Raw genomic sequence first — 281427 nt, 5'->3', positions numbered from 1 at the left:
TTGAGATCATAAACTAATTGATATTGCTTGTTGAAGAATGGCCACATGCACAGACACACAAACACATACTTTATATTCATGGCTATATTGTCAAGCAGGCTCCTTTTTCGTCCTATCATCCAGGCTAACATTCATTTTATATATATGTAACTCAAGTGAAAGCGGTAACTCCTTAAAACAAAGGCTCCATTGTCCTTTTATTAGAGGCCAACATTCCTCTGGTGGTGGTCAAAGCAATTTAGAGATAAAGAAGATTTATTAGGACACTGTTAGCCATTCATACTAATGGCTTTTCCTCTGCACATCTATTCATTTTATTGCCTATTGGTCATTTGCCTTACACACTTAAACTACTGAAGGTGTTCCTTGTTTTTAAAAATTCTAATACTGTTTCTCTCAGTCTAAATTAAGGTTTCTTTTGCAACACCCTCTTTCCTATAGATCACTGATTTCTGAATCTCAAGTACAGATGAGGATTTGGGACTTTCTCTCCTGTCTCCTGTAGCCAAAGATTCTTCTAGAATCCTGAGAACTAGAAAACAAATATCCTTGAGATGTAGCAGAAATTGGCCTTTCCTTGTCTGGAAAGATAAGCTCATGCGGCTATCACCAGTGCTGCTACCCTTTCTGGGGTGCTACCATTCATTTCATCATGATGCTACTCCTATTTAATCTGTCTCTTTGTATGTAATAGATAGGACTGAGGGCCCCATTGTTGTGTGATCATTTCTGATGGATCTCTTGGCTTCCAGTCCATTTTAGGATGTCATCTTGACTAAAGGTTACATGGCAATGTACAATTCCTCCCCCAACTTTTGTCATACACTTTGGATTGCCCTTTGATTTAAATATTTGTCCTCTGACTTTTGTGGGGCAGGGGTGTTGGAGAAGAGAGCTATAATTTCATCAGAGTAGGAAAATCCCAGTGCAGAGCATCTTTCTACCAACATACATGTGCAACTTGTCTGTATTGTAAAGGGTCATGAAGTTAATTGACACGTTCTTGAGTATACAACGATTATATATATAGCAAATATAAAATAATTTGGAAAGAAACAGTACTAATGAGTGAGGCTATCTAAAAAGACCATGTAGGAGACAGTACGTGAGGAGCCTAGAAGGACCCTGGAAATTTTGAAGGCAAAGGATAAAAGAATGTGTTTTCTAGATCTATGCAAATGAAGGGAGGCCAGAGAGGAGTGCTGAGTTTGGTGGTAGAAGCCACTTGCTCAGGAAAAAGGAGGCAGGGAGGGAGAGAGTGAAGTCAGACAGATTCTAAAGGGCTTTAAATGGTAGCTTAAAAGGAGGAATTTTATCTTAGAGAGGAAAGGTAAAGCCACTGAGGTTTCTTGAATAAAGATGTGGCATGATTCTTGTACTTTAGGCTTCATTTTGGCCTCTAATTGAAGAATTGCAAAGGGAAGACCCTAGAGACAGGGAGACCGAGTCAGGGGCTTTTGTAATAGCCCAAGTGACAGGAGCCTCTGCTAAAGTGGTTGGATTGTGAGTAGGAAGGATGGGATGGATTCTGTGGATGTTGAGGAGGCTGAATGGATAAGGTTTGGCAACTGATGAAATACTGAGGGTGAAGATAACTCTTGTGTTTACAAACTTGAGTGACTGGAAGAATGGTTGTACCCCAGAACGAAATAGAGAAATGAGGAGGATTGGTCAGTGTCCTGTTACTTTAGGTTTGTTATTGGATTGAAGTAAGCACATGTAAGTCATTCAACAGTTAATAAAAGGAGGCTTATTTAGAATAATCAAGAAGGATTTTGTCGAACTTAGTTTAGGTAGATTTAGACTCCTCTGTGTCAGCTCTGCTGGGTTAGGGTGTGGTGGTTCCTTGGAGTCTGAAGGGTCAGGTCAGGACTTCATGTAGATGGGCCTTTTTGGAGATCAGGAAGCCTGCCAGAAACCTACTCAAGGAAGATCAATTTGAACCTTAGCCCCCCCTTGACCAATCAAGTCCCAAGAATAGCTTTGTTTTCTTCCAGCAAAAAACTAGTTTAGCCCATATGAAATAGAGGAGATCCCTGGTAGAGAGTCATCATATCACAGGTGGGTTTAGAGGGGAAAAAAATACAAATTTTGTTTTGGACATTTTGAGTTTGAGAAGTCTATAGGACACACAGGTGAAAATGTCCACAAGGCAGTTGGAGATGCAGGAGAGATGAGGGTCGATTATCTAGATTTGGAAGTCACCTGCATAGAAATTACTATTGAATCCATAGAAAACAAGATAATCAAAAGAGTGCAGAGAAGTCTCAGGCTATAGCTCTGGACTTCCCACTACATCTCCCACCCCCTACAAAAGAGACTAAGAAAGATGGATCAGACAAATCAGAAGATACCCGTCATCTGTCACAAAAACTGGGGGCAGGGGAGAGGAGAGAATATGCAGAAGGAAAAATGCTAGGAGGAGGAACAATATGGAAGGGATGAGGGCCCAACAAATTCAAATGCCATAAAAGATCAAGAAGGAGGAGATGTAATAAAAGTCCATTGAATTTGGCAATAGAGAGATCATTGATATTTAAAGTGCTTTACAACCTGGCCCCTTCCCACTCTTCCAATCTTCTTACACATTGCTCTCTTCCATAACGGTATAATCCATCACCGTTGGCCTCCTTGCAGTTTCTCCAATGTGGTAGTCCTTTCTGTCTGAACATCCTGGCCCATCACCTCCTCCTCTGGTCTGCCCTGTTTCCTTCAGGATTCACCCACATTCTGCAGGAAGTCTCTCCTGGTCTACAGATTTTAGTGCCTTCTCTCACATCTACTTGTTTTACATACACACATATCTATATCTCTATCTCTATCTATCTATCTATCTGTCTATCTATCTATCTATCTATCTATGTGTGTGTGTGTGTGTGTGTGTGTGTTGTATATTTTCATGTTGTATCTCTCTTTACAATGTAAACCCTTTGAGGGCAAGGACTATCTCTGTTACCCCAGACTAAGCATAATGCTTAGAACATAGGAAGCACTGAATAAATGTTTATTGACCAACTGATTCATATGGTTCCACTCATTTCTATCAAATCTCCCAAAGACTAACTGAAGCATTATACAGTCTCCCAAAGACTGACAAAAACAGTATGCATATTTTTTCCTTTATATTATTTGTTATCCCATCCCAACCCTCTTCCCATTGAGAACAGAAGGAAAATAAAATTCATTACAAACATGTTTAGTCAATCATAACAGATTTCTATATTGGCTATGTCTTTAAAAATATATCTTATTCTACATTCTGAGGCCTTTGCCTCTCTATCAGAAGATGGGTAACTTGTTTTTTCCTTATTCCTCTGGTTGCTCAGTGCCAAGTTCAGCACAAACTATTCTATCACATTTCTATACCATAACTTGTTCATACATTCCTCAATTTATATTATTCTTCGTCACTTCAAAAGGAGCTTTAGATATTTTTTAACACTCTTAGAATTTGTTTTGCTTAGAACTTCCCTTAATCTATACTCCCTTTTGCCCTTTTCCCTCTTCCCTCCTATTTCCCTATTAACTGAAATACATTTCTGTACCCAATTTTTTTATGTATATTTGTGCGTATTCTTCCTTCTTATGATCAGTTCATATAAAAGTGAAGTTTAAGTGTCAATCATCATTCCCCCCTTTCTTGCTTGTGTAAATGTCTACTTGTGTACCCTGACTATGTGAGGTAATTTTCCCTAACCTTCTTTTCCCTTCCCTACCAACCCTCACACAGTATATTCCTATTTTCCCCTTTTTTTCCCATTCTTTTTTTTTGCAAGGCCATGGGGTTAAGTGGCTTGCCCAAGGCCACACAGTTAGATACACAGTTAGGTAATTATTAAGTGTCTGAGGTCAGATTTGAACTCAGATACTCTTGACTCCAGGGCTGGTGCTCTATCCACTATGCCACCTAGCCGCCCCATCATTCTTTTCTTAAGATCATGACAATAACTGAACCACTCCCATGCCTTGTCTAATTGGACTGCCTCTATGATCCCTAATGTCGACAGGAATCAGAGGGGACATGTGTACTTTGTCCTTTTTTTCAATCCTTTATCGTTTTTTATTGATGTTTACCTTTTATTTTTCGCTTTACTCTTATGTTTGAACTTCAGAGTTTCTCTATAGTTCCAGTCTTTTCATCAGAGATGCTTGGAAGGCCTCTATTTCATTTTTAAAACTGTAGCATTATATTCTGCAGTTTTACTGAATAAGTTATTCTTGGCTACAAGCTCATATACTTTGCCTTCTAAAATATCATATTCCAGTGTCTCCACTTCTTAATAGTGGTGGCTGCCGAATTGTGCATGATCCCGAGTCTAGCTTCTTGGTCCTTGAATTCTTTTTTTCTGAGTGCTTGCAATATTTTTTTCTTTGACTTGGAAAATCTGGATTTGGGCTATAATATTTCTGGGAATTTTCATTTTGGGGTATCTTTCCAGATGTGACTGATGGAATTTTTCTATTTGCTGTTTACTTTCTGCTCCCAAGAGATCTGGGGAGCTTTCTTTTATTTCTCAAACTATTATGTTTAGGTCCTTTTTTTTCAGTCATGGCAATCAGAGAGTCCAATGATTCTTAATTTTTTTCTCCTTGATATGTTTTACAGGTTAGTTGGCTTTGCTATTAAATACCTTATATTTTATTTTATTTTTTCAGTCTTTTGATTTAAAAAAATTCTTGTTGCTGCATGGGAGTCATTGGCTTCAATTTGATCCATTCTAATTTTCATGTTACTTCATGAGGTTTAGTGCTTCTTTCCAATTCTTTATTCCCAAGTTCTCATTTCTTTTTCAGATTTTTTCCTCAAATGCTCTCATCCCATTTATTTTTTAAACATTTTTTAAGCTTTTAAAAAAATCCCTCTTTATTCATCTATTCCAGGAATCCTAGTTGAGTTTGTATCCAACCTTTATTTTGCTTTGAGGCTTTCACATAGCTATTTTGTAGTCATTCTCTTGTGTTTATGACTTGAACATTCTTTCCATTATATTAATTCATTATGATATAATTCTTTTTGTTTGTCCATTCTTCCAACCCATTTTCTGATTTCAGATCTGATGTTAGGGCTAGGCTTTGTGCTACTTCTGGAGAAAAGATCCACTTTACTCCTATTGCAACTTTCTTGGAGTATTGAGTACTAACTAGGTCATTCCAGGATCTTAAGGACTGGTTGAAAAACTGCATGCTTTCAGTACTCCAAAGGGGTCTGATCCAGAACAAAGTCTAATTGGATCCTTAGTCTGAGCTCTTAAAGTTCCTGAACTGGGTTTGAATCTGAGCAAGAGTAGATTACTGTTGCTTGGTAATTCTCCTGGTTCAGAGTGGCGGAATTATAGGTTTCACTTTGGTTGGTATTTCCATCGTCATTACTCCTCTAAGGTAGACACTAAAAGGAAGACCCTATTTTGTGCTTGAGTTCTGAGGCCTTCTGAATTTCCTTCTTTCTCCATACACAGCTTAGGATGCCCCAGGAGTGCCACTCCCCTGTGCAGATCTCCTTCTCACTCCACCTTGTATCTGTGACCTGAAAATGAGGAATAGGTGACAAATTTGACACTGAAGTCCTTTCTCGACCTAAACTGCCTAACATTCCAACATTATTACAGAGAGTGCAACTATGATGGGCTGGATACGATGTTAGAATGCTAGATGTACACTTGCCCAAAAAACTATTTTATGGAGAACTCACACAGGGCAAGTGAACATCCTGAAGGTCTCTCTTAAGAAACTTCAAAATTGATTGTGCAACATAAGAGATAGTGGCACAGGACTTCCCAGCATGGCATGCCCTCATCAGTGAGGATGCTGCAGGATTTAAGCAGCTCAAAGTAAATGTGACATACTGAAGTTGAGAGTACCCACCCCAGGAGTTCACATGGACTATTTGTGCCAAAGTTGTGATAGAGTACTCCAAGCTCATGTTGATCTGATCAGTCACAGTTAAACATACTGTGATTTGTCTCAAACATAGTGATGTCATTTTGGTCTTCTTCGATAATGAAGAACAAGAATCAACCTCAGGGGTGGCTAGGTGGCTAGGTGGCGTAGTGGATAGAGCACCAGCCTTGGAGTCAGGAGTACCTGAGTTCAAATCCGGTCTCAGACACTTAATAATTACCTAGCTGTGTGGCCTTGGGCAAGCCACTTTACCCTATTTGCCTTGCAAAAAACCTAAAAAAAAAAAAGAATCAACCTCAGATGTCCTCATGAGGAGAAATTGAGATTTCCCAACATGTTGGGTGAGCTCTTCGTGTCAAACTTATAGAGCACTAGACAGGCTGTGCTCAGCATCACTGTGGGGACTGACAACATCTATGAGATCATGAATGCCTGGGAGCATTTGAGAATCTTTTTTTCTCATTTTTTCATCTAGTTTTGCTTTAATTCCATTTTTGCTCTAGTTGGTAAGTGATCTATCTATAAACTTGCAATAGCAACAAGTTGATTCTATTTGTTTAAATATGGGGTGGCTAGGTGGCACAGTGGATAGAGCACTGGCCCTGGAGTCAGGAGTACCTGAGTTCAAATTCAGCTTCAGACACTTAATAATTACCTAGCTGTGAGGCCTTGGGCAAGCCACTTAACCCCATTGCCTTGCAAAAATCCTCCCAAAAAACCCTAAAAAATTCTATTTGTTTAAGTATAATTAATATCATTTTTTGGTGCTGTTATTTGGGGCATATTATCCAATGCTTTTATCACTTTTCCTCTCATGATATGTAGGCCTGAGGCTTCTGTGTAGTCTACAAGCCTTTAGAGCTTTTTGTTTCTGTCTTCTGAACTGTTTTCAAATTTTTTTACTGTTCTTTCCTATACTTACCTTTGTACCAAGCAGAGATGATCATCTATTTTGGAAGATGTTGCTAAATTCTTTATAATATTTCTCTACTTTTTCATTCCTTTTTAACAGATGTTAGCAGCTAGGCTGGAATTATTTTCATTTTGCAAATATTTTTCCTGAGCCCTACAATACACAAAGTTTCTTATTGCCTTTGGATCTACAATAAGACCTCAGTCCCCTTAAATCCTTTCTTTACTTCTCCAGGGGGAACCTATTAGCCATCCTTCCACCAAACCAAAACTTCCTTTATTTTCTAGTTTCATTTATGGCAAGAACGTCAACATATCCACTCATTTGTTTGCTACTAGTAAGAATCTTCCATTTAGAACACCAAAAGTTAAGTTAATGTATGAGGATGATCTTATTGTGGTATTGGTATTGCCACTCTACCACTGTTACTTGCAGAAGAATTAGGAGGTACCAAACAGGACTGGTACCATTTTGAGGGTTTTTTTTTTAATTTTGTTTCAAAGCAGTACTGGAGGATCTGGATTCAAATCATAACACTGGTTACTTACTACCTCATATGATTTTAGGCAAATAAATCTCTTTGACCCTTAGTTTTCTCACTTGTAATAAAATGATTGGGCTACATGATCTCAGAGGTCTTTTTTAGTTTTAGATCTATGATTTGGAGTGGCTGGGTGGCGCAGTGGATAGAGCACCAGCCCTGGAGTCAGGAGTACCTGGGTTCAAATCCAGTTTCAGACACTTAATAATTACCTAGCTGTGTGGCCTTGGGCAAGCCACTTAACCCCATTTGCCTTGCAAAAACCTAAAAACAAAAAGAATTCACCATTAGACTAGCTATACTTAGCTAGAATATTCCATAGAAAATAGATATGATCTGTGACCAGGACCTTATGTGAAACCTTTCCAACATCATAGAACCTCCTTTTGCAGCTTTAATTTTTAAGGGCTTATTGAATTAAACAAAATAACAATAAAGTTGTCCAGTACATTTCCTTCTGATTTTTCTTTGTGTGTGTATTTAAATGTTTTATGATTCTCTTTTCTTTCTGAAAAATTCATTATTTACTCATTTTTAACATTTATTTTTAAAACATTGACCTTCAAATTCTCTCCCTTCTTTCCTTCCCTTTGTGAAGGCAAGAAATTTCATTGGTATAATCTTCAAGTATCTGTGATTACTTCTAAACCATCATGAGACATCAGAGTAGGGTTTTATGGAGGTAACAGTATTGTTGTTCAGTTATTTTTATCAGTCATATATCCAAGTCTTCATGACCCCATTTGGGGTTTTCTTGGTAAAAAAAACTGAAGTGGTTTACCATTTCCTTCTTCAGCTCTTTTTATAGATGAAGAAACTGAAGCAAACAGGGTTAAGTGACTTCCTAAAGATTCCATAGTAACTATTTGAGTCCAGTTTTGAACTCAGGAAGATGAGTCTTTCTGACTTCAAGCTTTGTCACCTAGCTGCCCTGGTAATAGTATAGGACAATACATATAAGGAATGTCACAAGATATTACTCCGTCAACATACTTGTGTAGATAATGTTAGAAAAATGCCTGAATTAAGAAAGTAAATGACTTTGTTTCATTGAAATTGAGACTTTTGCTGGGCCTTCAGAAATGAGTTAGAACTTTGAAATTCAAACAGCAATCAAGAAAATCCCATATGATGAGGTTGTCTGACATTCTAATTGGGGGAGAAGAAACAGTGTCCCTTTTTTTAGAAGTTTAATATCTTCTAAGGATACTGAGAGAGTTGAATAAGAAAAATAGAGAGGGGCAATACATTAACTCTGATTTGAGTGCTTTAAGAGGGGGAAAAGAGGAATGGAAAAATGATGAATATCTTAGTATAGAAAGGAGGAAAAAGTGGATGGATCTTGATATTTCTCACAATTAGGGTACTTGAGAAGAGAAGTATACGGACTTCAGGAAGGATAGAGGAAGCAGGCAGCAGATGAATCTGGCTCTTATCTAAATCAAAGGAAAGATGAACACAAACAATCAGATGGTGTAGAAATACATCAAACACAACAGAGAGCAAACAAACAGAGGGAGCAGGAAATAGTTTGAAGCCAAACAAAATTCCTGGTCCTTAAGGTGAGGATTAAAATCAGGGGGAAAAAAAGAATTAGTATCTAAGGGATAACCAATAACTGGGAAATGGTTTAACAAGAATGGAATGGGATATTATTGTATTAGAAGAAATGATCAAAGTATGTTTCAGAGTAAAGTGAATAGAACCAGGAGAATTTTTTTTATTTCTTATTTTTTAAATAGTATAAAATACTATTTAAAAATAATATTCAGCTCTTTCCTCCCTTTTTATTTTCTCTGTATTTCTTCCACCCCACCCTCACCATTCTCTCAAACCCATAACATATTTTGGACTTTCTCCTATTAAAGTTACTATAAATGGGGAAGGAAAATTTTTTTCCAATTACATGTAAAGGTAGTTTTCAACATTCATTTTTTTTGTAAGATTGTGAGCTGTCAATTTTTCTCTTCCTCTCTTCCTTCCAATCCCCTTCCCCAAGATGGCAAGCTCTGTATAGATTATACATATGCAATCATATAAACATGTTCTAGAAAATAATTTACATAAGGACAACAACATTTTAAAGAAAAATAATGTGGAAAGAAAAAAGAACTTCAATGAATGCAAAAACTAACTATGTCTCTAGAGCTCCTATGATGAAGCATGCCATAGAAAGGTGATAGAATCAGGGTTCAGAAAGAGAAATACATTTTGGAATATGACCACTGGATTCCTTTTATGCAGATTTGTTTTGCTTGAATCTGCCTATTTTTATGAGGTTGAATTTTCCTCATTTCTTTCAGTTTTTAATTGGTGACTTCAAAAAACTCACTTAATGTTTTTTTTTAAATACACAGTAGGGGGCAGCTAGGTGGCACAGTAGATAGAACCCTGGCCCTGGAGTCAGGAGAACCTGAGTTCAAATGCAGCCTCAGACACTTAATAATTGCCTAGCTGTGTGACTTGGACAAGTCACTTAACCCCACTGCCTTGCAAAAGCCAAAATAAATAAATAAATAAATAAATAGTAGCAGGTTCAGAAGGAAGCACAGATAAGCAAGAACGTATTTCTTGTTTTTTAAAAGGTATTTCTGGGGGTAGTTAGGTGGCACAGTAGATAGAGCACTGGCCCTGGAGTCAGGAGAACTTGAGTTCAAATGCAGCCTCAGACTGCCTCACTGGATCACTTGTCTGCCTATCTGGACTACCTGGCTGCCTCACTGGACTCTGTGTGACCTTGGACAAGTCACTTAACTCCATTGCCTGGCAAAAATTTTTTTTAAAGTATTTCTGGAATTAAATATATATATATATATATATATAATTTTAGCAAAAGGAACAAAATGAAGTTTTATATACAATTCTCTTTTTTGGATTCTGCTGTGTATTTGGAAATGCAATTTTTGATATCTGTTTAATGTGAAATTAAAATACTTTTTTTTAAAAGGAGAGAGAGAGATCATTAACATTGAAGAGAGTAGTTTCAGTTGAATGAAGTTGGAAATCAGAGTGTAAAGGGTTGAGAAATAAGTGAGAGGTGCTTCTGTGAGGAAGTGATCCCAGGTTTTAGCAAAGGTTGGAAATCTCAAGCTTAAAGAAAATGGAGGAGATGTAAAGAGTTTATATATAGCTAAGAAATGTCATAATATAAAGTAATATAGCAAGACAGTAAAGGTAACCATACAAGAGGTGTCACCAGAAGGTAAGTGATTTAAATTTTTTTTTAGGTTTTTTTTGCAAGGCAAATGGGGTTAAGTGGCTTGCCCAAGGCCACACAGCTAGGTCATTATTAAGTGTCTGAGACCAGATTTGAACCCAGGTACTTCTGACTCCAGGGCCAGTGCTTTATCCACTATGCCACCTAGCCACCCCTAAATTGTTTTCTTAATGGATGTAGGTCAATGTCTCCAAAGTTGAGGGGAGAGGTGGAATGAGTGCTCCCTCCCCCAGTATCCATGGTCTGTGTGGTTACCCAATTAGAAAGTAGAAAGATGAGTCCTCATGCCACCCTCCCTGAAATAGCCCATCATAGGATTTGTCTCCAATACCAGCACCTCTCTCCTCACCCTTCAAGATTCCCCATTCTGTTCTCTCTCTTCCAGATCAGCTGCCAACCTCCCCACTTCTGTGTGGGCTTCCCCTTGAGTTGTTGCCCTTCCCTCTCACTGCCTCCCAGTCTCCGCAGTCTGGGGCAGAGACTGATGAGTGAGAGCCCAAATTCCTCCTCTTCTTCTCAAGTGGGCAGGTGAGGATAGACCTCTTTCCACTGATGGTCTTTCCAAGCCTGTGCCTTCCAGACTTGGGTTTCTTACTAACCCTTTTCTCTTGTCACCCAAGTCCACAAGCCCTCATAGACTCAGATCAGCTGTCAAACCTGGCCACTGCTGCCTGGTCTCCTCTCCATCCATGAAGCCTCCACATGGACTATTACTATGCTTCTATAATCTCTTCCTAATTGGCCTCTCTACCTCATGTCCAGGTGGTCCAGTGAGGCAGCCAGGTAGAGCCATGGAGAGCACCCTGGGCCTGGAATCCAGAAGCCCCCAGTTCAAATCCAACCTCAGACACTTAACTAGTCACTTAACTTCTATCTGCCTCAGTTTCCTCAACTGTAGAAAAGGGGCAATAATAGAACCCCCCTCCTGTGGTTGTTGTGAGGGTCAAACAAAATCATTTGTAAAGCACTTAGTAGGTGATTAATAAATGCTCCCACTTAGACCTAATCTCTTCTATGTATTTACATAGTTCATGCTGCTCCCTTTAAAAATTATCAACATTTCTTTGTGTACTTCAGGAGTAGTTTCCTTCCACTTCTAGATTCCATACATAGTTGTCCCTTAGATTAGCTTCATGATTTTCTCACTACAAATGGGGACAAGGGATGGAGAAAGGGTTTTTAAATTTACTTTAATTCATTTTATTTGTAAAGCAAGGGAGCCTCTGGGATTCTCAAGAAAGGGTAGGTAGTGGAGGGTCTTTAAGCCTGAACAAACTTCAGAAGATGAGGAACCAATCAAAAGAGGGTCAAGTTGAGAAAAAGATGTAAAGTTCTTTGATAGTGGAAAGATTCCAAAACTTGGCCAGAAGGAAGGCATGTTAATATTGAGGGGAAAGGCAAAATAAAGTAGATAAGATTAGTAAGTAAGATCTGATCCTAAAGAAGGATCAGAATTAGATCCATCCGAGTAAGAGACAGATTCAACCCTTGGGGGAACCATCATGTCTGAAGTATAGGAGACTTCATCTAGAATCTTTATTCCTGTCTGAAACTATTTGGCAATGATTCTCCTCTTAAAATATTACAAGACACCTATCATGTAAAATTGTGTATTGGTTTTCTATGTTAGTGTATTCTTCTCTCTCCTTAGTTGGAAGATTCTTAAGGACAAAGACCATTCCAAATTAACTGTGTATGTGTGTGTGTGTATGTGTTTTTTTATTTTTAGGCTTTTGCAAATGGGGTTAAGTGGCTTGCCCAAGTTCCACACAGCAAGGTAATTATTAAGTGTCTCAGACAGGATTTGAACCCAGGTACTCCTGACTCCAGGGCCGGTGCTTTATCCACTGTGCCACCTAGCTGCCCCTCTTTGTTCGCTTTAAATAAGGGCAGGACAGGTAAAAGGAAGAAGGCTGTCTTATGGTACAGAAACAGGAGAGAAGGTCTACTATAGTAAGAATGTCTCTTTTTGAGAAAACACTAATCAATTTAATTATAAAAACAAAAGAATAAATTGCAAACTCAGGCCTTTTCTAGAAAATGCTAATGCCTTAGGTAGTCAGATTAAAGGCCTTTCATGTAATTGAGTGGAGCCCTTGATGATAGCAACCCTGATTCTGTTTGGAGAGTCTTAAGGGATTCTGAAACATGACTATCAATGGAGCCACTGGCCTACTCAGCCTTAAATTGGAACCTCCAGCTCAGCTGTCTTTAGGTCATAGACCTTGGCACCTCTCCCTAAAATAGCTTATGACGCTAGTGTACAAGTAGGTTACGGACCCTTCAAATTACAGAGTGAGAAAGGCAAGGATCAGGTGCTGTGTGATCATTTTATCAACAGAGAGCAAGTATTTAGAAGCTACTTCAGTAGAGTAGCTTTACTCCAACCCATCTCTAATGTTTTTCTTCATTGATCTGTCCCTTAATCTCTTTCCTCCCTTTTTATTTTCTCTGTATTTCTTCTACCTCCATCTATTCTCTCAAACCCACTCAACAACATATTTTGGACATTCTCCTTTCAAAGTTCCTGTAAAACTTTGCCTTTTCCTATCACTTAAGGAGTCCTTACCATTTGATATTTTTTGCTTGTTTCCATCAACCCTTCACCTCTCCATCAATCAGTATTATAAAAGAAGGCCATTTTTCCACCATTATAATGAATGAATTAGATAATTTTAGAGGACAGGAAGATGAATCTTCCTGACTGCAGGTCAGGTACTCCATATACTGTTCATCTAGCTGCCTTATCAGAAAAAGTTTGCAGAAAAGAATGCTAACCCTGAAGTCAGGAAGACCTGAGTTCAAATTTGACCTCAGACACTTACAGGCTGTGTGACCTTGGATAAGTCATTTAACCCTTATTGCCTTGCATCCAGGGCCAACAATAGTCATCCTGATTCATATCTGGCCATTGGACCCAGATGGCTCTGGAGGAGAAAATGAGGCTGGAGACTAATCCTGGCACCCCCTCACTCAAATCCAATTCACTTCCCTGATGTCATACTCTTTGAAAAGGACAAAACTTCTTCAGGCAGAGCAAAGAAAAAGAGTAGAACTAGGAAACAAAATGGTGCAGTGGATTAGAGCACTGGCCTTGGAATCAGGAGAACAGGAGTTTGAATCCAGCCTCTGACACTTACTGTGTGACCTTGGGCAAATCACTTAACTCCGATTGCCTTACATCCAGGGCCATCTCCAGTCGTCCAGATTCAGATCTGGCCACTGGACTCAGATGTCTCTGGAGGAGAAAGTGAGACTGGAGACTTAGCACAACACCCCCTTACTCAAATCCAATTCATGTGCTTGTCTTGGCATTACCTCCATGATGTTCTGGTCTTCTTTGAGAACAAACAACAAACATTCTTATTATAGATGATAAAATTATAGAGGGAAATAACTTTAAAATTCCCATCAACACAATGATAAACTGTCAAACCAAAGGAAGAAAGATGAAACCCACCCATTGTCTTCCCAACAGAAGTGATGAAGTTACATTGCAGAGCGAGACATACATTTTTGGATATGGTTAAATGAGGATTTGTTTGTTGGACTATGTAGATATGTAATGAGAGACTTCTTAAAAAATTTGCTTAATAGGATAGGTAGTAGGAGGGATAGATCAATTTTTAAAAATACCTGTTTCTTGAAAAATAATCAAAATATAATTCCACCCAACCCTATTAGATGATTGAAAATCCCTTCTTCCCAACAAGAAACTATCATATGAGTATGATTTCATCTTAGAAGCAAGGACAGACAAATCTTGCCGGGTGTAATAACCTGTGCAGTGCCCTCTGTATATTAACAATTTTCCAAAACAAGGTGCTCCAAACACAATCATTTACTGTACACACACTGCTGTGGAAGCCGATAAGGCATCGCCTGGCCTGCTCTTCTCTGCCGGCTCAGCATTTGCATTGGTATTTTTATATTCTAGTCACTCACAGCGGAAAGTATTTCCCCAAGTGAGAAACACAAGCACACACACACCCCACACATGCAAGCACACACATACGCATATGTACACACACGCACATGGTCTCCCAGATAAATATATCCTGTGCTGGATTCACTCTGTCTCTCTAAATATAGGAGTCTGGCTTCCACCTGCCTCGTGGGACTGTTAGTCATGACTCGATTCCTTGCTGAAGAGCTAGCAAATTTCTTTCCAAGGATGGGAAGAAGTCATCATTGTCACATCCCAAGGGAAGAAAAATAAAATCTTTATTTAATAGCTTTTTCATTTTTACTCATGGGGAAGGAGAACTTCATACTGTCTTTGCCCGTTTCCTTGTCTATACTTGGTCTGCCCTTTTCATAGGTAATTTCCCTTGTTACCCTTTTTCTTTCATTTTTCATTGCAAACTTGGAAGTCCTCTCTGAAGGTATTACTAGCTATTGGTTTCTCTCTCTATCTGCTATTTTTATAGATAGAGAAGTGTGGTTCATATTGTGGGATGAGGAATGAGAAATCTAGTAAGTAGGGTCAAGGAGATCCAGGCACTTCTTTAGGGTTAAAGTCATTGGACCATCCTTAAAAGAGACTTGAAGAATAAATGGTGGTAACTGAATAATTTCTTTCTGGCTAAAAGGGAAAAGAAAAGGAAGTCAGTTTGATATCCCAAGGAAATTAAGGCATGTTCCTTATCTGTGATTGTGGTTGATTATTGGTACTTAAAGTCATAGATTTAGAACTGGAAGGAAACTTAGAGAACATCTTAATCCAACTCCCACATATTTTACAGAGAGGGGAAACTAAAGCAGTTTTTTTCCTTTCAAAATTATTTGTCCATGGTCTTATAGATAGTAAAGCTAAAATTCAAATCTAAATTACTTTGCCTCCCAATTCAAGGTCTTTCCTCTATACTAAAAAGGTGAATTAGAATAATAAAATGTTAAAGCTGAAAGGAATCTCCGTTTGGGGAGTTTTTGTTGTTTTTATCTATGTGTTAGATTCAAGGGTCTGTAAATCTCACTCCTTCTTTCCCTTACATCATCCATAGTAAAACAGCCCTATCTAGGGTTCAGCTGATGGTCTTGTAGACTGTTGCACGAGGCCCTGAACAGGAGCCAGCTGAGATCTCAAATAGCTCAGCTGGCTTGGGGGGAGGAGGGGAGAGGAGGATAGAAGATTTATGAGAGTCAGCTCTTGCCTGTGGCAGAAAACAGATACAACCCCAATGGTCTGAAGAGCAAGAGTGTTTATACAACCATTTAAATTTGTCTTTATTATTTTCCTTAAAATTCTAATTCTGAAGTTAGTAGCATCAAACCCATTTTACAGATGAAGAGAATAAGGCTCAAGGGACTGAGCTGACATGTCAACAACAGACATAAAATTAGAATTCATAGAGGGGGGAAAAATGTAATTCTCTGTGTTTGAGGCACATATCTGTTGTAGACACATTTCTTAATTAAATAATTCTGTTTTTAAGCAGCGAGAGAAATCCTAAAGGACAGATATCCATCCTGCCTTTGAAAATCTCTCTGGGTCCAGGTCATTTCTCATATACAATTTATAGGGCTCGAGAACAAAATCAACATTCTATAATCAGCATCAAACAGGATAACAAAGGCTAGGCAATAATTTTGATTCATTGGAAGGGACAATAATAACTTAATTTTCATTGAACCCTCTAAAATCATTTCCCTCATTTTGCAAAGGCACGAGGAAGGGGATTACTGACTTGTTTAAGTGGATTAATCAAGTCTTCTTGCCTTGTCTGGTCACTGTCCTCTTGGAGGAAAAAACTCATTACTGAAATTTGGGGCTTGTTTCTCTTTAGAAGTGAAAAGAATGTTTAAAAGATTTAGACTAGGATATGGATTAAGTACTTATAAAGTTTTATATTCAAGTGGGACCAGGGACTTCAGACAAAGACACTGAGAATCAGGATTTCTTAATATTTAAAGAAATTAGTAGGGTATATTTTGTATACACCCACAACAGTTATTGGGTCCCCACAGGTTAGACCCATTGAATACATTTGTCCCCTTGACAGTGGTCTCCCCCCCTTTTTTTCCTGAAGTTTCCATCAAACTGGAGGGTATTTCAAAGGTGAGGACCTATAAAGGAGACAGGCAAACTCTTGTCATGTAGTCTCAGCTCTGGCCCCTTCCTGATCTCCCTCCAAACTTGGCAGCCCAGGTGCTCTCCCTGAAATGTCCCGCTGTCCACATCGTAATGGAGGTGGAAACTTATATTGTTCCACTGAGCTTTGCCAGAGAGCTATACTTAGCAATATGACTAGAGGACAAGGGTGGGTTTTCTGGGTATAGCTACAATAAGGGGAGGATTTTCAAAATTTAGCAAAGTTTTATGAAGAAGGTAATGCTGCAATGCTTTGTACTAGGTACAAGGGCTACAAGGACAATCAGACAAGCCTTTATGCATCACACACCGAGGAGACAAAGAAAGGGAAAAGACATTTTCTGTTCTTAAGAAGCTCAATCTAATGGGGGAGACAACAAACCAAAATAAACAACAATCTATAGATAGGATAAAAAGGAAATAAATAATTTAGAGAGCAAAGGCACTAAAGTGAAGAAAGATTGGGAGAGGTTTTCTATCAAAGAGGAATTGAAGGAAGCCAGGAGGCAGAGACAAGGAAGGAGAACATTCCAGGCTTGGGGGACAGCCAAAGAAAAAGACTGGAACTGAAAGATGGAGGTCAGTGTTATTGGCTCAGAGTCCATGTTGGTGAGTAAAGACTGGAAAGAAAGGAGGGGGCTAAAGAGCTTAGGATACCAAACAGAAGATTTTATATTTTATCTGGGAAGTAATAGGGAGCCACTGGAGTTTACTAAGTGGGGTGGTGGTGGGGTCAGGGAGCTGTGCTTTAGAAAAATCATTTATAGCTTTTTAAATTTTATTTATTTAAAGCAATGGGATTAAGTGACTTGCCTAAGGTCACACAGCTAGGCAATTATTAAGTGTCTCAGGTTAGATTTGAACTCAGGTCCTCCTGACTCCAGGGCCCATGCTATATCCACTGCACCACCTGGTTGCCCCTCAAAAAATCATTTATGGAGGATGGATTGGAGTAGGGAGAGACAAGGTGGGTAGAACCATCAACAGCCTATTGCAATCATACAGGTGAGGTGATGAAGGCCTGCACCAGGGTGAGGGGCAATGTCAGAGGAGAGAAGGGGACATATTTGACAGACATTATAGAATTGGAATCAATAGGCCTTGGTAAGAGCTTGGATATGGTGATGCAGGGGAAAGATGAAGAGAATTGTGAACATAACAGAAAGAATTTGGATGGAGATATAAATTGACTAGAAATAGAGAATTATGATTGTGACAGAAACAATTGTAATCTTAAGAGCTGCTTGGGTGGAGACCCCCACCCCCCATTCTTGATTTGTATCCTGATTGCCTTAGGCTTTACCCACTATCTAATTCTGGGTCCAGTATAGGGAAAGGGAGTTCACCTTTTGCCCTCCTCTGGATAAGAGGCAAGACATAAAAACCTGGGTTGGATCCTGGCTCAAGGCTGTAGTCTTCTCTGACCATGGCCCAGCCAACACTTCTTGGCTGATCTTTTATCTCTCTCTCTCTCTCTCTCTCTCTCTGTCTATCTAGCCCTTCCTATGTCTTATAACTTTTTAAATAAATTTTTGTTTTATTTCCACCCATGCTTTCCTGAGTCTGAATAATGATTCCTCATGGACAGAATCAAACCCAAGTAGCCAGTCACTACAATGGCAATAGTGAGAAGTCCAAGGTAACTCCTAAGTTTTGAGATTGAAGGATGGGAAGATGGTGTTGTCCTCTGCAGTACCAGGGAAAGCAGGGAGAGGGAGGGGCAAACAATGAGTTCAGTTTGATATGTTGAGTTTTAGATATCTACAGGATATCCAATTTAAGATGTCTAATTGACTTTTGAAGATGAAAGATTTTAGGTCAACAGAAAAGTTAGCACTAGATAGATAGATAGATTAGGGAATCATTAGCATTGAGATAATAATTGAATCTGTGAGAGCCGATGAGATAGTATGGAGGAAGAAAAGAGAACCTAGAACAGAACCTTGTGGAACACTCATGTTTATCTGGTATGACCTGGATAAGAATCCATCAAAGGAGATGAAAAGGAACATTCAGATAGGTAGGAAGAGAAGCAGAAGAGAGCTGTGTCCCAAAAACTTAGAGAGAAAAGAGTATCAAGGAAAACAGGACAGTTAACTATGCCAAATGCTGCAGAGAGGTCAAGAAGGATGAGGAACTGTGAAAAGGTTATTGGGGGTCCTCGGCAACTTTGGAGAGAAGAGTTTTAGTTGAATCATGAAGTCAGAAGACAGACTGAAGAGAGTGAGAAGAAAGGATGAGAGAAGTGTAGAAGGATTGCCAAAAACAATGAAGGTCCAGTTTTGATTTAGGAAAGATAAATTTGTTTGGCAAGGTCAAAGGTATGACCATTTAAAAAAATTCTTTTTTAATTTAAGGCAATGGGATTATATGATTTGCCCAAGGTCACATAGCTAGGCAATTATCAAGCGTCTGAGGTTGGATTTGAATTCAGGTCCTCCTGATTCCAGGACCAGTACTCTATCCATTGCACCACCTAGCTGCCCTCCAAAGGCATGACCATTTTTGTGAGTGACTGAGGCAGGATGGAGGAGTAGATCATGAGAAATAAGTACATTGAGGAATTGGGAAGTTAGAATGTTTGAGGGAATATCGATATGTATATTGAAGTCTCCTAGTATTAAGGAAGGTGTTGGGGAGAAGAGAAAGATTATGAATCCTGTACTGAACACATTGAAGAAAGAAAATGCCTTGTAGGAGAGGTTACTGAGTAATGATGGTAGCGGGGAGAACCTGGAAGTAGCAATGAGGAACCAGGAACATTCCAATTTCCCCACCTTCTCCAACGAACTGACAGAAGTGAGTAAAAGTACAAGGACTGGAAAGGGTGACCATGGAGGAGACGACATCAGAAAGGAGCCAGATATCAGTGAGAGACAAAAGATGGGAGGACTAGAGAAGAAAATATTTAAGATGAAAGCAAATTTGTTGCTTAGGGAGCAGGTGTTCCAGAGGGCACAGGGGAAGGGGTGAACAGTGCTTGGTTTGGACAAGGGAGAGGTGGTGTTGAAAGGAATAGGAATGAGGAATATGGTAGAAGATAGGAAATGGGGTTTGGATGGTGACCAGCAGGGGTTCAGAATCACTGGAATGTGGAAAGTTTGTTAATCATTAAGTGAAAAATTTAGAGAGATTTTCAAAGTCAATAGTATTATGACCTAAGAGTGGAATCCTTTCAGATTCTTGGGCAGTTCAGGCAAAGGAGCAAGAAACTGGAGTAGAAAGAATGGTGATACTTCTCCTAGGCAGGAGACTAGGATGGAAAGTTCATAGAAGGATTCCCTCTCCCTACACCTTAGCCCCAGGAGATTGCTATGCAAAACAAGCAGGGGATGCATGGAGCATGATGGTAGGGTACCCACATCTCCACTTCCTCTGCCCAAAGGAGGCTGGGAATCAGGTAGGAGACCTGGGTAATATTACAGAAAGTGGTGCCCTCAAGGAGTTTACATTCTGATGATATGCTTGTAGGTTCTGTGTGTGTGTGTGTGTGTGTGTGTGTATGTATGTATGCATGCATGTGTGGCAGAATATGTCAGAGAGAGAGGGGCAGAGAATGAGTGGAAGGAGAGAGAAAAGGAGAAACAAAGACAGAGGGAGAAAATTAAACAGCAAGTCCATAGATTTATATATTATGTACCTAGGCAACTGAGGGAAGGAGGGAGCATCCACAGCCCAAGAAACCAGACAGAAGAGATTGGTAGTGGGAAGTGAGCCTTGTGAAGGAAGATAAGAATCCTGAAAGGTAGAGATGAGGAGGAAGTGTATTCCAGACATGGGGAGGTGGGGCAGGTGTGAAGGAATAGGGTGTAACTTATATTAAGGCATCGAAGTGCGAGACCAAATGTTGATTTTAGGAAGCAACTAGTTTGACTGTGCAGAAAACTCAGAATGAAATCACAAGCTGTTAGCAAGGTGTGAAACTAACTGTATTAATTGTCAAAGTGTCTCTAAGCCCTGGTTCTTTTGTGAGCTGTATGCGCTTGGGGTGTATCAGAAGGGATGATCCCATTAGCTGTAAAAGATGGTAACCTCCAGATAACCTTTAAAAAATAGTTTGGGGGATTTTTAGTGGAGGAGACCTCTGCAGAAATGGGGAGGGGAGAAGGAAGGGATTTCTCTAACCCTTTGGCAGTAGAGAATGAGTTCAAGAGAAATAGGCCTGACAGTCAACAAAGCCCTGTTAAATTAGGGATACTGAGAAAGGCAAGGGAGCCCCAACACTCAAGAAGCTCACAGTCTCACAGGAAGAGATAACATACAAACCGCTATGTACATACAAGCTCTATAGAAGATAAATTGGAAATAATCAACAGAGGGAAAGCCCTTAAAGGGGATCATGAAAGTGGGATTTTTAGCTGGAAAACCAGGAGGCAGCAGTGAGGAGGAAGAGAAGTCCAGCCGATGAAAATGCCCAGTCAGGAGATAAAGTATCTCACATGAGTCAACATTGGGCTGAACAGAATGTTATAAGACAAGAGAAGGAATGGTCAGAATTGTGAATTGCCTTGGCACATAAGGTCCTTAAATGTCTCCTTCACTACCATTATACTCTAAGAATGTACCTTTTGTTCCTATGAAGGCAATGTGTATTTATATTCCCCAAGATGATGGGAGGAATATTTTGTAGCAATTGTTCGTACTATACAACCTTCCTAAATGCCTTTGTAAGAGTTGTGTCTTCTGGCTGATTGTCATTGGGGAACATGCTGGTGGGGGCTTGTGAGCTATATAGTGTTAGAAGGACAGCCAAAACCACCTCATCCCCAATATTATTATCCACCGGAGCAAGATACTCTTTGAACTGTTGAAAAGTTTTCTTCTTTTCTCTAGTCCAAGGCTCTCACTGTGTCCAAGAGGTCCTCATGATTTCCAGATCAAATTGAATTCTGACTGAAACATCTTTTTCTTTCCTTCCAGATTCCAAAGAAGTCCCTCAGGTTAGACTGAACAGTCCAGACTGCTCTAGTAATGTCCCTTTGGAGTCATTGAAGTCAGGAAAAGAATTTCCCTTGTAGAGTAAAATGGAAGCACAGAGTGTGGGTTTGGACAGAATGAGAGAGGGCTCAAGCTGGAGAGAATGCAAATGGCCCAGAGGGAAAGAAAAGAGCAACAAGTATGTGAATATATATTTCAGTTAGAGGTTAGGGTACTGTGCGCTATAATAAAGAGAGAACTGGATAAGAAAATCTCTTAGCTAAGGAACCTAGAGTAGGAAAACTAGAGAGGAAGAAGAGATGGTAAGAGTCCCACAGCTAAGAATGATACAGGGACTTGATAGGGAGACCCAATTGCTGTTGATAGCTTCAGTTTGGCTTACTCTAAGTGGAAAATCTCATTCATTCATTACATATCAATTCTCACCCTGGCTTTGAAGATTGGCAAACTTCCACTATCTCTCCATACCCTCTGCCAACCTACCATCTACTCCCTTGACCTCCCTGCCAACCTGGAGTTAAATATAAAAAGCATTTTCCATGGGAAAATATTTGGCTTTATTTTAGGCCTGTGAAATTCTCCTCCTCCATGCCTAACAGGTGCAATGGCTTCGTTTAGACTTTGGAACCCCAAAATAGATCACAATTTACAATATAGCTTCCTTTAGGCATCTGGTCTCTATTTGTAACCCTTCTCTCTTAGAATATAAATATTGCTTCTGCTTTGCCTTTTTACTGGGGAAGAGGAGTTGACATCATCAGCAGGGTTGGGGGCAAGGTCCTTTTCTCACCCTTAGGAAGTCTAATCTGTTCCATTAACAAAGTTAAGCTCCATGGTAAATGGCTTTGGTGAGCAGTTCAAGGAGGGGGATTACTTTGTTAGCACAGAGATAGACCTCACAAAAGCACCGTGGCTCCCAGGTCCCTCATTATCCTCCTTTTACCCTGATCTATAATAATAGACATGGACTCTGAACTGAAGGAAGTAGAAGGGAGGAGCAGAGGAATCCAGAGTCTGATAAAAGAGGGGAGAACCATGGCTCAGTGAAGAAGGCTTCAAGAACCTCCCAAGGCCTTTCTAGTAGATTCTAAAAGTTGCATTTTCTTGTTTCAGATCGACTTGAATCCTGATCTTCTTGTGGCCCCTTGTAGATGAGGGAAATTGCATATATGAAAAAAATACACACACACACACACACACACACAGTCACACACATAAGGAAGGGTGACAGACTGCTGATGCCATATGGATGCATCTGTCTTCCTATGATGTTCTGGGGCTGGGGCTGGCCTCTTCCACCTGAAGTCTCTGTCAGATGCTGCCAGACACAATTCCACCTGGTCTTTCATTTCAAGTCCAATTAATTATATTAAATACTTATTATGTGCTAAGCTCTGGGCATACAAAAAGAGATCAAAGACAGCTCCTGCCCTAGGAGAGCTTACCATCTAAAGGGGGAGGCAAGGTAAAAACAAATATAGACAAAGCAAGCTTTGTACAGGATAAATAGGAAAGAATTAAAGGAAGGGAAGCACTGGAATTAAGAAGGGCTGGGGAAGGCATCCTGTAGGAGATGGAATTTTTTAATTAGGACTAAAGGAAGCCAGGAAGAGCATGTCTACTATGGAGATTCTTATTTCCAGCATCTGACTACAGCTAATGTCCTTGTCTATAATGCTATCTCTCCCTTCAGCCCATGTCGAGCAATCTCTCTCAATTTTAATCTCTATGGCTAAACTCCAATAATCATTATGTAAGTAAAGGCTATTTACTTAATTAATAACTGTCAATCAACTCAAAATTGCTTGGGGATTTTCAAGTTTGTTTTTTTTTCCTCCAATTTTTCATTCTCCTATGTAGAAAAAACCTTAGGGAAAGACACAGAGGCAAGCTAGATCCAGGAGGGCAGGTCATTATCTCTCTTACCAGCCTAGAACTGGCCTTGTATATGTAGCTAAGAAGACCTAAGAAGGCTTTTAACTCATACACCACTATGGAGGATCCCAAAATCCTATCATCATTTCCCATTACAATATAAACTTCTCAAGGGCAAGCACTTTTCACTTTGGTCTTTATATTGTCAGTGATTGACACTAAGCCTGGGACAAGATATAGGTTTTTTGTTGTTGGTTGGTTGTTTCAGTTATGTCCAATTTTTCATAACCCCATTTGGAGATGTTTGCCATCTCCTTCTTCAGCTCATTTTACAGATGGGGAAACCAAGACCAAGAAGGCTACGTGTTGGTCACATAGCTAGTGCCTGAAGCCAGAATTGAACTCTTTCTGACTTCAGGTACACTATGGCACCATCTAGCTGCCCAGATAGAGGTTTTAAAGTTGTTTAATAACTGATTCTTTGAAATATTGAATGTAGAGGCACAAACAGTGGGGATCAACTGAGAATCCAATATTGACAGTAATGTCTTTGAGATCAGGTTTGATGTAAGGGTCAGGCAGTTTCCAGTTGGAATGGAACAATCTCAGGATATCCATGCAGACTGGAGAGCCCAGTTCACATTCTATCAGAGTGGACCCAAGTCTCTCATTTATCTGGCACCAAACTAAATGGTTTTCTACCCTGGGGATGAGCTCAAGCATCATCAGATGAGAATAAAACAACCTGAGCTCACATCTCATCTTTGGAGCCTAGACTGTAATCACCTAAACTTAAACCTATGGGGTCAGGACTAAAGCATCTTGTGCCTAAGCATGAGTCCATCCAAGTAAATTCTGAATTCTGAGAGCAAGCTCAGTTTTTATTTTGCATATAGTTGCACATTTGCATATAAATTGTCTTTCTCTACTCATCCTTCTATCCCCAATATAAGGAATAGATGGTACAAACCATTTAATTTTTGTCTTTGAATCTATCCCCAACACTTAGCTCAGTGATTGGTGCAGAATAGGTAGTTTAATAAATGCTTGATTGATTGGGTTCTGAGCAGTAATGAGAGCCTTTACCATTTGCTGGATGACCTCATTTCAGACCTAGGACAGTGCTGATCAACATGTGTTCCCAGGCTGGGGCCAGAAGTAGAACGGCTGGGAACAAGCCAACCCCACTGCTGAGGGACAGGTGTCCTCTCCAGAAAATCTCCCCACCAGGCATCTTGGTGGAGGCGTCAAGAACTCAATCAGTCTCAGAAAAGGCCCCTCCCTAGCTCATTCCTAGATGCCATCCCTTCAGGGCAGAGCTGAGGAGGACTCCAAGATCCACTGGCAGGAGGTGGGGACAACCCAATGAGTGGCTGCCCAGGCAGGCCAGAGAAGGGGAGTAAGGCAAGTCAGGGGTGGGGAAGAACTGTCAGACATGAAGCCATCAAAGCTGAGGTGATGATGGTGGGGGAATGATGGAAGTAGAGCTGAGTAGAGGGGGCCTTGCTCAGTAGCATGGCCCAGTTAGGGAGTTTGTGTTCCAAGGGTGAGAGTCCTAGCAAATAGGAAAGAGTCAAGGTCAGCACTGACAGAGCCATAGCTATTCAGGCTAAGGCTTCAAAGGAAGATGGCGCCAGAACCTGCCATTTCGATAAGAAAGCCAACGTGCCTCAGAAGGGAAGTCTTGTAAAGCTCCATCTCCTTAGCAAAATGCTGGTCAGCAATCAGAAGACAAACCAGGGCTTTCTGTGTAATAATTAATTAGGATTTAAAGGAAGCCAGAGAGGACGTGTCTATGGAGGTTCTTGTTTCCAGCTTCTGACTACAGCTAATGTGCTTGTCTATAATGCTATCTCTCCCTTCAGCCCATGGTGTGCAATCCATACATCTCTCAGTTTTAATCTCTATGGCTAAATTCCAGTGATCGTTATGTAAGTAGAGGCTATTTACTTAATTAATAACTGCCTTTATGGCTTGGCACAGGTAGATACTTGATTCTTGTGGAATATGAGGAAAAAAGCGATAACCCACTACTGCTCTCCTGCAGTTTCTCATAAGTGCTCCAATAAATCCTCCCTTTCATTATCCTCTTTTCATGGCATTACCCAACCTCAGCGTGCTTCTTCTTTTCCCACAAAGTATCTCATCATGTGATTCTCTCTCCTCCTACAGGATCTTCCATGTTCTTTCTGTTTAGCTAGAGGACCAGATAATACTAGAATTTTGCTGAGGACTGTCTCTGAGCTCAAAATTCTTTTTAAATAATTTTTTTTAAATTACATGTAAAGGCAAATTTTAACTTTTTGAATTTTGAGTTCCAATTTTTTCCCCTCTCCCCCTAAGATAGTAAGCAATTTGATATAGGCGATATGTTGAGCCCAAATTTCTTAATGAACCCATCGTTTCCTTTGAAACTCCTCTTCCATATTTTCCCTTGTTCTCCTAGCTGCTAGATCCTTTTCCTCCAAGGTTACTGTCTACTCTGCATAGATGTTGTATGTCTATTTATAATACATCTCTCAGATTGTGAGGGTAATATCTCTAACCTCTCTCTCTAGTTTTCTATATTTATTGATTCTGGGTTTCAAATTTCTTCCCCCTCCCTCTCATCCCCCCTCCCCAAGACAGCTATCATGAAGTCATATTTCCATATTAGTCATGTTGTAAAACAGAACAAAAAGGACAAGCCATTTAAAAAAAGTAAAACCGGTGTGCTTTTGTCCTGCATTCAGACTCCATAGTTCTTTCTCTCGGGTAGGGATGACATTTCCCATCATGGGTCTCTTGGAATAGTCTTGGATCATTGTGTTGCTGAGGAGAGCTAAGGCTACCATAGTTGCTCATCACACTGTCCAATGCTTTCCTGATTCTGCTCGCTTTACTCAGCATCAGTTCCCAAGTCTCTCCAGATTTTTCATCTCTTATTGAACAACAGTGTTCCTTCACAATCGTATATCATACGTCATTCATTCAGTCTCTAATGGATGCCAATCCTTCAATTTCCACTTCTTTGCCACTACACAAAGAACTGCTATAAATATTTTTATACTTGTGGGGGTTTTTACCCTTTCTTGTGATCTCTTTGGGATATAGACCAAATAGTGCTGGATCAAAGGGCATGTCCAGTTTGATTGTCTTTGGAATATAGTTCCAAATTGGGCAGCACCTTATTTTATCTGTCTTTGAAACCAGCCCAGCATGAGCATAGTCCCTGGCACCTTGATAGAAACATCCTTGTTCATTTGAATGATGTATCCCAGAGAATTACCCAGAGAATCTTAAGCTCAAGGAACAAGACAGACAGCAATTTTGTGACCCTCTTTTAATATTCCACAGGTTTATTTCCCTACAGAAGACAGTAATACCAACATTAGCCTAGATGGGTTCTGTAAAAGTGCTCACCCCCACTCACCTCAACCAACCACCATTATGTGATAGACATTATTTCCCCCCATTTTTCTGGAAGCAAAAACAAGGCAAAGGAATATGTAACAGCTTGCCCTGTGCCCCACATTGTCAGAAACAAGCCCAGAGCTTAGGTTTACTAATGCTTAGATACTATGGCACACCACCACTAGCCCCGAGATAAATCTGTCTGGTCGGCAAAGCTGGACGTGCCCAGTCACTGATGGGAAAGGGTTCCAGTGCCAACAGCTCAGAGAAGTATATCCTAGCGAGCTTTGGCTTATCAGCTGGAATTTCTTCCCTTCTCTCTAAATCCTACCAAACCCCAACTCTTGTAGAATAGAGAGCTTTAGTCTGCAAACCGAGGAAATGGCTTCTTCTTGCCTTGAACACTCTTCCCCCAGGCAGGAGCAAAGCTTCAATTTGGGACAAAGTGAAGCAGGAGGTACAGATGAGGGACCCAAGGCAATTTGAAAGCTACACTTGTCCAAGCACATTGCTTGGATTGAGTAGCTTCAAATGGAAAAAGGAAGAAGAAAAGCCAAGAGTCTGTGTTCTTGCCATAACCTATGATGGTGCTGTCACAGATGGCACAGATGTTCCTCGCCGGATTCCACAGAGATTTCCAAGGGTGACCCCTAGCTCTGTGTATTCCAGTTCAGATCCCCTCATCCTTTAACTTCTCAGGCCACTTGTAGCCATCAGGAGGCTGGGCAGCTGCCTGCTTCCTTGTGTCGGGTTAACAAGGACATTCGGGAGAAGGTTTTGGTACAGCTCTTACACTGGTATTTCTTGATGTCTGAGTGGGTCTGCAGGTGAGCCCGCAGGTTAGAGCGGTCAGCAAAGGCCCGACTGCAGTGAGAACAGGCATAAGGCTTCTCACCTGGGGAGAGGAAAAGATGAAACCCAAATGACTGGTCTGTCCAGAATCGTCATTTCTAGCTTCCCTCCCCAGAGTAGTCTAGAATAAGACTGAGCCCTTGAAAAGACCACTGAAAATAGCCAATTTAAACCTGGCCCATATTACAAGAACAAATTTAAACGAGTCATCTTGAACAGAACAATATTTTTTTTAATATTTAAAGTGCTTCATTTTAAGGGAGAATTCATTCTCATGATCACATTCCCTGCCTTAGAAAGTAGATAATAAGGAAAGGAAATGATTACTGCCCCCTCTATCCCAATGGACTGAATATTGGGGTGGGGGAGATGAGAGAAATTTTCCAGTGTCACAAAGCTATTTGGTGGTAGATTTGGAATATTTCATCCATGTTCTTTGAGACCATATGATCCTAGGAAAATTATAATTGGGGGAAAATCCTCCAGAATAACAGCTTACATTTATATAGGGTCTGCTATTTGATACATATGATCTCATTTGATCTTCATAGAAACCCTGGTAGGAAATGCTGTTATGAATCCCATTTTACAGTTGAGGAAACTGAGGCAGAGAAATTAAATGACTTGCCCAGGTCACCTCTACTAAGTGTCTGAGACCAGATTAGAATTTCAATCTTCCTGACTCCAGGCCTAGCAATCTATCTACCTGTCACCTAGCTCTACTTCCATGACCAGACAGTCAAGTCTAAGTATGAATTTGTGTGTGTGTGTATGTGTGTGTGTGTGTGTGTGTACACAAATGCAAATTCTGGCCCCTGATGGACAATCAAGAAAGAAAATTGACCAGGTCAAGACTCTGGATCCAAGAGTATCATTCTACCTCAGGTGGGGCAGTGAGGTGGTAGTGGCTAGGGCACTGGCCTTGGAGTCAGGAGAACAGGAGTTTGAGTCCAGCCTCAGACACTTGCCACTTACTAGCTGTGTGACCTTGGGCAAATCACTTAATCCTGATTGCCTCACATCTAGGACCATCTCCAGCCATCCTGATTCATATCTGGCCATTGGATCCAAATGGCTCTGGAGGAGAAAGTAAAGCTGGCACCCCTCACTCAAATCCAATTCTTATGCTTGTCATGGCATCTCCCTGATGTCATGTCTTCTTCGAGAAGGAAGGACAAATATTATATTATTATTATTGTTATTATTTACCTCAGGTCTCAGGATCATATAGAGAGAGACATCTTCTAGTCATTTTGCCAGGTTCTTTACCCCATCAAGTTGACTCTGGCAGATGAATATATGGATTCACTGGGTTCCAACCCCAACCATTAGCATTCCTCTGTGGTCGGTCACCCCCAGGATAAATGGACACTGGGGACAGCCTTCTATGGAGCCACCTTGCATTCCAATCACTCTGGCCCAAGAGCTCTCAGCTCTCTAATATTCTGGAGCCCCTATGTTTAATGAGTCAAGGGCCCTTTTGAAGAGGGAAAGTAGGCAATGGGGAGAGCCCCTCAGCCAAATACAGAGAGGGAGAAGGAATAATTCTTCAATGACCAGAAAATGTGCAAGAATCTGCTTTCCAATCACTGCCCCTGGGATAACTCATATGAGATTCTAAGCAAGTTCTGACAGATACAACTCAAAGGTTTTAAAGGATTGTGTCACATCATTTGCCATGTTTCTTCTGATTTGAATACCACTATGAATAAGGGTAAACTGTATTCTGACTCTAAAGGGTGGGTGCTACAATTGTGTTGTGTAAGAGGTAGAACTCTCTCCAGGAGGAATGATTATCTCTTTCCTCATTTCTCCCCTGCCTCAGTTTCTCTCTGTTCCTTGGTGTCTATGGACTCTATCTTCTCTCCCTCTCTAAAAGCCTTGTCTTTATTTCACTATTTGACCAACCCTTCATGAATGAGTTATGTTTACTGTGTCTTCTCTCAATTTCCTCAGCCATAATTTCAGACCCTCCCAGAGAAACAGCCTTGCCTCTGTACAATTCTTCCATTCCACCCTCAAACTCTGAATTACAGTAGTATATGAGAAAACGAATTCAATTCAATAGATTCAGATTCAAAACAGATTCAGTGGTTTACCTCTCCCCCAGTCTCACCTGTGTGAGTCCTGATATGACCCTGGAGTAGCCAGGGCCTAGAGAAGGCCTTGCCACAGATCTTGCAGATACAGGGCAGGGTGTGTGTGCGGATATGCATTTTCAGGGCTCCCAGGCTTGCGTACTCTTTGTCACAATACTTGCAGTTGAAGAAACGGCAGGCCTGCAGATCACAGCGGAGCTGCCGGTGTTTGGAGAGCCCAGACAGTGTGTGGTAGGTCTTATGGCAGTCAAAACACTCAAAGCAGCCCACCGAGCCCAGTGAAGGGCTCCCGCCTCGTGGGCCTCCACCCCCAAGAAGTTCTTCTGGCGCCTTGTCTCCCTCTGGCCTGGCGTCGAGAGGCCAACGTTTAGGCATGTCCAGCAATGGGGAAAGGTTGAGATGGTTCAGGCTATCCTTGAGAGGGGCACCAGGCCCTCGGCCATCTAGGGCGTCCACCATGCTGATTTCCAGAGACCCTGGGCTGGGGGTTTCCCGAACCTCTCCATTTAAGGGGAGAGGCAGTGAGATGCAAGCAATGACAGACTTGCGGTCCCACAGGCTGGCAGCATCACTGGACGCTGAAGGGGCTGCTCTGTCCTGAAGGAGGAGGGGGAGGACCAGTCCCTCACAGGAGTAGCAGGACCCATTTATCTCTGTAAGGGGAAGGAAAGAGAGAGAGAGAACAGAAAGCTATGACAGAGGTTAAAGAATTCCGATTCATTTATTCCACCCCACAAACCAACACAGGTGGATTAGTCAACAAGGTGAATTCTTCAGCTTTACCTACTACTAAATGGCCACACCCTCAGCTGATGCAACAGACCAAACCAGCTAGATTATCTGTAGTTTTCAATTATCCTGGCTACATCTAGAGATGCCCTTATTAAATACTATCTAAAAACACCTTAATAATAGCAAAATTTTTGTTGTTGAGCTGTTTCAATGACTCCAGTTGGGGTTTTCTGGGCAAAGATATTGGTCATTTCCTTTTCCAGTTCATTTTACAGATAAGGACACTGAAGCAAACGGAGTTAAATGACTTTTACTAACAGTCTGAGGATGGTTTTGAACTCAGAAAAGATGAGTCTTCTTGACTTCAGATCCTGTACTCTCTTCACTTCAACACCCAGTTAGCTGCCTGAAGACCGTGCCTAAAAAATCCACAATTAAGGAGGGAAAGACTACTAATGAAAAGTAGCCTTTCCAAGGCAAGCCCCATGATTCAGGTCTCACAATCCCCCAAGGAGGTAGAGGGGTCAGAGATTTCAGCACCTAAGCTTAAATGCCCTCATTGTAAACAGATTAATCCAATGAACTGTTGATTAAATTCTGAAGTCTTTCCCAAACCAAAATTTCAGAATGAGCTCCCTAACTCTTGGTTTCATAAAGAGTTCTAACATATGTTCATAATATCCCACAAAAATATATATATACACAGGATACAGAACCAGTATTTATATCTAGGAAGACAGACAAAAAGCTGCCCCACCCCAGAATCCTTCTCTTTTTCTCTGATTATTTTTCTCCTTGTCCCTCAAATAGAGTAATTGATCTTTTAGAGATTTTTAGTTGTTAAGGAAGAATACTGGCTTGAAAACTATCTTTACATGTAATTGGAAAAAAAATACAATTAAGTGGGGAAAAAAGAAAACACCAAATTTTTTCAGGAAAAAGGAGATGAGTCAAGTTTATAACTGTACCCCTCAAATAAGTATGCTATAAGTCAAATCAACAAGCAGTTATCAAACACCTGCTCGTGGTAATGATAGGGATATGGAGAAAGGGGAAAAATGTTCCTTTTAGGAGCTCAGTCTAATGGATTATTTTATTTTATTTTTCCAGTTATCTGCAAAGGTAGTTTTCAACATTCATCCATTTGCAAGTTTATGAGTTCCACGTTTTTCTACCACCTCCCCTTTCTAGTCAACAATCTGGTAAAAGCTGGACAGGTACAATTGTGAATCTAATGGATTAAGGCAGGTCATGCAACTGAGACCCTAAGATATAATGCCCACTTCAGTTAAACCCTGATCAAATAGCCCCTATACTGCAGAAGTCTTAAAGATCTGCTTATTTTTTCAGGAAAAAAACAAGGGAATTTCCATTCTGAACTCAGAATTAAGCCTTAGTACTTCATTTTATGTATTTATTCTTCCCATTTTACAACAGGATACTGTGGAGAGGACCTGGCCTCTAGGCTCCTAGGCATTGGGGGTGGGGAGGGTGTTGAGATCTCAGTTATTCCTGAGATAACTCTAGCTAGGACTCTGGGAGCAAACAGCTTTGCAATGATAGTGATCTCCCCTCCCTTCCCCTCCCCCTGCTCCCAGGGGTCACTTTTTAGGAGACCTAGTCACACCTGTTGGCCAACTCTAGCCTTGATCCAGTGAATCCCAGATAGAATGCAGCTGCAAAACTAATCCAGCAAGGTTGAAATTCACCCATTCTTTCATACCTCCCCTCCCCACTTCTCCCTGTCTTTTGTTCTCTTTCTTCCCCTTATTTCCCCTTTCTTTTAGTCAAAATATATTGACAGGCCCTTGAAAATGTGAGTAGAGTCAAGGTATCTGCTTTTTCTCCATCTACTGACTTGTTGCTGTTGAGTTGTTTCAATCATGTTCAACTCTCCATAGCCCTTCTTGGGGTCTTCTTGGCAGAGATACTGAAGTAGTCTGTCATTTCCTTCTCCAGCTCGTTTTACAAATGAGGAAACTAAGGCAAAGTAGGTTCAGTGACTTGCCTAGAGTTCCAAAGTTAATAAGTGTCTGAGACCAGATTTGAACACAAGGAGTCTCTGGCTGGTACTCTATTCACTTCATCACCTAGTTGCCCTGACCCCCCAAAGTTTTAACAAAACATTAAATCGTTAAAGTTGAAAATACACTAAGGGGGCAGCTTAGATGATGCAGTGGCTAGCACACTGACCTTGGAATCAGGAGGAATTCAAATCTGGCCTCAGACACTTAATACTCACTTAGCTATGTGACCTTGCGCTAGTCACTTAACTCCATAACCTTGTAAAAAAAAAAACCCTTACCCACCAAAAATTGCACTACGATTTTGGGGTACACTATATTGTTCTTGGGTCCTTTTCCTCAAGCCCAGCCCTGACATATTAAAAAAAATGCAGACCTTTGGAAAAATTCATAGAAGGAAAAGAACTAAGAAACACAGAAGCATAGTCTATGAGTTCATTGCTTGTATGTATCATGGGGACATAATAAATACTAGTGAGCAATTGTGATGAAATCAGTTACTAGAGCTTCCCTGTTGCAAACTATTTACAAAGAGGGGTACAGGAGACAAAATCTGGCACTCCCCTTCGACAACTCAGTTTAGTGTTTGCTCCTCTCCTTTGTTTATAAACCTCTTCCAATGGTCAAAAAGAATAAACCCTGCTTCCATCTCATCCTCTGCCCTTCCTTCGGGAGGGGCTTCTAAGCCATAGGCCCTAAAGAATTCCTCTCCATTATTTTTGCTGGAATGACCCACTTCAGTTCACAAAATCATTATCAATCAAGGCTCTCTCTACAGAGAGAAGAGACAATGGGACTTAGAGTAAAGGAGACCTGGGTTCAAGAACTGCTTCTGACTGATTGTGTGACCCTGGGCAAGTCATTTCTCAGTGCTGTAGAGAAAAGGGTTGATGAACATTAATAAGAATTTTTTCATCTAGAGTTTCCCTATATTAATGAAATCCTAGAAATTTCTGAACTTCTTTCTGTGGATAGTATCCTTTCAAGCTCAATAATCTTATTATTATTCTTGAATGGTAAAACAGTCAGACAAAAACTGTAGGTACCATGGACAGGCCTAAGGAAGAAGCTGGAAAGGGTAGATGGGAGAAAGGGGAGAAAAGAGAAGAAATGTTAACAAAACGATTTGATTAAATGCCTTCAGAGCACTGAGTGGCTAGAGAGTGCCTCTGCCTGTGGACATATTTTTTTAATCGATTCCCTTCTTTTGCTTGCCTACTTTTTAATTGTTCCCTGAGGCCAGGATTTCCACTGGAATATCTCCACTTCTTGTGGGTTCAGGTAATCTGGATGCTCTAATTCCCAGGAGAACCCTCTAGGGAGAGAAAATACTCAGAAGCAAACCTCTGGCTATCCCAGATCTTCTAAAGACATAGGAGTTCCCCCAGTAGAAAGTCTATCCTGGAAAAATGATACAGGCAAGACCAGAATCATTCCCCTTTTGAACCAACCCCACCCTAACCAGAGACAGGTGCTTGGAGCTCCAAGGGGAAATCTTACCAGTAGGCATTTTAAAGTCTAATATATAAGCAATTAGGGTCAAGTCTCCCCAATATCTTCTTTCTTCTCCAAAAATTACCCTTTCATATTCTCTTTTCCCAGACTACTCAGAATTCTAACCCAATCAGATGGGGGGGAACACCCATAGGGATGGTTCTTGGCACTGATTTTAAAGGGAATCATTAGGAAATTGAGATCATCATCCATGTGGAGGTTACTTGGAGTGTGGGGGGTGGACAAGGGTTTGTGTTAATGAATAATTCACTTTGACGGTGTGGATACTATTGCCAAACAATGGACTTCAGGGGCTTAGAAGGGAGTGTTTGATCAGGTGACTTGTCTCTAGCACAGGAAAAAATAACCCTTCTCAAAGACAATTTTAAACCATCCCCCCCTCAGTTTCTCCTCCTCCGACTTTGGGGATATAGAGTAATACCCTCCCTCAGATTGAGTGCTGATTCCCAGATAATGGCAACTGCCCTATCAAGTCTGAGGACTGTGGGATTAGGCCTATAAACAAGGTCTCAATAGGAAGAACTCATTAGCAAAGTTTTACTTTACAGTTTCCCCTATCACCCAGGGCTCAGGGCTGGGAGGGGTTCAAAAAAGATTGTGGGGGAAGGACAGAATTGGAGGAGAATCCACTTGTGTGACCTTGAACACGTCATTTCCCCTTTTTGGATCTCAAATTTTTCATTTGGAAAATGAGGGGATCCTTTACAAGTTTCCAACCAATAAACTATGCGATCTGAGAATCTTTTCATTCAGTAAATTGGAACTCAACCCCTTAGGAAGTCTGCAGGAAGAAAGGGGAATTGAAGGATTCAGGATTAATAAAGGGTTCCCCATCTCCCCTTTCCCCACTTTTCCAGAGAATGAAAATTCAACCTGCGGCTGCTCTTTTGAATTGGACACTTAGATCCTCTCCTTCCAGACCCTCTCTTGCCTCTTTAAGTGTCTGTCCTAGAGAGAGACAGAGAGTCTAAGTATCTGCTCCAATCAAACACCAGCCGAGAGAGGAATTCAAAATCATGGGAGAGGTGGAGAAAAGAGAGAACTGACCTTTTGGCCTCATTGAGAGGGACAGAAAGAGACAGAGACAGAGACGGAGAGAGGGAAGAGGGGAAAGGAGAAAGAAAAAGGAGGAACAGAGAGAAAAAGAGAAAGGAAAAAATGACAGAAAGAGTTAGAGATACACATACAGTAAAAGAGATGGCGAGAGAGAAAAGGAGAGAAAGAGAAAAGGACAGAGAGAGAAAAGGAGTCAGAAAAGGGGAGAAACAGAGAAAGAGAAAAGGAGAGAGACAGAGAAAGAGAAAAGGAGAGACAGAGAGAGAAAAGGAGACAGAGAAAGAGAAAGAGAGAAAAGGAGAGACAGAAAGAAAAGAGGAGAGACAGAGAGAAAAAGAGACAGAAAGAGAGAAAAGGAGAGAGAAAAGGAGAGACAGAAAGAAGGAGAGAGACAGAAAGAGAGAAAAGGAGAGACAGAAAGAAAAGAGGAGACAGAGAAAGAGAAAAGGAGAGACAGAAAGAGAAAAGGAGAGACAGAAAGAAGGAGAGAGACAGAAAGAAGGAGAGAGACAGAGAGAAAAGGAGAAGCAGAGAGAGAAAAGGAGAAAGAGAAAAGGAGAGAGAAAGAGAGAAAAGGAGAGAGAGAGAAAGAAAAGGAGAAACAGAGAGAAAGAGAAAAGGAGAGAGACAGAGTCAGAGGGGTGCTGGGATGGAGACAGATCTCAGGGAAATTGCTCTTTCCCCGCTTCTCCAGCAAAAGGTGGGCTCCCCCGGAGCTCCAAGATCTGAAGGTCCCGGGACCCCCGGGCAGTGGGGCGCAGGGAGCTGGGGGTTGGGGGGCGGCACCTGGCAGCGGCTTGTAACTCTGCTGCTCGGATCGGAGCGTGGGAAGGTCTCCGTGAGCCCTCAGGGGAAGGGGAGGGGGCCCCCCGAGACGGCGGGGGCCCCCCGCAGGCTCCAAGCTCTTTCCCAGGAATGTGGCGGCGGATTCGGGGTGCCCCAAGCCTCGGCTGGGGCCGAGCGGGCAGCGCCTGGGGCCGGAGGCAAAGGTGGGGCGCTGCCCCCCGGCCCCCGCCAGCTCTCCCCCGGGGGCTGGGCTCTCCTGCTGCCCATCAGCCGCGGCCCCCGGCCCCCGGCCCCCGGCGCCCCTCTACCTTTCTGCGATTCCAGCTGGCCGTAGTTGGGGATCCGGGTGCTCCAGTGCTTTTTCACCAAGAAGGACCTGGGCATCTTCCCCGGGAGCCCGGCGGGGCGGGGGTCTCAGGGGCGGGGGCCTGCAGCCGGGCGGGTCACGCAGCCCCGCAGGCTGGCATTCCGCGTGCCCTCTGGGGCCGGGCCGGGCCGCGTCAGGTGCAGGAAGGGTCAGTGCTCATTAACATAGCTCGCCCCGGGCCAACCAGGGCCCGGACAAGTGCAGGGGCGGGGCCGGGGCCGCCTCCCGCGGGCTGCGGGCCAGGGGACAGGTGTCCGGCGGAGGCCCCGCCCGGAGACCCTCCCGGCCCTCACCTGCCTGCGCTCTCTAACCGGCACCCCCCTCCCGCCCCGCAAGCTCCGGACACCCCAAAGCCCGCATTTGTCTCTGGGGCCGGGGGAATGGAGCCAGGAGCGCAGGAGCACAACGTGCCCTCGGACACCAGAGACTCCCCAGAGGTGCGGCCTTGGGCCAGTCTTGCGTCCAGGGCCCATCTCCGGTCTCTCTGATTCATTTTTGGCCACCAGGCAGACCCGGGTGGGAGGAGAAAGTGAGGCCCGTGCCCTGGCGCACTTCCCCGCCTGCCACTCCAATGCAATTCACTCGCTTGTCATGGCATCACCTCCCTGGCATCGTGGTCTTCTTCCAGAAGGAAGGACAAACATCCTCAAAACCCCCTTCCCCAGTGTGGGACACTCTAATAACGGTGGTGAATATTGGGTTGGGGAAACTGAGCCCCGAAAATCCACCCAGATAAGCGTTCTCTCCACCCTCGGGGTCACTGAGGGCCCCTTCTCGTGCTTAATTCAGCATTTATCAGTGAAAGACCCGAGTCCTTCTCTGGGAAAGAATGAGTGGACGCTGTCCTGCGCCGGCCTACCTGTTCTGCCCCTAACTAGATAGGCGACCCTGGGCATGAGACTTCCCAGTTCTGGCCCTCACTTTCCTCCGTTCTAAAATGAGGGAGAATGACATCTCTGAGAATGTTCTGTGCCTTTCTGATTCTAGTTAAATGAACCAGAAATCCACCTAATTCCCCACCCCCCAAACACATGACCATGTCTAGAACATAAGATTGAGATCCAGAAAAGACAATCTAGTCCCGGGTTCTTAGCTCCTTTTGTGCGTTCTAGACCTGCTTTGAAAGTCTGGTAAAGCCTCCCAAAACCCCCTGCTCAGAATGATGGTTTTATATGCTCAAAATACATAGAATTATCAATGAAAGCAATTAACTGAAGTCAAAATTCACTTTTCTCCCATCCAAAGTCACAAATCCCTAGAAATCTGTTCCTAGGACAGGTTAAGATCCCCTGATCTAGAACAAGCCCCTCCCATCCCATTTTGCCAAAGAGGCAATTGAGGTTCAGAAAGCAATGGAATGTCCTCAAGGTCACACCTAGAGCTCAGCCAGAATTCAAATCAGTCCCTTTGAGTACACACCTATATTGAGTAAATTGCGGCAAGAGGGATTGCTGTTCCGGTGTGAATCAGGTTATATGGTTGCTCAGGCTCTCCCAATATTGGCTTCAGTAATTCTGTGAGCCTTCACACACACACACACACACACACACACACACACACACACACACACACACAGACACTCTCACATACAGTGGGCAGTATCAACATTATTATCCCCATTTTACAGATGAGGTAACAGAGAGACATATTACAAGACTCAAAACTTTACCTGCTTGTTGGGACCTGCCAGAAACTGCACTTAACAGGCAAAACCTCTGAGAGCCCAGGGTCACCTTCATACTATGATTAATTATGGGGTCATAGATTTAGAGTAGGAAAGGGTCATTAGACATCCTTCTAAATTGACCTCCTCACCTTACAAATGAGGAAACTAAGATCCAGAGAGGTCAACTGACTTGTCCCAGGTCACATAGCTTGTCTTAGAATTAGAACACACATACATACATATGTGTTTATTTATATATTTCTATTTACCTTCCTGTCCAATCTATCTACATATTGCCAAAAGTCACAGAGTGAGACAGAGAAAAAGTGGAGAGCTAAAGGCCAGCTCTCCTAAATTCTCAATGCTCTTTCCATGTTACCTTCCCACATGGACACTTGGAAAGTGTACCTTCCCTCTCTGCTTCCTCTGCCATTCATGGAACCTGTATATAGACTCATTCCAAAGGAAACGCACAAATTTTTAAATATCTCTACAAGCTTTTGTCTTCCCTGCCTACCCCTGTATTTGGGGGGGGGGGAGTAAGTTTTGGGGTAAAGCGCTCAGTGGTTTTCTCATTAACCTCACTCTGATCACACCCCCTTCAGAAAAGTTATCTCAGGCTTCTTAGCAAATAGTCCTTTCTCTGATTTTACAACCCTTTCCACCCAGAGGGAGGTAGCAGGAGTTCAAAATGGTTGTACCCATTTTACAGTGGGTAAATTGAATCACAAAGCAATTGAGTGCTATGCTGAAGTCAGTTAGCAACATCACCAAAACCAGACCTCTGCAATTCTGATTCGTTTGATTCTTTTTCCATGAAACTAGTTTCTCCCTGATTCACCACATTTGATACACACAAACATTTCAATTTTCCTGGAATTTTATGAAATAAATACTAACAATGCTCAAAGTCTTCAAAAAATCATGATTTTATTGTAGTGAATTCTTTTTCTACTAATGCAGATCCTACCCCACACACACCCACACACACTTTAGTAGGCAATCTTCATAAATTGCTGTGGTTGAAAGAAATACCTTACTTTGATGCCATCCCTCTATCTCTCTGAGAATGAGTATAGTTGTATTCAACCTAAATCACTCTCATTGATTGGGCAAACCTCATTTGGTCTTTGTTGGAACCTGACTGGCTCAGAGTGAATGTAAATGGAAATTGTTTCTGTTTTAATCAAAACTCTTCTGGGTCTCCCCCTCCTATATACACAGGCATGTATGTGGATATGTATGTCCATGTGTATGTGGCACACATATTAACATATTATGTATGTGGGTGAGGGTGTGTATTATATATATATATATATATATATATATATATTTAAACTAGATAAAAGAAACTATTCTTTGCTCATTTTTACTTAATCTTAATCATCGAAATGGGCAGAGCTTCAATCAAGCTGAAACCTATTAAAGATCTTAGCTTAAAAAGAGCAAGTTCTCGCTGTATCCAGGGCCATCTTTGGTTGTCCTGATTCCTATCTGGTCACTGGAGCAGATGACACTAGAGGAGAACATGAGACTGTTGACTGTGAACAGTACCCTCTCACTTAAATCCAGTTCACTGGGCTGTCGTGGCATCACCTCCCTGATGTCATGGTCCTCTTATAGAATGAAGGACAAACAATAATATGTAACCTAGTTCTTGGACAAGATAAATAAAATGGCACAAAGTTTGTAGTCAAAACCTTTTAGGCTTGGTAGCTTCCAATACTCCTCCCCTGCAGGCAAAGTTTTTTTTTGGGGGGGGTGGTTTTTGCAAGGCAATGGGGTTAAATGACTTGCTCAATGTCACACAATCCACTGTACCACCTAGCTACCCCCCGCCCCAGCATAGCTTTTAAGATTGCAATTGTATCTGATTCTCTGTGACCTCATTTGGGGTTTTCATGGCAAAGATGCTAGAGATTTTTTTTAAATTTTATTTATTTTTGAGTTTTACCCCCACCACCCACATTTGCCAGTCTTTATATTGTTTCCATGGTATACATTGATCCAAATTGAATGTGATGAGAGAGAAATCATATCCCCACGGAGATATGACAACAAGATATCAGGTTGTTTTTTTTTCTAAATTAAAGGTAATAGTCCTTGGTCTTTGTTCAAACTCCACAGTTCTTTCTCTGGATACAGATGGTATTCTCCATTGCAGACAGCCCCAAATTGTCCCTGATTGTTGCACTGATGGAATGAGCAAGTCCATCAAAGTTGATCATCACCCCCATGTTTCTGTTAGGGTGTACATTGTTTTTCTGGTTCTGCTCATCTCACTCAGCATCAGTTCATGCAAATTCCTCCAGGCTTCCCTGAATTCCCATCCCTCTTTCTAATCAAACAATAGTGTTCCATGACAAACATATTCCACAGTTTGCTAAGCCATTCCCCAACTGGAGGACATTTACTTGATTTCCAATTCTTTGACACCACAAAGAGGGCTGCTATGAATATTTTTGTACAAGTGATGTCCTTACCCTTTTTCATCATCTCTTCAGGGTACAGACCCAGTAGTGGTATTGCTGGATCAAAGGGTATGCACATTTTTGTTGTCATTCGGGCATAATTCCAAATTTCTCTCCAGAAAGTTTGGATGAGGTCACAGCTCTATCAGCAATGTAATAATGTCCCAGATTTCCCACAACCCTTCCAACAATGATCATTATTCTTTCTGGTCATATTGGCCAGTCTAAGAGGTGTGAAGTGGTACCTCAGAGGTGCTTTAATTTACATTTCTCTAATAAGTAATGATTTAGAGCAATTTTTCATATGACTGTGGATTACTTTGATCTCCTTATCTGTAAATTGCCTTTGCATATCCTTTGACCATTTGTCAACTGGGGAATGGCTTGGTTTTTTTTTTAAATTTGACTCAGTTCTCTGTATATTTTAGAAATGAGTCCTTTGTCAGAAACATTAGTTGTAAAGATTGTTTACCAGTTTACTACATTTCTTTTGATCTTGGTTACAGTGGTTTTGTCTGTGCAAAAGCTTTTTAATTTAATGTAATCGAAATCATCTAGTTGGTTTTTAGTGATGTTCTCCGTCTCTTCCTTAGTCATAAACTGCTTTCTTTTCCATAGACCTTCTAGTTTGCTTATAGTATTGTTTTTTATGTCTAAGTCCTGTAACCATTTGGATCTTATCTTGGTAAAGGGTGTGAGGTGTTGGTCTAATCTAAGTTTCTTCCATACTAACTTCCAATTTTCCCAGAAGTTTTTATTGAAGGAAGAGTTTTTATCCCAATAGCTGGACTCTTTGGGTTTCTCAAACAGCAGATTACTATAATCATTTCCTGCTATTGCACCTAGTCTATACCACTGATCCACCACTCTGCTTCTTAGCCAGTACCAGACAGTTTTGATGACTGATGCTTTGTAATATAATTTTAGATTAGGTAGGGCTAAGCCCCCTTCTTTTGCACTTTTTTTCATTAAATCCCTGGAAATTTTTGACTTTTTATTTCTCCATATGAATTTACTTACAACTTTTTCTAACTCATTAAAGTAATTTTTTGGAATTTTGATTGATAGGACACTAAATAGGTAGTTTAGTTTTGGTAGAATTGCCATTTTTATTATATTAGATGCTAGAGATTTTTGCTTTTCCTTCTCTAGCTCATTTTTACAGAGAGGAAAAAAGGAAAATAGAGTTAAGTGACTTGATCAGGGGCACACAGCCAGTAAGTGTGTGAGGTTGAATTTGAACTCAGGTCTTCTGACTCCGGTTCCAACACTATCCACTGTCCACTGCTGTGCCACCTAACTGCACATAGTAGGTGTTTTAATAAATGTTTATTGATTAATTAAGATTGAGGGTCACTTCTATGCCAAAATAAGAAAAAGGACATTAGCAAAGGAAAAAGCTATCATCATAATTTATGTTTCTCTAGAACACTCAGAACTTTATTTTCAACAATTCTTCAGGAAATAGTTAAAGGTAGACATTTATTTTGATAATCATCAAGAGAAGGTTAAACAATGTACAACAGTCACTACAACCACCTTATCTAGGAAAATTATCTCACAGGTTGAAGCAAATGGCAATGAAGGGGTAACACCATTTTATAGTCAAAGCTCATTCATGAAATATTACAGAGAAAGAAGGTGGAAAATTATGAGCCATATTGCTTCACAAAAACAGAAAGAAAAAGGAAAATTATGAATTGAAAAATAAACCTGCAGAAAGCTCAGCATGAGGCAAAACCAAGCCAAATTATTCTTGTATTATTTATCAGTGAGACTGGAAAAAAGATGATAGAGTTAAATGAATACCCCTCCTAGATGAAGTTTGTCACTTTGCTACCCCAAACTATAATCTTAATTAACTCTTTGAAAGGCTGGAGGGTAGAAATTGGACTTTCCATTCTCTGTTTGCTGCTTTTCCCGGGTTTTAACTCCAGGAAACAAGATTCCTCTTGATTCTTTTTCTGTCTCCTTTTGAGTGTTTTCTCACTTAATCCCATTAGACTGTAAGTGCTTTGAGGTCAGGAATTGTCTTTCTAATTATATCTCCAGTGTTTAACAAGTGCTTGAGAATGTCTTAGTAGATACTTAAAAAAACAGACTTGATTGGATTGGATATAAGATGAAATGCATTTGCCAGTGTTTTCTGAATCCATTGCTAATAAAAATTAATCATCATATTTGGAAATTAGCATCTTGGTACAGATGCACTATAGAAATGCCATTTAAAAAGTTAAAGTCAAGGGCGGCTACATGGCACAGTGGATAGAGCACTGGCCCTGGAGTCAGGAGTACCTGGGTTCAAATCTGACCTCATGACCTTGGGCAAACCACTTAACTCCATTTGCCTTGCAAAAAAAACCCTAAAAAAATAAAATAAAAAGTTGAAGTCAGAATTCTAAAGGATTTGTGATGGAAAATGCCATCCCCATCCAAGAGAGGAAAGTGTGGAGTCTGACTGCAGACCAGACTAATTTCAATTTTTATTATTTGTTTTATGCTTTATGCTTTTTTTCCCCTCTCATTGATCCCTCCCCTTTATCTTATGATTCTTTTTTTTTTACAACATGCCTAATATGGAAATAGGTTAAAATAATTGTAATCAGATTGCTTGCTATCAGGGAGCAGTGCTGTCTAAGGGATGGGAAGGAAAGGAAGGGAGGAAGAAAAATATGGGACTGAAAACCTTACAGAAAAATGAATGTTGAAAACTTTCTTTGCATGTAGTTGGGCAAATAAATTAATTTAATTTAAAAAAGGTAAAGTACCTTTTTGAAGAACAATTTGGAATTATGCCCAAAGTGCAATAAAAATGTTCATACTCTTTGATCCAACAATATCATGACTGGGTCTGTATCCTGAAGAGAACATGAAAAAGGGTAAAAATCCCCACATATTCGAAAATATTCATAGCATCTCTGTTTGTAGTGGCAAAGAATTGGAAATTGAGGGGATGTCCATCAATTGGGTTATGGCTGAACATATTGTGATATATGTATGTGATGGAACACTATTGTTCTATAAGAAATCATGAGGGATGGGATTTTAGAAAAGCTTGGAAAGACTTGCATGAACTGATGCTGAGTGAGATGAGCAGAACCAGAACATTATACCCCATAACGACATGGGGCGATGATCAACCTGGATGGACCTGCTTGCTTCATCAGTGCAATAATCAGGGACAATTTTAGAGGATCTGTGATAGAGAATACCATCTATATCCAGAGAAGGAACTATGGAATTTAAACAAAGATCAAAGATTATTATCTTCAGTTTTTAAAAAGTTGTTTTATGCATTTAATAATTTTATCACTAATAATTCCTTTCTTCCTTATAGATCTGCTTCTTCTCTTAATACATTCAATTTTGATCTATGCATATCATAGAAACAAATGTAAAGGCTATATCAGATTACCTTCTGCTGGGGGGAGAAGGGAGGGAAGGGAGGAAGGTTGAAAAAAAATTATAACATTCAAAACCCTGCAAAAAAAAATGATTGGGGGGCAGCTAGGTGGCACAGTGGATAGAACACTGGACCTGGAGTCAGGAGTACCTGAGTTCAAATCTAACTTCAGACACTTATTACCTAGCTGTGTGGCCTTGGGCAAGCCACTTAACCCCATTGCCTTGCAAAAAAAAAAAAAGATTGGTAGAAACAAAAAAATAGCTAAAGTCTGGAGGAGTGACTGGGACACAAACAGACAGACGAAATCTGTACAGAAAGTGACATCCATCAATCAATAGACTCTGAGGAATTGATTCTCAAGACATCTCAAAATAGGGAAGATACTAGAAGGATGGGGGAAAAAAACCATAACTGATTTTATTATTAAAAAACAAACTGCCCTGGAGTCAGGATCACCTGAGTTCAAATCCAACCTCAGACACTTAATAATTACCTAGCTGTGTGGCCTTGGGCAAGCCACTTAAACCCCATTGCCTTGCAAAAAAAACCTAAAAACAAAAAAAACCCAACCAAACAAACAAGAAGCCATCAGAAAATATGAACATATACTCTAAATTTCTCATATTTATATGTAATGTTTTTTCTTCATTCTCAAAGAAGACCATGACATCAGGCAGGTGAATTGGATTGGAGTGAGGGGGTTGGGCTAGGTCACCAGCCTCTCTTTCTCCTCTGGCGTCATTTGGGTCCAGTGACCAGATATGAGTAAGGATGACGACTGACAATGACCCTGGATAAGAACAATCAGGTTTAAGTGATAGCTAGATAGTGAAATGGATAGAGCACCAGCCTTGGAGTCAGGAGGACCTGAGTTCAAATCAGAACCATAAGGTCTTGGAGCTGGGAAAACCCACTTTGACAGAAGGAAGATGAACACATGTGCTCTGGTCCCTTAAGACCCTCACTGGCCTGAAATGTGTGTGTGTGTGTGTGTGTGTGTGTGTGTGTGTGTGTGTGTGTGTGTGTGTGTGTGTGTATCTGTGTTTGTGTGTGTGTGTGTGTCTGTGTGTGGTATGGGAGCAGGGGGAGAGAACGAATGACCAAGTCACTAAGAGTTGCCAGCTCTGTGGGCCACAAATTGGTAGAAGGGATGATTTATAGTTGTTGTGGCTGTTGTTTTTAGGCAATCAATGTGAGGGCATAGTCAATGCCAATTCTCCCTTGGACTTCAAAACTAGGGCATTGGGTATTTATGAGGGGACTCTTTCCTTTCCTCTCCTCCTTACTCGCAGTAGCTGGGGCCACTACAACACTACACCTGGTCAGGAAGCTCTGAGTTCAATTTTTGCTTTACTAGCCCTGTAACACTGGGTTCCAGGAACACATGATAGTGACACTTGCTTACCTATGTGAGCTCGAGATCATGCCTTAACTTCCGGGCTGCCTTGTCTGCTTTATATTTCTTTCCCTAAGCTCAGATGACCCAAAGATCATGATTTTGTTAGTTTAGCAGATGGTTCAGATCTTAGGGGAATGTAAAGTATCTTTTAATCAGTTCCACTAGCCTCCTGGATGTCTTTACCTGGGGCATTGGGGGTGGTGAGGAGGAGAGGAGTAATAATATAGGTTATGAATTATTATTTATATCCCAAGTATTTGTCAGTTATGTCTTTTGTGTTGAAGCCTTTCTTTTCTGGTAGAGGAAATAAATAGCTCTTTCAGTTCAAAACTAAACTTCCCCCTAAATCTTCCTTTCTTTTTTAACTTTCCAATTGCTATTGAGGTAGCCACCATCTTGTTAATCACTCAAGCTCCCAATCTAGATGGCCTCCTCAGTTCCTCACTTTCTCACCCTCTAATCTATCACCAAGGTCTGTTGATTTTACTTTGTCACTTCTCTCACATGCCTTCATCTCCTCTGACAGTGCCTCTTATCACCTCACACCTAGACTCTTCCAATACCCTGCTGGGGGTGGGGGGAGGCAGGCTGCCAGCCTCAAGACTCTCCCCATTCCATCCCATCCTCCATTAAACTCCAGCTACTCCCCAACACCTCCAAGATCAGATATAAAATCCTCTTTTTGGTTTTCAAAGTCTCCCACATACCTTTCCTGGCTTTTTATAACTTACATTTCCATACTCCCCATCTATTCTACGAGACCCTCTCATGGCTTCAGGGATTTTCTCTCTTCCCCTAGAACACTCTCCTTCCTCATCTCTGCCTCCTGGATTTCCTAGATTCTTTCTAATTCTTTTCTTTTCTTTTTTTAGGTTTTTTGCAAGGCAATGGGGTTAAGTGACTTGCCCAAGGCCACACAGCTAGGTAAGTATTAAGTGTCTGAGGTCTGATTTGAACTCAGGTACTCTAGACTCCAGGGCAGGTGCTCTATCCACTGCACCACCTAGCTGCCCTGTTTCTAATTCTTTTCAAACAAAATTCCCCCTTCTACAGAAAATCTTTCCCAATTCCTCTTAAATCAATGCCTTCTCTCCTTGAATTTTTTCAATTTATTCCATATTTCCCTTGTTTATACACAGTTGTTTATGTGCTATCTCCCTCATTGAACTCCGGAAGAACAAGGACTATTTTTTACTTTTCTTTTTATTCTCAGTGCTTAACACGGTTTAGTTATACTGTTGTCTAGGAGGTATTTATAATCTAGTTAGATGCATAAAGCATTCATTCTGTCAACATTTACTCAAGTGCAAGTCTAAGTTATGAACTATGGAGGAATAGGGGGGAAAAAAGTTGAGACACAGGCCCTTCCCTTGTTGGGATTACAATCTAGCAGACCCAAGTTAACCAATGACCAAAGGCAAGTAGAGCCCATCATCTTCCCTGTCAGAGGTTCAGCCATCCACCTCAGTGTCCTTCTTGACTTCTCACTCAATGGACTTCCCTTTGCAATCTGTTTTTACATTTTGTTGTTTTTTCTTTACCTCTCTTGTCTGCATCCCCTTGTCTGTCCTCAAGGTTAACATGCTTGCATAGGTCCTCATCATCCCTCCTAAACTATGACCAAAGACTTATAATTGGTATTCCTGCTTCAAATCTCTCACTGTGCTAATCCATGCTCCCTGCAGCTACAAAAATGATATAACTCCAGTGTAGATCTGATCATGTCATTCCTTCCTTTCCTCCATAAACTCCAGTAGCTCCCTATTACCTCTAGGATCAAATAGAAAATCCCCTAATTTACATTTAAGCTCTTTGCAACCTGGTTGATCCCTTTTCAGCATTTTCACACTTGAGTCCCTCTTCACACAGTCCAGTTTAAATTCACCTCCTCAAATAGGACTTTCCATTATAGTACTTTTTGCATGAGCCATCCCTCAGACCTGAATGCTTTCCTCTTCACCTTGGATTTTTTTTTTAGGTTTTTGCAAGGCAAATGGGGTTAAGTGGCTTGCCCAAAGCCACACATCTAAGTAATTATTAAGTGTCTGCACTCCTGACTCCAGGGCCCGTGCTTTATCCCTTCCTTTTGCACCATGTATATCTTGTACATATATAGTTTTTCCATTTGAATGTGAGCTCCTGAAGAACCAAGGTTTTTCTCTTTCTTTTTATCCTTAGTACTTAGCATTGGGCTAGGCTATAGAAAAGTAAAGGGGAAAGCCTTCAGATGCAAAAATCAACCTTTTCTTAGAAAGGGTCTGAAGGTTAAGTAACTCAAAGTCTGTCATCCAGTAGTGGCTTAATAAATGCTTACTAATTTATTAATTGCTTTAGAAACCAGAGACAATGAGCTTACTTCTAATAAAGTAAGACTTCATTCTTACTTTGCCCATATCAACTAATTGGCAAAGGACTTCAGAAGGAATCTGAGACAAATAGCTCTGAAGTGCCTCATCACCATAAGCCAAGAAAAATTCCTCCATCTGAAGGAACTGACTCAGGAAGAATTACTGAACAGGAGAGGTTAGAACCTTCCGCTTAGAGGATCTTGTTATACTATTTAATTAAATGATTTTGTTAGAGAACTAACTGAATCTATTGGCTGGTTGTTTGGAGGAAAGCACACTGGTGGGGGCTTATGCATTATTGTTATCACTATAGGTACAAAAGAGTAGTAGTCACCCTTTTGCAGACTCAATCTGTCAGGACTAGGATGAGTTCAGGCAGTGAGTGCAGAGAAGATGGACTGATACTAAATAAATAAAACTTTTTTTGGGGGAGGAGGGGGACTGTAAGGAGACCCATGCAGAAATCTCTCTCATCATCTTATCGATGGTACTTTGAGGCAAAGAGGAAGAGGCTCTGAAACAGCAATGAAGGGCAACTGGGTGGAGAGAGATCTCTAGCCAAGACAGGTCCTTGGACAACAGGATAAACCTCTCCAGCTTGCCTCCTCGTTTTGTGGCTCCCTTTGACCCCAAGACAGCTTCTTTTGTTGGTACTGCCCCAGGGCAAGTATTCTAGAAACCCACACAAATCACAGAATCCCCAGCCTGCAGCTGAGACACATCCCCAGCATGAGTCAGACTTGGAATGTCTTCATCATCTTAGAGCAGGTGATGGAATGAATTCTCCACTACAACCTGGATAAGGAAGGACCGGAGCTCCTTAAACACCATGTCCTTAGAAACCTTTTGAACCAGAGGTCAGCACTGGAAGAAGTCAACTGATGGAGGAGTCACTTTCAATCAGTCAATCATCAAACATTTATTAAGAGTAATTATTATATTAAGAGTAATACTATTATTATGTTGGGGCAGCTAGTGGATAGAGCACTGGCTCTGGAGACAGAAGGACCTAAGTTCAAATCCATAATAATTACTCAGCTGTGTGACCTTGGGTAAGTCACTTAACCCCACTGCCGTATAAAAACAACAAAAAAGTACTATATTCCTGGCTCTGGGAGATGAGAATAAAAATATAATGAATGAAATAATCCCTACTACTCTGCAAAGCAGTCCACATTGAAGGTTATGCTTCATCAAAGTCCAGAGTCCTTCCTGTCTCTGGGAAAGACCATGCCAGCTCCCAATGGCTAGTGGGGCCTTTTGCCTGCTGGCCTTCTGGAATGCCCATTGGAACTGGATATTCCAGTTCCTTGTTATTTCAATGATTTCCACACCCTCCAGAAATAGCTGAGGATTAGCAAGAATGGAGAGAAGAAAATACAGTAGACTGTTCAGGAAGGATCATCAAGTCTCTAACTTGAATATTCATTTAGCAAACATGCATTAGTGTCTACAAGGAGACTCAAAATTTAGATAAGACCTACTTTCCTGCCCTCCTGGAGCTTGCAATGGCTAGTAGCTTCCAGCAGATATCTTTTTTATTACTGCCCTCTCTATATATCCATCTTAATATTCCTTTCCTACATCAAATAGAGCCCATAATAGGGGCAGGTTGCAATAGGTCAAGTCAAGTTAGGTCAACAGATATTTAAGATATTATGATGCAGCCCCAGTCCCAAGAGCCAGGGATCTAAAGAAAGATAAAAAAACAAGTTCTGTACCCTCAAGTAGTTTAAAGATAACATGTTGTACTGCTAGTGTGGAAGTCCTTCTGCCAGTTTTTGAGTCCTTTAATAAACATTTATTAAAATATTTTGTCAAGTAGGTTTTCAGACTTTTTCAATGTATTGATAAATTATGCTGATTTTTCTTTTTTTTCTTAGTCTTTTAAAAATATTTTTTGTTCCGTGGTATGTTCTCTAGAAGGAGGAGGAATGGTCTAGGGAAAACCATTATGATATATAAAAAAAATAAAAGCTATCCATAAAAACTTATTTTATTTTTTTATTTATATTTTAGGTTTTTACAAGGCAAATGGGGTTAAGTGGCTTGCCCAAGGCCACACAGCTAGGTAATTATTAAGTGTCTGAGGTCGGATTTGAATCCAGGTACTCCTGACTCCAAGGTCGGTGCTTTATCCACTACGCCACCTAGCTGCCCCCCATAAAAACTCATTTAAAAAAAAATTCTAGCATCCTCCCTGTTTTGGAAGGTAAAAGGTAAAAGACAGAGAGTTGTCAAGATATGGAGAAGAGACAGGGCCTCTTGACCCTTCAACACAGAACAAGGGACTAGAGGAGAAGGCAGAGTGGATAGAGAGCTAAACCTGGAGTCTAGAAGACTTTTCCTGAATTCAGATTCTGCCTTAGATATTGACCAGCTGTGTGACCCTGGGTAAGTCACTTCATTCTGTTTATCTCAGTGTTCTTATCTATAAAATGAGCTAGAGAAGTAAATGATAAACCACTCCAGTATCTTTGTCAAGAAAACCCTAGGTGAGGTCACAAAGAGACATGACTGAAAAGAATCAGCGAATGATGACAAGGGCCAGAAGAGACAGGAAAAGTCAGAAAAATCTTATGGTTACCTTAGGGTAGGGCTGGATTAGAAGGCCAGATGACTCTGTGGGCTTGTGAGACTCATTCTGAGTCATTCATTAGTATTTCAGACAAATGTCTTAATACTTCCAATGTCTTACTATCAAAGAGTACTTAATAACTCTTTGATTCTTGAGACAGAACTTTATGTTTTCAGAATACTTGTAGACATAGGATTGAGAGGGGAGAAAGCATCTTGGAGGAAATTTAATCCATCCTGCTCATTTTATTGAGAAGAAACCTAAATCTGGACAGGAGAATGCCTTCCCTAAGTCTACGTAAGTATGAAGAGAGAACTGAGATTCATGCTCAGGACTATTGGTAGGGACCAAAGAGGACCAAAGCTTGAGCCCCAAGGCAATCCACTAGAGACATGGAACCCTTAATATCTACTTTATGGGTATTCATGTTCTCTGAATCCAAACCAGCATGTCCTCTATTCCATGTCATCCCTCTTACAATAACTGAGTCAGATAAATTAGAGAGCTACTGAAGCCTGGTGACTTGTTTGAGGTCACACAAATCTTCCCATTTACATTTTTATCATACCATCTCCTCACCCCATTACCCTGGACAAAGTGTTTTCCAATCAGTTTCCCTAGCTGCAAAATAGGGACCTTAATTACTGCCTTTTAGCTACTTCTCAAAGATGAAAAGTTGCTTTGGAAAGCTGTAGTGCCTGAGAATTAGGGCTACTAGGGTACAAGAGCACTGGTATCCACATTATGTTGGGTCCCAGAGGTCAGCCCTTAGCAAGACCCTCTAAAGAGGACTTAGGAGACAAAAGTCACATTGACACTGTGAGAGGAAATATTTATCTAAGTGAGATCCCAGCTCCAAGACTGGAATCCATTGAAGTGACTATTACATATTGGGTTGCATACACTTTGAGATTCTCTCTACCACCTGTCCTCAAAGATGTGCCATATCATTATGGCACCTCCCCTTGGGAGGTCATTACTAAGAGTTGGGGAGGTCCTGAGGAATCATCTAGCCTGAGGCATGAGTCCAGCCTGTAATATCCTGGTCAAGTGACATTCCAGACTCTTCTTGAAGACCTCCAGGTCTTATGCTCCTGGGTAATATTTTAGTCTCCTGATCCTCCTTCTATTTATTCAGAGATTGAAAGAGTGGTTAAGAGATTTGCCTAAAGTCAGAGTACCAAAAGCTCAGGATCGTGGGATCATAGTATTTAGAACTAGAAAGGGCTTGGGAAATCAGCAAGTCCAATGGTATCATTTTATAGAAAACAGCATCAAGACCCAGAAAAGGTTACATGGTCATGGTTGGATGCCATGACCTTCCTATGCCCAGGTTTGACATGCCACTCAAACACGCCCCCAGTGGACTAGTGAACTCCTTTCTGGTCCTTGCAAGATGACAGACTCAGACAATATGACACTTCTATGCCCTAGGAGGGAAGCTCCAAGGGGCTTCACTACCCTGAATGTCTCAGGTACTACATCACAAATCATGTGGAAGATCCCTGGGGAAAAAGCAAAATGGGACAGTAGGGTCAAGCCTCTGGCAGCATTGGAACCGCATGTTCCTTGCCTGTGAAATGAAAGGACTGGATTAGCCAGCCCCAAAGACACCTTCCAGTGGTTCCATTCTAGGATCCCAGAAACCCTTGCTATTTGTCTCCTCTGGATCCTTCTGGGAAATAGCAAGGACTGGAGCCTCTTAAACATTGCACAATATGAAACTTCAGCCCAGCTGAAGTCACTAGGAAGTCAGGCTCCTTGATTGTTTCGTGACACAATCCCAAATCTTGGCGATAAGACTTCTGGGGCTTTGGGCTTCTCATAGATAAACCATCCAGGGCTATTGTTTACATTTCTGAGTATCTAGTTTAGGGAAGGAGACAATATGATACTGGGAGGGGGATGATGAAATTCCCCCCTTCCAGGAACCTTAGGCTTCAAAATAGGCAGCGAAAGAATTAATGAATGATAGATTAAACTCTCAGGATTCTCCCAGACCTTCCTTGACAGAGGGATACTTGCAGCTTTTATCTCTTTCCTCAGAGAGGATGACTGATCAGAGCCTCAGAAACTCCTGAGGCCAGGGCTCTTAGGTCTCCTGTAAAAGGTTCTCACCCTGAGTCACAGGCTCCTCATGGTCCTCAAGGCTGGATTCCTCAAGACCATTCCACTGTCTATGCCAAGAAACTTCCAAATAGGGTGTCTGACTCTTGGACATGACTGAAAAGACTCAATGCCAAAAATATATCTACATGGCCCTTTCCCTTTTCCCAGGCTAGACTATAATCTTTGGGGTGGGGTGGGGAATTATTTCACTTTTGTCTTTGAATCCCAGAACCTAGCACAGAATTGGCACTTAATAAATGCTTATTTATTTATTGGAATAATAAGATGATAATGATAATAATAATATAGTTATTATCTGCTGCACCCATGATTAGTGGTAGAAGAAAGAAGATTTAGTCAGAAGAAAGGCCATAAGACTTGGTCATTAAGAGACAGGATTCAACCAATGATGTTAAGGTCAATTCTCCAACTTTAGCTTCTTGCTGATTTTTATCACTAGAGGGAGTTTTCACACCACTAGTGTGAACATTCCACTTGTCAAGAAAAAAAAATCCAGAAGAATAAGCTGGGACTCTGAGAGATGAGAAGTGCCTTGCTTAAGGTCACTTAGGTTGGAATTTTGGTTAATTAATAATGTAGCAGCCATGCATTGAGGCAGTTCATGCCCAGAGAACCCTCCTATATTTTTTTTTAAAGGAATCAGCCTGAGGTTTTATGTGCATGAAAAATTCCATACTCAATTTGCTGAGGAAGAACAGACATTAAGAAGACCCAGGGCTTCCACGTTCAAAGTTCATGCAATAAGGAGGAAAAGACACAAGAGTACCAGTAGAGGCAAAAGTAAGGGCTGCTGAGTAAAATCAAAAAGTCTTAGAGCCAAGCAAGGACCCAAGGCTGTGCTCAGCCGGGAGCGAGGGGGCTATACCATGCTGTGCTGAGGAAAAGGCAGGTGGTTCATGCAGATTTACTAGAAACTGAGGAGAAGGGGGGAAGGTGCCAGGGAGTTGGTGGGGAGGAGGCGAAAAATCTGGACCCACAATCTCATTCATGTTTTGGGACTTTTCTAAGTGTAGTTCTGTGAGCTGTAGGGTTTATGTGGCTGAGCCTATAAAATGAAGGAGATTGAACTCACCAGAGGCTTCATTAAAGAGTCTCAGATCGGGGAGGGAGGACAGCCAGGTAGTGCAGTGAATAGAGCACTGGTCCTGGAGTCAGGAGGACCAGAATTCAAATCCAGCCTCAGACACTTAATTCTCACTTAGCTGTGTGATGTTGGGCAAATCATCTAACCCCATTGCCTTGCACAAATAATAATAATAATAAAATAAAAAGTTCTTCTGTTCTTCACACACAATTAGCAAACCCCAGTCTATCTTTTTTTAAACTTTGGAAGCCTGATGAGTGCAAGAGGCTAGGTAGTCCTTAGAGGGACATGAACTGTATTCTGATGATCCCAAGAGAGACTTCTGAATGGGGACTGAGTCATAAAAATTATTATGAGGGAAAAAAAACTATTAAGATCAAACTTGATGTTTATGTTAGAGGAAATGGGTCTAGGGACCTCCAATGATACTCCAATCAGGTCCTAAAAGAAGTTTCCTTTCTCCACCAAGCATCAAGAAATCAAACCTCAAAAGTACTGATTTTGTAGTTTGGTGGAGAGCAGGCTATCCTGAGGGGAAGCTAGGTGGTGCAGTGGTTAGAGCACTGACCTTGCAGTCAGGAAAATGGGAGTTTGAATCCAGACTCAGTTGTGTGACTTTGGGCAAGTCATTTAACCCTGATTGCCTCACATCCAGGGCCATCTCTAATCATCCTGATTCATTTTTGGTCACTGAACCCAGATGGCTCTGGAAGAGAAAGTGAGGCTGGTGACTTAGCACAGCACCCCTCTCTCTCAGATCCAATTCTTGCACTTGTCATAGCATCATCTCCCTGATGTTATGGTCTTTTTTGAGAATGAAGGACAGGCATCATCAGTAGGTAGACTCTAATGCTAGTCAGGACTCAGTTACCTGGGTAACTAGGTAAGTACATTTCTTTGGTTTGGATTGGGATTCTATTTTTTTTATGAACTTAATAAACATTGAAAAACAAACATTTCCATCTATGCCACAGGAAAAAAGGACTATTCAGGAAAATGTGAATCTCTTATTATTCATAGTTATAAATTTGTTGTGAAATTTTCAAAACCATCTTTCTGGCTCTCCCTCTATTATTTTCTGTGCGTTGCAAAAAAATGTTCAATGCTCTTTTCTTCTTTTTTCTTTTTGGCAACCATATTCCTACTTCTCTTTCTTCCACATCCATAAAAAACCCTTTCAACAAATATGTGGAATCAAACAAAACAGTCCCCCAGAGGACCCATCAGGAGGGCATTACCTCTATGTCAGGAGTTAGACAACAAGAGTCATCCTCAGGGCAGCTAGGTGGTACAGTGGATAGAGCACCAGCCCTGGAGTCAGGAGGACCTGGGTTCAAATCCAGCCTCAGACACTTAGTAATTACCTAGCTGTGTGGCCTTGGGCAAGCCACTTAACCCCAATTGCCTTGGAAAAATCTAAAAAAAAAAAAAAGAGTCATCCTCATCCTCTGGCACCGAATCTCATCTCTTTGGGTTTGAATTCCTTTTTTTTTAATGAAATGTAGGGGTTGGACTAAATTTCTGAAGTGCTTCCCAACTCTAGGATTCTATAGGCTCCATGCCTAATATAGAAAAATGATTTTCCATGGTGTCTTGCAACCAGGACAAGGATTAAACAAGTTATATGGGGTATTATTGTATTGTGAGAAATGATAAATATGGTGAAAACTGAGATTGGAAAGATTTAGATGAACTGAGGCAAAATGAAATAAATGGAACAAGGACATAGGTTAGGATGGGGGTGGGGTGGGACTAGAATGCACTTTCCCGTGATGCTCTATGCCTGGGGTTGGTTGGAGAATGATCTCTGTGGCACAGTATTGGTCAGGGTGACATTAGTTGCCGTTGTGATAGGTGATTATCAGGTCAGTGCTGGCCGAAGGGAGATGGAAGCCAAAGAAAGCAGGACCAGGACTGAGATAGGTTTAGACATGGTCTTCACTGAAGTTCTTCAGTTCTACCTTTGCTATTGGTCTCGGGAACTGTGCTCCTTGATAATGGGGTTGGAGTCAGGTTCAACTTGCATCCTTCTTTACTTTGTAATCAATATTCATGTTTAGTATGCTACTAGTACTCCAGTTGCCAGCAGGCAAAACTAACTGAATTCCCTGGAAAAGAATTAAACTTAAAGGTTCCTATATTGATCATCTGGGTGGGGCAAAACTTTATTCATAGACTATATCAATTATTGATAAGGCTTTAAAACTACACTCAGGGGCAGCTAGGTGGCGCAGTGGATAGAGCACCCACCCTGGAGTCAGGAGGACCTGAGGTCAAATCCAGCCTCAGATACTTAATAATGACCTAGCTGTTGTGGCCTTGGGCAAGCCACTTAACCCCCTTGCCTTGCAAAAAAAAAAAAAAAAAAACTACACTCAGTGTTATGGTCCCATAGAACTAGAAACAAAGAAGATAACCATTAATTGGGGAATGACTAAATAAGATATAATTTATGAAAGTTATGGAATATTACTATTTTGAGAAATGATCGATAAGGCAAAGAATAGGAAGATTTCTGTGGAACTGATACAGGAAGAATTAAGGAGAACCAGTAAATAAAGGAAATGTAAAGGAAAACAATTTAACAATCAAAATCGAATGATGTGAAATTATAATGAACAAGCTTGCCTCCCCCACATAATTTTAAGATATAAGAAGGCATCCACCCTGCATCTTTGCAGAGATGGGAACATCTATGGATCACCAAATATAATGTTGGTCTTTTTTATATCTTGAACGATTTTACTGAATAGCTTTCCCCTCTTTTTTTTTTCTTACTCTTTATTACAGAGTATGGCTCTTTGGAAAAGGCAAAATGGAGGGATATTTTGGGGGGATATAACAATTCAATATATAAATAAAATTTTATTAAAAGAACAACAAAGCAGGGGAAAAAAAAGAAAAGATTGAATTGGAATCCTTATTTTGATTTTAGTTTCTACAGGAAAAACTGTTCTCTAGAGAAGGGCTAACCTCCACCAGGGTGAGGTTTTTGGTTTTGTTTTTCCCAATATCCCTGATTTGGAGGAGTCTTAGAAGCCATCTAACATCCAACAAAAGCTTTCCCTAAAGACCTCCATGGAGAAGGAAACAACTCATTGCCTTTTTCTTCTGGTTTGGCTCTATTTATTAGGAAGCTTTTTCTGCCTTCGAGCTTAAATTTGCCTCAGTAGTTTCCACCCACAGTTCTTGGTTTTGCCCTCTGGGCCATGAAGAGTAAGTTAAATCCCAGCTCCAGAAGACAGCCTTTCAAATACTAGATGACAGCTATCATTCCCTTAGGCAAAATATTCCCAGTTCCTTTTATCTTGGAGCCCTAGTAAATCTGGGTAGGGCCAGACTGTGCTCATGTGTCATCATGCATACACAGATTTATTAAGCTTCTACTGTGAACAGAGCATTGTGTTAGCATATGGAAGGAAATATGCAGTTAGGATTATACTCAGCCTTTGCCCTCATGGAAACTGAGCACCATATGAAGGATTAAAAATTAAATTTGAACCCAAGTATTGGGGTTTTACATTTATATTTGAACTTTACACTTGTTCTTATTGTCATCTTGAGAGACAGAGGATAGACCTGACCTTCAATTCAAGACCTGGGATCAAGGCCTGCTTCTGACATATCTTGAATGTGTGGCCTTGGGCAAGTCACTTAACCTCTCAGTGATCTGGGCAATAAGTAGCAAAATGGGTGCTTCCCTATCTACATTGGGGATTCTTAAATTCATAAAATCATAGATACGGCCAAAAAATTTCATCTTATTGAATTCAGCGTAAGGTTCTAGTCTTCTGTGATCTTTTTTGGATCTCAGTTCTGTCATCCCTCTGCTGGCCCTCCTAGCTTTGTGTCACCTGCAGTTTAATAAGGAAATCACTTTTGTCTTCATTCTCATCCGTCAACAAGCATTTCTTAAGCCCTGACTTTGTATATAGGCGCAGTTAGGTGGATCCAGTGGCTAGAACACTGGGCCTGGAGTCAGGAAGAATCATCTTCACAAGTTCAAATCCAGCCTTAGACACCAACAGGGTGAGCCTGGACAAGTCACTTAACCCTGTCTGCCTCAGTTTCCTCAACTGTCAGATGAACTGGAGAAGGAAATGACAAATTACTCCAGTATTTTTGCCAAGAAAATCCCAAATAGGGCCACTAAGAGTCAGAAATGATAACAAACTCTATGCTAAGTATGGCAAAAAGCATGTAAATAACTAAATGCAAAAAATATGTTATGTAAATGGAAGATAATCTTGACAAGGAAAGCTCTAACAGTGGTTGGGGATCAGGGAAGGACTCTTTCAGGAAATAGAATATAAGCAAAGACTAGAAGAAAGTCAGGAGATCTGAGTGATAGAGGTGAGAGGAGGCATTTTAGGCATGAGAAATGGAGAATATAAAAATATGGAGATGGGAGATGGAGTGTCCAATCTAAGGAATAACAAGATCAGTTTGACTGGATCATAGAATTCATGGAGGGGAGTCATGTATAAGAAAAATCAAAGAGGAAGGAAGGAGTCAGGGGTTGAAAGGTTTTAAAACCAAAATAAGATTCTCATATTCAACCCTGGTGTTGAATATGGTGTCATGAAAACCCAGAGAGGAGAGAGAATCAAGATGGAGAAGGAAGTTATTGATAAAAATGTTGACTTAGCAACAGGACCAATCACAGATGCTGAGTGCTCTACAAGAGGCCTATTTTCCAGCTGACCAAAGTATCTGGACAGATTTGGAACAGGTAGGATGACCCAACTTGTCACTCCAATTGCTCCAAATCCCTCCAACTACTTTGGTTGGGTTTTATTTCCCTCCATCTCTTTCATAGGAATAATATGAGATATATTAAAAGCCACTTAGTAAAAACTCTCTCTTTAGAATTCCCTGATCTCTCATTTTAGTTATTATGCCAAAAAGAAAAAAGAAAGGAAATTGGGTTAACTAAACATAGTTTCTTCTTGATGAATCCATGGTGGACTCCCTTCCTTTTGTAGATAATCTTTAATGAAATATTTGAAAATTTTGTCAGGAATAGAAAACAAGCTCATTGGTCTATAGTTTGTAGATTCCATTCTCTTTCCTTTTTTGAAAAAACAGGTTTTCCTATAGATTCCTTTCTCTTCTCCACGATCCTTCAAGTATCACTAATTAGGATACTCATCACATCTCACAGTATTTGGGAGGATATAGTTGATTTAGCCTGAGTGGTGGCTACCTTATCATTTCCTTTCTTGACCAAACCACTCTGCTCCTTCCATTCCAGCCTTGTGACTCAAGCTTTTGATGGTGTGTGGGAGAAGGAAAGTCTAAGACTAGAACTTGGGATCCTAGAATGCTTTCACAGGGATTGTGGGTGGGGTTGGCTAATAGCCTGACTTCTGAGGGATGAGACCTGGAGAACACAATCCCTCACCATCTCCCTGCCCCACCCTCCCACCAGAGAGACAGAAGTCAGAGAGGCAGAGCTAGCCCTCAAAAGCTTGACAATGACACCTGCTTCCTTTGGGAAAGGAGTGCTCAGCCCCAGGTAGGGAAAGAAAATACAGAGGAGGAAGCAGCCCCTTTCTGAGACTGGCAGAATTGGTACTGGTATTTAGGGATAGCTCTTCACTTTCACATTCTCAGCCATCAGCTACAAGGTCCAGCTGGTGGGGTGAAGAATGCCAGCTCATCATTTTGAATCACTCTGGTGCATTCTATCAACAGCTGCACCTGAGACAGGGGTTGTTCTCCCCCTGATAATGACGGCAGCAAGCAACCAAATACAGCTTTAAATATTCACAGACCCCAAGTGGCTCACTGCCCCATTGGACTTGACCACAATGTGGCATACTACTCCCCCTAGAGGGCGTAGTCAAGGAAAATGGGCATGTTTGCAACTACCAGAAGTTGGGCATGAGGAGGCATTTTCTCACTATCAGAAATCAATGGTTCTAGCCCTCTGGGTCTTAGGGTAGCCCCTGGGCGACTAGAAAGCAGTCTCTTTCCATGCCCCCAGCTCATTCTTCTCCCAGTTCAACTCACCATCTAGATTTCTCTCCCTCCTTACCAGTGGACTTCCCACCCTGGACACACTTCCCCACTTAGGGTCTCTCTCCTGATTGGTGAGTCCCTAGTCCAGATCACCATTTCATGAGGGAAATGGAAGTACCTGAGAATTTCTAGTCCATCCTCCTACATTCAGGTAGTTCTATGTCAACCATTGTAGGAAGCACATTTGAGCAAGAGAAAAAAGCATTTTCTCAGTTCTCAGACTCCTAGAGTTCACATTAATAGAAGTCTTTGTGATTATAGTCTAGAGCTAGAAGAAACTTTAGATATCATCTAGGTCAACTGTCCTTTTTTACAGAGGAGGAAACTGAGTCCCTAATAGATTGTGACTTTTCTAATATCATTTAAAAATAGCAAAGCCCAAGTTCCCAGTGACTCCCAATCTAGTGCCCTATCCACTCTCCTATACTACCTTGGAAAGCAATGGTTCACAGAGGATAAAACTGGCAGCTCTTTTTTCCTTCTTTTTCTTTTATTTCCTTTTTTAATGGCAACTATTTTTCATTTGACTTTATAAAGAACCCTGCTTAAGCACTATAAAGCCTGTGAAGACTTTCAGACTATAAAGATAGTTACCTGTTGTTGTTCAGTCATGTCTGACTCTTCATAACTCCATTTGGAGTCTCTTGTCATTTTTCAGATGAGGAAACTGAGACAAACAGGATTAAGTGGCTTGCTCAGGGTCATGAAGCAAGGAAGTATCTGAGGCTGGATTTGAACTCAGGTCTTCTGGACTTCAGATCTGGCACTCTATCTACTGAATCACCTAGCTGCCATTAATAATAGCTAATAGACAACATTTATATATCATTTTTAAGGTTTGCAAAGTGCTTTAAAACATTATCCTCTTTTGTCCACATGATCCTGGGATGCCAATGAAATTAATATCTTCATTCTACAGATGAAAAACTGAGGCAGAAAAAGTTTATGTGACTTAAGTGACAGGTCACATAGCTAGTAATGTCAGATTTGATCTCAAGTCTTGTGTACTTTTGTTCCAGTGCTCTATCCACTGTGCCCCCCCACCAGCTGTCAAACATAAGGAAGGGAAAGAAGTTACTAGGACTCCTATAAACATGGCTGATCATTGAAACTGATTTTTGCTTTAAAGGAGATAAAAAACCTGGCTATGTCCCTCAAGTTGACTTCTTGTGATGTTTCTGTTCGATTGTCAGAATAAATTCTTATCAAAGTTCCCTTTTGAGTTTAAAACCCAGAAGGCTACCACTGCTACCTCCCCCCATATCTACATTCTCCCTTTGGAATTATGCAAGCAACTCAGAGCAACTTTAAAAAAAATTCCTCTATTTTTGAATGAACAAAAATCAATTTTCTTTCCATTTCATCTCTCTCTCCCTTGGTAAAAAAGAAAGAAAATCTTTTTAACAAAAATGAATAGTCAAAACAAATTTCTCTATTGACTATGTCAAAGAGACTGACTCTGCATCTATCACATCTAGTTTGGGAGATATGCAACATGCTTCATTCTTGGTCCTCTGGAATTGTGGCTGGTTATTGCATTAATCTAAGTACTTGAGTTTTTCACAGTTGTTTGTCTTTACAATTATGTTATTGTAGAACTTGCTTTCCTGGTTCTGTTTATTTCACTCTGCATCAGTTCATACAAGTCTTCCAAGATTTCTTTTTTTTTTAGATTTTTTTTTTCAAGGCAATGGGGTTAAGTGGCTTGCCCAAGGCCACATGGCTCCAAGATTTCTTAATAGTCTTTCAAACAACATAATTTTTTGAGATGATAGGGAGGAAGAAATTGAAATAGTAAAGAGAGGTCAGGTAGGTTGGGAGGCCTTTGAGGGAGGGGTTGGGGGTAAGCAGTGGGACCACTAAACAACAGCAAATCATTTTCCTTAGGATGCAGTTCATGAATATTCCATTGTTTACTTTAGGCGGGAGTGATTCTAAAAGTTGGTGAGGTGGGACACACTAAAAAAAAAAAAAACTGATAAACTCCCCCAAAACCAACAACCAAAAAACACCCAAACAATGGAGGAATCTCAGCATGGTGAAGAAATTTCCAGGTGACTCACCAAATTATCTGGTACTAAAAGCAAGAACAAACCAGAAACTAGCCTAAATCCCAGACAGGAAAATTACCAAAACAATGTATTCTCTGTGGCCTGACTAGAGTATACCAACTACAGTTTGGGAAGTGTAGAGGAGCAGTGTCAAGGCTGCTCTGTTCTACCTCCTGGAAAGGTTGGGAGAGGAAGATGGAGAAGCCAGGAACCCAAGAGCCCATAACACTGGGAAGACTGCCAAACACATCAGATTAACGAGGTCTGATAATCAGTTTGGCAGTAAACCAGAAGCCAACAGAGACAGCAATTGGGAACAGAGGTCTTCAGTGAACCAAACCTCACGAGTCATTTATCAGCCACAAGCAAGAAATTAGATGGTATTTCTCAAAGGGTTCCCTTGAGGTTATTACTGCCTCTGGAACTCTGGAATCAAAAAATCCAAGGTGAAGGTTTTTGCTAGACATCACCTAGTCAGTCCCCTTGCTTTCAGATTGAGCTACCTCTAACCCATTCCAGACAGATGAGCTTGGGAGAGATGAATGAGCAACCCACTGATTCCCATCATCCTCTTTATATGACAGTATTCAAAAATTACAAATCTTTGATTAGACTAGAAATCTGAAAAATGAAGCACAGCCTAGGGGCTGACTAGGTATATTTTTAAGACATTTTTATTGATGCCTTTTATTCTTACATCATTTTAATCTCCCAATCTATTCCTCATCATCTCACTCTGTGAGCCATCCCTTATAATACAGAATAAATTTCCATAGTCATATAGTCTCATCTACAAAGATGCCAAGCAAGCTTGGGTCAATATAATTACCCTATGTTCAGTGATCTGTTTAAGTATTTTAAAGAGGAAAAATTTTTGTTTCAGGACCAAAATGCACTTCCAGAAATAGGACTTTTTTTTTCCTGAAAAAGGGGAGGTAAGAACAGTTATGATAAGCTATTCCAGCTTTTGAAGGTCATATGCCATTTTATCATTACCATATCAAAATAAGACTTTAGAAATCATCTTAGAGGCCATTAAATCTCTCTCCATTTTACAGATGAGAAAACTGAAGCAGAGACTGACTTGCTCAGAGCCACCAAGTTCCCTGACTTTAAGTCTAGTTCTCTCTCCAATGCACCATCTAACTCTTTTGTACTTGTGGGAACAGCAAGATGAAGTCTCTCAAAACAGAAGGCATAGTTTCTAGTCTAGATGACTATGCCTATAGTTTCCCATGCACTTGAGATAGCGTTATTATCCACTCTTGCCTCTGAGGCCACTCCCACCCCTTCTCCCTTATTGAGGTAGATTTCCAGTAAAATAAAAAGACAGACAGAAATAGCCTATTTGGGGATAACTCTATTCCTACAGAAAACTGAAATGGCTTCAAGGAGAAATGTAATTGTCTCTAAATTGGGATATAGTCAATATACTGGTCTCTCAGTTGGGATTCTTTTTTCCTAAATACATTTTTATTGATGGGATATGTTTTTTAGATCAACATAGTTATCCCCAGTATTCCTCCTGTTCCCCTTCCATTACATTTAAGTACTATAATTTATTTAGCCCCTGATGAGTAGTAACTTTGTTTTCAATTCTTAGTTATCACAAAAAGTGTTGCTATAAATATTTTGTTGTATATGGGTTCTCTTTTCTTATTGATGGCTTTCTTAGGATGCAAGCCTAGCAATTGAATCATTTAGAGACATATTAGTCATACAATTTAGTCAACTGAGAGTATTTTAGTCATTTTATTTGCATAATTCCAAATTCCTTTTCAAAATGGTTGCATTATAATTCACAGTTCTACCAACAATTTTGTGTGCCCATCAGTTCATAATCCTTCCAGCGATAATTAAATAATTATTTAATTATTACCATTGTGTGTGTGTGTGTGTGTGTGTGTGTGTGTGTGTGTCTAAAATTTAAGGCATAACCTCAGGGTTGTCTTGATTTCTCATTTTTCTCATTTCTCTCATTATTAGTGATTTGGGATATTCTTTCATGTGCTGGGTGTATTTGCTATTTTCCTTTTGAAAACTGTTCTTATTATATTTTTATATATTTATTGTTTAAATTATCTTGATTACTAAACTTTTTTTTTTAGGTTTTTACAAGGCAAACAGGGTTAAGTGGCTTGCCCAAGGCCACACAGCTAGGTAATTAAGTGTCTGAGACTGGATTTGAACCCAGGTACTCCTGACTCTAGGGCCAGTGCTGTATCCACTGCGCCACCTAGCCACCCCTGATTACTAAACTCTTATCAGAGAAATCTGAGACAAAGATTTTTTTCCTATTCAACTACTTTTCTTCCTATCCTAAGTGCCTTAATTATGTCTGTGAAGAAGTTTTTTCAATTTCATGTAATAAGTTATAATTTTATCTTTTGTAATTGAATCTATTTTTTGTTTGATTAAGAATATATCTAGTCATAATTGTGAAGAGTATATAAAGAGTTTTTCTTTTAATTTTTTTTAAGGTTTTTTGCAAGGCAAATGGGATTAAGTAGCTAGCCCAAGGCCACACAGCTAGGTAATTATTAAGTGTCTGAGGTCAGATTTGAACTCAGGTACTCCTGACTCCAGGGCCCTGGTGCTCTATCCACTGTACCACTTAGCTGCCCCTCTCTTCTAGTTTTTTATAATATGATTTTTCTTTTTTTAAAATAAGATTTTATTCTTAATTTCTGTTTCTTATGATCACCATAGTATTTCATGTATCTCTTGCTCTTTCCCTTCCTGAGAACCATGCCATAAGAAAATTACTATTTTCTTAAGAGAAGGAAAAAGTCAGCATAATTGATTTATTCACAGAAAAAAAAATCCAAAAACATGCATTGTTTGTGCACACCTGTGGACCTCCCATTTGCATGAAGGAGTAAGTTGGGGGGTAGGTATCTTTTTATATATCTTTATTTGAATCCCACTGGATATTTATAATTTTATTTCATTTACTTTTAGTTTTTTGGTGTGAATAAAAAGTTATTCTTTTCATTCACATTGTTGTAGTTCCTGTGTATATTGTTTTCTTGACTCTGCTTATTAGTTCATACAGATATTTTGATGTTTTTTTTTAGGTTTTTGCAAGGCAAACAGGGTTAAGTGCCTTGCCCAAGGCCACACAGCTAGATCATTATTAAGTATCTGAGACCGGATTTGAACCCAGGTACTCCTGACTCCACCTAGCCGCCCCGGGGCATCTACTTTGTTTCCAATTCTGAGTTATCACAAAAAGCACTTCTATAAATATTTTAGAGTATAAAGGATGTAAACATTTTAATCACCTTATTTGCATAATTCTAAATTGCTTTCCAAAATGGTTGTAGCATTATACAACTCCCCCAATAATGTGTCTCTCTTATAATATTTCCAACATTGACTGTTGCCATATTTTGGTCATTTTTTTTTGCCAATTTATTAGGTATAAAATGAAACCTCAGACTTGTTTTCATTTGTATTTCTCTTACAATTAATGATTTGAATTATTATTTCAAATATGGCTGTGAATTATTTACAATTTTCCTTTTGAAAATTGTTCATATCAGGGCAACAAGGTGACGCAGTGGATAAAACACTAGCCCTGGACTCAGGAGGACCTGAGTTCAAATTTGATCTCAGACATTTGACATTTACTAGCTGTGTGATCATGGGTAAGTCATTTAACCCTGATTGCCTCATCAAAAAAAAAGAAAACTGTTCATATCTTTTGAGCATTTATCTATTAGGGAACAGTTATTAATATATTTATATTTATAGAGGTATACATATTTATGTATGTATACACACATATATCCTGATCAGAGAAATCTAAGACAAATATTTTTCCCTATTCAACTACTTCCCTTTTTATGTTCAGTGCATTAATTTTGTCTATGTAGAAGTTTTTCAGTTTCACATAAAAATGGAACCTATTTTGTCTTTTGTAATTGTCTTTATCCTTTGATTAAAAATACATCTCCTACTTACAGCTGTGAAAGGTAAGGGATCTGTTTCTCTTCTAATTTTTAAAAATATAATCTTTATCATTAAGATCATGTATTGATAATACATATATAACCTATATCAAATTGCTTACTGTCTCAGAGAGAGGTGAGGAGAGAGAGGGAGAGAATTTTGAAGGCAAAATTTAAAAAAATGATAAAAGTTGTTTTTACCTATAATTGGGAAAAATAAAATATTATTCATAACATTAGGGTTATATGTTTATTTAAAATGTACTGCAGAATATAGTGTAAGGCTAATCTAAGTCTAATTTCCATCAGACTGCTTTACAGTTTTCCCAATAGTTTTTATCAAATAAGGAGTTTTTTTCTAAGTAATTTACATTTTCCATTTTATTAAATACTGGGTTATTGAATTCCATTATTTCTAATTCTCCCTTATCTAGTCTGTTCCTTCAACCTATCTCTCTAATTTTTTAACCAATACCAGATGGTTTTAAATTGTTTATTTATTTGTTTGTTTTTATTTTCTCCATTTCCCTCCATAAGATGGTGAGCAATTTGATATAGGTTATATAGATGCTGTCATGTAAAATTTTCCATATTAATTGCTGCTGTTTTATAATACAGTTTGAGGTCTGGGAAAGTTATATCCCCTTTATATAATCTTTTCAATATTTCCCTTGATATTCTAGATCTTTTACTTATTCAAGTGAATTTTGTTTCTATTTTCTCACATTCTATAAAGTGTTGGCTTAATAATTTGATTGCTCTAACATTAAAAGTATAAATTAATTTTGGTAGTTTTGTCATTTTTATCATATTGGCTCAGCCTTGAATAGTCTTCAAGATAAACTTCAAGCTGTCCTTTATTTCTTTTTTTTTCATTTTTTTTTACCTAGCTGTGTGGCCTTGGGCAAGCCACTTAACCCCATTTGCCTTGCCACACAGCTAGGTAATTATTAAGTGTCTGAGACCGGATTTGACCCCAGGTACTCCTGACTCCAAGCCAGTGCTTTATCCACTATGCCACCTAGCCGCCCCACTGTCCTTTATTTCTTTACTAAGTACTTTTGTATTTATTTGGAATAGAATTTCCCTTCTGATTTTTAATGTAGAAATGCTGTTGAATTTTGAATTTATTCTGTAGTCTGCAATTTTGTTGAACCTCCTGTCTCAATCAGTATCTTTGTTGATTCTTTAGGATTACCCTCTTAGTCCATGATATCAGCTGAGATAGTTTAGCTTTTATTTGACTTATTTTCAATGTCGTTAATTTCTTTCTCTTTGTCTTATTCCTGTTGCTAACATTTCCAGAACGGAACCAAATAATAATGGGGAAAGTAGCTATTTGTATTTCACTTATATATTTTTTGAGAAAGATTCTAGTGTATGTTCATTGTATGTGAAGCTTGCTTTGGGCTTTAGATAGGTGTTTAATGATATTTAAAAAAGGTCCTTCAATACCTATACTTTGTAAGTTTTTTCACATGAAAGAGGGTTATACTTTGTCAAAGTATTCCCCACTTCCAGCATCAGTTGGCATAATTATGTGGTTTTGGAAGTTTGCTTTTTCATATGATTATACTGATTGTTTTCCTAATGTTAAACCATTCTTGCCTCCCTGGTATAAATTCCATTTGGCCATTATAACTATTTCTAGGAGTTTGACAGAATTTTGTTTAAAAATTCATATTTGTTAGTCCATATTTATGAATTATAGTAGCTTATAATTGTACTTCTATTTTCTTTATTTCTCTGGTTTAGGTATTAGGACTATATTTGTCTTATAAAAGGGATCTGGTGGGGTGCTTTCTTCCTCAGTTTTTCAGAATAACTTGTCAAGTATGTTACCAGTTTTTCTTTCAAAGTTTTGGTAGAATTTTTCAAAAGAATACATCAGGACTAGGAGTTGCTGTTGGGGGGTTTTTTGGGGGGGGCATTTTCTTTACATCTGGATATATTTCCTCTTCTGAGATTGTGTTATTTAAGATCTGTCTGTCTGGTCTTCATAGTTTGGGTATTTTGAGTTTGAAGGTATCCCTGTCTTTTGTGTTCTCAATTCTGTTAGCATATGACTATATGACATGTTTTTATTCTTCTGGCTTTATTGTAATTTCACCTGGCTCATTTACTATTTTGTTGATTTGATGTTCTGCTCTATATTTAATCAGAGTAGCTGAAGGTTCATCAATTTTATAAGTCTTTTTAAAGATGAGCTTTTAGTTTATAATTTATTTTTTTAGTTTTAAATTTAGCCATTTATTCTCTAATTTTTAATATCCTCTTCTGTGCTTATTTTAGATTTTCTTATTTGTTGACTTTCTAATTTAAAAAAGGTATATGCAGATCGTTAATCTTTTTCTATTCTGTTAATATATATTTACAGGGATATATTTTTTTCCCCAAGGACTACTTTAGTCAAATGTAAGAAACTTTGGTATATTGTCTCAATATTGTGACTTTCTTTCATAGAATTATTTGTTGTTTCTGTGATTTGTTCTTTGACCTACTCTTTATTTAGGATTTTATTGTCTTTACATGGGTTGATCTTTTGTTTGTGGTCCCTGAACCAATGACTATTTTAATTCTATTGTGGTTTGTAAAGGATGTACTTACTATTTCTGCCTTTTTTACATTTGTTTGCAAATCTTTTTTTCTTGGTCAATTTTTGTAAAAGTTCCATATAGTGCTGAGAATATGTATTCTTTTGCATTATCATTTAGAAGACGCCACTAGTCTTTTGACTTGTTACTCCAGTGGCTTGTTTCAAATATTCCCTCTGGTTTGTCTTTTTTAGATTTATTTAAAAAAAACGAGAGAGGGATATTGAAATCTCTTGTTGCTATTGTAAAAATTGCAGCTCATTTGTTTCCTTTATGAATCTGGATGCTAACACATTTGGAAGGTGTAAGTTTAATGTTGATGGTTGTCTATTTTCCCCTTTAGCATATTGTAGTTTCCTTGTTTAATCCCTTGTACATTTTTTTAATTTTTTTTTTTTACATCACTAACATTTATTCAAGGCACTACACAACACAGCCACATGGAAGGTGTGGCACGAATTGGGGCCCAACCCCATAACCCTGGGAAGGGATGAGAGTCCAGGGAGAAGCTAAAGAATCACAGGTGTAGCAAGTAGGGAGATACCACACCAAGACAGTGTGGGGAGTAGGAACCCAGATATCCTGCTCAGGTCTAGCAGTAGTCCCTCACTCAAATCCTCCTTGTCTTGGCCCACAGGGGCTCTCCGTTTCCTCCCTCCCCAAGGTGTAACAGTACAAAAGGGAGTGATGCTGGGGCCTGGGGGGCTTGACTAGAGGGTGGAAAGGGTGTTATTCCCTCTGTTCTGCATAGCTATTTGGTTCAAGGCAGTGGCTATAGATAAAGCTTAGTATGGGTGGCATGAGCTGGGGATAGGAATGATTGGGGTCCACAGCCTTAGTAGGCATGAGTAGAGTGACTGCCCAGCTGCACCAGCATTTTCTCCACCTCCTTCATACTTGCCCTGGGCAGCAAGGCCATTCACCTCTGCCCGCTTGATGAACTCCTCAGTGGCAGCACTCACTCTCATTGTCCCTCAGCCCACACCAGGCACTGAGAGCAGAAGCTGGGAGGGCATGCCCACAGGAGAAGGTCAGTGCCCAAGGCCCGGGGGAGAAGACAGCAGTTAATGGCACTGAGGTTGAGAGAGGCCTCCTCCTCACTCTGACCTCCAGACAGGAATGTCACACCAGGGACAGCAGGAGGCACAGTTCGACGTAGGGCAGAGCCAGTTGCCATGGCAATCTCCTCGGGGTATACTTGAAGGGGCAGGCATCACCAGGGGTCACCATGTTGGGCTTGAGCAGTGTCCCTTCAAGGTACACATGGTGGTCACTCAGGGCCTGGTAGACAGCAGCCAGGACCTTCTCAGTGACATACTGGCATCGTTTGAGATCGTGGTCTCCATCTGGCAAGATCTCAGGCTCCACAATAGGCACAATGCCATTCTGCTGGCAGATGCTGGCATAGCGGGCAAGCACATTGGCATTCTCCATGATTGCCAGGGGAGAGGGAGTATGATCACTGATCTTCAGCACGCAGCACCATTTGGCGAAGTTGGCACCATCCTTCTTGTACTGAGCACAGCATTCAGAGAGCCCATACAGCCCTTGTGTGGTGGTTTCTCCATCAGTTCCAGCCAGAGCCACCACACCTTTATCAACCTTGATGCCCACAACAACGCCCTTGTTCTGGATGGTGTGGATGAAGGGCACCCCATCATCACCCTTCTGGTAGAGGGTTTCATGGAAGATGACACCCCCAATGCATTTCTTGACCCGTCCATCAGCACTAACAGAATCTGACGATACTGCCTGCGGTTCTCCTCTGTATTCTCCACCCCAATCTGGCTCAGCCACTTGGCCGTGCTACCTACGGACTCATCAGCTGCCAAGATGCCCTTGCCCGGAGCCACAATACGAAGAGCAATGTCTGACAGTTCTTTCTTTTGCTCAGCTGTCAGGGCTGGGTATAACTGAGGCATGGTGGTGGTCTTCTCTCCACTTGGTTAGATGAAATAAAATGGTTTCTTTCTCTGCTGGTGGTGCACGGGGTGCGGGTGTCTGGGCCACATTTTTTTAATTTCAATTTTTGCTTTGTTAGATAGCATGATTACAACTCCTACTCTTTTGGATTCTCGATGCAAAATACAATTTTTTTCCATTGCCTTAGTTTTGTGTATATCTGTTTTTAAAAATGTATTTCTTATAAACAATAGATTGTAGGGTTTAATTTTTGTATTCAAGCGATCATTCTTTTTCATTTTATCAGCTTGTTTAATCCATCATTTAAAGTTATGAGAGTTTGGTTTATAAATACTTTTATTTGACTATAATATTGAGTTTTAAAAAAAATGTATTTAAGGTAATAGAGTTAAAGTGACTTGCCCAAGATTACACAGCTAGGCAATTATTTAGTATCCGAGGCTGGATTTGAACTCAGGTCCTCCTGACTCCAGGGCTGGTCCTCTATCCACTGTGCCACCTAGCTGTTCCTACCCATCACCTTTCACAGAACATCTCTCTCTTCACCCACAGGAATATTCATCGGTGAAATCCACTCCCACCACCGAAGTTGAGGTCCCCCTCCCTCCCTTCCTTTTCCAATCCTTCTCACTTACTGTCCTGTAGGTTTTTCTCTTCCTGAGACAACAGGGATCACCATCCTGTCATTGCTAGTCCTTGATTTGGTCCAGCTCATCAAACATGACCCTCCAACTCTCCTCCCCTCCCTCCCTTTCTTTCATGAACCATCCCATTTTGTAATGCAGTCCCACAAAAAAACAAAGGAAAAGAAATTGTTTTGATTTCCTTGTGGGTAGGGTATTGCCAGGTTCATGTCCTCAGGCTTGCTTTTTCACTGTAAGCTCCACCTGACCTGTAGTCACTCCTGTCTCCTTATGTACATTATTGGTCTCTCAGCTGTCACTCGATAGCTATTGCTCTCCTTGCCTGTGGCATTCATTCACTCTTCCTGCCTTTCTGCTCTCCAGGATATTCAAGAAACAAATAATTGCTGTAAATCTAGTTTTATTTCTAGGAATGTTTCAAATGTCTCTTTATTATTGAAAGTCCATTTTCATTTACAAGTCAGTTCAAATTTGCAGGGTAGGTCAACTTAGGCTGCATTCTCAGTATATTATTCTTCAAAAATCCATTATTCCATTCTCTTCTGAAGTGTGCAGGATAGTCTTCTGTTCTTTGAATTTTTGTATCTTCGCATTTGACAGACTTTCACCTGTCTGCAGAATTTGCTTCTAAATTGAATTGTTGGGGCGGCTAGGTGGTGCAGTGGATAGAGCACTGGCCCTAGAGTCAGGAGGCCCTGAGTTCAAATCTGACCTCAGACACTTAAGTACCTAGCTGTGTGGCCTTGGGCAAGTCACTTAACCCCATTGCCTTGCAAAAAACTAAAAATAAAAAAAATAAATTGAATTGTTAAATTTAATCACAGTTTATGTGGCCTTGGTTTGTTACTGTTTTTCTGGAACAGGTTATTCTTTCAAATAGCATTTCATTTTCTCTGTTTAGAACTTCTGGACAGTTCTTTTATTTTCTGCTTTACAGGTTTTAAGGTTTTTTGCTCTTTCATCATCTTCTGGGAGACCTATGATCCCTCATTTGTCTAGAGCTTGGATAGTGGGCATCTTTTCTTTTAATGTTATCTATTTTTGTTTTTGCTTCTTTTCTTCTAGATTGTCCTTCACTTCCTTATAGTTGCATTGCCAAGCTATTCTTTTTATCTCTTTGGGGAGACTCGCTATCAACATTTAGTTTTTCAATTCTGCCTATTAACTTTGTTATGGCCACCATACACTGCTCTCATTTTTCTTTAAACCACTGAAGAACAGTGTGTTTATTCCATGTTTCCCTCAAATTCACAGGGTCTGTCTCAAATTTTAGATTGTTTTCCTTTTTTTGTAGCATTTATTCAAAAAAGATCAAACTAATTTACTATATCTGGAGTCGAATTTCCCGTTTGTTTCCTTTTGGACTTATTTGCTTATATTCAAAGTTTTGAGTTTTTTCCTTGCTGAGATCTTTTTCTTATTCCTATTGCTTACTTTCTGCACCCTTTTCATCTGATGGTTTCTAGGGGTCAAGGTGGATCCCAAAAGTCCCAGCCTGGTGGCACATTGGATGGAGCACCAGTTCATCCGGTGAAGTCAGGAGGACCCGAGTTCAAATGTGACCTCTAACACATAATAACTGCCTAGCTGTATGACCTTGGGCAAGCCACTTAACCCCATTGCCTTGCAAAAGCCAAGAAATCCCAAAATAAAAGAAGTCAGCCTCTCCTGCACGGGTTCACCAGTCTAGCTCTGGCCTCTGACTTTTGTGGGGACAGACTTGGCCCCAACTGATTTTCCATTTGGGCTTCCTCATAGCTCCTTCTATTCCCCATGGTGTCCTGTCCCACTTCATCTATTCCTTAGTTCTCTGGCCCCACAGTTCAGGTTGCTGCCATGCTGTTATGGAGCTGACTTCTGTCCTTTGGGTCTCTGTGGCATGGAGGCGTGGATGGAGTTCAGTTTTCTTTCCTGCCCTTTCCCCAGTTCTTCCAATCTCTTTGCTGCGGCGATCTCATCCTGTCACTGTCCAGGAACAACTTCACCACCTGGGGTTGGTTTTTGCCAAGACCCTGTGTCAGGTCTTTGGGTTGGCTGGTGCAGCCTCATTGCAGTTACATGATGGAGAAGCTCAGGGCAGAGATGGGTTTGTGGGTTTTTTAATCTTTTGGGGTCTGGGTATACTAGACCAATGGTATCAAACTGAAATACAAATGAGAACCACTAAACTGCCCATCAGGCTCCCTGCCATTCGTTCTATTTTGTCTTGGACTCCATCTGGAGTGGGACAATTAGCTAGCATATACATAGGATAACACATCTATTTTTATAAAAACAAATATTTCCTCATTGCATCCCCACAACTCTGGGAGATAAGGGCTATTAGCATGCGTTTTACAGATGAGGAAACAGGTGAAGTGGGTAAAGCTGGGCTTGAAAACAGGTCTTCCTGACTCCTGAAGACTGGATTCCAGTCCTTTGGTATCAGAGGGCCACACTAACCAACAAATGGTTGGATGCCTGAGTTAACAGTTATATTTCTTTTCTTTTAATTTTTCAAGGTAATGGGGTTAAGTGACTTGCCCAAGGCCAGCTATATAATTATTAAGTGTCTGAGGCCAGATTTGAACTCAGGTCCTCCTGACTCCAGGGCCAGCGCTCTATCCATTGCACCACCTAGCTGCCCCACAGTTATATTTCTTGTGGCAAGGGGGCAGCTATCCTCACTTACCTTTACCAGAATCGTTCCATCCCAGGGTCTGATTGATAAGAAACAGAATTATTGGAGATGGTCTGGACAACTCACTATAACCTAGCCTCTTGATGGACTAATTGTCAGTATAGTCTTTCCTCTCAAACTCATCAGCAGGATACAACTGGCAACAGCTTTAACACTAGGCCAATGTCAACTTGCCATTCACCAGACTGGACTGCTCTGCTGTTGGTACGCTCCCTAGATCTGGAATCTCTGCTTTCCAAGGCCTGTCAGGGGTGAATCCCTTCCAGTCTCTACCCTTCACAAAGAAAAGAGAACTCTTACTGGGGCTCCTATTGTTCTCTGGCATTGGTCCCATCTCTGGATGCCTCATCTTCGCCACTCTGGAACTGGGAATCTGAATCCAACTCCCTTTCGATTGGCTGAGGGCAATGGAAGCCAGCGGCCGTTCCTTCAGAAAGGCGCATGCCTATCTCTCAGAACTCACTGACCCATGTCCAACTGCTGCTCTCACGGAACCCTCCTCCCACTTTAGCTTTCAAAGTTCCTATCTGATGGAGAGTCTATGATTGGGAAGGACAAGGTGAAGCACAGCCCTCCAGTCTCAAAAATTGGACTGTATTTCTTTGTCTGTCACACCCTTGTCTTATACTTAGATGGACTCATTTTTCCACCTTTGATTCACTCCATGAGCACTAATTAACAATTCATTTTTCTAAAGTTTGCAAAGAGGTAGGGAAATAGCCTGGAGAACGAAGGGGCCTCTCTTCAAGGGGGCTTATTCTTTAAGGCTTTACAGACAGACTTTCAGAGGTGCAGATTGTAGCTCAAGAGCAAAGGAATAGGCTGCCTTGGGACATGTTCCAACACATGCTAGTTAGTTGTCTGGTTTAACTGAAGAAAGATCTTGATGTTGCCTAAAACAGGTCAAGGGGGTCTCCAAGGTGCTTTCCCAGACAAAAAAAGGCTCATTGTCCTTGACCTTTGGGGAACAAAACAGCACTAGTCACATCTGGCTGTAGATGCTCTGAAACTTTTTATTTTATTTTTTAAAAAAGACAACAATAATTTATATCATTAAACAAACCAGAAAGCTTATTGAACTTCTTTCCAAAGCCCAATGCTGAGTACAGGGATAAGCCAGGAAAGACGGTCCATGGCTTCACACAACTCCTTCACCTGGCTCTGTGGGATACTACAGAACCCATCATTCAGTGAGGTTGCCCCCAAGCCTCTGCCTGAGGAGGAAATTCCAGTCATCTCTTTGGAAAGGTGATAACAAGGACCAGGGAGCCACCTCTTCTCCTCCATTCTCCTTTCTGGTCTAGTCTTCTCCTAAGCTTAGGAGCAAACTGTTTCCACAATGTAAAGATTCATCTGGGCCCTGGCATCTCTGATACTCCAGGAGCAGCACTCCTTGCACAGGGACTGGGAGTCTCTCTCTCTTTTTTTAATTAACAAAAGGTAACAGACACAACGAAAACCTTAAAAATATAGAAATAATCTAACGAACGTGGCCACCTCAAAAATCACACAAGCACGAGTGGAAAACCCCTCTTAATTCCAGTTTTGGTTCTGGCTTCCCCAGGCTCCTGATCATTTCCCCGATGCTGATCCTTTACTAGGTTTGTTTTTGATTTTTTTTTAAAAAATATAATTTTTTTAAATGTTCCATAAAAATACTATTGTTCCTAGTCAAACACAGATATTGCAATATGAAGAGTAACTGCTTTTTTCCTCGCTCTATAAAATGTGAAAAGGTTATCACACTGGTTAATATAGAAAAATGCCAGAATCTCTAAGTATCACAAAAGCTGGTACCAAATGAGCAAGGTGGAAACTTTACTGAATGTCAGATGTCAGGATGGGGCTTAGGAAAACATTTCCTCCCGTTTGGGTCTTCAGCTAAGTTTCTCTTTCAGTTCCTTTCACCTCTCCATTCCCCTCAAGTCTAACCTGTCTGGATCAGCAATAATACGGAGAGTAAGGGTTCTCCGTGTATTCTTTAGAATCATGAAAGCCAAACCATTGTTTAGGAAAAAAAAAAAAAAGACAACTCAATGCTCTGATTTTCCAAAGTTGAACCTTCTTCCCTCTACTCAGCTGCCCTCTAGGATAATCTGGGTCTCCAAACACCAAACAAATCAACTTTACTTTGCCCAGAAGAGGTGAAAGTCCTCACTCGGACTGAACCTTTGAACTGGTAAAAGGTACATCAATTTCTTCCTATCCTTGGGAGGGCACTGAGGATTGGCCCCTGGGGTTGGCCTGCTCTCCTTGTGCAAAGAAGAAAGATTCCACCTTATTAAAAAAGGTGCAATTCAAATAAAGGTGACAGGAAGGCCTAACTGCTAGGGAATGCTGAAGAATGAGCAAGCCTCTTGTCCCTCCATGTGGAAACAGTGACTTTTGGCCACAGATCTGGGTTTGGGCCCAGTCAGGGATGCCTTCAGTTCTCAGAAAGGGACAGTGCCAGGGCAGCCTGAAATGCAGCTTCTTCATCGATGTTGTAGTCCTGGAAGAAAAAAAGTAGGATAGACAACTGACACAAATATCTGCGATACAGAGAATCATCCCCCAAAGGTAGGAAATGAAAACTATCAGTAATCATAAAGAAAAACACCCCGAGGCAGTTAGGTGGTGCAGTAGATAGAGCACTGGCCCTGGAGTCAGGAGGACTTGAGTTCAAATCCAATCTCAGACACTTAATAATTGCCTAGCTGTGTGACCTTGGGCAAGTCACTTAACCCCATTGCCTTAAATAAATAAAAATTAAAAAAAAATACACCCTAAATCCCTGATAAGAGAAATGCAGATCCAGACACCTGGAAGGCTCTCCTACACACCCAGCAAAGCAGTAAAGGTAGGTGAAACAGAGTTGCAGAGGGGTGTGGAAAACCAGGCACACTCATATACTCTTGGGTGGAGCTGTGAGTTGCTCTGGAAAGTAATTCATAATCCTTCAAAGTCTCCTGCATACCGAAATGTTTGCAGTAACAATGAGAATAAATCAGGTGCCTAGCAAATGGGAGAAAGTTGAGTTAATTCTGGTAAATCAATCTACTGGAATATCACTATTTATGTAAGAATGAATATGAGAAATGCAGACAGATGTAGAGACCTGAAGAACCAAGAGAACTCTATGGACCCAAGGACCAGCTAAGTGGGCACCCATCTATGTATGGGTGTAGATAAGGCAACAAGGAGACAAGTGAACTCAGGAGAAATGCAACCATGGATGTGGAATCCAGAGGTCTGAGGATCACAGGTGATGAGTGGGTCTGGGGAAAACAGGTACAGCTGTGCACTGTCAAGGCCAAGACACCAATGGGTGTTTAGGGAAGGAGGGTGGGGAGAGGAGCCAGCTCAATGCCATGGAGGCCTCTCCCCTTGGGTCCCTGCTCTCTAAGGAATCACCCCCACCCCACCCCTACTCACAGCAGAATCCATGATCTGGAGCAGCTCTTCTAACTCCTACCTAAATACCACAGCTGGTCCTTGGTATCTTGAGCTGCTGCCCAAACAGATCTCATTTGACGGGAGGAGTATAAAATGACCCTGGCCAGGGCCACACAGCCAGCTCTTTGGTACCCCCACTGTGGGTCCAAGGCCCTATTCAGTGTGCCCCTCCCTCTGCACCCCACTTTTCCTCTCCTAAGCTGTGGCAAACCTTCACTGAGAAGGGTTCTCAACATGTCTCTAATTGGGGGGACTTTGAAATCTGTCTGGGAAACCTGACTCACACTCTGATCTCCTAAAGAACAGCCTGGGGGCCCTGCAAGGGCTCCCCTTTCAACATGCCCTGGCTGGTGAGAATGTCTTGGGGGGGGTGGGGAGGTGAGGAGTTCAGGAGACGGCAGGAACTTGACTCAGATCTTGAGAGGGCCCGGCTGCCCCCCACACCATGAAGGGTTGCCCGGCCTTTCACGGTGCCTTACTGCCCCCTAGTGGCCACAGCCCACGGAGCCGGTCAGGACGGGCTCCTCAGAGCTGCCAGGGTGGCAATCAGTTGCCCTCTCACTAGAGGGTTTGGAGGCCCTTCTCCCGATTCTGATTCTGATCCATGGTGAAGCTATGCTTTGGGTAGCACAATCCCTTCCTGTCAGTTTTCGTGGCAAAGAGAAAGGAAGTGCTGGGGTCTGGGTCATCTGGGTCGAGCACCCACAGACAGGTCCAGCCCATCTTCCACACAAGGGCCCCTGACAAAAAGGCCCAGGATACACTGGGAACAGGGAGGAGGGAAGTCAAGGGACATGTGTAGATTCCTAGTAGAGCTCAACAAAGCAGTTATTTTAAAGGGCAAATGGAACGTCCAAGAGGATGAGAGTCTAAGAAAAGAGATGGGGGGGAGGACGGACCAGAGGATGTGCTGAAGTCAGACTCCATTTAATGTCTTTTACCCCAACTCCTAAGTGAAAGCCAGAGCTTAGGAGAGGACATGGACACAGACAGGGTGGGGGCACAGATTTTGAGGTACTCCTCTGGCCCCAGAAGTCTTCTCTTGATTGCCCCAATCCAGAAGTGAGGAGCAGGAGGCAATATTACACCCAGGCCACAGAGGACAAGAGGATGGTACAGGGAGAGCCCAGGTCCTGCTGCCCAAATGGGCCCCTTTTCCAGTTTGTGGAAGAGTCAATTCTAGTTGTGACCCAGTAGTCAAAGTGCCCTGGCTGCTTTGCTCAATGCCCACCATCCAGACATTTTCCTTCTAACCCAAGGGAGGGAGCTGGGTACTCTTCCCCCCCCCCCCCACTATCTGACTCCTGCCCTTCTTGGCTTCCCCCTCCAGACTCTGCTAACATTGCTTTTTCTTTCTCTCTCTTTTTTTTTTTTTTGGTTTTTGCAAGGCAATGGGGTTAAGTGATTTGCCCAAGGTCACACAGACAGGTCATTATTAAGTGTCTGAGGTTGGATTTGAACTCAGGTCCTCCTGACTCCAGGGCTGGTGCTCTATCCACTGCGCCACCTAGACGCCCCGCTCTGTTAACATTTCTAACTGGCCATGGCTGTCTTTCTCTGCTCACTTGCTGCCTCTCCTCTTACTGTCTAAGGCCTGTCTTCAGCCTCTTTCCAGTGCTGGCCCACAGTTCACTGACTGACCAAAGAACCAAAGCTATGGCTGCTCTTGGTCATGAGCCCCTCCGCTCCCACCAAGGACACTCACCACGAAGGTGTCATAGGAGAACTTGTGTCGATGAAGGAGGTGCTGCAGGAAGTTGGCGCTCTTGTAGCTGGGGTCACCCCATGGCATGGCTGAACAGATTGGGCAGACCTGACAACAATAAAGCTGAGTGAGAAGCAGGCCCCGCATTCCTCTGTCCTCAGAGAAGCTTCCAGTAAAGTCCACGCCTGATCACACTCTCCACTCTGACACTGTCTCCCCTACATCTAGATAAGCCAACCTAGCATTCAGTATGCTCCAGGGCAGTGCCAGAACATGAACCCAGGCTGGGCACCTGGGTGAATGGACTCCCAGAGGATCCTTCCTGGATGATGAGCTCCTCTCCATATCTGTCTGGGGGAAGGTGGTCCTTCCCTTCCAAACATCTGGAAAGCTAACTGAGGGAGAGATGACAGGCCTCACAGCTTCCTTGCCCACCCAGAGCTCCCAGACTCCAGTCACAGTTATGGGGACTTTGTCTCCTGAATCTGGTATAAAGTCAATCTGAGGGAGAAGATTTGAGCTTGAATCCCTGCTCCTGAATTCCAAGAGCTTTGGGACCTGGCCCCTCCATTATGCTCTTAATAGTTAGACAGGAATATAGGAATTTGTGTTCCTGGATGTGGAGCAGGTTTGAATACAGGCAAGGTCAGAGGTAAGACCCTCTCACTATGTAGCCACTGAATGGGCTGACCACAGGAGCAGAACCTCCCAGAGCCCCCAGTCCCAACCACTTCCAAACTCCCAGTGCCCCTGTTGTTCTGACCATGGTCCAAAGTCTTTTTTATTTATTTATTTTATTTTATCTTATTTTTTTAGGTTTTTGCAAGGCAAATGGGGTTAAGTGGCTTGCCCAAGGCCACACAGCTAGGTAATTATTAAGTGCCTGAGACCGGATTTGAACCCAGGTACTCCTGACTCCAAGGCCGGTGCTTTATCCACTACGCCACCTAGCTGCCCCTGTCCAAAGTCTTTTAAACAATCTTCTCAAGTTTCTTAATTTACCCATTTCCCACAACCTGTTTCTATATCCTTGGACCACCTCGTTTATACAATGAGATGGTCACCACACTGACCTTGCCTGCACTCATCTATGCTCCACTTCCAGGATCACAAACTTCTGAATTCCAATACCTAACAATATGATAATAAAATGCTACATAATATATGGCAATATAATGGAAAGATATAATTTCATCTTTCCTTCTGCCTTGCAACCCTGAAACTTATTCCATTTAAAAGAAGTTTTGATGTATCTTATTTTCATCCCATCAGCAGGTTCTCTCATAACAAATTAAAACCAATAGTGCCCTCATCACAAAGGAAAGGCAACATTATGCAACTGTAGGCCCCCCCCCAAAAAAACCCAACCTAACAGAAATCTAGTTTCTTTCCCTCTCACCCCCACTTTCAGAGAAAAGGAAAAGAAAAATTCCTTGTAGCACATATGTATAATCAAACAAGACACTGTCTTATTCGGCATCCTAAATCCCTTAACTTCTGTCATGAGTGGCCCATGTCATCACTGGGAACCAAGTTTTCAAAATTATTTTTAGTGTTATTCTTGTATGGTCCTCCTCACAACCTCTAGTCCCCCCAGTCCTTGGTTCTTTCCCAGGCTGAGAACTCTGCATGGGCTCCATCATCTTTTCCCTATCTTGGGCTTTGGGGGAAGGAGTTTGATTCTACATTATGCTCGACACTCCAGCTCCTTGCCCCCTTTCCCTGTCAGTGATTTTGCCAGGTCACACCCCACCCTTGGATCACTTACTCCCTATCTCTGTTGTCTTTTCTCCTACTTGCAACCTGCTAAAAGAAGAAGAAAACCACAAAATCATGCTGACTGGAGCTCCAGCAGATTCATATCACACAACCTCAACCAGGCCTTCCCAGCAGCAATGTCACCTTTTACATTTCATCATCAAATCACTCTTCCACTCATCACCTTAGCTCTTCTAAGCCTTCTCATCCAACCTTAAACCTCCTACAGTCTCTCTGTCTGAGAACCTAGGCTCATATGTCCCCCATATGTAGAAAGCTCCCTCTTCTTTCTCTCCCATCACTCAGATGCTTCTACCACAACCTCCTCTTTCCCTTCCCATCTTACACGAGCAAGACAGTCCCTCTCCTTGCTAAGGCAAACCTCCCTTGGCACACAAGTGATCCCTGTCTTCTCTCTCCTGACATGACCACAGACCTCATGCAGGCCTTCTTCATCCCAGACTTGGATTATTGCCTCGAGCCTCTCCCCACTCCCCACTCTGGCCCTCCCTTCATTCAGCTGATCTTCTTTAAGCTTAGACTCCATCCGTTTTGAATCCCAGCAACTGGCCTATTGCCTTTCTAGGGCCACCTCAGTGGTCCTTGCACATCTCTACCCATCCTCTGGGCTCAGAAGATTCTCTTTTAGTTCCTGATTCCCACCTTCCTGCAGGCTGAGTTTAATTCTCACCAGAAGGTACAAGAGCCCAGATCCAGTCTATCTTGTCTCTCTCTGGTTTATACTCAGGTATCTGGATGTCTATCTCTCCATTAGACTGGGAGATTCTTGAGGGCAAGGACCGTTTCTGTCTCTCTGTATCCCAATGCTTGGCCTGGTGCTGGATGTGATGCTGACAGACTTGGGAGGGATGAGCTATGATCCTTCTCACTAGCATCTGCACCCCCTGGTCTGCAAACCACTCACCACGCGATTGGGGTCGTTGCGGTGATTCTCCATGCAGTGCTTCACCAGCTCCTGCTGGTCCAGATTGCGGGCTCCACAGTACGGACAGACAAAGGTGGATCTGTTTGGGATATTGCTGAGTGGGGTGGGGGAGGAGAAGAGGACAGAGTTAAGGGGCAGAGACAAGCTCATTTGGGAATTGAGGGGCAGGGCTGATATCAGTGCTCTTAGAATCAGAACTGGATGGTATTTCAGATGAAAGATCCAAAACATGCAGTGGCTTCTACCATGACTAATGGCTGTTCCAGATGACTGGTCAAAGCCTGTCCAACTGTCATACTACCTCGGCACAGGCCTTTGGTGCTGTTGTCTCCCCAGCTTCTCATCGTCTCAGAGATTACTGATGCCACATAGGTCCACTGATTCTAATCCTCTCCCTCCTCTGCCTTTTTCCCTGGGGTCCCCCACTCTTTCAGAGAAATGAATCCCCAAAGCCTTCTACTTGCAAAACCACTAATGATGCTCACACTTCCAGCCCTAAGATAACTAAGCAGAACCTAGGATTGTCTGTCTGTTAGTCAGGGAGCTGAGCAAAAGGGGGAATTGTCTCTCTGAAACCAAAGCCTCTGCCACATTAGAATCGGTCTGGATCTGAGGGGCCTCCTGCTCTGGGAAAGCATCTCCCAAGAGCAGATCCCCCAGCAACCTCTGACCTACCAGATCTGATTGCCTTGCTCTTCCCCTCCTAGCATCCAGATTAGCAACAATGACTCTGGCCCTCTTGACCTATCAGATCCTTACTTAAGGGCTTGGCAGGGACTGACCCATAGAAATAAGAGAAGGACTGCTCAAAGAACCCTTAGAAAGAAAATAGCAGGAAGGAGGTTGGGCCCAGCCCACATTCTAAGAAATCAAAATAGGGGAACTCCCACTAGCCCCAAACGGCTGCTCTGCGGGGGCTTAGTGACAAAACCCAAATGGGTTCTCTACTGTTCATTTAACAGTGGCATTTCCTGTGACAATGTGGCTGTGTCCCTTGCCCGCAAGCCCCATCGGTAGAGGGCTCAGAGTTAAGAATAATTCACATGACTATTGCACTTGAAGGTGTGAGAAGAACCCCAGGAGATGATGAAGACTAAATACCATTTTCTCATGTAAGGGCTCTGAGTCAAGATCACAATATAGACTAGACTGCTTCTGGAGAACAGGGGTCTATATTTTCTATTCTCAAGTCTTTTGGGGTTTTTAGGATCAAAATGTAATCCCTTTCACCTTCCCTTCCCCCAAGAACTGCTGGGATTCATGTCACCAGAGGAAAAGAAAAAGCCCAGCTGGGCCTGCTTACCTGGGGATGGGCTGGGATGTTGGCACAACTGGGACAAACTTGGGACAGTTGGCCATCTGCTCCTGGACCTTCATGCAGGAAGAGATGTGGGACCTCATCTTTGCCAGCGTCACCTACGAGAAAGCAAGCAAAGGACAGGATGAGGCAGTTTCCCAGGCTTGCCAGAGCAGGGGGCTTGGGGTGCTACATTCGCCAAAAGCCACCTACAAGGGTTGGAGTGCCCACCTCCCAGCCAGAACAAGATGAACTCAAAAGAAAGCTACAAACACAACAAAGCCTGCAGGAAGCTCAGTGCTGACCACAGTGGGTGACTCTGATGGCCACCTCTCAGGAAAGAGGGGATAAAGTCAGGAAAAGGTCAGGGAAGAGCAACTAAGAAGATCAAGGGGATGGGGAGAAACCCTAAAGCTTGGATCTCTTTAGTCTGGAGAGATGTGAGGGAGAAGCAAAGAACAACGAAGGTTTAAGAGAGGCCCAACAAACAACTCTTTGAAATGACACAGGCAATTTTAGAACAAAGAAATGGGATCCTGCCACATACATTCATTGAAGATTATAAACCCCAGAGGTTGTGTTTGTCCAAAATATAAAAAGGTTCAAGGTTAATTCTTGGGCAAAGCCAAAGTGGATTTATCAAAAAGGATTCTCAGGCATTCAGGATTCCTCCATTGATTAAATTCAACCCAAGTAAGCAAAATGAATTAAGTGCCCAGTTGGCAAGGACTGTGCTTGGCCCTGAGGAGCTGACATTTCTTTGGGGCAGATCTGGAGCTGACAGAGAGGACTGGCAATTGGGGGATGGGTGTAAGGAAGGAAGGCTTCCCTGTGGAGGGAGAGTCAAGGCAGAAGAAGCAAGGCATTCCAGGATCGGGGACAGCTTATACAAATACAGATAGATGAGTTACTGAAGTCTCCTGTAAGCAGAGAATGACTTGGGTCAGTCCTGCACCTGAAGAAGACTATTCTGACAGTGGTTTGGAAGACAGGAGAGGGAAGGATGAAGAAGCAGAGAGAACAATCAGGAACCAACTTCTTATTAAGAGAACTGACAACAATCAACTAACCAGATATGAAAGGGAAGAGAGGAAAAAGCTGGGAGACTAGGCACCAGGGTGACTGGGGCAGGGAAACTGTGGGGGTCAGGAACTGAGCTACCTAATATTTTTTAAGGTTAATATCATGGAAAGTGCTTCTTGAGGGGCCAGACATAACGGCAAAATCAAGAGAATCAATATGTTTTAACTGTCTCGGGTTGTCCCTTTCTGATCATCACTCTTCTGAACATCTGAGCTGCCAATGGGTCTAGCGGCTTGGCCCGAGACTCTCTGGGACTTTCTTCATCCCCCATGCAGTGGCTGTCCCTCCCAACCAGAAGGTTGGCCCTTACTGCTTGCTCCCAAGCTGTTGTATCCCTTCATTAGAAGGGGAGTTCCTTGAGAACAGAAGCTCCCAATGTTTGGCATAAGCAGGAGTTTAATCCATGCTTTTCCATTCCACTACGTACTGTTCCCTTTCAGCTCTAAGCTAAAACGATGGAGACCTGACTAAGGAATGTGAAATGTCCTCAGGCCTGAAGTCATGGGGATGAAGTCACAGGCTAGCTCCATCAGGTTAGCTGGAACTCCATGAGCTTCTCCCCCTAGTTCTCAGCTCTTCTGAAGTAAGTCCTGTCCCAGACTGGTTTCCTTGGCTAACCCAGTCAGGCAGTTCTCTAGCTCTAGGGAGCATGACAGGTTAGGGTTTGGGAGAGTCTGAAAAAGAGAAAGCCCACCCACTCATCATGAGATGAGGCAGAAGCATTCTCTTAAGCAGTGTGGGAGATCATTTAGTGCTCTTGAAAAGTGTAGCAAATAGGGACATGAGCATTCTGCCCAGAGAAGTTACCTTCTTGCTGCAGCCCCTGCATGGGGCCTTGTAGGATGACAGCTGCTTTTCCACATTGGAGGCTTTGTCCACTTTCTTTGGGTCAAAGGGCATTCTGCAGAGTGGGCAGAGCGGCGATGGCACCTGGAGACACGGCTGCAAACACTCCCCACAGAATCTACAAAGAAACACGACTTCTGAGCCCTTGTGGGAGACGGGAAAGATGCTTTAGAAAAAAGTGTCCCTGGGGCCTGAACAACCACCAGGAGGGCACTGTGGGGGCCTGGAAATGGTATCTTTGGGCTCCTGAGATCCTGCCCCAGGGGGTGACCACAGTGAGACACAAATGAGGCTGCCACATTCCTTTCATTCATCCTCTATTTCTGGAAAAGATGAATGATTTGTTCCTTGGGCAAACTACACAGTCTTAAGTTTTAACTATCAAACTTACTGGTAAACTTGGGGAAATAAATTAACCCCTCTAGGCCTCAATTGCTTTACCAGTAAAAGGGGTAGGACATTCCCTTAACTGCCTAAAATGTATACAAAGACTTGAGATCTCCAACTACCTAAAAATGCTTAGATCAGCAGTTCAGAGTCAGCAGCTTAGAATGTGAGACCCCTATGGATCCTGAGACCCCTTCAGAGTGTCCATAAGGACAAAACTATTTTAACAACAATATTAAGACATTATTTGCCTAGCAAAATAGTGTACAGTTTTCCAGCTCCTCAAGGATGTGAGGCTGGATTTTTTAATATTTCAACCAAAACACAACATTCTCACAGCAGATTAATAGAAATAGAGAAGAAAATCTAGATGTCTCCAATAAAATCTGAAATTAAAGATTTGAAAAAATATGTAAAATAATGCCATGTTAACATGTAATGAGTTAATTATTTTAAAACGAATTAATACATAGCTTAAAAGTATCCGTTTAAATTTCTAACTTGGTGAATTCTGATAAACAAAAGCTCTTTAGGGTCCTTAATATTTCATTGTGTAAAGAAATCTTAAAAGAGTTTGCTTAAGGGACATAAATAGGTGCTATTTAAATGTTAGTTATCATCATTAAAAACTCTCACATGATCCATCCCTTCTCAATAGATATTGTTATCTATTCTCCCTCCAGTGAGTAAATTCCATGAATTTTACAGTTTACAATTGGCCCCTTCCTTTTCTTTCAACTCTACAGTCTGGCTTCTGACCTCATCATTTGACTGAAATGGTTGTCTCCAGTTACCAGGGAGACCTTTCTAAATCACCAATCAAATGGTCTTTTCTCACTATTCATTCTTCCAGAGCTCTGAAGCCTCTGACAAAACTCCTCACTCTCTGCTCTCTCCTGGTTCCCTCCCCTCCTCCCTGTGGGTGTCCCCTAACACTTCCCTGGGCCCTCTTCTCTTCTTCCTCTGTACTATTTGGTGATCTCATCGTTAGCTCCCATGGCTTCAATAAACATCTCCATATGGAGGATTCTCAGGTCTATGTATCTGCCCTAACCAACTTTTCTCCTGACCTCCATCCAGCCTTCTACCTCCAATTGCTTGTTAGACATCTTGAACTGGAGTCCAGTTGATACATTATATTTTTTTCTTCTTTTAAACTTTTTTTTTACAAGGCAATGGGGTTAAGTGACTTGCCCAAGGCTACACAGCTAGGTAATTATTAAGTGTTTGAGACCAGATTTGAACTCAGTTCCTTCTGACTCCAGGGCTGATGCTCTATCCACTGTGCCACTTAGCTGTCCCATTATTTGTCTTTCTAACTTTCCTATTACCGTCCAAATCACCACCATCAGACTCACCATGGTGGTTGTCATCTTTGATGTCTCCATCTCTTTTCCCTCATATCCAAACAGTTGAAAAGCCTGTAGCTCCTGACTTCATGACATTTCTCACATCTGCCTTTCTCTCCTGACAGGCTTTCTTGCTTCACATCCAGACTGCCACCAAGAGCCAGCTGGGCTCCACCTGCCCAAGTCTCTCCCACTCCAGTCATTTTCCATTCAGCTGAAGTCTAATTCAATAGGCTCCATGGTTCCCTATTCCTACCAAGTTCTTGATTTGGCATTCAAAATCTCTGCTGCTCTTCCATTCTTCTGATGCCTTCATCCTCCTCTACCCTCCTTGCTGGTCCCAGCACACTGCCTGCCAGCTCCCACCTTGGCCTGCCTTCACTGTGTCTGGAGCATGCCCTCTTCTACTCCCTGACCATCCCTGGTTTCCTTCTTGTCTCAGCCAAGACCACCTTTCTACCAGAAGCCCTCCCTAGGGGATATCTACCTTGCACTCCACATTTCTTGGTTGGCTTTCCCATCAGACTGGGAGCCCCTTGAGGGTCAGCCCTGGCTTTTGCCTTTCTTAGTCTCCCATGACTTCAGTGTCAAAGGCAATGCTTAACACGGTCCACTCTGTCCTCCTGAACCCAGGGCAGGGGCTCTCTCCACTGTACCTCTGAGCTGCCCCTGTTAATAAGCTCTGGGAGGGTCCAAGCTCTGCTACCTCCCCAGTGGGAAGCTCGAAACTTGGCACGAACATCTTCCTAAGAAATGTCAAAGCACATCCCTTTTCATGAAGCAATACTGCTATGAGGTCTGTATCCCAAGAGATCATTAAAAAAGGGGGGAAAGACCCATGTGTACAAAAATACTTATAGCAGCTCTTTTTGTAGTGGCAAAGAATTGGAAAATGAGGGCATGCCCATCAACTGGGGAATGGCTGAACAAATTGTTAGATGAAGGTGATGGGGGTACTATTGAGTTGTAAGAAATCATGAGCAAGCAACTTTGGAAAAGCCTGAAAAGACTTGCATGAATTGATGCTGAGCAAATGGAGCAGAGCCAGGAAAATATTGTACACATCAACCCAACACTGTGTGATCATCAAGTCTGATGGAAGCAGCTCCTCTCAACAGGTCAGTGATCGAGGACAAGCCTGAAAGACTTGTGATGGAAAACACCATTCACATGAGAGAAAGAACTATGGAGTCTGAATGCAGAGTAAAGCAGACTATGTTTACTTTTTAAAACTTGTTACATATATATGTATTTTCACCACCCCCCTTTAGTTATTTCCAAACAGCATAGCCATTGTACAAAGGTGTCAGATGCACTGAATAAAGAGTCCAAGAAGGTTGGGGAGCCAGTGTTCTAGCCTCAGTCCCGATTCTAAAAGGTCAATGTTTTCCACAGAAGCAGTTCAGTGATGCAAGGAAGTCAGGACAACATGGCCTCTTCAGCTCCAAAACCAATTCTTTATGTGAAAGTTGTAGAAAGAATACTGAACTTGGGTGTCAGGAGAGAAAAGGGCTTAAATACCATCACTGATGACTACTGTAGGACCACAAGTAACCAAGTAAACCTTTCTAAGGTCAACCTAGATAAAGTATGGAAAGTATTTTACAAACCTTAAAATGCTTTATGAAAGAAAATATAAATGCTTTACAAATGTTTAATTATCATTATTAATTGTGTGGCCAAGGTCAAGTCACTTTTTGGTTTCTTCTTCAAAAAAGTAAGAGGACTGGATTAGATAAGGGAAAAACCCTAGCTAGCACAAGACCCTTCAGTTCTACCACCATGAGGGGTAAGGCACAAACTGGCCAGCCATCTAAGGCTTAGAATTCTAAGCCATTGTGAAAGCAGGTTAGAGGAAAACTAGAAAGATCTCTTTCCTCCTCTCCATCTCCCTTGCTTCTCCCCCCACAAATATTCATTCCCCTTGGGAAAAGATGGATGGCTAGACTAGCTTTTTCTTTTAACAATTCCCAAATCTAACCATGGGACTTTGGATGAGAGTGGATCCCATCCCTCCCCAAAGGAAGGCTCCCCCAGAGGGGAAGGGCTGCAGCCCCAGAGATTTCTAATCTGAAAAACAGAAACAAAGGAGATGGGAAGAATGCCTGCTTACGACACAAGATTGTCCTGCCTCAGAGCACCTCATTTTCTCAGTCCTCAATGTCTAAGTTCTGTGGACCCTGCAGGAAGGGGGCAGGATTAATGTGCACCCAGTGCCAGTCTAAACACAGGGTTAGTTAGAGAAAAGTGGGGCATGAGACTTGGGAGATGGCGATAATAGAAGATTCAGATCCAATAGTGTCTTTAATTAGTTGGTGGGTTGTCCTGCCTATTGAGGGCTGAGGGGAGGAAGTAGGGATATGAACCCTCTAAGACAGCCGGCTTCCTCTCTGGTCCACCCAGAAGGAAAAGCTGGCACCCAGACGGCAAACAAAGAAACAGCTGTAGTTCCAGGCTCCACTGGTTCTAAGCAGGCGCAGTGCTGGGCTGGGGGGGGGGGGGTGGGAGTCGGGTCATGTTTGCACTTGGCACCACCTCATTCACTCTTCTGAAGGGCACCCGCATGCTGTGAGCTGTCTGGGTCACCAAGATACAAAGGAGGGCTGAGGCCAGAGGTTTCTAAAAGCAGTCAGGTTCCTCCCCACTTTTCTCTCCTCCCTGCTTTTTCACACATACACCCCTCCAGCTGGTATTTACAATTACTTCCCACTCTACAGAAGTATGTTCATCACTCCGAGGAAAAGAAAAACTAATCAGAGGGAAGGAAGAGTTGTTATTTTCACAGGGCAGAGCTCGTGGGCTTGGGGGTGACACCATTTGTCACTTACTTCAGGAGGTGAGGTGAGGCACTGCAGGGCAGATGCCAGCTTGCTCACCCACGCACCCCCACCCCCACAGAGTGCCACAAAGAAGCCTCCTCCCCCTCCTGGGGCTAGGCCCAGGCCAGTCTGCTTTCCTGGGCCAAGCTGGTCAGGCCACACCAGGTACTGGCCGAGAACAAAACATAAGAGGAACCATCGCACGCTCCAAATAAAGAGGAATAGAGAGTAGCCAGCCCAGCTGCTAGCCAGCCAATGTCACTTATTTTAGAGGAAGAAGATTGTGCAACTCCTTAAAGGGGTCAAAGTCTGAACTTAACTCAGGCTTCTGTGAACCAGATGGGACAGATACTGGGATATGAATATGTTAATCAAAGGGCACGACCCTCTTATTTTGGAGGGGGAAGCGGAGTGGCCTTAGGACTTGGGAAGGGCTGGTAGAATGGTTGGTTGCTCCGTGACTAAGTCCTGCCTTGAAGCTCTGACTCAAACCCCGCTATCTCTCTCATCATCTACTGACAGTTCTCTCACTGTGTCACGATCCCCCGGGAGTCAGGCAGTAGAACAAAGCGTCCAGGCTAGGGGGGTGGTGTCTCCTGGCTCCCAATCCAGGTTGCAGACTCTGGTACCTTGATGCACTCAGATCCAAGAGCAAAGCTGGCCTATAATGTTGTAAATGCCCGCCAGAACCTGCCCCGGCATCCTGGGCTGCATTAATCATCTGAGTTGGGGTCAAGTTACAGCCTCTGCACAGAAGGGGGTCAAGGGGGGCCCAAGCCCTGGGCCGGAAGGATGCTCCCCCTTCTGGGGTGCTGCAGCAGGAGGCAGACAGCCTGGCAATGAAAAAGAGGAGGCTTCCCAATCAGGAGCCCCTCTCCCAGATACAGATAAAGTGAACTACTCAGATGCCAACATGGGGCCTAAGGGAGCAAAAGGGACAGGGACTTAGGAGCTGGGCACTGAAGAGCGAGGCAAAGACTGAGTTTCCTTCTTAGGAAATAGGACTGACAACAGTTGGACCACCTAACTCACAGAATTGCTATAAGAAGAGTTTTTCCAAACACTGTGTAGGACAGGGTTACCCCAGATGTCTTAGGGCAAGATGGCTCCTATTGGCTCTAGCTGTCAAGGAGGGGCAATTCTCGCTAGCCCCCAATTTCAGAGCTTTCTCCAACTAACCACACAGGGACCAACCAAAATGGGTCAAATATACCCCAGGGCCTTGGTTTCCCAAGAGTTCACTTTCCACAGCCCCAGATGACTCACCTTTGGAATCTGCCTGTGGGGTTCTTTACTGGGCAGAACCAAAGTGTTCCCATACCCCTATCCTGGAAATGAATGATCCTGCCCAGGACCTGGGGGCACCTCTCCTTCTGGCACCCTGCCCTTTCCTCAGTCTGGGGTCCTGCCATGAACACCAGCCAGGGAGACTAGACCTATTTCAGTTCATGCTTAATAGTAGACGGCCAGTTAAAGGATTCATTAAGTAATTATCAAATTCCAGGACTGTGCTAAGTAAAGTACTATAGATACAAGACAGCCCTGGTCCTTGAGATGCTTACAATCCAACTGGGCCCAAGAGCCTTGGCATGGTAGGGCTGGCATGGAAGATGCTTACAATCCAACTGGGCCTAAGAGCCTTGGCATGGTAGGGGCTGGCTTGGAAGAAGCCTGGCAGAAGAATGAGGAGGATGGGAGTGGGGGTGGAGATGCCCTCACAGAGACAAGAGAAAAGGAGCACCAAAGGGCAGTGACTTACACTGGGTTAGCCAACATGGAGACCTCTTCCTCCTCACCTCTGGGCTCTTATCCCTTCCACCCCCTATAGAATTTACCTACAGGTCTCCAAAAGTCTCCTCTTCAGGTGATAGCTAATAATATCCATAAGCATCTGTTTACTCCCCCTCTAATTTCCTTGGAGTCTCTGGAATATTTGCTGATGTCAGGAAGGCCAGATGCCAGCAAGTTTGTGAAAAAGCTGGATTCCTGCAAGTCCTTTGTAAACATGTGTGTTTTTACTGAATGTCCTCATAGTGCTACTTTTACAAATAATTTAGACTGGGGATATTTGATGCTGGAATAATGTGATTTCAGACAAGGAAAAAAGGCTATAAAATGTGGAAGTAAGGGAGAAGGGAGTGATTCTCTTTGCCCAAGGCAAAAAATCCCCTACTGACTCCCTAAAATTGACTGTTCCAGGCACCAAATCCAAACAGGATCCTCTCCCCCAAATGAATGGCGTTAATCTGAGGGTTAGAAATTGGATATGAGGCTTCAGGCACTCATAAGTCAGTGGTGCAAATCTCCTGCAAGTATGAGACCCAGATCCCCTGGCTGCGCAGATGAGACCATGTGAGATTGTCAACTGTGGGCCTCTGTGTCCACAAGCTGCTAGTGGGCATGTCTGAAAGAGGAAACTGTGGACTTGGTTAACCAGAGCCTAAAGCTTTAGCTAGTCTAACTGGTGGCTGTTGTTCAGTGGGTTCCAATTCTTTGTGAACCCACAGACATCATGGTTTGTGGGTTTTCTCGGTAAAGCTACTGGAGCGGTCTGCCATTTCCTTCTCCAGTGGATTAAACAAAAAGAGGTTAAGCAACATGGCCAGGGGGACACGACTGCTAGGTGTCTGAGGCCCCATCTGAACTCCGGTCTTCCTGCAAGCTCAGGTCTCTCACCACTGAGCTCCCCAAATGGGTGCCAGAGATAAGAAGAAAGAAATATCTTTAGATAGTGAGACCTAAGTGTGGTCAACTGGAACCTTTCCCTCACAAAAGACAAAAAAAGATCTGTTTTATTGGAGATGGCTCAAAGCCAGGGGAATGGATGGGAATAAAGCAGACAAAATAGCAAGCAAGAGGAGGAGATGGGCAGAGTAGGACTTGGTGTGTGTTTAAGGAACCTGTGGGAGAGAGCCCAACGGTGCTTAATAGCAGGAGCAGCTCCCTAGAAGAAAAAATCTGAGAAGTTTCAGGGCCGAGCTAGAGATGCCACACCAAGGCTGCACTGGAGATGCCACACCACGGCTGCACTGGAGATGCCACACCACGGCTGCACTAGAGATGCCACACCAAGGCTGCACTGGAGATGCCACACCAGGGCTGCACTAGAGATGCCACACCAGGGCTGCACTGGAGATGCCACACCACGGCTGCACTGGAGATGCCACACCACGGCTGCACTAGAGATGCCACACCAGGGCTGCACTGGAGATGCCACACCACGGCTGCACTAGAGATGCCACACAACGGCTGCACTAACACCACGGCTGCACTAGACATGCCACACCAGGGCTGCACCGGCACCACGGCTGCACTAGAGATGCCACACCGGAGCTGCACTGGCACCAGGGCTGCACTAGAGATGCCATACCAGGGCTGCACTGGCACCAGGGCTGCACCGGCACCAGGGCTGCACTAACACCAGGGCCGCACCGGCACCAGGGCTGCACTAGAGATGCCACACCGGGGCTGCACTGGCACCAGGGCTGCACTGGCACCAGGGCTGCACTAGAGATGCCACACCAGGGCTGCACTAACACCAGGGCTGCACCGGCACCAGGGCTGCACTGGCACCACGGCTGCACTAGAGATGCCACACCAGGGCTGCACTGGCACCAGGGCTGCACCGGCACCACGGCTGCACTAGAGATGCCACACCAGGGCTGCACCGGCACCACGGCTGCACTAGAGATGCCACACCGGGGCTGCACTGGCACCAGGGCTGCACTGGCACCAGGGCTGCACTAGAGATGCCACACCAGGGCTGCACTAACACCAGGGCTGCACCGGCACCAGGGCTGCACTGGCACCACGGCTGCACTAGAGATGCCACACCAGGGCTGCACTGGCACCAGGGCTGCACCGGCACCACGGCTGCACTAGAGATGCCACACCAGGGCTGCACCGGCACCAGGGCTGCACCGGCACCACGGCTGCACTAGAGATGCCACACCGGGGCTGCACTGGCACCAGGGCTGCACTGGCACCAGGGCTGCACTAGAGATGCCACACCAGGGCTGCACTAACACCAGGGCTGCACCGGCACCAGGGCTGCACTGGCACCACGGCTGCACTAGAGATGCCACACCAGGGCTGCACTGGCACCAGGGCTGCACCGGCACCACGGCTGCACTAGAGATGCCACACCAGGGCTGCACCGGCACCAGGGCTGCACCGGCACCACGGCTGCACTAGAGATGCCACACCGGGGCTGCACTGGCACCAGGGCTGCACTAGAGATGCCACACCAGGGCTGCACTAACACCAGGGCTGCACCGGCACCAGGGCTGCACTGGCACCACGGCTGCACTAGAGATGCCACACCAGGGCTGCACTGGCACCAGGGCTGCACCGGCACCACGGCTGCACTAGAGATGCCACACCAGGGCTGCACCGGCACCAGGGCTGCACCGGCACCACGGCTGCACTAGAGATGCCACACCGGGGCTGCACTGGCACCAGGGCTGCACTGGCACCAGGGCTGCACTAGAGATGCCACACCAGGGCTGCACTAACACCAGGGCTGCACCGGCACCAGGGCTGCACTGGCACCACGGCTGCACTAGAGATGCCACACCAGGGCTGCACTGGCACCAGGGCTGCACCGGCACCACGGCTGCACTAGAGATGCCACACCAGGGCTGCACCGGCACCAGGGCTGCACCGGCACCACGGCTGCACTAGAGATGCCACACCGGGGCTGCACTGGCACCAGGGCTGCACTGGCACCAGGGCTGCACTAGAGATGCCACACCAGGGCTGCACTAACACCAGGGCTGCACCGGCACCAGGGCTGCACTGGCACCAGGGCTGCACTAGAGATGCCACACCAGGGCTGCACTGGCACCAGGGCTGCACCGGCACCACGGCTGCACTAGAGATGCCACACCAGGGCTGCACCGGCACCAGGGCTGCACCGGCACCACGGCTGCACTAGAGATGCCACACCGGGGCTGCACTGGCACCAGGGCTGCACTGGCACCAGGGCTGCACTAGAGATGCCACACCAGGGCTGCACTAACACCAGGGCTGCACCGGCACCAGGGCTGCACTGGCACCACGGCTGCACTAGAGATGCCACACCAGGGCTGCACTGGCACCAGGGCTGCACCGGCACCACGGCTGCACTAGAGATGCCACACCAGGGCTGCACCGGCACCAGGGCTGCACCGGCACCACGGCTGCACTAGAGATGCCACACCGGGGCTGCACTGGCACCAGGGCTGCACTGGCACCAGGGCTGCACTAGAGATGCCACACCAGGGCTGCACTAACACCAGGGCTGCACCGGCACCAGGGCTGCACTGGCACCACGGCTGCACTAGAGATGCCACACCAGGGCTGCACTGGCACCAGGGCTGCACCGGCACCACGGCTGCACTAGAGATGCCACATCAAGGCTGCACCGGCACCAGGGCTGCACTAGAGATGCCACACCGGGGCTGCACTGGCACCAGGGCTGCACCGGCACCACGGCTGCACTAGAGATGCCACACCGGGGCTGCACTGGCACCAGGGCTGCACCGGCACCACGGCTGCACTAGAGATGCCACATCAAGGCTGCACCGGCACCAGGGCTGCACTAGAGATGCCACACCGGGGCTGCACCGGCACCAGGGCTGCACCTCTGCTCCGGAAGACTGAATGGAAGGCGGCGGCGGCCCGGCGGCCTCTCCGGGCGCTCTGGCCCGCGCGGGGCGGAGGTGCCGGGGCCTCGGAGGCGCTAACCGTGGGGCCCCGAGCTCCAGCCGAGTCCCCCGGGGCCACACGGAGAACTCTACTCAGGTAGCTTCTGGGGCCGCCCGGACGCCCCCCGGCCCCTCTCTCGCAGGGGCAGCGCCCCCCCCCCTCCTCCGGGGCAGCGCCCCCCCCTCCTCCGGGGCAGCGCCCCCTCCCTGGCCGGGGCAGCGCCCCCTCCTCCTCCGGGGCAGCGCCCCCCCCCCCTCCCTGGCCGGGGCAGCGCCCCCCCCTCCTCCGGGGCAGCGCCCCCTCCTCCCCCGGGGCAGCGCCCCCCCCTCCCCTGGGGCAGCGCCCCCTCCTCCTCCGGGGCAGCGCCCCCCCCCCGGCCGGGGCAGCGCCCCCTCCCCCGGGGGCTGGGGGCCGCGCGCTTCCCGCCCCTCGTCCAGGGAGCTGCGGGACACTGAGGCAGAGGAGGGCGCCGGGCCAAGGTCACGGCCCCCCCGGGCCCGGGCGACCCCCGCCGCCGCCTCCTCCGCCCCCCGCCCGCTTCACGGAAGGGGAAACCGAGGCCGCGCCGCGCCGCCCGGGCCTCACGTGTGTCCGCAGCTGCCGATGGCCACGGGCCGGTGGTAGACCTCCAGGCAGATGGGGCAGCTGTACTGGGCCTCCAGGCCGCTCTCGCCGCCGGCGCCGGGCCCGGCCGGGGGCTGCGGGGCGCTGGCGGGGGCCCCGGCCGCCGGGTGCTGCCGCTGCTGCGCCGAGGCCACCAGGCTGCGGAACATCGCCATGGCGGCGCCCGGCCCGGGCCTGCCCGCCGGCCCCCGCAAGCTGGCCCCGCAGGCTCCCGGGGCGGGACGCGGGCGCGGGCGCGGGCTCCGTCCGGGTCCCGGTCCGGGTCTTGAGTCCCGCTCCGCCCCGCCCCGCGCGTCCTGGGTCATCGCGCGGCGCCGCGGAGGCGCGTCATCGGCCCGCGCCGGGGGCCGGCCTCGGCGACGTCGCGGCGCCCACCCGTGGCGTCATCGGCGCGCGCCGCCCCCGTCCGGGAGCCCCGCCCCCGCCGCCGCCGCCGCGCCGCCGCCGCCCCGCGGAGCCATGTGCCAGGTGGGCGAGGACTACGGGGGGCCCGGGCCGGCCGAGCTGCGGCCGAAGCTGCCCTGGCGCGGGTGAGACGTGGGGGGCGGAAGCGGGGCGGGGGGCACGGGGGCGGGGCTGCGGCCGGCCCCGCCCCTTCGAGGACCCCCGGGCCGGGCCGCCCTCGGGGACGGAGTGGGGAGCCCGGCGGGGCGGGACCGGGCCGCGCCCCCCGGCCCCTCTACGTGAAGCCCCGATGACCCGCCGAGGCCCCGGGGGACACCGGGCCGCGAGGGCAGGGCGAGCCCCGGGCACGGATGGTCCCTGCCCGTCCCATGTCCTAAATCGCCGGCGATGCCCAGCCCTTGAGAAGGCCCGGGGAGAGGAGGCCGAAGCCCCAGAAGGGGCGATGCGCCGGGCCGGGCCGGGGGCCTCCGTTCTGCCAAGGACCTTGCGATGCCCGTGACGCCACTCACGGGCCCTGGCTAGTCCAATGGCCAATGAATTAACCCCTCAGAACCCCTCAGATCGATCGGATTCCGAGTCACATCTGCAGTGGCCTTGGCAGCACCAGCCCGAATGATGCTGAGGGTCTCCTAGTTGGCACAGACTTGAGAGGGCCGGGGGGGGGGCTGGAGCTGAGTCCCGCACAGAACTAGGGGTGAGGCAGAGAGAGGGGGCCAGCATTGGCAGGTGAATGCTGATGAGATCCCTTGCCCATAGTTATGGTGGGATGAAGAGTGGGAGGTGCCAGCCTAGTAACAGGGTGAGGGCTGGGCTCCGGGGAGAAGCCTTTGCTCTCTGTGGCCGGGAGGCTGGTTATTGAGATTTAGACCTAATAAAAAGCACTGTATAAGTGGAAGTGAATATGAGATTCCTCTAACTAATCCTACAGGTGTCAGTCAAGCAGAAAGAGCCTTTGACTTGGAATCATCCTGTTTTAAGATTCTTTACCCTTTTAGAAATCTTAGAAAAAGATTTTATACCATCTAGGCCAGGGATTCTTAACCTGGGGTCTGGTGGGCAGATTTTAGAGGATCTGTGAACTTGTTTAAAATCTTTTGATAGTTCTTGGAATATTTTATTGTATGTGCTTAACAAACATCATTCACACAAAGGACCCATGGGCTTCATCAGGCCCTCCAAGAGGACTAGTTAAAGTGGATCCCTTTGAGTCTGATTCAGGATCTCCGAGACTTACAGAAAGGAAGGGATTTGCCCAAATTCACACAGATAGCGGGGTGCAGAGCCAGGTCCTCTGACTCCAAATCCAAAGTTATTCTGTGACATTGCTTAATAAATAATTGAATCGATAAGGATCTTTTGGGGCCTGTGTCCTTCTGTAAAATGAGAGTGATGGACTAGAAGACCCTCTGTAAGATCCCTTCTCTCCTTGAATCCCCAAATTCCCAGTGAGTCATTGAACACAAGCGCTGCCTGCCTCCTCCAAACGAGACCCAGGACTGTGCCTGGAGAGCAATCTTTGGGGACAAACTGGTGAGCCACTTAGGCCCTCCATGAATATTTTCTTTGGGACCTTTCTTTGGGATGGAAAATTTTCTTTGTTTCATGTCCTAGGAGGCACCAGTTTTCTGGGTTTCTATAATTCAAGAAACAGTTATCTGGTACTCTGGACAAACAAATGGAGAATGACTCAGTAGCCTGACTCCTTGAACCTTTTCTTAATTGTGTCAGTCACACTAACCCTTGGATTAATTAAGATAAGAAGTAATAGTACACTTTTATATGCCATGGGCCTTTATAGACTTTATCTCATGTTCTACCACATATTTTATAAGGTAGGTAGCTGTTAGCATCCCTATTTTTATTACATTTTGTTAATGACTTCTGTCTTTTTATTGTTATTTAAATTCCCCTAACACAGCTTGAATTTTCTTTTGTGACTGAAAAAAAAGTTGGGCAAAAATGTCTAATTTAGTGACTATGGACCAGGTAGGCAACTCTTTGTCTATGACTGAGCTGAGACCTTCATTGACCTTTTAAATATCAGTTTAACTTCTTGAGTGATTTTTTTCCCCCCACATTCTTGCTGTAGTCACTATGTATATTCTCTTGATTCCTATTTTATATTCCATTTTAGAGATGAGGAAATTGGTTCAAAGAGATTGTAGCCTAGCCAGGGTCACACAGCTAATTAGTTGGGGACTGACTCCCCAAGCCCAGTTATCTTAGGTTCTCTTGAAGGAAGAGCAAAAATAGTGAGCTAGGAAGATGGGAAAGAGCCTCTGAACACACAGTCTTCTTCCCTCTAACCCCCTCATTTCCTGTTCACTTTGCTGCCACTTTGTGAAGTTGGTGGGGCTAGTTTTTCCCACTTCCACCCCTTGACTCTGTAATAGTCTAAGCTTGGATGAAGCCCAGGTGTCTTGGCCTGCAGGATGATGCCCTCTCAACTCCAAGCCACTCTTGAGGACTCTGTGAACCCAGGATTGGTTAGTTTGAATGTCACTGCATCTTCACTGACTTAATATTTTATGTTTGTTTTTTATTTTTAATTTTTTTATTTAAGGCAATGGGGGTTAAGTGACTTGCCAAGGTCACATAGCTAGACAATTATTAAGTGACGGAGTCTGGAATTGAACTCAGGTCCTTGAGTCCAGGGCCAGTGCTCTATCCACTGTGCCACCTAACTGCTCCTATATATTTTTTTTTAATAGAGAAAGTGGTTTGTCTTGATCTGATGCTGCTCTATATTTACTTTTGACACTGTAGCCAGGCCATCTTCTCTCTTATATTTTCCTTTTCTTTGTTTAAGCTGTGAGCAGAAATGCATGAAGTGCAAGGAGAGGTTGCCAGTCTTAATCATCCGAGCTGGAGATGCTTTCTGCAAGTGAGTATATGGCAGCTGGCCACGGGGAGAAGACGGCTAAGAGTTGGAGAGTATTTTTGTTGCTGGAGTTTGTTTTTGTGTTTGCCAAGCTGACTTCTAAGACAACAGTTTTTAATACCTGTTTTCCAACCACTGCTGGTTTTCCTGCTCAGTATTTAGCTGTAATGGTAGGAGCATTAATGGATTTTTTTTTTGGCTTTATAATTGCCCTGTGAAAATGAAAACAAAGCAAGTGACAGGAAGAGGGACAGGAGGAAGTCTTGCTTGATGGTTTTAAAAGGGAAGTATTTTTGATTAGGATCAATTACTTAAGAGTTGGTGCTGTTTCCTAGAGTTCTGTCCTCAACGAAAGCTTTGATGGTTCTATCTTTTGAGGAGTGAGTGTGTCCTGATCATTTATCATTTTTATTCAACAGATATTTCAATAGCATCTAAAGAGCTCTGTGCTAGGTCCTAGGAGCAATTTTAGAGGAATCTTAAGAGAACCTCTAGGTTCTCCTACTAATATAGCAGATGAGAAAACTGAGGCCTCCAGCAGTTAAGGGAATTGCTATCATGAAATATCAAGATACAAAGAACTGGGAAAAGGATTAGGTTCTTTTGTTGAAGGAAGCACAAAAATATTGAGCTGGGAAGATGGGAAGGAGCCTCCCAACACATAATCTTTTTTTATTGTGAATGAAATCATCAAAAAACAGGAGCATATCAAGATATAATGGACAATTGAAAAAAGGATTGTAAGAGAAACAGAACCTGTGATATATACTTTGAGTGTGGTTTAACAAGTAGAGACTTCCTCCAAAAATGAGGAGGGGTCCTGACCTTTAAAAATAAGTGCATCAGAAAGTTGGAGGACAAAGTGTTATGTTACATCTGAGAAGGTTGTTACCAGCCAGTCAGTAGCAGGTGGAATTATCTGAGGTAGACCAGCAGTATTACTCACTGACAAAAACTATTCTGCAGAATGAATGAATGGATACTTAATCAAGGAATAATCCACTCTCTGTGGCTTTGAGAGGTAAACTTTTGTGGAAAATTTGTCATCCTGTTTTCTGAGAAATCCTGGACCAGAAAGAAGTCTTGGAACTGGTCAATGATCTGTGGGTGGACACTCTCAGAGGAGTGCCCAGCTGGGCCCATTCTGGTAGGGCTATGCCAAGTTTTTGAAGACCGCCCCAATGGCAGAGGAGTTGTTGCAGTGAAAGGCATGTTCTTGAGGTTATACATGGGCATTAGAAATTATTTTTAGGTCTGGAATTCTCTCTGATGAGTCAGGATTTTGAAGCTGGGATTCTGAAATCGTGCTCTTTGCTTGCTAGAACATACCCATAAAAAAGATTAGTGGAACTAAGTAAGTAGATTGGTATAATTTTAAAAAAAGTAATCCTGCTTTCTGCTTTCCAGCTGTATTACAGATATATAGTCAATCTGGATAATAAAATTTATTCCTTCACTAAATTTCTTAAAACTTATAGAATTTTAGAACATTTAGGGACTTTAGAGACCAAGGAATAATTAATCATTAAATGGAGCAAAGAGATTAATTAAATTATCTGAAATTGGTGATGAATTTAAGTCAATTTAGAGAATTAATCAATAATATATGCAAATGTCTTTTACTAACTCTCAAGATTCCCATGAAAAACAAAGACCCATCTTTTCAATTCTAACATTTTACTGGTAGTGTCATACGGTATTTAATTAGTCAGCAAGCATTTATTCCATGTCTGCTCTAGGGCCAGTGTGTGAAGCACCAATGACTTGGAAAAACTAAAATAAATATCCTCAGAGGTTAATGGATTAATTCATGGTGGATTTGGGAAGACTGCAGCAAGGAATTGATAAGGAAGACTAAGGAAGAGCTATTGGAAATTCTTCCTTCCCAAGGAAAGTCCTTTACTCTTGGAGCAAAAAAATGTGAAGAATGGTATGGTCATGTGGCAAGATGTAGGACAGACAGGGCCCTCCACTAGTATCCCAATGATGGCCTGAAATGGGGAGGAAGGACTTTTGCATTTTTGGTGTCCCCCTTGTCTGTGAACTGGAGTTCCAGAGGATCTGCTTTGTTGGAGGCACCTCCTGAATTGATGGGGTCACTCATCAGAGTTTCTGAGAAAATACTCCCTTAGATTTTTATGGTGCTTTCCATACAAGGCTTGGAGCTAGGTGGCCACAAAGATGGTTATCCCCAATATACAGGTAATGGTTAAGGCTTAATGAGATTAGGGTCTTGGAAGTAGAGCCTACATAATCTATACCAAGATGGCAAGACCTGGAGCTCATGTGACTTCAAGAAGGCAACCGGATAGTTTCCTACCAGTAAAATTTGACAATTTCCTACCTATTAGCCTAGCTTGAGAGAGAGAGGACTATTTTAGAACATATTCAGTGTTTCTTTTTTTTTTAATTTTGTATTGATGACTTTGCTTTCCCCACCACATTCTAACACCCAGAGAGCCATCCTTCCTTTCAAAGATTATCAGAGAAAGAGAAAAAAGCAATTCAGCAAAACTAACTAGTATATCAAGCTTGTCTGAAAGTTTTTTTCAGTAGGAGGGGGAGAGGTACTTTTTATCAGCTTATTTGTGTCAGATTTACAGTTGCCCTCTCTCTGGATCTTTTTGCCTCACTCTCTATCTTTTCACATCATTCTGCTTATTTCATATCACACTGCTTATGTGTCTCTGAACTCTTTGTATTTAATGTTTCTTTGTGCAATTATCAGTTATATTCCATTACATTTTACAGTTTAGCCCTAAGCAGGACTAAAATTTTGAATTTTAGTTCTTTACAACTACAAAATTTACTGCTATAAATATTTTGATACCATGGAACTTTTCTCCTTTGACTTTTGTAAACTTTAAAAATTTAGGATTGAAATAAAAATAACAAATATAAATTAGTTTATTATTTTACCCAGAAACCTATAGGTGGAAGCCATTATTATAATGTCCCCTCAGAGCCTAGGGAGACCTGGATATTTATACATAAACAATGATAAGGAAAACATTAACCTCCTTGGAGTCCTATTAAGTTGCATGATTGCTCCTCAAAGATTATTATCCTTGTACAATGCTATCTAGTTTAAATGAGGATGTATTGTGATCTCTTACTGGATTAAAGTATGACAACTTTTCTGACTTTTCTAATCATTTGTCTTCCTGAAACTGTAATTTAACATATGGGAAGTTAACATTCCAAAAAGAAACCAGAATTTTTACCTGGAATATAGGTTTGAAATATTTATTAAATTTTCTCACCTCCTTGCAGGAGAATCTCTGAGTCAGAATGACCATTTTAGACTTTTTGGGTAGCAAATAGCTGTCCAGAATGGTTAAACCAGGGGTGGCTAGGTGGTGTAGTAGATAGAGTACTGGCCTTGGAGTCAGGAGTACCTGGGTTCAAATTCAGCTTCAGACACTTAATAATTACCTAGCCGTGTGGCCTTGGGCAAGCCACTTAACCCCATTGCCTTGAAAAATATAAAAAAAAAAAAAAAACCAAACCCCAGAATGGTTAGACCAATTCATAACCTCTCCAGTAGTGTATTTATGAGCTTGACTTCCCACAGCCTCTCCAACATTCACTATTTCCATCCATCTTTTATCATTTTGCCAGTTTGTTGTTTGTGGTGAAGTAAAATCCATTGTTGTTTTATTGTTAGTGATTTGGAACAATCTTTCATATAATTGCTATAGTTCTCTTGAAAACTCATTGTCTATATCTTTGAGCACTTATCCTTTGTCTTACATATGTTCATTTGAATCTGTGGTGAAGGAAAGGAAAGACCTATCTCTGAAACAATCAGGGTTCTCTGTTCTCAAGAGGATAATCTTAAATGTTTAAATTGAATCAACCCAATAATAGTGCTAGGAGCATAGACTACACCCCCTACCCCAATGGAATTTCTTCCTAAAGACTCTCTGGAATACTTTGTGGGGGGTTTTTCCTGTTGGAAAAGTGGGATTTTGATTCATCAGTCAATAAACATCTGTCAAAGGTTCATGGGTTAAACTCTGGGGCTACAAAGAAAGGTAAAAGACAGCTCCTGACCTGGAGGTGCTTGTAGTCCAGAACAGATAATCATGTGCAAACATGCTCTAGACCAGATAAATAGAAATAATCAACAATTAAAGGAAATTAGGAGAAGCTTTCTGGGGAAGGAAGCCAGGGGAGCTGAGGGATGAGCCAATCCAATTCAAATCTTAGATCATAGTTAGGTGGCCACTCCTGAAGAGTGAAAGTTGTCTTATGTAGGTGATGGCTGGTGTGCAGTCTCAGGGGATTCAAGCCTAGGGAGAGCCTAGCCGTTCACCATTTCTAAGAAACCTCTGCTCTGGGTACATCCACTTTTCACTACCTCAGTCCCTTAGACTTAAAGCTTTTTGAAAGTAGCACTGTCAGGGCGGCTAGGTGGTGCAGTGGATAAGAGCACTGGCCCTGGAGTCAGGAGTACCTGGGTTCAAATTCAGTCTCAGAAACTTAATAATTGCCTAGCTGTGTGGCCTTGGGCAAGCCACTTAACCCCATTTGCCTTGCAAAAAAAAAAGAAAGTAGCACTATCCGACTTTGGGAGATGGAGCTTTGTGAAATGAATAGTCTAGACTGAAGAAGCCCATCAAGAAATTCTGGATGGTGTGTGGCTGGTTCAACATCAGACTGGTGCACTATAGTAAACAAGTTTGTTTAAGTGTATATGGCATCCATTAATATTTTGTTTTCTAGAGACTGTTTCAAGGCATATTATATTCATAAGTTTCGAGCAATGCTAGGAAAGAATCGACTCATCTTCCCAGGAGAAAAGGTATGTTGCATGTATGTGGGTGGGAATACACCAACTCATTAGTATCTTAGATGTGAAAGGGGAAGGGAAGGAGTGTCTGTGAAAAAACTCTGGCACCTGATGTAAGGAATTTGGGTATTGCTTAGGTTGGTAATCTATTCAGTTCTACTCCCTGAAATGTGACTAATATCTAGCAATACCCTATAAGATAGCTATTGGTTCTATTCTTGACACTACTGCTGTAAAACATTTCTGTCATTTATTTGATAATTTTATGTGTTGAGGAGAAAGGAGATTTTTCAGGTATACAAAGAAGATCACCTATTCCAGTTTCTAGGCTAAATGGAACTGAGTATCTGTCCTTTAATCTTTTATTCATGCTCTTTGCTCTGATTTTTGATGGGAAGGAGCTCAGCTTCCTAGTTAATCTCAATGGCTAGGATTTCACATGGATGGAAATAGACAGCAGATGGGTAAGTCAATACTTAAAATCTGATGTTTCTACATTGCTTTTTCAGGTCCTTCTTGCATGGTCTGGTGGTCCGTCATCCAGTTCAATGATCTGGCAAGTCCAAGAGGTATTTTCACTGTTTTAATTTCTCAACCTTGCCACTTTCCTCTGAGGGTGAAATTGAGGAGACTTGGAAGGAATCTTTGTCCTCCCATATTTTACAGAAGGTTATGTTGATGTGATCTGGTGTCTGGTTCTCTCTGATTTATGTCAATAAGTGATTGCAGAGTTCCTTCCTCTGACCCAGATCCAAACACTTTCTGTCACTGAGAGTTACTTAAGCCCCTGAAAGGTTAATTGACTTGTCCTAGATCCCATAGCTCAAAGGTTTCTTGCCCGCTCCCCCATCCCCCCTCCAAACTTGGAATTTGCTATCAGATACCACTAGATTTTTTTTTTCCCACCTCAATTTGAAAATTTACTAAGCTTGAACAAAGGTCTGGGAGCTCCCCCAGCCTTGATCCCTTGATTGAAACAAATTCTGACCACAGCAGTGGACTCCCACATTCTCGTCAGCCATTTGATTTTTTTAGAGTAAATACAGTTTTAATTTGATTATTTTATTGATTTTTTTATCAAAATTATTTTCTTATTAGCGATCTCTAAAGGGGAATCATATTTAGGTTAATCTATTATATATTCTCATTAGCATACATTCCTAAGTTAGAGATTCTGAGGTCAGTCAGTCCTAGGTCTTTCTTCCTATGATCATCCTCTCTTGTCTTGGGCTTTACAGAGGTGGCTATCACAGTGATGGACATAGAAAAATGATTTTAAAGTTTCACTTGGTAGAAACTATAAATGACAGAGTGGAGTCATGGACAGGAGCTGAACCTTTGGACATATCTCTTGGGCTACATTTTATGAAGTCCAAATTACTGCTTAGGTTGAGGGGGGAGGGGGTAGGTTGTGGTGCTCAGGTAGCTTGATACAGAGTACAAGGGAGCTTTCTTAGACAGGTGATGGTGATGATGATGATGACAATGACGACGTCTGTCCTTCGTTCTCCGAGAAGGCCATGACATCAAGGGAAGTGATGCCATGACAAGCACATGAATTGGATTTGAGTTGAGGTGGGGGGGGGGTGCTGTGCTAAGTCAACAGCTTCACTTTCTCCTCCAGAGCCATCTGGATCCAATGGCCAGATATGGATCAGAATGACCAGAGATGGCCCTGGATTTGAAGGTTAAGTGACTTGCCTGAGTCACTTACACATCTAGTAAGTGGCTGGTTTCCAGCACTGACTCTGAGGCCAGTATCTACCCACTGCACCAGCTAGCTGCTCAAGCTTTGTTAGAATAATAGAAAGGAAGTGTCAGTGATCAAGCATGTGGAAGGTGAGGCTGACTTTGAAAGAGTTGCCTGAGTTGGCGTTCATCCCACGTTTTTTGTCTTTATGGCAGACATTGAAACCAGAAGAACAAGTAGTGACCCAGTTGTCTGTCTTTGGAGAAAACACAACTTTTTTGTTCCAAGAAGGGCAGTGTATTTAAGTTCACTGAAAGATACCTTAGTAAAATATCTTGTGTTATTTTCTAGGGTTTGAGCCGAGAGTCTGCTAAGAGGCTACGATTTTTGCCAGGCATTATCTACATTGATGGTATGTTATGTGAAACCCCAGGCACCTGGGACCTCTCCTGTTGCTGAACCCTAATGTGTATGTCTCAGGGAGAAACTGCCAATGATAGCTTGGATGTTTTGTTTTTCCAGGAAAATCCTAGAGAATTAATTTGTTTAGATAAAGGCATTATTGAATGTTGGTCGGCTTAAACTTTAAGTGATGTGGCCAGCCCTCTTACTTTGGACCAATCTCTTCACCCTTTTGTCTCTAATTCATCATTAGTAAAACCAGTATAGTGATCTTTGCCCCATCTTCTTTAGGAAGGAAGTGTAGGAAATGGAGTGTATATATGAGGGAATATGGTTAGTTATTTCTGTGGATTAGCTATATATGACTTGTTGATGCCTGAAAAACAAAGAACAAAGGTCCTGTTTGTTTTCCTATAGAATTTCCATTAATAGAACTTTTGATTCTATTTTTGAGAAGTCTGGCTTCTTAGTAATTGTCCAGGGGTAATCTCTTTAGTCTTTTTTTTGTTTGTTTGTTTTATAGATTTTGCAAGGCAATGGGGTTAAGTGGCTTGCCCAAGGCCACACAGCTAGGTAATTATTAAATGTCTGAGGTTGGATTTGAACTCAGGTACTCCAAGGCCGGTGCTCTATCCACTGCACCACCTAGCTGCCCCTAATCTCTTTAGTTGTATGAAAGATGGCAGAATCCATAGGTTTCACTGGGATCTGGGGCTTTCTGAAGAATGTTTTTAGATGTGTAGTTACAGACTCTTGCCCTTATAAACTCCAGTCTTTGCTAAATTTATCAACATTAGGTCAGATCCTTTGTCCAATTCAGCTTGAAACATTTTAACCCTAGAGTCTTTTTCTTGTATTTTTTTGCTCAGCTGTGATAGAAATGTGACTACCCATGTCTCTTCAGTCCTTTTTGATTCTAGAGTGGAACCCTCTGATTCACATGCTTTACTTTGAAAAGGGGTGGGTGAGAGTTGATCCTTACTGTGAGCTCCTCTTCTTGCTTCTCTAACCAGAAGGCTGTGACTCTTTCTTTTTTTCCTAGAGGGAGCAGTCTGTGGGCAGAGCCCAGAACAGAGGACAAAGACATTGGCAGAAATGAAGTTGATCCTGCAGGCAGTTGGTTTTCCATATCACATTGTCTCATTAGAAGAGGTAGAAAGTCACCCTTGTGGCCACTGAACCTGGAGGGACTTTGGGTCTGGCCCAAAATGTTGTCCTTATCTATGGGATAGTTGATAATAGCCAGTGGGATTTTCCCCATGCCCACCAGGAGCTGGCTGACCAATTGCAAAATGGTATTGACTTGTGACCCTTAGTGAAACCATTTAAAATTTGAGGTATCTTCTGAGCTCTAGAGTTGTTCACTGCAGGCTGACAGGCTGGGGTAGGGAGCACCATAACTCACTGCCCACTTTCACATGGCCAAGTTTGTCAAATCAAGACTCTTTACCGCGACCTCTTGTTCCCAATATCTCTGCAGGTTTTTAACATACCTGTGTCAGTCTTACAACCAGTTTCCCAGGGCCCCAGAGGGTCTGAGAATACCTACAAGGAAGCTGTGGATGGCTTTATCCAACAGCAGCAGCAGCAGCAGCAGCAACAGCAGCAACAGAGAGTTCCAGAGGAAGGCAGCAAAGAAATTGTCCTGAGTGACGAACAGATCCAGGAAAAGCTGAGACAGCTTAGCACCCGGGACCCTGTGGGACAGGAGGAGGCTGCTGCTGACAGCCTCCCCAGACCAGCACAAACCACAGCTTTGATGAATCTCTTTAGCTCAGTGAAGACGCTGACAGCCAAAGAGGAGCTTCTGCAAACCCTTCGGTGAGCCCAGTTCGATTTTCAGAGCTACCTTCTCTTGTTTTCCAGGGCAGAGGTGTCATCAGTTGCTCACCATGCCTGGGTCCTCCTGAACTACTCTTTTATTTTGTAGGGCCCACCTGATCCTACATGTAGCTCGAGTTCAAGGCTATTCCAAAGTGATGCTGGGAGACAGTTGTACCCGCCTGGCCATCAAACTCATGACGAATTTGGCCCTGGGGAGAGGAGCTTTTCTTGCCTGGGACACAGTAAGCACTGGCAAAGGGTGGGCATGTTTCAGGGGATATTTGTAGGATTTGAACATCTTTATTCCTGTGGTGTGGTCTGGTCTGAGATGCCAGCAGAGTTTCTGCAGGAGGGGATGGGTTCTCTAGGCTTCCCCATTCCCAGGGTCCTCTGGGTGAAATGACATCCTGTCCTTCCCTATCTTCCCCACCTGAAGTGTCTTAGAAATGTCCCAGCTTCACCAGGCAAGAGTAGAACAGGTCAGAAAGCCTTTCCTCTCAACCTCACCTCCCTTTGTCTCCCTCCCTTTTTATTCTGGTCAATGGGATGAGTTGTTGGGGGTCTTTTGCCCCACCAAAGTGACCCATAATCCAAAAAGTTTGAAACCACCTGCTAAATGAAATGATGCACATTCTCCCTTGGCTGCTTTCCCTTCAGGCTGTGACAGTGAGGTCACTAGCTCTAGGGAGTTCAGTAAAATCAGAGCTCAATGGGAGAGCTTCTAGGAAGAAGGATCCAGAGCCCCTGCTCAGCCTGTGGCTGAGGAACCTTTCCTTGATTTGCTGGAATACATTGTTTTCCCCCTGCTGGAGGGCACCGTTTATCCCAGATCACTGGACATGTCCCCAGCAGGGTCTTCTGGGGGGGGTCCAGAAACAGCTGGAAAACTCATGAACCTCAGAAACCACTGTGAGTCAGAATTCTCCAATTTGGTAGGGACAGAGAAGGTTTTTAAGGACATAAAATTTAGAGGATTACAGAGAAAACGTTGAAATACAATTAGCAAGATATTTTTAAAAATAAATTCATACACCCCAAGTTAAGATCCCCTGCTCCAGAGTCAGTTAAGGTTGAAAAGACCAACCTTACAACAGTGATCAGTAATTGTCCACCTCAGTTTCCTCATCTGTAAAAGGGAGATAATTATCACTCTCCCAGGGTTGTTGTGAGGATCCATTGAGATCATTATTGTGAAGCTTTTAACCCGGGCCTGAATGTTGCCTGTGATTATTAATTGGATCCTAGATTGCTGCAGTAGTTTTCCCAAGGCTCTCCTTTAAATGACTGCCTGACTTTCATTATTCCTCCTCCTCTCAGTGGGATCCCCTGGGAAGACTGCTAGTCCCATAGAAGACATTTTTTTCTGATATGTTTGAAAAGCACAGTGAGGATTTTCCAAGACCAGAAGTTTGACCATTGGTTTCACAGACCAAATTTAGGATAACCCTTGAGGATGAGTGAGCAGAAGTGCCACAGCCAGTCTGGGCTGCCAAGTGCCCTCAGCTTCCTGACAGCTTGGGGTCTCCAGGGTTTGGAGCTTACCCACTGCCCCAAAACCTGGAGCAAGCCAGAGGTGAACAGAGAAAAGGGGGCCATCCTCTGGGGATGTGCCCCAGCTAGGGCCAACCTATAAAAATGACAGTGATCCCAAAACCTTCAGGACCTTGAGCTCGCGGCTCTAGTGTGTTGGCATTTTCCCATTGGTCTCATGAGGGTCAGCCCCACTCACAACTTGGATTTCTCCACCACCCCTCATTGTAAGAGGTCTGTGCTTCCATGAGTCCATGCCAGTACACATACTTTGGCTGTCCCTTGGCCTTGTAGGGCTTCTCAGATGACCGGCATGGGGATGTGGTCATGCTTCGCCCTATGCGAGACTACACCTTGAAAGAGATTGCCTTTTACAACAAGATGTTTGGAGTCCCCTCTGTCTTCACCCCAGCCATTGACACCAAGGTAAGGGATGGTTCAGATGGCTGACTGGTGTGGCTTTGTCATGATGGAGGTGGGCTGGGTCGGCACTCCTGGGACCTCAATGTCAGCCTGTGTATGAGATGGGGCTTGGCCCAGGGGCCTCCAAGAGCCTTTCCCTCTCCTGGGTCTTTTCAGTATCCAAGAGAGGAGCCTCTGTCCTGATAGTCGTACTTACATATGGGAAGGTCCTAGATGCTTGTGAATGTATGTGTATGTCTGTACGTCCACCCCCACCCCCCCACATACCCACAAGTGTGCCCATGTGAAGCTTTGCATCCTCTCTGGCTTCTTCATGTCAAAGAAGTTCTGTGAGTGCTGAAAAATTTCCATCTTCCCAAAGACCCTTCCAGATTGCCTGGAATGATGGAGGAGACCCCATGGGGGGCTTACCAGGAGTTGGGGAAGAAGGTATAGGAGCCTCCTCGGTCCCTCTTGTGCTTGCCTCTCCAGCCCTGCTTGTACTTGCCTCCTCAGGCCCCAGACAAGGCAAGTATCCACCGGCTGATGGAGAGCTTCATCCTCAGATTACAGACCCAGTTCCCTTCCACCATCAGCACCGTGTACAGGTCTGACATGGAGCTCTGGGGGCATAGAGTTGGCTGCCGTGGGGGTGGGCTGGGGCATAGAGCCCTGTGGGAGGAGACTGTTCCACCTTGAAAGAACCTGACCCCAAGACCCTCTCCCCTACTCTTGGCTCAGTCTCTGTCCTCCTGAGAGGCATCACCTCTCCAGCTGGGGAGCCCTGGGCACAGTGGGCCTGACCAGCCTCTCCTCCTGTGCTCCTAGGACTGGGGAGAAGCTGGTGAAGGCTCCCCGGGGTGGAGCTGCAACTGGCCCTACATCTACTTGCTGCCTCCTCTGTGCATGTGCTCTGGACATTGACAATGCAGGTTGGTGCCCTTTCCCTCCTTCCCCTTCTTGCCTTCGGCTGGGGCCTCACCTGATGGGATGAGGAGTGTGTTCTCCCTGAAGTCGGTGACCTTGAATCTGAGTTTGAGTTGACCTTCTCCTGGGCTGTCCTCGGGACCCAGTCATACCCCCAGAGAATCTCAGCCTGTGCTTTGCAGACAGTGCCACTGCATTTGGGGCCCAGACTTCGGAGCATCTGTCTCAGAAACCTTCACCTTCCCCTGCATTGCCCCCAGAGGCTCCTGGGAGGCCCTGCTGTGCCAAAGGAACTCAACTACAGTGGGGCTGTTGTCGAGACCCTCAGCCATCATCTGAGAGGTGAGAGCTCACCCCTGGCAGCCAATTGTGGCCATGGGTCATGATCATTGGGGAGCTTCCTTTCCCACTTGTGCCTGCTCTTCCCCAGGGTTGTGGATAAACCAGGTGATGGTGCTGACATTTTTCCTCCATCCTCTAGGGAGGAGCCCAGAGCCAGCTTCATTGAGCAGCTATGCTACAGCTGCCGTGTGAACATGAAAGACGTGGTGAGTAAGCAGGTGCTAGTCTCTGGCCCAGTGGTGGAGGGAGGGACCCAAAGGAGAATGGGGGTGGACCTTGGAGTGGGAGAAGAGGGAGGTCTGGCTCCCCCAAGGGCCAAGAAATGGTCCTGCTGCTGCTAATCTTTGGTTGGTGGGGGGGAACCTTCCTTGCAGCCCCTCCTGGAACCCCTACCCCCCTATATCCTGATGGAGGCCCAGCGCAGGAACCAGAGGTGAGAACACTATAGCATGGACCTTCAGGGTAAGGGGTGGGAGCTGCCCTTCCTAGACAGTTTTGGAGGCTGGGGAGGGCTGGGCCCCATATATTTGCAGCTTCCCAGTACAGTTAATGGTAATTCTGTGCCTTGGAATAAAGAAGAGAACCTCGAGAACTTTGGATTTCATTTTCTGTTCTTCAGGTGTCACTTTTTCAGGATAGGGCCAGTCTTGGGGCTGCAGGGGGCTCCAGTTTGGCACAGGACCCAGGCTAGGCACCATGACCCACATCTGTTAGGGGGCACTGCCTGGCTTTAGCCTACAAGCTTGGGCTAGATTGGTGTCAGGAAATGAGACTATTATCTTTAAGGACCTGTGAGTCCTAGTTCCTCTCAAAAGCTGGGAAGCAGGGCACAAGTTGGTTAGATCCTGAAAGGAACGGTCCCTAATGTTCATGGTTTTTCCTCAGGGCCTGGGTAAAGCAGGAGATCCAAGAATTCTTGTTTGAGGAGAATGAAGAGGAAGATAGAGCTGAGGTCTACCAGGACTGAGATCTGAATGGACATTCTCAGCCCCCTTCCCCACCAGGACCTGTAGGAAGGGGTTAGTGTTCAGGAATCCACTTTGGAACTTGGGGAGAGTAGTGGGACCCGAGGCCTCCAGCTGCCCCTGGTCATCCCAGGACTTCTCACCCTTTCTGAGGTTTGCCTCCACCTCCCCATGAGGGAGGCCACATGCATTATCCTAGGGGGCCTTCCACTGTTCTGGGCTGCCCTTGGCTTCTTACAATGGCTTTTTCCTTCTTGTCTCCTGAGTGTTGGTCCTGCTTCTCTGAAGCAGAGCCAGGGACCACTGGTATCTCCCCTCAAACATGCCCATCATCTCCTGCAGCTCCTTGAAGATGCTGTTTCTTTTTTTTTCCAATAAAAACTGGTCATTTCTACTAGTCAGGTGGTGGTGGCAAGATGTGCACCTGAGATAAGAGAGTGGAGACAAGCTAGGAGAGGTGAGACCACAACTCGCCGTTTAATCGTTCCATCTGTATAAATAAATCATTTTTAATTAGAAAACTCTACAGTACAACTGGGGAGACCCAGGGCCTACCCCCTTGGCTGGCTGGCTCTTCAGGTCAGATGCCAGAGTCCAGGACACCTGGGGGCCGGAAGAGCCCCCTGACCAGGGAAGCCAAGGCTTGTCATGGGCAGCCTGGAACACCAGGGCGAGGCTGGCAGGCCTTTGGTTCCAACGGTGGTAGACCAGGGCTGACTGCTTGCCCCTGGAGGCCACTGAATGGGTAGTGCTTTATCAGCTGCAGGTAACAGCCTTGCAGCCAGGCAGCGTTAGCACCTGCTGTGTGCTCCTGTGGCTGGGAAGGGGGCAGGCTAGCAGCAGCTCCCATCTCCAGGGCCCTGGGTATGCCCTGTTCTCTGAGCCTCCCAGATGGGGGCAGCCATGCAGCCTGTGCACTGTGGGAGCCCTCTGGAGGCAGGATGGGAGGAGGCCCAGGCCCACTTCCCAGCCGGGCCCCTCAGGCACAGCCTCTTCTTCTGGGGAGAAGACACATGCAGCGCCTAGTCTTTCTCCCGGGTCCATTTGATCATGGTCTCCGGGGAGCGGTAGAGGAAGATGAGCTTGGCGTACAGTTCTTCCTCCAGCTCCAACTCCTGGGTCTCCCGCACCAAGAAGATGTCCTGGCAGAGCTTGAGGATGCGATCGACACAAGGCAGCTCCTCAAACATGATGGAGTGCGAGATCTCACTGAAGAAACCCCGCACGAACTTGCCAATCACCAGGACTATGGAGACGTACAGCCCCATGATTCTGCCAAAGGGGAAATGCTCAGTCAAGGCCTGACAGGAAGGCTGCAGGTGGATGACCACGTTGAAGAGGCCTTGCTCTCAGGCTTTTAGGGAGGGAGAGGGGAGTCTGGAATCTGGGGATGCACCCACCTTGCCCACCTCTCCCTCCCCACACATTCCCTCAGACGCCACCACAGCATCACTCACCCGTAGCCAGCCAGGAAGCCCAGGCTTGGGGGGCTGACCTTGTCGCTGAAGATGACCATGGGCAGGATGTTGCAGTCTGGCTGACAGTCCTGGAGAGTGATCACCCACCACTCGAGGGAGCTGTCTCCCACCTTATTTCGTTGCAGGGACAGGTTCACTCCCAAGTAGTCTTTTTCTTCCTCTGGGGAATAGATGCAGAAGTCTGGGAGGCTTTATCCAGATCCCTGGGCACCCCTTCCCCACCCGCACCATCGGAAGACACAGAGATGGGCTTTTCTCTAGGCAATGACTTAGAGGTACCTGCATCTTGGGGTGTCCTGTGCAGACACTTGGCCAGTCACAAGAAGGGAAACTACCCTGGCCCCCTTCTTCCCCACCCTCACCCCCCCATTGTTGCTGCACTCACCTGGTTGGAGCTGCTTAACTGGGTTTGCCTCAGGACCATTGGGAGCACGGATGTATTTGGGGAAGAGGTTAGGAATGACCCTGCAACATAGAATCGATACAGTTGGGATGGGGCTGCTCGGATGCCCTCTGCCCTCCCTGGGGTGGGGGTACAGGTGACGCCACTTACACAGCTTGACTTGTGGTTCCCTCCAAGAGGCTGGCTAGCTGCCTCCGCTCGGTGCTGTTGGGGCTGAGGTCCATCGTGTGTTTGTCATTGCTGTATTCCACAGTGCCCCCCTTGGCCAGGTCCCTGAAAATATGGAGGAGAGTGAGTGCTATGGTAGGGCATGCCACCCATTACCCCCATGGGTCCTCCCCTCCCCCCAGGGCCTCCAGACCTCTGAAAGTTCCAGGTGAACCGAAGGGTGATGTCAGAAGTGCCGTTATAGAGCTCCTTTTTCATCTGTTCCCTGCTTGGGGGGCTGATGCGCCACAAGGCCCCAGAGCTGCCCTCAATTTGTGCTGTGACAATGTCCTCATAGCTATACTGGCTAATGAACTGCATGGCCAGCTGCATTGAAGGAGGAGGGGAGTACAAGGTCAGCTGCCCAACTCTGGGGCCTTCACCCCCATCTTGCCACCCTTACCCACACCTCTCCAAGGGCAGGACAGCTTACCGGAAAAGGGTCAAATTTCCTGTTCAACTTCTCGTAGGTGTCCGGTGTGAAGGGCACAATGGACTGCTGCTGGGCACTCATGGTAAATAAGGGCTAGGGAGGAGGGAAGGGATTCAGTCTCATAGAAATTTCCCTGACAGGGTGCTATTAGTCTTGTTATGGTTAAAGCTCAAACTTTGGGGACAACCTGGAGAGGGCACGAAAGGTTGAGTCTTATAATCTCCCTAAGGTACAAGTATTCCTTCTTGATGCAACCACGCCGCCAGGATTTGGAGGAGAGGTTCTCTGGCTCCAGATCCATGTACTGCACTTAGCCAAGCTACCTCCATGAAATGTTTGTTTATTTAGTTAAAAAAAAAATCTCCAGTCCTTCAGGGCACTACTAGCATGTAATAAGTGAATTAGATTGGAAACTTCACGAGGGTACGGAGTGTTTCTGACCGTCTTTGCACTTCCCCAGCACCGGTGTTCTGGATATAGTGGGTGCTTAAAATATTTCTGCATGTGAGAACGAATGAACACAAGTATTCACCAGAGTTGGCAACAATCCTGTCCTCTATATGGTATAGACTGTATAGTGACACTCTGCTCCCAATTTGGCAAATGGGGTCATTGAGTTCCCGAGAGGAAATCATCTAATCTCACAGTATCGAGTAGAGCATAGGAACAGCAGGTTTCTAGGGGAAGGGCTCAGATTATTGTCCAACCTCTTAATTTATAGATGAGGGTATTGAGGCTCAGCCAGGAGGAGTGACAGGCCCAACATCATGAAACTGTAAGCAAAGGTTTCTTCACCCCCCGCAAAGGTACTTCTCCTTACACTGCCCTGTCCCAGACCATCAAGTCTGAGGCAACTTTGGTTCATCTCTGATCATGTTTTTCCTTTGTCTTCATGTGGGCAGTTGCCAGAGACATGGCCAGGCCTGGGAAGTGTGGCTGCACTTGGGGTATAATATGTTCTGTTCTGCAGACTGAAGGGTCTGGTTCCCTGATCTGTGGGAAGTTCCCCAGATTTCTTACCTCATAGCCCCCAAGCTTGAGGGTGACAGTGACATCGATGGGGTGGTTGACCACCCCAACCACAGAGCGCACCAGTGACATAAAAAGCAGTGGGAACCAGATGATGGCGATGAGGAAGAGAATGATGAGTCCCCCCATACCATACTTGACAATCTTCTTTTTCTTTTGTCCTTTGGGCTGTGGATATTTCTAGATTAAGATGGAGAAGTGGGACACGTGAATATTCTGGACATGGAGAAACCACATATTACATAGGACAGAGGCCAAGGCTAAGAAAGAGATAACAAATAACATTCCTTGTGATTTGATGGTGTCATTGCCTTGCTAAAAATTAACCTTGAATGACTCACCAGTCTACCCAATGGATAGTCCAGCCTCTTTACCTTGGCCCTCAAGGTCTGCTTTGGTCAAACTGAAGTCTACAGAACAAGTATCAATTACCCTCTCCTTGGGCCATAGTGGCTGCCACATAATGGCACTATAGAAATGCCAGTCTGTATCTTTAAAAAAGTCCCCAATTAAATGCAAAGATAGTTTTCAACATACCTCCTTTTGCAGGCTTTTGAGTTCCACATTTTTCTACTACCCTCCCTTCCATCACTGCTCCCCAAATGATGATGTATATTTACAATCATATACTCAATCCATATCTTAACATTCAGTCAAAAAGATGGTTGCCATTGTCTAATGACTTCTATGAGTTTAGTGCCTTGCTCACTGTCTTTATCATCTGCTTTCATACAGGAGACTTCCCTCAAGTATCTTTAAGTTACTCAATTTACTCATTTCCAATGACTTATCCCCCACCCCCAACTCAGCTAAAGACAAAGATGACATACCCTTTATCTCACCACATCCTCTTCCATCTTTGGGAACTCTGATAGTTCCTTTATCTGATCTGTGGTTATTTCACTTCTCCTTCTGCATTACAACACCAAACCTATGCTTCATTGACCCTTTCGTTCTTAACCGGGCCATCATCCCTGCCCTGGCTACCCTCTCTTCATTCTCTGTCTTGGTCTCTTAGGGGGACTGGTTTATCTGCACTGAATCCCGTGCCTCCTTAACTATTACCAGTCTTGCCCTGCCAAGCCTTGGCTTGGAATTACTCCCACCAGTTCCTGCCTTCACTCCTACTCACTTGCTACTAAACAAAGCTAGAGAAAATCCTGAAACCATGTTGATTGAATCCATTACAAGCTGAAGTTACATAATACAACTGCAGCAAGGCAATCCTACACCTCCCTAATTGACTCACTGTTCTACTCCCTACAGTAGGTTTTCCAAATCTTTTCATCCATCCTCAAGCTAGCCATGCATTCCCTTCCTCCCACCTTCTCAGTTAAACCTTGCATTATATAAATGAAAAAACTGAGGGCTAGCCAGGAGCTCCCTCTTCTCTCCTCATTTCACATCTACCTGATATGAGATGACCTGCCACTCTGCCTTTATCCTATTCTCATGTGATGAGGTGGGCCATCTCCTTGCAAAAGCAAACTCCTCTTTGTACAAGCAATCCCATTCTACCTCATTCTCTCTCGTCCTCTCATGCAATTTTATTTTATCTCTGTACATTTTAAAATTGTTTTTTGAACTTTACAATTTTTTCACTAATCTTGCTTCCCTCTCCCCCGCCCCCCCACAGAAGGCAATTTGCCAGTCTTTACATTGGTTCCATGCTATACATTGATACAAATTGAATGATGAGAGAGAAATCATATCCTTAAGGAAAAAGTAAAATATAAGAGATAGTAAAATTACATAATAACTTTTTTTTTTAAATTAAAAGCCTTTGATCTTTGTTCAAACTCCACAATTCTTTCTTTGGATACAGATAGTATTCTCCATCGCAAATACCCTAAAATTGTCCCTGACTGTTGCTCTGATGAAATGAGCAAGTCCAGTAAGATCGATCATTAGTATTTTGGACATTTAAAAATTTTAAGCTTAAACTCAAAAAGGAAAAGCTGCCATGTACACAGAAGACTATAAGGTAGGACTGAATACAAAACAGTATATTTCCAATTCAAGAAAACATATAATAAATACTACACAATTGTTTTCAAAGCTGCTCAGCTTTTATTTGCTTCCTTATTGTTTTCTATTGTTCTCTGCTGTTCATTTTTTAGTTTTTTTCCCTCTCCCCCCCAACCCTCCTCTCCCCATCTCCTCTCTTCTTCTCCCTATATACAGTGTTCCTTGGTGATCCCTTAACTTTCGTGGATTCATTTATCATCTTTATGCTGATGATTCTCATATCTGTTTCTGTAGCTCTAACCTCTTGACTCACATTTTCACCTGCCTATTGGGCATCTTGAAGTGGATGTCCTATGGCCTGTCTTAAATACCACAAAAGTCAACATTGGACTCATCTTTCTCCCCAACCCTCCTTCCTGCCTTCTCTATTATTGCCCTAGGCTGAGAGCACCATCCTCCTCTCAGTCACCTCTGCTTGCAACCTGGATCCTCCACTTTCTTTCACCTCCAGACCCAAGCTCTTGCCAAGGTCTATTGATTTTGTCTTTTTGTAACATCATTCTTTGGTACCCCTTCGCCTCTGACATGGTCCCCACTCTGGTGCAGGCCCTCTCCCCTTCCTGCCTGGACTATTGATACAGCTGCTGATGAGTCTGCCTGCCTCAAGTCTCCTCTCCACTCAGCTGTCAAGCTATCTCCCTAAAGTTCAGATCTGACCATGCCCCTTCTCTCCCCTCCCCACTAAAGAAATTCTGGTGACTATTGATCATTCATAATTTAGCTCCTTCCAACTTCTCCAATTTTCTTACACCTTACACCTCAATCCCACCTCTTCCGCGCCACACACTTTGTGATCCAGTGACACTGGCCCCCTAGCCATCCCTGGTACAAGACACTCCATCTCCCCACTCTCGCCATTTTCACTGGCTCTTACCAATGTCTGGAATGCTCTCCCTCCTCAACTGTGCTTCCTGGTTTCCTTCAAGTCTCAATTAAAATTCTACTTCCTACAAGAAGCCATTTTTCAATCCTAGTGCTTTCATTCTGTTGATTATTTCCTATTTATTCTGTAGATAACTTGTTTGTACATAGTAGCTTCTTGTTGTCTCAGACATTAAACCGTACCTCCTTGTGAGTAGGGACTATCTTTTTTACCTTTCTTCCAACCCCCGAAGCTTAGTACGTGTCTGACATAGAGTAGGTACTTAATATTTTTTTTACGCCTTATCTTCCATTCACCTATCTCTTATTATCCAGCCAGCCAGCCAGCCAGCCAGCCATCCAACATTGATCCATCAGCCATTTTGTCTTCTTCCCTCCCTCTCTTTGTCTCTGTTAACCCTGCACAGATTCAAAGGCTCATTGCTACCTTCTCCGTCTCTCGGCTGCACTTGATGATGAAGATGTTGGCATAGATATCCTCCACACACATCCAGTTGGACAGGGATAGTGTAGTATCCGTCCATACCCAGTCCATCACAGCCCGCAGCTCTACCAAAAACGGCACCAACCGAAATCTGCTCCCAGACAGAAGGATTCATGTGTTAACCGCTGACCTTGCCCACTTCCCATGACCTCTGCCACTTAGCAGGGAAAGGAGGGACATCCTAGATCTCCACCCTCTGACTGGGATCACTGTCTTCCTCTGGGCCTCAATTTCCTCATCTGTAAAATAGGGAGGTTTTAGCCTTAGTGATCCCTGAGGGCCCTTTCAAGTTCAACTTCTTATGATGTCCTATGATTGGACTGCTGGGGGTAAACTCGAAGCAAAGTTCTAGCGATGAGAGGGTATACCTTCTAATTCTACGACTGGAACATGGGTGGTCCCTTGGGTGAAGCTGACTTTGGAGTACCTGGAGGGACAGACCTAGAGCTTACTTACCCCTGGAACAGGAAAAGGTTGAGGTGATTGTATTTCTTGGTGAGAAAGTTGCCTAGGATGCGGGTGGGGTACCCACAACGGATCTGGTATGCTGATAGGGCAAAGTAGATGCACTTTACAAAGTACCACAGTTGAGCCACAGCATTCTGGCTGAACATCCTGTGAGTAGAGGAAGATGGCATCCCAAAGTCAAGACCATGGGAGCAAGACTAAGGATATCCCTAGCTACACAGGTATTGGGATCTGCTCCCCATCACTCCAGGCAAAGGGACTCCAACTTCAGCCAGAAGGGACCCCCCCCCCGATCTTCCAATTAGATGTAGCCATGTAGCCAGTACTTTGGGATTCCAAGGAGCTGCTAATTCCTTAGTATGTAACCCTCCTGTTGCCTGTAGCCATGGTGGCATTGACTCCATTGACTGGAAGGCTCTGAGCCCCTCTATACAAATCCTCTCTTTACTCTCCACCAAAGGCATGGATCCCTGGTCTATATGTATATGGAGCCTTGCCATGGGAAAAGATTATGCAATTCCTTCCCCTTCCCCTTCCCCTCCCCCTCCATCTCCCCACTCCCCCCCCCCCCCCCCCAAGCCTACCTCTCAGTGACAGCAGGGAGGATGAAGAACATCCAGAGATGGATTCCAAACACTAAGATGACCTGGAAGATGAGCTTTCCCAGCACAGTCTTACGCAGGTACAGGGCTCGGTCAATGACCATAGTAGCAAACTGGATGAGCAACATGACGAGGAAGGCCTCAGGCACCTGATCATCTGACAGCGAGGAGGTGATGTCTGTGGCTGCGGAATGTTTCTGGAAGCATGAGGAACATTTTAGAATCAAGAAAGTCTTAGAGATTATTGTCTATCCCTTCTTTTTTTTTTAAGTTTTTTGCAAGGCAAATGGGGTTAAGTGGCTTGCCCAAGGCCACACAGCTAGGTCATTATTAAGTGTCTGAGACTGGATTTGAACCGAGATACTCCTGACTCCAAGGCCGGTGCTTTATCCACTATGCCACCTAGGTGCCCCTATCCCTTCTTTTTAACAGATGAAGAGACTGATTCTTAGAGAAAGAAAGTGACTTGTTTATGATCACATAGACAACTAGCAATGGAGTTGAGTTTAGAACCCAGGTCTCTTGATTTGCTCCAGAAAATGGACAGGATCTCCATGAGACTCAAGGGATTTCTGTCTTGTAGTTCTGATCCTTCCTTCCCAATCAGCTAAAAACTTTTAGTGAATTCCTGCTATGTCGCCAATCCTAAATTCAGTGGAAAAGAATCAAGGAACTTTAGAATTTAAGAGCAGGAAGGAATAGTGGAAGGAAGATTGGAGTCAAATCCCACTTTGGACTACAGACAGGTCAGAGATGATGATTTTGTTAAACAGAGGCAGCTGATGACACAGTGGTTAGCATGCTGTTTTTAAAGATTCAAGTTCAAATCCTGCCTCAATCACTTACTCCCTGTGAGACCCTGGGCAAGACAATAGCTCTCTCTGATCATGGTTGTGAGCACAGGGTGATTTAACTACTATATAAATGTTATTTAACTACTATATAACTATTATCACTAGGTATTCTTCACATGTTGAAAATAGAAATGGAATGAAAGGTCGAGGGCATGGATTTTTTATTTTTGTCTTTGTAGCCTCAGATTTTATCCTTTGCTTCCCACATGGTAGTAACCACTTCAAAGCACTGTCCTGGGCTTATTCTCTCTCCTAAGCTTCAGTGATAGACATGGGAGACAAATTCTCCGTAAGTCTTTTATCCATTTTGCAGTGAGAAAACTAAGGTCCCTGGGAGGCAGGGATTTGAACTCAAGGGCTTTCTGACTCCAATTTTCTTTTTTTATATACTATGGAGATTAGAAAATTTAAGACCAAGAGAAAAGTGATGTATTTGCCGTGGGTCATCCCTACTCCCCAAGTGTAGAGAGCTTCACTCAATTGTGGAAATAAGACTAATGCCTTAAACGATTAGAAAAAATTAGACAGATAGTGGATGAGGATGTGCCAGCAGAACCTCACACACAGCATAAGAAATATTTGAGTAAGAAAAGTAGGAAGGTAGGTCTGGAGAAATAGAAGAAGGTTCTAGATTATAGGGTATAGACATTAGGGGCTAAAAGAGGGAGTGATTAGTGTGGGCTGAGATGATCAGGCAAGCCCCCTGCCCCTCAGCTCTGCCTGCCACTAGGACCTGGTGCCAACTGGGCAGCAGCTTGGTGTAGTGCCTCGCAGCTGAAACAGTATTCTCTGGATCAGACCACTGAAGATCATCTCCATTCTTCTTCCCCCTTCCCATCCCTGTTCTCATTCTGTCTACTGCATTAAGGCTGTCTTGATTGGTGGTGACCCATTATATCCATAGGCCCAGATCCAGCCATTTAACCAGAAAAGCAGGGCCTCCCTAAGAGCCGACATCCTGCCATCAATCTATTGCCCTCCTTCAGTCACCATACCTCATGTTTTTATTTTTGACTAACCAATCGATATACTGTGATTGCTTCTGGATAGGTCAGATGACAGGAAAAGAGGACAACTGGCTCCCTTCACCACCCTTGTGATGTCTTCTAGTCTCCACTCCCTTTCTAAGTCATTACCCTTTGTTAGAATGTAAGCTGCTTGAGGGCAAGGACTATCTCACATCTGTAATCTCAGGGTGTAGCACATAATGTTTAACTAAACTGTGTTCATTCATTTTATTCATATGTGCATTAAGTCATCCTTAGAATATTGATCTTGAAGACCTAAGATGGTTTGAATCCCAGCTCTGACACTGATTAGCTGAGAATATATTTCCTCAGAGCCTCCATTTCCTTGAATGGAACTGGGAATAATCCTTTTTACTCCATTCTTTTTCATGGTTGTTATGAAGATAGTACTTTGTAATCTGGAAAATGTAGACTGTTATTCCTGTTATAGCAGGTACAAAAAAAATGAGAATTGAGTCAGTTTTGGTGGGGAAATAGAGATGAAGCAAGATGGTAGACTGGAGTGAGGGAGTGTCTGCCCTCTCTTCTGATCAGTGTGGACAGGAGCTGTGTTTCCTACCTTCCCTACACCAATGAGCACAAATAGGGCTTGTGGGAAAAGCCAGAATCTCAAGAGGAATTTAAAATTAATGCTGGACAAGATGCTCTAGCTCACTGTTGAATGACTGGTGGGAAGAGGATATTTCTTACCCCAAAGGCCCAAAAGCCAAAGACGATGATGATGAAGTCAACAACATCTGCCAGGAACATGAGGGCATAGACATCAGTGGCTGCTCGGTACTGGGTATGGAGGATGTCCCAGAAGAAACAACGTATGGGCTGGTATATATTCTGCAGCCTATTGGGAATAGACAGCACCTCAGAACTTCATAATTAGATCTCCAGGGCATCCCCTTTCCCCATCACAACAAGGAAAGGACAGAGGCACCAGCCCCTGGCCAAGGAAAGGTCTGGCTTAACCGTGAAGGTATGATTCCCAATTTCTTCTGACTGACTGTTAGTGGTGATGGTGGGTCTTGGGCCACCATCAGTGCCAATCTCTTTGTCCCTCCCGGATCAAGTATCCCTTCCATACACCCTCTCAAAGCCCCAAGATGATGGCGTTTGGTCCTGGGTACAAAACTATGAGTACATACATAGTCTTGCAGAAGTGCTTGATCTTGCGTCCTGTGGCCTTCATCTTCTCCTGGGGATGGCTCGTCCTTTTCTCTTTTTTTGGCTTTGGTTCTTCCTTTTCCTCTGCAGGGCAGGGAGGAAGACTTGTCAGATAGGGACAGATCTGGTGCTGTGACTTGGAGAGATAGGTCATTTGTGAATCTGGGGCTTCACTGGCTCATGGATAGGCCTTTACTTACTTCCTAAGGCATCACCACCCCAGGTTACTCTAGTTACTCTGGGTCCCAGGGGGCTAAGGAGGAGAGAACAAACTGGGGGTCCTATCTTCCTGCCCCATCAGGGCCCAGTAATAGCAAGAAACCCAAGATGAAGGGATAAATGGCCAGAGATGCCTAGAGGGCTTTCCCAGGTCTTGAGGATCCAGATCCCAGATTTGCTTCTGCTACTGACTTATTTTTATATCCTTAAGCAAGACAATCATCCTCCCTAGGATTCAGTTTCCTTGTCTGCAAAATGGGGATAAATAACACCTGCCCTGTTTGCCCCAGAGATTCATAGGATCATAGACTTAGTCTTAGAGATCATCCATCTATTCCAGGAATTCTTAGAAATATAGATTTTAAGAGTGGCTGGAACTTGGATGGGAAATAATATTTATCTTTTTTAACAGTAGACTTTGTTTCTCTGTAATGTTTTGTATTTGATATTATGGATTTAAAGAGATTATGCATTTACTCTGAGAAGGAATCTCAAGATTCCATCAGTTTGTCAAAGAGATCCATGACTGAAAAGACATTAAGAATCCCTGAGCTAGTCCAAGCAATAGAATAAGTCCAACTTATTCTAAGGGTTTTTAGGTAAAGAGGGTAAGAAGTGCTCAAGGTCACACAGCTACTAAGTGTCTGAGGTCACATTTGAACTCAGGTCCTCCTGACTCTAGGACTGGTGCTCTATGCACTGTAGATCACCTAGCTGCCCCAGCATGCTCATTTTAAAAGCAGAAGAAACTGAGTCTGAGAGAGGTTAAATGATGTGCTTTGGGATACCCAGGGAAGGAGTTACAGAGGAGGCATTCAAGACCAGGAGGCTCTAAGGCAATAAGAATGGGTTGGTGCTTGGCAGGATCAGAAAGGGATGGTAAGGGTACAAAAGTCAAGGGGAACCGTTATTATGATACCGATGGCCACCAGCCCTGCGGGTTCTTTGCTCTTCTTTTTCCTTCTGAACCGCAGGCTGAATCGTCTTGTGTCCTTGGGAGCTTCAACCTGGGCCGGGGCTCCATCCTTGCTCTCCTCCTCCACTTGGATTTCATCTTCAGTCTGGACTTCATCCTGAGTCTCTGACTGGTCCTGGACTCCAACCTGAGCCTCCAACTGGTCTTGGACTCCATCCTGAGCCTCCAGCTGGTCCTGAACTCCTGTCTTCACCTCATCCTGAATCACCTGCTCTGGCTCGACCTCTTCTTCCAGCATTTGCTTCTCTTGGTCTTCGCCTTGATCCTGCTCCTTGGTAAATGTGTCCCCTTCGTGGTCCCACAGACCATAGCACTGTGAAGAGGGAGGGGGAAGCTGGTGTGAGCAGCTGGCATCTCCTAGGCTACAACCCACAACTTTGCCGGAGCCCTGACCCCTACCCCTGGCTTCTGGACCTGGGTCCATAACTGACCAGGTGGGTCAAGGCTTGTCCAAACCCATGAGCACAGTGACCTTTGACCTCAAGACTCTCCTCCAAGTAGGAGTGAGAGGGAAACAAGGAGGAGGGTCCTGCTTGCCCATGCCTCCCCCCCAGCCCAGTGCCAGGGCTTACCAGCAGCAGGGACCGGTGAAAGAAAAGAGCCAAGAGCTGGACCAGGTCATACTTGATGTAGCTGTCGGTCTTCTCCAAGCCCAAAATTCTGGGTGCGAAGTAAGGCTTGTTCTCATAACGACGCAGCACAGAGGAGCTGTTCCAGGGGAAGAAGCCGAACTGGAACAGGTACTTGATCACTACCATCACCTGCCCAGGAGAGAAAGGGGAGCTCCAGGCACCACAGTCACCCTTGCTGCCCTGCTGACCCCAGGCTGCCTTGCTCAGGGACTGGCTTTCCCTCCCAACCCCCACTCAATCCCACTATCCACACCATGAGAGGTGTGGACTAATTGACCTCTTTTAAATCTAAGGTCTGACCTTCTATGTTCTAAGATCCATCCCAGCTCTGACCTTTTGTGTTCTAAGCTCCCTTTCATTTCTGACCTGTGTTCTAAGGTCTGCCCAGTTCTGACCTGTGTTCTAAGGGCCCTCCAAGCTCTGACCTTCTGTGTTCTATGTCCCTCTTAGTTCTGATCTTCTTTGTTCTAAGGGCCCTCCCAGGTCTGACCTTCTGTGTTCTTAGGACCCTCCCAGTTCTGACCTTCTGTGTTCTATGTCCCTCTTAGCTCTGACCTTCTGTGTTCTATGGACCCTCCCAGCCCTGACCTTCTGTGTTCCAAGGGCCCTCCCAGCTCTGACATTTTTTGGTCCTCCCACCTCAGTGAAGATGATGGCTGTCATCCAGAAGCGCTTGCTGGGACGGGGAATAGACAACATGGCCCAGAGGAACACCATCACAGGCAGCACTAAGGAGGCAGCGGAGGCCGTGACCATGTTGTTGAGGATGATGATGAAGTAGCAGACTAGTTCAGAGTGGGCAGCCACAAAGAGGTAGAGGGCCTGCAGCAACCTCAAGGTCCGACTTTGATTCCTATAAAAGCGCTCAGATGCCTCTAGCTCCTCAAATCTGAATCGCCTGTGGAAGGAGGAGTTGGGGACGATGACAGAAGTGTCTCCATTGCCCCAGCCACATCATCCAGGGCAAGAGGACAGGCAAGGCTGGACCCCAAGCACCTTCACCATCTCCCTGATTCAGACTTCCTTCTGGATACCCTGGACTGGAGCCAGGCATTCTCTTAGCCAAGATTCCCATGAGAGGACTTGGATTAAAATCTCACTTAATCCCTGAGCCTCAGCTTTCCCTTTGTGAAACAATGGGGTTGAACTGGAATGGCTCTTGAAGTCTCTTCTAATTCTTGTACGTTCTATGAGAGATGGGGGGCCAGTCCTTGAGGGAGGGGACAGCCAATGAAAGAAGGCTTAGTACAAGAAGACTTAGACTTGTCCTTTTTCTCCCCAGAAGGTGGAACTATGAACAATGAGCAGAATCTCCAGCGGAGCAGATACCACTTAGAAAGAAGAAAAATACTTCTCAACAATCAGAGGTGCCCCAAGGGAGGCTCAGGAGGAAGGGAATTCTTGGTTACATGAAGCTTCAATCAGAGGTTGGATGACCAGTAAAGATCAGGTACTCTTTTAAGGTGGGCTTAGGTAGGACAGATGAGGCGACCTCCAACATCAGGATGCTACAGGTTTGTGTTTGGGAAAGAAGGACAAGGCAAGGTTGGGGGAGGGGGTACCTGTTGAGAAGTAGTTCGCTTGCTGTCCTTTTCCGGATTTCTGGGTGGACCAGGAGCTCTTGGGAGCCCTGAGGGGCGTCTCCATCTCCAGGGGTGTCCAGGGTCCCAATGAGCTCCTCACTGGGGCTCTGGGTGTTATAACCTGTGGTCAGGGGGCTTGTGACCCCTGTATATTCACTCGCACTGCTGAGTATCTCTTCTGCCCCATGCCCACTGTGAGGAAGGGGTAACAGACACCATCAGAGGGGAATCTTGGAGGATGGGGGCAGGGTTCTTCTAGGCTTCTTTAAGAAAGGGTCATGAGCCTGGGGAGAATGTTGGGGTTGCACCAACACTCTTTGGTGCTTGGGGGCAGATATTAGAATGGGAATTGGAGGACATGGTCATTATCTGGGGGGGGACCAAAGTGTGGTGACAATAGCAGCTTTGAGGAAGAAGAAGGACACGAATGGGGGTGTGTGGGGGGAGGGGGGAGAAATCAATCTAAGAACCCATCTCCTCCCCAGGTCGCTTAGTGCCTTCCCACCCATGATACCCCCTATGCACCTGCCTTGAAGTTGTGCTGAAGTCTCTACTGTAAGGGCTCGGCAGCTCAAGCTCTTCTTCTTCCTCCACCAAGTACAGCCCATCTAGCACGCCCCGTTGAAAGTAACCTCCCTGTGGGGGGTGGGGGAAGCTCTGAGTGGTCAGGCAAGGCTACAGGGTCCTCTTGGGGCCAGGCCCATGCCTCTTTTGCCCACTCTCCTCTCTCAGCCTGCCTCATATGCTCCACTGAAACACTCAGGGCTGGCCAGTGCTTTCATTCATTCATTCCACACACATTTATTTAGCATCTACTACATGGTTGCTAGGGAAATGAAGAAGTAAAGCAACACAGTCCTGCCCTCAGGGAGCTTCCTAGGATGGAACACGCACACAGTCTGGAATGAGGAATAGTTAGGACCAAAACTGAGACCCAAACAAATTGTTCTACTAATAATTTGAAAACGAGAAATCACTTCCAGAGGGGGTAAGTGAAAACTATAAGAAGGGGCCTGGAAGCACTAGCAAGATTTTAGCAAGGAGATGAAAAAGGAGGGTATTACAGGCAAATGCTGGGAGGTGGGGGATGGCAGGTGCAGTTTTCTAGGACAGAGAAGAACAGTGAAATAAGCCTGAGGATGTCTATATAGGATTGTGGAAGTCTTTGAATGAAGTAGAAATATTATTTTGATAGTTATTTGATGGACTGGAGAGGGAAGAGTCAGAAAACAAGTAGACCTGATCAGAGATTTTTGAAATAGTTTAGGCAAGCAATGAGGAACATATATTTAGAACAGGAAGGGACCTCAGAGACCACCTAGATTAACCCTCTTATGTAACAGATAAGGAAACAGGCCTGCAGAGATTAGGTGACTTGCTCAAAATCTCACACAAGACAGTAAACAATGCAGCCAGGTTTTGATCTCAGAACCTTTGGCTACAAAGCCAGTGCCTCCAGGAGTAAACACCCAATGCTCCATTTGGCAGTAGGAAATGGGGGCTCCTGATGGTGGGAGGCTCAGTAGGGGTCATCTCAGAAGGGGGGCTCCTGAAGGTGGGAAGTTCAGTAGGGGCCACCACAGAAAGAGGTTCCTGATGGTGGGAGGCTCAGTAGAGGTCAACAAAGAAAGAGGCTCCTGACATCTTGCTCCATTGATTATAAACTCCAAGAGGGCAGGGTCTTACTCATCCTGTTTTCCCCCCTGGGCCTACTACAGAATACTGTCTTCTAACAGATGTTTGTTGGATGTACTGAAGTGAAGGAGGAGGCTCTGCATCACCTGCCCAAGCCAGGTGAGCGGTGCCTGGGAAGGCTGCCCCTTCCTGACCCACCCGCCAATTTCCCCCATTCCCTTCTCTTGTGGAGCACCTTGAGAAGCTCCTGAGTGAGGACGTAGCGTTCGGCCCGAAGCACGGTGGATATGGTGGAATGGTGCTGGGTGAAGGTATTGAGCCACTGGGTCAACCCATCCACCCCTGCCTGGCCCAGCACCCACAGGAAGTGCAGGATATTCAGGAGGCGCTGCATCATGTTGTTCCTGCCTGTGGGGGAGGGAGTGGAGGACTGAGCTGTCTGGGAGAGGAGCAGCCCCCTCCCACCCACCACCCTGCTCATTCCTAGAAGTTGGGGAGGCAAGGGAAGGGGGTGCTCCCAGAGCACAGGGGCCTAGAACCAGAGATGGAAGGGATCTTAGAGGTCATTTACGTCAATTCCCTCATTTTACAGATGGGGAAACTGAGTGCCAGAGAAGTCAAAAGACTCCACCCAAAGTGACTTAAGACATATCTCATAGGCAGGATCTGATCCTGGGTCCTCTGACTCTCGAGCCAATGCTCTTTCCCCTTAAGGCAGCTTAAGATCTAGTCTCAAGTGACCCCATCTGTCATTTCCAGATGGTCCCTGGATCAGACCTGGACTGAGAGATGTGTTTGAGGTCTGACCTAGAGTGGGGAGTTCTGGAGGTGTGGGTGACATAATCCAGGTTACAGACTAGTCTGGAGGTGGCTCATTCCTGCTTTTAGAGAGGAAATTGCTCATGTGCCCCCATGCTCCAACTTTTGAGTTAGTTAGAGGTGTCAGAGTCATGTGGGGGTCTGTGTTCCTGAGCACCTAAGGTGGAACAGTGATGTTTGTGGACTGTCTGCACACTCCCAAGGACAAGAGGGAAGAGATCAATGTCTGTATCATACCACTAAGCTGGGGTATCCTAGCCACTTTCAGTCCTGCATACTGCCCACCTGGCAAATGGGCACCTACTGAGACCTCACAGAACCCGTCAAGGGAGGAGCTTACTCTGCTCTCACTCACCTGGCACCTCTTCTTCCTGGCTCCCTGATAGCTCAGAGTCTGGGTGGTCACTGTTCCCTGGGACATATGGACAGACAGAGAAGCAGGTCAACTCAAAGCACTTGTTTTCTCAAGTACCTTCTGTGTGTTCAACATGGGGGAGCCGCCACCCCAACACACACGTGCACACACAACCAGAGTAGCAGACCTGCCCATTCCATGCAGCTCAATCCCACCCCCCGAGGTGGGCCAAGCACAGATAGTAACAGAATTGGCTGGGAATTCCAGAGAAAGGAGGGGGATGGAGGACAGCAGGTTGGACAAGGGTAGAGAGAGCCCTTAGGTCCCGACTGGTCCTTAACCCCAGAGACCAGCATCCTTTCAGGTCAGTGATGGACAGCACTCTACCTCCTCTCTCTATTCCCATGACCCCCCTACCGTCCAGCTGCCCAGTGGCGGGGCCTTCTCCAGCCTCTTGGAGCTGCTGTTCCTGCTGCTCCTGCCGCCGTCTTCTCAAGACAGTCTGAGGGTTGGTCACCCATGCCTGATATGCCAGCTGTGCCAAGGAAAAATGTGTAGGTGATTTGACCCCACATGTGGGTGGGTCCCAGCCAACTACTGTCTTTGTTTCCTTCTCTTTTGGAATGGGCTCATTGGTAAAGACCACAAGGACTCTAGTTACAAAGCTAGAAGAGACCATCTGGCCTGAGCTCTTCATTTTACAGATTAATAAACTGAGACCCATAGAGGTCACCCAAGCAGTAGAGGGAGTCAGGATTTGAACCTAGGTCATTTAATTAATAAATAGTAACCACTGGGCCTGACACTGTGCTAAGTTGTGGGAAGAAAAAGGCAAAAGACAATTCCTTGCTCTCTGCTTAACAGGGAGACAATAAAGATGTACAAATAAGCTATATACAGTATAAATATAAGGAAAAAGACACTAGAATTAAGAGGGTTTAGGGATGGTTCCTTCTAATGCATTGTGAATACTTAAGTTAAAATGAATACAATTGATAAAATGGGATAAATTGAAAAAAAAGAATAGGTAGTTTTCAAAGGAATAAATGTAGCAGCCATGGAAAAATGCACCAAATTACTACTAGAGAAATGCAGATTATAGCAACATTCCACCTCATACCATCAGATTGGCAAAGATAACCAAAGAGGAAAGTGATATGTGTTGGAGGGGCTGTGAGAAAACGGGCATATTAATAAACCATTGGTTGTTGTACGAATGGGTTCAGTTATTCTGGAAAGCGATTTGGTACTATGCCAAGAATTTTGTTAAACTACGCAAAGCAATTCTATTACTAGGTCTAGGCATCCAAAGAGATCAAGGAGAGGAGGACCCAGAAGTACAAAAATAATTATAATATCTCTCTTTTTGGAAATGGAGGGGAAGTTCATTAGCTGGGGAATGGTTTTACAAGTTAGGGTAGTTCAATATTATATAAGAAATGATGAAAGATTTGGGGAAGGTACAGGGAAACCTGGAAAGCCTTATCTGAAGGGTGACATGAAACCATGGAAAGAGCCCTGGAGGAAGATCCAAAAGTCCTAACTCTTCCATGAACTCTTAAGTCATTGAGTAAGTCATTACCTTTTTCTAGACTTCAATTTCTTCCCCTAAAAAATGAGGGTGTTATATAACAAGTTACCCCAAATCTCTAAGGTACCTCTCTAGGACTCACGATCAAAAGGGCAGGTGAGGACCAGGACTTTAGTGCTAGTGATTCAGGATGGAGGAAGAAAGGAAAGGTAGAGCTAGCAGGTACTCTTGAGATTGGGGGATTTTTTTCAGGGCTCATCTGGATTGAAAGGGTGTTCTGCCTACACCATGGGGTTGGGAGATCTTTTTCTATCCTTACCACTGCAGCCCTCAACCCCAACTTTTTCCTCTATGATTTTAGTAGCTGGCTGTACCACCCTAATAAGAGAATTCTGGTTCTAATATTGTCTGCATCTGTGATTCATTTGGAAGTCATCATAGCAGGGATTTTAGTGGGAAGGAACTTTAGTGTTAGTTCATGGAATCCAACCCCCCATTTTATAGGAGAAAACTGGACTCATTTTGACATTATTTGACTTTTCCACCATCCCACACCCTAAGGCCCTCTCCCTACTTTTTAACTTCACTTTATGTGATTTTTCCCTCATTAGATTTTAAGTTCCCTGAGGATAGGGACTGTCTTTTTCATTTTTGTATCCCCAATGCTTACTAGTGTCTGACATCTAACAAGGTCTTAAGAAATATTAGTTAATATAATTAATAATAATAAAAATAATAATTAATAAATATTTTATTGATTGATTGTAAGGGGGAGGAGTCCATGTCTCCCATACTTCTCCATCTCTCCCATAGCCCAACACAGAGTACTTATCAAACAGGTATGGATGTAGGGGCCTGGTGCCGAGATGCAGTAGTTTCGTTTTGTTTTTTAATTTTCAGTTCACAAACTTTTATTTTTTTCTGTTCCCAACAAAATAAAACAAACAGAAAAACAAAATCCTTGTAACAAATTGTGTAATGGGCACTGCCTTATTCAAGAGGGAAGCGGTCTCTGGCAGCGGTGGTCTAGGCAAGTTCCAGAAAAGCACAATCAGTTCCCTCAGGATTATCAGAGGTGTGTTGGGGATGAGAAGTTGAAGGAAGATATCAGAGCCTTAGAGTACGATAGCCCCAGCATTCCCCAACCCCTCTCTTTTGACCTCACCGACCTGGAAGGCAGTCTGTGATGAAGGCCTGGGGTCCTCGGGCAGTGCTTCCTCTTCTTCCTCACTGTCCGACTCAAACAGGTAGTAATCCCCAGAGTGGATCACTGTGGGGGGTGGGAAGGAATGCAGCCCTGATCTGGTCCAGGGCTGGGATCCTAGGATCACAGTCTCCTGGCTCCTTCCCTCCCTGCCCCGCCTCTGGCACTACCCAAATCTCCTAGTTTAGGGTTAGGAAGAGCTGAAGTGGGTCAACTTTTAAGAGTTTACTTGGATCCATTCCACAAAGGGAGGGAAGCTGGGGGGGGCAACTATGATCACAAAATTATGATTCTGCACAAGTCATTTCCTTTCCCTGAACCTCAGTTTTCTCAACAGTAAAATGAGGATAATGACACCCATTGTAGCTGTCTTGAAGGGGCATTGTGAGGATCCCGTGGAATAACATATATAAGGTTATTTGCACACCTTGGGGGGCGCGGGTAGAGTAGTATTATCAGGTAGTCCTATGCTACTCTTATCAGGTAACAGTATCATTTCTCAAGTGGGCTGACCCAGGATTGCCTCTGCCCACCTGAGAAAGATAAGAGCACATGACGTTTCCTATTTCAATTCTCTCTGTGGTTGAAGATATCAATAATGGCATAAACCCTGGTCTTCAGAGCCTGGAAAATTCCAGGGATAGGGATCATTTCTCCTTATCCTAAGAAAGAAACTGAGGAAGGGAATGAACTAGCAGGATGTCCCCTGAGCTCAAGGTGGAGAGGGGTTTCTGTTCTCACAGTTTCCAAGGCAGCCTGTTGTTTGGTTGGTTTTTAATAAGCCGTGAGGATTGGGGGTAGCCCCCTACTCTCTCAACTATACCTCATCGTAAGATCTCCCCCCTCCCTGCCCTACGGCTCCTCAGATGAACCAGTGGGTCCAGAGGAGATGGGATCATGAGCAGCAAGCACATCCGTCATGCACAGCCAAGCAAGGCAGCTGGAGGCAAGGGGAGGCAGTGGCAGCCACAGCATCATGGATATAAGCAGCAAATCAAACCAAACAGGGATGGGCACAGGGACAGAGCCAAAGACCAGGACGTGGACAAGGTTGAAGACGGGGACAAGGACAGAGACAAGGTGAGGATGGAGGGGAGATGGGAGTATTAGATCTCGCCTCTTGTAGAGACCAGAGGATAGAGAGAAGGCGGAAGGGAAAGAGGGAGAGAGAATACCAAAAAGGAGAAGACTTGGAAAACTCTTGAAAAAAAATATATAGGCTTTTTGGAGGAAAAAGGGGAAAGCCGGAGGGAAAATTTGAAATATTTTTTTTAAAAGAGTGTAGGGGCGGCTAGGTGGCGTAGTGGATAAAGCACCGGCCTTGGAGTCAGGAGGACCTGGGTTCAAATCCAGTCTCAGACACTTAATAATTACCTAGCTGTGTGGCCTTGGGCAAGCCACTTAACCCCATTTGCCTTGCCAAAAAAAAAAAAAACCTAAAAAAAAAGAAAAAAACAAAAGAGTGTATACCCAAGAACAGCTCTGTCCTTGGTGGCCACATGGTACCAGGCTAATCCCTGATAACCCTTCAAGTACTAGAGGACAGCTATTGTGACTCCCCAAGAGTCTTCTCTTCTCAAGCTAAACATGTCTGGTTTCTCCAACCTATCCTCGTATGATGGGGACTCAAAGGCTTTCACCATTTTGGCTGCTCCTCTCTGGACACACTCCAAAATGACACAAATCAATGGTTTCTCTTAAGAGTTCAGCCATCTATGTTTTATCCAATTACAATGTTCAGTCTGGTCTGATTCTTTGTGACCCCATTTCTTGGCAAAGATACTGGCATGGGGGACAGAGCCAAGAGGGTAGAGTAAAGGCAAAGATATTGGAGTGGTTTGTCATTTTCTTTTCCAGTTTCAAATTCATCTAATTGTACTATTGTCCAATCCATATCTTTCCTTGTTTTTGAGAATAGTGTGGGACACTTTTGTCAAAGGCTTGGTTTACATCAGGTAAATTTCATCCATAACATTCCCCTTTTACTTGTTTAATAATCATGTCAACAAAGGAAATGAGGATAGCCCATCATGACTATGAATGACTTTATGGATCCATGCTGGTTCTTGGTCATCACTTTTTTCCATAGTTCAATCTTTTATATATATGGGGGGGGTAAATGGGTCCAAGAGAAATGGAAAAGAGAGAAGGGGGTGGGAGAAGAAAGGAAGAGAGAAGAGAGAGGATGGTAAAGGAAAATTCAGAGATTAAGGTATTGGGAGCCCTGCCACCAAGGCAAGGAAGGTCATGCTAAGTCAGGGGTTCCTAGTTGCATTAAAGAAGGGAACACCTCCAGGCATCAATCCAGTTAGTATTGCAAGGCTAGGGCTGGACAGCAAGTCTGCTGAGGCCCCAGTCAGGGAGGAGGAAGTTGTACCTGTGGCGTGGTCTAACCAGGGTCGCCACCATCGCCTTCTGGGTTGGGAAGAGCCGCTCGGGTCACTTGGCTCTGCAGAATGGGCATGATGAGAATGTGAAATGTGTTGTTACTGGACTGAGGGAGCATGGGACCTTGAGGAAAGGTGACTCCAGAGGAGTCTGTATTGTGGGCCAGTTACTTAGGTGAAGATAGCACAGATGAGGGGCAGGTGATGTGATGCTCTCCCTGCTTCAGATTATGTGTAAGTGGGCATCTGATGCTGAGAGGATGTGTGTGTGTGTTTGTGTGTGTGTGTGTGTGTGTGTGTGTATGTTTCTGTGTGTGTGTGTGTGTCTGTGTGTGTGTATATGCTTCTGGGGTTCTTTCTGCCTTGTCACATGGCCCTTTTGAGCCGTATAACACAGACAAAGACACACAGGGTCAAACAGAAGAACAGGACATATGGCAAGGTGGGCAGTGCCCGGCAGAACTCTCTCCAGAATTCTCAGCTCGATGCCTTGTCAGCCCAGGCAGTAAGCTTCCCCTTTGTTATTGATACTTGGTCACATCTGTGGTATAAAGAGTGACATGGCAGATTGAAGATGGGATGGAGGTGGGCTGAGGATTGCTTGGGAAGTGCAGTAGTTAGATCTAATCCCCACCCTCAGGATGGGTGTGCAATCCTCCAGGGGCCCCCCTATGGCAGGACTGGTTCTCACCTGGATCTTGATCTGGGTCCCCAGGGCTTTCACTGGATGTCCGCCCTAGGCGATGCTTCTCCTGTTTGGCTCGGATCCTTTCCATCCTGGCAGAAGAAAAGGTCAAATGGCCCTCAAAATCATTTCTCTGGCTTAGCTCAGTACAAATCATTCAGCTCCTGCTTCACTTTCTTCCCCCCAAATGGTCCATACCCTGACCCATTTCAGAGAGATGATGATGTAGACTCCATCTATCAAAACTACTTTGCTCCCTTTACTGGGGCAGATGTTTTTTGGCTGATACCTTGGGACACCAGCCTGCATCTGCCTCAAAGATCTCATAGTTGTTGTGGTCCTAGAAGGGGGACAGAGAGGACACTTACTGTCTTTTCAGCTGTGCCAAGGACTTTTCCTCTGCCTGCCGATGGAAATTGATGCTCTTAAGGATTGAGGCCTTGTATAGAGCAAAGCCCCTACAGAGAGAAGAAGAGATGTCAGAGACCCCTTTTCATCTACCCCAAGTCTGTAGGAAAAGAGACTCCACCCTTGAGACTACTCCATGTCCGTTGGCCACCTCATCTTCTCTGCCAGTACTTAATCTCCCAGAAACCATCTCATTCCCAACTCCAGCCAGACTTGAAATGTCTGACTCCTCTTCCCTGCTTCTCCAAATCCTCACAATAGATAATGGCTAATCCAGGTAACCTTCCTGAAAACCTTTCAGCTCAAGTTGATCCTCCCCTTTTCTGAAGCCCCATTAAATTTTAAGTAGTATCTAGTTATCTAATTACTAGCATCATTCTGTTCTTGTACTACCTCTGATTGATGAGCCAGGAACCAGTCTCCAAGACTGAGGCACTGTCAGTTCTTGCAATCTTTTTCCTTTGAGGGACTAACCTTTGCCCCTTCCTCTTTCCTTTTTAGTTTTTTCTTTTGTGCTTTCTTCCTCTATTAGAATAGAAGTTTCTTGAGGAATTGGATGGGTTTTCTTTGCTTGTATTTGCATCCTAAGAACTCAGCAGAGTGCTTGGCTCATAGTAGGTGTTTAATAAATATTCTATCTATATCTATCTGACTATATAACTATGCCCCTGAAGGCAAGGATCAAGTCTTCCATGTTTCTTTACCCCAAAAGAGGCTAGTATAGTGATGAACACTGAGAATATATGCCAAATCAAGTCAGTTTACCATTAATACCCTGACCCTCAGATATCCCAGATTCTAGGTGGTAGTTAAGAGGTGGAGTTCATAGAAAATTATCTTCCAGGAAGCTAGGAAGCACAGTGGATAGAACCCTGGCCCTGGAGTCAGGAGGACGTGAGTTCAAATCTGACCTCAGATACTTAATAATTACCTAGCTGGGTGGCCTTGGGCAAATCACTCAATCCCATTGCCTTGCAAAAAAAAATAGAAGAAAGAAAATTATATTTCAGAGTTGTCTCCCAACTGTCCTTGGACTGACCATCTAAGAGGCAGATACATCAAGGGAAATCTACAGCAGCTTTAAGGATAGCCCATATGGGGCAAGGGGAGGGGACCATAATCTGGAATCTCTGGGCTGAGTCCTGAACAGTGAGAGAAGGCAAATTATCTGCTTTTAATTTGTCCCTGCCCAATCCCCTTGGTCTCTGTGGAGAAACCTTTATAATGTATTCAACCATCCAGAGTCTCCAGTGTTCTTATATCTTGTATTACTTAAATATTTTATAAAATGTTATATGTACTATTCAAAAAATTATATCCAATCCATAATGGGACATTATGGATTGGATATAATATTTTATATAATATGTATATGATAATTATATAAAATTCACCTAAGCATTCAATGTAAATCAGTTTGAAGGGAGTGACTGTGTGACTTTGGATAAACAATGTCTGTGGTTCTATCAGTTTAAAAGGATAGGGGGCCAAGGAAGATATACAGATCTGGCAGAGGAAAAACCAGCTGGTTGGGAGTCAGAAGGAAATCATTTTCTTTCTTTTGGACATAAACAGGGAAAGAGTCAAAAATCATTAATTCCTTGAAAAAATTGATCTTGGCTTTCTTAGAATTGGTTAAAAGGCATCTTTGCCTCTAGCCAAGAGCCAGTTAGGGATGGTGGTGGGGGGGAGTCAGGAACCGAAAAGATCACAGTTTATAGACTGTATTTTACTCAAGTCTGGAAGAAAATCATGGTCACAGAATCATAGCTGGATGGGACCTTAGAGATCATCTTGTTCAGCACACTCATTTTAAAGACCTGGGAAGTAACCTACTCAAGATCACTCCATAAGTGACTGAGCTGTTGCCTAGGGTTCTTGGCTTCTCTTCAGTATTGTATTACATGACCTTGTTTCAAATTAAGCAGTATTTGAGAACAGTTCAAATTTAGTATTGTACTTAACCGTATTTCTTTAAATCTTGTTTGAAATTGTATGTCATTTAAATGTAATATATTAGTATCTTTTACTCAGCTTTTTAGCAAAAAGTTCAATTTTGTATAGAAAAAAGTATAATTATGTGAAATTGCATGTTAGGAGATAAAGACTCTTAATAAATCCTTTTTAATTTTTTTTTGGCAAGGCAGTAGGTTTAAGTGATTTGCTCAAGGTCACATAGCTGGAAAATATCAAATGTCTGAGGCTGGATTTGAACCCTGGTCCTCCTGACTCCAGGGCTGGTGTTCTATTCACTGTGCCACCTAGCTGTCCCAATAAATCCCTATTGATTGATGGAGTGATTGAAGCAGTTGGTTGAGTCAATGGTTGCTTGAACAACAAGTCAATCATCAAGGTCCCATTATCCACTGGCCATCTTACTCAAACTTCCCTAACAAAACTCAGAAGAACAAAGGAAGCAACAGCTTCTGGAATGCTAATCTTACAAACTGAATATCATATTGAGGCAAAAGTCACAGCATCAACGATCCCCTGTCCCTCTGCTTGCCCTTCTCCGCACCTGGAAGTCAGTAGTGCTGTGGCCTTCAGGTCAGCCATGACATGTAGGAAATAGTAACTAAGGAAGATGCGTCGTTGCAGAAGGAGGAAGAAGAAGCAAATACTGTCCCAGATGATGCCAGCCTCCTCCACAGGCAATATACAGTCCTGGTCCTTGCTCATGTCTTTGGCTAAAGAGACAGTATCCCAGCACCCAGATTATCCAACCCTACCAGAGTCACTTCCCCAGCTTTTCCCAACCCATATAAATGCACGCACGTGTGTGTGCGTGTGCACACACACACACACACACACACACACACACACACACACACACTTCATCCCCTTAAACATCTCATCCTTTCTTCTGGTCCCCCTCCCACAATACTGTAGACCTCACTGAAGGCCTTCTGGGTTACCAACTGGATCTCTTCTGTCTCTGGAAGCCTGGGCCCCTCTGCCTTCCCTTCTTGGGGACATGGCTTTTCCCTAGCCCATAAATAGCAGGACTCCAGTTCCCTCTTATCCTCTTTCTAAACTTTCAAGCTCCATAAAAATGCTAGTTAACACCCCAACCTCCCTTAAGCTCCTTTTTTCACTCACGGTCATAGTAGCCTTTGACTGTGCACACCAGGCTGAAGACCTGGATGACCCAACAGAAATTATTCTGCATTTGCTGCACAAAGACACAGGAAAGGAGCTGCAAGAAAGAAGAGGAAGGAAGGGACAGGGCTATCAGGGTCTGAGGGCTCTTCCTGGTGAGGGTGGGTGCAGCAGGAAAGGCCCACCGGTCTTGGGAGACTCACCGAAAGCATGTTCTTGGAGATGATGACAGTGACGTTGTACAGAATGAGGCAGTCCCAAAGAACTAGCTGAGCCTTGGTGCTCTTCTGTAGCAGGGTGGTCCCAAAGAGCAGCAGATAAAAACAGGCAAGCAGGTAGCCCAGGCCAAAGATACTGATGCGGGTGGCGCCTGTGATGAACACCACCACCAGCACCATCCAGAAGAGATAGCGGAACACAGCTACTTTCAGCATGTCCAGGTAGGACCTATGGGGTGGAGCGGGGGTAGGGGGGAGGTCAGCCTTGGAGAGACCAACCCCCAGCTCTGACTGGACAAATGCCAGGTTGGCAGTCTGTACTCTTGAACAGAAACTAGGTTCCATAACTTGCTCAGCCTACCCTCACTGAGACATGGACAGTTTTCTGCCCAAAGTGAGATTAATAGTAGGAAAAGGGAAGAGTTATAGAATTATTTTAAAAATTAACATCTCAAGTTCAAGGGGATCTCAAAAATTACTGAGCTGAAAGCAGTACCCCTTACAATTTGATTCAGCCATAAGGTATTAAATGCTTCATTTGACAGGAGAAGACTGAGGATTATAAAGTTTTTTAAAAAAAATTTTACAAGGCAATGGGATTAAATAACTTGCCCAAGGTCACACAGCTTGGTAATTATTGTGTCCCTGAGATTGGATTTGAACTCAGGCCTTCCTGACTCCAGGGCTGGTGCTCTATCCACTGCACCACCTAGCTGCCCCCAATTTTCTTTTCTTCTCTCTTTTTTGTTTCATGCAAGCAATGTGGCTAAGTGACTTGCCCAACGTCATACAGTTTAAGTGTTTGAAGACAAATTTGAACTCAGGTTCTTTTGACTCCAGGTCCAATGTGCTATTCACTGTCTCACCTAGCTGCCCCTAGAGATTATACGTTGACCAAGTTCTCAGAGCTGATTAGCAACTTAGTGGCCTGTGACCTTCCTCCTCCTCAGTTGTCTTTCTGCTCCCAGGCTGGTCCCCTGACCCACCTGCAGTTGATAAAGTTGGGCACAGGGTTTGGCTCTCCACGCAGTGGCTCCAGATTATCTGTGTTGAGTCCGGCTTTGTGTTGCCACTCCTCTGTTCGCTCGGCCACAAAGACCAGCCATTGCTGGGAGGCAGTCAGCAGCAGAAGGAAGTCGCCTGTTGGGGAGACAGAAAAGGGAGGCGACAGTAACAGAGGACCAGCTGGCAAGAGGGCTTTCCAGGGGGTTGTCACCTGACCCTGACCTTGACTTTCCTCAAAGCAGACTGCTCTGGCTCATCACCCTAGTGTCCCTAGCACTAGGGACCAGGGGAGGAGAAATCAGTGAGATCCCGTTGGGCCTCAGGTATGCATGTGAGGACATAGGAATTAGAAAGGTAGCACGTATAGAATGAAGCCAGAATACTCTCTGATCCTGCTTCAAATCCTAGCCTCGGGACTATTAGGTTACATAGACATGTGGCCATGCGTGTGTGCATGCATGCGTGCGTGTGTGTGTGTACATAGCTATGTCATGGAGAGAAGCATTCTCCTCCAGCTCAAGATGAATATGTGACTTGTTAATTCATAATTTGAATAACTGAAGAAGGCAACTAAGGCTACTATATTGGACAGATTCATCAAAATCAAGACACAAAGCCCCGAGAAATTTGGGGACCAAAATGGCTGGGAAGAATAAGCCCTGAAATTCGGATGGCACTTCTTGTTTTCCTAGGAGCCTTCAGATCCATATTCTCTTCTGATTCCCATAATTCTTTGAGGTCAGTTTTGAAAACCTTAAGAGCTTTGATGAGGTCAGTGACTGATGATAGAGCATGCTACCCGTGACCTGACACAGGTGATAGGCTCAGGGTGAAGAGTGAAGCACAAATCATTGGACATGACCAATGTGGGAATCTCTTTTGTTTGGCTGTGCATAATTAGAGTTTGGGGTAGGGGTTTCCAATGATGGTAATTTGGAGGGAGAAAAATGGATTTTTGATCATTAAGAAAAAAATTAAATTTAAAAAAGAAAACCCTATGGACTCTAATTAAAGGCAGACTTGGAAAAACAGACCATCCAAAATACACTTAATTACCAGTGTGAATTGTGATTTCATAATGAAGATTAAAGAATATGAGATCCAGGGGCAGCTAGGTGGTGCAGTGGATACAGCACCGGCCCTGGAGTCAGGAGTACCTGGGTTCAAATCCAGCCTCAGACACTTAATGATTACCTAGCTGTGTGGCCTTGGGCAAGTCATTTAACCCCATTACCTTGCAAAAACCTTAAAAAATATATTAAAAAAAAGAATATAAGATCCAAAAAACCTTAACTTGGTGAGATCAGCAAGGCAGGTATTATTCTCCCCATTTCTCAGATGAGTGACTTATTCAAGGGCCCATAGATAGAGAATGTTAAAGTTGGGATTAGAACTTCAGCTTCCAGGAGACTTCCTACCTCACCCAACTTGCTATTAAGGAAAGCACTTAAACTGAAAAAAAAGTGCTATAGAAACAAATGTTATAAATATTATAACAATAATATGTTTTCACTTCAAGGGGTCATCTTTCCACAATATGGGAGCTCTCTCCATGGTCCTGAATTATACATGTTCACCTATGATTAACGATGGCCCTGTGGTCAACCTCATGAAGAGTCCCTTGGAATGTAGCCAGGTTAGTCCTCAGGTAACAGACACACACAGTTCATCACAGGTAAGAAGCCCACCTCCACACTCCAGTGGGACAGCAGGGAACTCAGGATTGTTATCACTCTCTAATACTTCATTCTCATTTTCTCCTACGAGACCATAGAGGCCAAATCCAAATCGCTCATTTTGTAAATGATGAAACTAGGGTCACCCATATAGCCAGGATCTGGGATATGATTCAAATTCAACTCTTCCTGATTCCCAGTCTAGCATGCTATTCAATGGAGTTCAAATAGAAACCATTCTGGAACAATACCTCTCCTGCTATTATTCTTCGATGTATAATATTCTATTAAAAGGTTCCACTTAAGTGCATAAAGAAACTGTTTTTTGCAAGTGAATAAATGTGTTGGGATGTAAGCTCATCATCTTTAGACTCATTGATAGAATCGTAGGAACATCTCTAACAGCAGCCAGGATGATGGAGAGGATAAGTATTTCTGTTCCCATGTTGATGAGTATTCAGAGTGAAAAAAGTGCTATTATTATTAATGTTGAGCTGTTTCAGTTGTGTCCAATTCTTCATGAACCCAATTTGGAATTTCCTTGCAAAGTTAATGGAATGGTTTGTAATTTCCTTCTCCAGTTCAATTTACAGATGAGGAGGGTCACCCAACTATTAAGTATCTGAGACCAGATTTGAACTCATGAAGATGAGTCTTCCTGATTCCCACTCCAGAGCACTATATACCGCACTATTCACCTGCCATCATTATTAATAATAATAGGGGCAGCTAGGTGGCACACTGACCTTGGAGTCAAGAGGACAGGAGTTCAAATCCAGCCTCAGACCCTTGACTCTTACTAGCTGTGACCCTGGGCAAGTCACTTAACCCTGATTGTCTCACATCCTGGGCCATCTCCAGTCTTCCTGAATCATATATGGCCACTGGACCCAGATATCTCTGGAGGAGAAAGTGAAGCTGGTGACAGCACAGCCCTCCCTCACTCAAACCCAATTCATGTGCTTGTCATGGCATCACCTCCTTGATGTTGTGGTCTTCTTTGAGAACAAAGGACAAACATCATCAATAATAACCTATAATAATAATAATAACCTAGATCTCACTAGATTGGGGGCTTTGTCTGCCACTACTCTACTTGCTGCCCTTGGGCATGGGGAATCTCCAGAAGCTTCAGCTGTGGGGAGGAGGCTCTCAGGGCAAGGGCACACAGCCACTCACTGATGAGATTTGTAGAGTTGGGACGCATGAAGAAATCGGGTAGATACAGCCACTTGATAAGCGCAGAATTCATGGGAATGGCATTGCTCCAGCGCCAGGGGTAATCTAAAGGCAAGGTACATATCTCCATGAAAGGGATGTCCAAAGATTGAGGAAGCTTCAAGTTGGATGATCCCCAACCGCAGACCCCAGTCACATGACACCCCTCCAAAGTCTCCCTCAATCCTGGGGCGCCTCTTTGTGTCCTAGAAGTTCTTTCAACTTTGTGCTGCCTTTCCTCCCTTCCTTACCCAATTCCTGCCTCTTATGAAAAGAGTTTTGCAATAATCCTTTACTATTAGGACCCACCTGAGGGGAATACCTGTGTGTCTCTGTCTCTTTTACATACACACACACACTCACACAAAGCCCTCACCAATGCAGAGGGCAGGGGGGATGCCCACACACAGTAGATATTGGTAGAGCAGGAAGAAGGCCAGGAAGAGGCAGTAGTTGGGCCAGAGGCGGGCAATGGCCTCCCGGCGCCGGCGAGTGAGGATGGCAACCAGCCAACAGCCATGGAGGATCACCATGAAGTTCATGCGCTGACCAATCACATTTACTGTCATCAGGAAGCAGATCTGGAGGCAGGGAAAATAAAGCTGCTAGGGATGGAAGGTGGGGGGCAGCATCCAAGGCAATGAGGATGGGCTCTGGGCTTAGCACAGATTCAACAGATCAGTCCTCACCTAACCTGATCCTAGGTCTTTTCTTTAAAACATTTTTTTCATTGATTCCCTAAAATTAAGGTAGGCTTAAAAACAAACAAACAAACAAACCCAGGAACCAAGGCTACAAAAAGCAAAAGCTCTGTCCTTACTTGCTGGTCTCTGGTGTTTGGTTACTGTGATCAGACTGAACACTAGGAGAGTGAGGATCACTAGCATTTCAAAGGCCAGAGACAGCCCGGGAGGGATTGGACATCCATGGCCAGATCCAGCCAGTCTTAATGAGCTCTGCAAATGATCACTGCGGCTGCCCATGCCTCACTCAGTTCTGGACTTAGGGGAGCCATAGGGCCACACTCTAGGGGCTCCTCCATGTCTTCCTTGCCCCAGCATGAGTCCTGAACCATTCACGACCTGTCCATTCAAATACACTCACCTCTAGGCCAAATTTATAGAAGAAGAAGTTGATGAAGTACTTGGCACAGCTGAGGAGGCCCTGGTCCAGGTGGTGGCGGGTGCCCTCAGGGCACACAATCTGGGCAGGGGGCAAGGCCTCCTGGTACTGTTTTCTGTAATACTCCTGGCGACGGTACACAATGGCTTCGAACACCAGTAAGAGGAGGATCAGCAGGTGGTTCTGGGGACAAGAGGTCTCAGTCAGCATGGAACCAGCTCCAACTTGCCTCTGGTCAGTGGCTGAGGCTGATGTCAATCAGTCATAACACCTCTGCTCTAGAAAGCCCCTGCAACTTTTCAAAGCTGCCTTCCCATGCACTCAGTCATTTAATGTTCCCATCTGTAAAATAGGGGTAATTATAGGAGCTCATCTACAGACATTCAGATGAGATAATACAGTAAAGAGCTTTACTAAACCTTTTAAATGTTAGCAATTAGTATTGAAATTATTAGTTTTAATAGCAGGTAACATTTATATAGTGATAATCATGTCAGATCCTGTGCTAATACTTTTACAATTGTCATTTCATTCTCAACAAGCCTATTTTACAGAGGAGGAAACTGAGGTAGAAGTTAGATGACTTGCCCAGGGTCACAACTAGTCAGTGTTTTGAAGGTAGATTTGAACTCGGGTCCTCCTGACTCCAGCCCCAGTGCTCTAATCATTGCACCCCCTAGACATAGTAGATATGATTAGCCCCATCTTACAGATGAGGAGCATAGTATTGAGAGTTGAAAGGGGTTGTAGAGATAATCCAATCTCATTTTTCCAGTTTCCAGCTTCATACAGACAGCAAAGAATCAAGCCAGGCTTTGAACATTCTTTTGGCCCCAGATACTCTTTCCCCTCAGATTCTGAAGTTCAGAGGGCTAAACTTAAGGTCTCCCGGTTTGGCAAGCAGTAGCTTCCATGTGAGCCAGTTCTCTTCGCTTTTAAAGGTTTGATCAAATGACCTTTGTTCTCAGTGCTAGAGAGCAGTCAAACGAAGATCTTAACTTGGAGGTCAGTGCTTTACCCACACTGCTGCCCAGCCTCCTTTGAGGGCTTCTCCTAGGAGATAGCACCTGAGTCATCCACCAGCCTCACTCACCTGGATGTAACCAAGGTTCGAAACGTCCTTGCGGATACCAAACCAGTTGGCAGGGTCCACTGGCTTCTGGTAGAGCACAGAATTGCTGATCTCGGACTTCTGCAGATTGGTGCTGTTAAGGAGTGGCTATATGCACAAGAGGAATAAAGGTTGGTCTGTAATGTACCAACATGCAGAGAGTGCCCCTGTCCAGAAGTTAAGCATCCCTCCCAAGGAAGAAGGGAACTCCCCCCTCCCCATAAACATCTCCTTCCATGTTCCTGGCCAAGCTGGGTATCTCAGTGGGGAAGTTCTTGTGCTTGTCAGGGAATGGATGGGCACTTGGTTAGGGAGCCCGTGATCCTTGGAGACAGGGGGAGAGTATCCAATCTGCCGGACACATGGAAAAACCCAAATTCTAAGATCAAATATGATAGCGTCTAGATTAGGCAGCAATGGAGGTGAGGTTCCAAGGCTAACCATGAGTGATTTAGGGGGGTTCAAGACTGACTATAGGGATTCTCAGGCACCAGAGAAGATTTTATATACATACTCCTCATATATGTTTGTATCTATGTACATGTGTATATATGTTCATAGCTCTTTATATGGTGATTTTGTGATTTTTGATTCTTTGTGATTTTGTGATTCTCTACTCTTTTATTCTCACAATAGCCCTATGAGACAGGGCAGGGGCTACCAACCTAGTTTTTATATGTATTATAGTGGGATAGTCAGAGCCCTCACCCAGTCTGTGGGTCTTGGGCCAATAGGTGCCATCCCATGGGCATAAGTAGGGATCTTGGGCAGTTGCCTCAGCAGAGAAAGTTCTCATTTCTCCAGAAGTCACTTGCCCAAAGTCACTCATCTAGTAAACAGGGGAAATGGGAAGTAGAGGCGAGGGCTTCTGACTTATAAGTCTAAGGCTCTTTCCTTTGCAATGACAGTAGAAGGGGAAAAAAAGGGAAGGAGGAGAAATAATTCTCTCTGGGTCATAAAGGAGTGGAGAAAAGGTCCCTTTTCCACACAACTGGTATCCTCATGCTATTCTCTATCCCCATCCTTCTAAAGTATTAATACTTATTAATGGCTCCTGCAGGGGATCTTAAATGGTTTTTGAGTCATGGACTCCTATGCATCTCTTCTCAGAATAACAATAAATAAAAAACCCCAGGATTATAAAGAAAGCCAATTATGTGGAAATGTCATGAAAAAGGTTAGAAATTAAAAACTGAAAAAGATGAAGTTATTAATTTTTTAAAGTTCATTGTTTTAGGGGTGTTCTCTCTCCTTGGAGCATAGCATTTTTTTCCTCTTTTAAAAATTATTTTTATTATATTATTATTATACATTTAAATTATATGATTATTAAATATCTTTATTATTATATAAAATATATATACAGCATTTGGGAGGCATTAGTATTTCAATAGTAATTCATCACATTGTCAAGGTTCAAAATAATGAAGCATTGATGGGGCACAATAGTAAGTGGAGAAAGAGTGTATTATAGTTTTTGGGGCTGCCTACTAGACTCACATATAGGGTTAACTTCTGCCGAGGCATAGGAGGAATGGGTGTAAGGCCCAATGAGGAAGCCCAGGAGCAGAAGGTTTGGGGTTTGAAGACTTCTCCTTCCCTTCTCCCCACATTGTACCACCATCACCCTCCCCCCTTCTCCAACCCTCCCCTCCCCCTGCAAACCTCAGTGCAGTTGCTGGAATACTTTTGAGGATCCACAATCTTAAGCTGATAGAGCATTTTGCAGACAATGATGATGCAAGTCCAGACTGTGGAGAGGCAGGAAGCCATATGGCGGAAGCGGGGATAGGGCAGAGCAAACACCCACAGTGCCACCAACAGGAAATTCATTACCGATACCTGCCCAGGGAGAGGGTACCGAGGCTGGGGGGGAGACCTGGAGCCAGCTCCCCCTTTCCCTTCATGCCCATCCCAAGGACTCATTGGTTTCCTATGGAGTCCCTGCCTCCCCAACACCATTCCCTGCCTCTCACCTCTTTCAGGGCCACCCAGACTGTGTAGAGGGCCACCAGCTTAAAGATATGGAGCTCCAGCAGGCGCCGGACAAATACCTGCACCTGGGTCAGCATGTTAGAGAAGCGGCCCGCCAGCACCATCAGCCGCTCGGCCACCAGGCCCCACTTACTGGGCAAGTCTGTGGAGAGTGGTAGATGGGGGCAGTGGTTGACTGGAAGGGGAGGGAGGCCGAAGCTTTCCTCTTTTCCCTTGCTCTCCAGCCGCAGCTGGTGGATATATTAGTCTGAGAATGCAAGTAGGACTTGTATTTGGGGCATTGCCCTAGAAGCTTGAGGTTGTTCAAGCAGAAACCTCCTCTAAGCAGAAAGAGACCATTCATCCTCTGCCTGAGGACCCCTGAGTGGCCTCACTTACTTCCTGAGGCAGTTCACTTCACTTTTGGACATCTCTAATGGTGAGGAAGATTTCCCTGCTCTCTGCCATCGGCTCATAAGCTCCCTGAGGGCAAGGACTATCCTTTGCTCCTTTTTTTATATCTCTAGTGCTTGAGTACTAGGGATTCATCCATTACCACTTCCTTCTACCCCCTTGGGGACGGAGCAAATCAATTGCCAGATCTTTTCCCTAAGAGAATCTTTCCTATGCTCAGTGTTATGGGATTGGAAGAGACTTCAGAGTTCATCAAATCCAACTCCGCCATTTTACAGATGGAGAAATGGAGGCCCTGAGTTTGCAATGACTTGCCTAAGTCATACAGTTTAAGTGGCTGAGCTGGAAATCAACTCCAGGGGTTGTTTCCACTAGCTCTTCCAACTTCTACTGGAAGATTGCTTTCACGTCCCACTCCCAAGTTTTATCATCCCTGTTTAGCTTGTTCTAGATAGACCACAGCATCTGCCTAGAAAGTTGGCAGAAGCATCCCGCATCTCTCCTCTCCTTCCTAGGCTCAGCGGTTACCTTCACAGTCGGAGTCAGCATTATCGGGGCCAGGGCCGGGGCCGGGGCCAACCCCACCGGGCTCCTCCCCCGGGGTTCCCTCCTCATCCTGCAGCAGGGCCCTGCTGTCCTCTTCCTGCCTGCAGACCAAGAGCCATCAGGAAAAAAGTCAGTTTGAGGATGATGAGGAGGAAGATGAGGAGGAGGAAGATGTAGATTAACAGGCACTGGCCTCAGGGGGCTGGTCCCCATGGCCTCTGCCTGGGAGCTAAGGTTCTTCCCAGTACCTGGACTGCTCAGCTCCTTTGCCTGTCAGAACTCTTGGCTACTTTCAGACTCATCTCTAGTCCCCCTAGCCCCCCACTTCTGGATGTCTTCTTCTCAGATCACTGTCTATCTGCTTTGGGTAGAGCTGGTTATTTATATGTTATGTCTCTTATTTGAACGTGAGCTCCTTGAGGGCAGGGACTGTTTCTCACTTTTCTTTGTATTTCCAGAGCTTACTTGGCTTACAATTAATGCTTAATAAGTGGCTTTTTGACAAACAAATAGCAGAATTGAGATTCAAACTCAGGTCCTCTGATTCAAAATCCAGGAGTTGGGGGGGGGGGGTTGGGTGTGTGTGTGTGTGTGTGTGTGTGTGTGTGTGTGTGTGTGATTGTACACACAGGTCTCCCTGGGCATGGAGGGGAGGTGGGAGATCTTTGGGTTCTGGGATACCTCTGAGACCACAGTCGGTGGTGGTTGCTTGGGGGTGGGATGTGCTCCAGGTCGGTGAGGCGCATGAAGGGCCGGTGAAAGTAGTGCAACTGGAGAATGCAGGCGAGGAGGAAGAAGCCGGGGATGAGGATGCTGTAGAAAAGCTTGGACACACTGAACTGCTCCAGCCCGAGGTCTTGTAACCTGCCAGGAATGGATGTAAGTAAGGCAAAGGCCCTTATCACCATGCTCAATGCCAAGCAACCCCTCCCTGGTCCCAGGCAAGGCATGGGATGCCCTCACTAAGCCCACACACTAGTAGGGGCCTCCATGTCCCTGTACAGCATCCTGTACAGAACCTTCCCATCCCTGCACACCATCATAGAAACCGCCTCGACTCCCCAGACAAGGTTAGGAGACCCTAGATGTGTGCACATACTAGTTGGACTTCTCACTGTTCCTATACAGAGGGGAACCTTCCCATCTCTGCATGCCAGTGGGCACAGATGTTCATCATCTTAACAACCCCACCCTGGAGACTCATTTCTGCCTTTACCCAGGCTGGGAGACTGTCACCAACCCTTCCTACTCACAAGCCATCAAGGAGAACAAGAAGACTCTCATTAGCCCCAAACTCTGGCCTTCATCAACCCCATGCAACATCTGGGAAACCATGAGGGCAGAGCCATGGGGAGAAGTGGGCCATAGGAGCTTTCCCACAAAGCCCAGATATGACAGCTGATGACACTGACAGTTGATCAGTGCCAGTCCTGGACGTAGAGGCTTGTTGGGTAATCATATTTTGCACTAGATGCCCAGCTCGACAAGGCAGAGGGAAGAAAGCTTGCTGAACCCTAAAATTCAGATGTCCATATCTGCTTGGCTTGGGACAGAAATGACAAGTCAGAAATAGAACCTGTTATGCCATACAAGCATTGATCAGAAGGGCAGTGCCAGTCACCCTGACCATAAGTGATATGAGGATGGGCATCTTCTGAGTAAACACACACACACACACACACACACACACACACACACACACACACACACACCAGAATAGCTCAGAAAGGCACAGAGAATATTCCATTGAGGACCCACAGCCTGGCCACTCAGGACAGCCTAGGGGTCAGACCAGAAGGACTTACTGCTCATCAGTGAAGCCAGTCAGATTGCGCCAGTACATGGGGAAATCCTGGAACTGGAAGGTGTAGACAGCAATCAGCACTAGCATCGTATAGGCCACCACCAGCCACCAGAAGACTTTTAGCAGCTTGCGCCATAGGCTGTAGTACACCTGTAAGATGAGGATTCAGTGTCAGGCTAGGAGAAGCCCTACCCCAGAGGCAGTGCAAACACGCGTGTCTCAAGATTGGGGTGTAGAGAGAGCTGGGAAGATCCACCCTCCTGGGGTTTAGATTGACACATGAACCAGGACCACCATATCTTGGTAGTCGCATATCAGAAAGACACACAGGAGGTGGGAACACCTGCTCAAACTCTTACTTCTGCCATATTTGTAAACTATATTTATGAAAACCAGCTTCGTCTACACTGGCCAGATCCTGAGAGAGATTTCTTTCTTCCTGGCTTTTTTTATTTCCTTTCTGGATTGTTTCCCTGGGATCTGCAGTGAAGGCAGGAGCTTCAAGGGGCACAGGGAATCAGATGTTGAACCCAAGGGCCCTGATTAGTGGGCAGATTTGCCTGCCCACTGAAAGGCAGAGGAGGGCTAGCACCCAGGGACCTGGTAGTGAGTGAGGCAGAGCAGGCTAAGGGAGGGGAAAGATAGACGTGGGCTCACTGCCGCTCAGTCGTGGTACCTGGAAGAGGGTGAGGCAGAGCAGGAAGAGAAACATGTAGACAATTTTGTAGACCACGAGGCGCCCAGCAAAGCTGACTACGATGAACATGCCCGCGCAGACATAGATCCAGTACTTGGCATAGAAGTCTGTCACCAGCTCCCCCAGCTTCTTGAGTAACACCCGGGTCCGTGTGTGCTCCCCTAGGACCAGGGTAGAACAAAAGTGAAGCTGGCAAGTCAAAAGAGATGACCAAGGGGCACTGCCCACCCACACAGACTCTCACACAAACTCCCCATCCATTCATTAATTCAGCAACAAGCATTTATAATGTGCCTACCCTTTGCCAGGCACTGAGGAAACTGAGAAAAACAAAACGAGCCTTGCCCTCATAGCACCTACCTCACAGGGCTGTAGTGATGATCAAATGAGATAATATTTGTAAAGTGCTTCTCACAGTTGCCTAGGGGCATCTAGGTGGGCACGGAGCACTGGGCTGGGAATCAGGAAGACTCAGCTTCCTGAATTCAAATTTGGGCTCAGACACTTACTAGCTGTTTGACCCTAGTCAAGTCACTTGATTCTGTTTGCTTTAGTTTCCTTATCTGTACAATGAAAGATAGAAACAGCTAGCTGTGTGACTCTGGGAAAGTCACTTGATTCTAGAGAAGGAAATGGTAAATTACTAGCTGTATGACCCTGGGCAAGTCACTTGACCCTGTTTGCCTCAGTTTCTTTATCTGTATGATGTAGTGGAGAAGGAAATGATAAATTATTCCAGTCTCTTTGCCAAGAAAACCCCAAATGAGGTCATGAAGAGCTGTATACAACTGACATGACTCAACAACGAAATAGGACAGTGCTGGACACCTAGTAGGCCCTTCATAAGTGCTTGTTGCTTCCCCTCCTTACAGGCAGTGCTAACATTCTAACAGGAGACAACAAACAATCAGATAAACACAAATTATCTGTGAAGTATGCACTGGCAATTGAGGCTGCAATTCAGAAAAAGATCCTTGAAAGTGTAAGTGATCCTTGAATTGAGCCCTGAATAGATAATGAGACTTGGCAACTGATTGAATATAGGCCGAATCAAGAATGATTCAAAGGGTTCCATTTGTTTAAGGAAAAACAGGAACTCCAGGAAGAGGATGAGTATGATGAGAAAGATATTGAGTTCTATTTGTACACCTTGAGTTTGAGAAGCGTGTATAGTGGGAATGTCTAATAGGCAACTGGTGATGGGGACTGGAGTTCAGATTAGGGCTAATCTGGTAATCACCTACATATAGATAATAGGTGAACCCAAAGGATTATTTGGGGGTCATGCTAACTTCCTTCCCATCTCATCCTTCTTCTAACTACATTCCTGACTTCTACCCTGCTTTCCCCCTTCTCCAACACCTCATTAGGTGTCTGGATCCCAAATCTCATCACTATGCCTCTGGGAATAGAACTGGTATCCAAAGGTCTATATGGTCTGTGCCCTCAAGATTACTCATAGTCTGCCTGCAGAATACAAATGAGGTCAGAGTCATGGGTCTGATCCTATGGTAACTGGCTTTACTGGCCATTCTCTATAGACAACATCATATCCCCCACCTTTCTGTCTTTTCCCAGGCTGTTGTCTCTAGTGTCTGCAATGAACTCCTTCCTCACTTTCACTCCTTAGGGATCCCAGCTTCATTTAAAGTTGTACCTTAGGTGCTAGCTCCTATAAGACCTTTCTTGTTTCCCCCATTCCTTAGTGTTTGCTTGCTTGAAATTACTTTGTATTAATTTTTGCTCATCTTTGTACCTGCATCTCTTCAGTAGCATGTAGGATCCTACGAGGGACTGTTGGCTGTCAGCACCAAGGACAGTGCCCAGCATAAAGCTGGGGCTTAATCAATGCCTGTTGAATTCCATTGACTTAAATTTTATGTAGAATTTAACTCTCAATAGCCCCTCAACATGCCTGTGAGGTATACAGGACAAGAATTTTTATCCCCTTTTAAAGATGAGAAAATCGACTTTCTCAGAGTTTGTGAACTGCTCGAGCCTACTCCTGATCGGTGGTTGTTAAAATATTCCAATACTCATCCTTGGGCTGACATAAATTTAGGGCTGACGGGAGCTCAGAGGCCATCAAGTCAACCTCCTCATTTTGCAGATGAGGAAACTGAGACCGAGGAAGGCAAAATTACTTTACCAATTACTATGTCAGAGATAGACTTTGAACCCATGTCCTCTGTTCCCAGAGTCAGTGCTCTTTCTATTGTGTCCTTCTGGCTCATATCTAGACTCATTTATCCAGACCTCCTGCAAGGGCATCTATGGGGGGAGTTGTAATTCAGCTCTGGAAAATGGCAGAGCTAGCCAAGACCTTTTACTTGATCACTGGAATGGGAGTTTGTGGTCCCAGGTTTTCTAGAGCAGAAAGACCCTTCTCTGGGCTTGTTTCTTCCTTTGTAAAATGAAGTGCTTGGACTAACTAAAAGACCCCTGAGGTTCTGACATTCTGTACTGTCCTCCTTCATGGCAATGCTTGGCATATCTATGACTGAAGTTGCTTGGGATCTCTAGTCTGGGAAAGGAAACTTGGTCTCTACTTTCTGTCCCTAATTGTCACTCTCACCCCCACCATCACCTCCAACCCTTCTCTTAATTCCAGGGAGTCTTAGCTGTGGCTGAGACTTCAGGACCTGCATCTCTTGAGTAGCCCTGCTAGAATTCACCCCCAGAGCCCCCACTCACCAAATTCACTCACGGTGACTTCCCGGAGGGTAGTTGGAGGGTGCTTCTTCTTAAGGAGTTTCTCCTTCACAAACTGGCGTAGCAGGAGCCAAAAGGTCAGAGTGCAGAGCAGCTAGGGGGCCAGGAGAAGAGGGGAGATCAGCAGAGGAATGATTAGATCTGGGAACTGTTCTTAGCATCCCAGTGGACTCAGGGCCTGGGGGCCAAGCTGGGGATGGAGGAGAAAGGCAAATTGTGTCTAAAGGGCATATATTCTTTCCATCTCCTCTATCTCCTTCTTCTATTTTTCTTCTCCTCCTTTTTCTCCCTCTTCTCTCTACTTTCTCCTTCCCTTCTGTACCTTCATTTCCTTTCCTTTTTCTCCTTTCTTTCTTCCCTTCTCCTCCTTTCCTTTCTCTCCTCCTCTTCCCTTTCTCTTTACTCACCCCTTCTCCTCCTCCTTTTCTTTTTTCTCATTCTCCTCTCCCCTTCCTTTTTTTCCCTCATCCCATTCTCCTTTTTTTCTCCTGCTTTCTTCTTTCTCCTTCCCACTCCCCTTCCACTCCTTTCCTTTTTCTCTTTTCCCTCTCCCTTCTTCTTCCCCTTTCCCTTTTTCTGCTTTCCCCTCTCCCCTTTCTCTTTCCTTTCCTCCCTTCTTCTTTTGTCCTCCCTCCCTTCTCATCTTTCTACTAATCTTTTCATACTCCCTTCTTTCTCCTCTAATGATAAGACACAGAAACACAGAAATTCACATACACTCTTTGGAGCATATACTAAGAATTCACACATAACTCATACATGCACATGGATCTGCACACAGTACATAGACATCAGCCCCTTCCCACATCCTGGGGCACTTGTGATGATGATCACACTGATACCCCTATATTCACAGTGAAACACCAAAAGTCCCACCCAGAGGGATGTCCAGAGGATAGGCACTGACCATGGCTCCCAGGTGAAGACAGGGGTAGCGAGTGTGTTCCAGGCCCAGCTGGTGCAAGCTCATGAAGCCAACCTTCTTGGGGAGTTCCGGTTCCAGGTCCATGGCCCAAACATATTGCAGGCTACAGAGGGCCAGTCCATAGAGCAGAATAAAGGGGGAACACAACATGGCAAAATGGTGACGGCTCCGAACAATCCAGATGAGGCAGGCCCATAGCAGCAGGACGAAGGTCAGCCAACTGTGGTAGGTGATGCTCCACACCTAAGACACCAGGAAGGTTAGAAGTCAGGAGGGAATGGGTGGCAGGGGCTTCCTGGCCAAAGACTTTGGGGCTAGTGAGAGGGGCAAGGAGCCTCACATTTCTAGATAAACTGGAGAGGAGATAAGTTAAACAAGTTGCCCGCAGTCACAGAGTAAATATTAGTGGCAGAGAAAGGCTTTAAACCCAGGGCCTCTGGACGCCAAGCCAGTGGACAGAGCAGCAGTGACCATCTTTACACAGGGGATACCAAGGTGAAAGGGCAGGTAGTTTTAGGTTATTCCTTGAGTGACCTCCCCCTCTAAGCCTTCAGAAGATTATGTCACCTTCTTTCCCTTGAGCAGCAAGGAAACGAGTGGGAAAAGTTCTAGACTAGGATATGAGACCTGAATTCTCATTCAGGTCCCTGCCCTCTAACTATGTGGCGATGCTTTAAGAAATTTTTCCCATTCTGGGTTTTAGTTTCCTCATCTGCAAAATGAGGAATTTGGAAAAGAGGATGTCTAAGGTCCTTTATCTCTGACATTCTGTGTTCTACAGCCCCTCCCAATTCTGATATTGCGTATTCTAAGATCCTTCCCAGCTCTGACATTCTGCATTCTAAGGTCCCTTCCATCTCTGACATTCTATGTTCTAAGGTTCCTCCCAGTTCTCACATTCTCTGTTCTAAAGCCCCACCCAACTTTGACAATCTATTTTCCTGACTTCCTCAGTGCTGACGTTCTCTATACTATGGTCCTCCTAATTCTGACTTGCCATGTTCTATGTTTTTCCCCAGATTCTAGATCCCTTGGTCTTGAAATTTTATGATTTGATGGCATTTGCAGTTCTTAGGTCCATGGGCAGGGCAGCTCTATCTGGCACCATCTATTCTGCCCCCTCCCCACCTTCTTACCATCATGGCAATGAGAGCACACACATAGCTCTGGTTCATGATGACATGGCCAAGGGCGTGCAGGGGTGAAGTCTCCTTGGGCTCAGTTTGATTACTTCCTAAAAAGGGATGAGGATGGAGGGGAACAGGTCAGAGAATTATGCTTCCCCAACTTTGGCTAGCCACCCCTTCCCCTCCCCCCACTCCATGATCTGGGATCCCATCCTCTATCTGGGTCAGTACTTGAAGGGAATCTGAACCAACACACAAAACCTAGTAAGAAAGAGAGACCCATTGAACCAAGTATGCCCCAGTTTGAGCCAAAGTAAGGTACTTTGGTCCTCTGGATAAAAACTACAAATTAGTTTTGCCATGAAAAATGGTCTCTGAGAAAAAGTGGTGGCGGCGAGGGCCAGGGTCAGAGGAAGGAAGGAAGGAAGGAAAGAAGGAAAGAAGGAAGAGATGGAGGAAGGAAAGGAAGAAATGTGTTTATTTAATTCCTATTATGTGCTAGACACTGTGCTAGCAATATTTTCTCATTTGCTCCTATAATTATCCCTATTTTATAGGTGCTATAATTATCCTTATTTTGCAGATGTGGAAACTGAAGCAGACAGAGGTCAAGTGACTTGGCCAGAGTCACGAAGCTCTAATTTTTCAAAGCTGGATTCAAATTCAGGTCTCCCTAATTCTACGTTTAGTGCTCTAATCACTGTACTACCTCCCTTCTGGGAGTAGGGAAGTAGACAAAGGGAAGAGTGTGAGGGGGATGGGGCAATCCAGGCTGGGGGGACCAAGAAAGGCAGGAGAGGAGAGGGAAGTTAGGACAGGGAGAAAGGAAGCAGATGTGCAGAAGGGAAGAGTAAAGAAGGAACAACTACCCAATAAAATTGCTCATTTTATTGCCCATCTCTCCCAGAAGGGGAGAAAGAGACCACAAAATAATATAAACAAGAAGGAAAAGAAACTTCTTTGAAAGAAAGTCTTTCTCTCACTGGCTCAGTGGGTGGCGTAATGAAGGTTAAAGGGCAGCCCACTCCCAGCACTTCCCAACCCCTTCTGGCCAGCCCACGGCCCTGACCACAGGAGGCCAAGAGGCCCCATCTCCACTACAGTCACAAGACACAAGCGGTGGGAGGGCATGGGAGCTGGTGATCCAGAGAAAGGGATGAGTCAAGCCAAATTCAAGTTGGAGTCTGTTTAGAGCATGGCAAGGAGCCAGGCCTGAAGGAGGAGGCTGGGGGTTCAAGGAAACTCTAGAGATAGGTCCCTGTGGTCAGCAGAGGCTTCCCTCCATAGGCAGCAGCCTCCACACTCCCTGAAGGGCGTCTTACATGCAACTCCCTGGGTTGCCTGCGGGACTCCTCGCTATGGGAAGGTATAGCTAGAGGCAATGACCAGTACCATGCAATTGAAAACTTAGTGGTTTTGAAGTTGGGGTCTTGGGTTCAAATTCTGACTGCTCCTTACTATCTATACTTTCTTGTGCCTCAGTTTCCAAATCTTTAAGACGAGGGGATGGGGATAAAATTCTCTACTAGGTGATAATAATCAGATGTCTGGAAAGAAAAGGGAATAAGAAATGTTGGGCAGGAGAGGCCAAAATCAAGATATGAAGGGAATAACAATGAAAAGCCTACATTTTAAAGTTGACTCACCTCATCTTCAAGCCAATTTCTTTCCATTTTATTAATGAGGAAACTAAGGCAGATAGAGAATCACTAAGAGTCCCTGACTTTGGAGGATCTCTGACCCCAGTCCTGTGCTCTCCCTTCAACACAGGCCATGCCTCAGGATACGCCTGCACCAGCATGATATGACCACCAGGGGGTGGACCTTCTCAACCAGGCAGAGCTGCCATTTTTGGGAGTAATTCATTTTGAAAAGAGATAACTTTTTTATAATTAAAAAAAATTTTTTTTTGAAAAAAAGAAAACTTTTCCAAGGATGAGACTTTAAAGTGGACAGAGTAGGTGGCAGACCTTGTATGGTGAGCAAGAAGTGGGAAAGGCCTTCCTGCTCCCCAAAATACCTCCACCATTTCTCTCTTGACATTACCATTCTTCTTTCTCTGAACTCTCAGTGGTTTGTATAGACTAGGAACTTAATAAAAGTTTAAAATTTGTCCTAAGCAGGGTTTAAAGGCAACTTCCCCTTGCAACAGGAGACCAATCCCGCTTGGGTAGTGGGAGATGAGGAGAGGGCCTGGTGTAATGGAAAGAGTCCTGAATGTAAAGGATTCTTCCTGTGACTCAGGCAAAAGATTCTCCCTTTCCCTTAATTTCCTTATCTACAATGGGAAAAGGGAACTTTTTAAAAATAAAATAATTTTTTGGGGGGACAGGGAAGGTGATTTTGGGTAAGTGACTTTTCCAGGGTCACACAAATATTAAGTGTCTGATATTGGATTTGAACTCAGATCCTCCTGCCTCCAGGGCCAGTACTCTATCCTCTACACCACCTAGCATGCCCTAAAATGAAAATTTTAAAATACAATTAAATCAGTGAAAGTGCCTGATGATTTCTAAGGTCTCTTCCAGTCATAATTCCAAAGATCCTGCAATGGGAATTGTATCCTTTTCTGAGCACTGGAATCCTCATGCAATCCTTCTGGACCAGGTGGAGAGATAGGAGCCAGATGATAGTTAGGTAGATGAATGAGCAGACCCGAAGTAGAATTAATAATGGCTTATGTCAAGATGGTGGAAGGTCTTTAGTGAAGAGTCCTAAGGATCAATTCTTGACCCTGTACTGGTTCATATTTATATCAATGGTTTCAATGAAGGCATAGATGATAAATTGAAGACGATACAAACCTGGGAAGGAGATCTACTATGTGAGGACAAAGGTGCAGAAAGGTCTCTGCAGGCTAGCATTCATTAGATGAAATTTGGCTCGGGTTCAAAAAAAAAACCTGAACTCCCAAGAACAAGATGAAAAAGCTTTTGTGCCTAGATAACAGTTTAGATGAAAAAGATAGAGGGATTTAAGTGAACTGAAATCTCAGCGTGAGTCAGAAGAGATATGGGAACCAAAGAAGTGATTTTGATCTTTTACAGCTTTTAGAAAGCATCTATATTCAATCCTGGATATTACCTTGTAAGAAGAATTCTGATGACTTGCAGAAAATATCTGAAAGGACCTTTAGAGGATCTTTGTCAAATTCTCAGCTCTGGAAAGGATCTAATTCCTGCCAGAGAATCCCAGGATTTAGAACAGGAAGAGGAATAAAGAAGGCATTGGAGGCCATATCACTGATGTTTAATCTGGAGAAGACAACACTCTGGAGAACTGTTATTCACTGTCTTTTGGTCTCCCTGGGGGGTAGCTGTTGGAGGCTGGAGGGTCTTCCATTGGAGGTTGGATGAGTCTTTGGGAATGTAAAGTCTCAAGCTGAGGCAGAACTAGAGGATTTAGGGACTAGGAGGTCCCTCCCAACTCTGCTGGGATCTCTGAGAGTGCATCTGCATAGTGGAAGCAGAGGGTGGCTAGGCCCCGGAAGTCAAACCTTTCCGGCTTTCCCAGTTTGGTCGGCATGGTCAGGTCTGCCCAATGAAGATGGAGCCGTTGCTAGGGCAAGGGAATGACTGCCTTGACCCGCCCCCCCCCATCAGCTAGATCAGAAACAGGGTCTCAACTTTCATCCCAATCATACTCAGACTCTGTAGCATCTCAGCCAAGGGATGTTTCTCAGGTTAGAAAACCAGACTGGGGGGGCGGCTAGGTGGCGCAGTGGATACAGCACTGGCCCTGGAGTCAGGAGGACCCGGGTTCAAATCCGACCTCAGACACTTAATAATAATGACCTAGCTGTGTGGCCTTGGGCAAGCCACTTAACCCTGTTTGCCTTCCAAAAAAAAAAAAAAAAACTAATGAAAAAAGAAAAAAAGAAAACCAGACTGAACGCAGTTACTTGGCAGTGTAACTTGGCAGTGACTCACCCCTTCTGCCATTACCCCTTGACACAGTCTCTTAGACTCTTACCGGGACGAAGCTGGGTCGGCGTCTGGCTGTTCAAGACATGTACAGTACAGTTTTCTGTGGAGTCGGTGGGACTTCCTGGCAGCATGTTCTGGAGGATTAATTCATAATCATAATTCTTGTAGTACTATCCTAAATGTGTTGTGAATTAATTTGATCCTCACCACAACCCTAGGAGGAAGGTCCCCCATTTACAGAGAAGGAAACTGAGGCAAACAGATTTTTTTTTGAGTGCCCAAGATGACACTGCTAATAAGTGTCTGAGGTCACATTTGAACTCAGATCTTTCTGACTACAGGTCAGACACTCCATTTATTGGACTACCAGTTCCCTCTCAGAGGGAGAAGTCCTCATCCCAAAGGGCAGGGAGTGAGCTCCTATGAGCGCCAGGGAGGGGAAGATATGTGATTGTAGGGGGACCCTAAGGGCAGGAGAAAATAATAGGGAAATAGTTCAGGTCCAGCTCAGTTATTAGAGTCCCTGTCCCCCTCCTACCAGCCCAGGACCCTAGAACCCCCCCAGAATCAAGGACAATGAGATAAAAAGGCTGGATTCCTGCCTCCTTACGTAGCTGCCTCTCTCTAGACCAGGAGCACTTAACCTTATGTCCCAGACCTCTCTGCCAACTGGGGGAAACCTGGAGACTTCTTCTCAGAATCAGGGTTTTAGATAATTGAAGAAAATGCTCAGTTTTAGTTAGAGGTGACTAAAGAAAAAGATCCTTTTTCCTTCTCCAGGTTCCGGGATCCCCTGGAACTTCTCCAGGGATAAGAAACCCAAGAATTGATCTCAGGTACCAGGGGAAGATCTCCTGCTCAAGAATCAGCTCTAAACTGTTCCCTTCTCTGCTCCTTCCCCACTGCTCCGAGTTAGGTCTTCAGGGAGGGTTCCCTGGGGACAGGCTCACCCAAGAGAGCCAGAAGGATGGCAGATGCTCACCTTGGTTTCCTCCGTGGCTCGGCTCCTCCCCCTGGGTGCCTGGCCTACCTCCATTAGCTCCACTTCTTGCTCTCCCTCGGCATCCTCCTTCTGATTCATGGAAGGTGGAAAATAATAAAAACTCATTTCCTTGGCACCTTTAAGTTTTATAAAATGTTTTTTCCCTAAGAACCCTATGATGGTTAGGACTGTGCCCATTTCACAGATGAGAAAATAGACTCTAAAAGCTATTTGGCTGGCCCAGGATCACATAGCTTATCAATGCATGAGATGGGTCCAGAAAAAGGCATTGCCCTCTTTCCGACACTTAAAGGGCAGAGGCACCATTCCCTCCTGGCATCATTCTCCCCTTTCCCAGAAGAGCCTGGGGCCGCCCTCTCACCAGCATCCTGGGCTCAGCCCAGGCTCACCTGGTTAGAAGAGTCCAGCCTCCTTAGTGTGAGCAGCAAGGCCACAGTGTAGTAGAGTAGCAGCAGGACGCCCGGATTGGCATAGACAGGCCAGTCGTGGTTGGTGTTAAGGACTAGGGCATTGGGGTTGGAGCAGTTGGCGAGGCTGACAATGTCCTTGAGACCAAAAACCCTAGAATGGAGAGGCAGAAGAATCAAGGCAGGTGAGAGGTGGGGGGTCCCTACCCCAAGAGAAAGAGAAGGCAGCTCGGGGGAGGGGAGATGGAAGTTCAGGGCAAGGGGAGATGGGAGCTCAGGGTAAGGGGTGATAGAAGCTCAGAGAGAAGGAAAGATGGGGCTCAGGTCCGGGAGATGATAGAAGTCTAGTCAGGTAGATACTAGGGAAATAGGTGGTGATAGAGATTTGGGGTGGAGGGGAGGATATAGGTGCTTGTAGCTGGTGAGGAAAGATGAGATCTCTGGGGAAAGGGAAATGAGAGTTCAATGGCAGGATATTATAAAGACTCAACTTTGGAGAAGAAATGGGAAGTGGGGATAGGGATGTGTGGATGGAGAGTTATAATAAAATAACTAGTACTTCTATAGAGATTTAAGACTTGCAAAGAGCTTTATAAATGTCACATTTTATCCTATATAATCCTAGGTGGTAGGTGCTAATATTATACCCATTTTAAAGATGAGGAAACTGAGGCACAAGGAGGTTTTTGAATTGCCCAGGTTCACCCAGGCCGGATTTCAACTCAGATTTTCCTGACTCTAGTTCTGGGCTCTACCTATTGCACCACCTAGCACTCATGTAGCTAATCTGAGAAAGACACTCAGAACTAGGAAGGGAGACTAAAATCGAGAATCAGAGGAGATGTGGAAGCTCTTGGATGGCCAGGGATGGAAACTTGGAAAAAGATAGGAGTTCAGGGAATGAGGAGACTCAGGGGTTGATACTAAGGTCGGGACTTGTGAGGGGTGGAGGAGGTCTCATGATCTGTACCCCTTTCCAACACTTCATCCCACATTTTAGATTTCATGTAAGAAGTCTCTAATTACAAGACTGTGGAGTGACTCATGATCTGTTTTTTATAAAGCATGAGGGGCCTGAGGAACTAAGGGGAGGGGAGTGTGGGGAAGGGGGGTCGCAGAAAGGGTCCTCAGTCCCACGCTAAGGCCCATTCCAAGTAGGCTGAGTTTCACACCCTGTGCTTGTCTCCCAGAGTTAGGTCCCTCCGCACCTTCACCTCAACTCCATTCCTGGCCAGTTTCCACAAAGCTTCAGGACCATCTGGCAGCCCCCCTCCTCCCATTTCCCCCCTCCTCTGTTCCCAAACTCTGCAGAGAGGTGGGAGATCATGGGTGTGGAATGTCTCATCAGCTGTCAAATACAATGAGTCTCCACAAGTTCCCACCACCCACTTTGTGATAAAGGAAGCCTCCATGAAAATGGGAGTTGAGCCTGGGAATGAGAATATTCGAGAATGATTGTACAATAAAAACAAAAAGCATCACTAAAATGCATTTCAATCCAAGTTCTTTAGAGGGTATGAAGTCTATCTTGGCTTGGCTTCAGTCCCAGGACTTTGGACAACTGGAATGGGGCAGAGGTTGGGTCCAGCTGCTGAGCTATTTGGAAACCTGACCATAGATGGGCTTTCCCAAGGGGTTGGTTGTCTGCACCCCCTTACCTGGCCCAGATGCCAGCAGGTGGGAGCAGTGTCTGAACAAAGGACGTCTGATAGCAGTAGAGGCAAAGGAGGTGGCCACCGGAGAAGCAGCCAACCATCACGCAGAGGGTATTGAAGCCCAGGTGACTGATGGGGAAGTGGCAGGCCCACCAGGTGCAGAGGCCCAGGAACAGCAAATAGTAGATGCTGGAGAAGGCAGACGGCAAAGTGATGCCTGTAGAAAGACAAGAGACCCCTCCAGACCTGTGCTCACAGCAGCGGGAGGGAGATGGGAAAGCATGGGAGGCATCTCATGGGCATCCCGGTCTTCCCTTGGCATCTCAGAAGCACAGTGTTTGAGAGGAAGGAGAGACTTTGGTGGTCACTCAGCCCAGCTCATCTAGAGCTTCCTCTAGGCTAGAGGGCTGGGAACCTCTTCTACTTCTGCCTCCACACACAGTTAGCTTTGCCAAAAAGGATCTTGGGCATTATGGACGGTTAGTGCCAGAAGGAGCCTTATGGATCATCTACTTGAACTACCTTTCATTTGAGCAAAGAAAAAACTGAGGTTCTATTAGGGGCAGTGACTTGTCCAAGGTGACAAAAGTAGTCAGGGACTGGACTGAGATTTGAAATCTGGTTTCCTAACTTCCGCTCCTCCCACCTCCAGGATCACCTAATCTTGACTCACTCTATGTGGGCACACAAGTGGAGCTCCCCAAGTGTGGCTTAGGTAGGGTGGTAGGAAATTGCATGCCAGAGAGGTCCCACGTTCCAGCCCTGTTCCTTAGGATTGGGGTAAGGATCGAAGGCCACAGTCCTTAAAAATTCCTTTGCTTCTTAGCTGATGCCCAGGTGGGGAATGCCCTGCCCTAGGCATGGTTCAGTCCAGGGTCTCAGGGTCGATGCCCAGAGTAGGTACCTGCCAGTGCCAGTAACACGATGGCCAGAGTATTTCCCATCGCTTTCAGCAGCCAGTGGACGGTGACCCTGAGCTTCACGGCCAGGCGAGATGCCCGATTTGAGGTTTCCTCTGGAATTCCTTGTGGTTGATGGTTGGCATTGGTCTCCCTCTCATCATTGTCCTGAATTCAAGAGCAAGAAGGGGAGAAGGAGGAAGAAAGGGAGAATGAGGGGAAGAGAGAGAGAAGGATGGAGGGAGGGAAGGAGGAAGGAAGAAAGAAAGGGAAAGAGGGTGTGAGGGAAATAGGAAAGAAGGGTAAAAGAGGGAGAGTGAGGAGCAGAAGAAGGGTTAATTCATTGAATTTAGGGTAGGAAAAAACCTTAAAGATCATCTAGTTCATTTTAACAGTGAGTCCTAGAGAGAGGAAGCAACGCAGATGGTCCTAGGGAGTGTTACTAGTCTTCAATCACTTAGTTTTTCTTCAAATCACAACCCACATGGCTACCTGCTCCCTCTTCCATTCTCAGCCTGTGGGTGGGGCATCCTGATCTTTCCCAAGCTGGGGTTACCTTTCCTGTCCTGCAGGGCTAGGGATCTGAGTTGTTTATGAAGGTGACAAATAAGAGACTCATTTTTTCCTTAACCCTGTCTCCTGGGCTTCTAAAGCAGAGATATCTTCCCCTTGGCTTTGGAGAATAAATGCTACCAATGGGAAAGCATCTGCCATGGACTGAATTTTGTTTTGTCTTGGTACACTGGAGTCTTGGGCAATCTGACCCATGTCAGATGATCATTACAAGCATTTAAAATTTTTAAATCTTTTTTTCAATTTTCAAGCATTCATTTACTTCTCTCTCCCTCCCAGTCATCCTCCCCCTCCCCCTCCCCCTCCCCCTTTCTATTGGGAAAAAAAAAGAAAAACCAAATCCCTGGAACAAATATGAGGAACAGAAGAAGGATTAATTCATTGAATCTAGGGTAGGGGAAAAAACCATGGAGATCATCCAGTTAAGCTTTCCCCTTCATTTTGACAGGTGAGTCCTAGAGAGGAAGCAACACAGATGTAGCAGAAAAGCCAGAATCCAAAGCCACATCCTCTGACTACAAAGCTTCTGCTCTTTCCATCATGACAGTCTCAATGGGCTAGAGCTCCCTTAATTCCCACATCCCTTCCTATGCCTAGTTCGCCATCCCCTCCTGCAGCTACTTGTTCAGGACTGGCATCAATTTTCAAGCATTCATTTTTTCTCTCTCCCTCCCATTCATCTTCTTCCTCCTTTTTATTGGGGAAAAAATAAAGAAAAGCCAAATCCCTATAACAAATATGCCGAGTCAAATACAATCAATTTCTACATTGACCAAAAATGTGTTTTGCTTAGCATCCTGAATCCATCATCTCTCTTGTCAGGTACTGGACAATATACAGTTCTACCTTCTATATTGTGAGGATTTGGGGCCCTGTGATCTGGAAATCTGAGAAAAAATTTTGTTCCTCCCTTTTATCCCAGAAAAAAATTTGAATTTTTTTTTACTTTTTCTTCATGGAGTATTAACAATAGCTTATTGTAAAATTGGGGTTAAATATTGTTATACAATACTATACACATAATTTTATGCATTTCTGAATTTTTAAATGTTGTCTGTGTCTTCTGCTGGCCTTTGTGAGTGTTTTTTGTGACTTCCACAAAACTCCTCCCAAATTCCCATTTAATTTCTTATGCCAGCCTGCTATCTGTAAAAACTTTAATGGAGAAAATCAACATGGAAGGAATAACTGTATTTCATGGGTTCTCAGGAATTGTGTTTTATTATCTGATATTGTGTTATTGATTATTGCATTGTTTTTTGCCAATTCAACAGTGTGTCACACTGTTTCCCCCCCATGCCCTCCACCCCTTTCCTCTTAAATCTCTTCCATCAGCTAATCTGGGCACTCCGGGGCAAACCTAAGACCCTCCAGACTGACTTCTTGCCTTGCAATAGCTGTGACCACCCTCCCACAACCACCCAAATCCTTCCTCCTTCATGACCAGAGCTGTTGGTATGGTGTGACACACACACACACAGACACATACAGGAAAAGATCAGGAATCTTCTGTCTGGAGAACAAGGTCAATCTATCCAGTGAGGAAAGAATTTTTCTTAACAGGCATTCCGAATCACTATTGATAAAGTTCTGATTTGGTCCAATCATTGTTTGGAATTCGAATGGAAAAGCGACTGCCATAAATCCCTTTGACCCAATGCTTGCACTCGAGACCACTGATAGCCCACAGGGGTAAAACTAGGACAGAACTCCATAGACAGCAAAATAATGATTTTGCAAGGCAAACGGCGTTAAGTGGCTTGCCCAAGGCCACACAGCTAGGGAATTATTAAGTGTCTGAGACCGCATTTGAACCCAGGTACTCCTGACTCCAGGGCCGGTGCTCTATCCACTGCACCACCTAACCGCCCCATTTGGGATTTTCTTAGCAAAGAAGGTTTGTCATTTCCTATTCATTTAATAGAGGAGGAAACAGAGGCAAACAGAGTTAGGTGACTTGCCCAGGTCACACAGCTAGTAAGTGTCTGAAGTCAGATTTGAACTCACAAAGATGAGTCTTCCTGTTTCTAAGCCCAGTACTCTATCCATCGCACCATCTACCTGTCCCTATTCCACTGACTTCGAATACAGTAAGTAGAGCCAAGAATATTAATAAACACAACCAGAAAGGAAAGACATTAGAACTGACCAATTCTGTACAATTCTGTGCAATTCTGTTTGCTGCTGAGGGGAGAGGGTGGAAGGAAATTATGTAACTTAAAATATGCATATGCATGTGGATGAAGGTTGAAAAACTTTCATAATATGTAATTGGAAAAATAAAATAACAATTGAGAGGAAAAAAAGAAAAACCTTATCAGTTCTATGACCCTTCCTAGGAAATAGATGGTGGACCACAGGAACCATCATTAGGCGTCAGCATCACCATCACCAACGTTTATATAGGGTTGAAAGGACTGCAAAGCTCTATATATGCTTCAGTCTCATTTGTCAGTGAACTATATGTCACTCTGACTTGTTAAACTTCACTCTATTACAATCAAGGGTTCTACCTGTAAAATCTGAGTGGTGCCATGCATAGAACTCTTGGGATTGGAGTTAGGAGGACCTGAGTCAAATACTACGTCAGATACTAGTTCTGTGACCTTCTGTCTGCCTCATTCCCTCTCTCTTTAAAGGGGAATAATAATACCCCCCCATCACCCAGAGATATTGTGAGGATCAAATGAGATAATAGATTTAAAATGCTACATAAAAGCTGCTCATTGGTGAGGCAGAGGGGTTGAAGTATAAAATTTGTAAATGACGCTGATGGGATTTTGGGGGGAGGGTTTCTTTTAAAACTTCAATAAAATGTTTTTAAGGGGCGGCTAGGTGGCGTAGTGGATAGAGCACCGGCCTTGGAGTCAGGAGTACCTGGGTTCAAATCCAATCTCAGACACTTAATAATTACCTAGCTGTGTGGTCTTGGGCAAGCCACTTAACCCCATTTGCCTTGCAAAAAAACCTAAAAAGAAAAAAAAATAAAATGTTTTTAAATATGAGTTTCTCCCTGTGGAGGAGAGGACACTTGACTTTTGAGGAGAGGGGCAAAAAGAAAAGGTCATGAGTTCTATTTTATTCACCAAGGCCTATATGTTAATGGATGGGACTTGCAGCATGAAAAGAAACTTTTTAAAAACCCTGAGGTTTCTGAAGTCAAAAAATCATATTTGTGAGTGGGAAGGGCTTTATGTTAGTGGGAACCTGGGATTGAGTACTAGATCTCATGATATTAGAACCAGAGAGCTCCCACAAGAGATGGAAGGAGGCGATTTTCAAAAAAGAGAAAAAAAAGGTTAGTTCCACCCAAAAAGTAAATTTCTGGACGTCATTACTGGGAAATATGGTACATGTTGAAAAGAGCAGGGAGGAATCAAGACCACAGATATATAGTGGACAAGACCTTAGAGGTTACTTAGTTCAATCCTATCATATTAGAAATAAGGAATTTGAGGATGTTTGAGAGGAAATGACTGAGGTCACACAGGGAGGAAGTAGCTGAGCCAGACCCAAACCCCAGTCTTGGAACCCCAAATCTAACCTTCTGAATTCTATCCTGATAGACAATACTTGTGACATTTAACCTAGATGTTCTCTTTTTTTTCTTTTTTCTTTTTTTTAATCTAAGGTCTTTCCCACATCTCAGTCTGACTGAAGGAGAAAAAAGATCATGGTCTCCCTTTGCATCCGGGGCCATCTCCAGTCATCCTGGCCCATGTCAGGCCACTGGACCCAGATGACTCTGGAGGGAAAAAAGGCCCTCTTAAAGCATGAAGGCCAAACAAAATGACCATACCAACAGCTCTGACCATGGAGGAGGAAGGATTTGGGTGGTTGTGGGAGAGTGGTCACAGCTATTGCAAGGCAGGAAGTCAGTCTGGAGGGTCTTGGGCTTGTCCCAGAGTGCCCAGATTGGCTGATGGAAGACATTCAAGAGGAAAGGGGTGGAGGGCATGGGGGGGGGAAACAGTGGTGAAAAAAGTCACATGTGAAGTTGCCTCATGCCAACATTCCCACCCACCCTCTGGCCCAAGCACTGGGAAATCCCACTGAGAGGTCTACCGTGGAATATTATGATGTTTGAGGAGGAGGGGGAGAGGGTTGGTACAGAGTATGTGTCTGATGGGAAAGGCAGGTGTTTGGAAAATGGACTTGCTTGCTCCAAGCTCGCCCACAGGCTGGGGCCAAGGCCAGCTTCAGCTCCCTCTTCTAATGGGCCCATCTGACAAGTGGCAAAGTTTCCATCAGAGAACTTGGGATGCTAATGTTGCCTCACGTCTGTTGAGCTCTGATCAGCTCATGCTGTTCTTGGGTTTAGGGGTGTGTGTGTGTGTGTGTGTGTGTGTGTGTGTGTCTACATGTGTGTATAAATATGAATATACATGCATGACTATAGAAGAGGGGGTGACAGACCCCTGGTTTTGTTTCTGGGTGGGGTTGTCTCTGGATGCCCAAGAGTGTGTGCTGGGGGTTGGATTCAATGGTCTTCAAAGTCCTTTTCCCACTCCAAGGTTCTCAGATTCTAAGTACCACTCTCTTATCTCAGTCTGGACTTTTGATACTTCTTATGTTTTTAAGACAAGAAATGATAAGCAGGATGGTTTCAGACAAACCTGGGAAGACTTACATGAATAGATGCAAAGTGAAGTAAGCAGAACCAGGAATACATTGTACACAATGACAGCAACACCATGAGATGGATAATTCAATGACTTGGCTATTACTAGCAATACAATAATCCAAGACAATTCCAAAAGACTCATGATGAAAAATACTATCCATCTCCAGAGAAAGAACTGATGGAGTCTGAATGCAGATTGAAGCATACTAGGTTTTTTAAAACTTTCTAATTATTCTTGATTTTTTTGTGGAGAGGGTTATGTTTTTTTTTTTACAACATGGCTAATATGGGACTATGGTTTTACATGACTGCCCACATATAATATATATCAAATTGCTTGCTTTCTCCAGAAGGGGGGAAGGGGAAGGATGTTGGAGAGAATTTGGAAGTCAAATTTTAAAAAACAAATGTTAAAAATTATTTTACATGTAATTGGGAAAAATAACATTTAATTTTTAAATTAAGGGTCATAGATTTAAAGCTTAGGATTCCCTGAGTCCAGCCTCCTTAAGTCTAAGTGACTTGTCCATGGTAATACAGCTGTCTGAGTCAGGATTCAAACTCAGGTCCCTTCTTTATCTTATTTCATGTCAACTTCAGCACACTACTATATTCAGGACCCTGTACTCAATTCAGGGATATGATATGACCTCAAGGCATTTACAGTCTAATGATGGGGGCCAGGAAGACAGACATAAGCATCTGTAAATGATAATAAGAAGGGGAATGTGACAAGCAGAGGATATAAGAACAGATTAAGTGATTGAGTAATTGAAGAAATAAAGGCTTGTTTATGGCTTCAGGGACAAGATTCATGGAAGGCTTCAGCTTTGAGGGGAAGGATTTCAATTTGGGATTGAGGGATAGAAGGAAGAAGGTCAGAACAAATAAAAGTATGGGGACAGACATATCTCCTATTCCTGTAAGGTAAGCAAGAGTCATGTAATTATTCTCATTGAGGAAATTGAAGACTAGTGGGTTAAAGTCACTTGGCCAAGGTCATTCAGCTAGTTAGCTGAAAGGGCTGGTCCTGAAATATGGGTTTCCTGACTCCCAGTTCAGTATTTTAACCATCATACTAAGAACCTGGAAAATATCAAACTCCCTTTGCTAACTCACACCTCAAGACTCATCCCCTGCCCTTTCCTGGGGAAAAACCATCCCTAAACAGTAAGATCTATATAAAGTGCTTTTCTAGGCTTTCACTGTCTCTCGAAAGAATTCTTATAAGAAAATCCACTACTTCAACCAGACTGCCATCTTCCCGGCTCTCCCTGATTCTCCAGTCTTTCCCAAGGAGGAATTTTCTGAAACTTCTTGGTTGGACTGAAGTTCTGGGAGCCAGAGAGGTTGCAGAGGCGGCGAGGAGGTAGAAGGGGAGCTGCCTTCCCCTCAGCTCCCCAGGGCTGGCCTTTAGCCAATGACCTCCAGCCCCCTGCATGATGTGTGAAATATGTCAGCGCCTTCTTGGTATGTCCCAGCCTGCTCCAGGAAACCCCAGCTCAGCTAATGAGCAAAACAGAGGTCTGGAGTCTTGGCAAGGAGAGGACCTCCTACCCACCCACCCCAGGCTAAGAGTGCAAGGAGAAGGCAAGGGGACCCTGAGCATCTTGTGTAAAGTGGAGTGCAATAAATGTTGAACCGAGAGGAGCTACGGTTGGAAGGCCGGAGCCTCGGCTAAGAGAGAGTGGGGAGGGAAATCTGGCAGAGTGGGTAAATAGAGGCTTAGAAAGGTCATTTGGCAGGCTTCGTCGTCCGGGGCAGGAATCAGCCCAATTTGGTTTTAGAACAAGCTCTGGGGGGTCCAGGCCTGGTTAGTAGCAAGCTTGTATCCATGTTAGTGAGGAGGCAGGAAAAAATATTGTTCCAAGATATTGTAGCATCCTTAGGGAATCAGTCTGGGTCTGGCTGCTGTTCTGGGATAGACTGGAGGGCACCAGAGGAGGAGACCAGAAACTGGAAAGGCAAATGGCCCTGGGAACGTAATACACAAGGATGGGCTGAAGTAATGCAGGAAGCCTAGCCTGAGAAGAGAGCTGCCTTCCTAACAATTTGAGTTGGACCCAAATTTTCTAGGGTATGTCCATCCGTCACTGTTCTAGTCTGGAGATCATGGTTGCCCTCTCATAGAAGCTTCCAAAAAAAAAGTTTTAGAACTGAAGCAACCTTAGAGGTATTCAAGTCCAGCCCTTCCATTTACAAATTGGGAAAGTGAGGCCCCAGAAGGATTAGATTGAGGTCATGGAAAATGCCAGAGGTCTTCCTGACTCCAAACCCAGCGCTCTCATCACTGTACAACACTGTCTATTAAAAGAATGACCACTTGGTGGGGCTGTGGTCCTGGAATTCTCCTTCACCTATGACCTGGATGATACTTAAGCTGATATTTGATATTCGATAAACCTATCAAACTCAGATTCACTCTAGGAATGAAGGAGGACACTTTCCTTTTGTATATATTTCCTCTGGGACTGAGTCCCAAACTAAAGCAGAAAAAAAATGGACCTTACACTTCCATGGGTTCTCCTAGGAATAGTATCTCCCACCATCTTCATGGCCGAGAACAAAACCCCAGACAGTGAGAAGAGATGGGTGCCCCCATGGTGGGAGCCAGGTAGGACCCTACAGGATTCTGGCTTCTCAGTGACCTGGTTGGGAGCTAGAAGACAGAATCTCTCCTTCTATACACCCCTGACCCAAGATCTCCCCTATTTCCTCATTCTTTTAGCACAGCATCCCCTCACTAAAATCTAGTCCAAATGCTGGAGATCAGTCCAAGACCTCCCCTGATGTCAAGGTCTTCTTCAAGAAAGAAGGAAAAACATCATCATCATCATCATCATCATCATCATCATCATCATCATCATCATCATTTTTTAAGTGAAGATAAACACCACCCCCCAGCTGTCATCAAAATGAATGTCAAATGTACTTTCCTCAACCTCTAATTCTCAGAGAGTCTTTAAAGCTCAACTAGCCATCCTTTCAAGTTCAAGAGCTGTCTGGGATTCTCCTCCACCTTGATTAACATCTTCATTCCCCTCTGACCTCAGATAGGATCCTAGGATTTAGGGCTGGAGGGGATCCTAGGCCAACCCCCTTTGCTTAAGGAGAAGTGAGAATCACAGGTATAGAGTAGGGGTAGGGAACCGGTTTTATGTCAATGGCCATTTGGATAGTGTAACATCATTCGCAGGCTATATTTGGTTAATTAATTAATTAATTAATTCACCCCTAAAAAATCTGGATTTATTGAATTTCAAGTGCCTGCCTGTGCCCACTAGCTGGTGGTGCCCTGCTCCTGGTATAGAGCTTGAAAGAGTTCATTTTACGGAAAGAAAACTGAGACCCAGAGAACTCAATGACTTGCCCAATGTCACACAGGTAGTATCAGAGGCTAAATTCAAACTTGGGCTTTTTGACTATCTAGCCAGAGTGCCTCCTGTGGCTGCACTGTGCCCCTTCTCATGTATTAATTCATATTAGTTTATTCATGTTTGACATGTCTTTCCCAAAACTACAAATATCACAGGGATAGAGGAATGTGGGCCAGGAGGGGGGCTGGGTAGCCAATGGATAGAGTGGTTGACTTGGAGTCAGAATGATCTGGGTTTGAATTCTACCTCACAACTTACTAGCCATGGGATTGGGCATGTCATGATCTCTGGGCCTCATCTGTAAAATGAAAATAATAATAGCATCTAACCCTACATGATTATTTGGGAATCAAAGGAGTTAAACACTTTGTGAACCTTAAAATGCTATGTAAATACTGCTTTTGTTTAGTTATATCAATTATATAATATATATAGAATGATTAATTATAAAATTATTTAATCTTCAGTATGATATTCTATTTCATGGGGGAGAGGGGGGTCAAGTTTAATTGAACGATACTGCCTACACAACTTTGATGAGTCTGCAGCGCTACCTAGATAATTGGTATTAATATCCTGGCTGGTGGGAGATGTGTGGTTCACGGCTGGGAGAAGCCATAAGATGTAGAACCAAGTAGAAACTGAGACCATGCCATCTACCGTCTCCTTTTTGAGATGAGGAAACTGAGGCTTCCCAAAAATAACTTGCCCAAGATCAGCAGAATTTGAACCCTGATTCTCTCATTCTTTCCCCTTCTCCCCCCATTGCATTCAGATAATGGGGAGCTAGTAGAACAAATGGATTCTAGGAGATCGCAAACATGGAACAGACTTTGTACCATTTAAAGGATTGTGTAAATGTGACTTCTTCTCCTGGCTCCCAGGAGGGTCTGGGTTTTCCACTGGCTCCAAAGCTTTGGACACAGATAGTTCTTTCACACCCAAATGGGGTGGATGAGGAGTTGACCAATCCCTGCGCAAGCAGGACTTTGGGAAGGGAACACCCTCCAGGGGCATGATTCCTATAGATTTCAGAACTGGGTGGGTCTCCGTGAGGGGCTCTGAATGTTCTCATCTTTTCATCCCTGACCTTCCTTTCCCCTCTAAGTAGGGGCTTTCTGGAGTAAAAGAGGGAAAACCCAAGTCCCTCGAACCCTCTACCTCTCTAGCCCCCATGGTTTCAGCAGCATGGCCCAGACAGCCAGGCTTCCTATAATGTAAGGTCTGTTCCTTGGTATGTTTGTTGCCTATCAAACTGGTAACCAGGAGGAGGTGGAAGAGGAGGAGACCTGCTCTGAGGCCTCTGAGTCATTTTTATGAGGCATGCAGAGGGGGATGGAGGGGTGTGTGTGTGTGTGTGTGTGTGTGTGTGTGTCTGTATGTGTCTGTGTGTGTATGTTGGGGTAGGGGTGGCTAGCCTGGCACACTAGGAAAGACAAGGTAGGTATCAAACTCAAAGGCCTACCCCAGGGGTGGGGAGAGGGCTTGGTGGGGCAGCAGTCTATTCTCTATTCTCTATCTTAGCCAGACCAAATGGCCCCTGGGCTCCTCCTGTGCCCAGACTAGGGTTTCTAGTATCACTCAGAGGGGTCGGGTGGGCAAAATGCAGGTGGTGTTGGCCAATGGGTATAAAAGGGGGAAATAGCACCAGGTTTATGAGGGAAGCTTCCAGGAAAGAGAGCTGGGATGATGTCTGCCCCTTCTTCCCAGCCTAGCCTCTATCCCCTGCTCATCTAGGAAGGGGTCATGTAGACTCATACATGGTAAACATTTGAGTTAGGATTTAAATTCTAGTCTTTCTGGCTAAGCTTATAGTGCCTCATCTCTCTCTCTCTCTCTCTCTCTCTCTCTCTCTCTATATATATATATATATATATATATATATATACACATATATGTATATGTATATGTATATGTATATATATATATATATATTTATATTTATATATATCCAGGTCACTACTGTCCATGAGGCTGGTTGGATTGAATCAAAGCCTTCTTGAGCCAAGTTCAGTTTTACAGACACAACAGCAAGCTGCCTCACAACGTGGCACCCTCCCCACTCAGCCCCCAATGATCAGATAAGGAAACTGAAATTCAGAGCAGTTAATTTGCTCAAGGTCCCCCAGAAGAGGCAGAGCCAGGACACAAAACTCAGGGCCACTGATTCTTAGCCATAATTCTTTTCAGCAATAATTGCTGCAATAATAACAACAGCAATAATTATAATTATGTCTCCTGTTTATAAGACGCTTGCTTTTTGTGCCGGCTTGCTTCATAACGTTTGTGAAAGAAGCAAATTATCATTCTTTCACAAATGAGGAAACTGAGGCTCATGTCTCTGTGAGGAAGCCAGTTTTGGGGGCAGCCTGGGCAATTATAGGACCTGTGGGGGGAAGCTGGTCTTCCTGGTTTGGGCAAGATCTTCTGTCACCTGGATCGAAGAGGGGAGAGGAGGGTCGGGGGAGTAAGAGAATGAAGGACGCCCAACACGCACTGGATTGGGGGGTGGAAGGGGGTTCAGGCTCAGTATATGGCCCTTTTGCTGTTTATTGTTTGTCTATAGAGGATGCAGTCCTGACTCAACCAGCTCCTTGGTGGCTATGTGTCACAACTTTGAATGACTCAGAATTGGAGGAAAAGGGATGAGAGGGAGGGGCAGACCTCAGAGCTAGGAGTTAGGGTGCAGGTTTAGGCCAGGAGATAACAGGAGGAATAGAACCAGGATGGAGGTGGCAGGTAAGGTGCCCACTGACATTCCCCAGACCTTCTCACTGGTGTTTTACTCTTTGCTGACCTAGCCCAGCCAGAATCTACCTCTCAACGGGGCTTGGGCCTGCAGATGTCCAGTCCCCTCCTGGGTGAGAGGCAGCTGCTGATTCCAAGTTCAGGGAGGGAGGCTGGTTGGCCACTGTGGGCCTGTTTGGGGCCAATGGACCGCCATCATGAAGGAGCTGGCTCTTTGCACTGGGAAAGAAATCATGCCAGGGCCACAGGGATGAGTCAGGGCAATGACTGCGTTTTCCTTCATGTGGTTTTTGGGTGGGGCATGGGAGGAAGGTGGAGGCCAGGCCGGGATACTCTCATGAACTGGACCGTGAGACTGTCCATCCCGCCCTGAGCATAGAAGATCAAGGGAACAGTGAAAAGAACAGATGAGGACAATTAGGGGATTAGGGGAGAGATACTTGGAAAAAAGGCTGGGAAGGGAGAGGTTTGGGGTCGTGTTCTAAGCATTGGGTCCTGACTCCTATCCAGCCCAGAAATTCTGGAATGAGAAAATCCCAGGACATATCAGGAGCATGAAAATTCCTACTTTGAAATAGCAATAGACGCTCTCTCTTCTTTCCTCATTCTCCTGACCCTCTGTCTGGAGGCTTTGTGATGTGCTTCTCAGCACTGGGGATGGGTTTACTCAGAACCATGCCCACTCTCTGGTCTGGGCCCCTCTGAGGGATAACAGCTGAGACCCAGTAATTAGACCCCCTAGAAAAAAAGGTCAAGGTTGAGTCCTGGGAGTTCTGACTGTGGTGAGTGCTGCCTTTCAGATTCCAGAACTCAAAATTTTCCAATGGTTCTAGAATCTTGGACTCAAGAATCTAGAAAGCCTATTGCAAGCATGTGCAAGACAGCATCTGGGCTCTTCTAAAGCCATCCCCTGAAAAGATCTAGAACACTCCTTTACTGTATCCCTAGAACTAAAATCAATACCATTTCATCCATTCAAAACAGCATGACCTCTAGAAAATCTAGATTTCTTCAAACTCTGGAACCTTCAACTCAAGCTTTACCCAATCCAGGAAGAGTTCTCAAACCTAAACAAAGCTAAAATATTCTAGACCCTAACCCTCTTAGTCTATAGCTCCCCCTTGCCTTCCCAACAGGCATTCTAGAATCCAAACTAGGAACCCCAATGCACCTGTTCCTGTGGCTGTAGGACCATCGCACGGCGAGCTCGGCGAGCCTTCTTCACAAGGCGGTTATAGAGGCCCAAGCAGATGGAGGAGACCACGAGGATGCCCAGGTCTGGGGCTACCAAACGAAGGGTGTTGGGGATGTCATCCAGGTTCAGCCTGTAAGGGTTTGAAATATGTTCAGCTGAGAAACACCAAGTGTCCCAGCCAGATCTAAGAAGGGGGTTCAGGATCAGGATAGGGCTCTCCCCCTGGGCAATGATCAGGAAAGGAGTTGAGCCCAAGCACTGTGAAGCAATCACAGCATCAATGTCCCACTGTGCCTAATACCCAGCCCCTCCACAGGGTCCCCAGATGTCAGTGTGGATCAGAACCAAAGCTGGAAAAGGTCAAGGAAGGCTCCTAGAGGAGCCAGCCATTTGAACTAAGATTTCAAGGATGGGTAGAGTTGTGAGTGGGAGCATCATGCCATAAGGCATCAGTAAGGAGAGATTTCCCTGGGAACAGGACAGGCATGGAGGATCCTCTTACCTGGTGACCCCCACATGAAAGGCCAGAACCTCCCAGGAACTGCCTACAAGAGAATAGAGAGGCCAAAGTTATTTGGAGGAGCTCTTTCCTTACCCCCAGTAGGGACACCAGACATCCAGTTTACCCTTTCATTGTACTCGGTAAGGGAAAGGTCATGGGTTCCCAGATCGATCCAAAGGTCCCAACCTTTACCAGAGGTAAAGACAGAGTCCACATGCTTCAGAGGACCGGAGGATCTAGTATTTAGAGCTGGAAGGGACTCTCAGCTGAGGCTCAGCAAGCTGATGAGATTTTTCCCAAGGTCATGTATATTTTGATACCCTTCCTTCTTTAAGTCCTCTCTTTGACTCTGGAGTTAGTTCTGTTCACCTGGGTCACACATAGCAGAATCCGGATTGGAATGTACAAACCCAACAGTCTTTCCCACTATATCATGGTGCTTAGTTCTTCCCTTGACATTCCCAGAAGGATTAGGGTAAGGGAATCCAAAGGGTTGAGAAGAGGGCAGACATTGGAACACGGGGAAAAGAGAGCTGAGTGGGTATTACCCGAATACCATTCACCCCTTTGTTGGGAGAATCCAATCCAGTTTCACTTTGACTAGTGTAATGTTCTGATTATACATGTATAACCTACATCAGATTGTTTGTTGCCATGGGGAGGTAGAAGGGAAGGGAGGGTGGAAGAAAAATGTGGAATTCACAAGTTTGCAAAAGGAGGAATGTTGAAAACTATCTTTGCATGTAATTGGGGAAAAATAAAAGAAAATAAATTTTAAAAGAAAGAAAAGCGAAATGTTCAATAAGTATAATAACATTCTTATATGAATTAAACCAAGCCATCATTTCTAGGAATATGTGGAATTGAGACTGGACGAGTTTCAAGGGAACTCTAAGTCAGAATGGTGGGTGCCAGAGAGCAGGTCTAGGAAGGGCTACCAAAGGGTACATGAAGTTTCACAGAAGGTAAAGGGGAGGGGGTTCATTTCTGGGCCTAGGTGGACAATTTTGATTCCATGAAGGCAAGAGCCACAGTTATCTTTTGTGGAACTCAGTCCCCTCCTCTGTAAAAATTGAATGGGAAGAAAGTTGGGCTAGATAATCTCTAGAGTTCTTTCCAATACTATCAATCTGCATTCTAAGGTCCCTCCTGGCTCTGAAATCCTATTTTCTAATGTCTCTCCCACACCTGCCATTTTGTGTTCTGTGGTCCCTACCAGCTCTGACCGTCCCATGTTCTAATGTCTCTCCCACACCTACCAGTTTGTATCCTCTGGTCCTTCCGAGCCCTGACACCTCATGTTTTAATGTCTCTCCCATATCTGACATTCTGTGTTCTAAGGTCTCTGCTCTAAAGGTCCCTGGATTTTCCACATTCCAAAAAAGAACTATGGAGTCTGAATGTAGATCAAAGCACACTGTTTTCATTTCCTGTGGTTTTTCCCTTTTGTTTTTGATTCTTCTTTCACAGAATGATTGATGGACAAATATGTTTAACATGATTGTACCTATATGAAATTGCTTGCTGTCTTAGGAAGAGGGAAGGGAAGGGAAAGAGAAAAATTAGGAACTCGAAATTTTACAAAAATAAATATAGAAAACTATCTTTTCATATAATTGGAAAAATACTATTAAGTGTAAAATTTATTTTAAAAGCCTCTTTTTATACAGGATTTAGATATAAAAGACAATAAAATAAGCAAACTAAGAGATCAAGGATTTCGTTTACCTGTCAGATCTATGGAAAGGGAAGCCATTTATGAAGGAAGAGATGGAGAACATCATTAAAAACAAACTATCTAATTTTGATTACATTAAATTAAAAAGCTTTTGCACAGACAAAACTATTGTAACCAAGATCAAAGGAAATGTAGTCAATTGGAAAACAATTTTTACAACTAGTATTTCTGACAAAGGACTCATTTCTAAAATATATAGAGAACTGAGTCAAATTTGTAAGAGAACTAATCATTCCCCAATTGATAAATGGTCAAAGGATATGCAGAAGCAATTTGCAGATGAGGAAATCAAAGTGATCCATAGTCATATGAAAAATTGCTCTAAATCATTACTTATTAGAGAAATGTAAATTAAAGCATCTCTGAGGTACCACCTCACACCTCTCAGACTGGCCAATGTGACCAGAAAGGACAATGATCAATGCTGGAAGGGATGTGGGAAATCTGGGACACTAATGCATTGTTGGTGAAGCTGTGAACTCATCCAACCTTTCTGGAGAGCAATTTGGAACTATGCCCAAAGGACAATAAAAATGTGCATCCCCTTTGATTCAGCAATACCACTATTGGGTCCATACCCTAAAGAAATCATGGAAAAAGGATAAAAACATCACTTGAACAAAAATATTCATAGCAGCTCTGTTTGTGGTGGCCAAGAATTGGAAATTGAGTGAATGTCCTTCAGTTGGGGAATGGCTTAACAAACTGTGGTGTATGTATGTCATGGAACACTACTGTTCTATTAGGAACCAGGAGGGATGGGAATTCAAGGAAGCTTGGAGGAATTTGCATGAACTGATGCTGAGTGAGATGAGCAGAACCAGAAGAACATTGTACACACTGACAGCAACATGGGGGTGATGATCAAACTTGATGGACTCGCTCGTTCCATCAGTGCAACAATCAGGGACAATTTGGGCTTTCTGCAATGGAGAATATCATCTGTATCCAGAGAAACAACTGTGGAGTTTGACCAAAGACCAAGGGCTATTACTTTAATTTTAAAAAACACACACACCATTATCTTATTATGTAATCTTGCTATCTCTTATATTTTATTTTTTTTTTCTTCTTAAGGATATAATTTCTCTCTCAGCACATTCAATTTAGATCAATGTATAGCATGGAGACAATGTAAAGACTAACAGACTAGACTGCCTTCTGTGGGGGGGTGGGAGGAGGAAACCAAGATTGGGGGGAAATTGTAAAATTAAAAAATAAGTTAATTAATCAAAGTAAAAAAAATCAGTAAATTTTAGAAGCTAAAATTTTGTTTTATTAAAAAGGCAAAAAAAAATATAAAAAAAATAAAAAGCCTCTTTTTGCCCTGCCAATAAGTTCTAAGGTCTTTCTCAGGTCTGACATTCTATGTTCTAAGGTTCCTTCTGGTTCTCTTAGTCTTCATTCTAAGATCTCCCTTAGCACTGACATTTTATATTCTAAGCTTTCCTCTTTTCTTTTCTTTTCTTTTCTTTTTTTGCCTTTTTGGTCTTTGTAAGGCAATGGAGTTAAGTGACTTGCCCAAGGTCACACAGCTAGGTAATTTTAAGTGTCGCAGGGCAGATTTGTACTCAGATCCTGGGCTGGTGCTCTATCCACTGTACCACCTAGTTGCTCCCTCTAGGCTTTCTTCTAATTCTGTCCTAGAACTGTCATTTTATGCTCAAAGTTTTCTTCTAATTCTGACATACATGTTCTAAAGTCCATCCTAGCCCTGTATTCTGTGTTCTAATATCCCTTTGTTCTCTTATCTTCTAAGATTTCTCTTAGATCTTATCTTCTAAGTTCTCACATTCTGGGTTCTAAAGCCCCTTAGCTCTCTCCTTGCCCTCCCATTATATAGTCGGAAGGCCCTCCCTGCTGTCACATTCTGTGAGATACTACAGTAGCCAACTGGGTCCTTGGGGGCTGAATCAATGCCTCCAAAAGGGGGGTGGACGCCAGGCGAGGGAACCTGGAAAGGTCAGAGGTTTATAACAGAACTCCCTTTGGGGTTGGGCGATTATTTCTCCCCCACCCTCTCAAGTCCTGTAATCCTGCATGAGCAGACCCCACCAGGGTCCTCTCATGACATAGGAATGGGCAGAGCTGGGTTATTATTGGGAATATTTATTGCTCAGCACATATGGAGTGGCCATAAATCGTTGCCTGGCTTTCCATGAGGGGTCCATATTAGGCTAAAGTCTATACAGGGATGGGGGGTGGGGAGGGAGGGCCAGGGAACCCCAGTGAGATGCAGGAGCAGCTGGGATCCTTCCTTGCCTCTGTGAGTCTCCTGGCTTGGGGGAGGCTCGGCGGGATAAGTGCTGAGGCTAGAGAAAGGGGACAGAGATTAAGGAGAAAGGGGAAGGGAGGAAGGAGAGCTGGGGCCAGGGCTTGAGACTTCACAGACTCAAAAGACCTCTCCGTGGAGACTACCTCCAAGCAGCCTCTGAGAAGGCAGGAATGATTACCTCAGTGGCCAGGAGCTGCAGGTGGGGAGGCAGGTCATCTCTGCCCAATACGGGCAGGTTGGATTTGGAGTTCATTCAATCTGACCCTTCTCTTCTGCCTCCCCTTTCCCAACCCTTTCCCACCCCAACCTTGTCCAAGAGAATTCCAGAGGAGCAACAGACCAAATCCTGGCTCCTGCAGGCCCAGCTCCCACTAAGAACCATTGGCAAAAGCCAAGCATTAGCTAGGATCCTCTGACCTAGCCCTGGTCTGGTGCTGATAGAATTGGGGGTAAAGACTGAACCCCTGTCACCTGGTTCACTGCATCCCTGAAGCATCCTGATATCTCCCACCGCCCCATTCCCAGGATCCCACTGGCTCTAACCCCAACTATCCGGAGTATTTCTGTAGCGTGAGGAGGACGTCCCCTAGTGACCAGATTTGGGAGGGGGGTATCCCTCCTCTGATCTACCCAAATGCTTCCCTCCCCGCCTCTCCCAAGATCTGAACTACTCACAGTTGGTTCCCAGCATTTCATCCAGGCCAGGCACTGTGTAGAGACAGATCTGAAAGGCAACATGAGCAATGAGGAAGAGGATGCTGGTACACAGGAGGGCTCGCAGGAGGTGACCTGTAGAACCTAGAAGACAGGAATGGAAGAGAGACATGATATCAAGGCCAGACTGCACATCGGAGGGAGCAGGATAGGGTTGTATGACCAGACAAGGTTTGCAAAAAACAATAAAACATTCTGAGGGTTTTAGTGGACTACAATCAATATACATCAGAACACTGACAAAGTTGGGTTTGCCCAAAGGGAGAATTTCCAAAAGAGAAGGCTTGTCATCTGAGAATCAATTAAAGGAGCTGGGGATGGTTAACTTGGAGAAAATATATTTTTTTATTTTTGGCAAGGGAAAGAGGGAGACATGATTTCTGTCATTTAGATATTTAAAGGATTGTCACGTGGGGAAAAAAGGATTCAATCTGTTCTTGGCCCCACAAGACCAAACTAAGAGTGATGGGTGGAAGTTTCAGAGAGGGAGATTTTGGCCGACTCCAAGGACCACAATCACAACCCGCCAAAAGTAAATGGGGTTCTTGGCTAGGGAGTGAGCTCTCCCCTTACTTGAAGTCTTCAAGCAGAGGCTGAGAAAAGTAGCAGCCCAGTACAGAGGCCAGAAAACTGCCATGAGAAAGAAATCATGCCTCAGACACTTACCAGTTGGGTGACCCTGGGCAAATCATTTAACCTCTCTACGCCTCAGTTTCCTCATTTATAAGTAAAAGAGATTGGACTTGATGGCCTTCCAGGGACAAATGTATGAAACTGTGACACACAGCCATGTGGTCCTCTCAGGGTGGCTTCATAAAATGCTTGCTGAATAAATGAATGAGTCCTAGAATCTGTCCTTCATTTCCTGGCCATGTGACCTTGGACAATCGATCTCTCTGGGTCTCAGCCGTCATACTGACTTATATATGACGGCCTTTGGAAGCAGGCAGGACAAATATTATCACCATTTCACTGGTGAGGAAATTGAGGCAATCAAGGTTAAATGACTTGCCCAGGGTCACATAGCCAGTAAGGGTTTGAGATCACATTTGAATCCAGGTCCTCCTGACTCCAGGACTGGGGCTCTATCCACTGCACCACCAAGCTACCTTAGAGAAAGAGAGAGACGTGACCTTATTTAAGGTAAATTTTAAAGTGAAAAATTCCAATCCAGTTTTCTTACTCATAAGGACGGTATGTTCTATTCTGTCTCCACTGCCCTTCAGGGTCTATTGAGTCATAGGGTCACTGAATCAGAGACTTGCACCTGGAAAGGGCCTTCAGGGTACCTCTCAAGGGCCCTTAAGTCTTCCACTTACAGATGAGGAAACTGAGGCAGAGGCTATGACTTAGTTTTGATTTGTCCAGAGTCACACAGACATCTATCCTCCCTTTTGTAGTCCCCTGAGATAGAAGAATCCAAAGTTGGGTTGAGAAATATCAGCCAGGACTGGCTAGTTTGAGCTGTTATCTCTGCAGAGCAGCAGAGGGTGCTGTAGCACGTGGAGAAAACAATCTGAGTCTACTTCTAAGAATCTGTTAGGTGGGGGACTCCGGAGGGACTTCATGAATGCCCTGGACCCCTCCTTCCTATTGAGTCCTTCCAATAATTTCAACCATCCTCCAACATCTCCCCCACACATTCCCCAGAAGGGCCAGTGACGGGCCATGATGGATGGAATCCTAGACTTGGGATCAGACTAGAGTTGAAACATTCCTCCAACAAATCTTGGGCAAGTCACCTCCCCAACCAGGTCACTTCAAACCTCAACTTCCTCAGAAAAATGAGAGGATTGGACTCCAAGGCCCCTTCTTAGCTCTGAACACAATCCAAACACATGCCATCTCTAGGAAGGCTCAAAGGACCATGGAAAGCTAGAGCCAGAAGGTCCTTCAAGCATCTTCTAGCTTATTTCTCTCTTTTTTACAAAGGTAGAAACTGAGGCCCAGAGAAGGGATATATCTTGCCTAAGGTCTTACTGTAAGAAGTAGAACCCAGACTATAACCCAAATTGCTTGATTCTAAATCTAGTGTTCTTTCTAAGGGTTTAAGTATATTTTTGGATGGCAGACCCATATAGGGTTATTGAGAAAACTAGGGATTGTTTTGGATAAGTCCCTGACCTCTGAGGCTAAGAAGTGGAAAAATAACCAAGCTAAACATCCTCTTGGATGCTTGAAAGGCAGAAGGGTTTGATGGGAAAAGCACTGGATCTGGAGTCAGAAAATCAGCATTTTCTGATCCTGGCCCTACCTTTTCCTTGATGTTTGACTGATAGATAAATCACTTCTCTTTCCTGGCCTCTGTTTCCTCATTTGCAAAAGAAAGGGTTTGGACTCTGGTTTCTAAGGTCCTTTGGATCTTGGACTTCATGATTCCTTCTTCTGGTGCACAAACTTAGGAGGAGGAGGGCAGGAGAACTTTCCACAGGTCTAACCCATCCTTTAAAAAACCTTCATTTGACCTGCCACACCCTGGAATGATGGCCTTGTAGTTTCCTCCTTTACACAGCCAAACTCCTAGAAAGAGTTGTCTACACCCACTATACACTTCACTCTACTCTTTCACATCTCAATCTATCCATCTGGCTTCAGAACCCTTAGTTGTTCTGAATATTCTCTAAAAAGTTACCACTGACTCAGAGAGCAGATTGAAATATCTATATATATCTAAACCTATATCTCTATCTTTGTCTCTATCTATATATGTCTTGGTCTTAGCCAGTGGAGGAATTAGTTTTGTTTATTTTGTTTTTTGTTATTTGTTACCCGGGCTTTGTTTTTTTTTTTTTATTTCTTTTTTAATTGTTTGGCTTCTATTTTTTTAATTGGGAGAAAGAAAAAATAGATTTTTGTTCATTAAAAAAATAGTTGAATTTTTTCAAAATACCATGAGAAAAACAAACAAAAACATTTCCAATAAAACTTGAGAGGGCACTAGATCTGTGTTTAGCACCGATGAGCACTTTTATCAGTGTCTTGGAGAAAGGCAGAGAGAGTATGCATATTCAATTTGCAGCTGACACAAAATTAGGGAAAAGAGCTAATATTAGTTGGATAATATTCAGAACTGAAAAAAAACTTAGTAGTTTAGAGTAGTCGGCTCGATGTAGTAAGATGAAATCTAATCGGATAAATGTAAAGTCTTACACTTGGGCATTAAAAAAATCAAAATCAATCCAGACAGTAATTTGTATGAAAAGGTTGGGGAGAGGGAGGGTTTAGAGAACTGAATATCCAAAATGAATCATAACAGCCCCCCAAACTAATGTGATTTTAAGGTACACTGAGAGACATTGTTGATTGAGACTATAGAGGAAATAACTCTGTTGTATATTGTTCTGGTCAAACCAAGTCTGGTTACCACATTTTTATCAAAGACATTGATAAGCTACAGTGTTTTTGTTGAGGGCAACCAAAAGCTTTGAAACTGCCATTTAACAATTCTTTGAAGGAACTAGGGATGTTTAGATTGGAGAAGAGGAGACCACGGTGATGGGATGGGGGACCACAATATGATAGCTGTCTGCAAATAATTGCAAGGCTATGACATGGAGAAGGGATGTAATTTGTTCTCTCTGATCCCAAAAGGGCAGTCCTAGAACCCATGGCTGAAAGCTGCAGATTCAGCCCTGATATGGCTATATACAGTGGATGGAGTGCTGGGCCTACAATCATTTTCCTGAGTTTAGATGTGGCCTCAGACACTCATTAGCTGCGGGCAAGTCACTTCATCCTATTTGCCTTAGTTTCCTCATCTGGAAAATGAACTGGAGAAAGAAATGGCTTCACTTCAGTATCTTTGCCAAGAAAATTCCACATGGCTCATGAAGAGTTGGGCATGACTGAAATGACTAAAGAAAGCTATGCCTAACAATGAGAGTTGAACAAATGTGGGATGGACTACTATGGGAGGTGGTGGGCTCCCCCTTCAAGCAAAAGCAGGACGTTAGGCATGTTTTAGAGAGTTTGTATTCAAGTATGAGTTTGATTCCACGATTTTTCCATCCCTGAGATTCAGTGTGATTAAATGGTCTTTTCTGGGTCCTCCTCCTCTAATTTCTCTTTCTGATGCAGTTCAATACTTCTTCTTCTTGGATTTTGTCCTGAGGCTTCTTTTTCCCTTTGAAAAATCTCTCCCCTTAGTGATCTCACACATTGATTTCCTGCTCTGTGCAGATGACTTACCAAATCTATAAACCTCGTTTCTTTCTTGAACTCCAATCCCACCCAAATCAGCAACTACCTGCCAGACATCTCCTCTTGGACGTCCCAACATGTCCAAAACTGAACTCATCATCTTTATTTTTTTAACATTTTACTTTTAGTTTACTTTTTTCTTTACATGTAAACAAAAAATTTTAACATTCTTTAAAAAAATTTTTGAGTTTCAAATTCTTCTCCTTCCTCCTCTCCCCTCCTCCTCCTTGAGAAGACAAATAATTTGATACAGATTATACAGTACAGTCTTGCAAAACATTTCCATATTAGCCAAATTGCAAAAGAAAATGTAGACCATAAAAAATCCACCAAGAATAATAAAGTTTTTTTAAAGTATGCTTTGATCAAAGCCAGAGGCCATCAATTCTTTCTCTGAAAATGAATAGCATTTTTCATCATGAGACCTTTGGAATTGTCTTGGATCAATGTATCACTGGGAATAGCTAAGTCATTCACAATTGATCAGAGCACTATATTTCTATTATTGTGTACAATGTTCTCCTGGTTCTGCTCTCTTCACCTTGCACTGTTCATGTAAGTCTTCACCATCTTTCCAATTCAACCTTCCTCTGGCAAGGGTACCATAACTTCCAAGTCATCTTAGATTTTTCATTTTCTTTCCCCACCCCATCCAATAAGTGCAGTTCAGTTTCTCTCTCCACCAACACAGCCCTGACCCTACCTCATGGCCTCATCACCTCTCCCCTCAACTCTTATCGCTTCCTCATTCTTCTCCATTCTTTCCATCTCTCACCTCTCCAGTCATCAGATTCCTTAAGCACAGGTCTGAATATTTTACCTCCCAATTCAAAAAAAGTGGTTTTCCATCACTTCTAGGACAAAATGCAAGCCAGGTTGACTCCAACCTAGTCTTCTTCCACCATATTCTCCTTCACACACCTTACTTTTTCACAACTACATGGTCCCCAGACTCAACATTCCATTTTCTGCCCCTGCACATCTCCTTTAACCATACCCATGCCCTCTCCTCTTCACTTGTGAAACCTCCAAAGGATGAAGTTCTTTCTTTAAGGTTCAGTTAAAGAGTCACATCTTTAATGAAACCTTCCCTGACCCCTGAATTCTGAATTCCTCTCTCTTCTTAAATTAACCTGTATTTAATTATATTATGTTGGATTCCCTCAAAAAGAAATATAAGCTCGGGGGCAGTTAGGTGGAGCAGTAGGTAGAACACCTCCTGGGATCAGGAGGACCTGAGTTCATGTCTAGCCTCAGACACTTAATGATTACTTAGCTGTGTGACTTTAGACAAGTCACTTAACCCCATTGCCTTGCAAAAACAAACAAAGGGAACATAAGCTCCTTAAGGGAAAGGGTAGTCTTTTGGGGGCTTTTGTTTTTGTTTTTACATCTGCATGTCCACTGTATAGCAAAATATCTTGCCCATAGATGCTTAATAAATTGAATTCAGTTGTGATAGCCTGTCCTCACAAAGGGAGGAGACCACTGCCCTGCCCTTCCTAGGCCCTGCCCTCTCAAAACACTGTTCCAAGTATGCCAGCCTGGAAGCCCAGAGGCCCAGGAAAGGCACTCAGGGGACCAAGGGAAGGCTGGCATTCTCAGTGCAAAGCCTCTGGACAAGGCCCTCAGTCTGCTTCTCTTTCAGTCTCTCTCCCTGCCTCCCAAGTGTTGTGTTTGGCACAGAGAGGCCTGGGTTTCTATATATGTGCCACACAAAGACGCGTGCAGTCTCCTACCCACTCCCAGGGGTTTGTAGGCACCAGCCAGGCCCTTCCCACTGGGACAGCTGGAATAATGCCCAACCAACATGTGCCTGGATCCTGGCCCTCTCCTCTTTCTTCCCATTCGTCTCAAAGAGACAGCGCGGGAAGATGCTCCCAGCCCCAAACCACAGGAACCAGCCGGAAAGGTGGTGAGGCCCAAGTCGGCTGGCACCATCTCTGAGTAGTTGAAAGAGGAGTGGTTTAGGAGACTCTCTTAGAAATTTAGGACCTCACTGCCCTGCAGAGGTTGCTTGCCAATCTGTGCCTTAATTTACCTCTCTGCAAAATGGACATGCAAGAAGTCCCAGAGTGAAGGCTCCAACCCAGAGAAGCGATAACTAGATGGGATTGTAGTTTTTATTTTTTTCTGTTTTCAGTTTCAACTCCTCCATTTCCCCTCTTCTCCTCCCAAAGGTCTTCTGGCAGAAGCCATCTCCATCCTCCCAACTATCCACAACTTCTGGACTATTGTTCCCACATCCTAGATGTGAGGTGTGGCAGAAGCTCCTTTAGCATCAGAGAGGGCTCTCTGCAGTCCTCTCAGAGCAGGGAAAAGTGAAGCCCCCCCAGAGGTGACCCACTGAGTCACTTCTACTCCAGCCCACATGAGCACCAAGGAGTGCATGGGAGAACTCAAAATCTGGAATCAGGGGGTCCATCTCATCCAGGTGGCCCAGAAGGAAGCGATGCCTTACCCAAGGTCAAACAGCAAGTTAGCAGCAGAGTCACATTTGAACTTGGGTCTTGGAATTCAAAGCCCAAGACTCTGTTCACTCAGACTTGGGATTCTGGAAGGCAGGAGACTTATCCCTCTGAGATCTCAGCATCGAAGGGACAGTGTTCTTTTAACCATCACATATAGCTTCAAGTCTTTACTTGGACCAACCTTGGCCACCCATTAAATGTCTCCATCGTGGATATTTGTGTTTGTGTCATATCCTCCAACTAGAGGAAAGCTCTATGTGGGCAAGGACTAAGTTTTGCCTCAACTCGTCTGCTTAGACTACTATGTCTTCTAAGGCAGAGAGTACTGATCAAACACAGTACATGCTTAGTAGACATTGAGTTAAACTCAACTCTTTTTTTAAAATTTTGTTTTGTTTTGTTTGCAAGGCAAATGGGGTTAAGTGACTTGCCCAAGGTCACACAGCTAGGTAATTATTAAGTGTCTGAGACTGAATTTGAACTCAAGTCCACCTGAATCCAGGGCAGGTACTCTATCAACTAAACTCAACTCTTAATGAAAAATGTAAACCATGATTTAACTGTAGAGGATGATGATTACTAACACTCTAAGTGATAGCGTGGTGCAGGTTGGGGGAGAGATTGGGTGAGATGAGGGGAATCTGATCCTGGGGATGATGGAAGGATAAGGATGAGCCTTGAAACTCATCTCAAGCACAACCTCCTACAGGAGAGCCTTCCTGATCACCCAACCTGACAGTCTCTCCCCATCAAAAGTACCTTTCTGCATATAAATGTATATACATATTTTTCTCTGTCCCTCCCCCCACCCCCTTCTCCTGATAGACTAAGAATTCCTTGTGGGCTTTTATATGCTGAATGCCTGCCATATGATAGGTGATGGAGTTGAGTTGTTTGAATCCAAGTCTTTGTGACCCTATTTGGGGTTTTCTTGACAAAGATAGTAGAGTTATTTGCCATTTCCTTCTCCAGCCCATTTTACAGCTGCACAGGGTCACACAGCTGTCATTTCCTTCTCCTGTTCATTTTACAGATGAGAGAAACAGGGTACAATGACTTGCCCAGGGTCACACGGTTCTAATCTGAGGTCACATTAGAATTCAGCTCTTCTTGACTCACACAACACTTTTCTGGCCTAGCTAGGACCCGCCTTGCCAGGCTTAGTTTCATGCTAAGAGGATGCATCAGCCTGGGAAATCTGGTACCACATTGTTCATTTCTTTCCCATGTCTGTGTGTGGGTGAGTGGTACCCCGAGTATGTTGGAAGGCCCTTGTAAATGGGTTCTGCTCTCTCCTCCTCTTCCTCTTCCCTAGTCCCCTAGTTCCTGGAAGTAAGGGAGCATGCCCAGGGTGCCCGTGGGTGAGGGCACACAGGTGGCTGGTCCGGAGTCATTGACAAACTGTGAACTGGAGTCCAGCAGGGGCTTGGGGAGTGGGAATGAAGGGACCTCTAAGATCTCTTTCCAGCTCAGGGGGTGGAGGGGGTCAGGAACATCAGGGAGCAGCAGGGTGGAGCTCCTGGAAGGAATGAGGAGCAGTGTGGGAAAGAGAGCGGCCTGGAGGAGGGGTGGCAAAGGCACCCGGAACATTTGGCAGCATGTGCTCCTGGCTGAGGCCTGGGCTTGGAGAAGAAAGAGGCAAACAAGAAGGAGGATCAGCCAGAGGGGGGTGTGTGTCACTGGAGAAGGGGGAAAGGAGAGGGAATGCCTGGGGCTTCCAGGTGGGCAGGCCAGAGATAGAAAGGGGATGAAAGCCTCTTGGAGCTGAAGACAGAATCTGAACACACCCATTTCTTCCTACTTCCTTCTAGGAAATCTTGATATGGTAGAAAAAGGTACAGAGACTCATGAATCAGAAGACTTGGAATTTCTTCTAGGTTCAGCCACTTTGGGAAAGTCAGTCTGGGCCTCAGTTTGCCCATCTGTAAAATGAGGAATGAAGCAGCTTGCCCAAGGCCACACAGCTAGGTAATTCAGTGTCTGAGGCCGGATTTGAACCCAGGTACTCCTGACTCCAGGGCTGGTGCTCTATCCACTGTGCCACCTAGCCACCCCACCCCAGCATTTTTAAAGAAGCCCCTAAGCCCACCAGGGGTGAGGAAGCAGGGACACCATCTCTGTCATTCTCATAGTTAGCTGCCCCTTCTCTCTCTCCTCTCCTTTCTACCTTTTGCCATTCATTTATTCAACAAACATTTATTAAAAACTTCAGAACCAGTTCTATGCTCTGAAGTGACACCAGAGGAGGAATCCTCTGTACAGGGTTGGGTGCTGGAGGTGCAGAGAGAATTATAGAATGGCAGTAGGGTGGGCAGGAACAATGAACCCTACACAAACAAGTGTGATGCTTGTATCAAATCAATTTTCTTAGCCTGGGGTCTCTCCATAAATTTTTTAAAAATATTTTATTTATATATTTTAATTATTTATATTAGTTATATATTTTAAACACATTTTGATAACTATGTTTTAATATTAATTGTTTTGCTTTTTTGATCAGGGGAATCTTATTTTAGGTATTTAATAACATGACTCTGAGAAGGGGTCCAGAGGTTTTTCCAAGGGTCTATGATGCAGAAAAAGTTAAAAACCCTTAGAGAAGTGAAGGGCCTTGATTGAGATGACTCAGTGTAAATGGGAGAAATAGCATTTGAATCCAGATTCTCCGACTCTGAATCTCTAATTTTTCTTTCTCTGTCCTCTTCCTCAAACATATCCAGTGTGACCATCTTTCAGGATATACTGAGGCAGCCTCACAGAGGGAGCTGAAGGGAATGGCCCAAGGGGCCCAAGTGAAGGCCACAGATTCAGAGAGTTATCCCAGAGAGGGAGGCTTGCCTAACTCTTGTGGTGGCTCAGGCAGAGCACCCAGGCAGAGAGGTCACAGGGACTCTAGCTAAAACAGGAAAAACCTGTAAGAAAAAAAACTTGAGAAGAAGCCAAGGCAATAGTTTGCAGAGGTTAGAACTGAGACACATCATTTGCACATCAAAGTTTGAGAATGATAGGAGGGGAAAAAGACCTAGGGAAAGGGAAAGCAAGTGTTGTAGCCTGCTTCAGAGTCAGGGGAACAGGATTGAGAGGAGATAGAGAGAAGGGCTTTCTTTCAAGAAGGACCAGGGTAGGACCCTGAACCTGGGACTCAGGACTGAGGCTCACCAGTGAATGGGTCATGCCATAGTGGAAAGAAGACTAGATTTAGAATGAGAGGACCCAGAGTTCCACTCCCAGTTCTACCATTTGCTCTGTGGGTCCTCGCTCATGTTCATTCATTTCTCTCAGCCTTATTTTCATCATCTGCAAAATGAGGGGGCTGACACTACCCTGGGAGGGCCCTTCCCTCTCTGAATGTGAATGATCGTGAATGGGACAAGCGGCAGTTTGGCATCTGATGAGTTTGGCAATGAGTGACAAGTTTTCTGATCTGTAAGTTTGGCATTGAAAGCTGACCCCCCCCCCCCCCAGACCACCAGATTATCACATTAATCCTACAGATGACCTAGGGCAAATCTCCCAACCTGATTCACTCTGTGTTGGGCCCTATGTGGGAGCCACTAAAGAAGCATGGGAGTTAAGCAGCAGAATTCAGAATGAGGGAGGAGATGGCCAACAAGCCCTTATTATGAGTTTATTCTGTGCAAATGTAAGTAGAAGACAAGAAGCCCCTACATTCAAGAAGCTTACATTCTAATAAGGGAAGACATTAAAAGGAAGATAGAAAAGGGTTGAAGGGGAGAAAGATATGCTGGCTAAGGGCATGGGGAAAGCCTGGAGAGGAATGAGACGTGGGCACCCTTTTTAGATGGAGTCCTGAAAAGCACCATCTGATTAAAGGCAGAGGCTGGAGGGGTGGAGGGTGCTCCCAAGATGTGCATTCTGGGGTTGGATGGAACTTCCAGGATAGTGAGCTTTCCGGGTCTTGGTGCAGTAAGTCCAGGATGCAGCCTTGGAGAGTCACACCATCCTCTGCCCTAGTAAAATCACTTTTGGAATGTTGTGTACTATTCTGGAAGTCATATTTTGTGAAAGACTAAGAGGCTGCCAGGATGTTGAAATGCCCCATGAGGAATGACTGAAACAACTAAGGACCTTCTTCCTGGAGAAAAGTCTTAAGAGGCAAGATGGAAGCTTTCTTAAAGTACTTGAAAAAAGGCCAAGTGGGAGAGGGATTAAGCTGGTCCTTCTTGGCCAGAGGGTGGAACTAGCTGCAGGGAGATGGAAGAACTGTCCTCACAAATAGAACTGGCCCAAAGGAGAAAGGACTGATTGTGGAAGTAACGGGTCACCCATCTCTATCTCTGTAGACTTTCAAAGTGGCCTGGATGATCCTTGTAAATAAAGGGTGGTATGGAGGGGAATCTCAGTCATGAGATGGCCTTGATGGCCTCAGGGGTCCCTTCCAACTTCTGGATCTTGCCATGTGATTCTCCTTCCTTCCTTCGAGAACCAACTCAAGAGCCATCCTTTATGAGGCTGACTCCCCATCCCCCACTCCTGAAAGTGAACTTTCTCACATTTCTCAAAACAAATCACACTTCACCCCATCCCACCTTTGACTTCCATATTCTTTGTGAATCTGTAACCTTCCTATTACATCAGGGGTTCTTAACCTTGGCAATCTGGTGAAACTAGAACCTCTTCTCAGAATAAATGCATAAAATTCATGGATTAAAAAGGAAACTTTTGCCATGTGGCCAAGGGGTAGATGTAGCACCAACAAGTAGCTAAAGAGAAGAAAATTTTCTTCTGGCTGTTAGGAAAACCTTTGAGTTATGCTAGGTGGGAAGCTCCTTTAGAGAACATATCTTTGTATGGAAAAGAACATTGAATACAAAAAGTGCTTAATGAACTTGGTTGCATTGAACTAAGATGTATAGTTCCTTCTTATATGAAGTGAAGAACCCGGAAGATATAGCTGAACTGATGCAGAAGCATCAGAGTGGAACCAGGAGAACAATAGACACTATAACTACAATAATGTGAAAGTAAACAATTTTGAAAGATTGAACCTTAATCAGCACAGTGACTGACTGTGATTTCATAGGAGTGGATGATGAATTTTGCTCACCTGTTGACAAAAGAATGAGGCACTAAATATGCAGAATAAGATGCACATTTTTTTGATGTGACTAATTTGTTATGTTTGACTGTTTATTTGTGCAAAGGTTTTGTATTTTGTATTTCTTCTCTGCTCCCTTCACCCTCCCAAACTCCACCAAGGGGAAATAGGGAATATGGAAGGAGAAATAAAGATTGATAATTGGAAAAAATAGATTTTTTCCCTTCCTCCTTCCAAAAAGAGATGGGTACTTTTACTCTCTGGTAAGTAAGCTGTATACAATATAGTTACAATCCAAAGCACAATTGGAAAGTACCTTCCTTTCCCCCAAAAAGAGGTGGGAGAGGCTACTTCCCAACCAACAGGAAAACCAAAAGTTTCCAGAGGGAACAAAGGAGGGAGCAAAGAACCTGGTTGCTGATTAGAACATCACTTTTTGTATTGAGCTGCCTCAGACACTTACTTGCTGTGTGACTGAGCAAGTCATTAACCGTGTTTGCCTTAGTTTCCTCTTCTGTAAAATAAGTTGAAGAAAGAAATGGCAAACCATTGCAGTAATTCTGCCAAGAAAACTCAAATGGGGTCACAAAGAGTTGGATATGACTAAAATAATTGAACAACAATCAATGATCTGATCATGTCACTTCTCTCCCTATAAATCTTCATTATGTCTCTATTCCCTCTGAAATAAAATACAAAATCCTCAGCCTGGTATTTAAAGCTCTCTACTGTTAGATGCCTATCCACCTTTCTAGTCTTATTTCATATTGTCTCTGTCCAGACACACCAGCCTCCCTGTTCTTTCTCATGTAGAACATTCCATGTGCAACATCCCTTCGTGCTTTTCTTTGCATTCTTTCCTATTCTCTGGCACCTGGTCATTCCTCAACTCCTCAATCTACCTTTTTAAGATTTTCCCCAAATTCTCCCTACTTTTAGTGCCCCTTTCCCCTCACAATTACTTTGTATTAATTTATTTAACAGTATACAAGTTGTGTCTCCATTCCCACCTCTACAAGGGGAATGTAAGTTTGTGGGAGCAACTATTTCTTTTCTTTGCCTTTTTTAGGGAGGCTAAGGATTATAGTCGACTGAGTGCTGAATTGGGAGTCAGGAAGAACTGAATTCAAACCTAGCTTCAGAAACTTACTAGTTACCTGACTTTGGGAAAGTCACTTAATCTTTTCCTCAGTTTCCTAAGAAATGAAAATAACAATGCCCCCAATGGTAAAATGGAGATACTAAAAACACTTCCCTCCCAAGGTTGTTGTGAGAATCAAATGAGCTAATATTTGTAAAGTTCACAGTTCCTGGTTATTGTTAGTGCTTTGTTATTTGCTCCCCAGTTCCTGGCAATAGTAGGTATTTAACAGGTGTTTTGAAGCCAACTCCATTAGAAGTTTAGCTAGCTTGGAGAGAATCCTGACTGTGGGGCTAATGGGCCCATGTAGCCTTTATTTAGCCCTGGCGGCTTCTGTTGTCATCAGCAGAGCTGCACCCATGTGAAGATGAGTCTGACAGCTGGTGGAGACTAGGCTGGACTGGTCAGGGAGAGAGACTGGAAGTGGGGTAAGCCAACTGGGAGCTGCTGCGGTAATGTCCAGACATGAAGTAAGAAGGGGCAGAGGGAGGGAGGCAGCAGAACAGGGAATGGAAAGACAGGGATGGATTCACAAGAGGCTTCATAGAAAGAATGGATAAAACTTGGCAACTGGGCAAGAGGTGGGGCAAGGTCGAGGGATGATGGCAAGATAACAGCTCAGGGGACTGCAAGCCTGAGTGACTGTGATAAGGGGGTGACCTCAATCCAGAGAGGGTCAACTTAGGTGTGGCTATGGAAGACAACAAGTTCCATTTTAAATTTGCCAGGTTCTCCATTTCCTTAACAGAGATACATCCCCATGTCTATAACCATCCTAGAACCCTGAAAGGCTAAATAAGAATGACTTACATTTCTCTAGCTCTTTGAGATCAGTTTATTGTTACTCAGTTATCAGTTATTTTTATTATATGTGACCCCATTGTTGAGGTTCAGTTTTCTAGGCAAGGATTCAAAGACAAGGATACTAGGTTTTTCATTTGGCGTGTGTTCCCATTTTACAGATGAGAAACTGGGGCAAATAGAGGTTGAATGGCTTGCCTAGGGTCACAAAGGTTTGAAGATGGATTTGACTCCACTTCACCATGTAGCTTCCCCTTGGTCAATAAACTATATGCTGGGAAGCCCTTTAAGATTTACAATAATCTTACTTAATCCCGTGAGGTAACAAGCTGGTCCCTATTTTAGAGATAAGGAAATTGTATCCTCATGCTATTGTTTGCCTGTTATCTCCCTCCATTAAAATAGGAACTCCTTATAGGCAGGGAAATCCTGTTTTTGTTTTCTATGTTTATTTTATTTTATTTTATTTTTTTAGGCAGTGGGGTTAAGTGGCTTGCCCAAGGCCACACAGCTAGATAATTATTAAGTGTCTGAGGCCGGATTTGAACTCAGGTACTCCTGACTCCAGGGTTGGTGCTCTATCCACTGTGCCACCTAGCTGCCCCTGTCCTTCATTTTCAAAGAAGACCATGACATCAGGGAGGTGATGTCATGACAAACATGAATTAGATCTGAGTCGGGGGTGGCACTGTGCTAAGTCACCGCCTCACTTTCTCCTCCAGAGCCATCTGGGTCCATTGGCCAGAAATGAATCAGGATGACTGGAGATGGTCCTGGATGCGAGGGTTAAGAGACTTGCTAATAACAGTCAAAAATCTGAGACTGAATCGAACTCTCATCCTCCTGAATCAAAGGCTAATCTAAAGCACCTAGCTGCCCTACTCAATGACTAACCCAGGATAATAGATAATAAATTGTAAGGCCAAAAGAAATAGTTTTTCCTGACCTCAAAGAAGGTGGCTTCCCCACTGCACCACCACCTCTCAAGCCCTCTGGGGATGTATGATAACAGCAAGATGTTCAATATGGTGGAAACTCCCAAAGAGAGGAAGCATGAGGGTTTGCTGATAAGCCAGTCACACATATAGACAACCCACTTCTTCCACCTGAAGTGCCTTTTTGCTAATGAGTGACCATTCAGTCTTTCAGCAGGTCAAGATGGGTTTGTGCCCATCCTGTAGAATATGAAAAAAATAGACTTGGCCTCATCCCTCTGCCAATGCAGGTGTAATCAAGACTCTTATTTGGGAAAGAACTGCTCAGTTTTTAGGAAGTAGAGGCCTCATCAATCAAACAATCAAGAAGTATATTATTAAATAGCCACGATAAACCAGGCACTGTACCACACACCAAGACTACAAGGATAAAAGTGAATCAAGACTTGCCTTCAGGGGCGGCTAGGAGGCGTAGTGGATAAAGCACTGGCCTTGGAGGCAGTTGTACCTAGGTTCAAATCCGGTCTCAGACACTTAATAATTCCCTAGCTGTGTGGCCTTGGGCAAGCCACTTAACCCCATTGGCCTTGCAAAAACCTAAAAAAAAAAAAAAAGACTTGCCTTCAAGGAGCTGACAGCCTATCAGGGGAAACGATATAGAGAGAGACAAAGAAAAAGTCGATTCAGGAGATAGGAGACAATGGAAGTTGAAGGAGCCAACAAACACCCTATGTGGGAAAGGACAGCAGCTGAACTGTGAAGGAAACTAAGGATTCTAAGAGAGGATGGGAAGGTATAGTGAACGTCCTGGGCAAAGGCAGCAGAGGCGGGAGATGTAAGGGCACCAAATGAGAAATGGCAAGTAGGTCCAAGGGGAATCATTGGTAACAAAACCCAAAGGCAAGTAGGAGCCAGACCAAGAAGAGTTTTACAAACCAAAAGGAATTTTTGTTTGATTCTAGAAGCAAGAAAAAACCACCAAAGCTATCTGTGCAGAGAAATTACATGGTCAGACATGTGCACTTTGGCAGGTCTTTGGGGAATAGAAATGGGGAGACTTGGGGCAGGGAAGTGAGAGATAACAAGGACCTCATTAGAACTGATCTAACTCTGGAGCGGCTAGGTGGCGCAGTGGATAGAGCACCAGCCCTGGAGTCAGGAGTCCCTGAGTTCAAATGTGGCCTCAGACACTTGATAATTATCTAGCTGTGTGGCCTTGGGCATGCCACTTAACCCCATGGCCTTGCTAAAAAGAAAAAAGAAAAAACTAAAAAAAGAAAAACTGATCTAACTCCAAGGTTGCAGGGTCCATGGAGGAGGCCACCTCCAAGATCCCATCTACAGCTCTAAGCTATCACTAACAGATCCCCTCTCTTAAACCAACCCACAATATCCTTGCCATTTCCTGGCAGCATTGAGGTAGGAGCCTAGTTCAAGGTCCCCCATCCTTCTGAAACTCCCAGCATCCTGGGAGTAGAGGAAATAGAGAGAAAGAAACAGAAGCATCCTTAATAGATTAATCAGCCTTCTAAGAACTAGAGAATAGACACTATTGGTGATCAAGGACTGCATCACTGAGGCTCAAAAGTTTCAGAGCAGAAGAGATTTATGGGATCATACAGTCTGAACCCTTTGGTTTTACAAATCAGGAAACTGAGGTCTGGGGGTTTGGTTGCTCAATAAATCACCTTTTAATAAGACACTTGCAGGGCAGCAGGCCACCATTTATTCTACCAGATGTTACCACTTTACAGATGAAAGAAATAAAGGGTCAGAAAAGCAGGAGCCCTGTGGGACTGACACAGTGCAGGTTTAAATACCAGCTCTGAACTTATTTATATGAGTGTGGACAAATGACTTAATCGTTCTTGGCTCTGTGTTTAATCATTTGTAAAATGAAGGAGGTGGACTAGAGAACAGTCTAAGCTTCCTTTCAGTTCTCAGTCCATGAAATTGTGACTACATTTTAAGGGTGGCTTGGTGGGGGAGCGATGATTTGGCTCTTATCACTGAACCACTCTTCCCCAAACTCCATCCTCCAACGGCCAAAGCATGCCCAAGCTGTGCTAATTTTTAGAATCAGCCCCAGGCTGGGTCTGGGGAATCTCCCCCTCCCTTCGAGGGGCCAGGTACATGGGAAATAGCAGGACTCCAGAGCCAGGAGCTTCGGAACTCCTGGGTCCTGCCTAGTGACTCACCCTCAGCCAGCCCAGCCGGCTGAGCTCACAAACACTCCTTTGTCATCAGGAGGGAGAGAGAAGGGAAAAGAGGAGGCCAGCCCCAGAGTCCTCCCTGGCCCACAGTCTTCCTTCAGCCTTTGTTCACTGATCTCTTTCCCAGTCCCAACCCTTCCTTTTCTTTCTTCTCTTTCCACTCTGAAAGTTTGCCAGGGGTGGGGAATGAAGATTCACAGGAGAAACTGCCTGTCCTTCTCAGAAGGCAGCACACTCAAGAAACATTTGGCCTGGAGTCTTGGTCTGGCTACTTGAACCCTGGATAAGTCCAGTCTATTTCTGCCTCTATAAAATCAAGGGGCTAAATTAGAGGATCTCTCCTGTTTCTTTGCTTGCTATGTGCAGAGCACAGGTGGTAAGGTTCAGGGATACAAGATAGGGGGGAGATAGTTCCCTGCCCTCAAGGAGTTTACATTCCCATGGGGAAAGATGCCACATAAAGGAGAAGAGGAAGAGTCAGGAGCAAAGCCTAGAGATCAGTGAGGGTGGATGGCCCAGGCAAGAACTACTCATCAATCAAAGGAGAGACCACAGGATCAGGGGTATCTTCAGGGTGAGAAGGCTGTTAATGTGGGGATGAGGTCAGAGAGTCTGGAGCTGGAAATATTTGCCCAGCAGACTAGCTTCCTAGGGCAGAGGTCCAGGGCACCTCACCCATTCTTGCTTGGTATCCACCTGTTTGCCTTTCCAAGCTTCCTTTTGGGCAGCTTCCCCCAAACCCTCGCTACAGGTAGATATAGCTCAGACTGCCCTTCAGGGGCTGGGCTGATCTCCACATACCAAGGAATCTGGGTCTATTCTGGGACATACCCAGACACTAGAAACCTTATACTAATCTCTTAAGCAGGCTCCATAGTTTATCAAACACTTTCACATGCATTATTAACCCCCTGATTCTCAGAAGAAAGAACTCTGATTCTGGATGACTTGGGTTTAATATTCACATTGAGGTGGCCTTGGACCAGCCATTGAAACAGCTAGACTGGGCTTTGGTGAACTCATGAAAAATGAGGGAGTTGGATGAGGCCGTTCCTGATTGTCTGATTGTCTGATTGTCTAAATCCTTCCATAGCTAAGATCTCTATGACTTTTCTGTGAAGAAGCGTGCCAGGCAGGCTGGCATCATTATCCCCATTGTCCAGATTAGGAAACTGAGATGCAAAGTTAAAGGACTTGCTCAGCTAAGTGATGCAGTGGACAAAGGGCTGGTCTTGGGGTCAGGAACTCAACCAGAATGATAGGACCTGAGTCCAAATTCAGGCTCAGGTATTTCCTAGATGTGTGACCTTGGCAAAGTCACTTTACCACTATCCGCCTCAGTTTTCTCAAAAGTAGGTGCTTGTTTCCCTCTCCCTGCTATATATAGTGAGTGCTAATAGCATCAATGAATGATTGAATGGATAAGAAAGAGGGAGGGTTCATTCTTTGCTTGAAAGTCATTGGGTGAAGGTAGTGGATAGCCCCCATCTATCCTTCTCTGTTTCCATTCCTATTGACAGTATGAGCTAAGCCCTTCAGCCCCACATAGTTGGGAAGGTACCATTGGAACTGCACCAGCATCAGGGGAGAGCAGGAAGATAGGAGGAGAAAGGGAAGACTTCTTATTCGGTCAGGCTCTTTCCAGGTAAGACATAAGGAATTGGGGTTGGCCAGCCAGGAATGCAAAGAGGGTGACGTTTGCTCCACTGGAAGGGAGAGCTCCCCATGTTGTTGCCCAACCCCTCCACATATCTGGCATTGCTGTTTTACTGCTCTTCACTGTTGTTTATAGATATTCCTAAAACATCAATGCAATTGCTTCAGTCATCAGTTCCAGAAACTTCAGTGGCTCCCTATTGTTTCTAGGAAAAAAATACAGACTACTCCATGTAACAACTAAAACTTCAATGTACAATCTGGGTCCAATTTATTTTAGTTAAAATAGTTCACAGTCTCCCCTGTCAGGTACTTCATGTTCCAGCCAAACTGACTTAACTTGATATTCCCCATGGATGACATTCCTCCCATCTCCTTGTCTCTGCACAGTCTGTCTTCCATGCCTCCATCACTACCTTACGGGAGCCCTGGCTTCCTTCAAAGCATAGCTCAAGGGCACCTCCTACTGGAATCCTTTCCTGATTCTCCCATTAATCAATGCTCTTCCCTGGAGTCAGGAAGACTCAAATCTGAGTTCACATCCAGCCTCAGACACTTACCAACTGTGTGACCCTGGGCAAGTCACTTAACCTTGTTTGCCTTAGTTTCCTCATCTGTCAAATGAGCTGGAGTAGAGAATGGCAAACCACCCTAGTATCTTTGACAAGAAAAATCTCAAATGAAGTCATGAAAAGTCAGACATAACCGAAAAACGATTTCACAACACTGCCTACATTTATTATTCACGTGATGCTCCCGCTCCCTAAGGCAGACTGTAACTCTTTGAGGTCTGGGAGGATCTCATTGTTTTGTCTGCATGTCCCCAGCTCAGAGTCTAACATGCTCACTAAATGTTTGTTAAACTGAACTGAGTCATAACAACAATGATAATAACAATAATTAACATTTCTACAGGACTTTAAGATTTGACCAGAACCTTACAAATGGGATTTCTTTGGACCCTCACACCAGCCCTGGGAGGCAGGGCCTAAATGTTTCCTCTGTGGGAGTTCAGGGAAGAAAATAATTACTGCTGGCTTGGCTAGCCTCAATGAAGGCTGGCATTTGAGCTGGACCTTGATGCATGGCCAAGAATTGGACAAAGAGAGTTGGAGTTGGGAGACTATTCTGGAAAGATGGATTATGGGGAAATGTGGGAAAACACAGGATGTTTGGGGACCAGCTGGAGCAAAGAATGCAAGAAGGGCAGAAGTGGATGTGAAGACGTGGAAAGATAGCTTGGGGTCAAGCTGTCAATGGACAAGGGAAGGAATCTTGTTTGGTAGATAGGAGGGAGCTATAGACCTGGGTTAACTTCAGAAGGGGCAGCTAGGGAGTGCCAAAGTGCAGAATTCTGGGCCTGGAGTCAGGAAGACTCATCTTCCCGAGTTCAAATCCTGCCTCTGTCACTTGCTAGCTGAGTGACCCTGGTCAAGTCACTTCACCCTGTTTGCCTCAGTTTCCTCATCTGTCAAATGACCTGGAGAAGGAAATGACGAACCGCTCCAGTTTCTTTGCCAAGAAAACCCCAAATGAGGCCAGGAAGAATCAGATATGACTAAAATAAATGAACAACAACAAATAACTAGGGATGTATTGTTCCACCTGTGGAAATATAACAAGGGCGTTTTAATGGACAATGCCTCAACCCAAAAGAATGGTAGCGGATAACGGTTCAAGTAGCTTAATATGGCAGAAGATTCTAACTTGTTATATAACATCTAAAGTCCTTTTAATCTCTAACATTCTGTATTCTAAGACCCCGCCTACATCTTGATATTCAAAGACCAGAGCATCATAGGAACATTGATTTAGCTCTAAATGGTTATGATGATGATGTTTTGTCCTTCATTCTCGAAGAAGACCATGATATCAGGGAAGGATGCCATGACAAACATATGAATTGGATTTAAGGGGGGGGCTGTGCTAAGTCACCAGCCTCATGTTCTCCTCCAGAGTCATCTGGGTCCAGTGGCTGGACATGAATCAGGATGACTGGAGATGGCCCTGGATATTAGACGATCAGGGTTAAATGACTTGCCCAAGGTCACAAAGCAAGTGAGTGTCAAGTATCTGAGCCTGGATTAGAACTCCCATCCTCCTGACTCCAGGGCCCAGTGCTCTATCCACTGCACCACCTAGCTGCCCATAAGAGGATGCTAGTGTTCCTCAGATCCAACATCTCTCCCCTTCCTTTTGCAGAAGAATGAAGAAACTGAATTTATGAAGAAACTGAAGAAATGTGAAATACAGTGACTTGCTCAAGATCACTCAGCTAGGTAACTCAGGTGGGATTTGAACCTCATTCTTCCCAACTCCCAGGGCTCTATTGACTATTTAATGAGACACAGGCCAGGGCTTGCAGTGTCCCTCAAATCTTTGTGGACTTATGCTCCAGTGAAAAGAGCCATTGCCATGATGAGCCGGTTCTGGCCCCCCAGATCAATAAGAAGGGTTGACAACTCAGTCCTGTCCCAGGAGGTGACAAGGCTGAGCAGAACTGGGGAGCCACACAGAAGCCTACTCTTGATGTGGCTGCCCTCAAAGGGCATCCTCACAAGCATCCATCACCAGGGACCAGGACGATGGCCATATCCTGGGGCCAGCTTAGCTACTACCCAGCTGCTCCATTTTAACCCTGGGTGGAGGGGGGGAGTGAGATTATAAATTCATTCCATGGCCAAGTAGAGGACTAGTGATGGAACCTTTCTGGGGAAAAGCTTAAGAGTCTTCTTCGAACCAGTGGAATGCTTTTCCGATTCCTCCCCAGCAAAGCCCTGGGCTGAACTCCCTGGCCTCCTGTTTTGGTCCACAAGTCAGAACATGTTCCGATCTGGTGAAGCCAGCCCCCTTGCCTTCCTCCCTTGGGCCAGGGGGGAGGCTGATTTCCATCTTCCCCACAAACAGAGGCCTGCTCAGAAGTTTCCTCTGCGAAGGAGGTGGGAGGGGGCAAGGAAAAGGGAGAAGGTGAGCCAGGGGCCAGCACTCCAAGAGGACATTAACCAACAACCAGTGTCAGATCTTCCACCAGATGCTGCTTCGTGAGCCCCCAAGCAGCTGTGGAACTCATAAACCTGGTCACTACTGGGCCAGGGGAATGGGCACCGCCAGGGTTCACATTTTCCTCTTTGGACTGGAAAAAGCGATTAGTGAGCAGTGGCCCCGATGGAGCTCAGCAGCAGCTGCTGGGGAGTGGGTGGGAGACAGGGGGAAGGGGGAGTCTTGCTAGTAGCTCCCCCATCCTGAGCTCTCCCTGTCCAGCTTAACTCTCTCCACAGTGTCCCCCCTCTCTCCCACTCATACTGGGATGCTCTCACCCTCCCCTCTTTGGCTCTTAACTAGAAATCTGTTTGGAGTTGGGTAGGGTTTTTTTTTTTTTTTGGCCTATTAGAGAGAAAAGTGTTGCAAATTGCACCAAAGGGCATGAAATATTTACGAAATAAAGAGCTTTTAGCTGAGGGGCCTATAAGTAGCCCTCCCAGATGGGGATCTGTTACAGGCAGAGGCAACCTTGGGTCGCTAATCAGATTTCAGGGTGATCATGCTGTTTGGAGAGGGTGCTGGGAAAAGAGTCTTGCTCCTAGGAAGAAAGAAAAAAATTGCCCAGTTTGGGACCAGCTGTGGATCCCCCTGATCTTGCCCATGGGCACAGCCAACTCTCCCAGCACAGCTGTAGGTGGGAAAGAGAAGGAAGCTGGTAAGCTCTAACCAGGATGACTGAGCCAGGATCGCTGCACCAGGGGGGAGTGGGGGAGGAATCAGCACCCAGATGGTCACCAGCATCACCCTCCTCTATCCAGAGAGAGGTGTGTTCACTACCTCTCCACACCATTCCCCATCCTCATTTTCTTTCCAAATTCTGCCCCATTTCTGAGAGGCAGCTATGAGACATGGGGAGAGACCTGGGTTCAGATTTAAGCTCTGATCTCTTCAAGCTAGACAAGCATGGGTAAGTTGATGAGGTCACTAATACTTGCCCAAGGTTATTTTGAGGTGGCATAATTGATGTGAGTTATAATTATTCTAATTAGTATCATGGATTTGGAATTGTAAGGTACCACAGAGGTCGTGGAATCTGACTCTTTTATATCAGAGATTAGGAAGCAGAAGAAGAGCCAGGGTCAAGGTCTCTGACTCTATCCTCTCTCCACTATGCCCAGTTGCTGCCCCCGTTCAGATCTAGCCTCAATGTGCTTCCTTACACCATCCACTCATCACTCCCAGTTCTGTTCTCAGGGGCCAAGCTGAATAAAAAGACTCCTCTATAGGACAGCCTTCTGAATACTTGCTATCTAAGCCACCTTCTCTGTGTCTTTTCTTCTTGATACACGGCTCCAGATGCTTCACCCAATCCACAAGGGATCTTATCTCAATTTTGGTCACCCACAATTAGTTGTTCCATCTTATCAATATCCTCTAAAAGGGGCCACTCAGTCCTGGCCCCAAGACTCCAGATGTGATCTGACCACTGACTGTCCCCATCAATCTCTGCTTCTCTTCCTCCTTGAAACTCATAGGAGACTTTGTTCATATCCCTCAATTGTTGAAGAGGTCAGTGATTTCATTAGTTAGACTATAAAAAAGGAGGGAAGGAAGGAGGGAAGGAAGAAAATAAGCAATTTATCAAGTGAATACTAGGTGCCAGACACTTTTTCAAATATATCATTTGTTTCTCAAAACAACCCTGGGAGAGAGGTACTATTATTATCCTCAATTTACAGTTGAGGCAACTGAAGCAGTAGAAGTTGACTGGCCCAGGGTCACACAGTCAGTGTCTGGGACTGGATTTGAACTCAGATCCTCCCGATTCCAAGCTCAAGTCTCTCTCTGAATCTTCCCCTCCAACTTGCTCAGTCCTTTTGATTCTCCCTGTTTCATGCATATCCCACTGAGGCTACCCAGCTATTGACCTCATCTCAAACATGCTCCTTCTCCCTCAATCATACATGTCCCTGATGACATGTTTTCATTCCATGCAGCTGGACTTCATGGATAATGAATTTGGTCCTGGAAACTCATCTGGCATCTACCACAGACTACTTTAGAGGTCCTTTCCCTGGCTGGAGGGCAGTAACTATGTTCTAAATTTCCCTGGAACATCCTAAAGACCCAGAAAGGAGATGAGGGAAATCATCACTTATCCTCTAAGTGGCCAGGGAGACAACCTTCTGCCCTGGGTTTCACTTGCAAGCTGTGCGCCCTTTCTAAAGGGTCACTCCTCATCTCTTCTTCTCAGAATACTAATCTCCCTTTAAGGTTCATCCCAGATATCATCTCTTCTGAGAAAGAAGCCTTCTTTGAGTCTCTCAGCTAAAAATGTGCTTTCCTTCCTCAATTTCTCCCTGACCCCCGAGATGATTGTTTCATGGGAAAAAAATGGTCACTGGGAATAATCTACAACCTTTTCTTTTGTCCTCTGAGCATGGAGCCTGTGGTCTAATGGCATTACCAAGTTTCTAGAACCAAGGAAGGGAATGTGCCATTCTAGGGATGTACCTAGAGGGGACCCTGAGGCCTGAACACTTGGGGGGTTGAGAAATGCCAAACATACCTCTCCCCTCCCCGCCTCCATCCCTGACCATCTGCTTCCCAACAGAATCAAATAGAGACACAGCTCTTTCCTTACCTCTGATACTGTGTTTGGTGGGCCCCAGGAACCAAGGCAAGAGCAGCAGAAAAAGTAGATAAATGAATGAAAGACCATTGATCCGGAACAGGCAAGCTGAGGAAGGAAAAAATAAAGAGGATTAGAGTCTAGACATCAAGGAGGCTCAGGCCCTGCCAGACCAGGTCAAGCTCCCTCCCCTGCCCAAGTGAGCTTCTCTCCAGGAGACAAGAGGGTAGGGGAAAGGCAAGCAATGCTTTAAAAATAAAAACCTATCTACAAACTGAAACATGTTCTCCCTTCACTGCTTTTGCTTTTAAAAAATAGTTGAAGTGGGTAGCTAGGAGGTGCAGTGAATAGAGCACGGGCCCTGGAGTCAGGAGGACCTGAATTCAAATCTGATCTTAGACACTTAAAAATTGCCTAGCTGTGTGACCTTGGGCAAGTTGCTTAATCCCCTTGCTTTAAAATAAATGAATGAATGAATGAATGAATGAATGAATGTTAAAAATAGTTGAATTTGCATTTCTAAAGCCACTTTAAATGAGTGATGTTCAAACTTGGACAGAATCCAGTTCTGGTTTTTGGGTTGGGTACTGGGTTGATCAGGAGTCTTCAGCCTTTCAATGTTCCAGCTCGTATTGGATAATATTGATGGAAAAAGTATTAAACACTTTTATTAGATGATAACACAATTTAGACAAGGCTAATGGGGAAATTTGTTTTACTTTACTAAATATGTTTGTAATGGTTGAATTTTTATTGCTTTCTCAACAGGGAAGGAGGAAGTGGGAAAGGTGGGAGAGAGAATGAAAAGAAAATAATTATTGAATTTAATGATTTCATTCTATATTAATTGTACATGATGCTCTAGGTATTGTCTGTTCAATATTGGGAATAGAAAAGTAAATAAAGAATCTTCTCTTCTTTTTAAGGAGCTTACATGTTCCTAGGTGGGTGGGGGGAGGGGACAGGTCAGAACATGCATTCTTTGAAAGAAAATCTCATGTGATTTTAGCTCTTGATTTGATTTTTTAATTATATTAAGTTAATAATAACAGCCAGCTTTTATATCACTTTAAGGTTCACAATGTGCTTTACAATCCTTAACTCATTTTATCCTCACAACAATCCTGCAGGGAGTTGGATGCCATTACCCATTTTTTTTTATATGAGGAAGTGAGGCAGAGAGAGATGAAGTAGTAAGGTCACATAGAGCTAGGAAGTCTAAGGTGGGATTTGAACTCAGGTGGCTGCCTAATATACTAGCTAATCAATATAATAATAAAAGTACATTTACTTTAAGGCTTGCAGATATTTTGTCATTGGATCCTCAAGATGGCTCTGTGAGGAAAGCACTATTAGTCTCATTTTACAGATGGGGAAGCAGAGAATGTGAGAACTTAGGTGATTTCCCTAGAGTCACCCAACTAGTAAATGTCCAAGGAAGGTTTCAAACCCAGGGCTCCATGAGGGCAAAGCCAGCACTTTACCACTTTAGCCAGAGAGTGGTTATGCCTTCTCCTGAGGTCATAGAATCCAGTTTTCCTATAATCACATGGTTTTGTAGCTTTTCTTGGACATAATTTATTGTATTGAAAGTTTTATAAATATGGAAAATTTCTGGTATTAATTCTGTTAGTTGCAATATTGAGAAAAACAAAGCTTTATTATTTTTTCCATCTGTATCATAGGAGTTGGAACTTTAAAAGACTTAAAAGTTCTGACTGACAAAATTCCAGAGGACTCATGATGAAACATGCTGCCTACCTCCTGATAAAGAGATGATAGACTCAAAAGGCAGACTCAACACACACACACACACACACACACACACACACACACACAGATATCATACATAAATATAATTTGATCATGCCTAATGGGGCTTTTGTTTTGCTTGATTATACATGCTTTTTAAAAAATGTAAATGTATTCATTTATTATTCCAACTACATGCAGAGTTTCAACATTCATTTTTGCAAAATTTTAAGTTCCACATTTTCCTCCTTCCCTACTTTTCCTTCCCCCTCCCCTTGACAGTGAGTAATCTAGTAAGGTTTATAATATATAACTATATTAAACATGTTTTCATATTTTGATTATGCATGTTTATAATATTTTTGTTTTTCTTGATTTCTCAATGGGGCAGGGAAGGGACAGATACAAACCTGAAAAAATGAAATAGAATTTTTTTTGTTTATTTGTTTTTTTGACTTTTTGCAAGGCAATGGGGGTTAATTGATTTGCCCAAGGTCACACATCTAAGTAATTATTAAGTGTCTGAAGTCACATTTGAACTCAGGTCCTCCTGACTCCAGGGCTGGTGCTCTATCCACTGTGCTGCCCCAATAGAATTTTTTAAAAAAGGAATAAAGTAATATCATAAGTCTGCTACACTAGAGGTGTCAATTAAGGAGCTTACATGTTCCTAGGTGGGGGGGGGAGGGGACAGGTCAGAACATGCATTCTTTGAAAGAAAATCTCATGTGATTTTAGCTCTTGATTTGATTTTTTAATTATATTAAGTTAATAATAACACAATATAACACAAAATAACACAATATTCCTTCCCCCAATCGGGTTAAAATGTAATTGGTAAGTATTTAACAAAATAAACTACAAAAGAACATGGAAAGTGTTAATATGTTGTTTTCTAAGTCAGTAGGATCTTATTTACAGTTCATTGACCTTTTCCTATTTGAGTTTGACTATTGGTTCTAGAACAAAGGTGTCTACCTTCTGTTGACTATTATCTGGCTAGTAACCCAAGAAGTTTAATATATCTCGACTACCTTCACCTCTAAATCCCCGGCCAAGACAGATACCTTGGCTTTTCTGGGGCCATCTTCTCCAGTGGATTGCACCTAACGCAGCCTCATGACAATGGGGGGGGCTCACCAGGAGCAAGTCAAAAGAAGGCAATGAATGCTACAAAGATGGTGTCACTTCCTCTTCCTTTGATGCTTTTCCCTCTTCTCCACCCCAAAATTTAGAGTGTGAGCAGCTAAGACTTTCTGGATCTTTCTCCCCAACCAGTAGTTTAGGAAATTTAGAAGCACTGAGAAGAGGTGAAACTGAGGAAAGAATCCTTTTCTCTAAGATTTCTTCTAAAGCCTTCAAGTAGGAGGTAACCAGTGTTTCCAGTATAAAAATCCTGGGACTCTGAGATAACAAAACAAAAAAGTGACATCTCTCATTTACATTTTATTGAGAGAGGGAGAGGAGTTCTCAAGAAGAAAGTCGGGAAGTAGATAAAAATAAGAATTGTTATCTTTATTTTAAAGTTGGGGAAACCTTGGTCCAAATGATAAATGATTGATCCAAGGTCAGGCAGGCAATTTCTTTAATGAGTGGGTAGTTGTTGGGGTAGATATGATTGGACCTAGGAAGGTTTCTGGGAGAAGATAAGCCTTGAACTTCACACTCAGATGGATAGGGGAGTCAGTCTTCACACTCAGATGTTTATGAGGAGATAATAGTATACGGGGTGTCAATAAGCTTTTCTTTATTAAGCGCTGACTGTGTTAAGTGTTGGGGAAACAAATAAAGACAAAAAAATACTCAACCACAAAATCCGGGGTTTTCAGAGAGCTCACATTCTGTTTCATACAAATATCTATACAGAGTAGATAAGGGCAATCTAAAAGGGAAAGGCATTAGCAGCTAATGCTAATTAGCTTGGGCTGTACTCCATGGTTGTTGAGGTCTACTCCATCTCTAAAATTTGGAGTATTTGCCAATTCTCCAGGGCTTTGAAAAGCCTGCCCTCCATCTCCCCGTTCTCTCCCAGACTCATTCCCTTAAAATCCCCAGAAGACCCTGCCTCCCAGCTCTCCTCCTCCTAAATGTAAAGAAATGTTCAACCTTTTTTTAAATCTGATCTTCCAGAAAATAAGATTTTCAATAATTATACATTTTAAAAAATCAATCCCATCTGATCCACAAGGGACAGGGAAATGCATTTATGGCAAAGAGATTTCCAGTTCCATTTTGCTCTGGATTGCCCAGGTCTACCCGCCTCTCCCGCTGAACCACAGTGCCAGGGAAGCATTCATAGAATTTCTGTTAACTGCCCTAGAAATGTGTCTTGAGTTTAAAATGGGTCAACCCACAGGCAGGTCCACTCTGGTTATCCCAGTCGAAAAGAAATAAAAGAGGATCAGAGCTGAATTGTTGTGGGGGCAAGGTCTTTGACATAGTATGGAGGAAATTCACCTACTTAATAGTTGGGTTATTTGGGGGCAATCTAACCTGTCTAGTTTGTAATGCCTTCCTCACAGAAAAAAGATAACATATTGCTATGCCTAGGTCATCATGTCTAGGTCATGTTAGAGCTCTTGTGTGACTGTAAAAAAAACTTTTAAAAATTATAAAGCTCTGCACTTTTGTAAGATGGAAGTAATAGCTGCCATGTGGACTAGTTAATAACAGCCAATATAGCAACTGAGGTCCTTGGAGTCTGAAATTCAGGGTTTTTTTTTCCCTCCAGAGATGGAGGATAGTACTGGATACACTCTGAGTTGGGAGAGCTTGGAATCCATGTGGCTCTTTTTGGAAAGCAATATGATAATATACAAATAGAACTCTGAAACTATGGGTTCCTACCCTTTGAATCAGTGATCTCACAACTAAGAATATATACCCCAAGGACATTTATTGGTAAGAGACCTATGTGCATAAAAAATATTCTGGTATCATTATTCATAATAGCAGCACACTGTGTCCAATGTGTCCAATGATTGGGGAATAGCTTTGAAAAATTAAAGTTGGAAGGGCAGTTAGGGGATGTTTCAGAGCACTGGCCCTGAAAACAGGAGGACCTGAGTTCAATTCAGACCCCAGCCACTTACTAGCTAGACAAGTCACCTAACTTTAATTGCCTCCAAAGGAAAAAAAAGAAGAAAAATTTAAATTGATATATAAGTATAATGGAATATTTCTGCACCATCAGATATGACAGATATGAAGATGAAAAAAGAAAGGCACAGTGATGTAGAGGGAAGGAAGTAGAACTCCGACACAAGAAGTTACACAAAACAGAAATTTGAGGTTTGAGATACAGTAATTTTTCAAAAACTTTTGCTTGTATATTTTAATATTTCTGTCTACTGGTAGTTAGTAAACTCATAACTTTTGGGGGTTTTTTTTGGTTTTTGCAAGGCAGTAGGGTTAAGTGACTTACCCAAGGTCACAGAACTAGGTAATTATTAAGTGTCTGAAGTCAAATTTGAACTCAGGTCCTCCTGACTCCAGGTCCAGTGCTCTGGACACTGCCCTACTTGGAAGCCCCTCATAACTTTTTTAAAAAGACATTATATACTTGAAGTTCTCTGAATGCCAAGCCTTTCCCTACACACACCCCCGCCTCTTTACTTTGCCCTGGCACTCAGAGTGCTCACAAGAACACCAAACCTTTACTCTACCACGAGGGACAAATTGTATTTGGATGGGCTGGGTCAAGAATGTGGTCTTTGGATAATTTAGTTAAACCTCTGGTGGAAACTACAATAGAAAAGATCCCCAGATCCTTGAACCCTCCTTTCTCTGGTCAATCAGTTTACTCTTCCTTATACTAGGGCAGAATCTGAAATGAGTGTTTGGCTGGAAGTTAAGGCAGGTCACAGGAAACTGGGGAAGGGGGTGTTGTAGGGACAGTGAAGAGGAAAGAGATTATTTAAAAGACTCTGACTTCCAGAAACAACAGGCTATGAGGAGCTTCTGGGGATTCTCTCTTCCCACTATGAGACAACTCTGACCAATTGCTGCCCCAACATGGAGCCTCTGGAGGTGACCCCAGAGTGTTACTGAGGCAAGGGGAAATGTGACCCACAAACAAGGGGCATAACATTTGGTTTTGCCCTGAACCTACTAGGCTGCTTTGAGCATACCAACTCTAGAAGCAAAGTTGGGTATCACCAAGACCTAACCTTTCTTTTCATTTCTCGAGCAAATGATTACTATGTTCTTGACTTCTTTTCCCAGGCTTTATTGACCTACCTCTTCATTGCTTGTTACATACACTTTTGTTTGCAATTGCCTTTAGCACACCTCCTGTCTGTCTTCCCTACCTTCATCTACTATTATAAAATGGTATATTGGAGTGAGTACTCAGCCTGGGCTTGAATCTAGGTACAATCTTTATAACTCTGGAAAAATTTCTCCCTTGACCTCAGTATTCTCATCTGTAAAATGGATTCAGTGATCTCTACTTTCCTGTTCTTCTAAATCCTGTGATGAACATTTTAAAACTACTGTTTTCATAATGTCCTTGACTCTCTTTATTCAAGAACTGTTAGCCCAATGGGATGGGCTCCCTATTACTCATCACATTGAATCCAAAGTTCTCCCAGGCCCTGAACAATGGGGCCTCACCCCAACTATCCAACCTACTCTCCAAAATCCACTCTCTCATCCAGCAAGACAAGAGGGGTGAATATGCCTCCAGTATCTGATGTAAAAGAAAGACTTGCTGGCCAATATGACCAGAAAGGACAATGATCAATGTTTGAAGGGATGTGGGAAATCTGGGATACTAATGCATTGTTGGTGGAGCTGTGAACTCATCCAACCTTTCTGGAGAGCATTTGGAATTATGCCCAAAGGGCAACAAAAATGTGCATACCCTTTGATCCAGCAATACCACTACCGGGTCTATACCCTGAAGAGATGATAAAAAAAAAGGGTAAAAACATCACTTGTACAAAAATATTCATAGCAGCCCTGTTTGTGGTGGCAAAGAATTGGAAATCAAGTGAATGTCCCTCCATTGGGGAATGGCTTAACAAACTGGTATACATATATCATGGAACACTATTGTTCTATTAGAAACCAGGAGGGATGGGAATTCAGGGAAGCCTGGAGGGATTTGCATGAACTGATGCTGAGTGAGATGAACAGAACCAGAAAAACACTGTACACCCTAACAGCAACGTGGGGGTGATGAGCAATCTTAATGGACTTGATCATTCTATCAGTGCAAAAATCAGGCACAGTTTTTGGGTAGCTGCAGTGGAGAACAGTATCTTATCCAGAGAAAGAATTGTGGAGTTTGAACAAAGACCAAAGACTATTACCTTTAATTAAAAAAAAAAAACACCATTATCTTATTGTGTAATTTTGCTATCTCTTATTCTTTATTCCCCCCCCCTTAAGGATATGATTTCTCTCTCATCATATTCAACTTATATCAATGTACAGCATGGAAACAATCTAAAGACTAACAAACTGCCTTCTGTGGGGGTGGGGGGAGGGAAGCAAGATTAGGGGAAAAATTGTAAAACTCAAAATAAATAAAATCTTTCTAAAAAAGAAAGACTTGGAGTCAAGAAATTTCATTAAGTTCTGATACTTCTCCTCTATGTGACCATGGATAAAATCACTCCTTTTTGCACCTCAGATTCTTCCTCTGCAAAATATGGAGATGGAAACTCTAAGGTCTCTTCCGGTTTCAAATCCTACACTGACTCATGTTGGTACCACCATGGTTTTTTTTTTTTCATTTTTCTTTGATCCTGCCTAGAATGTTCTTCCACCTACTTTTAGGGGCCCTTTGGTGGTCTAGAGAAGTCTGAAGATGCATTCTCAGAATTTTCTTTTGTAATTCTATGTATTTATAGAATACATAGAATTACAAAAGAAAATTGTCATTTTTCTCATCCAAGTTCACGAAGCCCTGAAATCTATCCAAGGAGTCTGAGAACTCCAGGTTATTTGAACTTTTGTTGTTTATTTATTTCAGTTACATTTAGCTCTTTGTAAGCCCATTTAGAATTTTCTCAGTAATGATTTTCTTTACCAGCTCATTTTTACAGATGAGGAAACTGAGGCAAACAGAATGAAGTGGCTTCTTTAGGAACACACAGGTAATAAATATCTGAGGTTGGATTTGAACTCAGGTCTTCCTGACTCCAGGCTTAATGCTCCATCCATTGTGCCCTATAGCTAACTTGAAACCTTGAACTCAATGGCTATTTAATAGAAGCTATTTTCTCTAGCTTAGCTCAAGCCAAGGATCCTTAAGGAAATCTTTCTTAAGTAATATAATCCATAATGATCTCTCCTTCTTCTGAATCCCTGATAGAATTTAATATAGGGGAATTTCTTAATAGCATCCAATTATATCCTGATTTTTTTCTCTTCAAATAGCTTCAAGTCTTTATGTCATTTCTCAATCTGACCGAAAGCTGTCTGAGAGCAGGACTTTGTTTCCCAGAGTGCCTATCCAAGTGACAGTAGGCATTCAGTCATCAGATGCATAGACTCCAGAACTGGAAAGAATCCTAGACATCACCTAGTTCAATTCCTTCATTTTACAGGAGAAGAAACAGAGATGTAAGAGGGAAAATAAGTATCTTGCCCAAAGTCATTCAGGTGATAACAAGGCAAGTGCGTTGATGCCAAGCTTGTATTCTATTGATTTTTGATTTTTAGGTTTTTGCAAGGCAAATGGAGTTAAGTGGCTTGCCCAAGGCCACACGGCTAGGTAATTATTAAGTGTCTGAGGCCGGATTTGAACCCAGGTACTCCTGACTCCAAGGCCAGTGCTTTATCCACTGCGCCACCTAGCCACCCCCAAGTTTGTATTCTAACTACTGCACCACACTGCCTCTCACAGGACCTCAGGACAGGATAGACTCTCAGAGGCCACTAGTCCGTCCATACCTGAACAGAACAAATCTCCCCTACAATATACTCAGTCAATGTCAAGCCTTTGTATGAAGACTTCCAGTGAGTCAAAACTTATATCCCAGAGCAACTCATTCTATTTGTAGAGAGAACTAAACATTGGGTATGTTGTCTTCCCACAAAAAGTCTGAGTTTGTGAAGTTGTTGCTTCTTACAGCCATAGCTCCTATTTCTACCTGCTAGGGTCAAGCAAAATAAATTCCAACTCAGTTACAACACCACCAACTCTCCTCTTATTTAAGTTAAAGACCTGAATTCCTTCAACTAGTTCTCATATGACAAGATCTCAAAACTCTTTAGATGGGAAGAGAATAAGCATTTCTATAGTGCCAGCCATATATGATACTCTGTTAAGTTGTTTCCCTCTGTATAGTTCAGATAACTTAAGCATGAGATGAAGCAGATTAAATTCGATGGTCTAAGGTCCCTTTTTAGCTCTGATCTCCCTTGAGACTGAGTATGGATTGACCAACTGGGGGGATCCAAGAGGTCTATCAAATCAGCCCCTTCCCTACCAATCTTTGACAGCAGGTCCTGAACTGGCCTCAAATCCAATCAGCTTCATAAAGGGTTGTTTAAAATCCCCTCCCTGGTACAATGGAAAATATTCCCCCATCTCTTTCCACCTTGTCCAACATTTATCCAGGCTTGCTTTGTTATCTTCATTCCCAATGGAAAGGGAGAGGTGTGTTGTTATTGGATCTGGATGGGGGGCAGAGTGGAGAGAGAGGACCATAGGTTGGAAATTTGTCCAGGGGAGTTCAGGAGAGGCTGGAATCCACAATCAAAAGGATGGTTATCTGGTTCTACTACTGGCTGAGCCGAGGGGAAAGAATCTGGAAGATTCTGCCCAAGAGACAGGAAATTGGAGATTAAGGGAGGGAGAGAGAATGGGGGCAAAGGAAAGGGTGTAGGAAGCATCTGAAACTCCAGAATTGTGGGGGAGGACTTTCTGTATGCCAACTTCAACTTGTAGGAGGGCAAAGGCTGCCAACATGTCTCTAGGGCATCCTTCTCTGGCATGAGAGAAAAGCAGTTGGCAAGTCCCACCAGGGATTTCCCCCATTGCTTCCTCTAGCTGGACTGGTACATGGTATTGAATAACAGGACTTGTTCCTTTTTCACTAGAAAGTGGTCATCTAAACTATTAGAAAGTGGTCTCCCTGGTTCCAACTGTGCCTGCAGGTGGTAGCCCCAGAGATGAGGGTCCCATTCAATCTCTAGATGGAGGTCTAACCCAAATCATCTGGCTTTGCTAGCCCTGTCCCAGTGGAAGTCCAAAACACACAAAAATTGTCATTAGGAAAGCACATTAAACTATCGAACCTCCCACCTTCAATTTTTATAACAAAAAATCCCTTTAAAATTTGCATTGAGGGCAACTTTCGAGAGTTGGTGAGTCAGCCGGGGAGCTCCCCTATTCACTGGGGTTAGCCCTTTCCCCCATTGTGATGGTGGCCACTGGGAGATCCATCTTCATTCACTGCTTCTTATTTGTGATAAAAATGGCAATCCAAGAGTGGTTAAATTGCCAATGGCCAACATTTCCTCCCTTCAGAACTTCTCTGAAGATTACATAGCTAACCTGAGATCATAAGTTTACTTAGAGCTAGTGAGAATGCAAAGGACATTTCATCCAAACCCTCATTTTGCAGATGAAGAAACTAAGGCCCAGAGAGTTCACAATGGGGTTTAATTGAGATCACATATGTACTAACAGGCAAAGTTAGGATCAAACTTAGGTCCTCAGCCTCAGAATCTAGCAGTCTTTCCCATGTACCACAATGACTATTAAAAAAAATCAACTAATTACTGAATATTTATTAAGTTACAATGATGGAAAGGAAGGTTGTTTTAGAAGATCATAGAGTTTAGAGGTGGAAAAGATCTAACTCCTTTTACAAATGAGGAATCTAGGACTAAGAGGAGGGGAATTCCTTGTCTCCGTGTCTTTATAAGAAACAAAAATATTTGACTTTAGATTTATAGATTCTAAAACCATAGGTTCTTTCCATGGCACCTCTAACATAAGGAAAGATTTGATCATAGCACTGTGCAAAAATAGGATGATTGCCTCAGGGAAGTAGTGAACTCCCCGTCATTGAATGAAGGTGAAGAGATGGCTGATATGTTCTATTCCAAATATAAGATCGCTGAACCACAGGATTTAGGGATGGAAGGGATGTTAGAATTTGCCTAGTCCACCTCCTTCATTTTAGAAAGGAGGCTTCCACAGCCCCATCCTATCTTAAACACTGTAAGGGATCCAGAGAAACATAAAGTATGACTCTTGCCTCTTAGGGGGCTTACAGGATAATTGAGGAGAAAAGATAATTAATAATAATAATAACAATAATGATAATAGTTAATATTTCTATAGTGTTTGAAAGTCTAAGATTTATAAAGTGCTTTACAAATCTTAACCCTGGGAAGTGAGTACTGTCATTATTTCCCCTTTTAGAGAGGAAGTGACTTGCCAAAGATCACTCAACTGCAAGCATCCAAAAGAGGATTTGAATGGAAGTCCACCTGATACTAAAGGACTCTATCTGGAGATAGAAGGTTTGGTATGAAGTCAAAGGACCCGATTTTGAGTCCTGGTTCTGCCATTCACTCCTACATGATCTTGGTCAAGTCTCTTACCCTCTCTCATCTCAAAGCTCCTGAGAGTCCATCAAATACAACTGCCCCATTTCAAAGATAAGGAAGTAGGATTCAATGGGCTCTATCTCCTAAGAATACTTTTAAGACAATGACATAGGTAGTACAATAGCTAGAGGTGCTGAGCCTAGAATCTGGAAGGCTTGTGTTCAAATCCAGCCTCAGACACTTAATAGCTGTGTGACCCTGAACAAGTCACTTGCCTCAGTTTCCTCATTTGTAAAATGAGCTGGAGAAGGAAATGGCAAATCACTCCAACATCTCTGCCAAGAAAACCCCATATGGGAGCATAATGAGTTGGACATGATAGAACTGTTTAGTTTCTGGCTAATAAGGAGTGGAGTCAGTCCCTATTATAAGAGCTCAGAGACTTCAGGAATACTTCCAAAGAGCTGAGAGGTTAAATTAGATCTAGAAGTATGTAGAGAGCAAGAAAGCTCTTGGACTCAGGAAGACTAAAGTTCAAATTTGACTTCAGACACTTACTAGTTATGTGGCCCCAGGCAAGTCACATAACCTCTATCTGGCTCAGTTTCCCTGGCTATAAAACGGGAATAATAATAGCACCTGCCTCCCAGGGTTGTTGTGAGGATCAGATGAGATAACTGTAAAGAACTCAGTACAAAGCTTTGAACTGTGATTATATAAATATCAGCTATTATTATTAGAATATTGCGGAAAGGACCCTGGGGCTCGAAATCAGAAGACCTGATTTTGCCACTTACTAAACTCTGTGACCTCATGTGAGTCCCTGAACCTCTCAAGGTCTCTGTCTCCCCATTTATAAAATGGAGCAGGACTTTACTAGACTATCCCTAAGATCCCTTCCCACTTTGGTAGTCTATGATTCTGTGATAAGAGACCTCTAGAATGAGGTTTTCATACCTGAAGCAGAGATTTTCCTTCTCCAGCTCCATATAGCTTTTCTAGCTCATTTTACAGTTGAGGAAACTGAGGAGAAGAGGTCCCTGAGCTCCCCAGGAAACATTAAGAGCATGCCCATATTAATGGTTGGGATCTGTCCACCTGCCTACCCAGAGCAGCAAGCACTGGCCAGTTGCTAACTATGAATTTGCCTCAGTATGTGACCTCATGGAAAAAATATGCCTTTTCCTGTGCCAGCAACAAAAGGGGTGGGGAGGGAGCAGATAGACAGAAACTCTCTTCCTCTCGGGCACCAGGATAGGCACACCCACTGACCATTTGTGTTTCTTCCTCTCTCTGATTTCACTCTCCCCGCCCAAGCCCTACATACTATACTTTATCAGCTAGCCAGATAGAAAACCATCTGTCCTGACCACCCCTACCCCACCCCCCCCAGCCCCACATGTAGGATGGGCACTATGGGAGACTGTAAACTCAGCCAGCCATTGCTGTGGACAAAGAAAGGAAAAACACACTAGACGAAGTCAGAAAACCTAATTTCAGTTCTACCACTTCCTAGTGTGACATGGGAAAATGGCTTTACTTTCTAAAGGAGCCAGTTTCTTCATTTGATAAATGGGGAGAATGCTGACAACATGCACAGTCCTCATTATCAGACAGCTAATAAAAGTGTGTTCAGTTAATAGGCGCTTATTAAGTGCTCACTGTGTACTAGTACTATACAGTATTAAAATCTTTACTCAGGGGTGGCTAGAGCACCGGCCCTGGAGTCAGGAGGACCTGAGTTCAAATCTGACCCCAGATACTTCATAATGACCTAGCTGTGAGGTCTTGGGCAAGACACTTAACCTTGTTGTGGTGCAAAAAACCTAAAAAAAAAAAAATCTGTACTCAGTATTAGCCAGGACCACTCACCCTTTTGAGCTCAGTTTACAGAGCTGTCATGAGGATTCAATGTCACTGTAGAAAGGTTCTATTTCAGAGCAGGGGTTGGCTTGGAAGGAGGGCCGACTCCTTCCAATTTTTCAATGCCATGATCCCATAATGCTGTCTGAGGTTGAGTCTGACCAAGTCATCCCCAAGGCTGTAGGATACTACCCAAAAGGGAACAAGAAATTCTTGCTATACTCCGCCTCCCCACCAACCACATGTTTCTGGATAGTAAAATAACATTAAAATGAGTCCCAGTTAGATCCTTGAAGATCTAATGTTTTGATAAAATGTTTTTGATAATGTTTTAAAATGTTTTGATAAAAAAGGAAAATGCAGTCTAGGGAGTGAGGAGATGGGGAAGGAGGAAGGGATTTGTTTTGGATGCTGATGGTAAGAGGGGCTTTTAAAGAGGGCTACTGAATTACTGCATATAAATGTGAATATATATATATATATATATACATATATGTATAAGATATCTCAGTTTTTTGTTAGCATCAACTAAACAATCATTTCCTCTGCCTCCTTGGCTCATACCTCCTAGGCAAGTTCTCTTCTTTATTACTGTCCAGTCATGGGAAGAGATGGGCATAACCTGCTCTGTGTAGTCCAAAGAGAAGAACCAAGGAACCCAATTTTAGTGTGGTCTGTGATACTGCCTTTATGATTTGGGGTGAGCAGCATCCTTCCCTTCGGGTCTCAGTTTCCTCATCTGTAAAAGATGAATCAATTTGGACTGGCTGAAGTCTAAGGCTCCTTTCTGCCTCTGATATTCTATGCCTTCCCACACAGATGTTCTCTGTCCCAAGGTCCCTTCCACCTCTGATATTCTGTGTTCTAAGTAAGATCTTTTCCAGCTCTGACAAGTGACATTCTATGATCTAAGATTCCTGAGAGAGAAGGTAAGGCAGAGGGAAAGGGAAGAGATTAGGGGAGCAAGAATTTACTTATTAAACATCTACCATGTACTAGACATCATACTTAGCAAATATTTACAAATAGTATCTCATTTTGTCTTCAAAAATAGCCTATGAGGTAGGTTCTATTATTATCCTCACTTTACAGTTGAGGAAACTGAGGCAGAAAGCAGTTAAATGACTTGACCAGGGTCACCTAGTATGTGTGTAAGGTTAGATCTGATCTCATGTCTTCCTCACTCCAGGCCCAGCACACTCTCTATTGTACCACCTAACTGCCTCAGCATAAGTTATTAATCTGTTCAAAGGGGTCTTCCAAATCTGATCTCCTCTGTTTTAATATCCCTCTCACCTCTGACATTTTATGATTTCAAAATTCTGCTTCTACCCAGACAGTACAAAGTTGCATCTGGGTAATAAGGAAACTGACTTGAGTCTCTAGGGACGAATCTTGCCACTGTTAAGCACTTTTCTTTCCTATTTGGTGGTTTAGAGCAGAAATTCTTTTTTTGGAGTTTGGTTTTTTTTTGCAAGGCAGTGGGGCTACGTGACTTGCCCAAGGTCACACAACTAGGAGATTATTAAGTGTCTGAGGCTGGATTTAAACTCAGGTCCTCCTGACTCCAGGGCCGGTGCTCTATCCACTGCACCACCTAACTGCTTCTAGAGCAGAAATTCTTAATCTGGGGTTTTGTGGGCAGGGTTCAAGGACTTGGATGAGAGAAAAAATACTTCTTTATTTTCCTTAACCTCTAGCTGAAACTAAGAATTTTCTATAAGATGAATGCAGGCAGTGGATAGACCACCGGCCCTGTCGTCAGGAGGACCTGAGTTCAAATCTAGCCCTAGACAATAATTGTCTAGTGTGTGGCATTGGTTAAGTCACTTAGTCCCACTGCCATAAATAAATAAATAAACAAACAAATAAATAAGAAGGAAAAAAGAAGATGAATACAGGCAACAAGTCATTATTCTGAGAAGGGTTAATAGGTTTCATCAGTAAGGCAGAGGGATCTATCACATGTGGGCGCACACACACACACATACACACAGACAAACAGACACACACACACACACACACACACACACACACACACACACACACACACACTCTTCCCCCGGCCTTTCCTCTTTCTGTCTGCCTGACAGCCTCTTTAATGGTTAGAAACCCCTGACCTAGGGGGACTCTAATGAGAGACAAAAGCATTTGGGACAGACTAACTCCCAGAAATGCTGAGAGGAGACAGACGGAGGAGAGCAGGGTGGGGGGAAGAAGGAGAGACACAGAGACACAGAGAGGAGAGAGGAGAGAGGGACGGCAGGGGAAGTAAAGGGGGACAGAGGGAGAGAGAGAGAGTGAGTCAGAGGAGAGGCTAAAGACCGGGCTCCAGAACCACTTCAGTGCAATGGGGACCAGGCCTAATTAGTACTAGACTTTTGAGATTCCCTGTAATTCTGTAACTTCCCATTGTTTGTTATGTTTTTACCCCTTCATCTGTTTTCTTGTCGCTACTGGCAAAGAAAAGAAAACCCTGAGAAACCTCAAAGGGCTGTTGTAGTCATCTAAGGGTAGAAGGGAAGAGGAAGAAATTATGTATCTGTGTCATGCTAAGCAGCGGCCCTCAGAGGGAAGGCAAGGCCACATGTATCAAACTGGACTTTTGCGAAGTTTCTCTCTCTCTCTCTCTCTCCTCTGTCTCTCTTTTCCTCCCTACCTTTCCTCTTTCTGTCTGTGCCTTTGTCTCTCTCTCTCTCTGTCTCCCTTGTCTCTCTCTCTCTCCATCTCTCTTTTTCTCCCCCAACCTTTCCTTTCCCCTCTGTTTCTGAATTTCTCTGTATTTGTGTCTTTCTGCCTGTCGTTTTCTTTGATACTCACAACAACCCTATGCAAGGTCAAGAACTGCTATCTGCCCATTTCACAGAGGTATAAATGCCTTGTGAAAGATCACACAGCTAAGTGGGGGCAAGGCCCCCAGCGCACGTCTGCTCCCTCCCAGGTCATCACTTGCTCTGCCTGGAAGAGAAAAGTATTGCCAACAGAAGGGAAGAGGAGGGCTGATCCCTGGGCATCATGAGACCAGAGAAAGAGACTGAGGAACTCTCTTGGCCAGGGGTAGCTGGTGGTAGTGCTAGGGGCCTGACAAACACTATGCAAATTGGTAATCATTTGGCAGTTTGGGTTTTGTGTTTTCTTTTCTTTTATTTCTTCATGTGAATGTTTGTCTTTTTTCAGTGGTTAGGAATTTATAACAAAGACCTTTTAAGGGCTAGCCAAGAGGTGGGGGCCTTGGGTGCAGAACAACGTATTCACTGTTATCTCAGTTGATGTGATGTTATCTCTGCTAAATAACTTTTTTTTTAATCCTATATTAGAAGGATGGCTCTTTGGGAGGGGAAATAAAAGAGGAATTTGGAAATGAAGGTAATATCAAAAACAAAAGCTATCAATACATTTAAAAAAATAACCCGATAACTCAAGAGACTGGGCTTCTCTGGCACTGCCCCCTCTGCTACAGATCCACAGTTTTTATCCATTGGGCAGAGCTGGGTACAGTAGTAGGAAAGAAAGGCACCACACTCTGAGTCAAACAATCTCTATGGGAATCCTGCTTCTGCCACTTACTGTCTTGTGGGACCTTAGGCAAGCTATAAGGCAACAAACAAACATCTCTCTGGGCCTCAGTCTCCCCATCTGTAAAATGAGGGGGTTGGTCCAGATCAGCAGTTATCAGACGCTTTGGTCTCAGGGTCCCTTTTCACCCTAAAGAGCTTTCTTAAAATGTAGGCTTACATTTATCTATGTTTACTATATTAGGAAGGAAAACCTCTTTGTATTATTATGAAAAGTGCCTTGACCTCGTGAACCTATGAAAAGGGTCTCAAAGACTTCCAGGGACCTTGGACCACACTTGGAGAATCTTTGGGCTAAATGATCCCTAAAGAGCTTCTGCAATTAAATATGCAATTCTCTGGCCCTGGGTTTACTGGCTGCTACATACTACTTATAGGTTGTGATTCAGTCATTTTCAGTCACCCCATTTGGTTATTTCTTGGCAAAGATACTGGAGTGATGTCATTTTCTTCTCCAGCACATTTTCAGATGAGAAAACTGAGGCAGTCCAGGCTAAGTGACTTGTCCAGGGTCACACAGCTAGTAAGTGCAGATTTGAACTCAGGTTCTCCTGACTCCAGACTTCACCACCCAGCTGCCACATCAGTATTTGTATAGTACTGTATACTTGGACAAATCATTCCTACCCTCATGATCTCAATTTCTTCCTCTATAAAACGAGGGAATTGTACTCAGTGGCGCTTGCCAGATCTAAAGCCTATAAAAACCTAGCTCTGTTTTTTTTCTTAATTCTTACCCTTGTGGGACCTGCCCTTTGCCCAAGGATATCAGAAGCAGCATTGCTAAAGCATTGTGGGATTCCACTGGACTCCAGGAGAGGAGTGCACAGAAATGTCTCCAGGGCTCCAGGCTGAAGACCATTCATCTGCCACCTGCTCCCACACCCCTGTGTATGGAATCAGTTATATCCTCTACAGTTGTGACTCACCCAGATACAGCATTGCATTATTTACAAAACACTTTCCTTTGAGCCAAGTCTCCTTTTTGGGGCACCCCCATCCTCCCAATCACCCAGGCTCATATCCTTGACTCTTTACTCTCACTCACCCTACACATAACCAATCCCTTTTCAATTCTACCTCAATGACATTTCCCCCACCCTTCTCTCCCCTCGTATCACCACCCTAGCTCATTTTGCCACCCCCATCTGGCCTGTTGGAGTAGCTTCCTCATTATTCTTCCTATCTCAATTCTCTCCCCTTTTCAATTCATCCTTCACCCAGATGCTAAAGTGATTTTCTTAAAACAAAGATCTCACCATGTCACTCCCTGTTCAATAAACCTCAATAGCTCCCTATTGCCTCAAGGATCAAATCCAAACTCTTTTTTTTTGGCTTTTGAAGCTTTTCACAATCTATTTTTTCCAGCCTTGTTACTATTCATTAGTCCCTTTCACACATTCTATAGTCGAAATTGGCCTTCTTATTTATAGGACATTCCATCTCCTTTCTCCAATACAGCTTGTCTCCATAAAGAGCCCTGGAATGTGCACCCTCCTTCGATTTCAATTCTAAGAATCCCTAATTACCTTTCAAGCTCAGCTCAAGTGCTACCTATACCATGAAATTCTAATCTTCTGTGTTTCCCTCCTTCTCAATGACCTTGAATTTATATAACATCCATGTATACACACCATCCTCACAAATAGAATATAAACTCCCTGAGGGCAGAGACTACTAACTTTCATATTTGTATCCTTAAAACAACACAATAAGGGGTGGCTAGGTGGCACAATGGATAGCGCACTGGCCGTGGAGTCAGGAATACCTGAGTTCAAATCCGGTCTCAGACATTCAATAATTACCTAGCTGTGTGGCATTGGCAAGCCACTAATAACCCCATTTGCCCTGCAAAAAAACTAAAAACAAAACAAAAAACTCAACACAATACCTGCACTATGCTTAATGAACCCTTGATTGATAGATGAATAGATGAATGAGATTTAGAGATAGCCCAAAACTTTGAGGTTATTTAGACTAATCCTCCCACTTTACAAATGAAGAAACTGAGGCCCCTGGAAGCAGAGTTGGGAATGCAACTCAGATCATCTGGTCTCAAAACCTGATTTCATGTTGTTGCTCTTTATTTACAGAAATCCTATGAGATGTAGGGGAATAAAAGTTGGATTATCTCCAGGTGTGGATGAGAAAAGAGGTGAGATGATTTGCACACTTTTACCAAGATCACACAGCTTGGAGAGGAAACAGGAGGGAGTAGGAAGAAAGCTTCAACAGGAACTGGAGAGTATTTTGGGATGGAAGAAGGGGAGGGACCCAAGATGACTTAGGAGTTTTCAACTTGGGGAGTGGGATACTTGGTGGAAATGAGGAAGTGGGAAAGAGAAGTTGGTTTTGAAAATAAAAGCAGATGCCAATTTCAGTTTGGAACTCAACAAACTGGAACTGACCTCAAAAATGACTTTTGGGTAACTGGAGACAAAGAGGAAGGTTAGGGGCAGCAGACAGAGTCCAGAAGTCACCAGACCAGAAGGAATTATTAGCACAAAGAAGGACAAATGGGTTCAAAGGCAAGATATAAATCAGAACAAGTGGAGAAGACTGCAGATCCAAGAGCAGGCTGATGAATCTTGGTGAAGGAGAAGTTGGACGCTCTCCATCCTGCATTCCAAAGGGCAATGCAAAATCTTGGAAGTTAGGCTGCACAGGATAGAGCACAGGCCCTGGTGTTAGAAAGATGACATCCGGAGTTCAAATCTAGCCTCAAACAATAGCTGTGTGACCCTGAGCAAGTCACTTCACCCTGTTTGCCTCCGTTTTCCTCATCGGAGAAAAAGTGAAGAAGAAAATGGCAAACCACTCCAGTATCTTTGCCAAGAGAATCCCAAATCGGGTCACCAAGAATTGGACATGATTCAACAACAATAGCATCTTAGAGGCCGGGAGACTTGGCTTGCAACACAGCCCATGCTGAATTTGAGGCAGTATCCATGATGGAACTCTTCCAGCAGTCATTTCCTCTCCCTGGGTATCTTGGGTCCTATGGATAGTGCCCTCTCTTCACCAACCTATCTGGGACAGGATGAAAGGCTGCTTGGGGTTGGTTTTTAGACCAGACTGGTTTAAACCCATTCCTCTGAGTATGTTTGGAAATTACCAACTTACATTCAAAACCTTGTATGGTCAAAAAGTGAGGTGCAAGGGCCCCCCAGAGCCACCTCCCAGTTCTCCTATTTTCCCATATGGTCACCAGCTGGTATGAGAGGATCATAGATTGGAACTGAATCCAGCCCATACTGGATTCTTCAATTTCTATTTTGATCACGAAGCAACAAGCTAAAAGTCTCAAATCCCCAGGTTGGCACTCTGGCTCCTGCATACATCTCCAAGGTTACAGGATCTATAGAATGGGATTTAAAGTGAGACATGTGCTCTTCATTTTACAGAGGAGGAAACTGAGGACCAAAGGTAGAAAATGATTCATCCAAGGTAGTCACTTTGCTTTGGGATCCAAAACCTCTGACTCCAAATTTAAAGTTCTCTTCTACTCCACTGCTTCAGTATCTCCAAAAAAGAAGGTGAATGGATCTTTTGTAATAAAATAGTCATAGTCTGGGGCAGCTAGGTGGTGCAGTGGATAGAGCATCATCCGGGGAGTCATGAGGACCCGAGTTCAAATCTGAGCTCAGATACTTAATAATTACCCAGCTGTGTGTCCTTGGGTAAGTCGCTTGACCCCATTGCCTTGTAAGAAACCAAAAAAAGATCCCCCCAAACAAACAAATAAATAAATAAATGCTCCTGGTCAGCCAACCAACATGTATTTATAAAGCACCCATTGTGTCAGATACTAGGCTAAGTAGTTGGGGGATACAGAGAAGGGCAGTAAAGGCTACTTTTTGACCCTATGAGTTGAGACAAAGAAGCCTGGCTTCAGGTTGGACGAGATCCCGCTGTGGTCCTCAGACAGTCAGCCAGACACAGAATCCTGTGCTTGAACCTGTAGGAATTTTTCTTTTTTTTTTAAGGTTTTTGCAAGGCAAATGGGGTTAAGTGACTTGCCCAAGGCCACACAGCTGGGTAATCATTAAGTATCTGAGGTCAAATTTGAACCCAGGTACTCCTGACTCCAAGGCCAGTGCTTTATCCACTGCGCCACCTAGCTGCCCCTGGAATTTTTGAAGAGACAGAAGACACTACCCTCCAGAAGTTTATCATCCAGTGGGGGACATGAAGCACATTTATATAAAAAACAATTATCAAAGCCAGCTCTTTTATATTAAATATACATGAATTCAACAATCATTTATAATTTTCTTTGGGCCTTATACTAAGTAAGCCCTGGGACATATAAGAAAGCCAAAAACCAAGGCACTTGCATTTCAATAGTCAATCACAGTCAATAAAGATTTATTAAACACCTGCTGTTTACCAAGCTACTTTGCTAAGCAAGAAGGAGACAAAAAGATAAAAGACAATTCCTTGCCCTCAAGCAGCTGCTAATCTACTGGGGGAGACAACAAGCAAATCCCTATGTAAAAATAAGCTGTAGTCTATGGAACAATTTTGAAATAATTAAGAGAGGGAAGGTCCTAAAAAGAAAAGAGGCTGAGGAAGGCTGCCTATGGAAGAGAGGATTTTATCTGGGACATAAGGAAAGCCAGTAGTCAGAGAAGAGGAAAGACAGTGATCCAGGCATGGGGGTCAGCCAAAAAGAATGTCTGGAACCAAGAAATGGAGTATCTTGTTCAAGGAATAGCGGGGAGGCCAGGGTCACTGGATCACATAGCAAGGTGTTGTGGGAAAAGCAGGGAATCTGAAGCTGAGGATCTAGGCTGGACTGTCATCTCAGCCTCATGCTACACTTGTGACCTTGAACCAAAAAAGTCATCCAAGCCCTCTGGGTGGAGATGAGCATAATGATCTCTAAGCACCTTCAGACTGGAAATCCATCAATCCTAAGAATCAAATGAAAGCTACAGGCAGTGGCGGGGAAAGAGGCATAAGATCATAGGCTGAGAACTGGAAGAGAAGCTTGATATCATTTGATCTATCTCCCTCATTTCACAGGGGAGGAAGCAAGAGAAATAACCAGTTAGGTCACTCTATCATCCATAAACCAGTCTTTCTTTCACTCCAACAAGAGAAACGTTGCAACAGGCCCAGGGATGGACCCTGGATTATGCTTTTTCCTTACAAAGTCAAGGACAATAAAACAGAATCCAGAGCATAGGTGAGCCCCAGGAATCCCAAGAAGCTATCACTCTCTCTAAACACAGATCACTTCTAGCCAAGTCACATAACCTCCCAAGGCTTCAGTTTTCTCAGTTGTAAAATGAGGGTTGATGGTGTCTGGGATCCTTTCCAGTTCTAACTTATGATCCTCTCATACCAGCTGGTGACCATATGGGAAAATAGAAGAACTGGGAGGTGTCCCTGGGGAGCCCTGAACCTCACTTTTTAGCAGTTCAAGGTTTTGAATGTAAATTGGTGATTTCCAGACATACTCAGAGGGATGGGTCTAAACCAATCTGGTCCAAAAACCAGCTACAGCAGCCTTTCATCCTATCCCAGGCAGGCTGGCTGAAAAGAGGGCACTGTCCACAGGACTCAAGATATCCAGGGAGAAGGAGTGACTGATGGGAGAGTTCCATCATGGGCATTGCTTCAACGTGCATGGGGACTTGGTGAGTCTCAGTTTGTAAGCCACTTCTGGCCTACAGGTGATTCTAACACATTACTCCAGATATGCCCTACAAGCTCCCAAAGTCATTCCAATTCAGGGATTAGAACCAAGGAAAGAAACTCTCAGCCCAGAGTACATTTATCTTCCCCTGACTCTCTCTCCCCAGGGAAATTAATATTAAGAAAGTGGCATCTGGCATCAGCCCAGCTGAGAGAAGGCTGAAATTGGCCTTGCCCAGCCTGCCATATAGCCGGCAATCATCCCCTCAAAGGTCAGAAAAGACAAGATGTCAACAGGTGCATCCGTTAAAACAAAAATTAATTAACACTTAGAATGACTCCTCTTTGCCTACAGAATAAGCTCAAAATTCCTTAACCTGGCATTTCAGGCCCTCTGGCCCCAAACTTATTTCTCTAGCCTTATCCCTAACATCAAATCTCCACTCCAGCTAGGCAGATCTCCATCCTGTCTGTCAGACTCCTGTTTCTTGCTTCTTAGAGCTCCCTTCTTTCTAATTAGCCAAACCCCATCCAGGCTTCATGGTCTAGTTCAAGTCTCACCCTATCCAAGGAACCTTCCCTGAGTACTCAGGAGGAATGTAGGAGGGGCATTCATTGGATTGGGTGTTGGGGGACCTGAGTTTGAAACTTGGTTCTGCCACTGCTTACTTGGGTGTGATCTTGGAAGTTGCTAGACTTTAAATGAGGGGGAGGGATTCACAGCCTTGAAAGCCCCTTCCAACTCTTAAATCTCTGCTTCTATTATTCTCTAGTCCACCCCGATCTCACCCTTTTTTTCAATTTTAAAACACTCCACATCTGCAACATGCAGGCAGAGACAGCAAATTACAAGGTGACTTGGTGTGGAGGATCCTACAATTTCAGGAGAAGGGATTTAAAATATACAGAACAGCAATTCAATTCAGGTCAATAACTCAGGGGCTGACTACAGAGGGACACATTGTTGGACCTAGACTTAAAGAAATGAACTCTGGTTTCCAGTTTTGCTTTGGATGTTTGTGAGTTATGTGACTCTTAGGCAAATGAATCACCCTTTCTGTGACTTAGCTCCAAAGGCAGAAAGGGGCTGAGATCTTGCACTGGGGAGGGCGTTCTTATGTGGAGTTCCCATCCCCAAAGGAATCATAGGGCCTTCTGGTAATCATTCCAATGGGAAGCACTGAACCAGGTGCTAGGAAAAGAAAGTCAAAGAGGACCCAGATCTCTTTCCCCAAAGGAGTTTGTATTTTCTAGGCCAATAGGAGCCAGATAATTAAAGCTAGGAAAACTCATGTTCCTCAGTTCAAATCAGGTCTCAGGCACTTATTAGCTATGTGGTCCTGGGCAAGTCACTATACTCTGTTTGCTTCAATTTTCAGCTGTAAAATAAATTAGAGAAGAAAATGACAAACCACGCCAGGTCTCTGCCAAGAAAACTCCAAATAGGGTCATGGAGAGTCAGACACCTAATATGGATATATGTTTAACATGATTATACATGTATAACCTCTATCAGATTACTTGCTGTCAAAAGGAGAGGGTGGAAAAGGGAGGGAGGAAAAAGTGTGGAACTCAAAAGCTTCCAAAAACTGAATGTTGAAAATTATCTTTACATGCAAATGGGAAAAATGCAAAAAGAAAAAAAGAGTTGGACATAGCTGAAAAATGACTGAATAACTAAAAGAGACAAGAATATTAATAATGGGGAACTGAGACTTGATCTTCAGCCAAAGGATATCAACATTGGAAGGGAGTTTAGCATATAGACTGTTAAGAGATGAAAGAGACCTTGGGGAAATAGAGACCAAGTCCTTCATTTTTGCAGAGGATTAACTTGCAAAGTTAGTGATTTGCTCATGATCATATGGCTAACAAATAGTACAGTTAGACTAGGGTCAGAACTATGGTCTCCTAACTCCTAAATCCAACATTTACTCCCCGTGTGCCATGGTACTTCTCTTACTAGACTATAAAGTCCCTGACAGTAAGGGATTATGCCTGATAACGTGCCCCTAGTACAAGGTTCAGGGCTGAAGGGTCCACAGGCACCTGGGTCTAGGCTTTCTCTGCCCCAAAGGCACCAGGAGCCTACATTAGGGTTAGAAGAAAGGGTGTATGGGGAGGCCTCAGCTGACTCAGCCTGAAGGATCAGAAAGTTCTTCTCAAATGACAATCTGGAAACTGGGACTATGACAGAAGTGGGGCCCCAAATGGGACCTAGGCTCAAGGCAAGCTCCCTCCACCTGGCAGGTTATAGATCACAGATCTGGTTCTTTTCACCACCCAGCAGACCTCTGCCCCTGCTTCCACCCAGTCTCCTAGGCATGATCTTTACTTAATTTGGTCTGAAAGGAGATCATAAACAGTTGACTGATTTTCCTTTAGAGGAGATTTAGGGGTCTGACTGGAGAGCCTGTGGAGGGTCAAGGGATCAGGTTGTCTTCCAGAGCTCCAAAGCAGTGGAGAAGAGAGAAGGGGAGGAGAAAGACATCCAGAGGTCTGGGGAATTAGGGAGTGGGGGAGAAGGGGAAAAGATGACAGACTTGAGGTCTGACCCAAACAAAGCCCATACCCTAGACAACTCAGAGAGGGATGGCTACCCGAAGTGGGCAGCTATAGCTGATCCTCTTTTCTTTTTTCTTTCATGGTGAGGCAATGGGGTTAAGTGACTTGCCCACAGTCACACAACTATCAAATATTAAATGTCTGAGTCTGGATTTGAACTCAGGTCCTCCTGACTCCAGGCTATTGTTCTATTTACTGTGCCACCTAGCTAAACCCTATATTTGCTCTTTTTGATGTTTACAAAGCACTTCAATTTATAGGATCTCAAGTGAATAATTCAACCGGTCCAAAACAGACTTCATCATCTTTCCTCTCTTCCAAACTTTTCCACCCCCATCCCTTCTATATCATGCTCAAATTCTCTCTCTTGATGCCCTCACTGTTTTCTTTTCTTTACTCAAAGACCCATAGTCCTGGTTCAGGATTTGATCAGCTCTTATGTGGAAAATTGTATTTAAAAATTTTTTTTTAGTAATTTTTCAGTTGTGAATGAGTTTTCATGCCACCATTTGGGGTTTTCTTGGCAATGATGTTAGAGTTTTGCCATTTCCTTCTCCTCATTTTACAGATGAGGAAACCAAGGCAAACAGGATTACATGACTTGCCCAGCTTTAAGTATCTGAGGACTATTTGAACTCAAGAAACTGGAGGCTTCCTGATCCTAGGCCAGGCACTCTGTCCATTACAGTGCCACTTACTTGTCCCTTTTTTCTGAATCTTTACCTAAAATTACATATTATCTTTGGCATCTGAACGTTAACTCTTTAAGACCAGGGAATGTTTATGTCTGTCTTTATATTTCAGATACTTTTTCACAGTGCTCTGCATATAATGAGAGTATAATAAATGTTTATCGGCTGACAACTACCCTGAAAAGAAGCTACTGTAAGCTGTTATTATCTCCATTTTACAGATCAGAAAATAGAAACTCAGAGAAGTTAAATGACAAGACCATGGCTAGTAAATATCAGAGACAGGATTTGAATTCAGGACTTCCTGTCTCCAAAGTCAACCCTCTTAGCCCTTTAGCTCCCAGGCCAAGGAAGTTATTCCTATATCCCTGGTGATCATATCCTCAACTAAGGAACTAGTCTCTGGGCCTTAGACTTAAACTACTGATCCTCTTTCTGGTGGTCAGTAGAGAGAGAACTCCAATCGATCTCCACCTGACTTTGGCTAATGGAAGAAGCAGTGGACCAGAAAGGGTGGCCTAGTGATACTATGTCCCCAATCTCAGAAGAAAAGCAATTTCTTTAGCTTTTTAAGAATTTGTATAAACATTTCCCCACAGGAATCCCATGAGGTAGCCAGGACTTAGTTATTACTGCTATTTTACAAATGATAAAACTGAGTCACAGTCACTTAGCTGATTAAGGTAAGAGCCAAGATTCAAACCTGGATCTCTTGACTTTAAATCCCCAAGATCAGGTGTTCTGAACCTTTGGGTGTGGGCCTGGTAGTCTGTAGATCTCTTCCCAGAAAAAAAAATATTTTTTTTAAACACATAAAACAAAATATGGAGCATTACAAAGGAAATCAATTATATTAAAATACAGAAAGTCCCAGAAGTCTTAGTGTAGTTGTAAGCTTTCATAGCTTAAAAGCTATTTAGAAGTGATTAAAGCTTAAAATGAGACTAAGACTTTTGGGACACTGTACCATTATCAACACTTTTTAAAAAGCTTATGGGGGGAAAAAAGCCAAGTTAAAAACTCTTGGCCTAAGGGCAAGTATAAAGTAACTTGAAGAAGGAGCAAGTATTATCAGCTGGGGCAAGGGGGATTTGGAAGGGCCACCTCAGCTGAGCCCTGACCTTAACTCAGAATGTCATTCCTGGATGGGAGCTTAGGGCCCACTCTATAGGAGATGGAAGGTGACTTCACAGGCCATCTACATCTATCACTGTGCAGAGGAACCTGAGATCTCAGCTAGAGCAGAGGACTTAGGGAGGAAAGTGCCAGAAGATAAAATTGCATTGGAAGTGGGCAGTGATCTTCAATCATCTGCTGCTGGGCTTCACCTGGCCTCAAACTCAACTTGTCCCAAGCAAACTCTTTAACTGCCCTTTCTAAAGCTTCCTCTCCTCCCAAGTTCCTTATTCTTATGAACAATTCTTCTGAACATTTGGATGCTCAGACACCCAAGCTGGAAAGCACTCTCCTTCTCCCCAGCCCACTCTTTCTAATCAATGGCTGATTCCTATCAATTCTACCTATATATCTCCCCAGTCATTCCTTTTCTTTCCAGCCAGCTAGGTAGTAAAGGTAGAAAGTAGGAAGATGAGTTCAAATTTAGACACTATTTGTGTGACCTGAACAAGTCACTTCAGCTGTTTGCCTCAGTTTCCTCAAGTATAAAATTGGGTAACCAAGATAATTGTGAAGTGATTAATGCAAAATGGGTGGTTAATAAATGTGTTCCCCTTCTCCTAACAAACCTTTGACTCATACAGTGTAGTCTCTATGTTGATGATATTTACCTGTATATATGTTATAGCTCCTTGAGGATAGGGGCTATATCACCTTTAAATTTGCATCCATGTGAGTAGGGACTCAGTTTTCTTTATTTTTAGGCCTCCTCCAGTGATGACAAGAGGTCCCACACACAAGTTCATACAATAGATTTTGGGTGGAATAATAAAACTAATATATAAAACTAATATTTTAGAGTTTATAAAATACATTAGATACATTTTCATATACAATCTTTCCAACAACCTTGTAAAGATTAGTCCCGTGTTATAGATGAGGCACTGTGAGAGGTCCAATCAGACACATCCAAGATCACAGGTTTGTTGTTGCTGTTTAATCATTTCAGTCTGTCCAATTTTCCCTAACTCTATTCAGAAATGCTGGACTGATTTGCCATTTCCTTCTCTAGTTCATTTTACAGAAGAGGAAACTGAGGATACAGGGTTAAGTGATTAGCCCTTGGGCATACAGCTAAAAAGCACTTGAAGCCAGATTTGAATTTAAAAAGATGAATTTGATTCAAATTTTATCCACTGTGCCACCTACCTGCCCCGAGGTCACAGATGGTAAATGCAAAATCTGGAATCCTAACTCAATTTTTTTTTTTAAATTCAGGGCTTTTTCCATTGTTATTTCATAAAAAATGCATAAACAAATCTGAGAATGCTGGGGCCTAGAAATCAAAGGATTTATGCCTGAGAAGGACTTTCAAAGGCAACTAGTTCAATTCATTCATCCTTGACTGAAAAAAAGAAGAAAACTGTTCCTTCTCTTCTCTAGGATCTAATAAAAACTCCTCTGTTTGACATTCAAAGTCCTTCGCAACTGACCCCAATTCGCCTTTCCAGACTCATCGCATTTCTAACCTCCCTGTACCCTGCAGTTCAACCAGCTGACTTTCTAACTCTGTTACTTTGCATGGGCTGTCCCACACACCTGAAGCACACTCCCTCCTAACTCTTAGAATCCCAAGGTTCTTTCAAAACTCCACTCAAAGGGTTACCTCCTGTTGCGCCTACCCCTCACAATTATCTTGCATCCCTTTTGAATCTATTTCACATATATGTATATATATATACTTACATATTTATGCAAATTTGGAGACAACTAGGTGACTCCATAGATAAGAGTATCAGGCCTTGAGCCTGGAAGACCTGAGTTCAAATGTGACCCAGACAATATAACTAGTTGTGTGACCCTGAACAAATCATTTAAACTTATTTTTCTTAATCTCCTGGAGAAGGAACTGGCAAAGCAGTCCAAAATATTTACCAAGAAAACCCCATAGATAGTATTAATGTGCCATGGTCTACACAGTCGCCAAGAGTCGGATGTGGCTAAATATTAACAAATAAATATTTATGTCTCCCTAAAGAGCATAGGCACAGTGTCTGGGACACAGGGAGCCTTTAATAATGCTTCTTGATTGACTGAAGGCTCAGAGGATGGGAATAATAATAACAAAAAATAACTAACACTTCTATTTTATCTTAGGATATACAAAGTGTTTTTAATCAACAATCACTTTTTATGCATTTTCTTTGTTCTGTGAATATAAACACTGAAATAATTCCTACTTTCCTACATAGGATTGGACTTTACAATAAGCTCATGAATTCAATATTTTTATTAACTTTAGTTTTATAGTTCAGTAAATTGAGGCTCAGCAAGTAGTTAGTGGCAAAATTGGAAACCCCAGCCCTCCAGAGTCTGAAGTCTGTCTACTCCATGAAACCTCTTAGGGAAACCCAAGAATATCATAGAAAATGCTTAGAATAATCTCCAATTTCTGGTATAGAAATCTTTCTTACCTTAGAGGAACATAGGGGAGGAAAGAGATGGGAGAAAGGGGACTTGGGGGGAGGGGTGTAGATAATAGCAAGGAGGGAAGAGGCTGTCAGATGCAATACACTTTTGAGAAGGGATAAGTAAAAGGAGAGAGACAGAATAGAATAAATGGGGGGGGAGGAATAGGAGGGAGGGAGTGCAGCTGGAAAGAGCAACTATGGGGAAAAATATTGAAACAAATTTCTTTGATAGACCTCATTTCTCAAACAGAAAAAAAGAATAATCCCCAATTTCTGGGTTATAACAATCTATATTACCCTAGAGGAAATTAGGAGAGAAAAGTGATGGGGAAAATGGAGACTGGGGGGTGGTAGTGCTGTAGGTGATAGAAGGGAGATAAGATCAGAGGAAAGGGTAGTCAGATGCAATACACTTTTGAGAAGAGACAGGGTGAAAGGAGAGAAAATAAAATAAATGAGAGCGAATAGGATGAAGGGAATAGGAATTGTGGGAAAAAATATTGAGACAAGTTTCTTTGACAAAGACCTCATTTCTCAAAGATTAAAAAAAAAGAACTCCCCAATTTCACATAACCAAGGGAGTGAGGTCCTAGGGCCAATGTAGATTCTAGGGATGAAAAGAAAGGTTTTAGGGTGGCTAGGTGGTGCAGTGGATAGAGCACCAGCCCTGGAGTCAGGAGGACCTGAGTTCAAATACGACCTCGGACACTTAATAACTACCTAGCTGTGTGGCCTTGGGCAAGCCACTTAACCCCATTGCCTTGCAAAAAAAAAAAAACAAAAAAAACCTAAAACTAAAAAAAAAGAAAAGAAAGGTTTTGTCTTTTATAAGGTTGAAATTGTCAACTGAGTCACCGCCATCCGACCCCTTCTAGAGGGACTTTAGGGGCTGCCCCGAAGAACAGGTTGCAATTTCCCAATCTACTTGGAAAGGCCAATTAGTTTAACGGGAGGCAGTGCTTGAAGGAAGAGAACATACTGACTAAACTATCTTACCTACTTGGAAGCTGGCCAGAAGCCTGAGGTTTGACTGTGTTTGTAGCTGAAGAACAAAAAAGGCAGGCAAGTTTGATTAGCACCTCTGGGGGGGAAACTTGCTTTTAATATTCATCTGGATTGACTCCAAAGCAGTTTCTAGTCCTTGCACCCCCTCCCCTGCTGCTCTGCGTTTTCTGAGTCCAAAATCAGGGGCATGCCTCAGGTCCAAGCTTTACTGATGTGGGAGCAGCGTTCCATTGCTAGGTAGTGCTTGCAATTCCAAGGCAGGGCTTGCAATAGCAACAGCAACCCCAGGAAGCACCTGGGCAGAGCCCAACCGTATTGGCCAACCAAAGGGGAGGAGTAGACAAAAATGATATAAGGTCTCTTGGTAGCAGAGACTGGTAAGCCTCCCCCAGAGCTTTGTAAACAATTCCTATTTAATGGTCTGCCCATGTGCTCTAAAGTTTCCCCATACGCTCTTTGGGGTAAGAAACTGGTACTTTGTGTCACAAGTACCAGACACATAGTAGGTGCTTAACCACTAAATAGTTGTTAAAAGGAAATGACTAGCTCCATCCCAGGGAGTCTCTTTTTTCTCCTTGAAGGCAGAGCCCATACACCATCTCCTGCATGATTCCCCCAAAGGTTAGTGTTCCCCCTTTCTACCGGTTGACTTTGTATTTAACTATTGTGTATAAACCTGTATTGATTGGGTTACATTTATGCTGTGTATTTTTAGGCAACTGGATGGCATAGTGCAAAGAATGCCCCTCAACTTCCAGAGTTCAAATCCAGCTTCAGAGTCAGGGGGTGGGGGTGGGGCAAGACCACAATTAATATTTAAGTGGACTATCAGATCAGCCTGTATCTACTAAGTGACATGGAAGCCAAATCTCAGGTTTCATTAGAGAAGCACCATGAGGTCATCCAACCTCAGACACTAAAGCTATGTGACCTTGGACAAGTCGCTTCACCCTGTTTGTCTCAGTTTCTATATATATATATATATATATATATATATATATATTTATATTTAGGTTTTTGCAAGGCAAACGGGGTTAAGTGGCTTGCGCAAGGCCACACAGCTAGGTCATTATTAAGTGTCTGAGACCGGATTTGAACCCAGGTACTCCTGACTCCAGGGCCAGTGCTTTATCCACTATGCCACCTAGCTGCCCCCTAGTTTCCTTATATTTCAAATGAGTTGGAGAAGAAAATGGCAAACCACTCCATTATCTTTGCCAAGAAAGCCCCAAATCGAGTCACAAAGAGTGAAAAAAATGACTGTACAACAACAAAATATTTCTCTAGGTACATGTTTTCTTCCCATTAGAATTTCATGCTTCTTGAGAGTAAACAATGTTTCATTCTTTTATACCACCGCTCTCCCTCCACCCCATCCCTGATCCCTAACATGTTCCTGTCCCATTGCCAGCATTTAAATATTAATTCAATACAGATTCTATGTCAATGTAGATTCTTGCTTCTAGTATGATTTCATGACCTCTGAGGTTCCTTCCAACTCAGACATTCTATGACTCAATGAATTGCCAAATGGAGGATAGCTCAAAGACCCCCTGCTCCATCCTTGGCTCCAACCAAGAATCCAGGTTGCAACTTACTTGAGAAAACTGGGGAAGATGTTAGACTTGGTGGCAAAAAGATCTGGGTTCAATTCCTACCTCAACCTTTCTTTTTGTGCACAAGTGGTTTATCCTTTCTGGGTTCATTCCCACATTTGTGAAATTGAGAGTTAGATTCTGTGGCCTCTTAGGTACATCCTTTTTTTTTTTTAACAGGGTTAAGTGGCTTGCCCAAGGCCACACAGCTAGGTAATTATTAAGTGTCTGAGGCAGGATTTGAACCCAGGGACTCCTGACTCCAGGGTCGGTGCTTTATCCACTGCACCACCTAGCCGCCCCTTAGGTACATTCTTAACTCTAATTATAAGAGCCCATAATCCTCAGCCTATTATTTCATCTGGGTAAATCTTTTAATTATTCAGCAGCTTTTCCTTACATTCATCCTTTGTTTCACATGGTTAGGGTAGACATCCCCTAACTCACCAAAAACTGTTGACTTTGTGCAATCTACCTCACTTAAAACCAATTTACCAGCAAGTCAAGACATCACCCCATGAAGTCATCCACCCTCCTTGAAAAATAAGATGGAACAACAGCTACCTACTTTTGCTTCTGGGCTACTCCATGTCATTCTCCCTTGTTCTATTCTAGCCAGTCCTTCCAGTACTTGAGGATAAAAATCTTCTCAAGAAATATCAGGCTTTTTAGGCATTTAGATGTTAAATAGTTATTTCTTGCCTTCAAACAGGATACTTAAATTTATTGGAATGTCAGTAAATCTAAACCAGAGTTGTGACTGCAAACTCTGCCTTTGAGTGGGACACTGCTCCCAATCATAAAAGCTGGGACCTGGGATCCAGATTTTTCAGTGATATTAAATTCCAAATTCTCCCATCACCCATTACTTTTCTGATGGAGTTTTTTCCTTGTCATTTCCTTGTCATTTTTGAAATTTAATCATGTCTCTGAAAGTTGTATTTTACTCCTTTTTTATAGAGGAAAGTTAAAGATTTTATTTGTGGATCATCTTTTTTTTATATATATATAGAAAGTTTTCTTAATTTTTTCCCAGAATAAAGTGATCATTTTTTTTTCTATAATCCTCTGAAATTTCAGTGATTCTGGATGCATTCATCATGGAAAAAGCTTTCAGAATGCTACTTCTGACTCCATTTATAGATGGAGCAAATGAGGGTTTTCACAATTCTCATAGTCATGATCTTATCTGATTTTCATAGCAACTCTATGAGGTAACAGGAAAGGAAGGAATTTATGCCCATTCAACAGATGAAGAAACCAAGCCTGAGAAAGGTTGGATGCCTTGCCCCAGCTTCTCATGATTGGTAACTGGAAAAACTAGGATTAGAATTTCAGTCTTTTGCATCCTAACCCAAGGCTGTCCCAGATCTTCCACTCTCCCCCTTAGGGACAATCCCTTTTACAAGCAATTGATGACATTTTTAAGAGCAGAAAGGCACCATAAAGAGACCATTTTATTCAGTTTTCTCCTTTGCCATTATTGTTGTCCAGTCATTCCAACTCTTCAGAACCCCAGTGGAGTTTTCCTGGCAGAGATACTGGAATAGTGTGCCATGTCCTTCTCCAGCTCATTTGACAGATGAGGAAACTGAGGCAAAAAGTGACTTACCCAGCGTCATATAGCTGGTGTCTAAGGCCCAAAGGAAGATGATTGCAGGCCAACTTCACCACCTAGCTGTTCCTCAGTTTCCATTAGAAAGGATGTAATGAAAGGTGAGGACAGGAAAAATTAGGTGTCTATTGCAATAACCTTGGTGAAGGAGCAGGGGCTAGAACAGACAGGGTTTGACATATTAAGTTCTGGATACCCCTAAATGGGACAAATAATTTCCCCTGTTCTTTTTTTTTTTTTTAAGGTTTTTTATTTTTGGAAGGCAAATGAGGTTAAGTGGCTTTCCCAAGGCCACACAGCTAAGTAATTATCAAGTATCTGAGGCTGGATTTGAACCCAGGTCCTCCTGACTCCAGGGCCGGCGCTTTATCCACTGAGCCACCTAGCCGCCACCTAGCCACCCCCTCCCTGTTCTTTCATTTACAGAAGCCCATGAAGAAGGTGAATAGCAGGTGATTCTTTCCGAGGCTTCTTGGTCAATCTGTTCTACCCACTCCAGCCCACCTGTCCCACTCCCTGAACCAGCAATATGACACAATAGATAGATCACTGGATTTAGAGTAAGTTCTGGATTCAAAAACCCAACTCAGATGTTTACTAGCAGTGTAACCCTGGGCAAATCATTTAATCTCTCTGCCTGCCGTGGTTTCTTCATCTGTAAAATGGGAATGATAATAGTGCTTACCTCCCTTGGATGTTGTAATAATCAAATGGGATATTTTTAAAGTGTTTTGTAAATCTTAAGTGTCATATGAGGATGGATTATTATTTTTAGGAGAAGGCACTGTAGTAATCTAGCTAGAGAGGATCAAATTTAGAGTCAGAGAACAGCTTTGAATTCTGCCTCTTTAGCATCATTTTCAGACAACTAGGTGATACAGCAGATAGAGCATTATTTGGGATGTCAAGAACACTGAGTTCAAACTCTACCTGGGAAGCTTAGAAGGAAAGTCAGCCTTGGTTCACTCCTCTGTAAAATGAATGTGACAGCAATCAACTTCATAGACAGGGAGCATCAAATGAGGCAACATATGGAAAGCAAAAAGTTTGCAAATCTTAAAAGTACCACATAAATACTAGCATTATCATTGTTCCCTTGATAAATGAGAGCAGCTAGAGGATGCAGTAGAGAGGACTAGAGAGAGGAAAACTCCACTTCCTGAATTCAAATCTGGCCTCAGATGCTGACTAGCTGTGTGACCCTGGACAAGCCATTTAACTCTACTGGCCTCAGTTTCCTCAAATTTAAAATGAGAAGGAAATGACAAACCACTCTAGTATCTTTGCCAAGAAAATCCCAAATAGGGTCACAAAGAGTCAGACAGGACTGAAAAAAAATGACCCCCTCTCTGGTCCTTCCTTTCCTCACCCCAAAATGGAGGTAGGGCAGAACCAAATGATTTTTAATTTTCTTTTTAGCTTGCAATCTTGTGAGTTTTTCAGGGAAGCTAGGTGGCACAGTGGATAGAGCACTGGCCCTGGAGTCAGGAGGACCTGAGTTCAAATCCTACCTCAGACACTTAATAATTACCTAGTTGTATGACCTTGAGCAAATCACAACCCATTGCTTTGCAAAAAAAAAAAAAAAAAAATCCTATGATCCTGTGGACTGGCTAATGAAACATTTGAGCAGGAAAGAAGGATCAACTGAGAAACAGAATGCTTGCTTCCTCTGCTTCCCAGAGAAAAGTAAGGCAAATTAGACTAATACGACCTCAATGACTTGGACCAAGAGCCTCAGACTCTGGGAGTCTCGTTGTAGGCTGCCCCATGGTCTCAGTCTCAGCCTGGAGAAAATGGGCATCCCCCCCCCCCAAACAACCCCAGTTACTGAACTTTGCTCCGGGCTATTAAAACCAGACTCAGAAGAAAGTCAACAAAGCTAGATTCCTTTGTTTAGAGGACTTTAGAGTTTAATCCTCAGGCTTGTACTGCAATCCTTGCCCTAGCCACTCTCCTCCAGACCCAACCAGTCAGCAGACCCAATCTTTCCTGCCTCAGTTGACCAGAAGACCCACACAGAAACGAGTCTCAGGCTGGAGACCTCGTGCTCCCTCCTCACCAATGGAGTATTTTGTTTGAAGGTCCCAGGGCACAAGAAGAGGAGGCTTCCAAAAGAAAACAATTAGGGCCAAGAGCCTGTCTGGAAATCAGAGAAAAGGAGAATTGTTGCCAACTCCCAGAAACTGAGCGGTTGGGGGGAGGGGGGCCTAGGCTTCTCCCAGGCTGCATTGACTGATACTAAATAGGAATTCCTGAAGCTCATCTCAGGTTTCCCCCACCCTCACCAGCTTCCAGTGGCAGTCCAGCTTGGAGGGAAACACCAGCCTTATCTGGGGGGGCCGTCTCTCTCTCTCTCTCTCTCTCTCTCTCTCTCTCTCTCTCTCTCTCTCTCCTCTCGTCTTGTGGAGCAGCCGGTAAATACTGGGAGACAGCCCTTAGAGAAGGAAGAAGCAAAGGGAGAAGTTTAGGAGCTTAGAAGAATGGCATCATTAGGAAGCCTGCGAAGCTCAGTTGCCTAACCCCCACTTCTAGAAAAGGAAGTGGGTCAAGGAGAAGAGGCATTTCAGAAGACACCGACTGTTCTATGATCAGTGCTTGGTACTTGCCTTCCTTCCCCTCCCCTCCAACCCCACCCCAGCCTGCCCCATTCAGAATCCTCTCCCAAGCCACCCGAGAGTCTTACTGAATGCTGGGGAGGAGAATTAGATATTTAGGGATAGGACAGATGGAAAAACTGAAATTAACCAAATCGAATCAGAGAGGACAAACGTAAAATCCTCTACCTGGGTTCAAAAAATCAACTGTGCATCATTACAAGACAAGGGGCAGGGGCAGACAGTAACTCAAGGGACAAATCATTGGAAGTTTTATCAGAGCACTAGCTCAACATAAGTCATTGGCAAGAAGCAGCAGCTACAAAAACCAGTATGATTTTAGGCCCATATTCTCTGCTCTGATTAGATTCCATCTGGAGGCATTCTGAACACCATGTTTTAGGAAGGTCCTTGATGAACTGGAACAGGGTCAGGGGAAGTCAACCAGGAGGATCAGAGTAATGGACCATACCAGGACTGGCCAAGGGGAAAGGGGCGGCAACGTCTACTTCCATTATCATCATAGGGATTGGATTTATTCCACTGGGCCCTGAGGGGGCAAAACTAGGAACTACATGAGAGGAAATCATGGAGAGGTAGTTCTCAGGTCAAAGTAAGGACAAGTTCAACAAATAAGTAATATAGGAGCTGTCGAGGAGGGAAAGGGAAAGCGACAGGGAAGCAGTGCTTTTCTCAGTGTCAGAGATCTTTAAGCAGAGGCTGAAACAATGGATATTGTTCCTGAGAAATAACATCCCCCAAAGTCTTCTCTACCAAAAGCTGGAATTGATATCCTCTGAAATCCCTTCAAAATGAGGCCCTCTGATGGAACTTTCCTAAACAGTTTTCTCCCATACCTGCAGCCATGATCCAGGTCTCCAATGTGGAATCAACCCATCTGTTCTGGTGTTATTCAAGGGGTCAGGTCTTTCTTGTTTCTTTTTTCTTTTTAGTTTTTGCAAGGCAATGGAGTTAAGTGGCTTGCCCAAGGTCACATAGCTAGGTAATTAGTGTCTGAGGTCGGATTTGAACTCAGGTTCTCCAGACTCCAGGGCTGGTGCTCAATCCTGCGCCACCTAGCTGCACCCAGATCTTTCTTTTTTAAATTTTTTTATTTATTTCATTAAATATTTCTTAATTTCATGTAAAAAATTCTGAATATCCTTTTTTGTTCGTGAGGCAATGGGGTTAAATGACTTGCCAAGTAAGTATCACCTATTTGAGGTTGGATCTAAGAACAGTCATTTTTTTTTTTAGGTTTTTTTGGCAAGGCAAATGGTAAGTGGCTTGCCCAAGGCCACACAGCTAGGTAATTATTAAGTTTCTGAGACCAGATTTGAACCCAGGTATTCCTAACTTCAAGGCTGGTGCTTTATCCACTGCGCCCCCTAGCCGCCCCAAGAACAGTCATTTAAAAAAATGTTTGGTTCCAAATTCTCTCCCTCCTCTACCCCTTGAGAAGGTAAGCAATATAATATCAATTATACCTTGGAAGTCATGCAAAACATTTCCATATTAGCCAAGTTGCAAAGGAAATCACGCAAAGAAAAATATTTTTAAAAATATCCTTCAATTTGCACGCAGAATCCGTTAACTCTCTCTTTGGAAGTGGATAGCTTTTTTCATCACAGGAATTGGTCAGACCTTTCTTAATACTTGATTCTTCCATCCCACCTCCAGGGCAGATTAGCTCACCTGATAAGCTACCTAAAACAAGAACTAACAGACTTTCCATCCTGGGCAAAGGTCTTCATAGAGATGGCAAATCCCGGAGGCCTCGTGATTCTCCCCACCATTGTCCAGGCTAGGCCCTCCGAAAAGACATGGCAGAGAGGTGGAGTGTGTTTCATATGAATCCATAAAAGCAGAGCCTATGACCTGGCCTTTCCCAAACCCGATCAACTTGCTGGGAAGTCCTGCTAGGGTCTAATGATGGACCGCAGACTGAACCGCCCCATCTTAAGTCAGTTGATGGATCTTTAGCAGTCAGCTCAGTGCAGGGGTTACCCGAATCACTCTCCCGCTCGGTTTTCTTGGTGGACAGTTAAGATGTGGAGAACTAGGATCGCTGAGGCAACTGACTTGCCCTGGCATTATCCAAACGGGTCAAGCCTTGCCTAATACAAAGCACCTAACCTGTCTAGCTCCCTCCAAGGGGACCCAATAGACTTTAGTTCTGAAGTCAAGGCCTCGCTGACGGATGGCAAATTGATGAGGCTTTATATTTTGCTCTCCCTCCCCTATCCTGCTGGCAGCTGGCAGTGACTCAGGGGAAGGAAGTGGGTCAGGCAAATGGTTTACCAGAAAAAAAAAAAGAAGAAAAAAGAAAGACCTGAGGTGCAAATAAACAGAATCAGCACTTTGTCACCCTTCCCCAGCTCCAACATAAGACAAGGGGCTGAGAGACTCATCTCCCCTTCTGCATGTCCACCTGGGATGATCCTTCTGGTAGATGACAGTGGAAAGAATGAGATGTTCCCAACTCTCACTGGACCTCAGTTTCCCCAGTTGTCAAATGATCTTGTGGTTCCTGCCAGCTCTAAATTCTCTGCCTGATTTTACCTCGAGATTGAAGCTATTATCTTACCCTAATATGGTGTAGATAGAGTAGTGTATATAATAGATATAATAGCTAGAGTAGTGACTTGGAGAAGGGGAGATCTGGGTTCAGGTCCCACCTTAGCTACTTATCATAGGTATAACCCTGGACAAATCACTTATACTTTCTGAATCTTAGTTTCTTCATCTGTAAAATCAGAGTTCTTCTAAGGTCCTCTTCCACCCCTCAATCAATAATATACATTTCATACATAAGGCAGAGGAAAAAAGAACTCATGAAAATTTATATTTAACTAGATAGTGGGAGTGATAGTGGTTATCTCAGAGGTGTCACAGGCAACTAGTCTGACAGCTCATGCAGAGCCCTAAGGTGGAGTCATATTCCATAGAATGCAGTCCTGTTCAGACTGAAAGATATCACTGTCATGATGAAGTATGAATGACTGATGCCCTTCATTCAGAAAAGATGGGGAAACCAAGGCACAGAGCAAGAACCTGCCTAAAGTGTCCCAGTGGAGATGAGGATGGTCCACAATTCTTCCCCAGTTCAGAAAAACAAGTCAAACACACCCCAGGTCAGACTCTCCTCATTCCTGGTGTCTGTGCATATGTCAAAATGACTATCTTCCCCCAGATGTGGGGATGGTTCTGCTCGCTCTCCTCCACTTCCCCATCCCAGGAGAGGCAAGCCACTACTACCTCATGCCTGGACAGTGAGTTGTCTCCTGACATTCCCCACAGAGGCATCTCTGTTATTCCTGGGAATGAGGCCAAAGAAGGAGGAGGACGCCACAGGGCTGGTACTGAAATGTCACCTCTCTTCAGGTAAGCTAGGTGGGGAAGATTAGGCCATTGGAAAAAGACACATGCAGTATTCTGATGTGACTGTTTTTCTAGTCACTTCTCTGGTTCCAGATAATCTTTAAGAAAGATTCAATGAGAGGCTTCTGAGAAGAGCCTCTATTTGGAAACAAAGGATCTAGGTTCAAATTCTGGCTCAGTCTCTTACCCTTCGGTTTGTAAAACAAGAGGGGTTGGACTCAGACCTCTGGAAGCCCCTTCTAGACCTAAATCTATGGATCACATGAAGAATGTTAAAAATAATCTCTTCAAGTAAGGTCTTGCCTCTTTTTTTTTTTTTTAGGTTTTTGCAAGGTAAATGGGGTTAAGTGACTTGCCCAAGGCCATACAGCTATGTAATTATTAAGTATCTGAGACTGGATTTGAACCCAGGTACTCCTGACTCCAGGGTTGGTGCTTTATCCACTGTACCACCTAGCTGCCCCCAAGTAAGGTCTTTATTGTGCCCTTGAATGACTATCTCTAAGGAACAAGGCTTAGCTCTTAGCAATTCCAGGCAGGTTCATAGATTCCTGGTCTGGAGATCCTTAGTTCTACTGGTAAGGACACATAAAAATAGGCTTCCCAAGTGGGAAGGAATTAGTGGCCTCTCTGCTTACCTCCTAGGGTACTCTCTACCCTTTTAGCCCCAGAGTCATTGCTAAGGGAACATGTCTCTCATTACCCCTAGGACCATAGGACTTAGAACTAGAATGACTCTAAAAACCCTTTTTCATTTTACAAATAATGTAAAAAAAAAAAAAAAAGAAACCAGCAGAAAGAAAGTAATTTGCCCAAGTCACATAGTAAGTGAGAGACCTGGGATTTGAACCAAGGTTCTCTTGACTCCCTGGTTCTCTTTCTTTCTACCTCTGAACCAGGGATAGGAAAATCCATTTTCTCCAGGCTAGAATTCTTCAAAACAAACAGACAAACAAACAACAACAAGGAAAATGAAAGTAAGTAAACGCTCAAATTTTGAAATGAATGGTTTTATAGAATGCAGATTTCTCATTTTACAAGTTTACAAGATGTCCAACCCTGATTTATTCTCACACTTGCTTCTCAAGTCTTTTCTCCAGATGTTCTTTTAACACATCAGTCCACTAAGGGATCACCATTCTCCATTCTCCTCATCATCACCTTGGACCATAAGTGGGCTATTTCTGCTTCCCAGCTGTCATGGCATTCTCTATTCTGCCCTGGTACCTGGTGCCTAGAATGCCCACCCTTGGCCTATAAGGCCACTTTGTAAGGAGGTGTGCCTCCTTCTTCCAAAGTTTCCATGGATCCAGGTTTCTAGACATCCTACCATGTTCCCAACTCATTTTCTTCTATTTGGTTCTATTTTCCTAAAGCACCATACCTAGTTTTTTGTTAAGGCAGGGTTTATTCAGTAAGATGGCCTGGATTCATTCAGCTTTTTGCTGCTTACTGGCTTTCCAAGCTTCCCTCTCTATGGCTCAGTTCCTGGACCTTAAAAATATGAGTATGCTGTCAAAGGTCCCTTCCAATTATAAGTTACAGGATCATAGATTCAGAACCAGAGGCCATCGGTTGCCTCTTTGGAGGCCATTTACTCTAACCCCTTTTTCTATTATAAATGAGGGAACTGAGAACTACAGAAATTAAGAAGTGACTTGCTTAAGACCACACAATGAGTCAGCAGTAGCAAAATTCAGATTCTGGGCTCAGTCATCTGTACAGTGCCATTTACCCATCCTATTATCTTTATTGGGTAGTTAGGTGGCACCTCACTGGACAGAGTGCCAAGTCTGGATGTAGGAAGATTCATCTCTCTGAGTTCAAATCTAACCTCAGACACTAATTAGCCATGTGATCCTGGGCAATGATCCTATTTGCCTCAGTTTTCTCAACTGTAAAGTGGGGATAAAGTATCTCCCAAGATTGTTCTGGGAATCAAATGTCAATTGAAGAAACTGAGGCAGTTTTTTTATTTATTAAGGGCTTTGAACAGCTGCCTCACATATTGTAAGCACTTAATATTTTTTCTCTTTATTTCCTGCCAGCAGTAGACCTCTTTCTTTCTCTGCTTCAAAGTTCTGAACCCTTTCTTAACATCCATGAAAACTTCCACTAATCATAACCTCTCATTACCAGAAACAGCTCTGCGTGTGATTTACAGAAGAAGGAGGCATCTCCTAAGAAACAGACTGAAAGCAGGGATTTCATCCAAAAAAAACCTTCTGAATTCCAGGACATGTCCTAGGGTCATTACATAGTCAGTTGAGTCTCCCACACTTGCTACATTTACCAGGACTCAGTGAGAAGCAATGCTCAGCCTAAGGCCTCACACGATCATGAATCATCCAAGAAAGATTCATTTACATGAACAAAACTCCAGTTATTCAGGCAAGGAAGTAGAATAATACTTTTTTTTTTAAAACTTGCAACAATAAGGGTGAAATCCAAAGTTTTAACTAGGAATTTTGGTTTTTTTCAATCTGGGGCAAAAACAGTTTCTAGTAAAGACCTGGCAACTGTAAACAGGTGCAGAGGACTGTCCCCCATACAGTCATGAAGATAGAGAGTATGGCAGGGATAGAACATAGCCAGTCCCTATTGAGTCTAACTATGGTGACTGATGAGGCAGAAGAGCCCAGGAGAAGAAAACCCTAGAAATGGGAGATGGGCATTAGGGAAGGGAGCGATGTCAATGAATTAATGGAGTAGAAGATGTACAAAATGGAAATGTTGCTTTTATTTTATGTATTTGTTTTGTGAGGCAATGGGGTTAAGTGACTTGCCCAGGGTTACACATCTAGTAAGTGTCAACTGTCTGAGGATGAATTTGAACTCAGGTCCTCCTGATTCCAGGGTCAGTACTCTATCCACTGCACACTTAGCTACCCCAAGATATACAAATTGGGAAGGAAATCTCCCTTCCTACCACATCCCCAGAAAACACATAGTCTTGGGCAAAGTCTGAGTTATCCTGTCTTATGGTTCTAGTTAAATCTAAAAGAAACTTTTGTGTTAAAACCAAGTTAACCAGATCATTGTCCAAATATTCTGTCTATTTGAAACAGGCCTGTGTCTGCATCTCATATGATGACTCCACCTTGGGTCTGTAAAGCAGCTTTCCCTACATTAGCTCATGACGTATACATGCACATGATATAACCAGGGTGGAGAGTATGGCTGGGCAACTGGTTAACTGGGATGGCAAGAAAATCTATTTCCTGAAACATGATCAAGGGAAAGACCAGACATTTCTTCATAGAAGCAGGCAAGGGTTTCTATTCCTTGGTGCTGCTCCATGTATTTAGGTAAGCCTTTCCATAGACCCACATATCCAGCTGTGTCTTCCCATAAGAGTAAGATAATGATGACCAAACTGTCCCAGCAGGACTCCAAGTAAGATAATGATGACCAAACTGTCCAAGGGACTCCAGTTTCTTTCCAATATCCTATGTTGTGAGGCTCTTTCTAGCTCTGGTATTCTCTAGTCTAAGGTCTCTTCCAGCTCCGACATTTGTCTTGTACATGGTGAGCTTGGAGTCAGGAAGAGTTCAAATCTAGTCTCAGACGCTTAGGAGCTGTGTGATCCCAGGCAAGTCATTAACCTGAGATTGTTCTCTTTCTCAAGACTTTGGGATCCTCACTCGCATAAGACTGACTCATGCCTCTGAGAGATCCGCCAAGTGGGTGCAGCCTCTCTTATCTGCTTGGGCACACTTTGGTTATTCTGTGACACTGATGTTAGAGTAACTTTCCAAAAAAACTCTGAGTCTGAGATCTTTGTGGGTCTGGGGCCACCAAGATGAGATAAAGCTGATTCGGTTGGAATTTTTAGGCTACAGAATTATGGAATGGCAGAGCTCAAAGGGACCTTAGAAAAGATGATGATAAGTGTGCCTCAATTTCTTCAATTGACATTTAATCTAAAAAATGACCTAGTGGCAGACTTAGGGTGAGGTGGGTGCTGTTTCTCTGCCCAATTAATTTCAATTACCCTATGACCTCAGAAATCTCCTAATAGCACCTATCATAATAGCTATTGTGCAGATCGATTGAGATAATATTTGTAAAGTGCTTAGCCAGTGTTTGGTTTCTAGCAGGCTCAAGATAAATTTATTATTGTTGTTACTGTTGTGTCTAGCAATTTGCATATTATCTCCCCCATTGGACTCTGAGCTCCTAGAGACCAGGGACTCTTTTTTCTCTGCCTTTTTTTGTATGTCTAGAGTTTAGGGCAGTGCCCACACACTGGGTATCTAATATCTCTTAGTGACTGAAAGATGGACATCATCTTTTCTAAGGTCCCTTTCAGCTCTAACAGTCCATAATCTGGGGCCTCCAAACTCCAACTGGACCAACTTTATCTCAACTTGGTGGCCCCAGAGATCTCAGGTCAAGAGCTTTTTTGGAAAGTCATAGCAACACCGAAGTCACAGAATAACCCAAGTGCTGGAGCTGGTGAGAGGGGCAGTGCCCTCTTGGCTGATCTCTCAGCATCACAAGTTGGAGTCTTGAGTGAGTGAGGATCTTGAAACCTTGAAAGGGGGAACAATCTCTTGCCCAGAGCCAATGGACTCCTGGAAAAGAAGGGCCTCACCTGAATCCATTTCTTGGCTCAGATGGACAGCTGCTGAAAATGGATGAAATCAAGAATCTATGGAAAAAAGAATCATTGAAAATCTACTCTGTGTTGCCAAGCACATTGCCTGTTGTATAGTTTGACTAAACTGAATTTTTTCTTTGTTAAGAGGGCATATGATTCTTGGGGGGAAGGGGGAAGAGGAATGAACAAGGATGGGGGGCTGAATTTTGGCCTTTAGTGAGTGGGGAGAAAACTCTTCCCAATATTGGAGGCCTGTACCTTCTCTGCCCCTGAAAATGAGCTGCCCAGATGTCAAAGATGAAGGCTGATACTCCCCAGCTTTCTCCAATGTTTCCCAGAACCAGATAACAATGTAATTGGGAATTATTTAGCAAAACAAAGCAATACAACAAAGATAATGTGATTTCTACATTTTCTAAGTCAATAATTTTTCTATTTGAATTTAACACCACTGGCTAAGGGCATTGACAGGTCAAGTTACTTGCCCAAGGTCATACAACCAGGTTTTGAGGCTTATTCTTTACCTTGTTGTTCAGTTGTGTCGGTGACTTCACGGACCATAGCCCCATGGGCTTCTCTTGGCAAAAATACTGATTTGCCATGTCCTTCTCCAGCAGGTTAGGCAAACAAAAGTTTAATGATTTTCCCAGGATCATACAGCTACTATTGAATTCAGATCTCCCTGACTCCAGGCTCAGCACTCTATTCACTGAGCCACCTAGTTACTTCTCTCTACTATGCCATTAAAAAGAAATCTATTGAGTGCTTGTTGTTATGAAGATATCATGAGGAGGGGTGGCTAGGTGGCACAGTGGATAGAGCACCAGCCCTGGAGTCAGGAGTACCTGAATTCAAATCTGGCTTCAGACACTTAATAATTGCCTAGCTGTGTGACCTTGGGCAAGTCATTTAACCCCATTGCTTTGCAAAAACCAAAAAAAAAGAAAAGGTATTGTGAGGAATTGATACATTGACACTACCTCAGGGCCTTCATGATAAGGAGACCATGCCCTGGTCTAAGTGTTGGAAAATCCTAGATCCTAAACTTGGCTCCATCCATCACTAACTTGCTATGTGACTTTGGACAATTAAGAATATCTCTGGGGTCCCAGAGATACCCAGGATGACTATAAGACCTTAAATTCTAGTGTTTATTTTATTTAAATTTACTCCAGCTGTTGCTTATAATGATCTTGATTCCCCAACAAATCTGTCCATGTTGTCTTCTCTTGTTTATATCCTTCAGCACCTTCCATGAGGCTAGGCACAATGGATATGTCTTGCCTACCTAGGGGGAAAAATCATCCATGCTGGTCCCTACTCAAGGCCAAACTATCCTTCCAGTGTGGGTTCTTGTCACAGGCTCTATGGTCTACGGCCACCCCTCCCCACCACCATCAGAGCTGATCACCCCTCTTTCTGCCCGGCCACCCCTCCCCACCACCACCAGAGCTGATCACCCCTCTTTCTGCCCGGCCACCCCTCCCCACCACCACCAGAGCTGATCACCCCTCTTTCTGCCCGGCCACCCCTCCCCACCACCATCAGAGCTGATCACCCCTCTTTCTGCCCTCTGATCCTGAGCATGTGAACTGAGGTGTTGAGTCAGAGGGAAACATTACCAGTGACTCATCCTTCCTGCGACACCCGGGCCTCCCCCACTTTAGCCCCATCTAACTCAGCTCAGGGAACCTCAAGAAAGGTTGAGAATCTCTGCTCATTCAGATTCACTTATCAGGGCCCCAGAACTCTAGTAGTGATCTCAGATTTTAGAAATAGATTCTCACCACTATTCCTTGACTTGATGACAAGAGTCCAACCTGGCTGAGCAGAATCCAAGTATTTCTTAGGGAAGCTTCCCCCTTCAGGTCTATCCCCTGAAAGAAGAGATGACCTCCAGAAGAATTTTAATTGCCATCCTCCTCCTGGGGAGGTTCCGGGGTTCAAGATGGCCAAGGAACCAGTTTGGTTATCTCACTGATCTCAGATACATACATTCTCCACCCTGGGATGGTCAAAGTCCTAGACACAGAGGAGAGGTGTGGAAGTAATGTTACCTCTTTTGTCTTCTTGACTGATTCACAAAGGTGCTGACCTCCCTCAGGAATTACTGATTAATGGAGTAGAGACATGGACTGGGGTGGGCAGGTTTTTTAAAATAAAAGACTAGGGGAAGCCTAGCCACCTGCACAAAACTCAATCACCTCTCCAAGGTGGACTATTCCTCCAACCCACCTGAGATCATTCCATTCAGTTCCATCCCTTCATTGGGAGCTTTGAATGCAAGCTAAGAAAGGTGGTGAGTGGCCTGAGCTCATAAAAGTATGCAAGGTAGAATTTGAATTCAGTTCTTCCCGATACTTGCATTGTTCAATAGACAGTTTCCTCAAAGAGATCTCCTAGTCCAGGGGAACACATTTTCAAATGTGTGTGGTTGTGGCAGGATGGACAGTGAAATACAGAATTAGAAATCTGAATTCTAAATCTGGTGCTTTCTTTTGTGATTTTCATTCACTTTGTCTCTGGCTCTTCTTGACTTTATTTAGGATTTTCAAGATGGAAACATGGGAGTGGTTTGCCATTTTCTTCTCCAGCTCATTTGATAAATGAGGAAACAGAGGCAAAAAGGGTGAAGTGACTTGCCCAGGGTCACACATCTAGTACACACCTGAATCTGAATTGGAATTCAGGTCTTCCTGACTTTAGGCCCACTAGCTGTTCCTGACACATCTCTCTGGTATAACCTGGAGCTAGTCATTTCACTTCTCTCTAAATGGCAGCTTCTTCTACCAAATCAGGGTATAGACTAAATGAGGTATTCTTAATTCTGGGTCTCTGAACTTTTCCCCTAATATTTTAATAATAGTAATTTACTACAACTAGCTTCCTTTGTGATCCTATGCATTTTCTTTTATCCATTTAAAAATATGTGTCTGAATAGGGGTCTAAGGGATTTACAAGGTGACCAGAGAGGACCAGGGCACATGAAAAAGATTAAGAACCTCTGGACCCCATGATCCTTATGATCCCTTCCCATTCTGATTACTGTGGCCTATACCTATTGACTTTGAGATATTGAATCATCAGAGTGGGCAGCTTTTGAATAGGGCTGAAATCCTAGTCACAGGAGATTCTACTGGCAATGATGCCCCTTAAAATAGAGGAACTGGGTCCCAGACCCAGAGTAGGGTTTGTGGGATGCAGACAGCAATCCCCTCTTTGGTCCTGGAAGCCCCTCTTGGTCTCCAGAGACAGTAGTTGTAGAGCTGTGGAGGTTTGGTACCAAAGACCCGAAGACTATGGAGCTATTTGTTCTGGGCCAGTGGTAGGGGAAGGGAAGGGCAGCATGGTCAGTGTCATGATAGGAGCCCAACAAGCAAAGCATGGAAAGGGGGGGGTGGTAGGGAAAAATCAACAGAACCTCAGATCAACAATAACAGAGGCTATCTGAGAGAGCCTCGGGGGACTCTTTTCCATTGTCCCTGCCCTTGGGCACAGGGATTCCGGATTCCGGCAGCCCAAATAGCCATAAGACAGAGCCTACCCACCACTCCCTTTGGCAGGATCCAGTGACATAGCTCCAGGATGCTCTCTCTGAGACCAGAGGAACAGTTTCCTCCATGCTCTGGTCAACCCAAAGAGGTAGCAGTAACCAGGGAAAGAGAGTTCATCCTTACTCCTCTATGGGGTTGGTTTAGCTCACGAGGGGAGCCTAGGGACAGCTAGGTGGCACAGTGGATAGAGCACCAGCCCTGAAGTCAGGAGTACCTGAGTTCAAATCCAGCCTCGGACACTTAATAATTACGTAGCCATGTGGCCTTGGGCAAGTCACTTAACCCCACTGACTTGCAAAAAAAACTTTAAAAAAAAGGGAGGAGCCAAATCCTGTCTAGCCTTGGATCACCCATGGGCTCAGGCCACTCCTAAGTAGGCCTGGGGTCAGGGTTCAGTCCTGACCAAAATGGTCCAAGAGTAGTCATAACTTTGACCTTGGAGTCAGGAGGATGGGAATTTGAATTCAGCCTCAGACACTTGATAATCACTAGCTGTGTGACCTTGGTCAAGTCACTTAACCCTGATTGCCTTATATTCAGGGCATTGGACCCAGATGGCTCTGGAGGAGAAAGTGAGGCTGATGACATAGCACAGCCCCTCCCCCCTCCCCACTCAACTCTATTTCATGTGCTTATCATGGCATCACCTCCTTGATATCTTGATCTTCTTGGAGAATGAAGGAGAAGCATCAATCAGTTCTGGAGGGTGAGGGCTGTCTTTTGTCTCTCTTAGCATAGCCAACATTTTACACAATTGCTAGAGCATAGTAGTTGTTTAAAATACTTTTTTATTTGAGTTATTGAAATCAGCCTTCAAAATTCTGATTTTTATAGAAACCAACCATGATTCCAGAGGATCTTCAAGAAAGTACACTCCCCATATCTTTTTGTTTTAGGTTTTTTTTTTTGTTTTTGCAAGGCAATGGGGTTAAGTGGCTTGCCCAAGGCCACACAGCTAGGTCATTATTAAGTGTCTGAGGCTGGATATGAACTCCGGGACTCCAGACTCCAGGGCCGGTGCTCTATCCACTGCGCCACCTAGCCGCTCCTTAAATGATTTTTTTCTGAAAAATCAAGACATCTTGAGTATATATTCCCCACTCCCCACCTCATTCTCCAGTTCTAAACACTGGGAAATTAGATCATAATCATCTTGGGCCTTCTTGTCCAGTCTCATCTTGTGGGGCACAGAAGATACCTCAACTGGGAAGCTCAGACATTAAAAAGGATACCGTGCAAGGGTTGGGTTTGGGAAAGGAGTGGCCAGAACTCTGAGGCCAAGGCAGCATACCGCATGTCCCCTGGGACCTGGACCAATGACAGCCCTGAAGGGACAGGGTGGATAGCTGGCTGGCCTCCTGTAAAAACAGGCTCCTGATTTTTCTCTACAATTGGGAGGCAGTGGAAACAGCATTTGAAATCCAAAGATCTGGTCTTGGATCCTGGGACTCGGCCATCAGAAGGTCCCTTCCAGCTCTGTATCCTATTTAATCCCTATATGGCCCTGGGCCATGATAAAAGTTACTAGACAATCCCCGATATCTCTTTCAGCTCAAAATTTCATCTAAGTTCTGCATTTTCTAGACAAGGAAAACCGAGTACCAGTGAGGAGTGGCTGGAGAAATGCTAAACATGTCACTGGAATCAAAACTCAGATCCCGGGTTCTTTCTTTCCATGACACTACCCAGCCTCCTGTTACTGATCCCAGGGCTCTGATTAGCCATATTCCAATTTATTCTAAGCAGGCATTGGGTCTCCCTTTGTATCATTGAGAAGAGCCCCAGTGTGGGACAACTTCACCTTCAACAATACCCAGGCTGCTTCTGGGCCTCCCTCCATGGCCTAAGCACATTTCTCACTTCCAATTGTCCTGAAAACATTCCCCAGCGGGGCTGGGCCCTCAAACACAGTGGCTCTGTGGACTTTTCCCCTTTAAGACAAACACCATCTACTGCCAACAGTCCCATTTCACTTAGCTCCCAGGTGACAGATTATGAACATGTGGGATGCTAATAAAGGGTGGGTGATGATGAGCCCTCTCACCCCACCCCAGCTCTACCCTGATTCCTACCTAGAGACACAAGTACCCATCGGTGGCCTCACTCCTCACGTAGGGTGTCTCCCTCAAGCCATCCCAAATTTTACTATCATGGAGGAGATAAAAACTTGGGGTCAAACACTGGGGGCCTAAGCGGACTCCTCCCTAGCTTGCTTTCTTATTGACTCCATTTTGGGGACTTGGACTTGAGGGTGTGATGGGGGATTCAGTAGGAGGTCACCACCATGAAGAGGGAAAGAGGATAAGCATTGGTTAATGTTCTATTATGTAGCAGGAACTGTGTAATGCATTTTAGAAATAATCCAATTGCTCTGTGATATCTTTGAATACTAGATGGGAACAATGCCCTTTCCCCCCATGGAAGTGGGAGAGAATGGGTGATGTGTATTTTCCTAAAATACCACTGCCCAGCTCATAAATATTCACTGACTCCATCCTGCCTTCAGAATCAAGTTTTGACTTCTTTGTTGGACTGGAATGCTTATCTCTTTCTGTTCAACATCCCTTTCCTATTAACCTTCCTGACTGCCCCAGCCCCACAATGAACTCCTTAGCAAGACCTAAATTCAACACCCAGTCTAGGACCCCATCTGGGGTTTTCTAGGCAAAGATCCTGGAGTGGTTTGCCATTTCCTTCTCCATTTTACAGATGAGGAAACTGAGACCAATCAAGTTAAATGACTTCCCCAGGGTAACATAGCTAGTAAGGTTGGATTGATCTCAGATGTTCCTGACTCCAGACCTGGAGTTCAATTGACTGAGCCACTGCCCATATTTTACTTCATGGATTTCAAAACATGATGCTGGGAAAAGGTCCATAGCTTTTACTAGATTGTCAAAGGGCCAGGGATCTCTAAAGAGGAATGTGCTGGAGTTGGAATCAAGAAGACAGGAATTCATATCTTGTCCTGTATCTGCAGCCTTGGCTGAATCTGGAATTCAATTTTCTATTACACGTTATAGTTGTTGGCATCAAGGAAGGAAATGGGTGTAAATATAAAAGGAAATGAATATAAATGTAAATTATTGATTCCATAAATTAGACTTTAAACTCTTGGAAGACAGGGTGGAGACCAGGCTTCTACCCTTCTTCAGTGGTTTATCCTGATCTCTCCAATGGCTAGTCCAAGATCCTGTTCATGGGACAAATGCTGTAATATGTGTAGATTGCTCTGCAAACTTTAAGGTGTTTTGTAAATGCTAGCTAATAGGAATAGTAGTAGCAGCAGCAGTAATAGTAGCAGCAGTAGTAGTAGTAGTAGTAGTTGTGATAGTCTTAATAGTAATAGTAGTAGCAACAGCACCCATAGTACAATGGTAGTAGAAATAATAATGATGGTGGCACCATGGATAAAGCACCAGCCCTGGAGTCAGGAGTACCTGAGTTCAAATCTGACCTCAGACACTTACTAATTACCTAGCTGTGTGGCCTTAACCCCATTTGCCTTGGAAAGAAAGAAAGAAAGAAAGAAAGAAAGAAAGAAAGAAAGAAAGAAAGAAAGAAAGAAAGAGAGAGAAAGAAAGAAAGAAATAGAGAAAGAAATAGAGAAAGAAAGAAAGAAGTAATAATGATAGTCTTAATAGTAATTATAGTAGTAGTAGCAGCAGCAGCAGTAGTAACAGTAGTAGTAGCAGCAGTGGTAGTAGAATAATGAAAGTCTTAATAGTAATTACAGTAGCAGCAGCAGCAGCGGCGGCGGCGGTGGTAGTAGTAGTAGCAATGGCAGCAACAGAAATGACAACTTTCAGCAGCGTCAGCTGAAAGAATGAATGGTGACCAGAATTTGTGGTGCCCGCCCTTTTCTCCAGCTTCTTTTTGGTACCCTTCCCACTCTCCCAGGGAATGAGGATGACGAGATGCTAAAATGTGCTCTGAGCTCTGAAGCAATTTCAGGCCCAACACAAGATATTATTGTTCCCACATCCTTCCTAATGACACCATAAGTCAGCGGTGGAGCTAACTGATCACTTAGAATGGAACCTTCCACACTGCCTCCCCCAACACCCAGGGGGGGAAACTGGGCTGGTCCTGGCAGGCCTATGCATCTATACATTCAATTCTTGGAAAAAAGAAAAAAGAGAAAAAGATTGGCCCAGTGTTGTCTCATCCACTACATCCTGTTTTTATGGAAAACTAATCTAATTCCTAACAGCAAAGTGAGCAGCAGACATCCGCCAAAGTCCCCAGGGGGGACCCTGGGGCCAGGGTTGCCAGTGGATTGAGCCCCCCACCCCAACTGGGGTGTCCAGGACTGGGCAGGCAGCTCACTTGAATCTCTGTGAAAGGATTCTTAGCAAAACCCTTCCATGATACCAGGGGCCCATTGAATTCTGTAAAAACGGGATGCTATTGAAAACTAAAGGGTTCCCAGGTCCCTCTCCTTAGCCCTCAATCTCCTCTCTCCCATAACAATACTACCCATTCCCAACAAATTCACCAAGAGGAGTTTGCTTTTTATCATTTCCCATCTCCTCCCTGGAGGTGAGGGAATAGGCACCCTGCTCTTTCCAGCCAAAGTCCCTCCCCAGATCTAACTAGGCTACAATATCAGATTAAAAAAAAAAAAGGTCCGGAGTCCAGAAGACCTGAGCTCAAATTTGGCCTCCAATATTTATTAGCTGGGTGACCCTGGGCAAGTCACTTCCTTTTTGTCTGCTTCAATTCAACAAATATTTATCAAATAGCCTCAGTTTTCTCAACTATAAAATGAGGATAATAAAGACACCTATCTCCAGGGCAGTTGTGAGGATCAAATGTTGTCTCAATCAGTGCCTGTCCCGCCAGTCTCAGCTCCCACTCCTCATGATTGCATTAAAGCCAACCTCACCAGAGGCCGAGGGAACTGAAGATAGGTTTTCCCTCTGTGGCAGAATTGAAATCGTCTGGCATTGACCATGATCCCCATTATTAGTTTCTTCCTAAGGGGTAGAGAATGTGTTTTCTGAGCCTGTAGACAGAATGGAGCCACATAGGGAGCTTGCCAAGTGTTAAGAACTGAAGGAGAGTCATAGGAGAAAGTCTACTAACCAGAAAGAATCAGGATTCTTCTGTTTAGATCTGACCTCTGATTCTCAAGATCTACAAGACCTCATGGCTCCCCCAAGGCCTTATTCTCTTCTTCAGAAAGCCTTTCCCAGAGTCCCAAGATACCACAATCTTCTGCTCTTAAGATTCCTTCCATCTACTATGTATATATCTTGTAATAATTATTTACATAAATACTGTACTAATTATGTACATAAGCTGAGGCGATGACTGTTTGGACCTTTCTTGGAATCCTCAGCCCTTAGCACAGAGCCATAAGTGCCTATTAAATATTTGTTGATGGATAGAGTTGGACAGAGGAATGAGTGGATGTTGAAGAGGGAAATATTAAAGAAAAAAGTCTTCTTGGAAGACTTGGGTCAAAGTTCTATTACTTGCTAATTTCTATCATCAGAACTATCAGATTATCAGTGGGAAACATCTACTATGCATCTCCTTGGAAGTGTTGAAACTCTCCTGTCAAATGTTAAGTCAGTCTTTGCACAAGAGGGAAGGGAAGAATATTGAAATAAATGAGACAACTCTGTCTAGATGGGCAATCAAGAAAGACGACTTCCATATCTCAGCTCTACCATTGATTCTCCCTTCATTACCATTAATTGAATCATTGCCCTCTTCAGTTTCCTCCCTTTCCTTCTCCCTTCCCTTAGTTTTCTCATAGAAGGAAGCATCTTATCTTAAGAGGTTCTTTATCTGGGCTCCACAGACTCCTTGGGGTCCATGGAGAGATTTTTCTAGGTATTGGTGAATTTGAAGAGGGAAAAAAATACATATTTATTTTCAATGCCCTTTGGTATTCTCAGACATCTAAGGATTTTATGAATGTAGAAAAATGATCTTGCCAGAGGGGTTGAAAGGCTTCTCCAGTCTGTCCAAAGGAGTTCATGACACACAAAGTTTAGAATTTCTGTCTTAGATGACCCTGGATCTATTAGCTATTAAGATGCACAGAGATCCCAGCAATTTAATTGACATAGATATAGTATGCAATCATGGAAACTGGCCTACTGCCCAAAATACACCCGGATTGTAATAGTTGCCCACTAGGCTAGGACTAGATCCGGGAATGATCGAGCACACGTCACTTACCCTCTTGGCCTCAGCCTCCTCATTTGTAAAATGAGGGGGTTGGATGATATTGTCTCTCTGGTCTTCCTAGCTCTGATGCTCTCTGCTCCATGGTTTATATGTGACATCTGTTCCTCAGAACCAAGAGAGCTGACCTCTGGAGCAAGTCCTAATTAGTGTGGCTATCTTGGAGGAGAATGTTTGCCCAATTATTCTTCCTCCTGATCCCAGCCAGGAAAAGGCCCCTAAGCTTGCTCCAGAGGAAGCTGACCTCCAGCCAGTAGCCTTGGGAAAGTTCTTCCCATGTTCCCTTCTCTCCCACAATGAAACAAAGCTGTGACTCCAACCAGACCAGTCCAAGGAGCCTTGCCTGGACAGGTTAGCACCCAGAGTCATTCTCAACAGATTTTGATCGTTCCTTGTACAAATTAGCCAAGCTTCAAGCCAGAGCCTCAAAGACAATAATTGTTTCCCTGCTTTGGTGATGTGACTTTCAGCAAGATGCTGACCCTCTCTACACTTTGAGGGGTTTTCATATGTAAAAAATATCCTGATATTGCATATGAGATTCAGCGTGGAAAATTTAATGAAAAATGACTATGTTTTGCAAGCTTCAAGCCATGCAGAAATTGTATAATGATGTAACAGGTAGCCCTAAAATGATGTCATGGAGAAAGAAATCATTTCCCTATATAAATGTGCAGAATGGAAACAGCAACAATTCCAAAGTTTGGGTTCCACATATTTAACTGATTTACTTGCTTCCAGACTCTGTCCTTTCCAACATATTCTACATATAGCCATCAAAACAACTTTGAAATACAAATTGGACAAAGAAACTTCAATAGCTCCCTATTCCCTCCAGAATAAAATACAAACTCAAGTTGGCATTCCTAGATGGGTTCCAACATGCCTTTCCAGATTTGTTTCAAAATGATGCCTCATCTAGTCAAAAATAGAAGGAATACAAAAAGTTGGGGGAAATTTTTTCATAGACAATCTATCAGATAGGATGTGATTGTGTTAGAATATTACTGTGGTGTAGGGAATGATGAGCTGATTGATTTATGGAAAACCTTGAACTTATGAAGGAAGATGCTATCCACCGCCAGAGAAACAGATGACAAGTGGCAATATGCATAGTAAAGTCTTGCATAAATGTGTATGAATATTATGTGTACATTTAAAGAAATCTGTGTATATGGGATAGCTAGGTGGTTTAGAGGATAAAGCACCAGTCCTGAAGTCAGGAAGACCTGGGTTCAAATCTGACCTCAGACACCTGACACTATCTTAGCTGTTGTGTGAACCTTGGGCAAATCACTTAATCCTGATTGTTTTGAATCAGTTGTCCTGATCTATATCTGGCCATTGGATCCAGATGGCTCCAGAGTAGAAAGTGAGGCTGGTGATTTAGCACAGCACCCCCCTCACTCAAATCCAATTCATGTGCTTGTCATGACATCACCTCCCTGATGTCAGGGTCCTCTTCAAGAATGAAGGATGGACATTATGTGTATGTATACATATATCTATATCTATTGCTTTATATGTATGTGTGTATGTGTGTATGTATGTGTGTGTGTGTGTGTGTGTGTGTGTGTGTGTGTATCTGCTTTTAATTGCAGCCTTCTTGGAAGGGGGAGGGGAAGGAAGCTGGGAGAAAAATAAAGGAAAAAGTACAGAGCAGAGAACAAAAGGAAACCTAGCCTAGAAGGAAGCACAGAAAAGCGGGGTAGCTTTGAAAATAATATGAAGTATTTATTATGTAAGTTTTCTGGAAATGGAAATTAATTGTTTTATATTGAATCTTCCTTTATGTTTTGTTGTGTATGTGAAACTATTCTTGTTTTTCTTTATTTCTTGTTGTATTTAAGTTTAAAATGAATCTTAAAAATCTATTAAAAAATGACCCCCCTTCATAACTTCTCCATTCCAGCCAAACCTACCTATTTACCCCTTTCTGACATCGGCATCCCCACTACTTCAACTTTGCAAAGGAACAAGACCTGAAATTCCAGGAAGGCACACCTTCATTATCTCTACTTCCTAGAATCCTTAGTTTCCTTTAGAGCTCAAATAAGTTGCCCCCTGATTTCCTGACCCCCGGTTATTGTTCACGCTCTTTACCAAATGACCTTATACTTAATTATCTGTGTAAACCAGGTATTGCCTCAGTTTATGATCCTTCTGGAAAAGATATTTTTTTTTGGTTTTGTTTTTTTTAACCTAATCTTTGTATCCTGAGTGCCTAGCACTATAGTTTGCCCACAGTGGGTATGTTGCCTTGTCCCCAAGCCCAGTGTGCTGGACCTTCTCTAGCCTTTTGACTTCTTTCCTGTCATTTGTTTCTTCCACATCCATTTTCATATAATTTAGAGGTAGGAGGGACCTCCAGGGGCAAAGATCCAAGTCTACTCCTCTCATTAGAGAGAAAGTAAATTTAAGTAATGGTACTTAAATGTCCAAGATAAAGAACAACAGAGTTGGGATTTTAACCAAAGCCCTCTGATTCATTAACCAACATTTAATAAGTTCTTATTAAGGGCAGAGATAAAGACTTTAAAATGCTACAGTCCTCCTTGAGAAGCTTGTGTTACAAATACAGAGCATCCTATGAGGATGCTAGCATGGATGTTATCACCCCCATTTTACAGATGAGAAAAACTGAGGAAGAGAGATAAAATGATTCCTTGGGGTCACAAAACTAGCAAATACCAGAGACAGAATTCAAAGTCACATCTTCCCTAGAGTTAGGTCCCACACACTCATTAATATGATATTATAGTAATATGATGCATGTATTAATATAATGCATTACTATACTATGCATTAATATAATGATATAGATGCTGTGATTATATATTATATTATTATTAATTGTATAATATTATAATAATATAATTTGATGACTTTATTGTTGAGCTGATTGTTGTGTCTCTGGATCCCATTTGGAATTTTCTTGGTAAAGTTATTGAAGTGGTTTACATTTCATTTTCTAGTTCATTTTATAGATAAGGAAACTGAGGCAAACAGAGTGACTTGCCTGGAGCCATATAACTCATGTCTGAAGTTATATTTGAACTCAGGTCTTACTGACTCCAAATCTCCAAGTGACTTTCAATTCACTGAGGCACTTAGCTTTCCTATTAATATAATACATTGTACTAATATTACATTATTGTTAATATGAAATATTACATTAATAGAATTACATCACTATATTGAATAACTGAAGATATTAGCTGCTCATGATTGAAGCATGCCTAAATAATAAAATCATATCACCTAATTAATTTATAGATTTAGCACCACATCAATCAAAACTCCCAAGGGGATAATTTACATAATCAGACAAAATAATACCTTCATTCATTTGAAGGAATAAAAGGTAAAAAATCACTAGAGAAACAGTGGAGAACAAAGGTAAGATAAAAGAAGGTCTATCTAGCAGGACCAGATCTTAAACTATACTACAAAGCAGTACTCATCAAACTATTTGGTATGGAGCTAAAAAAAAAATAGAAAAATTGATAGATGGAATAGATTAGGTAAATAATATTCAAGAACAATTGAACATTACAATATACTGTCTGATCAACCCCAAAACACCAACTAATGGAATAAAGATTTGCTGGCTCAACAAAAACTGATGGGAAAACAAGAAAGCAGACTGACAGAAAATAAGTTTAAAACAATGTCTTAACATCACATACCACAATAAGCCCCAAATGGACACATGACCTAACTATAAAAGGTCCTATCAGCAAATTAGAGGAGGAAGGAAGGATATATGTTTTGCAATTAAGATTTAGGGAAGAATTCCTTTTTTGTTGTTTTTATTTTGCAAGGAAATAGGGTTAGGTAACATTCTCAAGGTCACACAGCTAGTTAATTATTATTATTTTTTTAGGTTTTTGCAAGGCAAGTAGGGTTAAGTGGCTTGCCCAAGGCCACACAGCTAGGTAATTATTAAGTGACTGAGACTGGATTTGAACCCAGGTACTCCTGACTCCAAGGCCAGTGCTTTATCCACTACACCACCTAGCTGCCCCACAGCTAGTTAATTATTAAGTGTGTGAGGTGGAATTTGAATTCAGGTCCTCCTGACTCCAGGGCTGGTGCTCTATCCACTGGGCCACCTACCTGTCCTCAGGAAGAATTCTTAACTAAACAAGAAAAGAACTGGGAAAAGTATTTGCAGCAAACTTTTCTGATAAAGTAATTTATTTAAGATAACTAGAGAATTGACTTTTTAAAATATAAAATCAAGAGTCATTCCCTAGTAGGTAAGTAGAACTGAAAGAATGTAAACTATCAATAGCCATATGGAAAAATAATCCAAAAAAATTAACAATAAAAGAAAAAGAAACCAAGTAACTCTAGGGTTCCATCTCACATCCATTGGATTAGCAAAGATAACAAAAGATAAAAATATCCAGTGGTGAAGAGGTTTGTTATACAATGGTAATTAAACTGACTCTGAAAAGAAAATTGAAACCATAAAGAGTCATTAAACTGTACATATTCTTTTACCTTCAATGCCAATATTAGCATATACCAAAGAAAGAGAGAAAGGGACTAAATGTACAGTTATTTCTAATAGTTCTTCTGTTGTTGAATTGTAAATAAAATGGGGGCCTATCAATTGAGGAATGATTGAACAAACGATGGTATTCAAATGGGATAAAATATTATTGTACTAAAAGAAATGACAACTATGATAGATCCAGACAATTTATCTGACCCCTGCTCAAAGGACCCAAGATTTTTCCCCATTGGTGAAAGCACTCTACCAATCTTAAGTTACAGGTTAGACATATGAAAATGTATATGAACTAATGCAGAATGAATTGAACAGAACCAAGAGAATGATTTACAAAATGACCACAACAAAGTAAAAGGATACAACTTTTGAAATACTTCGGAAGCTTGATTAATGCAGGGATCAATCATGACTTCCAAGGACCAATGGCAAAACCTACAAGTGGCTCCTTGGAAAAGGGGTGATGAAATAAAAATGCAGAAAGGACACACACACACTCTCTGAAATGGTCAATATGCTGATTTGTTTGGTTTGCTTTACATTACTTACTTTAAACAAGGAAGGGATTCCTTTGAGGACAGATAGATAAAGAAAGAAAGAAAAAGAAGGGGGTGGGGGAGCTAGGTGGTGCAGTGGATAGAGTACAAGCCCTGGCATAAGGAAGACCTGAGTTCAAATTTGACTTCAGACACTTAATGATTGACTAGCTGTGCGATCTTGGGCAAGTCACTTAGCCCCATTGCCTTAAAAAAATAAAAATTTAAAAGAGAAAGAAAGAAAGAAAGAAAGAAAGAAAGAAAGAAAGAAAGAAAGAAAGAAAGAAGAAAGGAAGGAAGGAAAGCAGGAAGGCAGGAAGAAAAAGAAAGAAAGGAAGGAAGGAAGAGAGAGAAAGAATGGGAGGAGGGGAAAGAAAGAAGGAAGGAAGGAAAACTGCTTCCTTTTCATTGTTGTGGTCACTTTGTAAATTGTTCTCTTGACTGTTCAAATGCAACATTTAAAAAATACACAGAAGGGACAAGAAAGGAGTTCTGAAGGGGACAGAGACAAGCAGGACAGTTTCAGTATTAACATGTTAAATTTAATGTGTTAAATTAAAAATAAACTGTACTTAACAAAAGTTTATGGTTTCATAACAAACCTCCCCTTTGCTCACTGTTTTGAAATATTGAAATATTCATTTTTAAAAATGTTTGATAAGTTCATAATAAAAAAAATAAAACTTTGAAATGAATTTTGAAATGGGTTGTTATGCGAATTAAATGAGAAAATAATTGTAAAGTTTTTAGTGTTTATGGTGTCTGATCTTCACCGCTATATAAATATCAGCTCTTAAAATTATTAAGTGATATAATATTTGTAAATAGTCTGGAACTATTCCTTCTCCCAAAGTTCTGCATTGGGTCATGCACCTTCCCCCACAATGCACTGTACAAAGCAGATACTGAACAAGGATTTTTTGAATGAATAAATTTTCCACCCACATCTTGGGACATTGAAAAACCTCAATGAGAAGGAATACTTCCTTCCTCAGCCAGCCTGGGATATTCAGCAGACTTCCTACCCACTGATAGCAGCATCTCATTCTGCCATGTGTCCTCATTCAGGCTAGAATTGTATCCTCTGAGTCACCAGTCATCGGTCATCAGTTCTCCCCCTGCCTGGGATGATTCAGACAGAGCTCCTTACCCAGGGACTGAGCCCACAGTTCTTGAACTAACAGGAGATCCTCAGAAAATTTTAATCATATAAGTCCTGATCGACCAGGGTTGGGGAAGGAGAAAGAAGGAAGAAGAAAGGGGGGAGAAGGAGGAGGAAGAAGAAAAGGAGAGAAAGAAAGGGGAAGGAGGAGAAGAAAAAAGGAGTAGAGAGAAGAGGGAGAGAGGAAAGGAATGAGAAGAAGACAGTGAAGAGAAGGAAGAGGGAGGGAATGAGAAGGGGTAGGAGGAGGAAGAAAAAGAAACAGAAGAAACAGAAGGAAAAGAAGGGATGGAAGAAGAGAGGAAGAAGGAGGAAGAGAAGGAGGAGAAGTAGGAGGAAGAGGAGAAAAAAGTAGAAGAGGGGAAAAAGGAGGAAGAGGAGGAGGATGGCTAGCTCAGAAGGAGAGTCTCTGGGAATACTAAACAAGTGAGATCCTAGGACACATAATATTAATGCCCTAAAAGACCTTAGAGCAGGGATTCTTTACCTTTTTGGTTCTCAGACCCTTTTGGCAGGCTGGTGATGACCTAATTATAAAATTATAAATTTTTTTTTTAGTTTTTCCAAGGCAATGGGGTTAAGTGGCTTGCCCAAGGCCACACAGCTAGGTAATTATTAAGTTATCTGAGGCTGGATTTGAACTCAGGTACTCCTGACTCCAGGACCAGTGCTCTATCCAATGCACCACCTAGCCTCCCCAAAATTATAAAATTTTTAAAAATAATTTAAAGAAAAACTCCATTTCAATTAGCTGTCATTGAAAAGTAAGATGTAATTATTTTCCCCATCAAAGTTCACACATCCCCTGACAGCAATCCATGGTCCCCAGATATAGGAGCTAGGAAGGATCCTCAAACACAGGGTCAGAAGTGGGAACAGCCTTAGAGATGATCTTGTCTAACACCATACAGGAATGGTAAGGGCAGGGACTGTTGTCCCCAGTGGTTTGCACATACTAGGTAATTTATAAATATTTAGTTGAGTTTAGCTGACTTATCTGAGGTTACCCAGAGTGTGGCAGAACAAGAGTAGAATCCAGGTCTCCTTACACCTGGTCCCTGAGTTTCACTAGACCTCAGGTACCTATTTTAAGCTTTCATTTCCCTTCTCCAACTAGAGTGATGAGTCTCTGGGGGACAGGGATTAATTACATCTGATAGTGCTCTGTGTTTCTCTCTCTACCTCACCCTGGTACCCAGGACAGGGCAGAACACCCTGGGGGGTTCCATAAATGTCTATCTTTGCTCAAATGATGTGGCAACAAGTGAGTGTTCCCAGAACTTCCTTCCATCTGGGGATCAGTTTACTCCCATAGAATTAGTCAGTGACTTGTCCTGGCTCTGGTTTTATAATAAAAATATAAACTGGGAAAAAAACCATTGCAAAAGAGCTAAGGAGAAAAAAACAGCCAATCATTTCAACCAGTCCTATGCTTCTGTTGGAAGTTCTTTTTTTTTTTAAATTACCTCCCCCCCAAGAAATCACACTGTTGGGATAAATTGGATCCATCATTCAGACAATTATAGTAGTGGTAACAATGAAACTAACATTTCTAACATATTTTTCAATTTCCTGAGCTTTCCTCACTATGTATCGTATTATTCTCTCATTTTACAGATGAATAAACTAAGGCTTGAAGTACTGGAGTGACTGGTCCAAGAACACTCAACTTATAAATGGTAGTCAGGAATTAATCCCAGACCCGAGAGGTCTACTCTAGTTCTATTGTATTATTATTATTACTTTACTGTTATTATCATTATAACATATTTAATCTATTATATTTCTACTATAATACAAACACACTGTTATGAAAAACAAAACAAAAAACATAAAATTGACTAAAAGCAATAATATCCAGTATTGAGGCAAAAAGAGAGGGACAGAGGTAAGTTCAGCCCAATTCCAGTCAACAAATCTTTAGTGAGCACCAATTTTGCTTCGTTGGCATCCATTTCTGGGCCCGGTGTTGTACTGGACACCAAAGGAAGATAGAATTCTGGTTTTGGGGGAAGGAAAGACAGAGACTGGATTATACAATCACTAGCTGGGTATCCCTGGGTGAGTGACTTTCTCCAGGTCTCAGTTTCTTCCACTGTCCAATGATGGGACTGCCTCAGATGTCCTCTTGCAGCAATCCTTTCCAATTCCATCTGGCTGGATTCTAACAGCCCTTGCAGCTCTCATGCCTACATTCTAACATTCTGTGGTCGAAGGTCCCTTCCAGCACTCACATTTCCCAAGATCTTTTTCCCGTTCTTACATTCTATGTTTTAAGATCCTCAAAGAAACACTTAGTTAATAACAAAACAAGGCAGGTCATAACTGCCAAATGAATAATGGAGCTACTAAGTGTTTTCAGGCAGAAGGAAGTACAGGATGGGGGTCTAGGGGAGAGAGTTCAATGAGGGCTAGGGTGGCAAGGGAAGACTTTGCCCTTTACTGAGAAGGTGAGACTTCAGTTGGGCTCCAAGTTGACAGGATCAATGTCATAAGATTCTAAAAAATGGAATATTGGTGACTGTGTTCAGTACTCATGGCCAAGTGTGGGCCGTGGGCCAAAGTCTTGACCAATTTGTATATAGGGGTGGGGAGAGAAAGAGGTGGGGTATGATGAAAAGTTGTTGTTTGGTCATTTTTCAGTCTCCTCTGACTCTTTGTGACCTCATTTGGGTTTATCTTGGAAAAGATACTAGAATGGTTTGCCATTTCCTTCTCTTGCTCATTTTATAGAGCAGGAAACTGAGGTAAACAGAGAGAAGTGACTTTCCCAGAGTCACACAGCTGGGAAATGTCTGAGAAGGGATCTGAACTCAGGAAGGTGAATCTTCCTGACTCCAGACCTGGAGCTCCATCCACGGCACCACCTAGCTTAAAAACTTTTGCCTGTCCCATCTACCCACCAATGACCCACCAAATGCCTCTAGAGCCCGTCTATCTTGGCATAGTGGGTAGTGGACTGGAAATTAGGAAGACTTGTTTCAAATTTTCCCTCAGTTGCTTACTAACTGAGCAAACCACAGTTTCTTAGCCTCCTTATCTGTAAATGAAGGGATTCCAACATACTTCTCAGGCCCCTTCTGGCCTCAGATCAGATCTGGCCAAGCAGGTCAGAGAACCAGATGGAGAGGGAGAGAAGGCGGGAGAAGCCATGAGGGGGAGACCTGGGTGGACTCAGCCCTTGGCATGGCTGGACAAAAGCGGCAGAGGAGGCAGGCCACAATCACATTCCTTTGGTACCTCCAGCCCAGGCAGAAGGAATTTGTTTACATAGCAGGTTTTTTTTTTACAGGAGGTTAATTTGGGAAGTTGATCCAACAGCGGCAACTTCTAAACAAAAGGGGGGGAGAGGAGGGAGCAGTGCTGGGGGGGGTCCGAGGGGAGGAGGGAAGGGCCTCTCAGAGAACCAGAGCCACAAAAACAAATCCTCCCGCTGCCCCGCACAGGCCAAGGCAGGATGAGGCCTGGAGAGCGCCAAGGAGAGCCACTAGCAGAGGCTGAGCTTCGTGGGGAGTGAGGGGTGGGTGTCCAGGCCCGTCCCCCCACCCCTCCACCCTAACCCACAGGATCACAGGCCACCCAATGGTGGGACCACCTCCTTAGGAGACAATACCCGGAATAAGGAGAATGAAAAACAGTCCACCCCAACTTCCCTCCCTGTGGGGTGCTGCCTTTCCCCGGGCCTCCAGAAGCCAACACCCTGGGCCCATTTTTAGCCACCCAGTTCTCTTAAAAAAGCAACCACAAGAGGCAGCTGTGGGGCCCACTGGCCGGCTTTAGCCCAAGCCCTGGGGGCAGGGGGACAGCAGAGGCCTGGAGGAGCCTGGGCCTGTATTTACTTAAGGAGAAAAATAGCTTGGAGATCGAAGGCTGGTAAACAGCCAGTCGCCCAAAAACCAGCCCTGTCCGTTAGAGGGAGACTAAAAATACCCCCTATGATTATGCTATTAAAACTAGCAACACACACACACACACACAATTCAACAGAAATCTTTCTAGCAAGGTTGGGGGCTGGGGGGAGAGAGAGCTAGAAGCCCAGGCCATGGGACTCTTGTGTACCAGGAGGGCAGCCCAGAACCACTGGCACTGACTGGCCAGGAGGAGCGGCCCGGCCTGTCTATGCTCGGGGCCCAGGGACTTCTGTGACTCAGTGCTTCTTCCTCCAAGGTCCGGCCAGCTCAGGCTAATCCCAAAGGGCTTCTGCTGGTCCAGAGTCAGGCCAGAGGAGGACCCCAATCACCAGCCCCTCAACTCAGTTTCCCTCCCCCTGTGTGTTGGGGTCCTTGCAAACTCCATTCTATTTCTAATGAGGCCTCCCCTTCCAAAGTAGCTACCTTTGGACCTGAAGAGAAAGCAAGTCTGACTGATTATACAGAAGCCTTAGGCCGGGGGGCTACCAGGGTCACCTTACCTAAAAAAGTGTAATGGTTTGGGGTTTGTTTTTTTTTGTCCTTCATTTTGGAAGAAGACAACATCAGGAAGGCGATGCCTCACTTTCTCCTCCAGAGCCATCTGGCGCCAGCGGCCAGATATGGATCAGGATGACTAGAAATGGCCCTGGATTTGAGGCAGTCAGGGTTAGCGACTTGCCCAAGGTCACACAGCCAGCAAGTGTCTGAAGCTGGATGTCAACTCCTGTCCTTCTGACTCTGCCGTCTAAAAAGGTTTACCGGGACATATTCAAGGACCTTCACCAGCTCCCTATTAAAGATTGGCCTGACTTCCAAAGAAGCCAATGTAGTGGAAACAGAAAATCCTATGACTTACTCTCACTCCAATCCAATGCTTCTCTCCCTGCTCCCTCATTCTCAGCACTCCCTTCGTCCCCCACACACTCCCCATCTTAACAGTTTCTTCCAGAAACCTCACATATACTATACTCAGTCTGAGCCCCCTCCTATCAAGTCTGAAACCTCAATTATCTTCTGTTACCCTTCTTCTTTGAACTATGGACCCTCCTGTCTAGAACCTTCAGATGAGCATTTAATTACCCTCTTTCTTACAAGTTCCTTCCAGATATAAGAATAATTAATATACGGTTCACAAAGTCAGTTTTATATCCTTTGATGCTCAAAACAGCTTGTGAAAAAGATACTGTTATTGCCCTCTCCTTACAGATGAGGAAACTAAGGCTCAGAGTGTCTCATCTAGGGTCTCACAGCTAGTGAGTGACTAAGGCAAGATTTGAACTCAGTTCTCCCAGACTTCAAGTCCAGGATTCTCTCCAGTGCCCCTCACCTAACTGCTTCCATCAGGAGGGATGAGATATACTTAAGTAAAAACAAAATAATACAAAATAAATGGGGGAGAAAAAGAGTTCCATATTCATAGTGAAGCATCCAGGAAATACTTGGAATTATAGAACCATGAGATGCTTCATTTAAAAGAGATAGTTTAAGGGCAGCTAGATGGTACAGTAGATAGAACACTGACCCTGGAGTCAGGAGAATCTGAGTTCAAATTTGACCTCAGACACTTAATAATTATTTAGCTGTGTGGCTTTGGGCAAGTCACTTAACCCCATTGCCATGCCAAAAAAAAAATGCAGATCAATTGAATCCAGTGCAAATTCTTAACTGTAGAGATAAGAAAACAGACACAGAAAGAAAAAATGATTTCCAAGTTCACACAATTAGTGGCAAATGAGGTTAAGAAAATACTTCTGTCCCACAGCCAGCTACCTCATTGAATAAATGAATTAATTCAGAGAAGAACAAAGAAATGTCCTAACATGTCTAGACATATTTCTATGACTGAGGCAAGTTCACGTGGAATTATTCTGTTGCTGTATAAGCCTGGGGTTAGAGTGGGGGGAGATGGGGGGGAACCTTAGAAACATGCAAAAGAAGACACATTCCTTTCTGTGGTATCCCATAGTCTTCTACCTGGATGCTGTCAAACTTCTTTTTTCTGCAACATACAACTGGTTATCTGACCCCTTTCTTATGTTTGTGAAGCCAAGATGTGTTTCCATGGCCCTGGGGGACCAGGGAAAGACTGCCTGGCTATGGGAGACATTGTCTCCCATGTGCTGCACGCCATGGTCCCAGAGCAGACACTGCAGCTGTTTCAGTCCCATAGGCCTTAGGGAAGGCATGGTGGGAATCTTCTCCCAGTGGTGACCCTGGTCTAGCCTGTTCCCCCAAAGGGGAGAGTTCCCAAAGGGGAGACTTGATGTCTGACAGATGAAACACTGGGAAGCTGGGGAATACTTGTAGATGAAAGCACACCCTCAGATGGGTCCCTCAAGGCTTCTGAGTCTTTTCCCCAGGTAGCTCTGCAATATCTTTCAAGGGTGGAAATCAGCTGCATCAATTGGAAGGTCAGAAGAGAATTTCTTTGCCTTGGGCCCAAGAGAGGAACTCCTACATTCTTAGCATCTCTTTCCTACTTGAAGTAGAAGTTGCAGGTCACTGCCTCTGATCTCTAGTTGCAGAGATTGGGAGAAACTGCCTCCATCTATTCAGAGAACATATCAAAACAACACCAAAGTCTCTCCAACACAAAACCTGCCCTTTGCCTCTTCCATCAAACTTACACCTAAGGTTTTTCTGGCTGCTAAAAAGACTATTTTCCTAGAGACCTAGAGAAGCACACATGATGCTGACCCTCCCTAGGGAAGAGAACAGAAAGGAAATGAGCCAGCCGGCTTCCTCTAGACCTCAGAGTCAGGCCTCCAGAGATTGCCAAGTGCCAAAGGCGATAGGGAGTTGGAAATGCTTAAGACCAACCTCCTCTGTCTGGATCTTTTCCTAAAAATCAATCAAAATACTTTTTCTTTTTAAAAATCTATTTATTTATTTTTACATGCATTTACCATCTATCCCTCTGGCTTTCCTTCCCCAGTGGAACAAAAAACAAAAACCAAAATCTTCATCATATGCGTGATGTCCAGCAAAACAAATTCCCACACTGACAATGTCTCAAAACATATGTCTCTGTTTTACATTCATCATCAGCCTCTATGGCAGGAGTTGAGATAAAACTTATGGGCTACTCAAACCATACAAATCACTATCCTGAACATCATCAAGAGATGAGAAAACAAAATACACTGTACCCCCCCACACACACATGAACACAGTATAATGTAAGAAATGATCAAGGGGACAACAGTTTCCAAGAAACCACAGAAGTTTTGAGTGAATTGATGCAGAACAAAATAAAAAAAACAGAAGAACCACATAGACAACAACCACACTACTGTGAAAGAACTGCAAAAGACAAAGACTCTGATCAATGCAATGACCTCAGTGTCCTTAGATATCCTAGGATTCTTTTGTTCTTAGAAGCACCAGAATTTAAGAATACCTCCAAGGATGCCATGTCAATGAGCATTTTTTTTCATCTAAAAGACAAAATTAGAGCAAGAAGGATGAAAATTTGACTTCAAAGTAAAATTATAATATCTATTTGTAATTATTTGTATTTAAAGTATCTTACACATATAAGAGGAATTATAATTATAGTAAAAAAGACTGATGATAATGAGTTGACAGACTTCTGTTGACAGAAGGGATAGACTAGATCATAGATGTCAAACACACCATATTGTCCACATATTCACAACTGTGACCTTAATCAGATTAAAATATAATCTGTGGCGGCTAGGTGGTGTAGTGGATAGAGCACCAGCCCTGGAGTCAGGAGTACCTGGGTTCAAATCCGGGCTCAGACGCTTAATAATTACCTCTGTGGCCTTGGGCAAGCCACTTAACCATTTGCCTTGCAAAAAAAAATGTAATCTGATTTACATTTTTTGAAAAACAAATAAAAATACAACAGAACATAGATAATATATTAATATATTCAATTAATTTAATTAATATGTTTTCTAAGTCAATATGTAGCTTTATGGGATTATTATACAAGGTTTGGTAATCCATATTTCATTGATTTGATACCATAGGACAAAATTAGAGGTTCTCAACCCAGGGCCAGTCAAGATGCTTTTAAAAAAAATTCCTATGGTTATATTTCAACATACTTGTTTTCCTTTGCAATTCTGTGAATCTTACTTTATGCATTTAAAAGTAGTATTCTGGGAAGAGGGGGAGACTAGGTGCCAAAGTAGATAGAGCACTGGGCTCAAAATCAGGAAGATCTTCTCGATGAATTGAAATCTGCCCTCAGACACTTATTAGCTATATGACCTTGGACAAGTTACTTCATTCTGTTTGCCTCAGTTTCCTCATCTGTAAAATGAGCTAGAAACAAACCACTCCAGTATCTTTGTTAAAGAAACCCCAAATGGGGTCATCAAGAGTCAGACACGACTCAACAAGTTCTGGAAAGAGATCCATAGACTTCACCAGACTGCAAACAAACAAACAAACAAAAATGAATCATTGAGTTAGAGAGATACATTTTCAGAATAAGCAATGTATGGATTTGTTTTCTTTGACTACACTTCTTTTTGTAATAAGGAAGAGCTTTAATTTAGGGGAGAAGGTGAAGAAAAAGAAGAAGGAAAATCAGATAAAAGTGGGTAAGAATAGTCAGAATGATGCCAAATAAAGAAGAAAATCAAAGAAACATTTTTAAAATACACAAAAGTTGGTAGAAGTAAGTGTGGAAGGAAAACCCAAACCAGCTGAATAATGTTGATATTTCATATACAGTCACCCCCAATTCTGTTTTTTATGGATGGAAATATTGATATCGGTTGGAGTTGTCAGGATTATTTGACCACAAATGGACACATGGATAAGGCTAGGTATTGAAAGATGACCAAAATGCCAATGAGAAGAGATCAGGAGGGGGGCTAGAGTGAGTGAGATGGCTGCTCATGGACTGCCATGGTTAGGGAGAACTTTCTGGAAGAGGCAGCAGAGTTTGAACTGGTCTTTAAGGTTGGGAAGGATGTAGCCAGGGAGGAAGAACAGGAAGGATAGATGGAAGGGAAGCCACCAAGTTGATCTTTGTGAGGCTCAGAGTTCCCCCTGTTCTGCTGCTAGGATGATAAGTGGTTTTCTGTTAGTTACTTCAGTTAAACGGCAACTAATCTGATCTGAAGGTAACTCAGGGTGGCAGACCTCCCTCTCTCCCTCTGCTGTCAAGAAAGGTTTTGAGAGAGCAGAAGGGCACCAATCAGCAAAAACATTATACTTTAAAAGCAGAATGAAACATATAAGTGTGAACATCTGTTCCTAAATAAGCAAAACATTGGTCCAGTTAACACTGTTAGGATCACAGGTATCAATTGATGCAAACTAAAAAAAAGGTTTTTTTTACTATAATTCTGATTCCTCTTATCTGTGTAATATACTTTAAATGCAAACAGATTATAATGACAAGCAGATATTATAATTTTACTTTGAAGTCAAATTTTCATCCTTCTTGCTCTATTTTTGCCTTATATATAGGGACACTGAGGCAAATAAGAAGCTCCTTATGACTGATTCCCTCCACAATCTGGCTCTGATCCACTGTTTCCATTTTTGTGACACTACATTACTTCCCTTATGGCACTCAAAAACTCCCAAGTTCTGATAGGGACTTCCAGATCTCCATGTAGCTACAAAGCCCTTGGGAGGCAGAGTGGGAGAAAGAAAGCACACCCTGGCTTCAGAGTCAGAGGACCTGGGTTCCAATTCTGCTTCTGATGCTTACATGATTCTATGAGACTTTGAATGCATCATGGGAATCTCCAAGGGTCTCAGTTTCCTTATCTGTAAAAGGAAGGGGTTAGATTCTACAGCCTTGCAGGCTATTTCTAGGTCTAAATCCGTCTGTCTTCCAGAATCCTCCCTCTAGGTTCCAGGTCAGATGATACCTTCTCCAGGCTTCGCTCCCATATAACCACCCTAAACCCTCCAGCTGCTAGTAATTGCCCCCTTTAGATCTTTCCACTCCTATACAATATAACTTATAATTATGTATTGGTTGTATCATTTACTAGTATTTCCAATTCAAAAAACATTTTTAAGCATCTATTATTTGTCATGAAATCTAATAAGAGAAGACAACACACAAAAGAAAGCTGGGAAGCAAAGGAGGTGAGGAAGATGGGACCTTGGAGAGTATCTGGTGAGGAGACATTTTGGACTTTGTAACTGAAATCAAATAAGGCTGTAGATGGAAAGTAGACTGGCAAAGATCAGGCTCCAACCTCTATAAAGGTAAACTGTAGGCGGAGCACAGGGCTCAGCCCTCCAATCCAGAGGGGAGAGGAGGAGGGATATGGCAAGGTGATGAATAGTGGATGATAGCCAGGTATTGAATACATCATTGATTCTCATTTTTTTTTAATTTAGGTTTTGTTTTGTTTTGCTTTGTTTTTTTTTTTGCAAGGCAATGGGGTTAGCTAGGTAATTATTAAGTGTCTGAGGTCAGATTTAAACTCAGGTCCTCCTGATTCCAGGGCCAGTGCTCTATCCACACTGCACCACCTAGCCACCCCTGATTCTCATCTTTATAATCTCAGAGTGTGGGAGCTTGATTTAAAAAAAACCTGTCCAATTTTAATTTATTGCTATTTATCTCTGTTTATTTTCTTTGAAGAAAATGTGATTTGTTTGGGGGTTTATTATTTTGTTCTTTATTTTATTTAACCATTTGATTGTATTGATGAATCTATGGAAATAAGATGAAACAAGATGCATCTGATGATCCTGGTATCATAAAGTCATGCTGGAAGAGATCTTAGAAGTTTTCTAGTCTAAATCTTTCATTTTACAAATTGGAAAACTGAGGCCCAAAGAGGTGATGCCTTGCCCCAGATCCCCAGGTTGGAAGGAGCAGAACCGGGGTTCCAGTGCAGGTTCTACGATTCCAAATGTTAGGAGCATCCCACTAGAGCACACTACCTTCCAAGTTTAGTGAGGCGACACCCACAATTGGAACATGACTGCTCTATTTTGCAGGAAAGGAAATGAAAGTCACCAGATTCAAAAGACAATGCTGCAGGAAGCTGTTTGCAGTTTGGGTAGTCCCATTTCTACCTGCCCCCCATCCCCCACCACCCACACCTTCAGTTCTTCCCTGTAAGACTTCAACACCCACAGACCACATTTATTTCTACAACACTTCCCCCCTACTCCCACCTCCAATACGGGGGAACCTCTTGCTAGAACCTCTTATAGGTGACCTATAAAGGGTCTCAGTCAGAGATCAAATCCTCTCAGTGAGTGAAGAACATTGGACTAGAAATATGGAAACCTGACCTCTCTAAGAGGAAGCTAGGTAGTGGGGTGGGTCTGCAGTTGGGAAGGCCTCAGTTCAAATTCTGCCTCCTGTACGTTCTAGCTGTGTGATTCTGTGCTAGTCACTTAATAGCTGCTTGTCTCAGTATCCTCATCTCAAAAATGGGGTTAAAATTAGCATCTGCCTCCCAGGGTTGTTGTGAGGCTCAGGTGTCGGATATAGAGTAGGTACTATATAAAAGTTATTATTATTACTAGCTGTGTATGACTGTGGACAATTTACTTAATCTCTGTCTGCCTCAGTTTCCTCAATATGGTCTTCTTAAAAAATGAAGGATGAACCTTATTAGTAGTAGTATTAGTATTAGTATTATTCCTCAACTGTAAACTTGTTATAGTAATGACTCCTATCTCCCAGGGCTGTTGTGATGATCCAATGAGGTAATATCTCTCGATACTGTGCTGGTGATATATTGTAGGCACCTGATAAATGCTTACACCCCACCCTACTCCTTAGGTTCCCCATAGGTTAAATGGGGAATTTTGCGTCACCTACCTCAGTTGAAGAATGACAATGTATAAAGTGTTTTGTAAATCTTAAAGTGTTCTCTAAATTCGGTCTATTATTAATAACAGAAGTATCAGAACTAGCCTCTCCCTGACCACTACCGTGCTGTGTGATCTAGGTCAAGTCACATAAACCTCTCTGAGTTACTCTGCTTACCCTTCTCTAATATGTGATAACACCCTGCCTCCCTCTAAGCCTTAAGGTTTCTGTGAGGATCCAAAGAGAACATAAATACAGAAGTCACTTCCTTTGAGGACAGAAAATGCCATCTTATGGAAAGACAGTGACAGATGAAGGTTTCTCTGCCCCCGCACCTGCCTGTGATGGGAGGAGACACATCAGCTGACTGAACCATGCCTTCACGCGAGCAAGGCCCCTGGGGACACACCTCCAGATTCCCTCACCGGAAAGGCAGGAGGTGCATTTTTCACAACCTATTCGTATCTGACCCCAGATGTTAAGAAGGCCAACTGCTTTTTAACCACCACTTTGCCTCTCCACCCCAACACGACTGTATTTCTACCTAACTCACCTAGGCATGTTTATCTTTCCTATCTAGCTATTGTGGCTTTGGGGCCAGCCCCAGCTTAGGGAACCTGGCTCCTCTTGAGAAACGTCATTTCAGAAGATAGGTTCAAAGTCACAGGTTTTAGTGGGGGTGGAGAGAATCCTACCCAGGTAGGATTGGAACCAGCTGACTTCACAAGGGATTAGCCTCCCAAATGGGTCTTCCGAGCCATATTGCTCTCTTCCTTCTGATTCTCAAGTGTCCTTGAGTGCCAGCAGCTCTAGTGAGTGGTATCAGGTGCTGTGGCACCCGCCTGCTCTTAGGCCTTACAGGGAGTGGATCAAGGGACTGAAGGCACAGGGCCAAGATGAGTCAAACCTGCACTCTTAATTATTGCTTAAACCCATACAGTGCAAATTTTCTGACTAATAAATTCTGACAACCTCAGTCCAGATGAGTTATTCATTTCCATAGTGCTGCAGCGGCCAGGGATTTCTGGGGGGTGGTGATTCCAGAGAACTAGAAAAACTGGGGTTCAAGAACAGTTACTCAACCCCTTTGCTCAAGTCTGGTACTTAGCAAGGATTAATCATGTAGGAACTTCCAATCACAGACTCATAGGCCATCAGAATTGGAATGGAAACTTTAAAAACGAATGCAATCCCCTCATTTTCCAGTTGAAGAAAATGAGATTTAGAGAGGGTGATCTAAAATGAGGTAAATCTCTTTCCTTTCTGGGGTCTCGATTTCTTCATCTGGAAAATTAGGAAAATAATAGTGGTATGACCCACCTCACAGAGTTTTGGTGAGAAAAGTATTCTGAAAATGAAACTTAATGTATAGAGATGGGAACCACCACCATCATCATCACCAACATCATTTGAAAGAAAATCAGCTTTATAGCTTTAGATGCCCTGCCTCCCACAATCCGGATGGTGTTTCCACAAGCCTGGGGTCCTTTCTTGTTTTGTTGTTTGTCCTCCAATCTCTCCCAGTTCTTAGAACCCTCCTATTCCAACAATTACTTCCAAATTAATTCTCTGCTCCCCTCTCCCTCTGGCTCCAAGTTCCTGGAACTGTAGGAATCACTTGAGTTTTGAACATGTTTGTCCTTCCCCAAAATCAAGACAACAGGGAGGTGATGCCATGACAAGCATCTGAATCGGATTTGAATGAGGGGATACCAAGGTCACCAGCCTCACTTTCTCCTCCAGAGCCATCTGGATCCAGTGGTCAGTTATGAATTGGGATGACTGGAGATGGCCCTGAATGTGAGGCAATCAGAGTTAAGTGATTTGCCCAGGTTAGTAAGTGACGGAAGACAGACTTGAACTCAGTTCCTCCTGACTTTAGGTCCAATGTTCTATCCATTGTGCCATCTAGGGCTTCTCTCTATGGTACCGAGTCCCATCTATCCATAATGCTCCATCCCTCTCTGCAGTCTAATACTACCTAGTTTCTAACACTTTGAACTGAAGAAGAGCAGTCAGACAGTCTCCTGTTTCAAAACAGAATTTCATCAGAGCCCATCATAATAAAGGCATCCGAGTTTTTGTTTTTTAAAGAGTTCTTTATTTCCTATCCCTCAAGTTAAAAACTTCCAAATGACCAGTTTTTTTCCCCCTCTGACTTGTTTTTACCTTCTACCCCTTAGAAGCAAACAAGACAGCTCTGTTTACAATCCCATTTGCCTTTTTGGTTGTCCGGGGTTGGGCCAGGGCTCTTCTGTCCAAAGACTAGGCAGAGGAAAGTTTTAAAAGCCTCTCCCTCCCTTTCAATGGTCTTCATTGATTCTTTTTTTTTTTTTTCCAGCACTATGAAAACGTTCCCATGCTTGGTGAGATTTCTCTCCTATAAACTAAACTAAGAGTAGCCCTGTGTGAGGTCGAGGCTGGGACACTCAGCTAGAATCCTTCCTCATCAATCTTCCAATCCTCCCCTCTCCCATTCTCCTCTGGTTGCTATCCAAGACAGTCTTTTCCCATTGGCTGATGTGATTTAAGGGGTATTGATAAGGCTTTCCCTATCTCTCCTTTAATACCTCAAATTTCAACTTCATCAAAGTCAAGAAATGTTTCTCTTTAAAAGTTAAAATTAAACTATTTCCACTTAAGTTCCTAGCAGAACTTGGTCCTGCTTAGAGACTGAGTTTCTGGGGTGGGGGGAATCCAGGAGCCCTAGAACGGATCAGTGGGTAGAGAGGACTAGACTTTAGGAAAGAGCATTGGTTTTGAAATCAGGAGAGTAGAAATTCAAGTCCGCCTCTGACATCGAACAGCCCTTTGACTGGACAAGGTGGGTACGGTCTCTATAAAATCACTAGCAAGAAATGGGGTGCTAGAAGTTTTCCATTTCTGCTAGGGGGTAGTTTAGACCTCTGAGGACTGGTTTTTTTTTTCCTGATCGCCCACGAGGGGCAGAAATTGGGGAGTGGAAGAAGTGACAACTCAGAGATCCTGGGGTCTTTTTGAGGACAACGTCTACGTGAGCAAGTGCTCATAGGAGAAAGGGCTGGATTGAGGACTTGAGGGGCATGCCGCCTTTGCTTAGTCAGAGCGCGAGACCTTTCTCACCCTCGGGTTTTCCCCCCAAGGCCAGTTTAGATCCCCTCCTCCAAGGACGGAGAGTCTGAGCAGAGCGAGTCCCGCAGAGGGTACTGCCACCCCACCCCCTTTATCACCTCTGGCGGCCCAACCCAGCTTGCAGCAGCAGGGGACCCCTCGGACCGTGACCCGGAGGACCCGGAGTACACCCAACTTTTTTCCAAAGAGGGGACACCGCCGGCTCTGCACGTCCAGCTCTAGGTGGGAGGAGCAGGGTTAGTGACGAGAGGAGCAGGCGCGGGAATAGACGTTAGTTTTGGACGGGAGGGTCCAAATGAAACAGTTCCAGGCAGGAAACCCGCCTTCTCCCAGATTGGTCAGGAAGTAATGATGCAAGTTGGCAAGTTTTTTAAAGGAGAGTGAGAAAGAAAAGGAAGATTCCCGCCCCCCCCCCCCACCCCGGCCACACACGCCGTAATACTAATTGGGCGCCCACTGCGCCTACCCCCCCCCCCCAGTCTCCAGAGAGATCCCTGGACAAGCCCCCCCTTGGCTGGACAGCAACTAGGGGACCCCCGGGGGTTGTAAACTGGGGACCCCACGGTCGCAACCTTGGTATGCGAGAGATCTGCAACTCCCCCGAAAGTGCACCTACCCTCTAACTGGGCGCCCACTGAGCCTTTCCCCGGTCTCCACAGAGATCCCCACCCCAAGAGCCCTGGAGGCTCCCCCGAGGGGTGGGAACTGGGGACCCCACAGGCGCAATTCTGGGATGCCGAACATTCGGGAATCCCCCGAAAGTGCAGCCCCCTCCGGAGCCTTCCCGGGGGCACCGGAGCCGCCCCCTCCCCATCACGGGAGATCTGAGCCCTCCCCGAGGAGGGGGCTGCTGAGAGAGGGAGGGCTGCCGTCCAGGCAGAGGCTCCGCAGGCACTTCGCTTCTGGGGCCCCCCGCCGCGTTTTGGTTTCTGACTCAGGATTGCCCTTAGCGGGGTGCGGAGCCGGGGGGGGCGGGCGGAGGGGAGGCCCAGGGGAGGCTCTGCGCCCCGCTGCACTGTAAGTCCTCGGGCTGGGAGAAGCTCGGGCTCTCCCCTAAGAGGCTGATACACTGTGGGGTTCCAGAAGCCTTTGTTTCACTTGCTTGGGCTGGAAGCGCCCCCCCCCCCCCACTGTAGGGTCCCCCGGCCCGGGACCCTCCCCGGGTCCCAGGACTCACCCGCTAGCAGGGAGAGCGGCAGCAGCAGCCAGCAGAGGAAGCCACAGAGCGCGTGGAGCTCCATGCCGGGACCGCCCCCCGCCCCTGCGGCCGGGGCTCCGGAGGCCGGCGGGAGATCGGCGAGGCCCGGGGCGCGGGCACAGGGGGCGCGGGGCCGGGGCCCGGGGGGCGCTAGGGGGCCGGGCCGGCGGCCGGGGAGCAGCGCCCCATGGTGCGCGGGGCCGCCGGCGCGCGCTCTCCGTGGCCCGCGGGCGCTGGGGGGCCCCGACGTCGGCGGGCAGGCGGGGCTGGGCTCGGGGCTGGGGTCCGGCGCCCCCGGCCTGGGGCCGAGCCGGGCGGGCGGGCGAGCCGGGCGCACCACGAGGCGCAGGAGCCGCTCCGCTGCCCGGCGCGCTGCCGAGCCCGACGCGTCTGGCGGCTCCGCGGCTCCGGGGCCGGCGCCTCCCCCTGCCACCCGCCCGCCCTCCGCCCAGCCCCTGCAGGCCCGGCCCCTCCCGAGGCCGCCCCGCCAGCGCCTCTCCTCTCCTCCGGCAGCCCCGCCGGCCGGGCTGGCGCTGCGCCCCGCGAACCCCCGCCTCCTTGCCCGGCCCCGCGCTCCGAGCCTGCTCTCGGGCAGGTCCTCCGGGCCGGCCTCGGGACCCTCGCCTTTGCCCAGCTGCCGGGCCGGCTCTGCCCGCCCCCGCGGCGGGGTGCTCCCAGGGAGGCCCCGGGACCCCGGGCATCAGCCTCTGGCCCGTGGGGGGAGGAGGACCTTGCCCAGTTTCCCGCCCTTCCCCACCGGCCTGGATGGCAGCATCTAAAGGGACTTCTGTCGCCCTGCGTGGATCGCGTGGCCCGGCCCGGGGTGAGCCGACACCCCAATCCGAGGCCCCCCAACCCGGGGCAGGAGCAGGCTGGCAGCCGCTGAATAACTTTCGCTTTGCTCCGCGGCCGCAGAGGCGGAGAAGCAGCGCTCTCTAGAGCCCGACGGGGAGACCTACCCGAGTCAGCACCCCTTAAACCCTCTCACCCGCCAGCCCCAAACCCTGTAATTTAGAGCGGCAAGAGCCCCCAGAGATGATCCGCTCAGCTCCCTGGGGGCCCAGCTTGTGCGTCTCTTTACAGAGAAGAGAAACTCCTTCCCCCTTGTAGCTGCCAACAGGGACCCAACCTGCCAGTCCGGGCCCCCTCGGTGAAGGGGAGCTGTAGGTATGTGTGGCCCCGGGAACTCGGGGCGTGCGCCACAGGGCCTCGAGATTCTTCTTGAGCTAGAGTGTCGTTTCCCAGGCCAGCAAAGCTCG

At 44.0% G+C, this 281427-nt stretch overlaps 4 protein-coding genes, 1 long non-coding RNA gene and 1 pseudogene across 10 annotated transcripts; 2 read left to right on the top strand and 4 right to left on the bottom strand.

Moving 5' to 3' along the window:
• Positions 1-26790: 26790 nt before the first annotated feature.
• Positions 26791-36342, bottom strand: SNAI3 (snail family transcriptional repressor 3). Its single transcript, XM_074223079.1, has 3 exons — positions 36239-36342; positions 29835-30470; positions 26791-27761 (listed from the first exon to the last, which is right to left on the bottom strand). The coding sequence occupies exons 1-3, from the start codon at positions 36312-36314 to the stop codon at positions 27580-27582; spliced, it is 894 nt and encodes a 297-aa protein (XP_074079180.1). The 5' UTR covers positions 36315-36342; the 3' UTR covers positions 26791-27579.
• A 32444-nt stretch (positions 36343-68786) lies between these two features.
• LOC141506668 (fructose-bisphosphate aldolase C-like) lies at positions 68787-69923 on the bottom strand (annotated as a pseudogene).
• A 5338-nt stretch (positions 69924-75261) lies between these two features.
• RNF166 (ring finger protein 166) lies at positions 75262-95358 on the bottom strand. Its single transcript, XM_074201272.1, has 6 exons — positions 95147-95358; positions 84280-84436; positions 82396-82508; positions 81072-81186; positions 78389-78496; positions 75262-75739 (listed from the first exon to the last, which is right to left on the bottom strand). Exons 1-6 carry the CDS (start codon positions 95338-95340, stop codon positions 75674-75676), a joined length of 753 nt encoding a protein of 250 aa, XP_074057373.1. The 5' UTR covers positions 95341-95358; the 3' UTR covers positions 75262-75673.
• Positions 95359-95582: 224 nt separating this feature from the next.
• CTU2 (cytosolic thiouridylase subunit 2) lies at positions 95583-111871 on the top strand. Of its 5 annotated transcripts, none has more exons than XM_074201244.1 (15): positions 95583-95653; positions 98400-98474; positions 103200-103278; positions 103776-103835; positions 105308-105368; positions 106401-106510; positions 106839-107179; positions 107289-107424; positions 109007-109138; positions 109607-109722; positions 109943-110046; positions 110224-110383; positions 110523-110589; positions 110758-110816; positions 111269-111871. In XM_074201244.1, exons 2-15 carry the CDS (start codon positions 98416-98418, stop codon positions 111348-111350), a joined length of 1566 nt encoding a protein of 521 aa, XP_074057345.1. In that variant the 5' UTR covers positions 95583-95653; positions 98400-98415; the 3' UTR covers positions 111351-111871. The 5 variants fall into 5 exon arrangements, with proteins under 5 accessions (XP_074057345.1, XP_074057332.1, XP_074057338.1 ...); XM_074201231.1 differs by having other exon boundaries at positions 95598-95715; XM_074201237.1 differs by having other exon boundaries at positions 95598-95715; positions 109631-109722; positions 111269-111869.
• PIEZO1 (piezo type mechanosensitive ion channel component 1 (Er blood group)) lies at positions 100255-280235 on the bottom strand. Of its 2 annotated transcripts, XM_074201207.1 has the most exons (51): positions 280148-280235; positions 204220-204315; positions 180079-180201; positions 175391-175433; positions 174865-175018; positions 162377-162539; positions 161476-161689; positions 159800-159971; positions 159390-159479; positions 158454-158541; positions 154491-154588; positions 153337-153597; positions 152412-152523; positions 149697-149878; positions 149022-149170; positions 147898-148080; positions 147199-147317; positions 146259-146419; positions 145948-146124; positions 144265-144390; positions 143154-143354; positions 142426-142630; positions 142011-142115; positions 139137-139290; positions 138136-138379; positions 137933-138029; positions 137352-137520; positions 134794-134883; positions 134432-134517; positions 133731-133802; positions 131319-131419; positions 129036-129153; positions 128619-128675; positions 127680-127852; positions 126339-126445; positions 125789-126001; positions 124866-125124; positions 124167-124355; positions 123538-123907; positions 122381-122483; positions 121935-122082; positions 119345-119559; positions 118749-118907; positions 118236-118383; positions 114890-115078; positions 113870-113962; positions 113591-113763; positions 113380-113502; positions 113212-113291; positions 112806-112986; positions 100256-112620 (listed from the first exon to the last, which is right to left on the bottom strand). In XM_074201207.1, the coding sequence occupies exons 1-51, from the start codon at positions 280209-280211 to the stop codon at positions 112371-112373; spliced, it is 7647 nt and encodes a 2548-aa protein (XP_074057308.1). In that variant the 5' UTR covers positions 280212-280235; the 3' UTR covers positions 100256-112370. The 2 variants fall into 2 exon arrangements, with proteins under 2 accessions (XP_074057317.1, XP_074057308.1); XM_074201216.1 differs by lacking the exon at positions 133731-133802 and having other exon boundaries at positions 100255-112620.
• Positions 193259-205165, top strand: LOC141498231 (uncharacterized). Its single transcript, XR_012471590.1, has 3 exons — positions 193259-193416; positions 198458-198582; positions 200796-205165. It is a non-coding gene; the product is annotated as an uncharacterized LOC141498231 (long non-coding RNA).
• Positions 280236-281427: the final 1192 nt, after the last annotated feature.

This window comes from Macrotis lagotis, chromosome 1 (genome assembly GCF_037893015.1).
Source record: "Macrotis lagotis isolate mMagLag1 chromosome 1, bilby.v1.9.chrom.fasta, whole genome shotgun sequence".
Classification (NCBI taxonomy): Eukaryota; Metazoa; Chordata; class Mammalia; order Peramelemorphia; family Peramelidae; genus Macrotis; species Macrotis lagotis.
The sequence above is the reverse complement of the archived record's forward strand: the minus strand, read 5'-3'. Positions and strand labels throughout refer to the sequence as shown.

What these genes read in the sequence shown, in the direction of transcription:
- SNAI3 (XM_074223079.1), bottom strand. Translation starts at nt 36,314, where the DNA reads ATGCCCAGGTCCTTCTTGGTGAAAAAGCACTGGAGCACCCGGATCCCC. An exon ending in CCAGCTGGAATCGCAGAAAG is followed by an intron (nt 30,471 to 36,238) that starts GTAGAGGGGCGC and finishes TTCCCCTTACAG; the next exon opens with AGATAAATGGGTCCTGCTAC. An exon ending in TCATATCAGGACTCACACAG is followed by an intron (nt 27,762 to 29,834) that starts GTGAGACTGGGG and finishes TCCTCTCCCCAG; the next exon opens with GTGAGAAGCCTTATGCCTGT.
- PIEZO1 (XM_074201207.1), bottom strand. Translation starts at nt 280,211, where the DNA reads ATGGAGCTCCACGCGCTCTGTGGCTTCCTCTGCTGGCTGCTGCTGCCG. An exon ending in TCCTACAGCCACAGGAACAG is followed by an intron (nt 162,540 to 174,864) that starts GTGCATTGGGGT and finishes TCTTGAATTCAG; the next exon opens with GACAATGATGAGAGGGAGAC. An exon ending in TCTATAAATTTGGCCTAGAG is followed by an intron (nt 142,631 to 143,153) that starts GTGAGTGTATTT and finishes CCCTGCCTCCAG; the next exon opens with ATCTGCTTCCTGATGACAGT.
- RNF166 (XM_074201272.1), bottom strand. Translation starts at nt 95,340, where the DNA reads ATGGCGATGTTCCGCAGCCTGGTGGCCTCGGCGCAGCAGCGGCAGCAC. An exon ending in ATCGGCAGCTGCGGACACAC is followed by an intron (nt 84,437 to 95,146) that starts GTGAGGCCCGGG and finishes GTTTCTTTGTAG; the next exon opens with ATTCTGTGGGGAGTGTTTGC. An exon ending in GCAACGACCCCAATCGCGTG is followed by an intron (nt 78,497 to 81,071) that starts GTGAGTGGTTTG and finishes TATTGTTGTCAG; the next exon opens with GTCTGCCCAATCTGTTCAGC.
- CTU2 (XM_074201231.1), top strand. Translation starts at nt 95,645, where the DNA reads ATGTGCCAGGTGGGCGAGGACTACGGGGGGCCCGGGCCGGCCGAGCTG. An exon ending in ACATTGTCTCATTAGAAGAG is followed by an intron (nt 106,511 to 106,838) that starts GTAGAAAGTCAC and finishes ATATCTCTGCAG; the next exon opens with GTTTTTAACATACCTGTGTC. An exon ending in ACCATCAGCACCGTGTACAG is followed by an intron (nt 109,723 to 109,942) that starts GTCTGACATGGA and finishes CTGTGCTCCTAG; the next exon opens with GACTGGGGAGAAGCTGGTGA.